At 41.5% G+C, this 245,499-nt stretch overlaps 4 protein-coding genes across 10 annotated transcripts; 2 read left to right on the top strand and 2 right to left on the bottom strand.

Moving 5' to 3' along the window:
• The first annotated feature begins 3,024 nt into the window (after nt 1-3,024).
• Nucleotides 3,025-81,625, top strand: tmod1 (tropomodulin 1). 2 transcript variants are annotated; one of them, XM_080188656.1, is made up of 11 exons: nt 3,025-3,111; nt 22,141-22,300; nt 47,967-48,123; nt 52,340-52,459; nt 64,227-64,316; nt 64,914-65,044; nt 67,834-67,941; nt 72,135-72,278; nt 72,517-72,661; nt 75,526-75,590; nt 80,248-81,625. In XM_080188656.1, exons 2-10 carry the CDS (start codon nt 22,175-22,177, stop codon nt 75,588-75,590), a joined length of 1,086 nt encoding a protein of 361 aa, XP_080044782.1. In that variant the 5' UTR covers nt 3,025-3,111; nt 22,141-22,174; the 3' UTR covers nt 80,248-81,625. The 2 variants fall into 2 exon arrangements, with proteins under 2 accessions (XP_080044782.1, XP_080044780.1); XM_080188654.1 differs by lacking the exon at nt 75,526-75,590.
• A 5,334-nt stretch (nt 81,626-86,959) lies between these two features.
• Nucleotides 86,960-125,986, bottom strand: tstd2 (thiosulfate sulfurtransferase like domain containing 2). Of its 2 annotated transcripts, none has more exons than XM_080188652.1 (9): nt 125,634-125,986; nt 116,491-116,831; nt 105,502-105,610; nt 102,940-103,062; nt 97,603-97,708; nt 97,169-97,284; nt 93,830-93,988; nt 92,305-92,443; nt 86,960-89,120 (listed from the first exon to the last, which is right to left on the bottom strand). In XM_080188652.1, the coding sequence occupies exons 1-9, from the start codon at nt 125,934-125,936 to the stop codon at nt 88,888-88,890; spliced, it is 1,629 nt and encodes a 542-aa protein (XP_080044778.1). In that variant the 5' UTR covers nt 125,937-125,986; the 3' UTR covers nt 86,960-88,887. The 2 variants fall into 2 exon arrangements, with proteins under 2 accessions (XP_080044778.1, XP_080044779.1); XM_080188653.1 differs by having other exon boundaries at nt 125,811-125,986.
• Nucleotides 125,987-126,072: 86 nt separating this feature from the next.
• On the top strand, nt 126,073-205,758 carry ncbp1 (nuclear cap binding protein subunit 1). 4 transcript variants are annotated; one of them, XM_080188664.1, is made up of 23 exons: nt 126,073-126,225; nt 149,027-149,112; nt 149,543-149,643; nt 150,072-150,228; nt 154,892-154,999; nt 155,399-155,520; nt 159,411-159,480; nt 163,346-163,561; nt 171,816-171,913; nt 173,218-173,281; nt 174,951-175,061; nt 177,906-177,970; nt 184,510-184,572; nt 189,138-189,212; nt 193,349-193,452; nt 195,273-195,398; nt 196,458-196,560; nt 197,429-197,522; nt 197,860-197,963; nt 198,058-198,172; nt 204,048-204,185; nt 204,288-204,401; nt 205,647-205,758. In XM_080188664.1, the coding sequence occupies exons 1-23, from the start codon at nt 126,192-126,194 to the stop codon at nt 205,755-205,757; spliced, it is 2,379 nt and encodes a 792-aa protein (XP_080044790.1). In that variant the 5' UTR covers nt 126,073-126,191; the 3' UTR covers nt 205,758. The 4 variants fall into 4 exon arrangements, with proteins under 4 accessions (XP_080044790.1, XP_080044791.1, XP_080044792.1 ...); XM_080188665.1 differs by lacking the exon at nt 205,647-205,758 and having other exon boundaries at nt 204,048-204,134; nt 204,247-204,395; XM_080188666.1 differs by lacking the exons at nt 204,048-204,185; nt 205,647-205,758 and having other exon boundaries at nt 204,247-204,395.
• Nucleotides 205,759-208,045: 2,287 nt separating this feature from the next.
• On the bottom strand, nt 208,046-226,827 carry xpa (xeroderma pigmentosum, complementation group A). Of its 2 annotated transcripts, none has more exons than XM_080188668.1 (7): nt 226,677-226,827; nt 219,790-220,014; nt 219,440-219,550; nt 216,516-216,621; nt 215,392-215,557; nt 214,160-214,277; nt 208,046-208,319 (listed from the first exon to the last, which is right to left on the bottom strand). In XM_080188668.1, exons 2-7 carry the CDS (start codon nt 219,968-219,970, stop codon nt 208,168-208,170), a joined length of 834 nt encoding a protein of 277 aa, XP_080044794.1. In that variant the 5' UTR covers nt 219,971-220,014; nt 226,677-226,827; the 3' UTR covers nt 208,046-208,167. The 2 variants fall into 2 exon arrangements, with proteins under 2 accessions (XP_080044794.1, XP_080044796.1); XM_080188670.1 differs by lacking the exon at nt 226,677-226,827 and adding an exon at nt 226,477-226,637.
• Between the last annotated feature and the right edge of the window lie 18,672 nt (nt 226,828-245,499).

The raw sequence follows: 245,499 nt of genomic DNA, 5'->3' as shown, positions 1-245,499 counted from the left end.
CTTAACACTATGGGCTCTTAACTTATTTAACAGTCCTCTATGTGGCACCTTGTCAAAGACCTTTTGGAAATCTAATAAATCACATCACTAGTTCTCCTTTACCTAACTTCCTTGTTATCTCATCAAAGAACTCTAACAAATTTGTCAAACATGACCTCCCCTTGATGAAGGTGTGCCGACTCAGTCCTATTATATTGTGCACTTCCAAGCACTCTGCGATTTCGTCTTTAATAATGGACTCTAAAATCTTGCCAATGACCGAAGCCAGGCTAACCAGCCTATAATTTCCCATCTGCTGCCTCTATCCCTTCTTAAACAGCGGTGTTATATCAGCTACTTTCCAGTCTCTGGGACCCTCCCTGCCTCCAGTAATTCCTGGAAGATCACCATCAATGCCTCCTCAACTTCCTCAGCTATCTCTTTTAGAATCCTGGGGTATCATCCATCTAGTCCAGGTGATTTATTCACCTTCAGGCCCTTCTGTTTCCCTAGAATCTTCCCCTTAGTCTTGACCACTCCACCCACCTGTGCCCCCTGTTTCTCCTGGAGCTCTGGCATCCCACTGGTGTCTTCCACCAAGAAGACTGATGCAAAGTAACTATTTGGTTCCTCTGCCATTTCTTTTTTTCCTATTACTTCTCCAGCCTCATTTTCCAGTGATCCAATGTCTATTTTTACCTCTGTCTTACTTTTTATATATTGAAAAAAAGCTCTTCTCATCTTTTTATATTACTAGCTAGCTTACATTCATATTTCATCTTCTCCCCCTTTTTTTTAGTTGTCCTCTGCTCACTTTTAAAGGCTTCCCAATCCTCTGGCTTCCCACTAATCCTCGCCCCTTTGTATGCTTTTTCTTTTGCTTTTATGCTGTCCTTGACTTTTCTCACCAGCCAATGGATGCCTCATCCTTCCCTTAGTATGTTTCCTCCTCCTTGGGATGAATTTCTGTTGTGCCTCCTGAATAATCTCCAAAAACTCTTGCCTTTGATATTCCACTGTCTCCCCTGCTAGGCTTCTTTTCCAATCAACTCTGGCCAGCTCCTCCCTCATGTCTTTGTAGTTACCTTTATTTAATTGTATTTCTGTTACATCTGATTCCAGCTTCTTCCTCTCAAACTGCAGGGTAAATTCTATCATATTGTAGTCACTGCTTCCTAAAGGTTCTTTCACCTTAAGTTCCCTAATCAAGTCTGCTCCAATACACATCACCAAATCCAGAACTGCCTGTTCCCTAGTAGGCTCTGTCACAGCTGCTCCAAAAACATCTCTTAGACATTCCACAAATTCCTTTTCTTGGACCAACCTGATTTTCCCAGTCCACCTGCACATTGAAGCCCCCCATGATTATTGTAATATTGCCTTTTTTATCTCCTGATTTATTTTCTGCCCCACATCCTGACTACTGCTAGGGGGCCTGTACATAACTCCCATCAGGGTCTTTTTACCTTGGCGATTTCTCAAATCTGCCCACAGAGACTCTATGCCTTTTGATCCTATATCACTTTTTACTATCGATTTAACTTCATTCCTTAATAACAATGCAACCCCCGCCCCCTTTGCCCTTCTTCCTGTCCTTCCAATAGGACACATATCGTTGGATATTTAGATCCCAGCCCTGATCCCCTTACAGTCACATCTCTGTAACGCCCACAACATCATACCAGCTAATTTCAATGCGCACAACAAACTCATTTACCTTGTTCTGTATATTGCACCCATTTAGGTACAACACAGTCCTGCATTGATCACCTCCCTTCTCATACTTGTCACCTTTTTTTGCTCTGCCTGAGGTTAGATTCCAGCCAGTACTATACTCTCTTCTATTACGTGGTCTTGAAACTTTATTAACCTCTCCTGAGCCCTCAGCTCCTTTAAGTAGTTGGAAGTCCTCATCAACTCCCTAAAACCAAATTCTTTGATCATACTTCTGGTCATCTGACCTAATTTCTCCAAATGTGTCTCAGGGTTGGTTACTATCTCTGTGCAATGCCTTGGGACATTAATTTATTGTTGGATGGAGCAATATTTAGAGACTGGCTACAGGTCCAGGGCCATTCAAGGGATGGGAGGGAAGACATGGGGTGGAGGGGATGCCTGGGGGCGGGGGGAAAACGCCTGGGAAAGGGGGGGAAGATGCTTGGGAAGGGGGAACATCTGGGGGGGGGGCGGGGGGAGTGCCTGGGAAGGGGGTCTTTGGATTGGGGGACGGGAGGATGTTTGGGGTGGGGGGTTAGGAGGATATTTGGAGAGGGGGGTTATGAGGATATTTGGGGTAGGGGACAGGGAGGATATTTGAGGTGGGGGAACACCTGGGAGGGATGCATTGGGGGCAGGTTGGATGTTTGGGATGGGGGGGTGGGGATGCAAGACCTCCAGAGAGAATGCAAGTGCTGGTTGTCCAAGGGGACAATATTTGGGTTTATGGGGGGGTTGAGTGTGACTGTGTGGGACTATTTGGATGGGGATTTATGTGAGTGGGGGGTGGGTGGGGGGGAAGGTGTTTGCGGGCGGGTGGGGTATGCGTGTGCGGGGAGGTGTGTGCGCGCGGGGGGAGGGGTGTTGTGCGCGCGCGGGGGGGAGGGGTGTTGTGCGCGCGCGGGGGGAGGGGTGTTGTGCGCGCGCGGGGGGGAGGGGTGTTGTGCGCGCGCGGGGGGGAGGGGTGTTGTGTGTCGGGGGGCGGAGGTGGGGGGGGGCACCCCGGGGGGTCGGAGCCGCTGGTTTGAAAGTTTGTTTCCTGTCATCAGCCGCCGCCTTTCCCCGGTGAGGACAGGATTCAGCGCCGCGCTCTCCGCACCAAAGCCGGGCTAAATATCCCCAAAATAGACCCGCTCGGCTCGGTGTCTTTAGCTGAATTGGCCGCTCTTTAATGGGCCAGTTGGCTTGTGGTTTATAAATAGCCGCAGGAAGGCGGCGCCGCGCCTCACTTTCTTTAAATGGCTAAAACTCTGGTGCCGGGGATGGGATTGGGACACTTTCCTAAAACAAGCTGCTGTCAGCCTGGCCCCCCCCTCCTTACCTCCTCTCTCTCTCTCTCTGACTGAAACCTATCCGGTCAACACACTGAGGACAGTGCTTTAGATTAAATCACTGGAGCAGCCTGAGGCGGGACCGGTAAGACACCGAAAAATATTGAGTTTTTAATCTAGATAATTTTTAAAAAGGCTAAAATTAATTCCTCAACTTGAGGAACTTGTGTGAGTGAAGTTGGAAATGAGCCAGTGCCTGCTCACTGCTGCCTGCCATGAAAGCTTTCTCTGCCCCACTCCAGGCCACATCTACTTACATCATCGGCAGCTCACTGAAGAAATGTCAATAAGGCTCAGAAAATCTTTCTGCCGCTTTTTTTAAGAAAAGACAATCGCAGCGGTTTTTATGTGGGAGAAAGACAAACTCTCAGAAGGGGAGAGCCCTGTTCAGGGACACTGCTCTCTGGGGTGAGAGAGGAGACAACATGAGGGTGAACTTAAGTCTAGGTGCTGAGTAAAGATGTTATCAGGTATCCGTTCTGAATTTAGCTGTATGTCAAACTGCCCGACCGTGATACTGAGTCAGAAAAGGGTTGAGTTCAGATTGCAGCACAGAGACTGCAGGATGGTAAGGGACCCTCCAGTGCAGTGCTGTACTTTCAGATGGGATATTAACGTTTCCCACCACTTCAAAAAGCTTTGTGGTCCCTTCTCAATATCCCGCCCAGTATATATCCCTCAACCAATTTCACTTAAACCATGACAGTGCTGTCTGTGAGCCCTTGATGTACCATGTTTCTGGGATTGTACTTCAGAAGTACGTTACTGTTCGTCCTATAAAGACGTTTTGAAATTGTTAAAGGCACTAGTAACTGTGGGTTCTTTCATGACCATTTGACCTCTTCGGAAGCACTCTTGGAACACAAGAGCAGACAAGTTTCCACAACTGTTGCTAAAATCACCCTTTAATTAGTCTAAAACGCACTCTGATGTCATTAATCTTCCATGTGTTACTGGTTTAATGTAATTATCACTAGAGAAGAATAAAGGACTGTGACCTTCACAAAGTCATGAAACTTGTGAATGAGCTCCAGACCTGTGATTATGGCCATTAAGGATGAGATCTGGGATTTTAATGACTGCATCTCAGTTTATTTTCACGTTTCTGGTAGGTTAATATTTTGACCTTGAAACACTGGCCCTACTGAACACTTTTCTAGTAGATTGGGAGCATCTTAATGTCATTCAAGAGAAAGTTAGCGTTCTCCTGTTTATTATTGATTGATCTCCCTGCTTCAGAAATCCTGACATTTATTTTCACTCTATCAAAGCAAAAACCAGGACCTCAAGGTTTATTTCAGGTGATTAGTGCTTTTGAAAGATCAGAATTCATGCAATTATTGTAGAATCAACAATCTCAATTCTTCCATATTTTAAGATACCCCCAAGGAACAATTTGAAATGAATAACTTCTTCTCATACGTCTAATGCTAGTTTATCCAATCACAGAATCAAACACTAATATTGAAAGATTATGACTGAAGTTAATAACCCACAAGTTATGAAGGTAATCCTAAACTCCCTGTTAATCCAAATATCCAGTGAATGGGTTTTACATAGAATAGATACAAAAATATATAACGTTGGATTTCTGGATCTGACCTAATAGTTAGCAATCAAACAATAGAAACTAAAGTTAGGTCATAGAAAGAGGCCATTCAATCATTGTGTCTGCATCGGCCACTCATTTTAATCCCAGTTTTCAACAGACATAGAGGATTAATTTAAAATACTGCAGATATCACAAAACAATTGAAATAACAGTTTATCAGACAACACAATCATATAACTTTATTTGAGGAATGGAGTTGAAGACTTTGAGTTTACATAAGCCCAATCTTAAGAGTTGCTCCCTGGTAATTCTGTCTATCCAAGTTTTTCTTTCCCATAGAGTTGATTTAATACAATGCTTGTATTTCACTATTTGCATCATGTTTGTCTTGTTGATCAACTTTGCAAATGTGGGTGAAATCACAGTCTGTGTCAACTATGACTTGCTTTCTGCCACTACATAATCAACAAGTCTATGATCCTTTGCAGGGCATAACTAATTTCCCAGCACTTTTATTTTGCTTTCATTCAATGTTCAGACTGATTTTTCCCATAAGTATTTAATAAGACTCATGGTCAACTACAGGGAAGTTTTCTGGACTGTAATAGATCCTTTGTACCCTTTGCTGATTCACTGACATGTTATTTCTATTTGTATCTATTATTTACTTGGGCCATGGGAGCCTGCTTCTGGGCTTGCAGTGTTACTGTTCCCTGATTAATAATGCGGAAGCAGGAAATGGCAAAAGAGTGAAATAAATACTTTGTGTCAGTCTTCTGGGTCAAAAACACAAATTGCAGTCCAAAAATACTAAAAGATCAAGAGGTAAAAGGGACAGAGAAAACAAATGCAGTAACTATCATTAGAGAAAAGGTACTAGGGAAACTAATGGAGCTAAACGCTGATAAGTCCCTGCACCTGATAGTTTGAATTCAAGGATATTAAAGGAAGTAGCTACAGAGATAGTGGATGCACTCATAGTAATCTTCCTAGAATCCTTAAATTCTGGGACAGTCTCAGAGGATTGGAAAATTCCCAATGTAACAGCCTGATTCAAAAAGGGAGGGAGACAAAAAATGAGAAACTGTAGGCCAGTTAGCTTAACATCTGTCACTGGGAAAATGTTAGAGTTCATTGTAAAGGATATAATAGCAGAATATTTAGAAATGCTTAACATAGTAAAGCAGAGTCAGCATAGCTTCATGAAAGGGACGTCATGCCTGGCAAATTCATTAGAACTTTTTGAGGTGAGTTCAAGCAGATGTAATACACTTGGATTTTGAAAAAGTGTTTGATAAGGTACTGCAGAAAAGGCTTCTTAATGAGATAAGAGCTTATAGTGTTGGGGGTAGTATTATTAGCACGGATTGAGGATTGGCAAATTAATAGAAGACAGAGTTTAGGTAAGAGGGGCATTTTCAGAAAGACAACCTGTAACTAGTGGAGCGCCATAAGGATCAGTGCTGGAGCCATGATTATTTACAATATATATTAACTTGGATGTGGAAATTAATTGTCAAGATAGTGGATGACACAAAAATAGGTGGAAAGACAAGTGGTGAAGATAAAACAAAGATTCTACAGAGGAATATAGGCAGATTAAGTGAATGGCAAAAAATTTGCAGATGGAATATAATGTAGGAAAATGTGAAGTTATGCACTTTGATGAGAAGAAAAAAGGAGTTGAATTTTTTTTTAAATTGAGAAAGCAGCAGCACAGAGGGATTTGGGAGTCCTTGTGCATAAATCACAAAAAGCTAGCCTGCAAGTTCAGCAGGTAATGGAGAGGGCAAATGAAATGTTTTGTCTTTATTTCAAAGGGAATGAAGTATAAAAATAGGGAGGCCTTGCTTAACTATACAAGGCACTAGTTAGACCACACCTAGAATACTGTGAACAGGAATTAAAGGAAAAATATCCAGACGTTAGAAGTCCAAGGAAGGTTCACAATGCTGATTTTGGTAATAGAAACATAGAAAAACTACAGCACAATACAGGCCCTTTGGCCCACAAAGTTGTACCGAACATGTCCCTACCTTAGAGATTACTAGGCTTACCTATAAACCTCTATCTTACTAAGTTCCATGTACTTATCTAAAAGTCTCTTAAAAGACCCAATCAAATCCGCCTCCACCACTGTTGCCAGCAGCCCATTCCACACACCCACCACTGAGTGAAAAACCTATCCCTGACATCTCCTGTGTTCCTACTCGCCAGCACCTTAAACCTGTGTTCTCTTGTGGCAACCATTTCAGCCCTGGTTATGGAGGGATTTTCTTACAAGGAGAAGTTGAATAGGTTAGACCTGTACTAATTGAAGTTTAGAAGAATGAGAGGTGACCTTGTTGCAATGTCTAGGATTCCTAAGGGGCTAGACAGGGTAGATGCTGTGAGGCTGTTCCCTCGTGGGAGAGTCTAGGACCAAAAGGCATAACCTCAGAGCAAGGGATTGTTCATTTAAAATAGAGATGAGGAGGAATTTCTCCTCTGAGGGTAGTGAATCTGTGGAATTCTTCACTGCAGAGGACTATAAAAGTTGAGGTATTAAGTCTGTTCAAAGCTGAGATAGACAGATTTTCAAACAGTAAGTGAATCAAGGGTTATGGGGATAAGGTGGGAAAGTGGAGTTGAGGATTATATCCGATCAGTCATAATCTCATTGAATGGTGAAGCAAACTCAATGGATTGAATGGCCTGCTTCTGTTCCTACACCCTATGGCCTTATTGTCTGATTGGGTGGTTAGTTCATAATTCTATTTGGTCTTGCCATCATGTAACAGTCTAGTTGGTAGGACCACCAGCAGGATGTATTTTCAGACTGATGGGCATTCTTGATCCTGCACCCAAGCACACACAACTAATCAAGGTATTAATTACTTTTTGTTAATCATAAACTGGTTACAGCAGTACAGGAGGCCATATTTGTGATGGCTTTTTGCACTCCCCCACCGTTTCCCTGTAGCTCTTCAATTTTTTTCTCTTCAGATAACTAACCAGTCTTGTTTTGAAGGCCTTGATTGAAGCTGCCTACATCACACTTGCAGAATGCGCATTCCACATCCTAAAATACCCATTCAAAAAAAAGTTTTTTTTAAAGAGCCATTGATTCATTTTCTTGTCAGCATAAATCTTTTGGTTCTTCATCCTTCTGTGCCAATTAGAACATTTTCTCTCCATTTACTCTGAAAAGGCCTTTCGTGACCTCTATCAAAGCTTCTCTTAATCTATTTTTTTCTCCATAGACAACAGATCCAACTTCTTCAACTAGCCATGTAACTTATTCCTGGAACCAATCTCTTCTGCACATTTTCTATAAAGCCTTCACATCTTTTCTAAAATGTGCCCAGAATTGAACTCACTACTCCAGTTGATCCAACCCAATGCTTTATGCAGGTTGATCATAATTTCCTTGTTTTTGTTTTGTCCTTATTTAGCAAATCCAGGAATCCATATACTTTAACTGTTTTCTCAAAGTACACTACACTACACCTTCAATGATTTGTATACATATATCCTGAGGTCTTTCCTGCTCCTGCACAACCTTTACAATTGTACCCTTTAGTTTATAAAGCTTCTCCACTTCTACTGAACTCAATTGCTTCACTTATCCCCATATTAAATTTCATCTGTCTGTGTCCTTTAGAAGTTCACCACTATCCTCCTCAATTCGCAATATTTCCAAGTTTGTATAATCCACAAATTTTGAAATTGTGCTCCATACACCCAAGTCTGGGTCATTATTATACATCAGGAGAAGCAGGGATCCTGACACTGATACTTGGGAACCCTACTATATACCTCCCTCCAGTTTGGAAAAACAACCATTCATCACTTCTCTACTTCCTGTCACACAGCCAATTTCATATTTGTGCTGCTGCTGTGCCTTTTATTCATTAGCTCAAACTTTAATGACAAGTCTGTTTTGTGGCACTTTAGCAAATACTTTCTGAAAGCTCATATACACCACATCAACCACATTGCCCTCATCAACCCTCTTTGTTACCTCATTAAAAATTTAAGCAAGTTGGTTAAGTATGATTTGCTTTAGCAAATCCATGCTGGCATGCAGGAACTATTCCACATTTGTGCAAGTGATTGTTAATGTTATCACAAATTATCATTTCTAAAAATTTCCTGATGACTGAGCTTTTGGGCAAAGCTTTTAAACATAGATGTAACATTTAGAACTTACCCTCGATCTACACTGGCTGAAGGGCCTTACACAGTATTCTTTCTTCATTGTGCTTTAGTGGCAGCTGCCCTGGACTGCGTCCCCTGAGTTTGTAGTCCTGGATATTGAGACGTACTAGTCTGCAACACCCCGTCAAGGTCAATTCTTTTCACTGGAAGATCAATCAGTTCTGGGCAGCCCAAAGAGCATCTTTCACCAAATTGGTGAAAGAAGATGGTGGATCCTGTCAGACGGTTTCCTGAGCAGATTGTCAGAGTCATCTGGTAGAAAGCCTCATCACCAGAATTTTTAAACAAGGACCAAGACCTAGTCTGGCTGGTGGTGAGAAGTGCCCTCCACATCAGCTCCTTCCTTCATGTCCATGCTATCTGCGCCATTGCACGCTGCTCTTGAAAGTGGCTGCAGGGATCTTCTAGCAACAGTTGATGTTTGTCTCGGTGTGCGTCCCTGGGAACAGCCTGTAAAGTGCAGAATCCTGTGTTGCAGAGCTGCTCGGGGTGAATCTCGACAAATGCCATTGTATCTCTCTCCAGACTTCCTGGCAAAGCCACATTCTATAAGGAGGTGTGCAACTGTCTCTTCCCCAACACCACCACCTCCTCCTCCTCTCTTCACAAACATACACACCCGTAGTCATTTCAAGAGCAGTATGAGGTGACGCAGATACCTTGGTCGTGTAGGAAGGATCTGATGGGGAGGGCCAGCCAGACTAGGTCTTGGTGCTTGTTTAAGGTGATGAGGTGTTCTGCCAGATGACTCTGGTAGTCTGCTCAGGGAATCATCCAACAGAATCCTTTTCCCTCAGTGCCTCAAGGACACTACTGATTGCCTTGTGGTCAAAGATCTTTATCTGAACAAATTTTTCCACGAGGGACAGGTGATACAGCATGGTCCAACTACTTGGAGCATTCCGCAGCAACAAGGCCAGACCCATCCTTCGCAACACCAGGGACAGGTCAAATCTCAGTACACGGTGACACTTGGTGTTTGCAGACTGAGTATCTATGCACAGCTTGATGCAGTCACTCACAAAGGTGGCTGTCAGGATGAAGGTGACGTTGGGTACGTTTTGTTCCCCCCCCCCCCCACTTGTCCAGAGATGTGTGCATGGTGTCCTTTTGGACAGAATCCAAATCCAGTAATGGCTCCTTTCTCATTAGACTAGAAACATACTGCTGTCAAAAATTCTCCTGAACATACTCTAGGGTTCCTGACCCTCTCTACACTTTCCACAATTACTACCTGAGACTCCATTATAAACTATTCTCTTAACTCCTGCACCTCTTGGTAATGTCCTTGTAAATTTGATCCTGTTTTTGTTTCCCACTAGCTGGTGGCCTGTAGAAAATACCCAGCATCATAATGATTTTTATCTGCAAATTATTAACAAAATACAATACCTAAATTCTGTACTGCATCAGCATCATAAAATCTCTCAGCAGAAGGAAACCATTCAGTCTGGTGGATCTGTGCTGACTTTTTGAAAGACCAGTCTTGCTTTCCACACCTTTGCGTTTTGTCTGTGATCTAGTAAATTCTTTATCATCAAGTACCTGTCTAACTGTCTATTCAAATGATTTATCAAATCAGCTTCTAGCAGCTTTTCAAGCAAAGCATTTAGGATGCTGATATACTCCTCAGAGGAAAAAGTGTCTCCTCATCTCTCCCCTCCTAGGTCTTTTGCCAATAATTTTGAATCTATGACTTCCAGTTATTGACCTGCTCACCAGAGGCAATAGGTTTTGATTGTGTGGAAAAAAAAATTCTGTTAGCTCACCTTTGAACCCTCTCTAATCCAAGGAGAACAGTCCTAACTTTCCCAGCCTCACCTCATAAACAAAGTCCCTTTTCCCTGGTAACATTGCAATAAATGTTTTTTGTATTTTTTTAAAGACCTTTACATCTTTCCTGAAGGATAGTGCCCAGAATTGTCGTTAATACATCAGCTGAGAGTGAAGTCCTAATTTTATCTTTTTACGTTTATATTCTGTTCTTCTATTTATAATCCCAAATAACCCAGATGCTTTTTTAAACAACTTATCAACTTGCAATGCTTCCGTTGAGAACTTGTGTGTCTGGGCACAGGGCCTCTCTTCTCATTTACGCTTTCAAAATTATGTCATATCAGTCCTCTTAAAATGCTTCAATTTGCATTTCTCTGTATTGAACTCTGACTGCTTTGCTTCTACCTATTTCACTATCCTGCCACTCATCACTATCCTCATCATTAGCCATTATTTTACCAAATTCATGTCATCTGCCAACTTTGCAATGCTGCACCTCGACCTAAAACCTTTCCTTAGAGAATATCATTGCAGACCACACTTCATTCTGGAAGCATTCATCCATCACCACCCTTGAGCCAATATCATATAGATAAGTATCTCCACTTGCCCCTTAATTTCATGAGTTTTCCATCTTCTTAAAAAATCTCTCGTGTCAGATGCCTTCTGAAAGAAGGTATATAACTACAGCACTGCCATAATCAACCTTTGGTACCTCATCAAAGAGTTCAATCAAATGAGTCAGATACAATTTTGAAAAACCTTTTGCTAGGTGATAAGCAGGTTAGCACCTACACCTTTTAACTCTGATGCCTGGACCATTGGAAGGTTGAAGGAGTGAAATTATCCAATGAGCAAGTTGGACCAGGTCCTTCCATTAATACAGATGAAGAGTTAAAGGGGGTAGAGATGGAATTGGTGGTAGGAAATGCTCATCAGCATCCCACATGCTGGGGACTTCTCATCAAAGAGTTCAATCAAGGCATCCAACGCAAGAGATTTTTTAAGAAGATGGGAATTCTCAATAATCTACCTTGGATGCTGGAGGATCAGAGTAGCTGATGCATTAAAGGGAAAGGCCTTAAATCAGTTGCTGAATCTGGGTCCAAGGAACCTCTGTAAACACTGATGAACTAATCTTGTTAATATGTATTGAGAATTTCTAAAATTGGCACAAACAGACTGGTAACATCCTAAATTTGCCCCATGACATGTTCTCCTTGGCAAATGTTTAAGTCAAAATGCATCTTGTTCATTTGCTTTGAGATTGCAGTATGTCTGGTGGCAGAATTCATGGCCAAGTGCATTTGAACCAACTAATCAATCGACTGCCTGAAATATGCCTACTGAGTAACAGCTTATGACATTTTGGGCATTTCAACATGGACAAGTGTGTTCCAAGTCAATATAAAGCAACCAAATAATATCTCATTAGGTGACTGTTTTGTAACCCAGGATAGAGTGGACCCTATCCATTGCAAAAAATTGTAACTGGTTCCAAGTCTTTGTAGATTACGTAACCAATTTCTTTAGCTTGTCCTTAGAGTTCAATTAATCGATTTGAATTGTACAGGAAGACACATGCATACGTTGTTATATTTCCCAGCTACGTGAATTTTTAAAGCTATTCTGCATGGCCCTACAATAATGGTCAAAATTTTACACTCCCGCTATGGCAGGTTCTGAGGTGGGTGGGGTGTTAAAATTGAAAGGATGGGAATCCCCCCGGGGACCTGCCTGTCCAAACCTAGACGCAATTTCATGCTTGAGTGGACAGGTCCATGGGCAGGAAACCCACCCATTCCCGTATTAAGGTTTCGCCTAGCCTCAGTTTTTAGAGTGGTGGGGAACTGACATTTCCACTTTTTCCCATCTCGGACAGGAAGGAGGGACTCTGAAGGCCCTCTGAATCCTCTCCTCCACTCCCCCGCATCAGGGGGCCTCAGGACAGTCCCAGCCAGAGCATTACAGTACCACTTCTGGTCATTGCAGTGCTTTGCCTGGCCAGGTTGAAGTACCGTTGGCAAATCTGACTGGCTGAAAACTCTCATGGGTCAGACTTCCTTCCAAGGGTGAATGGAAGTCCCACCACTGCCAGTCAACACTCATGTGAGCCTTAAATGGCAGTAGGAGTTTGAGAGTCGGCAGTTACATGTTAGGCGCCAACTCTTGGGATGGCAAGTACTGACCACTTGCCATCCTTAAAATTCTACTCCATGCATTATATATCACTGATACATTTTTTTACAATTGTCACTAGTCTAACTGATCAGTAGTTATGATACAAGGGCAATGGTACCTTCCCACTAAATGAAACCTTGCTGATCGGTCATATTGTCCACCATTTGCCCTGCTCAGACCGCTGAAGTAGTGATGTGGCTCTTATCATTAATCAACTCACTAATCCAGGACCGTCCTTGAATGTAAGATAACTCACTACCTTCTTCAACCTCTTCCCCTCCTTTTCTTCCATCTTCTTTTCCAAAAAGCACAGAGCTCATGGATCTTTTTCACACCAAGACTGAGACCATTTGAGTTGCCATTTCCCTTCCTTCCCCCCCTAGCAAACACACTTCAGGAATCTTAGTGAATGGACAGTTTTACTTAAAAAAAAAGTTAGTAAAGTGTGTAACATTTACAAATGTGAAATATACTGCCTGATAAGGTGATGTATGCAGCAGATTTATTAGACTCAATTCAAATTTCCTTTTAAAGATTTATATTGAATAAGTACCCGAAGAAGAAAACCAGTGCAATGATTCAAGGCAGAAGTAGGTGAGGGAGACTAACTGGGTTATTCTTTGAAAAAGCCAATGTAGATGTGATGGGCTGAATGGTCTCCTTTCATGCTGTACCATTCAATGATCGCCCAATTTCCCCTGATGATCGATCTCCGGACCCTTCCTATTTCTTGTCTACATGCTGCTCTACAGTGACATCATCTGAAAGCAAAAGATTGATTTCCACATATATTCTAACAACACCCAACTCTACCTTGCTATTATCTTTCTCAACCACTCTGCATTCTGTATATTTCCAGACTGCTTGTCCAGCATCCAGTAAAGAAAGAGGAAAAATTTTCTCAAATTAAATGTTGGGAAGACTGAAGCCATTGTCTTTGGAACCCAAAACAAACTGTCCCTTAGCCATGGACTTCATCCTTCTCCCTAGCAACCCTCTGCAAAAGGCAAGGAAAAAAAAATCATTACTTGAAGTCCAGAAACAGTGCCTTCATCCACCTTCACTGCTACTTCTAGGAACTCAGTCAAACGTTATGAACCCAATATTTATCATAGCCTCCTTTTACTGTTTCATTTTAATATCTGTAACGTTAATCATCCAGGAAACTCCATCTGTTAATGTTAATGAGATTAAGGGACCTGGGCAAGGTGGTTTGGAATCAAAGATTGGGAGATAAATGAGCAATGAAGCCTTCAAAGGAGAGAGGGTTTATTACAAACTGGACAGATTCCCACATGTAGGAAAGAAAGTGGATCCAAAGATGGAGTTTCCTGGATGATTAACATTACAGATATTAAAATGAAACAGTAAAAAGAGGCTATGATAAATATTGGGTTCATAACATTTGATTGAGTTCCTAGAAGTAGCAGTGAAGGTGGATGAGGGCACTGTTTCTGGACATCCAGAAAGTATTAGAAAAAGGTAAAGTCACCAAATGACCATAGGCTGCTCTCCTCTATGACTGATGGTGATTTAACTTGAGGATCACCGCAAGGAAGAAGTAGCGCAACCTTTGGATATAAATTGTCCCATTGGGAAGACACAGCATGGGCTCATGAAGGCCAGGTCATGTTTGACTAATTTGGTTGAACTCTTTGAGAACATTACATGCGTAGTGGACAATGGGGAACCTGTGGATGTGATGTATCTGGATTTCCAGAAGGCATTTGACAAGGTGCCACACCAAAGGCCACTGCATAAGATAAAGGTGTATGGCGTTACGAATAATATATTAGCATGGATAGAGGATTGGTTAACTAACAGAAAGTAAAGAATCCCTAAATTAGACCTCCCTTAATTTGGCGCACATATAATTCTCTAAATTTGCACCCCTTTATTGTGGAGTCCAAGAGGCGTAGACAAAAGTCGTAGGTAGAAGAAGGATTGGAAAGAGGCATTTACTGAATGTTAAAATGGGTGGTGTGGGCTTGTAGGGCCGAAGAGCCTGTTTCCTGTGCTGTGTTGTTCTTTGTTCTTTGAGTGGGGGTAAATGTGTGTTTTTCTGGTTAGCAATTGGTGACTAGTGGTGTACCTCAGGGATCTGTTGGGTCCACAATTGTTTATGGTTTACATAGATGATTTGGAGTTGGGAACCAAGTGTAATGTGTCAAAATTCACAGAAGACACTAAGATGAGTGGTAGAGCAAAATGTGCAGAGGACGCTGAAAGTCTAAGTGAGCGAGCAAGGGTCTGACAGGTGCAGTACAATGTTGGTAAATGTGAGGTCATCCATTTTGGTAGGAATAATAGCAAAATGGACTATTATTTAAATGGTAAAAAATTGCAGCATGCTACTGTGCAGAGGGACCAAGGTGTCCTTGTGCATGAATCACAAAAAGTTGGTTTGCAGGTGCAGCAGGTAATTAAGAAAACAAATGGAATTTTGTCCTTCATTGCCAGAGGGATGAAGTTTAAAAACGGTGAGGTTATGTTGCAGCTGTATAGGGTGCTGGTGAGGCCACACCTGGAGTATCATGTACAGTTTTGGTCTCCTTACTTGAGAGAGGATGTTACTGGCACTGGAGGGGTTGCAGAGGAGATTCATTAGTGATTCTAGAGTTGAAAGCATTGGTTTATGAGGAGAGACTGAGTAGACTGGGGCTATACTCATTGGAATTCAGAACAATGAGGAGAGATCTTATAGAAACATATAAGATTATGAAGGGAGTAGATAAGGTAGAAGCACGGAAGTTGTTTCCACTGGCAGGTGAAACTAGAACTAGGAGGCTTGGCCTCAATAAGAGGGAAGCAGATTTAGGACTGAGTTGAGGAGGAACTTCTTCACCCAAAGAATCTGTGGCCCAGTGAAGGCTACCTCATTGAATGTTTTTAAGGCAAGGGTAAATGATCTTACTGAATGGTGGAAGAGGCTTGAGGGGCCAGGTGGCCTACTCCTGCTCCTTGTTCTTGTGTTCTTGCACCTCAAGCGAGGGGCAAGATTGAGCAGTCAGGGCTTTCGTGAATAACCTCAGCTGATACGGGAATTGAACCTGCACTGCTCATGTCACTCTGCATCACAAACCAGCCATCCAGCCAATTGAGCTAACCAACCTCCTTGATAAAGTACCGCATAGTGGTCTTGTTAGTTAAATTGAAGCTCATAGGATTAAAGGGACAGTTGCTGTGTAAATACATAATTAGTTAAGGACAGAAAGGAGAGAGTAGTGGTGAATATTTGTTGTTTGGACTGGAGACAAGTGTGCAATAGTGTTCCCCAGAAGATGGTGTTGAAACCATTACAATCTTTGATGTACATTAATGACTTGGGTACTCAGGATATAATTTCAAAGTTTGCAAAAATGTATGGAATTTAAAAATGAAGTAAACCATTAAGTGGATGGTAGCAGTCTTCAGAGAACGTAGACTGCTAAAAATGTGGAGAAGTGTGATTTTAGTAGAAAGAATCAGGAGAGACAATATAAACTAAATGGTACTTTTTAAAGCAAGTGCAAAAATTGTACTCTAATTTCTCTCATTACACTTTCTATATTCCTCAAGGTTATCTTTGGTATTGTTAGCCCTAATCTTATCATATTCCTCTCTTTTAAGTTTCAGTTTAGTTTCAATCTCTCTTCATCCAAATAATTTGATTCTTTGAATCCTCTTTTCTCCTCTTGGAAATTAAGTTATCTTGTGCTGTGTGATTCTTGTATTTTGTCAAATTGTTTTGCTAACCTTTCACCCCAGTTAATTCAGGCCAGATCCCATTTTTATCTCCCCTTTTCCAGGCAAGTATTCTTATCTAAATGTTCCATTATCCTTTCTATTTTTACACTGAGCAAGTGGTCATTTTCTGAATAGTTCTCCTCCTTTCAGACCAGCTAATTGGCCTACTTCATTTGACAGAACATAGTCAAGTGATGTGGCTTTCTTCATCAGATTAGAAAAACATCTGACCTGACCTTGGGGACACCCCAAAGCACTTCATAGAAAATAAAGTACCTTTGAGTGTACACATTGTTGTAATGTAGGAAATCCAGCAGCTGGTTTGCACAGTGTGTGGTCACAAAAATAGCAAGCAATGTGGTAATGACCAGATAATCTGCTTTTGTGATGTTGATTAAGGAATAGATATCAGCAGTGACAATGGGAAGAATATCCTTGCCATATTTTTTTAACATCCATCTGAGAGTACAGATGGGGCCTTGATTTAATATTTCATCCCAAAGATGACACCTCTGACTGTGTAGTAGTCCCTTGGTACTGTACCGGAGTATCAGACTAGATTTTATATTCAAGCCTCTGGAATAGGACTTAAATCCCCAACTTTCTGACTTAGAGGCAAGAGAGTTACTGCTCAGCTAAGTCCTTACAAAACATAATCTAGAAATTGGTCCTTAATGTCTCCCAAAAGTGTTTCCCACTTGGACTACAAGCATCACTTTTTATTCCAGTTGATCTGAGGATTGTTAAAATTGCTTAATGTTATTATCCAGTATCTCTAGGTCATATTTCTGAATTGCCCACAGATCTTCCGTAATTCATCTCCACTATTTGGTGAATCTATACTTTTAAATTTTGTAGTATTTTCCATCCTATTTCTTAAGTCTAGCCATTTGGATTTGTCTCGATGCAACCTCCCCACCAAAAAAGACACCCTTATATTCTAGCAATGTGATAGGACTCCTCCATCCCCAGTCCTGAACAAACTTGTGCCTCACAGTTACTGTATTAAATCACTCTGTAGTTACTAACACTGCTAATGCTCCAATTATGTTTTGTATAACTAATTCAGATTTAATTTTTTTTGTATTTGTTGACCCTTGTTTTCTTAATTTTTAATTAATTCCTTTCACAAAGGTGTTTTCATCTCTCAATACCTCAGTGTGTTCTGTATTTTCTGTATTGGACTGTATTTCCTCACTCTTTCTTTCAACTAAACCATCTACAGTTCTGAGTCTTTTCATTCTGCTCCTCCAATACTCTCTGCATGTGTGTGTGGGGTGGTGGGGGGGTGAGATTCACCAAATTGCAGAGATAAATTAAAGAAGATCTGCAGGCAGTTCGGAGAAATATGACCTAGGTACTGGACAATAATATTAAGTAACTTTAACTATCCTCAGATCAGCTGGTATAAAAAGTAAAGATGGGGGGTGGTGGAGGAGGTGTACCAAAAATGCACAAAGCAGAAGTAGGAAAAGCAAGCAATAAAGACAAATGGGTGCAAACATGTTTAAGAGAGACAGAACAGAAGATATAGAAAGATGGAAGAAGTCTGGGGATGAGCTACAAGTCCTATATACAGGAATAGGGATATAAGATTAAATGATTGCTAAGAAGATGGAATGTCACATTGCCAATGTTGTATTATTACCTTTCTATTGGTTCTGCTCCCCACCCCACCCAAGCACGTCAAGCATGATCTTGTCCCCACCTGATTCATGTATTTTTGACGGAGGTCATTGGGCAACAACAAGGATTAGGAAGTTAGTTTTTCCTTCTCTCTATCCTTAGAACAGTTATGAAATCACTTTCTCATTGACCAAGCTTTTGATCTAGAAGAACATAAGAATGAAAATCTGAAGTAGACAATTCAACCCTTTAAGCCTGCTTCATCATTCAGTATAATCATGGCTGACCATACATCCCAGCTCCACCTTCCCCTTATCCTCAGATCACTCAATTCCCTTAGTGTCCAGAAAAATCTTACTAATCTATGTTTTGAACATATTCAGTGACTGAGCAATCATAGCTCTCTGAAGTCAAATTCCAAAGATTCAAAAGGCCTATTGAGTGAAGAATCCCAGGACTAAATTGCTTAGCCATTATTCTAAGACCATGACCATTAGCTCTAGATTAATCAGCCAGCTTTCCTGCTAAATTTTAGGGAATAAAGACTTAGTTTATACAATCTTTCTTCATTGGATCAATCATTGCACTCACCATAAGGCAAATATTATCCTTCCTTGGGTAAGGATACCAAAAATGTACACAGTACCTAAGCTGTGGTCTCACTGAGATATTACATAATTCTTTGCACTGCAACCCAAAATTCTCAACACTTCCCTGAGACTTTGGAGACTTGCAGACTATCCACTATTCACACATAGGCTACTGCCATTGTCTCCAAATGTAGGTAACTGGCACTGTCTTCCCAGGAAAACAAATGAGTCTTTAATCTCTTATAATCAAACCCCCTTGGCCTGTTGTCAGTCAAGCTTCAGAACAGTTCACGTGATCCTTTTCATTATACCTTTAAAAACAGTCCCAAAACATTACAATCTTATAGACCTCATAATTGTAATGTTTGGGATGTTTTACTATATTAAAGGCACTACATATAAGTTGGGGATGTTGTTATCTAGCCTGGATGCTGGACAACAAATCTGTTGATCTGATTGTCTTGTGTATGGAAAGATTCAAGCATGTGTTCAGTTGACAGATGGCCATTAGATTGCTTAGTGTAGCTCAACGTATAGAGTATAAAAGCTGGAATCTGATGTTGCAGTTGTATAGAACGTTGGTTAGAACACATTTGGAGTACTGCGTCCAGTTCTGGTCATCACACTACCAGAAGGATGTGGAGGCCTTAGAGAGAGTGCAGAGGAGGTTTACCAGGATGTTGCCTGGTATGAAGGGTCTTAGCTATGAGGAGAGATTGGGCAAACTTTGGTTGTTCTCCCTGGAAAGATGAAAAATGAGGGGAGACCTAATAGAGGTGTGTAAGATTTTGGAGGGTCTAAATAGAGTGAACAGTGGAAAGCTTTTTCCCAGGTTGGAGGTGAAGATCACAAGGGGTCACAGGCTGAAGGTGAGAGGGGCGAGGTATAACTCAGACGTTAGAGGGACATTTTTTACACAGAGGGTTGTGGGGGCCTGGAATGCACTGCCAAGTAGGGTGGTGAAGGCAGACACGCTAGGGTTGTTTAAGACTTACCTAGATAGGCACATGAGCAGACTGGAGATGGAGGGATACAAAAGAATGTTCTAGTTGAAGGTCAAGAGCCTCAGGGCGTTCCTGGGAATTAATAGATTCCTATCAGTTGTCCAACAAATTTTAAGGCTTACCTTGTCACTTACGTTGGAGCTATTGGGGATCTTCCTTAAATGCCTGTATAGCCTGTTGTATGTCTATTTATGTTTATTGATGTCTCCTTTTACATCCACAGGCGATTCGGTCCGCCTTGTTTGCCAACAAGGGGCATATACGTGGTGGGTCGTGCAAGGGCTGCTCTTGGATATTGCTTCGAGAGTTGCCTAGTGCTTCACGTCCGTCAGTGTACGCTTAAACTGGACCAATTGACGGGCAACACAACAGCTCAGTGACTATCACTGTCTGCTGTACAGTTACAGGGACCCGGATCGGACCTCCGGCTTGGATCAGTGTCTGTGGGAGTTTGAACATTCTCCCCGTGCTTGCGTGGGTTTTCTCTGGGTGCTCCGGTTTCCTCCCACATCCCAAAAGCGTGCTTTTTAGGCTGATTGGTGTCAATAAATTGTCCCTGAATTGGATCTCCCTTAATCTGGCTCACATACAATTCCCGAAATTTGTACCCCTTTATTGTGGAGTTCCACTAGAAGTAGACAAAAGTCGTAGGTGGAAGAAAGACTTGAATAAATCTCTCACGGAATGATAAAATGGGCGGCGCGGGCTTGTAGGGCCGAAGGGCCTGTTTCCTGTGCTGTTCTTTTGTTTTTTTTTTGTAAAGATCAAAGTGAATAATATAGGATGAAAACATCAACAGAATGGATATTTTCTGCATCTAGACTTTGGGAACATTTGAGCCTTTGATCTTGAAAGAGAATCAGTTTAGAATTCTGCCGAATTAAAAATTCATGATCTCAAAACATGCCCTAATTACTATGCAAATCAGCCAGTAAATAGGTGAGCTCAACGGCACATGATGAGTTGCAAATTCCAAAATTTGCTTTGTGCTGCTCAGCAGTTTGCTTTCTTGCTCTGAACCTTTGCACTAATTTAAGAAGTGTCTGCGTTTGCACATTAATATTTAATTAAAATTGCAACAGAAATTTAAATTTAATAACTGATAGCACAGGTTCTTTTTTAGTGACATTATGGGCAGAATGGAACCAAAAAATGGCAGAGTGTTAGGATCTAACTGAAAAAAAAAGTAGGGGAGGCGTGTTCAATGCCATCATTTTGAGGGTGGAGCCTAAAGACAGCGGCAAAGCCAATCCAAAGAGATCCTTTCTAAACGGCACCCTGATCAGAGCAAAAAATTAACCTTCACCCAGGAATCAGGGACTTCCCTGCCCTCCCTCCACCCCAACCAAACAGTAATCACTCACATCTCCCTCTGACCCCACCCCCCCCATCATTGTCAACATCTCCCTCTCACCTGCCCCCCTCTCACCCCCAACCAGTCAGTCATTGCTGGCATATCCTGCCCCCTTCAGTGCATGATCTCTTCTCTCCACCCTGACATTGTCCCTTGGCAAAAGTTGGCAAGGTGCTAACAGGTTTACGTTTGGGTGAACCTGTTGTAAACCTCACCGATGTTCAGCAAGGTTTGAAAGTACATTGAGGGTGAAAAATATGGTGTGGGAGCCTAATAATTAGATTTAAATTTAGTCAAATGCATTAAAATGAAGTTCTTGTCCTTTGTGGTTGCGAACCTTATGACGTCACCGGTGAAGAGAGGGGAAAAATCACAGAATGTGATCTCTGCGGAGAGAATCATGTTTCTCAGTTCTCTTTGGATTTCCATCTAGCGTCACCATTCTCTGAATACCACCCTTATACTTGTTAATGCAGTGCCTGTGCACCTGTCTGACCCAGGATAGGAACAGTTTCAATGTAGTAAATTCTTCTTGGAAATGTTAAAAATGTCATTTTTTTTCCCCTTTTCCTTTTTATCCCTTCTTCCTCTCTCTCTGCTCTCCATTTCTCTTTCTATAGCTGATATATAACACTGTCATTCCATTTCTCCCTCGACCCTGAAATTGCACTGGTTAAGAATTTACATTGCTGTTCCCAAATGTCGTGTTGTCGCCTCCACACTGTTATCAGCTCAAACTTGCAGCAAGTTGCAGAGAAACAGCTTGTCGAGCCAAAGGGTGTAGAATACAGCTGATTTAATTGGCAAATTCGCTTTGAGATGTCCTCCAGAAACTACTGATCCAAAGTTTATCAAATTAACATTTGAATCTTGGTTCTGACTGAGAAACCCAGTAAGATGATGCTAAAATGATAATATTAACGTCGCTGATATGCTCAATTGAAACAAAACCTAAACTGCAGATACTGCAATTACGTATGTTAATATTCCATAAGTGCATACAGCTATGCTACTATAGAAACATATCCTCAAATGTACTTTTATAGGAATAACAATTTTAAGTGGCGTCTTCATTATTATGATCTCTGTTTATTCGGATTTGCAGGTGTTGCAGTGTTTGCAAAGGAGGTACAGTTAAGATGTCTACACCATTTAAAAAGGAGTTAGAAAAGTATCGAGATGTTGATGAAGATGACCTCCTCCGGAAACTATCAGAAGAGGAGATCCAACAGTTGGAAAATGAGCTGGAAGAACTAGATCCTGATGTATGTACAGCCTTATACGTGTATATCTACATATGCAGCTTGTAACCAGGGGAATGCACTCTCATGCCTATCTAAATATACATATTTCTCTGTCCAGAGCAGATTGTTCCAGAACTTCTGAATCAACTGTCTGCCCCATTCAGACTGAAATGTTTTAATTTTGACCTTTTTCTATTACTGAAAAATTCTTCAACTCGCTAATCACCTAGGAATTCAGGAAACATTTCTTCTTAAAAGTTTTAAGTGCAAAATATAACCCTTGTTCATAAATATAGTTAAATCCTCAAAGAATTTCAGTAAATTGAAAGCCATGATCTATTTTTTTTCTTCTAGATCAATGTTAATGTGCAGCGTCAGTACTGTCGCGCCCCCCCCTCTACAGCAGATGTTGGGGTAATTAATCTGCAATTGTCAGCTTAAATCTTTCTTTTAACTTGAATAAAGAATAATGTTTGTCCCCAACTTTGAGCTTGGATCTGCTGGTCTATTCTTTTACTCATTTTCTTAGTTCTGGAGTGTATCTTATCGGTTGTATGTATGTTGTAGATTTTGAGTTGTATTTTCCTCTCACTGTTTTAATGAACAAGTAAGAGAATCAAAACTGATGTTGGCAGACAGCCCCAATAACTATTAATCTCATTTTGCATTATTCTGTGAATTATACTCATTCAGAAATGAAAAGGTGAGGTAGGTGAACTAAAGTTGATATTTATCCATCTAAGTCTTGTTAAGGGCATTAATGAGAAACTTGGTGAGTGTCTTGCTCCAGTTTCAGATCTGTTGCAGTTAAAATTAACGAGAAGATTTTGCGGTGTCTCCACAGCAGTGGAAGAAGTGGATTATAAAACGCTGTTCTGTAGCATGAGGGAAAGATAACCAAAGTAAACCACCAAAGCTGATAGTACCTTGGAGTCCCAAAAGCCAGCAATTGCTTGCAATAGATAGCCTCACTCATAGGAGCTGAACCACAGTATTTTGTTGTAACAGTATCACTCACTATGGCAGCTTCCTGCACTGCTTTAGTGACCAAATAATGTCAGAGACATTTAGAAATGATGAAACTCTCAAAACAGATTCATTCACATAGTCATTTAACAGTAAGTATTTGAAATCAATCCAGATAACATGGCAACTTTGAACGAGTTGATGAAAAGGTTAAACAGGGTTCTAGTGAATGTTTATCTCTGCTGACCTTTGAGAAAGGTCATATATACCAATGGACATAAGGGGAGAGAGGAGTTGTTCAATTACCATTGGTTGAAGTCATTTTCAGAATTAGCTATACATTTTATCCATAGAGCTGTTGAGTTGTTTACTCAATTTACAAATTAAAGATAACGTACTTCAAAAGGATCTTCAGGACAAAATTACTTTATCCAAATAATGGATAACCAACTCTATAACACGTGCTCAAAAGTAGGTCCATGGACTACTGTGGTGTTTATCAAATGGTATTTGTATTGAGGTATTTTAAAAGCTAATGGCCAAGATCCTGCAGTCAGCCGAAAAAGAATGGCTCTTGCTTCTTGATTCACTGAGATCTGCCTGCAGGTTTTGTGCAGCAGTTTATTGTCATTTGACACGGCGTGTTGACAGGCGAACAGGGTAAACAACAACATGGCTCTTCAACTAATCAGATTAAAGAACCATCACTGAGCCACCTAGAGTCTAAACCCAAAAGTAAAAATTAGATTTAAATGATGTATAGAAAGTGAAATAGCAAGAGGAAGGGAAATCGGGATTAAGTGAGAGAAATTTTAAAAAGACCAAAGAAGTACTGAAGAAATGAATCTCTACATTGATAAGATTACAGTTACATTGCAGTCTTTGAAGGAGCCTCAACTTCTGTATGTTGTTGCTTGGTTTGCTCTATGATAATGATGACTGTTGCTAGTCTCACCATTATTCTTAATTCATCAATGTTGCTGATTAATAGCTCAGTACTATATACAATATCAATTTCTAGCACTTGGGTATGCTTGTGACTTGTGTTTTCCTGTGGTATATGTTAGTATATCAATGTGTTAGCAAGTGTATGCTTTCATTGTTAATCTAATTGCTGTATTAAAGACAGGTAATGGTTATTGGCTCAACAGCTGGAACAGTTGCTGGCAAGGAACTTATTTGGCATTTGTACTCCTGTCGGGTTGGAAGCACAATAAACTTGCTGAGGATAAAAGACAATCTGCTGTATAATTCCTCCTCCTTCATATACTAACAGTATATGTTTCTGTAATTAATTGTAATTTTAGGAACCACTATCCCTACATACCATTGCAGGTACCATTTTGAGTAGATTCTCCTCAAACAACTTGTTTAAAGCAATAAAACACAGTAAATCCTCTATTTTTGTAACCTTTATTGTTCAGTGGGATGTATATAAGCAGTATGTTCAGTTGCATATGTTTCTTGTAATAGAGAGGAAAAAGCAGTTCACAGAGCATACATAGACAAGCACAAATTGTGTTGTGATGTTCTTGTGGGTTGGGTCAAGGGTTCCGAGTGGGAAATATTCCCAGTACTTTGCCGTATTCCTCACCTTTTTCTCCCCACAGTTTGGTGGCTATGGATACCAGCAAATCTGTTATTAATAACTGCCAGTTAGATTTTCCTTCCCAAACAAATTAGGGGAAGGTCATTGTGTGAACTTCCCAGATATGTTATTATGTATCAAGAGCATGGCAGTGTTGACCCATGTATTTTGACACTGTCTCCATTGGAATCTGTTTCAGAGTCAACCTTCCCCCTGAGCTGTTGCTCTGTCTTCTTCACCCACTATCCGGTCATTGGTTTAATATAAAGGTTCAGTATTTGGAGGTCCAGCAATTGCATGGAGCTTCTGACTTGACTCCGATTTAGAAGGGTCTGCACTGTGGGGAGATTCTTCATCAGTGGTATACCCTGAAATATATAATACTTAGTTATTGAGCCTTGGCAGCAGAACCCCTGGTAAAACTCAATGTAACTCAGGAAAACTGCTTTCAAAATATTCTAGCATTAGGAAGAGATGATGCTATATATATATGTGCTGACACTAGCACATACAGATATACTATTAAAACTTTTCATCAGGATATTTGCAAGAATGCAATGTAAGGGAGATCAACAAATTTATAATTTTTGAGAAGAAGATGCTGATTGGTTGGGCAAGTGGACTCTAATTGGTCAAGGTATTACCATGGAGAATGCACCAATTGATGGTAATTGGCAGCTGCCAAGCATAATTTGAAATTTAAACAAGGCAGCTTGACTCTGGTCAAGGCAATACCCCGCGGAATGAATCAGCAGAAGGCTGTCACTTACTTTGTTTAACTGAAACACACACAATGTGTGCACCTGTTCATTCTGTCTGCAAAGAACACGGACCTGACTATTAATATACGTGGCTTCCTGTACACACAAATGTGCCCCACTGTGAGCCAATCTTAAATTGGTTGTCAGCATCATTCTTGGCACACTGAGGATTATTTAACAAATGTTGTCTAATTGCGGAATCATATCTGATCTTTGGCGCCGTGTTTTGACTTTTGCAAGCATGGGTTGGTTGGGTACGGTCTGTACCTTGCCAGTTGTGAACAGTGGAAGGGATGTGCTGTTTGATACAATCAGCCAGTCCTTGGGATATGTGGCTATATACCTTGCATCACACTGGCACTGACATTCATATACCACATTACTTCTTTGTGTGATGGGCAGAATGTCTTTTCTGCTGACAACAACTTCTTATTAGTAGTTAATACCACTAGTGTTGTGGGCAGTGTGAAACAAGTAGCTTCACATGTTGTTCACATTTTTGAGATACCTTGCCCTTCCAGGGCAATCTGAGGTAAAGTGGGCACTTTTCAGAGCTAAAAGTAACAACCTTGGGCCTGTTCATGAGTTTGTGTGATATATAGGGTGAAATGATCTGATCAGGATATCTTTGCTTTGCTGTATTTCAGCAATAAGTTTGTGTGATGAAACATTGTCTTGAGGCCTTCTTTATGAAGTTGCTGATAAGGTATGTGGGACTGTAAGAATCCCAATATGTATATTGAACAGTGAAGGCAGGCTAGCAATAGATAGTAGTAGAGAACCCCCTGGCAGGTTTCTCAACTAGTACATCAAGGAAGGGGAATTCATTTGACTGCTCCATTTTAAAGGTGAATACGATGTTTCAGATTTTTACTGGGGATAAAAACCACTTTACAATTAAACTCCTGGTCAGAACTGTGATTGTTACAAGTTGGATAGCTGGCTAAAGGACTGGGGCAGTGCTCATTTAAAATCTGAATTGAGTTTGACATTCCCCTAAATTTAGATGCTTGTGCAGAAAATTGTAAGTGATGTTTACAAAATGTAATGGCACCAAAATGATGAACAACTTTCAATTTTGTTGGAAGTCAATAAACTCGAAACATTCCCTACTTTGTAAGGAATTGTTTGACATCTGAACTGGAAAGAATATAAATGATGTAGTTTAAATGCCATAAGGAGTTGATGTTTGTTAGTGTTTCAACTGGTTAGGATTGGCATTCCCTAGTGACAGAGAATTACTAATCTTTAAAAGGCATGGTCATTTGAAAGTTAGCTGTTTCTGTCTGGAGATGTCCGAGCAGCTGAAACTCCATGTTGTCCGTCCCGTTGAAGAGCTTGAGTTACTTTCAATTGGTGAAGTTTTGCTTTGGGAGTCGCCTGGATTTTATTTTGGGATGTGTGGAGAAGCATGATGAAATATTTTATTACGCATTGCAATCCCCATCAATTCAACTTATGGTCAGTAGAAACTATACATAGTGACAATTTTTTAAAAAGCTGATTCACTGATTAGCATAATTTAAATGTAATTGAACTGCTAAAATTATTAAAACAAAAGCAATTGTTCCAAACATTGAATGAGGGTTTTCTTAAAAATCAGTTAACACATTGTTAATTTAGTGCCATAATGTTTAATACCTGTCCAGATAGAAATCTTTTATATATAATTTAATGTCTTTGATTATGTATATTCAGTTAAATAGAAATATAAAGAACAAAATATATACCACTATATTTGGGTTACATAATGAGTGCTGGAAGAAAGACTTGTTTGTACTAAAAAGGAAATAAAATGTTTGATGAATTGGCTTCAAATCAAATTGCTCTGCCCCATTTAACAGTTTATTTGTGTTAAGAGTTTTATATAAACTAGAATTGGTGAGATGCCCATTCCTAATCCATAATTGCTGATTGTCAAGGTGATTTGTTGAACAAATAGCATAGAATTTCTGAAATTATTATTTTTTTTAACGACCAAAAATGTATGTATTCCATGCTGCATTACCCGGGTGAAGTCTTTGCATTTACCAGTTGATGCTTTGTTGTTTATTCTGTAGCTTATATTGCAGAGATGTAGGCAGACATGCCAACTCCACTGTCACATAAACCAAGGGACAAACTGTTAACTTTTATACCAGATCTCTTGATTTTTATGAGTTTCTTTTTGTTTTCTAAGCATGATTTGGTATAGATTGACAGTTGCTTTATAAACCTCATTCAGTGGTTTATTTAATCCCAACAGGTCAGAGTCTTGCACCTAAAAATGAGAAGGATCTGCCCTCCCACCACAGTGGATTTATGCAGCATAGAAAGTGGCCATCCAGCTCATCTTTGATAGAAATGTCCTGTTAGTTGAATTATGCTGCAACGTTTTTTTCTTTCACACATATATATCCAATTTCCATCTGAAGGTTGCTTCCATCACCCAACAAGTAGGATAGATACAGGGGAACAGGTAGATATAATATACTTGGGTTTCCAAAAGGCATTTGACAAGGTACCACACAAAAGGCTACTCAAAGAGACCAAGATATTGGGGTAGTATTAGCATAGAGGAGTGGCTAACTAATAGAAGTCATGATGTGGAGATGCTGGCGTTGGACTGGGGTAAACATATAAGAAGTCTCTCAACATTAAGTTAAAGTTCAACAGGTTTATTTGGTAGCAAAAGCCACTAGCTTTTGGAGTGTTGCTCCTTTGTCAGGTAAGTGGGAGTTCTATTCACAAACAGGGCATATAAAGTCTTTGTGCCCTGTTTGTGAAAAGAACTCCCACTTACCTGAAGAAGGACAGTGCTCTGAAAGCTAGTGGCTTTTGCTACTAAATAAACCTGTTGGACTTTAACCTCGTGTGATGCGATTTCTTGCATAACTAATAGGAGACAGAGTTGGGATAAGGAGACATTTTTAGGATGGCAGTCTGTACTAGTGGAGTACCACAGGGATCAATGTTGGGGTCACAGTTGTTTACAGTATATATTAATGACTTGAACAAGGGAAATAAATGTGTTACTGCCAAGTTCGTGGATGACACAAAAGTAGGTGAGGACAAGTGGTGAGGATGTCACAAAGAGTTGATAGAGGGATATAAACAGGTTAAGTGAATGGGCAAACGCTTGGCAGATGGAATATAATGTAGGAAAATGTGAAGTTATGCACCTTGATAGGAAGAATAAAGGAACTGAACATTATTTAAGGAGGGGAAGTGTTGCAGCTTTCTGCAGCCTGAGGGATTTGGGGGTCCTCATGCATTTACAAAAAGGTAGCATGCAAGTTCAGCAGGTAATAGGAAAGGCAAATGGAATGTTGGCCTTTATTTCAAATGGAATGAAGTATAAAAATAGGAAAGCCTTGCTAATACCGTACAAGGCACGAGTTAGACTACGCCTGGAATACTGAACAGTTTTGGTCCTGTTATCTAATAATTCTGTACTGGCATTGGAGAGAAAGAAGATTCGCTAGGTTGATCCCAGGTATGGAGGAACTTTCTTATGAGGAGAGGTTGAGTAGGTTGGGCCTGTACTCATTGGAGTTTAGAAGAATGAGAAGCAACCTTATTGTGACATATAGAATTCTCAGGGAGCTTGACAGGATAGATGCTGAGAGGTTGTTTTCCCTCGTGGGAGAGTCTAGGACCAGAGGGCATAATCTCAGAGTAAGGAGTCACCCATTTAAGACAGATTAGGAGGAATTTTGTCTCTCGGAGCATAGTAAATCTATGGAATTCTTTACTGCAGAGGGCTGTGGAGACTGGGTTGTTAAGTATGTTCAAGGCTGGGATAGACAGATTTTTAGTTAGGAAGGGAAGCAAGGGCAATGGGGATTAGGCAGAAAAATGGAGTTGAGGATTAGCATATTAGATCAGTCATGATATCATTGAATGGCAGAGCAGATCGATTAGGCCTACTGGTCTACTTCTCTTAAATCTTAGTGTTATGGTCTTGGATGAATTGAATATGTTGATAGGGCTGCTCAAATAAGAATGGGAGGAAGCTTGTGACACTGGCATGGACCAGTTGGGCCAAGTAGCCTGTTTCTATACTACAAGTTCTGTGTAGCATCTTATAACATGTTTATACTGCCTACATGTGATGTGGTTTACTGATCAAGTAAAAAGAGAAAAGACTTGTGTTCATATAGCATTTTCTCGACCTCCCAATGTGCCAGTGCTTCACAGCCAATGAAACACTTTTGATATGTAGTCACTGTTTTAGAGTAGGAATGCTATCATTCTGCATAGGAACCTCAGAAATGGAAAAATCCCAGTTTTTAGTGGATGTAAATCATCCCAAATCATTTCTCCTAGTCAAGAAACATGACTTTTGAGTGCAATTGTTTAATTTTTACTGTCAGATTAAAAGATAAAAAAGTCTAAAAAGTCAGAATATTCCTGAACTCAATGGATCCACATTGATTCCAAGTGTCGTAAACTAAACAAGATATTGAATAGAGCAGCAATGTCACATGTGGAACTGCTCTCTACTACCAGCATCACTGTAGTGGTCTGAAGGGTGGGTAAAAGACTTCACCTTGCTGCGCTCATTTGGACAATACAAGATCTAATTTCAGGGACCAAAACTCTGCATCTCCAGGATGCCTGAAATATGTCTAACCTGAGATTGAGTCAGGCTGTTTTTCTGGCACCAGAAGGGCTGCCTAACCTGTCTATTTGGCCCCTTGCACTGAGGAATGAAGACTGCTCAAACTTCAGGGCTGCTTCTATCATTGGGATCTCTCTTTGAAGGCTCAGTCTCTCCCCTGCAGAGGGATGTCCCTCCATTGGAGTTCTATAAAGATTCACCAGGAATACTCTGTTTCTCTGCTATGTTCAGGGTCTACCTAACAGGCTGTGTAGTGCACAACACCACTCTGTCTTTCGTTCTCCCCAATCCTAGGCCTCAGGGAGCAGCACCTACCAGCATGGTTCCAGGTTTCTCCAGTTCTTTGTGTCAATGAACCCAGGACCCTGAATCATTCCTTCTCCTGGGGACCTCTTATCTGATCTATGCAGTAAAGCCAAGTGTCCCAAGTATGCCAACACATCCCTTCTTTCAGGTTTAAGCATTAACTTTGTGACCAGACATTAAGTTACTCCTATCTCAAGCACATATGCATAATGCTCCAGGCTCAGACAGGCCCCCCCTTCCAGTTTCCCCTCCAGTTGGCTGTCTGGAGTCTTGGTCTGTGCATGGGAATGAGCGATCAGGTGCACATGCGCATGTACAGAAGGACTATTTCTTAATCAAAATCCAAATTTCTCTAGGCCTTTCAGTAAGGTTTTTATTATCTCCACAGGACAACAAAAACTGTGTGACATATGGAAGTCAAGTAGCCAACTATTCTGATGTGACTTGTGTACATGTACTGTCACGAAAGGGTGCTTTTACACTCCTCCCTCCTTAATCAAAAAGTTGTACCACATTCAAAATTCCATACAGTTCTATGTATTTCTTGTTTTTTTTTTGTTTATTTACAAATCTAACTTAACCCCTGGTTTCCTATTCCTAAGAGGATGCCTCCTTTCTTGATTCAAATTTTGAGAAGAACTTGAACTCATTTTGGACCAAGTCTGTCTGAGGAGAAGGTTCCCCCAACAATTGACCTTCAATTGAATTTTCCACTTCATCACACATGTCTGTCTGACCCAGATCTGAACTGGTTTCAGGCACAGCTTTTCTTGGAGTAACTATTGGTTACTCAACCCAAGTCCCAGCTATCCAAATAATACAACTCATTTTACTCTTTTTTTCAACTTTCACCTTCTGAATTAATGCCTCTGGAGATAAAACATGATCAATATGCAAAAACATAACCTTCCCCCGAACAAGTATGTCTAAAGACTCTCTCCTGTAACCAATTCAACCGATGATGATGGTGATGATTTTTGACCTTCTGATTCAACATTAGACTTCTTACTCTCACTCTGCTCTGATCAGGACTCCCTTTCTGCCTGGTTTGTTTTTCTTTTTCTGACTATGCCAAAGGTAGCTTCAGCAATCAAAACCCTATTCTGGGCTGTCTTCTAAGAAACAATTTAGCTGGTGTTCTACTGGTAGATTTATGATGTCTGTTACAATAAATAAACAGAACAGTTTGTCTGTTTGTGATTCAGTGACAACTGATATTTCTCCCAGTTTGTATCTAGCTTTTAATAATAGCAGAACGGTGTCATAGTGGTTAGCATTGCTGCCTCACAGCGCCAGGGTCACGCGTTCAATTCTTGAGTCACTGTCTGTGTGGAGTTTGCACATTCTTCCGGGTGCTGTGATTTCCTCACACAGTCCAAAGATGTGCAGGTTAGGTTGGTTGGTCATGCTAAATTTACCCTGCTGTCAGGGGGATTAGAAGGATAAATACGTGGGGCTGCGGGAATAGGGCCTGGGTGGGATTGTGGTCAGTACAGACTCAGTGGACCAAATGGCCTCCTTCTGTACTATAAGGATTCTATGATTTGTTTTATTAGAGCACGCTTAACCATTTTGTATTGTGCTTTAGTTAAACAAGGCATTAGTGTGTTTTACCCTGTTCGTCCTCATGAAGTTTGAAAATACTCCGAACAAAACTGGACTCTGTTGTCAGACACAATTTCCTCTGTGAATCCTTAAACAGCAAACAAACTACCCAAAACATCTGGAATCATGCCAGTTGTTGTTCAATTCACCTGGAACCCCTCAACAGTGATTTGTGGTTTAGAAATTACTGATTTCCCATGTAACACAACCTTGATCAACTGATAACTCATTCTTATGCATAAAACATGGCCTGATTTCTAATTTTAGTATTGCAACATAGTTGTGTACCTTTGCCAGCATGGGGTCCCAATGAATTGTTTTACCAATGTTTGATGTGACTGACAATTCATATGTGTGTGAAAATAATAAATCTTCCATTTGACTCATCCTCTGATGGGGATGGTAATCTCAACAATACATTGGCATTACAATGATCTTTTGATTGTATTTAATGACGTACTAATAAGCAGACAAATCAAAGCCCAACTCTACATTTGAGCTGCAGCTAAAGTGGGGTACTGCAGACTTCAGAAAATAGGCATCAGTGGCTTATGATTAGTTTTGATCATGGAACTAAGACCATACAAGTGTTTATGAAATCTTATCTAAAAATCAAAGGCAACGCTTTAGATTCTAAGTGTTATTTGCCTCACTGACACTGAGGGTCTCTCCTCACCGTTACCCAACACATGAGAGATCACAGCATCAACTCCAGATGGAGAAGTATCATATGCTAGGTTAAACTTTTTTCAACATCAAATTGCATAAGCATTGTACCATATAATTTTTGATTTTTTTTATATACCATTTGAATGCTTTGTCAAACTCCTTTGTCCAATTCTATAGAATGCACCTCAAGAGTTCACTCAAAAGATGCAGTAAGGTTGCCAAACTTGTTATGAATTTACAATATATATTCACTAAGCCCACAAAAGATCTGAGCTCAGATATTCTGAGGCAGTGGCCCATTTCTTTGTTGCTTGAATCTTACTCTTAGTACAATACAACTCATCATTGTCTATCCTGTGACCCAAATACTCTACAATTTTGGAATGTTTCTCATTTGTGTGCAGTTACCTGAACTCTATGCTTTTCCAAATATTGGAGCACCTTATGCCATCATGTGTTTGTCTGTTTGGAGCAAAATATCTCATCCAAATAGCACACTGAATTCCTTGCAAAATTTGCTCCATGACACCCTAAAATTCCAGGCGCTGAAGAAACAACAAATGGGAACTTCTGAAATTGAAATAGAGCCATGTGTATATTAATAATCAAATATGACTTAGACTCATCATCTAACTCAAGTTGCAGATAGGCATTTGTCAGATTTAATTTTGAACACATCTGACCTCTTGACAATATTGTGAACAGATCCTCCATGTTTGGCAAAATATTGGTTGGATTACATTCTTGTACCTGATTCACCATTACCTCGTCACTATAGAATCCTTAGTGTGGAAGGAGGCCATTCAGCTCATCAAGTCTATACCGATTCTGTGACAGAGCATCTGCACCCAGCCCCATCCCCTGTCCTATCCCTGTAATGCCATACAATTATCCCACTAATCCCCCTATCCTACACATCTTTGGACACTAAGGGTCAATTTAACATGGCCAATCCACCTAACCTGCACATCTTTGAGCTGTGGAAGGAAACCAAAGCATCCAGAGGAAACGCACACAATCACCCAAGGCTTTAATCAAACCCGGGTCCCTGACGCTATGAGGCAGCTGTGCTAACCACTGTTCTACCGTGCTGCCCTTACAGTATTGTCTGACTTTGATAATACCAAATGGAAGTAACTCAATTACTCTGTTCTACTTTAGAGAGAATGTTGTGAGTCTCAAGTCTTTTTGTTTTTTTGCTCTACTTACCCCCTTAGAGCATAGACAGTAGATGAGGTATGCAACAAACTGGTCTGTCATTCCTCTGAAGCAATATAATGGCTTCAAATCCTTGAATCAGTTGGCCAGTTTCACTTAATACCTGAGGGTACTTAGTGATCCTGTTGCTTTGTGTTGTAAATATTACTTTTAAATGAAAAAATTCATTCCAATTTAGTTTGTGTTAAGCAATTTCTTTTGAAAAACCTGGTTTTCGCCCTCCTCCACAATTATGGGCAATTTTACACTTTGCTCTTTGTATGTGACTAGAACTGACACACTTCCCAATATGGGATTGACTTCTCCAGATGATGTTGACTCAACTTGTTGACTTCCATGTTTACCAGATTTCCATCCAGTGCTTCTTGAACTATGATGCCCTGTAGATTTCACTGAACATCCTTGTGTTTCCAATTGTATGGTCTCAACTGCCCCTCATCGACCAGGTGCAGTTTGACAGTAGATTGCCATTTCTTTCAGCCAGCATTTACATTCTTACGGCATGCCTTGGCAAGCTGATCCTTTTTCTTACAGCTATAGTTCTCTGTCTTCATTAATGGAAAATTCTGTGCTCAATGCTGGCCTAGGGTCGGGTAGCAGAACTTTGTATTACCCCTGTTGTTGGACGTTATGCTTACTCAATTACAGCTTATTTACTTTAACATATGACTGGCAGTTGTTAACTCTGATTTCTTTTGAGTCACATTTCTTCTGGTTGTATCACAAATGTCCATGGGCAATGCTGTTTTGTGAGCTATATGGAAAGTTAACTTTGGCAATGTCAGCAATTTACTTTTTTGATTGGATTTATTATTGTCATATGTATTAGCGTACAGGGAAAAGTATTGTTTCTTGCGCACCTTTACAGACAAAGCATATTGTACATGGGGGGGGAAGGAAGGGAAAGAGTGCAGAATGTCGTGTTACAGTCATAGCTAGGTTGTAGGGAAAGCTTAACTTAATGCGAGGTAGGTTCATTCAAAGGTCTGATGGCAGCAGGGGAGAAGGTGTTCTTGAGTCGGTTAGCACATGACCTCACACTTCTGTATCTTCTTCCTGATGGAAGAAGGTGGAAGAGAGAATGTCTGGGTTGCGTGGGATCCTTAATTATACTGGCTGCTTTGAGGCAGTGGGAAGTGTAGACAGAGTCAATGGATGAGAGGCTGGTTTGTGTGATGGACTGGGCTTTGTTCATGACCCTTTATAGTTTCTGGTGGTCTTGGGGAGAGCAGAAGACATACCAAGCTGTGGTGTATCTGCAAAAAGAATTGGTGAGAGTCATAGCAGACATGCCAAATTTCCTTAATTTTCTGAGAAAGTAGAGGCATTGGTGGGCTTTCTTAACTATAGTGTCGGTATGGGGGAACCAGGACAGGTTGTTGGTGAACTGGACATCTAGACACTTGAAGCTGTCAACCATTCCCACTTCATCCCTGTTGATGTAGACAGGAAAAAGTCTGGCAACACCAGGTTTTAGTCCAACCTATTTATTTGATAATATACTCGCAAGCTTTCGGGTTAGCCCCTTCGTCAGGTGAATGGAGAGTTCTGGCCTCAGACAGAGCATATAAAGCACAGACAGTTTAGAGATTACTGATTAGAATGCAAATCCTTACACCTAACCTGCTGTTCAAGACCTGAAGTGGCTGATAATGTGAGTGGAAGGAGCACTGATCACAGGTTAAAGAGATGTGTATTGTCTCCAGACAGTACAGTGAGTGAGGTTTTGCAAACCCAGGCAAGTCACGGGGGTTACAGATAGTGCGACATGAACCCAAGATCCCTGTTGAGACCGTCCTCATGTGTGCGGAACTTGGCTATCAGTCTCTGTTCAGTGACTCTGCGCTGTCGTGTGTCGTGAAGGCCGCCTTGGAGAATGCTTACCCGAAGGTCAGAGGCTGAATGCCCGTGACCACTGAAGTGTTCGCCAACAGGCAGGGAACAGTCTTGCCTGATGATTGTCGAGCGATGTTCATTCATCCGTTGTCGTAGCATCTGCATGGTCTCCCCAATGTACCATGCTTCGGGACATCCTTTCTTGTAGACAGGGGCATGTCCTCCACTGCGCTTCCTGAAGTTGATGACAAGCTCTTTCGTTTTGTTGACATTGAAGGAAAGATTATTGTCATCGCACCAGTTCACCAGATTCTCTATCTTTTTCCTGTAATCCATCTAATCATTGTTTGTTTGAGATCCAGCCCACTACAGTGGTGTCATCAGCAAACTTGAAAATTGAGTGGAGGGGAATTTAGCCACAGAGTCATAGATGTAAAAGGAATATCGTAAGAGGCTGAGGACACAGCCTTGTGGGGAACCGGTGTTGAGGATAAATGTGGAGGAGGTGTTGTGGCCAGTCGTTACTGATGGTGGTCTGTGGGTTAGAAAGTCTAGGTTTCAGATGCAGAGGGAGGAGCTGAACCCCAGACCACGGGGTTTGAAGATGAGTTTCATTGCATGACTTTCTCCTAACGGATTCTCCCATTTCAGTTTTTGCTTGTAAGCTGGGAGCAGGAGCACAGCCTTGTGGTCTGATTTGCCAAAGTGTGGGCGGGTGATAGAGAGGTTGGCATATTTGATATTTGTGTAACAATGGTCTAGAATGTTTAGGCCTCTGGTGGAACAGGAGACCTTTTTGGGGTATCTTGATTGAATGCTCTTGAGCTTGGTGTGATTGAAGTCCCTGGCTGCAATGAAAAAGGCCTCAGGATGTTTTGTCTCAAGGCTACTTGTGGTGCTGTATATTTTATCTGGCGTGGTCTTCACGTCTGCATGGGGTGGGATGTAAACTATGTCAGGATAACAGAAGTGAACTCCCACGGAAGATAGTAGGGGCAGCATTTTAGAGTCAGGTATTCGAGGTCCAGGAGCAGAAACTTGCCAGTGTTGCTACATCTAGGCACCATGAGGTGTTGATTAGGAAAAAGACCCCACTCCCCCCTAGCCTTGCCTGAGACTGTTGTACGGTCCATTTGATGGATTGAGAAGCTCTCTGGTTCACAGCCTGGTGAAGCACGAGTGAACCATGTCTCTGTTTCACAGAGTACACAGCGGTCCTTTAGTTGTCTTTGAAAAGTGAGTCTGGCTCTAAGTTCATCTAGCTTGTTTTCCAGAGATTGTACATTTGCCAGGAACTGGTGAAGGGGGCCTTGGGACCAAGTTGTTTCACTCTTGCCTGCACATTTTCCACACTTCCTGGAGTGACTGCTTCTTTTGGTGCCTGGGGAACAGTGAGAATAGTATGTGATGTTAAGGGTACAGGTGTGTCCAATGAGGTTCTTTGCTTTGGTTGGTGTGTGGATGGAGGATTTGTTGCCTTGCTTGCGGTTCCTGCGTTGATAGATGGGTGTGTGCAGTCGGGTGTCCCGGGTTGCTGTCAGGCTGTGGTTTGGCTTCAGAAGCCGGAGGATGTCCATACCATGCTCCGGTGTGGACGGGTCAAGGCAAAGGTGTTTACTTTTGAAACACCAAACAAATTTGCACTGTCTTGAAATTTTCCAAAATTACAATGAATGGACAGCTTTCTAAAGTCTTCAATGTTATCTCCGGGCAATTAATTCCTTGTTCCAAACCGATAACTTTCAGCTATCTCCAGTGTCTTGGGACTGTAATGCAGCTCAGACTGAAAGAAAATGTCTAACAACAGAGTATCTTTTGGCTTGGCAGGAGTGAGCAAATTCTTGTGCATTTCACACATTACTTCAGTTAAAAAATCGCCTTTTTCCTTTCCCCCACTGCCTGATTAATAGCTGGATTATTAGGACCTTTTTGAGGATATTATTCGCAGTGAAATACATTTTAAGCCACTCTGTATACACACCAAAAGACTCTCCATTGTGGTTGTACTCTCCCAGATGCTCAATAATACCTGTTGGTGCAATCATCTTCAAAGGACAGTCCACCCAATTGTACAATTTTTAAACCTATTTCTCAGCAAAAGGAACCTCCCATTTCTCTGCTGGTTTGCTGGAAACATCTCCAACCCAAACTTGATCAGTTAGGGAAATCCATGATCCCACTTTGTTGCCAGACTAATATCTTTGGAGAACAAAAGAGACCGTGTGCCACATGGAAGTCACAACTGAACTGTTTGTTCTGGTTTGTCTTATCTACATATACAAATGGCCACAAGAAGGTGCTATTTCAAGATCTTGAGCAATGCTGTGACTGAAAAATAGTTCTTCTCTCAACAAATTAGCATAGACCCAATTTTTACTGCACTGGCAGAACCTCAGTTGAGAGATAGGTAAAGTAATGAGTGTCAACTACTTCCACAACATCAAGCTGAAGAGATGTGGGATTGTGTAGCTAACTGATGATGTCCATTATTTTAATTATCTCACAACTTTTAACCCTATCCCTCTATTAACCTGCTCTTTCGAACAAGGGAAGAAGGCTGGCAGGAAGGAACCCTTTTTTTATACAGTGAGAGGTTAGGACCTGAAATGCATTGTCTGATTGTGTAGTGGAGGCAGATCCAGTTGTGGCTTTCAAATAGGAATTGGATAAAGGCTACAGGGAAAGAGTGGGTGCATTGGACTATCTGAGTTTCTCCAAGGTTGATGAGGAAATGGTGTCCTGTTCTACAGTAATTCTGTGATTCCAAGGAAGTGGGGGCTTGTTTTAAATGCGCAGATCAGGAGTGCGTCTACAATTTCACCAAAAGCCTATAAATGGGGATGAGGGAGACAGTCATAGAATCCCTACAGTTTCTATGGAGGCCATTCAACCCATCGAGATTGCACCAACCACAACCTCACCTAGGCCCTATTACCCTTAACCCCACATATTTACCCTGCAAATCCCCCTGACACTAGGGTCAATTTAGCATGGCCAATCAACCTAACCTGCACATCTTTGGACTGTGGGAAGAAACCAGAGAACCTGGAGGAAACCCATGCAGACATGGGGAGAATGTGAAAACTCCACACAGACGGTGACCCAAGGCTGGAATTGAACCCACAGCCCTTGCACTGTGAGGCAGCAGTGCTAGCCACTGTGCTGCCCATTCCAACTCTGTCAGGCAAAACAGCCAGGAATGGATCCTGAATTAGAAGAGGCCCATCAGATAAATTATAAATTTATTTATCAGATTTTCTTGTGAGTCAGGAGCGGCAGGAGAACTGCTCTGGGCCTCACAAGGAAGCCTTGTGTTTTCCTTGAACTGGACTCCCTCCTGAACCCAGCTATAACCTCCCATTGCTCGCTGTGTTCTCTCACAGGCCAGATTGATGATCTGGTCAGCCATTTGATTAGAAACCGCAGCATTTAAATAAGACCTTACATTTGGCAGTGCCATCATGTACTTGCAGGTTTCTTCAGCCAGTCAGCTGTCAGGAGGATAACTGGGTTGAATATCAAAGGTTGGAAATGAAAAAGAAATAAGAGATGCAAAAGAAGAGTATGAGAAGAGACTGGCAGCGAACATAAAAGGGAATCCAAAAGTTGCCTGTAGGCATATACATAGTTAATGGGTAGTAAGAAGAGGGATAGCAACAAATAGGGGATCATCACATAGAGGCAGAGGGCCTGGTTAAGGTACTATAAGTAAGTACTAGGTAGGACAGAAACTGATAGAGGAGGTGTTAGAAAGGCTGGCTGTACTTAAAGTTGATCAGTCACAGGAGACTAAATGGGATGCATCCAAAAATGCTGAGGAAAATGAGGATAGGAATTGTAGAGATAGTGGTCAAAATTTTCCAATCCTCCTTTGATACAGGGGTGATGCCAGAAATCAGGAGAATTGTAAATATGATAGGTTCACAAGTTTTTACCCTACACGAGAAAGGGTAAAAGGATAAACCCAGCAATAACAGGTGAGTTAAATCCACCTCAGTGATGGGAAAGCTTTAAGTCACTAATCTGGAACTAACTGTACGGTCACCTTGACTGAAGACTGATTTATGAGGAAAATCAGTACAGACTTGTTAAATGCAAATCATATTCAATTAACTAGATTGTTTTCTGATGAGGTACGGAGGGTTGATATGGGGTAATGAAGTTGATGTGATGTATATGGACTTCCAAAAGGCATTTGATAATGTGCTACATAACAGGCTTGCCAGCAAAGTTAAAGCCCTGGAATAAAAGTTGTAATGGCAGATGGATCATTGGTTGAATAACAGAAAACAAGGAGTAGTGAAACAAAGAGAACAGAAAACAAGTGGTGAATGGTTGTCGTTTGGGCTGGAGAGTTGGTATTAGAATTGCTGGTCTTAATATTTAAAGACCTAGATTTGGGTGTACTGGGCACAATTTCAAAAGTTGTAGATGACACAAAACCTGGAAGTATTGTGGACTGTGAGGAGGATAATGCTAGACTTCAAGATGACATATACAAGCAAGAAAGTTATAATGAACCTTTATAAGTGTCCAATTCAGGACACTACATTTGAGGAAGGATGTAAAAGCTTTTGAAAGGGTGTAGAAAAGGTTTGAGAATGGTTCTAGGAACTTTTATGTGAACAGATTGGAGAAGCACAAATTGTACTCCTCAGACAAGCAATGTTTGACAGGATGGCAGTGTTCAAAATCAATGATTGGCAGATTGTATCAAACAGCAAGTTCCTTTCGTTGTTCACAACAGGCAGAGAGTACTGACTGTACTCAATCAGCCCATGCCGTGCTTACACAACTCGGAAGATAATATCTGACGTTAGATGTGATTCTATGATTAGATAGCATTTGCTGAACAATCACAAATATGCTAAGAATTACACTAATGGCCTATTTGATAGGCTTACAATATTGGCTCACTTTTATGCTAGCTAGATATATTCATATACAAGGACCTGCCCTCTGCAGGCAAAAGGAACGTGCCCAGGCATTGCATCTTTTTGAATTAAACAAATGCGTGGGACACAATAGTTCCCTGAGCATTCTCCAAACGACTCAACTTGCCAACCAATCAGCACCCTTTTCTCATGCAGTATAAATGGTTGCTCCCTTTGAAATTTGGCATTCTTGTTTTTGTCCTGATGAGTGCCAAGTGAAAAGCTTCGACAGTGGGTCTCTTTGTTTTTCATTCCATGATTCTATAATATAATTTCAAAATAAACATTGTTCACCTTGGAGCATTGACAGAGGAGTGCAATGACATTGTTATTGTTTCTGTACCCAGAGATTCAGCCAGTTGCAAGAACCTATCTGAAACTCTGTTGCTCACTTTATCTTTCACTTTGCTTCCTAAATGGTGCAATCTTGTCGCTTACTAAGATTATATTTGTACTGCTCCTGGCGTTGTTGGATTCAGAGTATTTGACAAATTGAAATGTCAGCAAGGTATGCACGTTTCATTATCCATAATTGGTCAGAATAGCTTTTAGCTAATGCAGGATTGTACACAGATTTTAAACAAAAGCCTGCAGTTCTTCCTAAGAGACTGCTTTGAGATAACTAAATCATTTCAGTATGAAATGATAATTTTTCACAACTTGTACCCATTTCTAATCACAGCTTTGCAAATAGATGCAAATTCATTGGCCTGTGTCTCTCAAAATTTGCTTTTAACACACCAGATAATTCTGGTTCCATTCTTTTGTGAAGCATGTGCTTGGCAGTGCAACATACAAACTAGTAATCATTTACTGGTTTCTGGCGCCCATTCTTACAATGATTCCACTCCTGTTGCCTTTCATAGCCACAGCACCGTCCAAACAGTAACACCATTCTCCCAATACAGTGATTCTGATTCTCTCAAATTATCCTGTAACCTCCTTTGGGCAGAATTTTACCATAATTTACCAGGGTGTCAGGCTCAGCCTGTATTTCTCCAGATGCATCGGCAGGTTTTCAGACCAGATTTCCTGGCACTTGGTGCACAGAGAATCTGGGGATGTGGTCAAGTCTGGTGGGGCCAGGCCTTGGACAGCCAGCAAGGCAGGCTCCACAGAGATCAGAATGTCATGTTTAAAGAGTGCCGATTCAGTGTAGAAATTAAACTTCCCCTCCTCCCCTATGGACGTGGAGGACCCCCTACACCTCAAGTATTGGGCAACCCCTAACCACACAAGTTTCAGGTGCTATTTTCCCCCATCCCCATCCACAATCACACAAGTATCTGGAACTGTATCCCTCCCCCCTTACCCCTGCATCACGTTCACAAGTGCCATGACAGGATGGTGTGCACTGTCCCCCTCCCAGCCATCATCCACCCCCCCAACCTCATAGTCATTGCCACCGCCAGCGCACATTCCCCTCCCTCACAGGCATGTCTCCCTTATCTTCACAGGAATTAACCCCCTTCTACACACCACACATAAGGGGAGAATCCCTATTAGGGCTCTTCAGAGGGCCTGTCCCTGACACTGGCTCCTGTCCCAGGTTGGCACTGCCAACCTGTGGCTGGGGACAATGCCTATCTGTAGCCAGGGGCAGTAATTGAATCCTGTTCTTTATATGCTGTTGTAAAATTGGTGAGGTATGAATATATAATGAGGGGGTCATATGGCAGGGTGACCCATTAATGTTTAAATGACATATAGCAGCTCGTTATGTCACTGGCAAGGGACTGAGGAAAGTTGGGAAATGAGATCTCGCTGGCAAGAATCTTGTTTTCCAGCTCTCGTGGGATTTTGCGCCCATGTCGCCCTTTTCACTCTCAGTAGACGTGGGCTCAAAATTCCACCCAATATTTCTTCATCCACCTGACAGTAAAACAAATTTTTCTGAAATCTTTTACCGATTTTAAAGCGAATATAAATAAGTGATTGCATGACACTACTAAAATCCGTTGTCTCTTCAAGCAGCATCTGAATTTTTAAAATCATCCCCCAGTATCCAACAGCTCCACAGTCCTCAGAGGTGGATGCCCTCATCTAATTCCAGCTCCTTGAGTCTCCCTGATTTTAATCCCTTCATTACTGGTGAGTGCACCTTCAGTTGCCTAGGCCCCAAGCTCTTTAAATCCTCTGTTTACCTCTCTACCTCTTCACCTCAATAGCCTTCCTTAAGATACTACTTAAAACTTTACCTTTTGACTAAGCTTTTCATCTTCTCATCTCATATTTCCTAAAATGTCATGTTTTGTTTTCTAATGCTCCTGTGAAGTACTGTGGAACGTTTTTCCACGTTAAAAGTGTTATATAAATGAGTTGTTGTTCAGACTGAATTGCAAATTACTCACATTCACAAAGTAATTTCCAATTGGCATTTTATATTCTTTAAAAGTAATATTAGCTTCAACTTCTGCGCTGTGTCCATGCTTACCATCACTGTACAGCAGCAGGAAGAATCAGCTCCCTGATGGAACGTGATTTTTTTTGCTTTTAACAATTTGCTTCCCTTTAGAAGGATGATTTCAAGGCCTGTCTGTTACTTATCAGTGGCATTTCCAGATGTTTGTATCCTTTTTCTCATTCAAAGATGTATTTATTTATCCTTATGTACTTGATACTTTTTTTTGAGATGTCACATTAGTTTTGCAGGTTTCACTGCTTCATTAGCTAAAGTTTATAAGCGCACAACATTGCAGCTATGTAACAGGACCAGCCTTGGAGGAAAAATGGTGCCTTACTTGCATTTGAATCCTTCTCCCACTTTCAAGGTATTGCAGCTGGTTTGATGGCTGTCAGATGTTTTCTGTCAAGAATAGCTTCTTGCTAATATAAGAGCAGACAGCAATCATAGCTGTATTACCATATGACCTGTTACAAGTCCAAAAGTCCTTTTCCAACTAAGGTGGGTGGCTCGGTCAGTTATAGAACTTGTGTGGTGACTTTTATACATTGGGCTTGAGACAGCTAGTGTCTTTGTATCTGAATGACCCCCCTCAATTCAAAATGACCCTTTTGAATTAGTTTCAGGAAAAGGCATTGAGTCAACATCTTTCTGGAAAGTTCCTTTTCTTTCCTCTTGAGGCACAGGAGTGCTTGAATTCACGAGAAGTCAGGTGATCCTCGGGCAGCCATGTTTTTGAAGCCTCTCATGGTTTTTAAAAATATGCCTACTGAAGATCCATAAATATATTGAAGCATGGCAGTGAAGAGTTTTAAAATTAGGCCCCCTTGGAATGATTGAAATCTGACAAGAATACTGTGAAGATATTTGCACTTGGGAGAGCAGATCTAATGCTTAGGGTTGATTTCAGCAAACTGGCTACTCATACTTGATATCCTACATACTGCAGGAGAACAGAAACTGGAGGGGCCAACATTAAAAGGAGATTGTTGCCAGCAGTTAAGATAAACTGCCAAATAGACAGCATGACGCCTCTGACTTGCAAGCACAGAAAACACAACAACTCCTGCACTAGGGAAAATAACTAGCATCTGTGCCAGGAAAGCTTAAAGACCATTAACTCTTTACCTGTTAACGTTTGTTGCATCAACTTTTTTTTTCGATTTTAATTTCATGGGTCAGTTAGCAATAGTTAAGAGAGCATGTAGAATGATATTTTCAGTTTGAGAAAAATAATAACTTCCTCAACAGTCTTTGTCAGCTTTTGACTTTAGTCCTTAAATCCTCTTCACCAACTGAAAGCAAAGAGAATGGTTTAGACAAAAGTACTGGTCAAAAGTGGAGCTACAATGCTTCTACTGGTGATTTCCTGATAGTGAAGCAAGGGTCTTGCTTTATATCGAGAAAGCATTGAAAAGCTTCCAACTAGCACTCATGATGCTAAATTGGGAAAGATTAAATTGTTGCTTCTCATTTCACCCCTCGGTCAGTGCGTTCATCTAACAGCAATCTCATATTAATTTACTTTCATAAAATTACTTCACTTTCTATTAACATTGGATGAGATCAGGTTTGTGCCATTTTTTAAATTCACTCGTGGGATGTGGGTGTTGCTGCTGGCCAGCATTTATTGCCCACTCCTAATTGCCCTTGAGAAGAAGGTGGTGAGCTACCATCTTGAAATGCTGCAGTACTCAGTCCACCCACAATGCCATTAGGAAGGGAATTCCAGGATTTTGACCCAGCAACTGCAAAGGAACGGTGATATATTTCCAAATCAGGACAGTCAATGGTATGGAGGGGAACTTACAGATGGTGGTATTGCCTTGTATCTGCTGCCCTTGTCATTTCAGCGGGAAATAAGACGTGGGTTTGGAAGGTGCTGTCTAAGGATCTTTAGTGAATTGCAGCAGTGTAGATAGTACACGCTGCTGCTACTGAGCGATGGTGATGGAGGGAGTGGATGTTTGTGGATGTGGTGCCAATCAAGTGGCCTGCTTTGTCCTGGATGGTGTCAAACTTCTTGAGTGTTGTAGGAGCTGCGCCCATCCAGGCACGTAGAGAGTATGCCATCACATTCCTGACTTGTGCCTTTGTAGATGGTGGACAGGCTTTGGGGAATCAGGAGGTGAGTTACTTGCCGCAGTATTCCTAGCCTCTGACCTGCTCTTGTAGCCATTGTGTTTATGTGGTGAGTCCAGTTGAGTTTATAAACCAAAAGAGAAAATGCTGGAAAATTCCAGCAGATCTGGCAGCATCTGTAAGAAAAGAGCTCATGTTTCAAGTCCAGGTGACCCTTTGAAAGGGTCAGTTCTTTTCTCTCCTTTATAGGTACTGCCAGACCTGCTGAGATTTTCCAGCATTTTCACTTTTGGTTTCAGATTCCAGCATCTGCAGTAATTTGCTTTTATCCAGTTGAGTTTATGGTCAATGGTAACCCCCAGGATGTTGACAGTGGGGGATTCAGTGATGTTAACACCATTAAATGTTAAGGGGTTTTGTTTAGATTGTCTCTCATTGGTGGTGGTCACTGTCTGGCATTTGTGGACAATATCCAGGCTTGGGTTGTCAGCCCAAGCCTGGATATCATCCAGATCTTGTTGTCATCCTAAGCCTGGTTATTGCTGAGCAGGTGTTGCTTGATAGTAATGTTAATGACCCCTTTCACCACTTTACTGATGATTGAGAGTAGACTGATGGGATGGTAATTGGCTGGGTTTAAATATCCTGCTTTCTGTGTGAAGGATATACCTGGGTGATTTTCCACATTGTTGGGTAACTGTACTGAAAGAACTTGGCTTGGGGACAGCAAGCCCTGGAGCACAAGTCTTCAATATTGTTGCTGGAATATTGTCAGAGCCCATTGCCTTTGCAGTGTCCATTGCCTCCAGCCATTTCTTGATATCATGTGGAGTGAACTAAATTGACTGGAGACTGGCCTCTGTGCTGCTGGGGACCATTGGAGGAGGCCAAGATGGATCATCCACTTGATACTTCTGGCTAAAGATTGCTGCGAACGTTTCAGCTGTAACTTTTGTACTGATGTGCTGAGCTCTTCCGTGACTGAGGATGGGGATATTTGTGGCGCCATCTCCTCCAGTAAGTTGTTTAATTGTCCACAACCATTCACTGCAGAGTTTAGATCTGATCCCTTGGTTGTGGGATCACCTAGCTCTGTCTGTCATCGACTTCAGGAAGCGTAGTGGAGAACATGCCCCTAGCTCCATCAATGGGGACAAAGTAGACATAGTCAAGAACTTCAAGTTTTTAGGTGTCCAGATCACCAACAACCTGTCCTCGTCCCCCCCATGCTGACACTATAACTACTGCTTTCTCAGAAGACTAAGGAAACTTGGCATATCCGCTATGACTCTTTCCAACTTCCATAGATGCACCATAGAAAGCATTCTTTCTGATTCAATCACAGCTTGGTATGGCTCCTGCTCTGCCCAAGACTGCAAGAAACTACAAAAAGTCGTGAATGTAGCCCAGTCCTTCACACAAACCAGCCTCCCATCCATTCTCTCTGTCTACACTCCCCGCTGTCTCGGAAAAGCAGTCAGCATAATTAAGAACCCCAAGCACCCCAGACGTACTCTCTTCCACCTCCTTCTGTCAGGAAAAAGATACAAAAGTCTGAGGGCATGTACCAACCAACTCAAAAACAGCTCCTTCCCTGCATTTGTAGTCCTGTTTGATAGCCTCAGCTGGTTGACACCTCATTTTTAGTTCCAGTCCAGGACTACTTGCATGCCAAACAGCAAATGATTTTGATTTGATTTATTGTCACATGTATTTGTATACATGAAAAATATTGTTTCTTGCACACTATATATACAAAGCATACTGTTCGTAGAGAAAGAAAAGAGAAAATGCAGAATGTAGTGTTACAGTCATAACTAGGATGTAGAGAAAGATCAACTTAGTGCAAAGCAAGTCCATTCAAAAGTCTGATGGCAGCAGGGAAGAAGCTGTTTTTGAGTTGGTTGGTATATCTATAGAAGTTGGTGAGAGTTGTAGCTGACATTTCAAATTGCCTTAGTCTTCTGAGAAAGTAGAAGCGCTGGTGGGCTTTCTTAATTATGGTGTTGGTATGGGGGGACCAGGACATGTTGGTGATCTAGACACCAAAAAACTTGAAGTTCTCAACCATGTCCACTTCAGTGTCTTTTCCGGTGCCTGGGTCAATGCCAGATTTCATTCCTTTTTATTGATTTTGTAGGGATTGATACAACTGAGTGGCTTGTGAGGCCATTTCAGAGGGCAGTTGAGAGCCGACCACACTGCTGTGGCTCTGGAGTCACATGTAGGCCAGACCTGATGAGGATATCCGGTTTCCTTCCCTAAAGGACACGAGTGAACCAGATGGGTTTTTCCAATAATTGACAATGATTTCATGGTCATCAGTAGATTCTTAATTCAAGATATATTTTACTGAATTCAAATTCCACCATCTCCTGGGACCCCAGAACATTGACTGAATTTCTGGATTAATAGTCCAGCAATAATACCACCAGGTCATGCCTCCCCTAGCATTTGTGATGCTAGATTGGAAATGATTAAATTGTAAGCTTTTTATTTCACTCTTTGGTAAGTGACTCCATCTAACAGTGACAAATGTCATATTAATTTACTTTCATAAAATTACTTCACTTTCCATTAACATTGGATGAGATCAGGTTTGTGCCATTAAATTGTACAGCAATCATTCCAACTGAAGGATCTAAAATTGGATGTATAGCCCACATATGGCATTGCCGAAGAGGGAAAAATGTGAATGTTTGTTTTTTTTTCTAGAATGACCTATTACCTGTAGGATTAAGGCAGAAAGATCAGACAAAAAAAGCACCTACAGGTCCATTAAATAGAGATCAGCTCCTGGAACACCTGGAGAAACAAGCAAAAGAGTGCAAGGACAGAGAGGACTTGGTTCCTTATACAGGAGAAAAGAGAGGTGAGTGATATTTTTATGCTGGTATAAAACTTGCAAGATCTGCTTTGCATTACTTTCTTTCACTATTGCACCCAAGGTTTAATGTTTTTTATTCTAAATTAATGTGGAGAGATTTGCCCACCAAAAGACTCTTGTGCTGTGTGCTCAGGTGTTTGTAAAAATTCATCAGGTACAGATCAAACTAGTAAAAAGAAACTGAGCTGAACAGAAATGCTAGAATTACTGAGCAGATCAGACTGAATCTGTGGAGAGAGAAAGAGTTAATGGCTGTAATTCTCTGATGCTGTACTCTCTGCTACTGCTGCCAGTGAGAATGGAGAATTTGGCACTCAGCCAAATCTTCATTTGCAGCAAAGGGACTGGAGAATCCCAATTGGGGAAGGTCAGAGAATCCAGGCAAATGTTTCAGCTCCTTAACCTTTCATCAGAGTGGACTCCCAAGTGTGTTTTAACATCTGCAAAAGCAGAGCAAATCTCTGGGAACTTTCTCACTGCTTGTGCAGCCAAGCCTATCCTATCCATAACTGGTTAGACCTGCAGCCTTATCTGGAGTAGAGTGTCTAAATTCCAGCCTTCAGTCTGCCCTGCCATATTCCATTGGTGAGTCAGAATGACACATCAGTCAACAGTAGTTGGCACTGCCTTGCACATTACCAACACTAGCATAGGTTTGGCTCCAAACTTCTGTTGTTAGGTGTGTGTTTTTTCTGAGCTACCTCGTTTCAAGGAGATCTTGTCTGCCTTTCCCAGTGAAGATGAAGTGAGCCATCAGTTGCTGGACAACAAATGGGTGTGGGCTTGTATCCTTTAAGTGGATGATATCCTGACTAAGTGGCCATCAAAATGTGCAGGAGAAAATCAGGGGTCCAGTTTTTCCACTGATCCACAGTATTCCCTTGCAATGTTTCTAATAATCCTTGATGACAGCTCAGTGAGGGCAAGACGACAGCTCAGTGACTATCGCTGATTGCTGTGCAGACACATGGATTTGGGCCGGTGTCTGTGGGAGTTTGCGCATTCTCCCTGTGCTTGTGTGGGTTTTCTCTGGGTGCTCTGGTTTCCTCCCACACCCCAAAGATGTGCTGTTAGGCTGATTGGCAGGAATAAATTGTCCCTAAAACAGTTTCCCTCAATCTGGATGGCCATAAAACATTAGATAGGGGTCATGGGTAGAGAGGTGGACTGGTGGTGTTGAGATGGTGGCGTGGGCTCGTTGGGCCGAAGGGCCTGTTTCCCGGGCTGATTTTGTTCTTTGTCCTTTGTTCATTTGTTTACAAGAAATCTGCCTAGTTCTTGCAGATCACTAAAATCAAACAGCAGTTAACAGTGACATTATACATATGCTGTATTTGTGTAAAATAGTTTGAACCTGAAAGTAAAACTTTGGGGATTATATGATCAATTAAAATATGTCTCATCCGTAATCTGAGTAGTCAATTCAACAGAACTGTAATTAAAACCTGTTGATGCTCTCTTGTTTCAGAGACTACAAAGTAAACTGTAAAAAATATATTTTTATCGAATTCTTTAAACTGCTTTGAACTTGTGTTTTCTGGATTATGCATCCAGGCCTCAGGATTACCTCAGTATGGTAGTGTAATGATTTTGATGTTGGACTAGTATTTCACCTCTGTTCAGTCCACACACGTGATCTTGAGTTTCTGGTCACCTGCCACTTCAATTCTCCACCCTATTCCCTTATTAAGTCTCTGCTGTCAGGCTCCTGCAGTGTTTCAATGAAGCTCAAAGTAAGGACAAGGAACAGCATCTCATCTTTCCTTTAGGCACTTTAAAGCCTTCCAAAACTCAGTTCAACAATTTCAGACTGCAACCTCTGGCCCCATTGTGTTTCTATATTCAGTGAACATTCTGGAAAGAATTTCAAGTCTTTTGCGAACATTAAGCTTTGGGCGCTTTCTATTTTTTCTGCCACCATTTTTAAATTAAACTTTGTTAGCTGTGTCAAGGCATTTATAGATGAGCCATTTCTTTTGATGAGTTTCCACAACAGACTTAACCATTTTAACTTGCAAGAAATATAGCTAAAATCATTGTAAAATCTTGTCCATTTAAACCCTGGCTAAGCTAATGTACTTGTCTCTCCTTGTGGACTCAACATTTCACGAGCCCTCAATTTGTTACAATCCCTGCAGAAACCAATAACTGTTTAAAAAGGTATTTGAACTTTGGTCTTTTAAATGCAAGTACTAAACTTTCACCTGCATTCTGGCACAGTAAATCTTAGATACTTTAGAACTCTAGCTGGTCTCCTCATCTGGATCCTGGAAGACTAACCCTGTCTGAAATCTGTCAGAGATATCTTGGAAATCCTTCCCATCTGAAAGCCCAAGTGCATGGCGATGTGAATTGCACAGGTCTCGTATCCAGGTAGCGATGCTGATTAACTACCCTGAAAGCCTAATTCACTTTCATCTTAGGACCAAATGGACAGTTTAAAGCACAATTGTTTGCAACCCACCATTCTCCAACACTTTTCTGGGACTTTGGAGATTCATGGGGGAGGGGGAGGAGGAGGGGGCAGAGGCTGGGTAAGATTTTGGACACTCGATGCAGATTCAATGTGCTGAATGGTCTCCTTCAACACCATAGGGGCTGTGTTTTATTCTAAAGCTTCTTATAAAATGGAATCCTGTCAGATACTTAATGTAATGTGTACACATTTGCCAGTTTAACTATGACCATTGCTGGCACAGCAAAGCTATGCTGTCAGTACTGTTCATTTATTGCCTCTGAAAGCAGTCATGCATTCCTTAGTTTGGAGAGATAGTCACCATGACAAGGTGACTTACTATAGTAGAAGTTTGAGACCTTGTGGGGGGAAAATACGCATCTTTATTTACTTTTCCAAAACAAAACGTGAAACAATGCCTTTTCAACTTTCCCCCGAATAATATTAAGTGTTTTTCTTCATTGGATTTTACATAATTGTTATTTTAAAAATGATAGCCATTACTTATCTTATTTCTGTTCACTTGAGCTCTCAGTTCATTTCCTTCCCTGAAGCCCCACACCCGCAACCCCCACTCCTACTCCCACCCCTGAGATTTTTCTTCATTGAAGATGCTGCACGAGTACGAATTATGGTGATCTTTAGTGAATTGTCCATCGGTATATCTATGATCACCAATGTATCACTGGAGTTAGGCAATTATTTTGCAGTTTAATTCAGTCTGATTGGGCAGACGTTACAGCACTGGTGATTTTGTAATATTAGTTTATTAAACTGGTAAATAATTTTCACCTTGAGTCACCTTGTGTGCTGGTAACACTTGTTGTGATATAATTTATCTTGTAATTGTTCTCCAGCCATCTAACGCTGCTCCTCTGCCTCAACAGAAATAGCTGTGACTGCATTCCGTCCTCAGCTGTGTATTTATTTCTTGAAGAGATCTGCCAGCCAGTTGTCGAAAGGTGTTATATTGCACATTGCTCCATGTGAGCCTCTGTTTGAGTAAACCACCAACCAATCCCCACTCTTTTTATTCTCAAGTTACTCAGAATTTCCTGGTAACTGATAGATCATTGTGCTAAATTTAGTTCTCAGCATTACAGTTGGATTTTCAAGTTTGCCTGTTTGAAAACCCTCGCATTCTCCTACCTTGATTGTTCCTGCAGCTGATAGGGTGCCCACAGTCACTTCCAGTTCTGGAGGCAGATGCTTGAGTTTATTTGATTTTTAAGACTGAAATCTCTTCTGCCAAAGAAACCCACTGCTCCCGGCTCATCCCGCAGAGCAAGGATAATCTCTGGCTTCTTTTCTCCACTGTCAACTATTTTCTTAAAACCCTTGCCCTTTCCACCATCTTCCAACAAGGAGTGTACAGAGCCTATCAGTGTTGTTGCCACTGAGGTTGAGACCATTTGTTCAGCTGTCTCTGCCACATCTTTCTTCTGCTGCTGCCCAAACCAAGATCCCCAGCCCCCCATTGCCTGAATCATGAACACATGGCTTTGTTTTGTTTCTCTCCTCTCATCCAACTCTAAGATACCCAAGTGATGGGAGCAGGGTATTACAAAATCTACTAGAGCTGCCATTTTCTTCATTCTAGAGATAGGTGTGTCATTGTCATTTATTGTCCATCCCTAGCTGCTCTGAGGAGGTGGCCCTTCTGGTGATGTTAGGGAGTTAAATTCTATTTCCTTTTATTAATTTGTATATACTGATGTGTTGCTGTTTTATGGACTTTTATTGTAGGGAAACCTTGGATTCCCAAAGAGAAGCCTGTCCAGTCGGTAATTGACAGTGTTACCTTAGAACCAGAGTTGGAAGAGGCCTTGGTCAATGCTACCGATGCTGAACTTTGTGACATAGCAGGTAAAGGACGCTCATCCCTCGAGAAAATTCACTTTGTGGTGCCACTCTTCAAATAAGTGATGAAATTTCCACTTTGATTTTGTTTGTAACTAATGTTGTTTTCCTACACCAATTATCCCTCTTTTTCCAGCCCTCCCCCCAACCCATTTGCTTCCTGTATTGTAGAAGACAGATGTGTTACTAGTTTAGTGTAGAGTTGCAACTACACAAAAATATTTCAGCACGCCAATGGACTGTTTGGCCCAAACAGTCCGGGGCAATCATTATCCTCCCTCCACTCAAGATATAACATTAATTCCATGTATCTACCCTGTTCCCATTTCCCCCTCTCGCACTTCTTTTGAACTCTCTGTCTAAACTATCCTGCATTGTTGGTATGGTCACTGTTTCAATCATTAACCTGAGTAATGCATTTCACATTTCCATGTACAAACATTTCTCATTTTTGCTATCTTAAACTCTTATATTTAATTCTTAATATCTGTCTTTTATGTCCAGTGAAGAAATCATAACATTTATTATTCTGCTGTTAATTATATAAAGATTATCCTCGTGTCAACTTAATAGATTGTTTCACTATTCAAATGATGACATTCACTCTGATTCATTCATCCTCTGTGGGAAGAGTCCCAAACTGAGATTGAGAAGTGTGGATCACCAACCCATAGGGCACCTTTAAGAGAGACTGTGTTGTAATGTGTAATATTGTGAGCATAATTAGCACCGATCACACAAGACTGAAGTTGTAAGTCAGCCTTTCCAAAGTTGTCCTGTCTTCCCTGGGGTGCTCTCTGAGTTGAAACACTGGGAAGACTGGTAGATATTAAAGGGAAACTAGAACTGGGTGAGGCAATGGAAGGAAGAGATGGTGCCAGAGGAGGTAGGGGAGAGAAAGAACAGTTGATGATTTGAATGGCCATGCCACCATCAATGTGGCTTAGACAGGGATGGTGGTGGAAAGCATAGCTAGGCAGAGAGGTCTCAGTAACAGGCAAGTTGTCATCACCCAGGAGCCAGCAAGGTGGCACATTGGTTAGCACTGTCGCCTCACAGTGCCAGGAACCTGAGTTCAATTTCTGTCTCAGTGACTGTGTAGTTTGCACATTCTCCCCATGCCTGTATGGGTTTCTCCAGGTGCTCTGGTTCCCCCCCATACTTCAAAGATGTGCAGGTTAGGTTGATTGGCCTAAGTGTCGGGGGGGCTAGTAGGGTAAATGCATGGGGTTACAGGGATAGGATTTGGATGGGATTGTTGTCAGTGCAGGTTCAATGGATCAAATAACCATCTCCTGCAGTATAGGGATATATTGGATGCGATTCTTCCATACTGCTGCAGTACCAAGAGGGCAGTGCCTAATGGGCTGGGACCCAATGGGGCTGCAGGTCCTGTGGGGATGGGGAGTCCTGCTGCTACTCTACATTTGGGCTGAATGACAGGGGGAGGGAGGGAGGCCAGTGATCGGGGTAGGGTACAGAGGGTAGGGGGGTGCTGGGGGGGAGAATCGAGCAGACTGGACAGGTTTAGAAGACCAGCAATTGGGCTGTGGGGGGTCTCACACAGCAGGAGTAGCAGGGTTGCGGGGCTGGCCAGCTCAATCACTGACAGTCAGGGGCAACTAGGCATGCGCCGATCCTGACACTGACAGCGCTATGCTGTCAGCCTCTCCAGTGGGAATAAGCCCCACTCACTGAATTTTAATGTGATTTACACCAGGGCGCTCTGCAGTGCAGAGTGTGGGACATTCAGTTTAAAATCCCTTTGGAAAAAACCGCAGATTTACTCCAGTTTTTACACAAATTTGACACTTAGAATTTTTTTTGAGAGCATCCCACCAAATGAAGCTATAATTCTATGAGCCAAGTTTCAGTCAAAGCCAGGATGTTAATAAAATTATCCACAGTAAGATTGTGATGAAAGGACCTTGTTCACAAGTGAGCAACTATTCTGCAGAGAAATGCAGACAGGGGCAGTGATTTTTTTGATTCATTGACAGAGTTCAAGGAGTCAGGGTTACGGTGAGATGTGTGAGACAGGCAGAGGTTGGTTGGTGAGATTAGACCTCAGTGATGTCCTGGGCAGGAAGTTGGAGAGAGTGGAGGATGGAACAGCTGGAGTTGAAATAAAACCATAAATGTTAAACCAACTGCACAATAAATTGAATGAAGTAGATTCATTAAAAATGGATATTATAAAATTTTAATAAGAAATAAACCTTGAAATTCAGACTGTTCATTAATCTTCACTGTTTATTTTTCAGCATTCATTCTGTTCTTTCGCAAACCCATGTCATCACTCATTTCATTCGCATTGTTTCTTGGACTGTAAGATCATCATCAACCATAGAAATTTTGAAGTGTTAATGTCATGTCACAGCTGGCGAATGTGAGACTATGCCAACATAAATATGTGACTGTACCAGCTTGTAAATGTGAGACTATCGCAGGCTGTGCTGCTGTTTAAATGAACGTGTTCTGGGCTGGCTTCTTGCAAATGTGTTGCTGCTGCCTGTTCAACAGACAGAAGTTTAGTTCCGAGATTCTTCTGTTTAGCCTTTTGAAGCTTTAATCTGGTTAATGAGAATGTTGACACCACTGCATGTTGAGCAAAGTTCCTCTGGGCTAATTTACTGCTAGAGCAAGCATGAATGTAAAATTAGCGCAGACGGGAATTTAACTCTATATTGTTATTGTCTGCAGCATCTTGTTACCAGGGAAGAATTTCTTCCAGTTTGAGTATCCTGAAGTATAATTATGGGAAACAATTCAATCTATGACACAAGAGAGCCTTACTAAGAATTTTCTTCCCCCCCAGTTTTGTTTCCACTGCTCACTCTGGAAAGTGATGGCTAGATGTAGCTTTTGTGATGATGTGGAGGTACTGGCATTGAACTGGGGTAAACACAGAAGTCTTGCAACACCAGGTTAAAGTCCAACATGTTTATTTGGTAGCACAAGCCACAAGCTTTCGGAGCGCTGCATATGCATGTGAACAGAACTCCCACTTACCTGATGAACGAGCAACGCTCTGAAAGCTAGTGGCTTCTACCAAATAAACCTGTTGGACTTTAGCCTGATGTTGTGAGACTTCTTACTGTGTAGCTTTAGTGTCCAGAGTAACTCACATAAATGGAAAATTCAATATGGAGAGCAATATGGTCAAGCCTAATCCTGTTCTCAATGTCCCATCATTTCTGCCAATATGAAATTGGTTGAACTGGTACAGGCTAATTCATATCTGTGACCATCTGACCTGTCACCACTTATTAATAAGGAGATGGTGCCTTTACTTTGGCTTTGAAGGTGGTTCTAAAAAGTTTTAACTAGCATTACGTGGTTTTCATATTCTCACACTCTAGAGAATATTGTGAAGTAGCACAAAGGTCAGGAGACCCATTAGCAGTCTAACAAGTTGTGACATAAATGCTCCTTGTATGTCTGAAATAATCTTCATACCAGCTAGTATAGGTTAGCCCCATACACAGTGAAGGGAGCCACCCCACATTCACTTGACATGAATATTCTGCTAGATTCAGAGCTTTAGGGCTAAACTTTCATGGCGTTGGGCCAAATCTGGAGGCTTTTAAAACTGGCAGATGGGACTACGATGCTGAAGTCATGCCCCTATATCTGGCATTTTTACCAGTTGGGGAAAAAGGATGGGGATGAATTTCACTGGTTGCAAACCCGAACTCAGCAGGGTAATTTGAAATTGTTGCTGAGTTCAAACAGGAGCCCATTTCCATTGCTTCAAGGACTGTAACCCACAGTGTGGGTGTCAAATTTCAATAGAGAAGATGAAAGAGCTCTTGAAGGGCAGATAGGGTCTGTTTCAAGTGTTATGATCTGAAGTGATTTCAATCTCCAGCTATTTCAAAACAAAACAAACTCAACTGCAGCTGTCAGTTAGAGAAAAAACAAAGACATGAAGATTGTTATGTGTTGATTAGCAGGCCCTTTGGTTTAACTTCAAAGAACAAAGAACAGCACAGCATGGGAAACAGGCCCTTCGGCCCTACAAGCCCATGCCACCCATTTTAGCACTCAGTGAGTGCCTTATTCAAGTTCTTCTTCTACCTTGACTGTCTACATCTAGTGGACTCCACAATAAAGGGGTGCAAATTTAGGGAACTGTATGTGTGCCAGATTAAGGGAGATCCGATTTAGGGACAATTTATTGACACCAATCAGCCTTAAAGCACGTTTTTGGGGTGTGGGAGGAAACCGGAGCACCTGGAGAAAACCCACACAAGCACGGGGAGAATCTGCAAACTCCCACAGACATTGATACAGGCCGGAGATCCGACCCGGGTCCTTGTAACTGCACAGCAAACAGTGATAGTCACTGAGCTGACGTGTTGCCTGTCATTTGGTCCAGTTTAAGTGTACACTAACGGACGTGAAGCACTAGGCAACTCTTGAAGCAACATCCAAGAGCAGGCCTTGCACGACCCATTGCGTGTATGCCCCTTGTTGGCCTGTGGATGTAAAAAGGAGACATCAATAAACATACAACAGACTATACAGATATTAACGGAAGATCCCCAATAGCTCCAACGTAAGAGACAGGTGAGCCTTAAAATTTGTTAGACGGCCGATAGGAATCCATTAATTCCCAGGAATGTCCTGAGGCTCTTGATCTTCAACTAGAACATTGTCCTGTATCCCTCCATCTCTGGTCTGCTCATGTGCCTATCCAGCTAAGTCTTAAACAACCCTAGCGTGTCTGCCTCCACCACCCTACTTGGCAGTGCATTCCAGGCCCCCACAACCCTCTGTGTAAAAAAAAAAACCCTCTAACATCTGAGTTATACCTCACCCTCTCACCTTGAGCCCGTTGCCCCTCGTGATTTTTGCATCCAACCTGGGAAAAAGCTTTCCACTGTTCACTCTATTTATACCCTTCATAATCTTATACACCTCTATTAGGTCTCCCCTCCATTCTCCATCTTTCCAAGGAGAGCAACCCCAATTTGCCCAATCTCTCCTCCTAGCTAAGACCTTCCATACCATGCAGCATCCTGGTAAACCTCCTCTGCACTCTCTCCAAGGTCTCCACGTCCTTCCAGTAGTGCGGCGACCAGAACTGGACGCAGTACTCTAAATGTGGTCTAACCAACGTTCTGTACAACCGCAACATTAGACACCAGCTTTTATACTCTATACCCCTTCCTTTCAAGGGAAGCATACCATATGCCTTCTTCACCACCTTCACCGCCTTCTTTACCACCTTCACCACCTTCTCCACCTGTGCTGCCACTTCAAGGACTTGTGAACTTGCACACCTAGGTCCCTCTGTATTTCTGTACTCTTAATGGTCCTACCATTTATTGTATAACTTCCCCCTACATTATTTCTTCCAAAATGCATCACCTCGCATTTATCTGGATTAAATTCCATCTGCCATTTCACTGCCCAATTTACCAGCCTACCTATATCATGCTGTAATGTCTGACACTGTTCATCACTATCAGCAAGACCAGCCATCTTCGTGTCATCCGCAAACTTGCTGATCACACCAGTTACTCCCTCTTCCAAATCATTTATGTATATCACAAATAGCAGAGGTCCCAGTATGGAGCCCTGCGGAACACCACTCATCACAGACCTCCAGCTAGAAAAAGACCCTTCCACTGCTACGCTCTGTCTCCTGTTGTCAAGTTAGTTCTCAACCCATCTAGCCACCTGTCCTTGTATCCCATGAGCCTTAACCTTTTTCACCAATCTGCCAAAAGGGACTTTGTCAAATGCCTTACTGAAATCCATATAGACGACATCCACGGCTCTTCCACTGTCAAGCGTTTTTGTCACCTCCTCAAAAAATTCCACCAGGTTTGTAAGGCATGACCTCCCTTTTACAAAACCATGTTGCCTGTCACTTATGAGATTGTTACGTTCTAAATACGCATACATCCTATCTCTAAGAATCCTCTCCAACAACTTACCTACCACTGACGTCAAGCTCATTGGCCTGTAATTACCCGGGTTATCCCTGCTACCCTTTTTAAACAACGGTACCCCTTTCGCTATCCTCCAATCCTCTGGGACCTCGCCTGTGTCCAAAGAAGAGACAAAGATTTCTTTCAGAGGCCCAGCAATTTCATCTCTTGTCTCCCTGAGCAGTCTAGGATAAATGCCATCAGGCCCCGGGGATTTGTTAGTTTTAATGTTCCCTAAAAAACCTAACACTTCCTCCCTTGTAATGGAGATTTTCTCCAACGGGTCAAACAACTCCCTCTAAGACACTTCCAGACAACAAGTCCCTCTTCTTTGTGAATACTGACACAAAGTGTTCATTCAGGATCTCCCCCCATTCCCTTGGGCTCTAAACATAATTCCCCTCCTTTGTCCCTGAGAGGTCCGATTTTTTTTCTCTAACAACTCTTTTGTTCCTAACATATGAATAAAATGCCTTTGGATTCTCCTTAATCTTGTCTGCCAAGACCATTTCATGACCTCTTTTCGCTCTTCTAAGTCCCCGTTTGAGTTCTCTCCTACTTTCTCTGTATTCTTCCAGAGCTTTTTTCATTCTCAGTTGCTTGGACCTAATATACGCCCCTCTTTTCTTTCTGATCAAGTCCTCAATATCCCTAGTTATCCACGGCTCTCTAATCCTGCCTTTCCTATCCTTCCTCTTTACAGGCACATGTCTGTTCTGCAGCCTTATCAGATGTCCCTTTTTAAAAAAAAAACTCCCACATACCAGACGTGGACTTACCCTCGAACATCCTCTCCCAATCAATGGCCTCCGATTCCTGCCTAATCCGGCTATAGCTAGCCTTCCCCCAATTTAGGACCCTACCCTTTGGACAACACTCATCCTTTTCCATTCGTGTCCTGAAGTAGACAGAATTGTGGTCACTATTTGCCACATGTTCCCCTACTGAAACCTTGACCACTTGACCAGGCTCATTTCCCAGAACTAGGTCCAGTATAGCCCCCTCTCTAGTTGGGCTAATTACATACTGCTCCAAAGAACCTTCCAGTATGCATTTTACAAATTCCTCCCCGTCCAGACACCCAGCCCTAAGCACCTTCCAATCCACACCAGGAAAATTAAAGTCTCCCACTACAACAACCCTATTTTTTCTGCACCTATCCAGAATTTCCTTACATGGACGTTCTTCCACTTCCCGCCGGCTATTGGGCGGCCTATAGTATACCCCCAGCATAGTGATTGCACCCTTCCTGTTCCTGAGCTCCACCCACAGCGACTCATTGCATGACTCCTCTAAATTGTCCACCCTCTGCACCGCTGTAATATGCTCCCTAACTAATAGCGCTACTCCCTCCCTCTTTTCGAACCTCCTCTGGCACGTCTAAAACACGTATACCCTGGAATATTCAGCTGCCAGTCCTGTCCTTCTTTTAACCAAGTCTCTGTCACTGCAACCACATCCAAATTCCGTGTAAGCATTAAGGCCTTAAGTTCATCTGTCTTACCCGTTATGCTCCTCGCATTGAAGCAGACGCACTCCAGACCTCCAGGCCCACTCGGGTCCTCCTTCTCCAGAATGATCCTCTTCTCATCTAACCTTACCCTGGCAATCAACTTGTCCCCAACCTCAGTGCCTACTGAGCTATTGGTTTCATCCCCACCCCCCCTCCACATTAGTTTAAACCCTGCTGAAACACTCCAGCTAAACTCGCAACTAAGATATTTGTACCCTTCCCATTTAAGTGTACCCCATCCTTCCTATACAGTGTACCCTATCCTTCAGTAGACTTCATTGGTGACATTTCCCAAAGGCTGTTATTATAGCTGAAATGTGGAGGTGCTGGCATTGGACTGGGGTAAGCAAAGTAAGAAGTTTCACAACACCAGGTTAAAGTCCAACAGGTTAATGTGGCAGTTGAAAGCTTGTGCTGCCATATTATCCTGTTGGACTTTAATCTGGTGTTGTGAGACTTCTTACGATTATGGCTGAGCCCACAGTGAATGTTTGGTTGTGTTTCAAAAGTTCCAAAGCTCTTATCTCAGCAGGGAGACTAAGTTCACATTTTTATTGACAATTTAAGAGGCTATTAAAGGATGAACCATTTTTGAAGTGACTACTGAATAGAAATTTGTTTTGTAACAGACTGACCACTTGAAGGGATTTAAAATATTTGGATTTCACAAATGAGGGAATTTTCAATATCAAGTGTGTATGAATGAGAGGTCTGTTACATTGCTAAGATTTTTTTTCATCTCCACATGGCTCCTGAAGTCTTACCATAATAGATACTGGATGAGTGGCTATGGGGATGTGATGTGGCATGTTGCTGGGTGCTGAGTGTAGAGGGCCTAACATGCTTTTATAAAACTGAGCCAAAATCTCAATACTCTTCTGCTTCCATGTCTGCCTCCAAACTGCCTCGTGACACAACAGGCCTGACTTGATTAAACCCCCATGAAGGTAAAGATAGTGTGTGATTTTTGCCTTTTATACCAAGGCGGGTTAACTATGTCAGTAAATTTCCTAACTTGAGCTTCTGACGCCAGTAGCAAACATCACACCTCTGATCTCCATTTACAGAAAGAACTGGCTGGTGTAGCATTCGAATCCAATACCTACTGATTCAGAGATGAAAATGCTGCTATTGAGACCTGCCTCTAACACAATGGGTGGGATTTTATGGCCTTGCTTGTTCTGAAACCATAAAATCCCACCCGAGGTCAATGGTCTGTAGTCCACCCGTCGCCTGCTCTGATTCCTGTGGCAGGCAGGACAGTAAAATTCCAGCCTATGTTTTTTTAAACTAGAGTAAAAGATCTTGGAAATTCAAATTCCACTGAACAAAATTCTGCCATCTTTTGCACGGTTTGCACCAATTTAAAGCAAAATCAGTGTCATCCAAGCAATAGCAAAAAACTGTGGATGTTGGAAATACTCAGGTCTGGCAGAATCTGTCGAGAGAGACAGAAGTTAATGTTTCAGATTGCTGACAGGGTTAATTATGTAATAAGATAAAACTCTGAACCCTCATGGAAACTTATGTTACAAAATCTAACATCATGATTCATATGTTTTAGGAGTATAACTTTTAGGTTGAGAATTGGAATTCTTAAATGCAAGATAAATGAGAAACTGGTAAACAAACCCAGAGTAATTGTAAAGCAAAGGGTGATCTATGCTTATTTAGTAAGATCAGAGTTGAAAGTGAGAAAATGTTAAACAATGGGCTACCTATCTGGGCTTCTTGGTGGAGGTAGGATGTTTCAATAAGGCTTTTAATTGTTCTTATGGTTTCCGAAAACAAAGGTAAGTTGGAGGTAATTACATTTATAATTCATATCTCTACCTAGGACATCCCACGTATGCCATGTTGCAGGGATGGAATGAAGAAAGCTATTTTTTAAAACTTAGTTTTGGGTTTATCTCTGATTTCTCATAGAAAGGGTTAGTCTGTGTCTGGAACTGCAACAGCTCAGAAACAGACAGAGAGAAAGCTTCTGGCAGTTGGTGCTTGGAAGCTTGAACCATTAGCAGAAGACTTTCAGGAATCAACTGTTTTTTTCTGAAGCAAGAATGTAATGAAGCCCATGCTTGAGTTGGAGAGCTCACAATCATGAGGTGCTTAAAGGAGAGTTGAAAGGTTCTAGCCAAGAAATCTCACCTCAGAAAATAGTGTGAACATTGAGGAGAATCAAAGTGAATTCCTGAGAACTGTGACACACATTGATCTGGTCCCTGGAGAAGTGAAGGAATCCTCATGATCCTGTAAAATAAAGCAGAGCTCTGGGGTCAAAATAAAGTGAAATAAGGAGTTTGCAGTTGAGATTTTGGGTTTTAAGTAAACAGTGTTTATGAAACATAGGGGCAAATCTTCCAGCCCCCGGGTCATCAACTGAGGATGATTTCTTTGAACGCTGTGGAAGTTTGCTCAATTGTCATTGCTGCTGCTAGGGAGATCTGGGCTAGCGTGTTAAGTGATTGCATTTGCTTTGTTTAACTCTTGTACGGTACTTTTGATTGTTTAAACAAATAACTGGGAATTCAAACTTCTTTTTGAAAGTTAATGATCACTGTTGAGATCCTAACACTTGGATAGCACCAACTGGAAATGTGGAAGTGACATAGTGTGGTGCTAATACAGTATTCTTCTGTTTTTAAACTGTGCATCTTAGCAAGGTGGCTGCATTGATAAAGGAGTGAAGTTTACAACATTGAAAAAAACATCTTCAATCCTTCATTCATCTTTTTATCTTTGTTATTATTTCTGCAGATTAGCACAATATTCTACATACTTTAATGTCCTAATAGAAGAAATCACAAGTTATATGATTTCATGCAGTTATGCATCAGATCGCTCCACCGTCAGTAAGCTGTGGCTAGTGTTTACATTGACAGGATTCACTGCACCAACTGGCCAAGCACCTCCCTCCATCATCAAATCTGTCATCATCACCCCACCTCCTTTGTTCACTATTTACCCCTTTTCTTTGCAACTTACTGTCTATTTTCAACTTCTTTTCCCACTGAAGTCCTTGAATGTATTAGCACATCCCAATTTTGAATCCATCTTTCTCAATTCCATTTTTATACTCCCTCAGATCAGGATTGTAGGCCAGCTGCAATACTGAAACAGCTCTTATCAGAGTCACAAATGACATGCAGTGTCACTGTGGTAAGCTATCTCTCTTCACCCATTTTAGTCTTTGACTTTTTGAGCGCATCATGTTCCTCCACCTCGTCTACACTGCCCATCCCCCCCCGTTTCCTTACCTCATTTGATGATGAAGCCCTCATTCAAGTCTTTGTTTCTTTCAGACTTGACTAAACCATCACTTTCCTGGCTGGGTCTCATCGTTTGCTTCCATGAACTTGAGCTCCTCTGAAACTCTGCCTGTATCCTAACTCGCGTCCAGTCCCATTAATCCACCACCCTTGTTTGCTGCCCTGTATTTCCTCTTGATTCAGCAATAATGATTTAAAAGTGATCATTCTTGTTTTTAAATCCTTTCATGGGCTTGGCCATTCTCTATTTCTGTAACTACTAGAAGAAGTCTTATGATTTTCAGATCCCTTCCCCCTTCCAATTTTGAGCTCTTCTGTATCTCTTATTTTAACTACACCGTTATTGGCTGTTAAGCCTTCAGTTGCCTAGTTTCTAAGCTCTGGATTTTGCTCCGTAAACCTTTCAGCCTGTCAACACTCCCTCTTGCTATAAAACACACCTTACATAAATTTGACCAAGCTTTTACTTTCTGGTTCCAATATTTCTTTACATGGCTTAGTGTCAACTTCTTTGAAGTACCTTGGGATGTTTTACTATGTTAAAGGTGGTATATGAATGCAAGTTTGTTGTAGAAGAACAATGAAAGCAGGTAAATATTAAAAGTGTCACCTAACTTCTTTCCAAGTCTCTCACCATCTTGGCTTGGCTTGGATAACTTGTCCCTTCTTATCACTGGGTGAAAATCCTTCAATTTCCTAATTTAACAGCAGTGCCTTCATCAAACAAATTACAGTGATGGAAAAGAGTGTTACCACCACCTTCATAAGGACAATTAGGGACAATTAATGAATGCTGGCCTAGTCTGCAACACCTATATCCTGAGAACTAATAGTTAAATAAAAATGCAGTTGACAGCTTGAATGTATGGTGATGTGCAGACTGAATTGTCATGTGAGAGTTAATTTGAATAAGAATTTCAGCACTCTGGTAATTCTGTGCTGTGATTTCATTTTTCCTCTGCTTTATCTGTAGCAAAGCCCAAATACCTGAAGTTCAATCACTTTACCCAGTTTCATTAACTTTGTGTGTCGTATTTTGTACCTTTTAGCCATCCTTGGCATGCACACACTGATGAGCAACCAGCAATATTATGAAGCCCTTGCCAGCAGCACCATAGTTAACAAGGAAGGCCTTAACAGTGAGTAAAATATGAAGTTGTGTAGAACAACATTTTAAAGGCTGAATTATTCGGCATCAGATCCCAGCTTGGTTGAAAATGTGGCTTTGTGTACTTTCAATACAATTCTAGTTCAAAATGTAATGGTTTACTTAATGTATTTAGATACATGAATTATATCTAGTGCTATTATAGATAGTCAGTCAACACTAAATATCATTCTGTCTATTTAAAATGCATTAGTCATTACCATCCAGCCAGCTATATCCCTTAATGGGATTAGCAGAAGGAGTAACTCCTCATCCAAGCAGATGTCAGAGTTGAGCTGCGCACACTCTGAAGAGAAGATTGGCTACTAGTAAGCTGGTGCCATTCTTACTGATGTTCCTGGATCTGGTTACAGAATGATGTTGGAAGGGGAAATGACCATTCCTATCCATGTTTCCTCATTACAACATCATTCCTAGATGGTATTATGTAGAATTGTTCTGAAGTGATGGATCATTTTGTTTTAATTATTGAACTTTTGTAGAGCATTGCCATTGAGCAGTTTTATGTTGGAAAATGATTATTTTTCAGTGCCTGCTTGGCAACACTCAGCTTGTCTCTCTTGATTAGGTGTCATTCAACCCACTCAGTACAAGCCGGTTCCAGATGAGCAACCAAACTCGACAGATGTGGAGGAAACCCTAAAGCAAGTTGTGGAAAATGACCCTGAGCTTGAGGAGATTAACCTCAATAATATAAAGGTGAATGCAGACATTTGTTCTTCACTAATTTTTCTTCAACATAACTGATAAACAGAGAATAAGGAGGGTCAAGTAGACATTAAAAACATCACTGACCCATGTGAGGCATTTTGAATGCTTGAAGTAAAAAGTACGTAGAGAGTATTGAGAAATTGTCAGGGGGAGAACCAGGGTAATGCCAATGTCAGGGTAATGTCTTTATAACATATTTAACCAGTTAAATATGTTATTATAAAGAGGTTCAATTAGCTATTTTGTTTTTAGTTTTATTTATTTTTGTTTCATCTTCACAAATGTACATTTACTAAATGAAAGAGCACGTTAACATAGGAACTGGAAAAGATCATTTAGTTCCTTGAATTTATTCTGCCAGTCAGTGAGTCCAGAGCTGATCTGTGACCTAACTCCATTTTATTTTTGACTCGTATCACTTAATACATTAGGCTAACAAAGATCTATTAATTTTAGATTGAAAACTAACAATAGATGTAGCAACAATCCCATCGCGAAACAGAATGCCAAACTTCCACCATCTTTTGTGTGTGACATATTTCTTAATTTCACTCTTAAACACTGTGACTTTAATTTTAGCCCATGTTTCCCTAGTCTTAGATTTTCCAACCAGTAGAAACAGCTTCTATCCTATCTTTCCCCTAATACCTTGAAATTGTCAGTCAAATCACCTTGTAACCTTCTAAGTCCCAGGAAATGCAACCTGGTTAATCCATGGAGTCCAAGTATCCTTGTGGCAAATCCACACAGTTCAAAGGCCAATATACCCTTCCTATGGGGTACTGCTCAATACTCCAGCAGTGATCTAAAGGCATTTTATAATTGTAGTGTGATTTCTATCCTCCTTGTACTCTATTTCTCAAGATATGTAGGGATATGGGGGTAGGGTGGAATTGTGGTCAGTGCAGACTTGATGGGCCGAATGTCCTCTTTCTGTACTGTAGGGATTCTATGATTCTATATGTAGTCCAGCATTCCATTAATCTTTTGGATTATTTTCTGTACCTCATGACATTTTAACTTATCACTTTGATTCCAAGACTCCACTATTAGTCTATTCAAGTTTTGCTGTGTATACAAACTGAATGTGATGAGTTCATAAAAATGGATTGTGGTTGTGGACTTTAATGATTTGTTTGAAGATGGAAGGACATATTGGGATATATTTTCTGGATATAGAATATTTTCTGTTGTTGAGAGCAGTTAAGGGTTCGGCCACCAGAGCAAGGCACCTTCCAAGTCGATTGTCTGTAAGGGGACAATTAGCAGGCTGCTTCCATGTTCACCATTCAGTTAGAAACAGAGAATGCGATAAGAAGAAGGGAAGGCCAATTAGAGGGGTGGCAGTCTTCACTGGAGCAGCGAGTCAGTGTGCTAGTGAGGTGAGAGGCACAATGGAGGACAGAACAGAATGCCTCCAATTAATGTTAAGTCTTGTATTCTTGACTTGCACCAGTACTGGTCAAATCTATATCATTTTGACCTTTTCATTAGACAATAAAGATAACTTTTTTAATGCTCCTCCTGAGTTGGATTTGCCTGTAGCTGCATATATCCTTTAATTAAACGGTTCCTTTTCCTTTCAGTTTTGTTACTTTCATACTTAAGTTAGATATTTCTGGTTGAGTTACTGACCGATTCCAATTTGGAGCTTCAAACAGTTGTACAGGATCTGTTTAAAAAGACTTGCATTTGTATAGCAGTTTACTGAACATCTCAGTGTTCTGTAGATAATGAAGCACTTTTGAAGTGTAGTTGCTGTACTGATGTCAGAAGTGCAGCAGCCAGTTTGTGTCTAAACAGCAAGGTGATCATGACCAAATAATCAGTTTGTTTTAGTGAGATGTTTATTGAGGGCTAACATTGGCCCATACACCATGGCTAACTCTTCTTTGAAATAGTGCTGTGGGGTCTTTTATATCCACCCAAGCAGGCAGATGAGATTTAACCTCTTGTCTGAAAGATGGCACCTCTGACAGTGCAGTACATCAGTAATGCACTGAAACGTCAGCCTAGATTTCTGCACCCTGGAGTCAAGATTGTCATCAACTGAGCCATGGCTGATGCACACGGCTTAACACTAATATGTTATCACTTTGCATTGATCTTATTTTACAGAGCTAGTTCAGTCTGGCTGCAACTCCATTTTGAGAATACATTTAAGGCAATTTTCAAGCATTGTGCAGAGTTGATAGGTCAAGAATGATAAAGATGGATGTTTATCACAATTACAGGAAGTAATTATGATTTTGATTAGGGTCAATTCAGTGCTGAGACAGGTGTGGAAACCTGACTGAAGGAGTTGAAGCATAGAGTTGCAGGAAGGTTTGGCAAGATTGGAAGGCATGTTCCAGGAATTAGGAGTGGGAAAGGAAACAAGAAAACACAGGGCTGCCACTGTTTTCAGTGCCTGACCTCACAGCATCAATGAAACATTATTTATCTGATGTTGTATGTTATGCTACTTTTATAGCCAAGTATTCTTTTGAGGGCCAAGGTCAATTCAAATTCCAAAGGAAAATGAAAAATGGAAAGTAAAAACATAAAAACAGAATATAGATCAAGATCACCAAAGTGCCTTTAATCCTAATTTTTGCATTTGAATGGATTAGCAACTGCATCACCAGGGACCTGGATGTTTTAGTTTAGTTTAATACAGGGAAATGGGAGGCAAACATTTCTTAAACAATGGGACGCATAAGATTTAAACTATATGAAAAATGATTAGAATTGAAGCCTATATTTTAACTAAAATTGTTTTTTGTAAATGTTTGTAGAACATTCCCCTTGCCACTCTAAAAGCATATGCTGAAGCGTTGAAGGATAATACATATGTGAAGAAGTTCAGTATAGTAGGAACCCGAAGTAATGATCCTGTTGCTATTGTAAGTATTGAATGTTGAATTGGTGTAGTGTGGTAATTAGTATTAAAATACTGGAAGACTAATTATGTTTATTGAAAATGTACATTTTTGTGTCTAGAATATACCAGAGTGTAATTTTTTCTCAGGCAAATTAGCTGGTAATATGATGTGAAATTGCAAGGAGGGGTAGGGGATTGGTATTATAGTTAATACTGATGAAGACTGTGACAGTTAAGCACTGAATTACATTAAAAAACTTTCCAGATTAGGCATGGAATTAGAAAATGAATTTTATAGGTAAATGTGAAGTGATACAGCTTAGTAGAAGGAATAAGGTGGCCACCTCCTCCTTGGAAATTAAGGCCATGATTCTCCCATCCACATCCGCTACTTTTCTGGCGGGTTCGGCTGGGAGACGAGCGTCTGTGGCCTGAACAGGGATTTGCACGTGCACCAGGAATGCATACGCATTCCCAGAGCTGGTGAACAGCTGCTGGCCAGACCATGCTGGAAACTGGCATTAAGGTGGGGTAAGTAATTTAAATCTTTTATTAATCTATTTTAAATATGTAGATTTGTTCATTATCAGCACCTTTCAGGTCCCAGTTGAATCTCCCACTCCGCCAGGAGTAATTCATTCCAGTAGGGTTCAGACTAACTCCCCATGTTTGGAGAGCTAGCGGGAGACCCTGCCGGAATGAGGGAAGCAGTCGGGGTCCGGCAGGGGATGGTGCCTCCTGGGCATGGGCCCCCTAGCAGTGGCAGCCTGTGCCCCCGGCACTGCCCAAAGAGCAAAGTGCCCATGCACCTTGGCACTCCATTGAGCATTGGACAGTGCCAAGGGGGTGGGGCCTATTGTGGGTGGGTCCTAGGTGTGAACTGTCAGAACTGTTGCGATCTAGAACAGCTTTCCTGCCAATTTGGGGGAATCACCCCCTAAGTGTCTAAATTGTGCAGGGGATCTCCGGACGCAATTCAGAACTATTAAAACAACGCTGATTAACAATGCAGACTCATTAAAAAATCCAAACAAAGCACTGGGTTGATTTCATGAGCATTAGAACTCAAAAGCAGAGAGGTTATGTTAAACTGATATTGGGCCTTAGGCCATCCCTAAGAGGATTGTGCTCAGTTTTGGTCTTTGAATTACTAAAGGCTATAGAGGTACCAGAGAAGATGCAAAAATGATTTACAAGAATGATACCAAAACTTGAGGGGCTTTACATATCAAGAAAGACTGGGGCTCTGCGATCATTTAAATAATGAAGGGTTTGATAGGGCAGACATAATCTGCCCCTTAATTCCCCTTAATCTGGCGCACATATAATTCTCTAAATTTGCACCCCTTTATTGTGGAGTCCATGAGATGTAGACAAAAGTCGTAGGTAGAAGGAGGATTAGAATGAGGCACTCAGTGTTAAAATGGGCGGCGCGGGCTTGCAGGGCCGAACGCCTGTTTCCTGTGTTATTCTTTGTTGTCAGTGAAGAGGTTTTCACTGTGGAATGTGCCACCATATGGGATAGTTGAAGTGAATAGCATAGGTGCTTTTAAGAAGAAGCAAGATAGGGAAGAAGCAATAGAAAGAAATACTGATGGTGTGAGTTGAAGTAAAGTTGGAGGAGATTAGTGCAGAATATGAAAAATATAGACCAATAGTCTGTTTCTGTACTATAAAGCTTTATGTAACACTGAAATTTGTGCTTCAATATTGCTTGCTGTTCAGTTCAAATATCTCAATTGAAAACACTCACACAACCTCAACATGTAAAGCACATCACCAACTATATCCATTATATATCTGTAATATCTTTGTCTGTGTTCACTTGTTATCCATTATAAATTTGTGTCCACACTTGTGATGGAATCTGAAATATGAACAGAAAATGCTGGCTGCACTTGCTGGATCAAACAGCACCTGTGGAGAGAGGAACAGAGTTACTGTTCCAGGTTGGAGATCTTTCTTCAAAATCTTCAGAGCACTTAGCTAAAGCTTTAGCTCTGTTTCCTTCTCTAAAGATTCTGCCTGAGCTGCTGAGTATTCCCAGCATTTTCTGTTAATGTTTCAGGTTTCCAACTCCACACTATTTTACCTTTATATGATGCAAACTGGTTATGTAAACTACAAGCATTGTATTGATATCTACCTGCCAATGATGGCACTGCACCATCTCAATTTTGCCCAATTCAACCTCCTGCACCCACAAGGAAACTCTTATGTTTCAACTATTCAACTTCCCAAATTACTGTAAGTTTTGTTATTTAGCTATTAATACCATCAAAATTAAATGTACATCAAATTGAAGTGTACAAAAATGAGGACAGAAATGTGTGACCTTAGAATGAGCACTAAATAATGTCAGAGCTGTTGCAATAGCCCTTGGTTCTCTAACATGGTTTCACTTAAAGATTGTGCTTGTCCTTGGCTCCCCTTCTAAAACATTACAGAAAATAGTAATAGTTACAAGTTTGATATTTAAGAGCTTGGTTTACATTTTGTGTCTCCACAAAACATCTGAACTGCTTTTCTGAATGATTCAAGGGAGATTAGTTAATTTGAAAAATCTGTTTCAAATCTAGATATATTTCTGATCTCTCCATCTCCTCCCTCCTAACTTCACTATGAATATGCACCACACTTACAATAATAGCACACATATATTCCTCTCTTCGAGGGAAGAATGAAGTTACAAGTAAAATCCTTCCATTCACTTTGAGTGATGCCACGACTGTGAAGATTTTCTATTTTCTGCTCTTATTTGACCCATATTCTATTTGATAATTGCCCCAGGTAAATATCACTCCCTGACCCCTCCCTCTTTTGAAATCCAAGATTTAATCAGCCTCGTGAGACACACATGGCAGTTCATTCCAGATCTCAAGCGCGCACACTGCATGTCATATTTGATTATTTTGCCTTAAATCTGTGTCCTTTGGTATTCAATCCTTCAACCAATTTTATTAATTTCTCTTTATCTACAATGATTGCACCCTCATGATTTTGAAAGCTCTATCACACCATCTCTCTGAATTCTCTTCTCCAAGGAGAACAACCTGAGTTTTTCCAACCTAACCATATAATTGAGTTCATCCTTGATACCATTCCCATAAATCTCTTTTTCCACCTTCTCTAAAATCTTCACATCCTTCCTAAAGTTTGGTACACATAATTGAAAAAAACTGCTCCAGTTGAGGCTTAACTGATACTTTGTAAAAGTTCATCATCACTATGTTTTGCTCTGTGCCTCTATTTATAAAGCACAGGATCTCATGTATCTTTATAAATAATTTCTCAACTGAACATGCCATCTTCAACAATTTGTGCACATATTCTCTTTCCACACCCTTTAAAACTGTATCTTTTATTTTACCTTTCCTTGCTAACAAAATGTATGACTTTCCACTTGTCTGCATTAAATTTGCCACACATCCATTAACTTATCTATGTTCTCTTGAAGTCCATCACTCTCAAAATTTCTAAGCATTGTATCTCCCGCAAGTTTTTGAATTGTGCGCCACACAGCCAGGTCCAAGTCAGTAATGTGAATCAAAAAAGCAGTTTTCCCAGTGCCAATCTTTGAGAAACTCACCAAATTCCTTCATTCAGTCCAAAAACACCAATTCATCACTATTTTGTTTCCAGTCACTCAGCCAACTTCACATGCATGCTGCTCTTGTCCCGTTTATTTCATAGGCTTCAACTTTTCTGACAAGCCTGTTTTGGATACTTTATAAAACACCTTTTGGAAGGTATGGCTGTATAGATCACATCAAACATCAACTATCTCTTTACTGATTTAAAAAGACCCGATCAAGTTGCTTAAGCGCAATTTTTAACAGACCTGTGTTGGCGTTCCTTAATCTAAACTTGTCGAAACTTGGGAGTTCTTTTCCAGCCAGAATATTGCTGGGAATGTCTCTCCAACTTCAATATTACTGGAATTATTAATATTAACATTCAGCAACAATGCTATTCTGCACAATTAGACTTCTGCAATAGTTCACTTTAGTGTCACATATGATGTAAACAATGAGCTCAAGAGTTAAAATTGGATAAACACCAATTTAAAAAAAAAATCGAGAGATTTGTTATAACAGCTCTGGTCAGAGAAGTGAACAACCTATATTGAAGGGAGATTTTGTTCTGTGTTGCTATTCAACAGTTTCATTCCTCCTGACTCCTTTATTCTTTGTGCGCGCTTTGCTCCCTTTCAAGGCTTTTGCAGAAATGCTGAAAGTTAACAAAACGTTGAAGAGTTTGAATGTGGAGTCCAATTTTATCACTGGCAATGGAATCCTGGCTCTAGTGAAAGCTCTCCAGTACAATAACTCACTGGTTGAACTTAAAATTGACAATCAGGTAAGATAAATATTTTAATGTTATATAATTGCTTCCAAATCATGTTGATATGACAAGCACTCAAATCTGCCAGAGGTGGAGATCCTTTCATGGACCACTCCCAACCTGTAGACATCCTGTTATGAGGAAATGGCTTTGTGACTTGTCCATTATGCTCCCATGAAGGTTTCCTAAATGAAAGGCACTATACAAATGCAAGCTGTTCTCATATATGATGCATTTTTTCCTTTATTAACAGTGTCAGCAACTGGGCAATAAAGTGGAAATGGAAATTGCAAATATGTTAGAAAATAATCCAACCCTACTGAAGTTTGGCTATCATTTTACCCAGCAAGGCCCAAGGCTTCGGGCATCAAATGCAGTGATGAGCAACAATGACCTTGGTAAGGGGACTGCCTTTGTCGCAGCAATAATGTTGACTCAGAAATTCAGAAAATGTTGTGTTTAAGTTTTGTGATAAATTTCACAGATTTTAAAATCTGGATTAGACAACGTATTGTAAAGTATCAAAGAATCTTATAATACTACTTACCATTTGTAAATTGGAGTCAGTATTGGTGCAATACTTCCTTCACAAAATGTTGTTAAAACTGTTATAGGCTAACAATTTATTTCCTATTTCACTGCATGAAAATTTCAAATGAACCTGTTACTTTAGTGATTCAGTTTCTCTTGATGCAAATTATCAATCGAACCTGATTAACACATTGTTATAGTTATCTCATATATACAGTTATTTAAGCCACTGAAAAATGCCTCAGGGTGGTTGTTAGTAGAATTGCTCCCATTTTTGTTCAAGTCGAACTTGTAATGGTCATCCTTGTAACTGAAATCAATCATTCTCTTAGTGAAATAAACCTTTCAAAGCTGTTGGAATGTAGATTTCCATCCCTAGTTCCTCTCCTGGTGAATTCCAAATCCTAACTGTTGCAAGAATTACTGAGCAGAGAATGGACATTTCCCATAAAAAGAGAGAAAATCAGATGGCATTTATTATATGACTCTGTCAGAACCTTGTGTAAGTGACTGAAAGTCTTCAGCCTGTCCTCTCAGACAGAAGCCAGATGGTGGTGGTGGTGGAGGGAAATTTTTCAGACTGGAGGCCAGTTACCAGCAGTGTACCACAAGGATGAGCGCTGGGTCCTCTGCTATTTATGATTTTTATCAATGACCTGGAAGAGGGGGCTGAAGGATGGGTTAGTAAATTTGCTGATGACACCAAGATTGGTGGAGTAGTGGATGAGGTGGAGGGCTCTTATAGGCTGCAAAGAGACATTGACAGGATGCAGAGCGGGGCCAAAAAGCGGCAGATGGAGTTTAACACTGATAAGTGTGAGCTGATTCATTTTGGTAGGACAAACTTGAATGCGGATTACAGGGTTGGTGGCAGGGTTCTGAGGAATGTGGAGGAACAGAGATCTCGGGGTTCATATCCACAGATCTCTGAAGATTGCCACTCAAGTGGATAGAGCCGTGAAAAAGGCTTATAGTGTGTTAGCATTTATTAACAGGGAGTTTGAGTTTGAGTCGTGGGGTTATGCTGCAACCATACAGGACCTTGGTAAGACCACATTTGGAATATTGTGTGCAGTTCTGGTCACTTCACTATAAGAACAATGTGGAAGCATTGGAGAGAGTGCAGAGAAGATTTACCAGGGTGCTGCCTGGTTTGAAAGGTTGAGGGAGCTAGGGCTTTTCTCTTTAGAGTGGTGGAGGATGAGAGGCGACTTAGAGGTTTATAAGGTGATAAGGGGGATAGATAGAGTGGACGTTCAGAGACTATTTCCTCGGGTGGATGTAGCTGTTACTCGGGGGCATAACTATAAGGTTCATGGTGGGAGATATAGGAGGCGTGTCCGAGGTAGATTCTTTACTCAATGATTGGGGTGTGGATTGCGCTGCTTGCTGTGATAGTGGAGTCGGACACTTTCAAGCAGTTATTGGATAGGCACATGGAACACACCAGAATGATAAGGAGTGGGATAGCTTGATCTTGGGTTAGGACATAGCTCAGCACAACATCGAGGGCCGAAGGGCCTGTACTGTGGGGGGAAAAAATCCAAGCGTGTGGCATGGGGAATCTTTTCAAACAGTAACAACACATGTTTATCTCCTACCTTAAACTTGGAAACAGATCACAGAAGAGGGAAATGAACACCAAACTTAAGTGGGACAATTGGAAGAGGCAAAGGTACACTTAAATAGTTAGATTTGGGAATGCATTTAAAGGCAGAAAGATTGAAATTGAAACAGGGATATTCAGGAGGGAGTTTCAACAAGTAGGATCAAGTCAAGTGACAGGAAAATTAAATAACTGAAAAGAATTACAGAACCATTTTGAGAATGTTCAGGACATATTAAATCTTCATTTAACATGTGCCTAGAAAACGCTCCATTAGTAACTAAGTCAGATGGTGATACACCTCAAACAATCATCTTGGGGTCATATCTAAACTCATCCTTTGGATTGGGAACTGATAAATAGTAATAGTACTGGGAATGCCAGAAATCTGAAATAAAAAACCAGAAAATGCTGGAAAATCTCAGCAGGCTTGGCAACATTTGGAGAGAAAAATTGAGTTAATATTGCGAGTCTGTATGACTCTTTCTGAGAGCCCTTAACGATACCCTTGTGGAAAAAAATGTTTTCACAGTATTAAAACATTTCTGTTAGTTTTGACATTTACCTGACTTAAAAAATTTAGACAGCAGTTTATCAATTATGAGTGGAGATAATTTGAGTCACGCTGCTGAGTACAACAAGCAGTGGAGGCAAAGCAAGAACTTTTACAGTTGGAGAAAATAGTTTCCCTATAGTTTGTAATCTGCAACAAATCATGTTAAAGATTGGATGATATCTTGGCCTTGTCTGGGCAAAATGAGTCAGAGATTCCATTACATTCCCCAGTTTATCTGTAACGATTGCTCAGGTCTGAGCCCTGCTCTGAGATATTTGCTATGTTAAAGATGTGTATAAATGCAAGTCATCACTGATTACAACAATACAGTCACACAATACAAGAGTCCTCAGTTTCTGGAAAACATCAAGGAGACACAATCTTGGCAATATATTTGGGGGCAGGATGGATTATTTTTATCGAAAGCAAGTAACGCCATTGTGGTACAGTTCAGACTTGCAAATTTGAAAGGAAAAAAGCATTCATTTCAGCATTCTTAATGAGTTTCTTAAGATTCTCTACAGCATCTTATTTTGCAGGTGTTCTCATCAATCCAATTTTTGTTGCAGCTCGCATTAACCGAGCAGATGGTTCCTGGTCTAGATTCTCAGCTTTGGAACTGGAGGAGATATAAGTATTATAGTATTTTTTTGGTCATAGCCTCCTTAATTGAAACCGCAGTGCTTTACACTGCCTTTTTGCTGGATCTACACCAACTTTTCCCCATCTCTGAGTGCAATCTTGTTCCCTTCCTTTTTTCCTTCACTGCTTTTTGTCCTGCTTTCCTGGCTGACACAATTCTTCTTCCTAATTTTATCATTTTGGATATATCTTTTTTTCACGTGATTGCGTTAATTAGCAATTTTGTCTCTGCTGCAGCGAAATTCCTTCCTTGTACCTCAAGATTTTCTTTTTCACAACTCAGAAATTGTTAACTGTGTTGATATATGTAAACTTTTTAATGAGCTGCAAATTACCCACATGGGAGCCATTTCACACATTAAATGTGGTAATTGGTAGAGAAAAAAGAGTGTGTAATAATCAATATTTGGAATCACCACACCTCTCCTCGCATCAGTTCTTTAAGTAGAGTGCTCTTTCCTAAATAATTCTGTTTTCTTGCTAAAATTGTGCTTACTTATTTAATTTTTGGGTTAAGTTTGGGAGACCAAACCTCCTAGCACTGACCAATGCTAAATGGAGACAGCATCGGGGGATCAGGCAGAGTGCCTGATTTATAGTCTTTCTGTTCAGTATTTTTAAATTGATCACTCAATTCTACACTCCAGTAAGTCACTCTATGTTGGGAAGTAGCCTCAAAAAAAAATCCTGTACTCCCGTACAATAAAATGCCTTCAGCAAGGAATTCTGCATTTTTAAATACTTCCAATCAAGTGAACAGTGGTGCATAAATTAATTGAATTCAGTAAATATTATCTGCATCATGGAACCACGCGAACAAAATGAGAATATTCTATCACCTTTAGCATCATTCCAAGAGGAAGTTTTCATATTTTATGAATGATTACACCTGCATTTTGGAAACATATGAGATCACCAGTCTAATCTCCATTTCAAAGAAAGGCTCATATTTGACTCTTTAGTTTTAATAATTCTTCTGATGTGTGGATGAGAAAGAATACCTAATTAGGTGTTGATTTGTTCACTGTAAGTATTAATCCCATCTCTTAGCTTCTCACCTCTGTTCCCTCTTTACAAACCAAGAATTAATGGTTCTGTGTATATTTGGTCACAGACTGGAGTACCAGCAATGTTAGGCTATTCAACATCACTCAAGACATAAGTAATGGCCACTTGTTAAACTGTCAGATGGACTAGAAAACATTTTTATTACAGAGAACAACTCTAAACATCTTACCAAATATGAATAAAGAAATTAGCCTTCAGCTGGATCTGGGTGGCGTTGATTTCTGGATTTTATTTGTTTTGTCAGCCCAGGATGCTGGAAGGAAAGCTTCAATCCCACACTGGACCAACATGAAATGAGTTTGGCCAGACCCGATCCAGCCTGGAATGCCTTTTTCATTATGGTTCTGGGAGCTGAAGCATCCAGCTGTTCAGTCCATTTTGTGGGCTATTGTGCTGTTCTGCCATCACCTATGGAATCAGGAATTGACCATATAAACACCAGGCACTGGTTCACCTAGGATCCAACTTACATTCTGGCCAATGTGCTAGCTATTTTTGTTTAGTAAGAAAAGAATGACACATACAGTTGCTCATAACATGATAAGTACAAATATTTCGGAATCATATTTGTTCCTTTTGATGCTCAATATTAAAAGATTGGGAGCAATTTGACTCTTGCCATTTGCCTAAAATGAGTGATTTTGGATTTGCTGCTCATTTTACAGCCCTCAAGTCAGGTGAGAGATGTAACTGGTGGTGAACTGTGATCACCCAATTTACACGATTGCCATAAATTAATTTCATTGAATATCAAATTTATTCAGGTATTGCCAGTCTTGTTGTTATTGAAATTATAGATAGTGTCACATAGCAAGTAGATTGAGTTATCTCTTAGGGTGGCAGGGTCGCGCAGTGGTTAGCGCTGCTACTTCAGAGCTCCAGGGATCTGGGTTCAATTCCTGGTTTGGGTCACTGTCAGTGTGGAGTTTGCACATTCCCCTTGTGTCTGTGGGTTTGCTCCCACAGTGCAGGTTAGGCTGATTGGCCATGCTAAAATTGTCCCTTACTGTCCTGAGATGTGTAGGTTAGAGGGATCGGTGGGTATATATGTAGGCTTATGGGGGTAGGGCCTGGATGGCATTATGGTCAGTGTAGACTCTGTGGGCCAAATGGCCTCTTTCTGCACTGTAGGGATTCTATAATAGTATGGGGTGAAGCCCTGAGAATAGCTTGTGTGGATTGTAAGAGTGCTTTTTTTCTGAAGTTTCAGTTCAGGTTTATTGCAGGGACAAAGTGGTGAAAGGGCTGTAAATTGCTTTGCTGAGGAAGCTGGTACTGGCAACAGTTGAAAAATATTCTGTTCCTTCACACTGACAAATCTCACCTTGATATTAACAAAACTTTGTGTAAATCTAAATTTCCTTTTGAGGTTAATGCAGAGTGATTTTCAGTTAAAAGAAAATGCTAATTAATTAAAGAACTTGCTGTTGAAAATGTTTCCAATGCTGGCAGCAGAGAATCAGAGGTTAGAAAGTTTGGCTGAAAGTGCTCTTGGTCACTTATAGGCTGTTTGAAAACACTTTTTAAATAGATGTGCTATGATGGAGTCTAGTGTCCGGTGTAAAATCCTGTATTTGTGTACAGCTAATTAAACTGAGGGAGTAATACAGTGTAATTTCTTTTTTCAAGGCTTTTACACATAAAAAGTCATTTATATTCACTTGTATAGATAATTTCAATCAATATCATCACATTCACGATGTAATTCTTGCATTTTATGGTGTCCCAATGAAAATTGGACAAAATTAAATAGTTTTGAAATTACATTGTTGAAAACATTAACTGGTAGATAATACCATTCAAAATGTTTAAATGAAATGTGGGATCAATGGTTTTATGAATAGAGGCATAGAATACTTGAAGCAAGAAAGTTACAATAAAATCTTTACAAATGCTTGTTAAGAATCAACCATATTGCTATAGGTCTGGCGTTACATGTATGCCTGACTGGGTAAGGCTGGCAGATTTCCTTCCCTAGAGAACACAGTGAACTTTCGCAACAATCAGTGAGAGTTTCATGGCCAGCAATATTGAAATAGTCAATTATTCCAGATTTATTAATTGAATTTAAATTCTGCCAGCTGCCAAGGTAGAATTTTGACCTGCGTCATCAGAGCCACCATTTCCTCCACCATGTGAATATAAAATCTGGCATGATGTTGGGTCAGCAATATAACATTAAATTGGAAGCCTGCCACCTATTTTCAAATCACCAGTTAACAAGCTATTGAGCTTGGTAAAGAGCCTGTTGTATGGTATTTTTCATAGCGCAGGCATCGGACAGGAAAAAGTTTGGGAGTGTTTTATGGCAGTTATGAGGAGGTGGTACAAGGGTAATAAAAAAAAGGCCTGGTGCACTGTGGCTGCATATAGCAGCAGATTCTTCTATTGAAGATAGCAGTGTCTGCATGTTTTTTGACATCGCAAGTTAACTTTTGAGTTCAATAAGAAATCTAGAGAGCAGGGAGCTTTTGCATTTGTAGCTTTGCTGCACTTCCTGTTCACATTATAACTCCTCTGTCACCTGATGTCCTGGGCTAGAGTCCAGATTGGGCTTGAAGCCACCATTCGTGCTGCCAATTGGGCACTTTGCCATTGGGTGGCCGCTCATTGTCCTTCCAATACTTGATATGACGATCTGAAATGGCAGAGGGGCAGACCATTCACTTTCCGTTCTGTCTGCCTCAGCTCATTGTCTGTGGCTGCTCTTCAAAAAAAACTGTCTAATTAGTCTCTCCCCATCCCCTGTTCTCTTTCCCCTTGGTCTTGAAAACTTTCCATTGGTTCTCCTGCCAAGTACCTTAAGTTTGTGCATGCCAATTGAGCCGTTCGTTAGTGGAAACAGATAATCCTTATTTACTCATCAAAACCCTTCACACTTTTGAACAGTTCTATCAAATCTCTCCTAAACCCTCACTGCTCAAGAGATGAAACCCTGTTTCTCTAATCACTAATTCTTTCTCCCTTTGTTCCATTTGGTAGAGCTTTTCTGCACCAGATTTAAGAGTTTGACATTCTTCTTAAAATGTGACACCTAAAATTGGCCACAAAGGGTTTAAAACATCTTTCTTACCATTGAAGTTTATTCCTCAATTTGTAAAGCCAGGGATCATGTTCCTTTTTAAAAGCATCTTGTTCTGCCAAAACACATTTTACTTCACACTCACTCTGTTCACTAACTTAGTGTGTTCTAAAAATTGTGACGTATGCTTCATATTTCCAGCACCAGTAGCAGTTATATTTTTAAAGGAACTATAATCAATGATGTGGGGAAAAAACTGTGACTATACAACACTAAAATATTATCAATAATAATTCACTGTAGTCATTTGTTAGGGACAAAATAATTAATGCTTAAAATAGCAGAAAAGTTGTACAGCATTGCATCAGTAGCTTTACATGGTAAAATTATTGGTGACAAGCTGTATCTTAAACTTAAGGGTAATAAAGAAGTGATGAAATTAGGAGACAGGACCAATAAATGTATATTTTAAGTTAATGCAAGTTTAATACTCCTTACCACAAGTGTACATTTCTTCATTCTACATTTTTATAACAAATTTTTCATTTCTTTATTTTAGTCAGGCAAAGCCGACTTCAGGGTCTCAACGGCCCCATCTTCCCCAGATGCCGGACAACTGTCTAATCTGTTTGTGAAGACTTCATGCCTCTACAGAGCACGCCCAATGCTGATGGTTTTGAATACAGCCAAGAGTGTTTTCCCAGTTCTCTGTTGTGGCTCCATTTTTCCTTAGTGTTATACGATGGGACGATGTATCTAATTGAAGTTCAGCGTGAAGTACATTGGCAAACATCTGCAGCAGTCGCTTGTACAGATTGTGGTGTGCTTTGTCTGATTAGAAAAATAGCACTGTGTAGTATATATTTATGATTCAATTCAATTAGTGCCCTGTGCCATGAAGTTTGAAACCATCAATTTTAAATGCAACTGTCAGTTGATGTGTACATCCTGTATGGATTATTGGGTGAAATTATAGCTATATTGTGCATGAACAAGCTTGCTGTTCTAGCATTTACTGTAGAAATATAAGTAATCCTTTTATTTATATGAATTGATGCCAAAGAATTACCTCCTGTGTAAACCGCTGCCTTGTCCTTGTGGGAATACAGAGTTCATCACTGACTTTGTGACAAAAAAAAATGAAATAATGCACTGCTTGAGAATTGTGTGCATCACTCTACTGTCTGCTGACTTTTGGAACTTTTACGTAACTCAACATCTCCACCGATTTGTGATACTTATGCAATAAGAATTCAAAAATGTTTGTGTTTAAATCAAAATATTTAATTTAGGTAGATTTAAAATCATGAAAACTTAAACAAACACTTGCCTTTTTTTTGAGATGTCAGATACTAGGAGATACAACCTCTGGTCGTGCTTCATGTTACTGCAGATGTTCTTACCTTGGATATAGGGGGCAGCAAAAAACTTGAAATTATTTGTAGGCTGTATTCGCATTGTACCCTGAAAATCAAAGTATTTTTAAGAACTCAAAGTAATCTTCTCAAAGTTTAATTTTAATTCTGCAGAGCCTGTTCCAATTTAGATGTTCAAATGTTGGAAGATTCTTCAAAATAAGTTATTGCTTCACCAATTGGCAAACCCAGTCTAAAATGCTCTACTGAGCTGTGTGTAATAGTACTTGGACACCAGCCTCTATTTTCCATCAAACCATTTCTCTCTAAAGCCAGGGCATTTTTTTTGTCTAAACAGAAAATGAATGACTGATTTGCTTATAAATTTCAGCCTGATTCCAAAAACATTACTATTGTGATTAATTGAGCAGATGAAAATATTGATTTTAAATCTACATTGTGGTTTTTAAAAAAAGTAGAATGTACTGATTGTTGCACTTTATTGACAAATAAGCCATTATAATATTGGGCATTCTGTAGCTTCACAAGTTTTGAAAAATCAATAAAGCCTCCAGTGTTATACCACTGTCCAATAAAGGTAGTGATATTTTACTTGGGAAAAGCTTTATCTGTACAGCATAAATCACAATTAAATGGTTATGATGCCACAATGCTAGGAAGGAGAAATTTACATTTGTCCCTAATAAGATGTTCTGTTCTGCAGATGTGTACCAACCAAGAGGGCACCAGTGAAAAAGGTTGCTGTCTTATTAATTTGTGGCGCTTAAAACCCTTTCCCACTGGGTATTCATTAGCCCTGAGTACAGTGTAGTGTGTAGCTGGGAGGGAGATGCACTGGGATTTCCCAGCCTCTGACCTGCTCTTGTAGCCAAAGTATACAGGAGGAATCCTGTGGCAAGTAACTCACTTTCTGATCCCCACAAAGTCTGTCCCTATCTACAAGACACAGGTCAAGAATGGGCCTTGATGAATGCAGCTCCAACAACACTCAAAGTTCCACACCATCCAGTACAAAGCATCTGCTTGATTGGCACCCAATCCACTATTTTAAACAATCATTTCCTGCACCACCAAAGCACTGTGGCCACATTGTCTACCATGCACATGATAACATTGCAGCAAATCGACAGAACATTCCAAGTCTGCAATCTTTATCACCTGGAAGGACACAGCCAGTAGATGCATGGAACACCACCACCGACAGGTTGCCCTGCAAGTCACTTACTATGCTGGTGGTACCATATTGGGTCAAAATCCTGGTGTGCCCTTCCTATAGTGCTGTGGATCTACCTATACCATAGGAACAGAGCAGTCAGAGAACATGACTCATGAGTTTCTGTAAGATGCTCAAATCACTGGATTTAGGCTAAAAAGGGCATTAAATATTAGGCTTCTAACATTGTTAGTCTCAGTAATAGGAAGAATTCTGAAATCCCAGTTATTTACTCAAGGAATTAAACTACAAAATTCCATCGTTTAAAATAAAAAACTCTACCAAACAGGAGTCAAACAGAGCAAACACAACACTATTTTAGATAATCTCCTATACTCAACATTCAGAATTAACAGGCAAATTGTGGTCAATTATAAATCATTAAATGGCAGATACATTATAATAAGAACATAAGAAATAGGAGCAGGAGTAGGCCATCTAGCCCCTCGAGCCTGCCCCGCCATGCAATAAGATCATGGCTGATCTGTCATGGCTCAGTTCCACATTCCCGTCCTCCCCCCATAGCCCTTAATCCCCTTGCCTATCAAAAACCTATCAACCCGCGTCTTAAATATATTTATCGAGGTAGCCTCCACCACTTCAACGGGCAGAGAATTCCAGAGATTCACCACTCTTTGAGTGAAGAAGTTCCTCCTCAACTCTGTTCTAAACTGCCCCCCCGTTTATCTTGAGGCTGTGCCCTCTAGTCCTACTGTCCTTTCTGAGTGGGAAGAGCCTCTCCACCTCTATCCTATCCATCCCATTCATCATCTTATATGTCTCAATGAGATCTCCCCTCATTCTTCTAAACTCTAACGAGTACAAGCCTAGTTTATTCAGCCTCTCCTCATAGTTCAACCCTCTCAACTCCGGTATCAGCCTAGTAAACCTCCTCTGCACTCCCTCCAAGGCCAAAATATCCTTGCATAAGTGCGGCGACCAAAACTGCACACAGTACTCCAGCTGCGGCCTCACCAGTACCCTGTACAGTTGCAGCAAGACCTCCCTACTTTTATATTCAATCCCCCTCGCTATGAAGGCCAGCATCCTGTTTGCCTTCCTGACCACCTGCTGCACCTGCAGGCTGAGTTTTTGCGACTCATGCACAAGGACCCCGAGGTCCCTCTGCACCGTCGCATGCTGCAGTTTTTCGCCCTGTAAGTAATAGTCCTTCCTACCATTATACCTACCAAAGTGGACAACTTCACACTTGCCAATATTAAATTCCATTTGCCAGTTCCTGGCCCATTCGCCCAGCCTATCTAGATCCTTCTGCAGATTCTCCACACCCTCCGTACAATTTGCCGTTCCACCAATCTTGGTGTCATCAGCAAATTTCGACATCATACACTCGGTGTAAAATAGATCTTACAAATTGGCTCAGCAGTTCACTCAGCATATATCATAGAATCCCTACAATGTAGAAAGAGGCTATTCGGCCCATCACATCTGCACTGATGTGTCAATCACAGTTAAGAAGTTCTTCAAAACTCTTGTTTTCCACACAGAATTTCAGCTCCCTCCCAGGAGCTACTCTGATCCCCCAGCCAACAGCTCAGCACAACCAACAACAGATCCACAGGCAGTTTTCACCTAAAGAGGCTTATATCTGCAGAATATCAACTGTTACGACAGTCTGGAATGCTGTAGCTCCACCAATGTTACCTTCATGTGGCAAACAGTTGCAATGATCTCTGCGTATTCTCAGCTTCTGGATTAAGCCTCTCTTCTTCAACTTGTACATTATGCACAACTGGATTCATCAGCTGCTACTAGAGCTTGGATGGCTGTGCATCCTTTTATGTAGTCTCAACCAGTTTCAGTCTGAACAAAAGTTCTGGTTTTCAATCTGTTTTAGTTTTTCTCTCCTTGGAAATTGGGACAGCCAGTTTCCTTTCTCCGTTTCACTTTCCAGTTCAGAAAAATACAAACTTTGAAAGCATGGATTTCATCATACTGGCCTGGTGATTGGACATGTACTTTATATTGATCTCGCACTCAAGCTGAAAAAGCTGTGAACTTGTAGTAGATAATACAAAGTTAGGCGGAAACAGTGATAAAACAACAGAAGGGGAAGGCTCTTTTCTGGTGTAAACCTAAGAATGCAGCCTGTCACCTTATTATTGTGGTTGAGAAACTCTGCTGTAATGGGTTGAATGCCAAGGCGCAAGCATAGATAACAATCCCAGCTCATGATATCACCATGCGATGTCAACTTATTTATGCTATTCAAAGGTGCTCCAAACAAGTGACATGCTAGGAGCAAGGGAGGGTTTGGGAGCCAGAAAGTCAGGTATTTGTGCTAATGGATGGTTACCAACAACCTGTTCCTTGCTGTCATTTTTCTGCTCTCCACTCAGGAAATCTACTGGATTGAAGAGCAGAAAAATTGCTAGGAATTAGAATTATTTTATGCCAGCATCCTCTGAAGATCCCCTGCCAAATGAACATTCAGAATCTGGAATCCACTCTGAAAACTCCAATTTAATTTTGGGGAGGCCCCATACATCATGACAAATCTTTCCGACAAATGTACATGCTTTCTTGCATCTTGGACAAGCTACATTGGGTACATGACTGTGGAGAAGATCTCAGTGAATGAAATGTGGTACATGAATGGCTAATCTGGAATTTAAAACTGCCTTGTAGCTGCCATTTTTTGCCCACTCATTTAACCTATGACTATCCCATTATCGTTTGCAACTTCTTCACATCTTGCTTTCTGACCTATCTTTGTATCATCAGCACATCTGGCTACAATATAGTCAGCCTTTTCATTCAAGTCATTAACATAGACCGTAAACATTTGAGTTTATCCTTGTGACACTCCACTAGCTAGCTTGCCTGCCAACCAAAAAAAAGACCCATTTCTCTGATTCCTGTTAGTTCAGCCAACCCTTTATCCAAGCTATTATATTTCCCCCAACACTATACACTCTCATCATATGTGGTAAAGAAGGATCATAGGAGAAGGGATAATCAGCCGTGGTTATCGAAGGAATTAAAGGAAAGTATTAAATTAAAAGCTGATGCGTTTAGAGTGGCTAAAAGTAGTGGGCGAGTAGAAGATTGGGAGAGGTTTAAAAATCAACAAAGGTTGACGAAGAAGATGATAAAGAAAGGAAGGATAGACTATGAAGCTAAACTAGCACTAAATATAAAAAAGGACAGTAAGAGTTTTTACAAATATATAAAGAGGAGGAGGCTGGCTAGGGTGAATGTTGGACCCTTAGAGGATGAGAGGGGGGATTTAAATTAAATTAAATTAAATTCCAGGGTTCTGAAGGAAATAGCAGAGGTGATAGTAGATGCCTTAGTGATTATTTTCCAAACCTCGCTGGATTCTGGGGAAGTTCCGGAAGATTGGAAAACAGCTAATGTTAATGTTAATGTTAAGGGGATGTCGTGTCTGACAAATTTATAGGAGTTCTATGAGGATGTGACTAGTGCAGTAGACAGAGGGGAACCGGTGGATGTGGTGTTTCTTGTTTTTCAGAAGGCGTTTGATATGGTGCCGCACAAAAGGTTGCTTCAGAAGGTTAGGGGGCATGGAGTCGGGGGTAAGGTGTTAGCGTGGATAGAGGATTGGCTGTCTAATAGGAGGCAGAGAGTTGGTATCAATGGGTGCTATTCTGATTGGCAGTTGGTGACTAGTGGAGTGCCGCAGGGATCGGCGCTGGGGCCTCAACTATTTACCATTTATATAGATGATCTGGAGGAGGGGGCTGTGAGTAGGGTGTCGAAATTTGCTGATGACACGAAGATGAGTGGAAAAGCAAAGTGTGCGGAGGGTGTGGAAAGTCTGCAGAGGGATCTAGATAGGCTAAGCGAGTGGGCGAGGACCTGGCAGATGGAACATAATGTTAGCAAGTGTGAGGTTATCCACTTTGGCAGGAATAATAGTAGGAGGGATTACTATTTAAAGGGCGAAAAGCTGCAGCATGCTACGGTGCAGAGGGACCTAGGGGTCCTTGTGCATGAGTCACAAAAACCCAGTCTGCAAGTGCAGCAGGTGATCAGGAAGGCAAATGGGATGCTGGCCTTCATAGCGAGGGGAATTGAATATAAAAGCAGGGAAGTCTTGCTGCAACTGTGCAGGACACTGGTGAGGCCGCAGCTGGAGTACTGTGTGCAGTTTTGGTCGCCGCACTTGTGCAAGGATATTTTGGCCTTGGAGGGAGTGCAGAGGAGGTTCACTAGGCTGATACCGGAGATGAGGGGGTTGGACTATGAAGAGAGGCTGAATAGACTGGGTTTGTACTCGTTGGAGTTTAGAAGGATGAGGGGGGATCTTATAGAGACGTACAAGATAATGAAGGGGATGGATAGGGTCGAGGTAGAGAGATTCTTCCCGCTCAGAAAGGACAGCAGGACTAGAGGGCACAGCCTCAAGATAAGGGGGGTGCAGTTTAGAACGGAGTTGAGGAGGAACTTCTTCACTCAAAGGGTGGTGAATCTCTGGAATTCTCTGCCCGTTGATGTGGTGGAGGCTAACTCGCTAAATATATTTAAGACACGGGTAGATAGGTTTTTGGTAGGCAAGGGAATTAAGGGTTATGGGAGAAAGCGGGAAAGTGGAACTGAGCCACTTCAGATCAGCCATGATCTTATTGAATGGCAGGGCAGGCTCGAAGGGCTAGATGGCCTACTCCTGCTCCTATTTCTTATGTTCTTATGCACCTTACTGGAATGCCTTTTAGAAATCCAAATACCCTACATTTACTAGTTTCCCTTTACACAACTTACTTGTTACACCTTCAAAGAATTCTAATAAATTTGTCAAACACATTTTCCCATTCACAAAACCATGGTGACTCTGCCTGATTGCATTGTGATTTTCTAAATGTCCAGCTACTACTTGTTTAATAATGGATTCTAACATTTTCCCAATGACAGATTTTAGGCTAACTGGCTTATAATTTCTTGCTGCCTCCTTCCTTTCTTGAAGAGAGCTGTTACATTTGTGGTTTTCTAATCTACTGGTATCTTTCCAGAATCTAGGAAATTTTGGAAGATGACAGCTAATGAATCTACTTTTTGGCAGCTACTTCCTTTAAGGCCCGAGGATGCAGGCCCCCAGGTCCAGGAGACATCAGCCATTAGTCCCATTAGTTTTCTTCTTATTTTCTCTATAAAGCTTTATTGTTTCAAGTTCTCCCTCTCTTTTGCTTCTTGATTTTTTTACTATTTCTAAGATGTGAATAGGTCTCTGCTTTCTTTTGTTTACCATTACCAAGACCCCAGCCTCAATCTCAAGGTACCAAATGCTCACCTACCTATTCCTTTCCTTTTAATATATTTGTTGAAACTTCTATTGTGTGCTTTTATACTTCTTGCTCATTTTCTGTCACTCCAAGTTCTTCCACTTAATTCTTTTAAAGTCAACCTTTGCATGTTTCTAAATTTTTCCTATTCTCCTGGTTTACCACTAACCTTTGCATCGTTGATGGCCTTTTTAAAATCATCCTTAGATACAAATGATGTATTCGTCTCATAAGACTCTTGCTTTCTCAATGGAATACATCTTCAATGAGTTATAAAATATCTCAAATGTCTGCCACAGCTTCTATATCTCAACCCAACTGCCAAATCCTCCTTAGGTAACTGTCTTCACACCCTTGCAATTGCAATTTAGTTTAAACACTAGGTTCAGACTGATATTTCTCAGCCTCAAATGGAATAGAAAAATCTATGCCATCATTACTCTTACCTGGAAGATCCTTTACCAGGAGGTCATAAATTAGTCCTGTAAGTACAACATGATCAGGTCAAAAGTAGTCAGTTCCCTCATTGGTTCCAGAAGTATATTTGGGATCAAGCCAATGTCATAAATTAATGGTGGCCAGTTTATCTTTCAAGTCTTTAGACAGTTAAAATGTTAGGGACTGAAGCTTCAATTCACATAGTGACAATTTTGTAAAACTGTTTAGAAATTTATTGCACAATACTGCATCTAGCACCTCTCGATTAGGTCCAACTGTACACATCATTTCAAAGTAGAGCTTTGTAGACTATCTAGATTATCTTGGGACAGACAGCACTGAGAACCACTACCTGCAAAATATGCACGGGTTTCTTCAATTGTATCAATGAGGAAACCCACATATGTCATAATGTTCATAGTGCTACCTGCCCCAGGAAATCAACATAGTCTACATAGAATCACTTTGAAGTGGCTCCACATGAATTAATTTTTAGTTTGAAATATGATGCAGAATTGATTATTTATTGATTATAACTTTGAATTCAATTGATATCATTAATACATGATTGCTATCAATTTAAGTTGTAAGCAGCGTGCTGATAAAAACCAGAATAAATCAATGTTTTAAATAGGACTATTAAAATGTTTTTAAGATAAAATCAACTTGTTATGTCATAACCCTAAAAATAGATCCTCTAAAAAGTTATCTGATCACTTATGCACTGCATACAGGACATGTGTGTACATGCAAACTGGCTGCCATGTTTCCTGCATTACCACAGTGTCCATAATTCTAAAGTATTTGAGTGCTTTTAAAATATCTGAGGTCATGAAAGTTACTGTACAAATGCCATTTAAATCTGATTTTTTTTCTGGATTTAAAACATTGGAGAGTTTAAAAAATATCTAACGTGGAAACATAACAGGGATTCGCACCCGTTTTTCAGTACATTCACATTCCTCTTTTCTAGGGCGACTTGACTGAGTTTCAGAAGTTGACTTTCCTTTTTCTTGGCACACAATACAGCAGGCTAGAAGGCCCTTTTCTCGACAGTGAATGCAGGACAACACAAGCTGACAGCAGTAAGAGGTACTGCAGAGTCTGTATTCATCCCATGGCGCACCACAATATCGGCACTCTGAAGAAAAAAAACAAAAGAATAGTTTCATAAGCAATAAATTCACAAAGGTAATACAATTTAAACATGATCAGAAACACAAGTTGGCACTAACGAACATGCTGAATTCTGTGATAAGACCAACTGTGGATCTTAGTTATTAAAGACTGAGAGCCTGAAATTGAATGACTTGGAAGTCGATGCTGAAGAAATCAGAAAACCTCCTCCTCTATAAATGGGATGCTTTCTCTGTATAGTGCGTAAGAAATAATACTTTTCACAGTATACTAATACATGTGACAATAATAAATCAAATCAAAAAACGTACTATCAGGAAGGTAGGGGAGTCTAAAACTAGAGGCCATAGGTTTAAGGTGAGAGGTGAGAGATACAAAAGTGTCCAGAGGGACAATTTTTTCACAGAGGGTGGTTAGTGTCTGGAACAAGCTGCCAGAGATAGTAATAGAGGTGGGAACAATTTTGTCTTTTAAAAAGCGCTTAGACAGTTAAATGAGTAAGATGGGTATTGAGGGATATGGGCCAAACACAGGCAATTGGGATTAGCTTAGGTGTATAAAAATAAGGGCGGCATGAACAAGTTGGGCCAATGGGCCTGTTTCCATGCTATAAACCTTTCTGACTCTATGAAGTCTAGCAATGTAGCTGCATCCTTTTGGGAATGTTTCAGTGTGCGAGCGTTCCAGCCAACATTCCTCCCTCAAACATCACCAAAAGCATATCAATCCAGTCATTCATTTCATTTGCCTTTTATGTGATCTTGCTGTTAGCAAATCAAGTGTCTTTTCATCTACACAGCACTAGTGGCTGCACTTCAAATGAGATTGGTTGGGTGTTTTCAGATACCGAGAAGTGTGTGAGATGGGGGCGAGGCGCGGCACACAAGAGGGGGAGCATGCAAATGGAAGGTGTGTTGAACTTCCAGTAAAACTAGAGCGGTAAGTCTCACTGCACTTGGGAAGATTTCGATTGGTCTGGGATGGTCATACCAGTTGATGCAATCAATCATCGCTAGCCCTTTATTGTGTTTGGAGATAGGCACAGACTAAGTGATGCAGCAATAATTAAGACGTCACAGGCATCGATTATTAAAAATAAATCATCCTCCAACACCAGGTTATTTGGTATCACGAACTTTCAGAGCACTGCTCCTTCATGGTGGATGGTGTTCTCACAATGATGATGGCATCTATGTCAATGATCCGGCACATCTTGCAAAGGCTGCTGCGGCAGGCTTGTGTGGTGTGATCGCTGTTCTCCTGAAGGCTGGGTAGTTTGCTGCAGACAATGGTCTATTTGAGGTTGTGCTGTTGTTTGAAGGCAATTAGTGGGGGTGTGGAGATGGCCTTGGTGAGATATTCGTCTTCATCAATGACATGTTGAAGGCTCTGAAGATGTCATAGCTTCTCTGTTCCAAGGAAGTACTGGACAACAAAGGGTACTCTGTCGGTCACGTCCTGTGTTTCCTTCTGACACACAACAGCTTTTTCACAACTCTGCCACAGCAACTTCTGCAAGATTATCGACATAGATGCCATCACCACTCGTTAGGACACCATCCACCAAGTACACAGTACATATACATGTGACTTGGCCAACATTGTCTACTTGATACATTGGAGGAAAGAATGTCCTGAGGCATGGTACATTGGTGAGACCATGCAGATGCTATGGCAATGGATGAATGGACACCACTTGACAATCACTAGGCAGGAGTGTTCTCTTCCTGTCAGGGAACACTTCAGCAGTCAAGGGCATTCAGCCTCTGATCTTCGGGTAAGCATTCTTCAAGACACACGACAAAGCAGGATCGCTGAGCAGAAACTGATAGCCAAGTTCTGCACATTAGGATGGCCTCAACTGGGATCTTGTATTCATGTCACACTATGTGTAACCCCCACCATTTTTGGCTTGGGCTTGCAAAATCCTACTAACTGTCCTGGCTTGAGACAATTCGCTCACCTTTAACCTGTGATTATCCCTCTCTCCATTCACATTGTCTATATCTGTAAAGATTACCTGTTAAGACTTGCATTCCAACCGTTATCTTGCTATTGAGTCTTTGCCTGTATATGCCCTGTTTGTGAACCCAACTCTCCACGCATCTGATGAAGGAGCAGCACTCCGAAAGCTCGTGATTCCAAATAAACCTTTTGGACTTTAACTTCATGATGTAAGATTTCTTACTACACCCACTCCAGTCGATGCTGGCATCTCCACATCAAAAATAAATCCTAAATTGCAAACACGAATATGTATTTGACAAATAAATTGAGAAGATGCTTACTGCTAAATATCAGTGGTATGATAGAAAGTTTGCTCTTTAACACAGGAATGTTATTGTCTCTGTGAGTTGTTCAGGTATGTATATTAAGCCTTATACATTTATGGTTCTCAAATGTGGGTCCACAGAGAAATTCCAAGGGATCTGGAAAATGTGAGCTGGGAGGCAGGAGTGAAGAGTGAGCTTTTAATATATATCTTAATATGGAATTGGCATTAATTGTTGGCTGAATAACTGGAGCTGACTAGTTTTCACAAGGCATCTGAGAGTTCTATTAGGAGGCAGAATTGGGAAGATAAGAATGGAGACAGTTTTGATTTCAACGAATAAACTACAATTTCCTACGTTCAGCCCAATGACCTTATATAACAATTGTTCTGCAGCATCACATTCCTCCCTTCATCTGCAGTTTAAACTTTTGAGCGTACATAGTATAATACAGTGCTAAAAGATCCATCCATCAATTTACCATCCTGATAATCGCAAGATACAAAATGTATAAACCATTTTCTGGTTTATTCCACTAAGTATTAAACAGGACTCAGTTTCAAAATAGTGAATCAATAGAAACAGGAGGCCATTCAGCCCTCAAGCTCATTCCACAATTCTTTTAGATATTAGCTGACTTGTATTTTCACTGCTTTACCTGCCTTTGATCCATACACCTTGATATTCTCACTTAACAAAAACCTTTAGATTTCAAATTTGAAAATTTCAATTGACTGTGTCTACACATTTTGAAGAAAAGGATTCCAGATTGCCACTGCTGTGTTTGTAGAAGAAGCTCTTCCTGAATGGCTTCTAATCTTATTATAGTTGCCTCTTGTTCTGGATTCCCCCAACATGAAGAATCACTTTAATGGTTCAAATACAACAATTCGTAAGAAGTTTATCTGTACTCACCTGCAATAATGTCATCATTTGCAGAAATAGCATAGCGATTGTCAAAAACAAATAACTTTCCTCTGTAGAAACCACTTGGAAACTGTTCAAGATATTTGTGAATTCCACCTTTGAGTTGGTAAACTTCTTTGCACACATCCTAAATTGCAAACATGAATATGTATTCAACAAATAAATTGAGAAGATGCTTACTGCTAAACATCAGTGGGGTGATGGAAAGTTTGCCCTTTAACACAGGAGTGTTTTTGTCTCTGTGACTTTTTCAGGTATGTATATTAAGCCTTATATGTTTATGGTTCTCAAATGTGTGTTCACAAACAAATTCCAAGGAGTCTGGGAAACGTGAGCTGGGAGGCAGGAGTGAAGAGTGACTGCCACAAATGCAGCAGAGTGAGCTGGATTTCTCACCTAGGAGGGGAGTGTGCAAGGATAGACAAACCGCAGTGAAAAGCAAGTACATCCATGTCACTCGTAAGTAAATACCCATTTTCTTAAGAGTATTATTACATCACACTTTCCATGCAGCACTTACAAATTGTATTTTATATACTACAATTTAGAAGGACGGTAAGGTGCGGGTGGGGGGCATCCATGATTATAATTCTATTTGAAAAAAGGTCCTTGAACACAAAATTGAGCACCATTGACATACAAATGAGAACAAATCCAGGAGCTCTGGCTTCACCACTGAGAAACTGCATTCAGTGGGGCCATGGATTACAGGATCAGAATCAGAATCACAATGTTGTGCTTCTCTTTGAGCTCAGTATTTCACGAGGACGATTTGAAAGCTCCAGATCCAATGAAATATGTTCCCAAAATATTAAAAATTTAAGTAGAAATGCTAAGACACCCTGCAGTTCTGAGGTCAGATTCATTCACTGAAGATGCAATGACATGATCCTTTCTATATTTACAGAACCATGGCATTCATAAATAAGAATAATCCTGAGAGCAAGAAATCTCAGCATCAACAGAAGGTACTCCAGCTTCATGGGTTGTGAGCGTCCAAAACCTAGAGGTCATAATGTGAATAACGCTGTTTTAATGCATCCGCATTACATAGCCAGAATACAGAAATAAAGTGACAGCTAAGCTAACAGTCCATTAATCAGTATTTAAATATTATCCACAGAAAGACAAATTTGATAAGAGGCTGGAATAAAAGTAAATTACTTTCACAGTCTTAATTAACTTTACCAATAATGTAAAATTATGCATGTGCAAAGCATATTGACACTTGATTAAATTTAATGAAGAACTTTGTGTAAAATTATCCACAGAGTAGCTCTAAAAATACACATATTAAAAATTACATGAAGCTCATCTCCACAGAGTACTTCATCAGTACTATCACAAATGCCTTTCCTTTAATAGGTGAAATGACTGAATCGCCCTGGTCTACAGTAATTTAATTCTGCAAGTGCATAAATGGACAACAGATTTTGGCATTCTGCCATGCCAAGTTATTCACATAGACTTTATGTTCCATGTAATGCTCCCATGTGTTCAATGATTTTCTTACCTTTGACCTTAGATAGGCTGAGCCTCGTTCACAGCGGATCCCCCCTGTGCAATACATAAGGACCTGTTTGTCTTTGAAACATTCCAAATTTGTATCTACATAATCTGGAAAGTAGCTGAATTTCCGGATATTTGGAGCAATGCAGTGTTGAAAATTTCCCTAAGAAACATAGAGCAATAGTTATAATTCAGAAAATCTTACGAGTACAAGAACTACAAAATAATTACATATTCTGCTATTATTCAATAAAAAGCTGATGCTAGAGTTCAGTGCATGAAGGAACTATAAACTGCAAACCAATCTGATATTATATTTTCATAGTGCTTTTCAGTACAGCACCAATTTTGAATTTTTGACTTTTTATCACAAACTTTGTCGCTTATGTACATAAATGTGGGGTAGCCCACTTCATCGCTAAGCTCATTCCAACCAGTTTCATTAAATGGTCGTCCATTCCATACTGTATAATAACTGTCTCATCTAATCAAGGTAATTAGTGGATTTGGGCACAGTTGACAGCATATTCACCTTGGAGGGAAGGTAATGTCCATCTGGGAGGGCCAGCAAAGGGAAGGTGAAGGCGCTCAAATGGCTTTGGACGAGAAACACGTATTCAATGGAATGATACCTGCCCTCCTTCCCCATGTGAACTTCTGATAAATAAACGATGGTGGCAATTCTCCCAAAAAAATTCTGTGCCAAATTTGCATAAAAATTGGAGAAAATCGCGTTAGAATTTTCAGTGGGAGCTTCAAAATGAATCTGAGTGCGCTAGCATCAATCAGTACAAAAATCAGGGGACGATGTCTATTCGCACTGGAGAGGCCAACAGCATAGCACTGAGAGGACCACTATGCATGCGTTGATCTGTCAGCACCGAGATCGGCACATGCACGGTGGCTCCTGTCTGCTAATCTCCCGATTGCTGGCCAGCACCACGCACCCACAGTCCCAACACTGTCACCCCCCTCTCCTCCCCTCCATCCTGGCAGCTCCAGGCCCCCAGCAGGCTGACCTCACAGCTCCCAAACAGCCTGCTGGCCAGCAATGGTCACTGGCCTCCCTCCTCTCTGTCAGTCAGTCCAAATGCAGAGTGGTAGCAGGACTCACCCACCCATTGCCCTGAAGTACTGCCGCCCATCAAGCTCCACCTCCTGGGCACTGTTTGATGCCTGGTGGGCAGTGCCAAGGTGCTCACCCTTTGGTGCCTGGAACTCACTGCCGGGGGGAGGTAATGGAAGCAGATATGATAGTGACTTTTAAGAGGTGTCTTGACAAATACACGAATAGGATGGGAATGGAGGGATATGGTCCCTGGAAAGGGAGGATTTTTGTTCAGTTGGGCAGCATGGTTAGTGCAGGCTTGGAGGGTCGAAGGCCTGTTCCTGTGCTGTAATTTTCTTTGTTCTTTAGTCAATGCCAGGGGGTCCAGGCTGGCACTACCAATGAGGCAATGCCCAGCCAGTGCACCCTCCAACACCCAACCTCTTTTTTTTGTGGAGGGGTGGGGAGGGTGTGCATTGATTGCCCCTCCCTTCAATCCAGTTGGGTCGGGCATCAGCTCCCTACAAGTTGGGTGCTATACTAAACCCTGCTGGCGTGAACTGCTCCTGACGGGGTGGGAGGGACTAGTGGGCCAGGAGACTTCAGTTCCAGGCTCGCTAATGATATTCAAATTGTATTTAAATTGTAATTTAAGTAAATTATGCAGCTCTGCGCTGATTTCTGGCACAGACCGGCAGTGCTAGAAATCACGCTGCCAGAGATGTGTGGAGGCTGTGGTGTCCAGCAGGGAGCCCGTAAAAACAGCCTCCACTTGAGTTCCCAGCCCACTACATTACAAAACAGGCCAGTTGGATGAGGGAATTGCCCCTGATGTGTTTTCTATACTTGAAACCACAGCTGCATGTAAGAATTTCCTTACACATCCTAATGCAGTGATGGGCAACCTAGGCTAGTGAGTGGGCCACATGAACCATAGAATCCCTACTGTGCAGATCAGCACCGACTTGCCGAAAGAACATCACACCCAGGCACTCCCCTCCACCCTATCCAGCAATCCCACGCTAATCCACCTAATCTACACATCTTTAGACACTAAGGGGCAATTTAGCATGGCCCTCTTTCATCTCAGTGGGCCGGAAGATTGAAGTCAGGCTTGTTCACTGATCATGACCGCATGAATAAGATTAAATAAATTTAATACACACCAAATATTTCAGACATCATGTATGAAATCAAGTATAAAAAAATGCTTAGATATTTATATCATGGTGGCACTGTGGTTAGCACTGCTGCCTCAACGCCAGGGACCTGGGTTCGATTCCTGGCTTGGGTCACTGTCTATGTGGAATTTGCATGTTCTCCCAGTGTCTGCTCTGGGTTTCCTTTGGGTGCTCCAGTTTCCTCCCACAATGTGAAAGATGTGCTGGTTTGTGGCAGCTAGGGGAATTTCACAGTAACTTCATTGCAGTGTTAATGTAAGCCTTATTTGTAACTAATAAATAAACTTTAAACAATTTAAATTGGTAAAATTAAAATATTTACACTTTGGTCGCAAAGGGAGTGCATGGCTCTCACAGTCAGTGCTGTGTTCAATCAGCATGTAACTCACTTCATTTGTTCTTGCTTAACGTGCTTACCATCTCAGACATGCAAGTAGAAAAAAACTACACAGACGGAAATCAGCTGAATGTGGCAACTCTGCTTGTGTGCAACTTTTGTTTTATTCATTCTTGGGACATGGGTGTCTCTGGCTGGCCAGCATTATTGCCTATCCCTAGTTGTCCTCGGAGGGTTGAGAGTCAAGCACATTGCTGTGGCTCTGGAATCACGTGTGGGTTAGACCAGGTAAGGACAGCAGATTTCCTTCCCTAAAGGACATGAGTGGACCGGATGGGTTTTTCTGACAATCGACAATGGTTTCATGGTCATCAGTAGATTCTTACCTCAGGATATTTTTTATTGAATTCAAATTCCACCAACTGCCATGGTGGGATTCAAACCCAGGTCTCCAGAACATTAACTGAGTTTCTGGATTAATAGTCTAGCAATAATGTCACTAGGACACTGCCTCCCTGATAACAAAATATCTTGTAGGCTGCACTCAGAGTCCAGATGTGTTGAATGTGGCCCAGAGTTGCAGGTTGCCCACCACTGTCTTAATGGGTTCTACTTGAGCAGCAAAGCAGGCTGGGAAAATTGCACCCATAATGTCTGACCATACTGGTGTTGTTTTCAGTTGCATTCACTGTTAATGACATCCAATATATTTTTAAAAATTCACTTGCAACATCAGTAACTAATTGCAACATAAAAATCACGTGAATAAAAACTCACTATTTTGCTCTCATAGAAATTCCTACAGTCCAGCAGGATGGTATCTTTTCGAATTTGGGCATTGTTGGACAACGCTTCTACTTTTCTGTGGAATTCCTCCGGAGTTAAATGAATTCCTATGATATGATTTACAAAATGAGCAAGAAACAATCAAAACACAGCTGTGCCTAACCTTAGTAGGACTATGACAAAATCAAACATGTATTCAGTTAAACAAGATTTGTAAAAATGCAAGATCTTGTTATCTAATTAGATAAAGCCTGTGTTTAATTAAAATTGGCTCTTATACCAAAACTGCTCTGGTATTCAAATATTATCATTTAAGCCAACAGTAATAGTGGTACAAATTGTAAATGAACTGCAGTGCCATTTATGAACAGATATTTAATTATATAATGTACCAGCAACCAATCCCATGCTGCTCTTTCACTTACCAGCATCTTTATAAGAAACCTTCTCGGGGTCCACTCCCATGGGAACAACCTCTTTAAAAACTCCAACTCGCAGATCTTGGAAACAGTGGGATCCTCCTGCACTTCGCTTAAAAAAAATTATTGTAAGAATTATTTTGTCGGTATTAGAGATATGAAGTGTGAATGGATTTGTATATCAATGCTGGGAATGCAATAAATTAAATTTTGGATTTATCAGGATTGTATTAAGAAACGTAAAATTGTGAAAGTGAAATCATTGAAGTTTCCAAATGTAGAATCTGAACTCTTGGTTCAGAAGGTGGTCTCAGATTCCAAATTAAATCAGTTTGCAAAATTTTAGTCTGTACATGAAACTGGGTACTGTCTAAGGAACAGAGAGCAGTGGTGGTGAAAGATTATTTTTTAGACTGGAGTGAGTTGTGCAGTGGTGAACTCTTGGAGTCCGTGTTAGTACTTTGTTCTTTTTGATACATATTAATGACATGGGCTTGAGTATACAAGACATAATTTCAAAGTTTGCAAATAACACAAAATGGGGAAAAGTAATGAACAATGAGAACAGGAGACTTCAGGAAGACTTAATTGACCAGTGAAACAGGCAGCCTCATTGCTGAGAAAATTTAAAATAGTCAAGTATCAAGTGATTCATTTGGTAGGATAGTAAACTAAATGGTACAACTTTCAAGGGAGTACAGGAAGAGATACCTGGAATATAGTACACAAAGTTGAAAAGGCCAATTCCATAGAGTAAAGAATCATGGAAATGGTGCTGAATCTTTATAAAACACTAATTAGGCCCTGGTTGGAGTACTTTGGTCACTGTGGGGACTACACTTTAGAAAGATGACCAGAGTGTGGAGGGGATTACTAGAATGATAATTGAAGTCTTTCTTCCCAGTTATGTAAAGCAACTAGAAAAACTGGATTTGTCCTTACAGCAGAGATTTGATAGGTGCTCCAAAAGAGTTTTGATACAATAAGTAAGGAAAAACTGTTTCCACTAGTAGAAAGGTTGGTAAATGGAGGATACAAATTAAAGAAGCAAAGGTCTTTATCATTGCCTCAAAATCATGGATGTTCTATTTCAAGATTATACAGCCTCATGCTGTCCTCTAGCCCCTCACATGATAATTTGATTTATTGTCACGTGTATTAGTATACAGTGCAAAGTATTATTTCTTGAGCACTATATAGACAAAGCATTCTGTTCATAGAGAAGGAAAGGAGAGGGTGCAAATTATGGTGTTAAGTCATAGCTAGGGTGCAGGGAAACATTAACTCAATATGAGGTCGGTTGACGATTGGAAAGAAGAGCTTGGGCTTGACTTTGCAGGCGAATGGTGGGCGGAGGCCCTGCTTAGGGTTAACTCCATCTTCTTCTGCGCCTATTTAAGTTTAATCCAGTTTAAAGTTTTGAATAGAATTCACTTCACCAAGGCCGGAATTAGCAAGTCCCTCCCCCCCACAAGCAACAAATGCACGAGGTGTTTAGTTTAGTTTATTTCGTAATGTCACCAGTAGGTTTACATAAACACTGCAATGAAGTTACTGTGAAAATCCCCTAGTTGCCACACACCCTGCACCTATTTGGGTACACTGAGGGGGAATTTAGCATGGCCAATGCACCTAACAGTGTGCTTTTCGGACTGTTGGAGGAAACCCATGCAGACACAGGGAGAACATACAGACTTTACAAATACAGTGACCCAAGCTGGGAATTGAACCTGGATTCCTAGCGGTGAACCACCGTGCCACCCCTATCACTTGCCCCTGCAGACCATACCCACACGTTCTGGTGATGCCTATGGCTGGCTGGTTCCTGGTTGTCCTTCTTTGATATTCTCTCCAAAACTCTAAATATTGACATACTGCAACCTTGTCCTTTGGTAGCTATATTGGAGGTCCCATCTAAACTGACTAGTTTCACTAAGATTAAGACGCACATCACTGCATTCAGTTCAATAATAGCCCATAGACAGATTCAATTAAACTGGAGGTTCCCAAGCCACCCACTGCCTTATCCTGGTTAAGAAGACTTAATATCTTCTTTGGATTTAGAAAGATTAAGTATACCACAAAATAATCCATCGAAAAATATTTTTGTAGATGACAATCTTTTGTTTCTTTCTATAAAAAATCAATTACTGTTGACGAGCAATTTTTCCAACTTTTATTCTCTTTTACATAGTTCTTGTTTGTTGGTTTGCTTACTGAGGGGGAATGGGCTGTTTCATTGCATTGTCTTGTACTTTGTTTGTCCCTATCTCTTTTTCAAAATCAATTTAAAAAATTTTAAAGCCGAGGTGACGGGGAAAAATAATTACATACTGTATTTACTGTATTATCTCAAATGTACTGCCTGAAAGAATGATCAAATCAAGTGCAATTATAAAAGGGAACTGAGTGAATAGTTGAAAGTGAAAAAATTGCTGGGGTATGGAAAAAGGGCAGGAAGTGACATTAATTGTACAGTTCTTTCAAAGAGCCAGCACTGTTATGCTAGGCCAAATCGTCACTTTCTGTGCTGTGTCATTCTTTGATATTGTAATCCCTTAACTGTGCGTCTATCAGTCAGATTAATGAATGCATAAAAATGCAAAAACATTGGAATTTGTTTTTAAAAAGGAGACACCTGAAAAGTAGAGATGTTATATAAATCATGTAAAGGCCCTGTGAAGACCACACTTGACAGTACCAATCATAGTTCTGGCCTTCAAATAATAAAAATTGTTTAGAGGCATAGAGGCAGGTGCAAAAAAGATTAACTTATGATACCAAACTGAAGTATTATTTCGATCAGGAAGAGCTGTGGTTGTTTTCTCTAGGAAACAGAAGTCTAATGGTGGTGACCTGATAGAGAAGTTTCAGATTTACAAACTGTTCCCATTTGTGGAGGAGGCCAAAATTAAGGGTTGTAAGTATAAGATAGTTACTAATAAATTTAATAATGAATTCAGAAGCAACTGGTACATGCTACCCAAGGAGTAGTTGATGCAAGAAGCATGGATATATTTAATAGGAGAAGCTAAATGAAATAGAAAGAAAGGAACAGATTGTTATCTTGATCAGGTTAGGCGAAGGCTCCCGAGAAGCTCAAACACAGAGCAGAATAGCATGTTTCTCCGTAGTACATTTTAAGTAATCTACATATACACAGACAGCATGCACACAGATTTCTAAATTGCTCAATATGCACATACATCAATCACACTGAACTATTGTAACTAAAGGCATGTAAATGACCTTTGGTCCTCATCCCACTTCGCATCCCCACCCACCATTATGTTCCTTCCCTAGGAATTGCACTGATGTTTTGGGAATGTTTGCATATTCCTACAAAACACAGAAAATGCAAAGGATACTTACGCAAAAAACTGACATTTTCTTTTTATCAACACTCTCAGGTCAGATACACCATGGAACAAAATACCACCACACCATAGCAACATGCCTCAATACTAATTTCAGATACAAAATATATTGTATTGAAGTGAATATTTTACTTTCCCACACTTCCCATTCTTACTTCCCCTCTCAGTGAGTTTAATAAATTTATTTCAGCCTATAGGAAGTTTTTGTTTTATAAGCCTGTGGCCACTGAGAACTGGATTGAGAACATCCACAGAAATTTCAGCAGGACCTTATAATTATCAGCCAATTATTCAGCACTAAATTAAAACCCAAGTCCTACAGAAGACCCACTGTGCAGTCAAATTTCCAATTATATGTTATACACAGTCATTTTTATATTTTTCTTTAGTTTGTTCAGATTTAATCAAAAACAGGAATTAAAATGGTTCAGGCCACAATTTCTATTTATCTCACTGTAAGATTAGTCTTGATATTTTCAAAGCATCCCCAAATCTTTCTGCACTGGGTGTTAGAAAATAGCAAGATAAGTAAAGTCTTTTGCAATCCCTACCCCAGTCCTGATTGATCAGAACTGGGACTAAGTTTAATATCTTGGTTTTACATTAATTTTGTCCAGTCCCTGCTACACTCCAGCCTTCCTGCTGTTGAACTCTACACTTCCCCATGGATTACAGGAGAAAGACAGTCAGGATTTTTTTTGCCATAGGATCTTTCTACTTCTTTTCTTCAACAAGCTTATTATTGCCCTGGTTGATCTTGATCCAAGTCTTGCTGTCAAGAAATCCCTGCCTTATTTTGATGCTGGTGGCATTCTCCGTTCGTTTACATTCATCATAAAATCGTCCTGTATTAGTATTGGGAAAAGTTGGCCTTCAGGTTAGGAATCAAATTAGTCTTTAGTTAAACTTTTAGCTCAAATGAATGCTGGGCATTCAGTTGAAGCAATTATATTTCAGACGTTGGCTTTACTTCATTGGAAGCAATTATGTATTTTGGGCAGGCAAGGTTATGTTTAAAGTTGAGCAGCATATTAATAATAACCTTTATCTATTTCAAATCAATAGTCTAAACGCACTTGCTGACTTTATTAGTACGCAAGATCACTAAATGCCATTCAGCTCCTCATGACCTGTTCTGCCATTCTGGACATGACTGTGGAATTGTCATTCTGGACAATGACAATGACTCAACTTTTGATCCAAATCCCTTAATATCCTTACCTAACAATTTTCATCAATCCAGAATTCACAGACTTTTGGGGAAAAAGTATTCCAGATTTCCACTATTCTTTGTGAAAACACATTTCCTGATTTCTCTAACTTTAATTTTAAGATTCTACCTGCCTTGCATTGGATTCCCACACTCTAGGACAGAGTATATACCCTATCAAATCTCCAAATTTACTTTGTTTCTTCATCTTCTAAATTCAAAGGGCTACAAGTCAATATTCAATTTTTAATTCAATCCAGTTCTTATCTAGTGAGTGCTGAAAAAAAAAGGGAACTATGAGAGAGATGAAACAAAATATACTTTAATTGTTGGAAATGCATCATTTCCTAATTCACAGTTCCATCAGTTGGAATCTGGAAGTCATGAAAATATTGAGCTCCTTATGAACTAAGTGCCAAAGAATCTTTCTTCACAAGTAGGATGTAGAACGCATGGATAACGTGGATGCACGTGCCAATGAGTGTGGTTACAAGAGTTCTAGCATACAACTGGAAGGTTGCATTAAATTGAATTTGATAGCCCATTTAAACTACAGGAGTATTTCCACTTGGACCTTTATGATCCTACACTTGAAGCATGATCAAGTACTTCTGAAAAGACTGTTGGGATGGGGATTGTACAGAGATAAGCAGAGTTCCAGTTCTTAACAAATTTCATTTTAACCACAGCTGATGTAATTTGATAAATTTTATTCTGTATTGTTTTAAAGTGATATGAGACCAGTTTTGTCTTTACCTTAAAATCCTCTGTGGACATGGTTTGAAAGAGTGGATGGGAAAGCATTGTTTGAATGTACAGCTCAGTTGCTGCTTTGCACCCACCAACTGTTCCATTAATTCCTTCTTTAGAAATGCGGACCTAAAAGTAATTTGCAATTTGAGTTAAATAAGTCAACACAATCAGCATAAACTACTGGTTCACTTTCTAGAGCCACAATTAATCTATTTTTGCTTGTCTAAGTTTTGTCCCAATTTTCTTAAAGCAGCTTTGCATGCTAATTACGAGGGAAGAAGTGTTAGGGCTTTTAGATGGCATTAAAACCGATAAATCTCCGGGGCCCGATTGCATTTATCCTAGGCTGCTTAGAGAGGCGAGGGATGAGATTGCTGGGCCTCTGACATGAATCTTTGTCTCTTCTTTGGACACAGGTGAGGTCCCAGAGGACTGGAGGATAGCGAACGTGGTACCGTTGTTTAAAAAGGGTAGGAGGGATAGCCCAGGTAACTATAGGCCGGTGAGCTTAATGTCAGTGGTAGGTAAGTTGATGGAGAGGATTCTTAGGGATAGGATATATGCGCACTTAGAGCGTTGCGATCTGATTAAGGATACGCAGCATGGCTTTGTCAAGGGGAAGTCTTGCCTTACGAATCTGGTAGAATTCTCTGAGGAGGTGACAAAAACAGTTGACGAAGGACAAGCCGTTGATGTCGTCTATATGGATTTCAGTAAGGCGTTTGACAAAGTCCCTCATGGTAGGTTGGTACAGAAGATTAAAGCTCATGGGATATGTGGTCAGGTATCTAGATGGGTAGAGAACTGGCTTGCAAAGAGGAGTCAGAGAGTAGTAGTGGAGGGGTCTTTTTCTAGCTGGAGGTCTGTCATTAGCAGTGTGCCGCAGGGCTCAGTACTGGGACCTCTTCTCTTTGTAGTGTATATAAATGATTTGGAAGAGGGAGTAGGTGGTGTGATCAGCAAATTTGCTGATGACACCAAGATGGCTGGATTGGCGGGCAGTGAGGAGCAGTGTCTGGCAATACAGCGGGATATTGATAGGCTGGTTGATTGGGCAGATACATGGCAAATGGAGTTTAATCCGGATAAATGTGAGGTGATGCATTTTGGCCGGAATAACGCAGGGGGGAGTTATATGGTAAAGGTAAGCCCGTAAGGAGTATAGAATCACAGCGAGACCTGGGGGTGCAAGTGCACAAGTCTTTGAAGGTGGCAGTGCAAGTGGAGAGTGTGGTGAAGAAAGCCTATGGTATGTTAGCCTTTATAGGAAGGGGTATAGAATATAACAGCTGGAGTCTAATGTTGCAGTTGTACAGAACGTTGTTTAGGCTGCATTTGGAGTACTGCGCCCAGTTCTGGTCGCCTTACTACCAGAAGGACGTGGAGACTCTGGAGAGATTGCAGAGGTGGTTTACCAGGATGTTGCCTGGTATGGAAGGAGTGGGGTATGAGGAAAGATTGAAGAAATTGGGGTTCTTTTCCCTTGAAAGACACCGACTGAGGGGGGATCTAATAGAGGTATATAAGATTATGAAGGGTATAGATAGAGTAAACAGAGGTAAGCTATTTCCTATGATAGAGCCACGTAGGACAAGGGGCCATGGACTTAAGGTGATGGGGAGAGGTACAACACAGATATTAGAGGGAGGTTTTTCACACAGAGGGTAGTGGGGGTATGGAATGCTCTGCCAAGTAAGGTGGTGGAGGCAAACACACTAGAGTCATTTAAGAGTAACTTAGACAGGCACATGAGTGGGTTGGAGATGGGTGGATATAGGAGATTGTTTTAAATAAGGGTCATTAGCATTGGGGCGTCCCTGGTAATGTAAATGGGTATGGTATGATAATAATGTTTTTTCTCTTTTCATTCACAGGTTTTAAGTCGGTCCACCTCATGTCCAACGAGGGGCATACACGCGATGGGTCGTACTGGGGCTGCTCTTGGTTGTTTGAGATTGGCCTAGTGCTTCATGTTGTTAGTGTGTGGCTAAACTGGACAAGATACTCGGCAAGATGACAGCTCAGTGACTATCGCTGATTGCTGTGCAGACACATGGATTTGGGCCGGTGTCTGTGGGAGTTTGCACATTCTCCCCGTGCTTGCGTGGGTTTTCTCCGAGTGCTCCGGTTTCCTCCCACACCCCAAAGATGTGCTGTTAGGCTGATTGGCAGGAATAAATTGTCCCTAAATCAGTTTCCCTCAATCTGGATGGCCATAAAACATTAGACAGGGGTTGTGGGTGGAGAGGGGGACTGGTGATGTTGAGATGGCGGCGCGGGCTCGTTGGGCCGAAGGGCCTGTTTGCCGGGCTGATTTTGCTCTTTGTTCTAATATTGTTAAAAATATGATTGCTTGAAGTAGAAGCACATCAATGAATCAATCTGCACAACAGTAAAGTGGCAACTACTAAAACTCAGATCTTTGGCAACACTTCTAAAACTTCAATTGTTTCTTAGAAGAGCATAATTATTTTGTTCATCCTGATACCAGTGACAAACAGTAAAAAAAAATCAAGAATAATTTGAGGATACAAAAAAAACCACTGAATGCATCCAATCTCCTACCTTGCCTGTAAAGTGCAGCTGACGACATAGGGTTTTTTGCCAGGTGCAGATCACTTGTGGTTCTTCTATATCACAATATGAATAATACAACAGCACTTCACCCTCTGCACTAGGAACAAATACATATAACACATTTAAATGCAAAAAAAATTAAGATCACAAATTCAAAAGCCCTTTAATCTGTATGAAAAAAATACAATGAAGATAAGCTAATTTAGAAGATTTTAAAGAGCCTAACCAGCCTAACTAACTTTACATAAGCCCAATAAAGCTATTGATTAATAAACCTACAACAGCGATACTACCTACTACAAAATGGAAATTAGCTGACTTGTAAAAAGAAAATTTAAATGCTTTCTTATTGCAATTCCCCCAAAACAATGATGCTTCCCCCTCTTCAGTGGTATCCAATTCTGAGGAAGAATCAATGTTCACCAGCAAAGTTCTGTTGCCATCTAAGTAGCCATTTTGAATATGACAACCTGAAAAATTATGTAGTGGCTATTCGAATAAGAGCCCACTGCACTTCAGTCCCATTTGTACTCATCCACATTTTCAGGAGTCACTAGATGCTAAAAAATGTTCAGGGACAAGCACCCTGACTTTTTTTTCATCTGTGGCTGGATGCAATTGTGATGCCTTCACTTTACCCATTTAGCTGATACTGCTGATTCAATACACATCAGGGATGAATCTGAAGCTAGAACTCTCCTTGCTTGAACTTTTACATTCTCTATCCTCAAGAAAAGTCACTACACCTTTCATAAAAGTATTAGAATCTATTAAGCAGCTTTAAATTTATTCAGCAATTACTCACAATGTTAATTATCTCAATTGAGCAAAATCAAAAACAGACAGAAAAATGGTTAAAACTATGTGCGCATGGAAGAGATTCTTTTTTGGAACAAACATTTCTGTCTTAAATAAGTCCCATTTGGAGAAGGCATAGCACCAGAAAAGATAGCATGTGAGTGAATACTAAGTGATGCAGCAATGTTTCAACATATCCTGCGAAGATACAGATCAAATGTCATCCACAAGCACAGCTATTGGATAGTGAAATGTACTTTACCTGCTCCTAGCATAGTTAAGAACTACACAGTACAATTTTTCTGCCAGACATCTATTATAAATATATATTAGCACAAAACTGGTTGAGTCAGTGATAAGACCTGTTGGGCTGACTACTTTATTATAGCTATCTATACACAGTGAGACTGGAGAAAGATCTCATCCTATTCCTATTTAGCCTTGAGTTGTCCTGCACAATAATTCCTGCATAATAATGTGTGAAAGCTGGCAATTCTTAGGTGGAAATCAAAGAAAACGTGGCAAGGAGACCTTCAACTGAATTCTCACCCCTAAAAATGGTTGCTGCTTTTGTTCTCCATTAATTACAGTCACCAAGTTGCTACTTATAAATAGGGAATAGATTTAAGTCTATTTCTTAGTGTAACAAATAGGCTTACATTAATACTGCAATGAAGTTACTGTGAAAACCCTCTAGTCGACATACTCTGGCAGCTGTTCAGATACACGAGGGAAGTTATCGGGAAATGCATCTAACCAGCACATCTATTGGACCGTGGGAGGAAACCAGAGCACCCAGAGGAAACTCATGCAGACACAGGGAGAACATGCAGACTCCACACAGATGGACAGTGACCCAAGCCGGGAATCAAACCGGGCTCCTTGAGTGTGAGGTAGCAGTGTTAACCACTATGCCGCCATTCCGCCTTGCTCCTGGAGATTCTCCACTACTCCTACTTATGCTTCCAGAGAACAGCAACCAAGAAGGGATAGGTGTACTATGATGATGGCAGACAGATGGAATGATTTTTGATGAAACAATGGTGTGCAATTTGGCAATTCCTCCTTTTCCCACCTTCAATGCACTTGGTTAGGTTTCATTGACCTGAACAGGTGCCGAGTGTGGCGACTAGGGGAATTTCACACTAACTTCATTGTGGCATTAATGTAAGCCTTACTTGTGACTACAAATAAATTTCAAAAACTTCTTAAAAATATGCTGTCCTGTCACACTGTCTGCATGGAGTTTGCGAGGATTTCCTCCAGGTGCTCCGGTTTCCTCCCCTAGTCCATGAATTTGCCTTTCCACATTTTCCCTTAGTTTCAGGGAAATTAGCAGGGTAAATACATAGGGTTATAACAATGGGACTTTTGGTGGTGCAGGCTCGATGGACTGAATGGCTGCCTTATGCAATCTCTACGTAGACTGGGCTCTGGCAGAATTGATTTCAACTTTGTACTTGGACATATTTTGGGATCCACTGCAGCGCCATGTGATTTTCCTCACCACCAGAAGACTCCCATTAAAGGGCACTTAGAGATGACTATAAATGCTGTTTGATCTGACATATTTGGTTTGATTTATTATTGTCACATGTATTAACATTTTAGTGAAAAATATTGTTTTTTTGCGCACAAAGCATACCATTCATGGAGAAGGAAACGAGAATTCAAAACGTAGATCAACATAATACGAAGTATTAGGTCCATTCAAAAGTCTGATGGCAGCAGGGAAGAAGTTGTTCTTCGGTTTCAATGTATCCTTAGAATTTTGTATCCTTTTCCCAAAGGAAGAAGGTGGAACAGAGTATGTCTGGGGTGCGTGGGGTTCTTGATTATGCTTGCTGCTTTTCCGAGACAGCAGGAAGAGTAGACAGAGTCAATGGATGGGAGGCTGGTTTGCATGACACATTGGGCTTCATTCATGACTCTTTGTAGTTTCTTGCAGTCTTAGACAGAGCAGGAACCATACAAAGTTGTGATACAACCAGAAAGAATGCTCTCTATGGTGCATCTCTAAAAGTAGGCATCTAGTGACACCTCTAAAAAGTTGGTGAGAGTCGTAGCAGACATACCAAATTTCCTTAGTCTCCTGAGAAAGTAGAGGCTTTGGTGGGTTTTCTTAATTATAGCGTCAGCATGGAGTGACCAGGAGAGGTTGTTGGTGATCTGGACACCTAAAAACTTGAAGCTGTTGATCCATTTGCAAGGCATGCAAGAAAGCACTGATAGACATAGCCTCAGACTGCCCTTGTGCCTCATGAGATCATATGTGACCTGACAAATTTGGGATCGAGATCTCGCCTTTTGGGAATCATGCACAAGAGTCTGTATGTTACTAAGTTATCGGGAAATGCAATTGTATCTATCTATAAGCTCTTCCACATGCCAAATGTTAGGGCTAGAGATTTGATTGGAAAGCTTAACTATAATAAAACCCTCTGGGCTAGTTTTCAAATGAGTAGAAAGATCAAGCAGTTTTGCAAGTCAGGAATTTCAAATAATACACAGCCATGTCTTCAAAAAGTTAGTGCATGCACTCATACAAAATTACACCCAAAGGGACAGAGCAGCTTCAAAAAATCTACCATTCATCATTAACTCGGCTCATTGGCAAACAGTGAACTTGCTGTATTAAGAATGGTGACTAAGCAGGCGTATAGCTAGATGCAGCTAAGATCTTAACTGTTTACAGCTAAATACATCATTTACCATAATCTTAATTAGCTTTTCACTTTGGGTGGTATGATATAGAGTATTTACTGTGACTAATAGCTGTCTTAAAATTATTTCCAGAAATGTTCTTTTCTGAAACTAAAAGTTGTTCTACCTCTGTGCATTTAGTATGTTGCACCTATTAGCTCCAGTCTTTTGAGACATTTAAGCCCCAAAAATGTCCTTTGTCCCTTCTTATCTACCAGACACAGAATATTGTATTAGCTCTGCATTTGCTCTGGATTCTACTAAACTGCTGTTAAATGACCTAATAAATTCCTGCCTGCTTCCCCTGTCATTGATTCCTTTACTGCATCCATTGGTGTGCAATAGACACTATTGGGCCTTGCTCTATAGTCCCTGCAGAACATTAAACAAAAAATTTGATTTGCAATGACCAACTTAAAGAAATTACAAGATTTAAAGTTTTCTTCTACTATAACAAATGAAAAGCAACATCTTTAACCTAACACACTAAACTGCAGGCAAGATATATCTCAACATAATTGATAATCTTTGCCACATATATATACTTTACAGCATGCTCTCCATGGAATTACAATCTTGATAGGGGGTAACAGACGGCCATCCAACTTCCAATAGATTCATATCTCCGTTTCACTGAGTCATAACATTGAGCAACCATCAAAAGATGCTTCCCTTGATTTTCAGAGAATTCCTGAACCAACTGCCAGCAGTAAGGCCCATGCTGGCAATCTCTCCTCCGAGCTTCACAAAGAAAATCTTCCAGCATCTTTACAGTGCTACGGCATGAATCTTTTTGACCACAGTCCATCTTTCTTCCCTTGGTAGCCTGCAGAGGACCTGCAGCTTTCTCTTGTTGATCACATCAGCTGCAGCCTTTACCTCGGAGTCCTCTCTGACAAAAAAAGTTAAGACACAAAAACAGTCTGTCCATAGTCAGCCCAACTGTATCTGCCTTTGTTTTCAGGTGTAAACATTTTGCACCTTACTTTCATTAAGACTCAGCCAAGTACCCAGTTTCCATGGTAGCCAAGTCACACAGGTTTGTTGTCAGGCAGAACTACTAGAACATCACATTATCTCCTTCAATATTCCATTTTCCCTTCTAAATAAAACAGTCCAAAACATCACCATCCTATAAAGTCTCACATTCATTAACATTGCTCAATGCTCCAGGAATATCATCCTGGAGTGCAAATGTAACTCTGGTTTCTTTTCCTCAGTATCAACAATTTGTATAAACCTCTCTTTTTTTGCCTCTTCCACTGTCAACTCCAAAAACTGCAAGCTGTTGGACTCTTTGTTACTAAGTTTGAGATAATCTGCTAGCAGCTGTATCAGCCAATATCAAATGCCCTAGCTTTAAACTTCCATCTTTCTTTTGTTTCTATCTTATCTCCCCTCATCCCTTCTCTGACATCAGAAGCATACCCCTTGCTGTCTTGACCTTATCCCCTCTGAACTGTTGACCACCCAACTCTACGTGGATCCCAGTGTTAGCTGATGTGATACAAATGGCTCCCAGTTCACAAGTTACCTTCCTGTTCAAATCCACCAGCATCATTCACCCACACACAAAAAAAAGCTTTGAGCCCTGTTGTTGCAAATTACTAGCTCCTTTCCAACATCGTCAAATGTGTTGATGTTTCCCAAAACCACGCCCATCTTTCCAGCAACTCCATATTTGATTCCTCCAATCAGGTTTCTGCTCTATCATGACACTGAAATGACATTTATAAAAGTCACAAATTACATCCCATTTTACTGAGCATGGGTAAACTATTCCTCCTCATCTTTCTCGACTCATCTGTAGTCCTTAACGTATATCTGGCCATATCAGCCTCTTCCAGTGCCTCTCTCCTTTTTCTAGCTAGTGTGACTGCCTTTACATCTCCCCATTTCTTTCCTTCCCTTTATTTTGGGTCCTTATCGTCTTGTAATCAAGTTAGCTCTCCTTTCATTCCGCTCCTCTCAATAGATGCCACGATCAACCCCATTCCGGCACCCACCAAAATCCTTTAGCCAACCCTTAACCCTTTACATCCTTCTGCCACCAAGCTTAACTCAGTCTTGGTTAAATCACAGGCCCCTCTCTCAGTCACGCTCTGCAATCTCTGCAGGGCCTATTGAGATACTCACTGCTGACCTCTGACATACTGTAAGCCTAATTGCCCCATCCTATCTTGTTCGCCTTCCCATTGAGCCATAAGCTGGAGCATAATTTTCCAACCTCCGCCCTCACATAGCTGACCATGCGGACTCTAGCAACTGATCATTATTCAGAGTCCCTCTCTGCATATCTTCCCAGAACATCAGGTCACCTGTGAACAAGGGCCTTGACATCCGTGACCTTGTTGTGGATGAAGCACAGATGTTATAGTCATAGTGGAAACTTTCCCCTTTTTGAGACCTTCCATCCCATCTATTTCTTCCATCAGCTGCCCCACCCAGCTGCTGGGATGGTGGTGTGCTCAACAAATCTCATCACAGTCTGTATCTCTATTCCTGAGTAACTTCATTCCTTTTTTAATACCTTGCCTAATCTTTATATCCTTAATTCTCTGCTGTCCACCCAAGCCTTACGCTAGGTTTCTATATGAAACTTCCTCACTTTCTTACCTCAGCTTCTATACTTAGCGACTTCTCAACAGATGATTTCAAATTAACTTCTACTCATAGAATCCCTCCAATGCAGGAGGCGACAATTTGGTCCATCAAGCCTGTAGCGACAACAATCCCACCCAGGCCGTAACCCCATAACTGCACAAATTCACCCTGCTAACTCCCTGACACTAAGGGGCAATCTACCATGGCCAACCAATCTAACTCACACATCTTTGGACTGTGGGGGGGAAACCAGAGCACCTGGAGGAAACTCACGCAAACACAGAGTGAATGTGCAAACTCCACACAGACAGTGGGCTCCTCTGGTCATCACTCCTCTGAGTTCACTGCCTGTCTTTCCTTAACCTTTCCTTCCATATAAATTCACACACCCATATTCATACCCATACCAGCTTAACCTATCACTTAGGCCTGTCTATTCCTGTTGTCTCACTCAATCAGACAAGTCACCTCTGGTAACTTCCTTGCATTCCCTTTGATTTGCAGCCCCTTTCTTTTATATATCTCGCTGAGCAAACTTTCTTGTCACTTACAACGGCACTTTCAAACTCTCAATTGCCACCCTTTGTCTTATGTTTGTCACAGTACATCTGCAGCCATTGATGGTCATAATCACACCCTCACCACTGATTTTCATGCCCTAGTCCCCAAAAGAAATCTTATTCTCTCACACCTGAATATTGTTCCTGATACTTCCAACATCTTAACACTCGTGTGCAAACTTGAACGCGTGTGTTTTATGATCCCGGTCAAGACCAGTAACAATTTTTAAAAACAAAATGTGAAAGAATGAAGCCACAAGCTTCCACAGTTTAAATAATTATTTTCTTAGCTATACAAGAGTCACATAAAGCAAACACTAAATACCATCTTCGGTAACCTCCTGTACTTTAACACCCAGAATTAACGCAAGTTAAACATGAACTAATAGGCGAATTGCAGTCAATTATAAATCATAAATTACACATTAAACAGCATATACAATTAAGAACAAAGAAAGAACAAAGAACAGTACAGCACAGGAAACAGGCCCTTCGGCCCTCCAAGCCTGTGCCGCTCATTGGTCCAACTCGACCTTCGTTTGTATCCTTCCGTTCCCAGTCTGCTCATGCGACTATCCAGGTAAGTCTTAAACGATGCCAGCATGTCTGCCTCCACCACCCTACTTGGCAGTGCATTCCAGGCCCCCACCACCCTCTGTGTAAAAAACGTCCCTCTGATATCTGAGTTACACCTCGCCCCTCTCACCTCGAGCCCGAGACCCCTCGTGATCGTCACCTCCGACCTGGGAAAAAGCTTTGCACTGCTCACCCTATCTATACCCTTCATAATTTTGTACACCTCTATTAGGTCTCCCCTCATTCTCCATCTTTCCAGGGAGAACAACCCCAGTTTACCCAAGACAGAAGTGATTCAACAATCCACTCAGCATACATGACATTAATCTCAATAACAAAATCCTTCAAAACTCTCTTCGTCATAAAGAATTTCAGCTCCTCTTTACTAGTATTTAGGTTGATCCCCAGCCAATAGTAGCACATATCCAACCCAAGCTTCATTAGCACAGTGTTCACTACAAACGGCACAAGTCTATAGGATCTCAAATCTGGGTGATTCACTGTTATCTTCAAGAAATAGAACCAGCTGCAGCAACTTTATATTTTCTGATCCTCAGTTTCCAGATCTATCCTGTCTTCTTCAGCCTGTGTGTACTGCATCACTGGGATCATCATCTGAGCTCTCACAGCTGCGTTCTTTCATATGGTTTCAACCAGTTTCAGTCTCCCTGAAATTTTAGTTCCTAATCTCAGTTTTGTTCCTAAACAAAACAATCTTTGAAACATGGGTCCCATCACTAACGGCACACAACTGGTTTTGCTGTCCATCACTTAATAGTGTTTGATGTGATTCATCCCAATAATAATTTGCCTTCCTTTGCCATATTGAAAACTGCAGAGCAATACTCCCTCCAAGTTGTGTGGTCATGCAGCAAGTTAACTGCTTTAAGTTACCATACACGCGTGGCTCTGCCAAAATTTTAAAGGGACCATACATTTAAATAAATCCGTCACATGCCATAATGAAAAAAATTAAAGAGCAAAAAAATTTCAAGGTTTGGAGGGGCGGGGTGACAAACACTATTACAGTCACAAAATATGTGACTAATGACAGTCACGCAGTTAACTTCTGCTTTAAATTCTTATTTTCCCTCCACAAATTAATTGTTCACAGAGGGTGTCTTGCCTAGCCCCACTTTCAAAATCAAAAGGATGCCCTCTAAATGCTTTTGTTCATATTACAAGAATGCAATAACATTTATATTGTATGCAACACTGTATTTGTCAATTTTTCAATGCTGATGTAGAATACCTCCCTAAGGATCAGTATGGAAGAATTTGTCTTTTTTTTAATGATTACCTGTAGTTATAAGATTCTCATCACATAAGTAAACTCTTGTTTGAGTGATTGAAAAACCCAGGTAAGCTCACAAAATATTGCCGATTAGTAACTGTATATATTCTAGGTTATTTTAAATTCAACACAGAATGTACATAAATACTTGTAGAAGGGCACTTTTCAATATCTTTATCAACAAGTTGGACACCGTAAAGAATACAATGTGACAAACTCCTCCAACTCAGCCCCAATAATTTGTCTTAGCTGCAATTGCAGAAGGGTTTAAACTACGCTAATATGATTTCTTTTAAAACCATTCTTAAATTAACAGTTCTTCTAAACTAAGTGCAATTGCCGTTCAAGTATGAATCTATGGTCAGCACTGTGTCAGGGAAGCTAACTGGTTGGAAATTCGACTTAAAAGGCTCAAGCATATAGATTTGAATCCCTACAGTGCAGAAGGCCATTCAGTCCATCGAGTCTGCACCGCCCACATCCCACCCAGGCCTATTTTCTGACCCCACATATTTACCTTGCCAGGAAATGGCAAATGGAATTTAATGTTGGCAAGTGCGAGGTGGTCCACTTTGGTAGGAATAATGGTAGGAAGGATTATTACTTACGTGGCGAAAAACTGCAGCAGGCGACGGTGCAGAGGGACGTTGGGGTCCTTGTGCATGAGTCGCAAAAACCCAGCCTGCAGGTGCAGCAGGTGGTCAGGAAGGCAAACGGGATGCTGGCCTTCATAGCGAGGGGGATTGAATATAAAAGTAGGGAGGTCTTGCTGCGGCTGTATAGGGCATTGGTGAGGCCGCAGCTGGAGTACTGTGTGCAGTTTTGGGCGCCGTACTTACGCAAGGATATTTTGGCCTTGGAGGGAGTGCAGAGGAGGTTTACTAGGCTGATGCCGGAGTTGAGGGGGTTGAGCTATGAGGAGAGGCTGAATAAACTAGGCTTGTACTCGTTAGAGTTTAGAAGAATGAGGGGAGATCTCATTGAGACGTATAAGATGATGAATGGGATGGATAGGATAGAGGTGGAGAGACTCTTCCCGCTCAGAAAGGATAGTAGGACTAGGGGGCACAGCCTCAAGATAAAGGGGGGGCGGTTTAGAACGGAGTTGAGGAGGAACTTCTTCACTCAAAGGGTGGTGAATCTCTGGAATTCTCTGCCCGTTGAAGTGGTGGAGGCTACCTCGCTAAATATTTTTAAGACGCGGGTTGATGGGTTTTTGATAAGAGAGGGGATTAAGGGTTATGGGGAGAGGGCAGGAATGTGGAACTGAGCCACGACAGATCAGCCATGATCTTATTGAATGGCGGGGCAGGCTCGAAGGGCTAGATGGCCTACTCCTGCTCCTATTTCTTATGTTCTTATGTTCTAATCCCCCCTGTCGCTAGGGTCAATTCAGAATGGCCAACCAATCTAACCCGCACATCTATGGACTGTAGGAGGAAACCGAAGCACCTGGAGGAAACACACGCAGACGCGGGGAGAATGTACAAACATTACACAGTGACCCAAAGCTGAATTGAACTCAGGTCCCTGGTGTTGTAAGGCAGCAGTACAAACCACTGTGTCACCTGCATAGTACTTGATCCACATAGAACCTATAAAGCAAACAGTAGCAACAATATTCATCCCAAATAGTAACAGATGGATTTAATTCAGGCACAATAATAAAATGGCAGTGTCAAAATGTTAAACACTGACTGCATGTTCCCATGAAGTTGCTTATCATACTTATAATATTTACTTAAGAGGAAGCGGATATTTTCATCTTAAACTATTAAAACTTGATTAAAATAGTTGCTATATTAATTGAGTGTAAAGCTCTATTCTCCATTACTAATTCCATGTGTCCAGGTGAGGAAATCAGGGGTGAGTAGCTCTTGTTCCCACTAGTTTTGGTTCATTTACAGGTACTTACTGATGCACTACTCAGTTTATTTATATTACTGCTCATTTTGCTCCACTTAAAATGCTGAGGGCCAGAGTTAGGTAAGTCATGTCTCATGCCATGCTCCCACCCCAGTCCATCTCATCATATATTAATAATTTAAAGGAATCTAGGAATAGAATTGAAAGAGACACTACTTAAATTTGGCAACACTTTAAAACAAAAGTTTAATTTCAACTTAATTTAGAGGCCCATACCACTTCCAGCACAGGGAACTGTCAATCCAATTTGGAAAATGATTTTGAACTTTCATGAAAATCTAATGAAGTATTTTCAAATTATTAATGATAACTTAGTCAATGGTACAGAGCCCTGGAAAATAAACCTGTTCATTTTCTAACAGCACAGCATTTCCAAACTCAAAGATGCAGGTTTCCCTAACAGCAGGGTCTAAAAGTGCACAGCAGGAGCTATAACAAAAACAGAGCAAAGTGTTCTCATAATTACATCATTCATATCAACATGCAACTCACAAAAAATCTTCATGAGATTCTTACCATGCTAGCTCATCAAAACTAATATGACCTGTATCAGGCAACCATTTCGATATGTCAAACTCTTCCTTAGTTCCATTATGTTGCAGTAATGCAATGTTGTTATCGGAGGAATCATACTTTCTTGACAACTTGATATTATTTTGCGGCAACACCTTGAAAATAGCTTCAGTTTGTTGTAGAACTTCAGGCATATGTTCATTTGCCACATGCTTATGAATGTCCTCCTGCTGTTCAAACTGCTGTCCACAGCATTCCCAATGTACATTCCACCCACCTAATTCTTGCGGTGAGGTATTGCTGACTTTAGATACTTGTCTTGATTTGATAAAAAGAGCAAATGCCTGTAAAATTAGGATACACATAAATGAAAGTCTATTATGGAAATAAAAACCACAGGATTACATTTGATGAATTAGCTTATGTTACTTACTAGAAAATGCACATGCAATTCTTCCTGGATCAGTAGAGACAGTGGATCGTTCAGTCCATAATGCTGGTCACAATAAAATCTGTACTCCTTTCCAATTCTAAATTAATCTTTGGAACATATAATAAAACGCCAATCAGAGCTTTTGAAATCATGTACTACCACTATTATGTTCAGGTTCAAGCATGCAGATTGGATTATTCCTTGATCTGTCAGATTTTTACTTTTTGCATAGCATCACGACTATTAGGCTTTAGGCAGAATGCTGCATCACAAAGTTCTCCAGAAATGGATTAGAGCAATTCCACCTATGCTAAAGAACAGACACAAACCCACATTTGACTGCAATGTTGCAAGAAAAATGGCTCTATGTGCACCTTAGATTATAAAACATCAGTATAAAGCTTTTAAAATAACATTTGTCACTGTAAATTGTATGTTTTTTTTATAACAGGTGGTAGTACAGGTTGTAGCCAACTTCACCAAGGATGCATCTCTCATTAACCTAATTTCCAATCATATCATTTTTAAAAACACAGACAAGTCATATGGGGCTGCACATAAGAGATTAGAAATAGGAGAGGGGAGGTCACCCTGTTGGGAGTCTTTTATAGACCTCCAAAAAGTTCTAGAGAGGTTGAGGAAAGGATTGCGGAGACGATCCTGATTAGGAGTGAAAGTAATAGGGTAATTGTTATGGGGGATTTTAACTTTACTAATATTGATTGGAATTGTTATAGCTCTAGCTCGTTAGAGGGGTCAGTTTTTGTACAAAGCGTGCAGGAAGGTTTTTTGACTCAGTATGTAGATAGGCCAACTAGAGGTGAGGCTATATTGGATTTGGTGCTGGGAAATGAGCCAGACCAGGTGCTAGACTTGGAAGTTGGTGTGCATTTTGGTGATAGTGACCACAATTCGGTTATGTTCACCTTAGTGATGGAAAGGGATAGGCATGAACCTCGGGCCAGTGGTTTTAGCTGGGGGAAGGGTAATTATGAGGCTATTAGGAGAGAATTAGGAAGCATAGGTTGGACTAGGAGATTACAGGGACTGGGAACGTCCGAAATGTGGAGTTTTTTCAAGGAGCAGCTACTGTGAGTCCGTGATAGGTATGTCCCTGTCAGGGAAGGAGGAATTGGTAGGGCTAGGGAACCGTGGTGCACCAAAAAAGTTGATTCGTTGGTTAAAAAGAAAAAGGAGGCTTATGTTCGGATGAGACGTGAGGGCTCGGGTAGTGCACTAGAAAGCTTTAGATTGGCTAGGAGGGAGTTGAAGAGTGAGCTAAGAAGGGCTAAAAGAGGACATGAGAAGACTTTGGCTGATAGGGTTAAGGAGAATCCTAAGGCGTTCTATAGGTATGTCAAGAACAGAAGGTTGGTTAGAGCAAGATTAGGGCCAGTTATAGACAGCAGAGGGAAGTTATGTGTGGAACCGGAGGAGATTGGAGAGGCATTGAACCAATATTTCTCTTCGGTGTTCACGCAGGGGGACATGGATATAGCTGAGGAGGACACTGGGCTGCAGAAGAGTAGAATTGACAGTATTACAGTTGATAAGGAGGATGTGCTGGATATTCTGGAGGGTTTGAAAATAGATAAGTCCCCTGGTCCGGATGGGATTTACCCCAGGATTCTCTGGGAGGCAAGAGAAGTGATTGCAGAGCCTCTGGCTCTGATCTTCAGGTCGTCGTTGGCCTCTGGTATAGTACCGGAAGATTGGAGGTTAGCGAATGTTGTCTCATTGTTTAAGAAGGGGAACAGAGACTTCCCCGGGAATTATAGACCGGTGAGTCTCACTTCTGTTGTGGGTAAGGTTTTAGAAAAAATTATTAGGGATAGGATTTATAGTTATTTGGAGAGTAATAAATTGATTGGAGATAGCCAGCACGGTTTTGTGGCGGGTAGGTCGTGCCTTACTAACCTTATTGAGTTTTTTGAGAAAGTGACCAAAGAGGTGGATGGGGGTAAGGCAGTGGACGTGGTGTATATGGATTTTAGTAAGGCGTTTGATAAGGTTCACCATGGTAGGCTTCTGCAGAAAATGCAGATGTATGGGATTGGGGGTGATCTAGGGAATTGGATCAGGAATTGGCTAGCGGATAGGAGACAGAGGGTGGTGGTTGATGGTAAATATTCATCATGGAGTTCGGTTACGAGTGGTGTGCCTCAGGGATCTGTTTTGGGGCCACTGCTGTTTGTAATTTTTATTAATGATCTGGATGAGGGTATAGTTGGGTGGATTAGTAAATTTGCTGATGACACCAAAGTCGGAGGTGTGGTAGATAGTGAGGAAGGGTGTCATAGTTTGCAGGAAGACTTAGACAGGTTGCAGAGCTGGGCCGGGAGGTGGCGGATGGAGTTTAATGCGGAGAAGTGTGAGGTAATTCACTTTGGTAGGAATAACAGATGTGTTGAGTATAGGGCTAACGGGAGGACTTTGAATAGTGTGGATGAGCAGAGGGATCTGGGTGTATGTGTACATAGATCCCTGAAAGTTGGGAATCAAGTAGATAAGGTTGTTAAGAAGGCATACGGTGTCTTGGCGTTTATTGGTAGGGGGATTGAATTTAGGAGTCGCAGCGTTATGTTGCAACTGTACACAACTCTGGTGCGGCCGCACTTGGAGTACTGTGTGCAGTTCTGGTCCCCACATTACAGTAAGGATGTGGAGGCTTTGGAGAGGGTGCAGAGGAGGTTTACCAGGATGTTGCCTGGTATGGAGGGGAGGTCCTATGAGGAGAGGCTGAGGGATTTGGGGTTGTTTTCGCTGGAAAGAAGGCGGCTAAGAGGGGATCTTATTGAAACATATAAGATGATTAGAGGTTTAGATAGGGTGGATAGTGATAGCCTTTTTCCTCTGATGGAGAAATCTAGCACGAGGGGGCATGGCTTTAAATTAAGGGGGGGTAGTTATAGGATGGGTGTCAGGGGTAGGTTCTTTACCCAGAGGGTGGTGAGGGATTGGAATGCCCTGCCTGCCGCAGTTGTAAATGCGCCTAGTTTGGGGGCGTTTAAGAGATCCGTGGATAGGTTTATGGACGAAAAGGGATTGGTTTAGGTTAGTGGGTCATTGTTTTTTAACTGGTCGGCGCAACATCGTGGGCCGAAGGGCCTGTTCTGCGCTGTAATGTTCTATGTTCTATATTCCAGGTATGTGACTAATGCGCACACTAAAGATAACAGTTTATGGTTAACTACACATTGGGAAAAAGATTGAGAGATGAGAAAGACCAAGATCCAGCTAGGTCAACCTTCTTCCATCCTGGTCGCCATTTGAAACAAGTTAACAGAGTCAGTCGAGCACATGCCTCTGCCATGCTATGTTAACTCAACACTATTACAATTATGTAACTCTTCCTTAAGGCTTTTCACTGGTACAGAGCAAAGAAATATTAAAACAAAACAATTAGAATACCCTAAAAAAAATGTCAATTTGCCCCATGGCCAAACATTGATGGATTGTTTAAAAAATTCCAAAATTTGAATCTTAGTCAAAAACAAGTTCTTTCTCAGGCCATGTCCTATCTGTTTACTAAATTTCTTTGCAACCCATCCATTAATTTGAGATACATTGTTTATAGCTAAAATTGGATGAAACATTACCACTGCCCATCTTCAGTTGTGAAGATAATGACATTGCAGCTGTTACTCTATAACAATCAATCTTTTATTAGTCTACAGCAGATTGAGACATGAAAGGAGGAAATTCTTAATTTTGGAGAGCTTTGAAAATTATCAATCCAAAAATCATCTGTTTCTCTCAACTATGCTACACTTGTCACATACCATATCTCAAATTATTCACGTAGCTTAAAAATATATACGTATGTATATACACAAAGGAACATGTAGTCCATGACAACAAATTGTCTGGGGAGCAGCAATGTGTCATTTCTTTACCAACAGCATTTGTTGCAGACATTTTGATTGGCACAGAATGAAATGGCACGAGCTACAGACCAGGAATATTAGTGGAAAGCTGCAGCCCTGATAGAGCAAGCTGCACAGTCCAGTATGGGGCGGCACAGCGGTTAGCACTGCTGACTCACTCAATTCCCAGCTTTCACTGTTTGTGTGAAGTCTGCACATTCTCTCCGAATTTGCGTGGGTATAGTAGGTGCTCCGGTTTCCTCCGCAAGTCACTGGCCATACTAAATTCTCCCTCAGTGTACCTGAATAGGTACCAGAGTGTAGCAATTAGGGGATTTTCACAGTAACTTCATTGCTGTGTTAATCTAAGCCAGCTTGTGACACTAATAAATAAAATCTAAACATAAACTAAACAGTATTCACGGGTTTTGTCTTTAGTGAAAATACAGATTCCACAGCCCATTTAACCTTTAACATCCTTGCCCCCAACCCCTCTAATTTCTCCATTGTAACATCTCACCCATGACTCAGCCACCAGATTTAGTTTTCTTTTGTTCGCGCAATGTAGCTCAAATTTATTTTCTACTTCTGGCTACTAATTGTTGGAGCGAACTGCAGCAATCAACCCTGTTAGCAGATAGAGGTTAGCTGCACAGTATCAGCAACTCCCCTGATGAATAAGGGGTCATGGACGACGGTGGCATAATGTTTAGGATGGAGTGAAGTAGCGGGTAGTACCTCTACATCATTCAAAACCCCTATAAGACTACTTTGCAGCACCCTGGGAAATAACAAGTAAAGGCAGCCATTCAATAATTGTTACCACAACAAAGTTGTTCATCAGGAAATTAGCTGATCACTTTGAAGACAGATGAAAACACAGCAGGGCCTTGTCCTCACTTATACAGGTTTGCCTGATCCTTATAAACAAGCAATGTCCCCCACAATTGTGTGAGCCTGTTGTGCAACAGGGCCTCCAACTCTAAAAGACGTCATGCACAGACTCTTTCCGTAGATGGCAAAATTTCCTTACACCCTTTGGCGATCAGCTAGTGGCAATAGGGGCAAGATCATGACATCTAGGAGTTTCTGGACACAACGTGACATGAAGGTTACTAATTAACCATCCCACCCTTAATCATGTTGCTTAAGGGTGATTCAGTGTTACATCTTTAGGAATAGCTCTGCTCACTCCATTAGGGGAAGAGACAGAAAATGTACCCTAAAAATAGCCTGCTTCACTCTAAACCTGGCTGGAAAACCACACCCAGCAAGATCACTCTTCAGCAGTCAAACCCCTCAAAAACAAACAATCAAGATAGAGCCCTGATGTCCAGACATTAACTAATAGCCCTTAGCAAGTCTCAGAGTAGACAAGGGACAAATCAAAGAATGTGGAGGTGGCTATAATTTATTCCACAAATGGAATTGCGAGAAGAAAGCAGAGTTCATGGAGTCGGCCTTGCTCCAGAAAACTGCCTCATGAGGAGATGCCATGAACTCTCTGTTGGGATCAGTAAGGACTTGAGACTCTACCTTAATCTCAAAGGCAATCAGCTACCCTCATTATTGTTATTGCACCTATTTTGGATTCCAAGGTTGGTGAAATTAACTTTTTATTCCAACCTAATCACATTTCTGGCAGTTCTACAATCACAGTCAAAGATCATATTTTGCAATGATTTTAATGCCAAGACGGAGGACAACCATGCATTTTGGCCAAACACAATGGGAAAGCATGGGGTTGGAAAAGACTAATTTGAATTATACCTCTTTACCCTGTGCGCTGAACACAATCTGGTGGTCAACCTTTTACATCCAAAAAAAATTCAAGGCATCCTGGCCCACGAACTGATAGCCACAAGAGATTTCCAGTTTGTGCAGTGCTACAGAAATATACAAACTTATCAATTGTAAACGTACAGAACTCTAAAGCTGGAAACAAGGTCCAAAGTCATAGAAAATAATCTATGGTTGCCTGGTCAGTGAGCTGAATTTGAAGAACAAATATTGGAAAGAGAAATTTGAGGAAATTCAACTCCTTGCTGACATACATGATTTGCACACCCTTTTCAGGGCAACCAAAGTAATCTATAGACCCATAACAAACAGACCAATGCCCATAAAGCCCAAAGATGGCAAGACTTTTCTCAAAGGCAAGGATGGTATCAATATCAGCAGGGAAGAGCACTCAATCAGAACTCCACAGTGAACATGCACCTGCTGGAAAAACTCCCATAGTTGCTAATCAGAAGTGAGCTAGACAATGATAAAAAGGCTCTAAGTGATAAGTCCTGGCAACCAGGTGAAAAATAAAACTTCTGGTTTCAACTGCTGGCAAAGTCCTAGCTACGTTACTACTTAATTGTCTCTCACCAATTGCAGAGGTAGTGTTTCCAGAGTTCTAGTGTGGCTTCTGACCTACTAGAGTCACAATGGGCATGATCTGCACAGCAAATCATTTTCTGGAAAAATTCTGCAAGCAGAATATACTTTTGTACATGGCTTCTTCAATGTCACAAAAGACTTCAACTCAGTGAATTGAGTCGCCCATTGAAAACTCCTACAGAAATATGGACGCCCAACTAAGTTCAAAAACACAATCTGTTCCCTAAGCGACAATACGCAAATAACAGTACTCCGCAATGGTTCCATAGAGGGCCCCCCTCCTCCCAAAACAGGTATTAAACAGGCATGTATTACTGCACCAACACTATTCTCAATCTCTTTTGCAGCAATGCTGCAACTTATTACTAATGTAAGCCTTACTTGTGACTAATAAATAAACTTTACTTTAACAAGCTTCCCCTAGATCTGATAATCTATCACACCGATGATAAACTGCTCAACCTCAATCTGTTGAAGGTCACAACCATTTCTGTAATAGAACTGTGGCATGTTGATGATGATGTGGAGATGCTGGCGTTGGACTGGGGTAAACACAGTAAGAAGTCTGACAACACCAGGTTAAAGTCCAACAGGTTTATTTGCTAGCTTTCAGGACTCTGCCCCTTCATCAGGTGAGTGGGGAGTTCTGATCACAAACAGGATATATAAAGACACACGCTCAGTTTACAGAATACTGATTAGAATGCGAGTCTTTACAGCTAATCAAGTCTTAAAGGTGCAGAGTATGTGAGTGGAGATAGCATTAAACTTAGATTAAAGAGATGTGTATTGTCTCCAGACAGGACAGTAAGTGAGATGTTGCAAGCCCAGGCAAGTCATGGGGGTTACAAATAGTGTGACATGAACCCAAGATCTCAGTTGAGGTCGTCCTCATATGTGCGGAACTTGACTATCAGTCTCTGCTCAGCGACTCTGCACTGTTGTGTGTCGTGAAGGTGGGCTTGGAGAATGCTTACCCGAAGTTTGCAGATGACACCAAGATTAGTGGCATATTGACAGTGAAGAAAGTTATCTCCAATTGCAACGGGATCTTGACCAATTGGGCCAGTGGGCTGACAAATGGCAGATGGAATTTAATTTAGACAAATGCGAGATGATGCATTTTGGTAGATCAAACCAAGGCAGGACTTTCTCAGTTAATGGTAGGGCACTGGGGAGAGTTACAGAACAAAGAGATCAATGGGTACACGTTCATTGCTCCTCGAAAGTGGAATCACAGGTGGATACAGTGGTGAAGAAGGCATTCGGCATGCCTGGTTTCATGGATCAGAACATTGAACACAGGAGTTGGGACGCCTTGTTAAAGTTGTACAAGACATTGGGAAGGCCATGCTTGGAATACTGTGTGCAATTCTGGTCCCCTATTGTATAAAGGATATTATTAAACTAGAAAGAGTGAAGAAGAGATTTACTAGGATGCTACCGGAACTTGATGGTTTAAGTTATAAGGAGAGGCTCAAGACTGGAGCTTTTTCCTCTGGAGCATAGGAGACTGAGGAGTGATCTTATAGGGGTCTATAAAATAATGAGGGGCATTGACAAGGTAGATAGTCTACCTTTTTCCAATGATAGGGGAGTCTAAAACTAGAGGCCATAGGTTTAAGGTGAGAGGGGAGAGATACAGAAGTATCCAGATGGGCACTTTTTTCACACAGAGGGTGGTGAGTGTCTGAAACAAGCTGCCAGAGGCAGTAGTAGAGACTGGTACAATTTTATCTTTTAAAAAGCATTTAGATAGTTACAGGGGTACAATGGGTATAGAGGGATTTGGGCCAAATGCAGGCAATTGGGATTAGTTTAGGGGTTTTAAAAAAAAAGGTGGGTTGGACAAGTTGGGCCAAAGGGCCTGTTTCCATGCTGTAAGCCTCTATAACCCAAAGGGTATTATTTGAGCCACCAGAGTGTCAGTCTGGGCAGAGGTGGCAGATTCACAGATACCTATGAAACAGTCCACATTGTAAGAATTACAGCCAAGGACTTTAGTACCTGCTCCTAAACCTGGCGAAACACGCTAATTCCCGGGCCAGGCAGCGGGCGATCGAGGGGGCCGTCCATCCTGACTGTCTGCCTCTCTACCATGGCTGCGTTCACAGCCAGGTGTCCCTAGAAGTTGACGCCTTCCGTGCCCGTTGGGCACCCCAGGGGCTGGGGTGCATTATTGACCCTAATAATCACATTTTAATTTGATGTTTTTAAGTTTCCTTTGTACCTTGTTTTTGTTTGGGCTGTTCCCCCGCCTTTTGGGGAGCTCTCCCTTTTATTTTGTCCTAATTTAGTTTAACTTTGTTTATTTGGTTTGACCTTAAAAGAGGCCAAGGACTTTAGTTTAATCCCATCATTAACTATGCCCTATACAGCACCAAACCAGAAGCAGATTTAGCAACCACAAGCGCTGGAAACCTAAAAAAAGCAGAAAAATGTTAGATATGTTCAGCAACCTTTTGGGAACAGACGCTTCGTCGGAACAATATTAAATAATACGCAGGTCCGAGGAGGAGAAACACGTGCCAAGCCGAGGGACCTTTGATCTTCTGAAATGTCAAACAGGAGATAATAAGATAGTCTCCGAAGCGCACCAGCCTTGGGAATAGATAGATGTCCCTGTCGCCTCTCACCCTTTTCCTGGCCGGCCCCCTGCGCTTGCGGCTCGGCCTGGGATTAGGTCGCACCGGACGGCCGTTGAGCTCGCGCCATTTCTCAGAGTCCGGCTCGGGCATGCCTGGATGGAGCGCCGTCTCCATAGCAGCGGGCTCGAAGCCGGGCAGCGCCGGCCGCAGTCAGGGTACAGCCAACCGCTCGCCACCGGAAGCACTTAGCGAACACGCGACTATTGCCCCGGAAGTGCTTGTGCGGAGTGTCCGCCATTATCCAGGGGGAGGGCGGGAGGGGGAAGTTCTTGTGTGCGTCTCTCGAGCGGGGCAAGATCTGCGGGCGGGGAATTAGCCGGCGACATAATCCGGCCAGCGCTTCGCTTCTGATTCCCACAGCAGCCAGAAATGTCGAGGAGACGGCACAGCGACGATAATGACGGTAGGCGAAACGGCGGCAATGCACGATGCGTGCGCTCCACCAGCAGCCACATTACTCTAGACTGGGAGCCACACTGTTACCTGAATACAATTCCGTGACAGCCGCCGTTAACTCTAAGAGGCTGCGGCGGCACTGGTATATTCGTTACCTCCCACACATTGGCGGGAGCCACTGGCGTAAATGTCTCACTCCCGCTCTGCAAAATCAAATATCACTTAATTCGGCTCTCCTGCTTTTCCCATAACTATTAACACGCTGTATGAATTCTAAACTTCCCTTCTTCATTCTCACGACCCGGTATCAATGCCAAACTGATCTCTCGGGCCTGTTCTTTCATTATATCCCAGGATCAATACTAGCGCAGTGGTTAATCAGGCTGCATCTCAGCGCCAGGGACCCTGGTTAAATTGGCCTTGGGTAACTGTATGGAGTTTGCATGTTCTCCCTGTGTCAAGGTGGGTTTCCTCCCACAGTCCAGAGATGTGCAGGTTAGGTTGATTGGCTGTGCTAAATTGCCCTTCCGTGTCAGGGTGATTAGCGGGGGAAAAAAAGTGAGGTTATAGAGATAGGGCCTGGGTGGGATTGTTGTCGATGCAGGCCCAATCCTCTTGCGCTGTAGGGATTCTATGAAATGATGCACTGTCCTGTTTCCTACCTGCTGTCCAGTATCAATCCCAAAGTAATCCCATCGTCCTGCTCCCTTCCTACATCCTGGTATCAGTCTTAAACTGATCCCTCAGACTTGTGCTGTCCTGACGACCCGATACTGATCCCATTGCCCTGCTGTCTTCCCGGTATTAATCTCAAACTGACCGCACTGCCCATCTCCCTTTTTACATCCCAGTATCAATCACAAACTTATCTACTGCCCTTTTCTCTCTCCCTAGCTCTACAACAATCCCAAACTAATCACATACAGTAGCATGATAGTTATGATTTTGGACTAGTCATCCTCATGGAATCATAGAACCCTACAGTGCAGAAAGAGGCCATTTGGCCCATCGTGTCTGCACCGACCACAATCCCGCCCAGGCCCTACCCCCATATTCCTACGTATTTTACCCACTAATCCCTCTAACCTATGCACCTCAGGACAATAAGGGGCAATTTTTAGCATGGCCAATCAACCTAATCCGCACATCCAGAGACCTGATTTGGAATCATGAGTTCAGATGTCTCCATAGAACAGGGATATTCAAATTTTGCTAAATAAATCTGGACTAAAATAGTAGTGACTCTCCTGGCCTGTCATAACACATCTGGTTCATTAATGTCCTTTAGGGAATTAAATCATTGAAAGCTTTCAAGGTCAGCAACAGGCTCAAGCAGGGCTGTGTCTAGGTGCCATTTCTCTTTGGGATATTTTGCTCCACAGCAAACCCACCATAAAATATGTTTTTGATGATGTGGCCATCCATTCATCTCACATGGTCCAGTTGCTACTGACGTGGGCAGACATGCAGGATTCCTGCACACTGAGGTATTTCTATTTTCAGTGTTCTGCCTTACCAGGAGATGACCAATATTTATTTGAGACAGAAGAGGTGGAAACTGTTCAGTGGTTTTTCTTGTTTTGCCTGAATTGACCATGCCCCTCTACTATAAAGGATGATGCTGAGGACATAAGCCTGATACTCACTGAGGTTTTTATTTTCAGTTAGATTACCATTAGTACACAGTGAACTTCTCAACTTTGTCATGACAGCTGTGCTGTTTGCAATCTTGGTGCTGATGTTGGAATCAAGGAACGGGTTGCTGGTAATCTTTAATCCAAGGCATGTGAGGCAGGCAGTAAATCACCTTCAGAGTGAGGTTCTCAATACTGATGGAAGATGCTATTGTATATTTTTGATGACTCAGGTGAGGTCTCTACCTGTATGACAGAGCTTGGCAAGGTTCTGTGTCAAAACCAAAGTGTGTAACGTCGTAGTTTGTGTGCTGCTGTTTGCTGATGACACCATGCTGCCATCCCATTCAAAAGTTCATTTGCAGCAGCATGTAGATCAGTTCGCTCAAGCTTGCAAGGAGTTTGGACTGATGATCGGCATGAAGAAGACCAGAGTTATGGAGTAGAAGGTTGTGACTCCACCAGACATCAACAGCCTCACTTTGGGGATCATCTACAGCTTCCCATCAAAAAGTTACCAGCAACCTGTATCTCAGTGTCATTATCAGCACCTGGCTCGCCAAGGCTGCAGCTCTCATGTCAAGTGTGGGCTAACAGCTATCTAATAGAAAATACAAGGTGGTGGAAGCGGGGTCACGGAATATTTTTAAGGCAGAAGTAGATGGGTTCTTGTTAGGAAAGAGATTAAAAGGTTCTCAGGGATAGGTGGGAACGTTGAATTCAGCAAAAAAAAGATCAGCCGTTATCTTATTGAATGATGGGGGAGGCTCGAGAACCTGCATTGCTTACTTCTGTCCTATTTTGTATGTTTGTACAACCGATCACAACAGCTGTCATAATTTAAATCCAATTAATAAAATCTGGAATTAAAAACTAGTCTCATTTACTCAATTTACCTTAGCCAGTTCTCCCCTCATACTTATGTAATTGGCTTTGTTTAAGATTGTGATTGGAGCCTGTAATTTTCAAAGTTAACCTGGAATTTATTGGTATTATGATTACAATTTTCCAATGGATTTTTTACTATGACATTACTAATTAACACTGCTTCATTACACAATACTAGACCTAAGATAACTTCATACCCAGTTGACTCAAAATGTATTGGACCAAGAAATAGTTACGAAAAATTCCACAACATCATCTTCTGGACCACTATTTAAGAAAGGTAGGTTGAGAATAGCAAACTACAAACCAGTTATCCTGAGATCAGTGTCAGGAAAATGCTAAAATACATTAAGGAAGTTGGAACTGGACACTTAAAACTGATAATTAGGCAAAATTATGATCATATTTGACATTTTTTAAGATGTAATTTGCATGACTTTTTTATTATTCTTTCATTAACTGTGGGCACCACTGGTAAGGCCAGCATTTGTTGTCCCTCATGATTTGCCCTTAAACTGAGGCTTGTTTGATAATGCCATTTCAGTCAAGAGTTAACCACATTACTTTGGAGTCACATGTATGCCAAACCAAGTTAGGATGGCACATTCCATCCCTAAAGGACATTATGAACTAATGCGTTCTGGTTTTATTAATAAATTACAGTTTAATAAAAGAATAGATAATAAAAACCTGTCCTGGGAAGTAGTGATCATACTACTAATGAATTCCACATTAAATTTGAAAGTGACATCCTCCAATCACATGCAAGAGTCTGAAACTTAAAGCCAATTACATAAGTATGAGGGGAGAACTGGCGGAGGTAAATTGGGTAAATAAACTGAAAAGTATGGCTGTAAATGAACAGTGGGGATTATTTAAAGAAACAATTCAAAATGTTTAACAAAAGTACATTCCAAAGAAAAGCAAAAGCTCAGTAAGAAAGACTCATCTGTCGCTCATTCCGAAGGTTAGGTGAATTAAGTGAAGAGGCTTACAATATTGCAAAGAAAAGTAACAACTCTGAAGATTGGGGTGTTTTTGAAACTACCAAAGAACAATCAAAAAGTTGATAAAATCGAATGAGAGAGCATTAACCAGTAATATAAAACATGTTGTTAGAGCTTTTGTAAATATACAAAAAGGAAAAGAGCAGCTAATGTTAATGTTGGTCTGTTGGAATCCGAGACAGGAGAAATTATCAAGGGAATTGAGCAAATGGCAGAGACATTGAACAAATAAGATGCAAGTTTTAGTCTAGAAATAGACGATGAACTAAGGGCCATAAAGAATGAGGGAATTAGGGAAATTAATATCAGTAGTTTAAAAAATTGGAGGAATTTAAGGGACATTCCTGGGGCCTGATGGCTCATACCCTGTCGTTCTGAAGAAGAAAGTGGATGTGCTTGCTGGATTTTTCAGATGATTTAGATTTTTCATTAGATTTAGGAACAGTCCCATCAGAGTGAAAGGTGGTAAATGTTGCTCTGCTTTTCAGAAAAGGTAGGACAGAGAAAACTGGGGAATTGCAAGCCATTTAGCCTAATATGTTGAGAAAATGCTGAAATCTATTATTAAAGGAGAGTTAGCAATGCACTTAGAAAAGCATGGTTAGATTAAAACAAGTCAACATTGTTTTACCAAAGGGAAACTCTGTTTGACAAATTTGTTGGGATATTTTGAGGACGTGACTTGTAAGTTGATAAACGGGAATCAGTGGATGTATACACCTTGATTTCCAAAAGGCATAGTGCCATACAAAAGGTTGATAGGCAAGGTAACTGCATGGAGTTTAAGGTGTGGATAGAGGATTGAGATAGGAAGCAGCGAGGGCATAAATAGGACTTTTTCAAGTTAGAAGGTAGTGAAAAATGGAATACCACAAGGATCAGTGCTGGAGTCACAGCTTGTGTCAGAGTCTATGTGGAGTCTGCATGTTTTCCCCATGTCTGCATGGGTTTCCTCTGGGTGCTCCAGTTTTCTCCCACAAGCCAAAAAGATGTGCTGGTTAGGTGCATTGGCCCTGCCGAATTCTCCCTCAGTGTGCCCAAATAGGTGCCAGAGTGTGGTGACTAGGGGATTTCATTGCAACTTCATTGCAGTGTTAATATAAACCTATTTGTGATACTAATAAATAAACTTTAAACGTGATTAATATAGATTGTAAGTAGCTGAGATGCCAGTACTGAATCTTATGGTACTCCATTATTCACTACCTACTAACATGAAAAAGTCCCATTTATGCCCTCTCTGCTTCCTATCTCAATCCTCTATCCATACCTTAAACTCCATACAGTTACCTTGCCTATCAACCTCTACATCTTCCATCCATACCTCCAACTCCAGGCACAAAATTCGTTAGACTCTGGGGCAGTCTGGCAGATTGGAAAGCAGCAAATGTGACGCCACTGTTTAAAAAAGGAGGTAGACAAAGGCGAGCAACTACAGGTTGGTTAGCTTAACTTCTGAGATGGGAAAAATGCTTGAATCTATCATCAAGGAAGAAATAGCGAGACACCTGGATAGTAATTGTCTCATTGGGAAGATGCAGCATGGGTTCATGAAAGGTAGGTCATGTTTAATTAATTTACTGGAATTCTTTGAGGACTTTGAGTGCAGTGGACAATGGGGAACCAGTGGATGTGGTGTATCTGCATTTCCAGAAGGCATTCAACAAGGTGCTGTACGAAAAATTGCTGCATGAGATAAAAGTGCATGGTGTTATGTGTAATGTATTAACATGGATAGAGGATTGGTTAACTAACAGAAAGCGAAGATTGAGGGTTTTACTGGTTGGCAGTTAGTGACTAGTGGTGTGCCTCAGGGATCAATGTTGGGACCACAGTTGTCTACAATTTACATAGATGATTTGAAGTTGGGGACCAGGTGTACTGTGTCAAAGTTCGGAGGTGACACCAAGATGAGTGGTAGAGCAAAGTGTGTAGGGGACACAAAGTCTGCAAAGGGATATAGATAATTTAAATGAGTGAGCAAGGGTCTGGCAGATGGAGTACAATGTTGGTAATGTGAAGTAGGAATAACAGCAAAATGGACTATTATTTAAATGGTTAAAAAAAGTGCAGTGTGCTGCTGTGCAGAGGGATCTGGTTGTCCTTGTGCATGAATCACATATTCGTTTACAGGTACAGCAGGTAATTAAGAAGGCAAATGGAATTTTGTCCTTCATTGATAGAGGGATGGAGTTTAAAAACAGGGAGGTTAAATTGCAGCTGTATAAGGTGCTAGTGAGGCCACACCTGGAATACAGTGTACAGTTCTGGTCTCCTTACTTGATAAAGGACATACTGTCACTGGAGGGGGTGCAGAGGAGATTCACTAGGTTGATTCTAGAGTTGAGGGTTGGCTTATGAGGAGTGACTGAATAGACTGGGATTATACTCATTAGAATTCAGAAGAATGAGGGGGAAATCTTATAAAAACATATAAGATTATGAAGGGAATAGATAAGATAGACACAGGGAAGTTGTTTCCACTGGCAGGTGAAATTAGAACTAGGGGGCATGGCCCCAAAATAAGGGGGTTCAGATTTAAGACTGAGTTGAGGAAGAATCTGTGGAATTCTCTGCCCGGTGAAGCAGTTGATGCTACCTCTTCGAATGTTTTTAAGGCAGAGATAGTTAGATTTTTGAACAGTAAAGGAATTAAGGGTTATGGTGAGGGCGCGGTGGTGGGAATGGGATGAGATGTGGTGGTGATGGTGGTAAGTGGGGCTGAGTCTACAAAAAGGTCACAGCTGTGATCTTATTGAATGGTGGAGCAGGCTTGAGGGGCCAGACGGCCTACTTCTGCTCCTAGTTCTTTTGTTCTTATGTGTTATCTTTAAGTCCTTCTTAAAATGGGATATTCAGAATTGGCCAGAATATTCCAGCTTCATCCAAATTAGTATTTTTGGTACTTTTAATACTCTTAGTACTAAAATTTAGTACTTTGATATTCTTACGTTCTTAGGTGGCCTTGTCTGATTGAGACAGTAGGAATAGTCAGGCCATAGGAGATGGAAAAGTTGAGCAGGTGCCTGTGAATATGAGTAGATAAGTTTTTATGGAAGGAAAAGTTAAGAAAATACAGATTGTGAACTGGGAGGAGAGATAACAAAGGAGTCCACTGTCTGTGTGGAGTTTGCATATTTACCCTGTGTCTGTGTGGGTTTCCTCCAGGTGCTCTGGTTTCCTCCCACGGTCCAAAGACATGTGGGTTAGGTTGACTGGCCATGGTAAATTGCCCCTTAGTGTCGGGGGATTATGGTAAATATGTGGGGTTATGGGGACAGGGCTTGGGTAGATTGTTGTCAGTATAGGTGGCCAAATGGCCACCTCCTGTACTGTAGGACTCTATGATAAGTGGTGTTGAAACCAAAGATCAGCCATGATTTTGTTGAATGATAGAGCAGGCTCAATGGGCCATCTTGTGTACTCTGCTTCTATTTTTTGTATTATACTTCTATCCTCATTGCTATGCTCTTCCCTTTCAGACCTATGTCATCCCAAAATTAGTCCAGCTGCCCATCACGCTCCTTAGAATTGAAAATCAAGTACAAACTAATTCCACTCTCTTGCTCATACCCATAGTTCTGGATCAATCGCAGTCCATTCACATTATTATGTTTTCTTCTGAATATCCCTGTATCAATCCAGAACTAAACCAGCTGTCTTGTATGCTTCCCATTTTCCTGTATCAAGGTGGTATGACTTAATAGCAAACTTCAAGGTTGTTCTGCTCCCATAAGCACCACTTTCTTCTAAAGGTCAGGTTTAAATGGTGCTGAAGAAGCTTTGGTGAGATGGTGCACACTATAGCCACAATGTATTAATGCTGATCAACATGTAAGGTAGTGACAGCCATTTCGGCTGCTTTGTCCTGAAAAATGTCAAGCTGCTTGGGTGATGTTGGAGTGACATCAATTCAGGCAAATAGGAGTATGATGGAATAATCTCTGAATTGTTGCAGCGGATGTTGGAAAGACAGTGGGGTGCCTGGAAGTGAATTAGTCACTGTAAAATACCTGGCATCTGAAACCAAAAGAGAAAATGCTGGAAAATCTCAGTGTGTCTGGCAGCATCTGTAAGGAGAGAAAAGAACTGACATTTTGAGTCCAGATGACCCTTAGTCAAAGCTAAAAGGCATAGAAAGTGGGAGATATTTATACTGTAGGGTGAGGGAATGAAAGATGGGTCATAGCCTTTCCTCTTGTTTTTATGGCCAAGAGGTAAAAGCAGTGAAGGTTGAAGGGGCAGGGGGAGAGATATAAGGAAATTGTGGATCGTACAATGCAGAATGAGGCCATTCGGCTCATTGAGTCTGCACCGACTATAATCCCACCCAAGCCCTATCCCATAACCCCCTGCATTTATCCCAGCTAGTCCCCTGACATTACCGGACAATTTTGCATGACCAGTCCACCTAACCTGCACATCTTTGGAGTGTGGGAGGAAACCAGAACACCCGGAGGAAACCCATGCAGATGCAGGGAGAATGTGCGAATTCCACCTAGTCAGTGATTCAAGCCAGGAATTGAACCCAGGTCCCTGGTGCTGTGAGGCAGCAGTGCTAACCACTATGCAACCACTCCATCCACTAAATCCTGTTGGAGAGAAGAGCAGTATTTCTTCAGGGTAGGCATTTCTGAAAGAGAGGTGGCAGTGAGTATCCAACATCTGCCGTAAGTTGCTTTTACTGGGCATCTGATTTGCCCTTGTAACTAACATATTCATATTACTGGTCCAGTTGAGTTTATGATCAATGGTTAACCCCAGCATGTTGGCCATGGACAATATGATGATAGTAATGCCAGTGAGAGTGAAGGGAGGTGGTTAAACTTTGTCATCTTTTGAAATTGGTTATTGCCTGGACGTGCAGAATGTATATTATTTGCCAACTATCAGCCCAAGTGTTGATGCTGTTCAAGGGTTTTTGCACATTTATTGCTTCATTATCAAAGGAATTGTGAACGGAATTGAGTATGGCAATCATCATCAAACATTCCCGTTTCTGATCTTACGATGGAGGAAATGTCACTGATAAAGTACTCAAAGATCGGTCTAGGGCACTATTCCAGGGAACTCCTGCAGTAATGTCCTGGCATTGAGATGTTTGGCCTCCATCAGCCACAACCATGCATCTGTGAGCCATTCATTGACATGCAAGTGCAAACCAATATTGTCAAGAATAAAGAACAACCCAGCACAGGAAACAGGCCCTTCGGCCCAACGAGCCCGCGCTGCCCCTTCAACAAAGCATTTTCGTACACCTACCCTGCCCTGTGTGTATGTGAATGGAACCCCTAATGTAGCCACATTCAGGGGAGAATAGTGTAGGGTCAATTTGGTACACCAGTCAGCCTAAGAGCACATCTTTGGGGTGTGGGAGGAAACCGGAGCACCCGGAGGAAACCCTCGCAACCACAGGGAGAATGCGCAAACTCCCACAGACACAGGCCCAAATCCATGTATCTGCACAACTAGAAGTGATAGTCACTGAGCTGTTGTGGTGCCCGTCTGCTGGTCCAGGATTAAGCACACTCAATGACATGAAGTACTAGGCCACTCTCGAAACCTCCAAGAGCAGCCCACACACGACCCACTGTGTGCATGCCCCTCGTTTGACAACAAGGTGGACCAACACCTGTGGATTAAAAGAGACAAAACATTAACATGTAATACTACATTTCCGGTGTCATCCCAAGGGTCTGACCCTTTTTAATACCGTCTACTATAAATCTCCATCCCTGTTTCGCTCATGTGTCTATCTAAGTAAACCTTAAACAAGTCCAATGTGCCTGCCTCCACCACCTTACTTGGTAGCGCGTTCCATACCCCCACGACCCTCTGCGTGACCTTCCTCTAGCATCCAAATTATACTTCTCCCCCCTCACCCTTAGATCGTGACCTCTCGTAATTGTCCCCAATCTAGGGAAAAGCCTACCACTGTTGACTCTATCTATTCCCGTCATTATTTTATACACCTCTATCAGATCCCCCCTTAATCTCTGTCTTTCTAAGGTGAAGAGCCCCGGTTTCTCCAACCTTTCCTCGTAACTCAGTCCTTCCATGCCAGCAACATCCTGGTAAACCTCCTCTGCACCCTCTCCAGGGTCTCCACGTCCTTCCGGTAGTAAGGTGACCAGAACTGGACGCAGTACTCCAAATGCGGTCTAACCAACGTTCTGTACAACGTGCATTAGACGGCAGCACTTATACTCTATACCCCTTCCTATAAAGGCTAGCATTCCATAAACTTTCTTCACAACCTTCTCTACTTGTGTTGACACCTTCAGAGACTTGTGCACCTGCACTCCCAGGTCCCTCTGTATTTCTATACTCTTTATCGGTCTACCTTTTATCATGTAACTCCTCCCTGCATTATTCCTTCCAAAATGCATCACCTCGCATTTGTCAGGATTAAATTCCATCTGCCATCTATCTGCCCAGTATACCAACATATCTATATCCTGCTGTGTCACCTGACAGTCCTCCTCAGTATTTGCCAATCCTGCCATCTTGGTGTCATCCGCAAACTTGCTGATCACACCACGTACGCCCTCTTCCAAGTTGTTTATATACACTACAAAGAGGAGAGGTCCCAGTACTGACCCCTGCGGCACACCACTGGTGACTGACCTCCAGCCAGAAAGGACCCTTCCACTACTACTCTCTGTCTCCTATTGTCCAGCCAGTTTTCAATCCACCTAGCTACCTGTCTTTGTATCCCATGTGCCTTAACCTTTTCTACCAGCCTGCCGTGAGGGACTTTGTCAAACGCCTTACTGAAATCCATATAGATGACATCAACGGCTCGCCCATCGTCAACCGTTTTTGTCACCTCCTCAAAAAATTCTACCAGATTCATAAGGCAAGACCTCTCCCGAACAAAGCCATGTTGCGTATCCCTAATCAGATCGCAACGCTCCAAATGCTCATACATCCTATCCCTAAGAATTTTTTCCAATAATTTTCCTACCACCGATGTCAAACTCACTGGTCTATAATTACCAGGGCTATCCCTACTACCCTTTTTAAACAGCGGTACCACATTAGCTACCCTCCAGTCCTCTGGGATCTCACCTGTGTCCAAGGAAGAGACAAAGATTTGCGTCAGAAGCCCAGCAATTTCATCTTTCACCTCCCTAAGCAGCCTGGGATAAATACCATCAGGCCCTGGAGCTTTATCTGTTTTTATGCTACCTAAGAACCTTAGCACTTCCTCCCTCGTAATGGATATTTCCTTCCACTGATCTATAGCTCCCTCCAAGACATTACACGACACCAAACCCCCCTCCTTCATGAATACCGACGCAAAGTATTCATTCAGGATCTCACCCATTCCCTCAGACTCGATACATAGCTCCCCTCCTTTGTCCCTAAGAGGACCAATTTTCCCTCTAACCACTCTCTTGCTCCTAATATAAGAGTAAAATACCTTAGGATTAAGGAAAATCCAGTCAGCCAAAGCCATTTCATGCCCTCTTTTCGCCCTTCTAACTCCCCTTTTTAGATCCCTCCTACTCTCTCTATACTCCTCCAGCGCACTCTCCGTTCCCAGTTGTTTCGACCTAACATATGCCTCCCTCTTCTTCCTGACCAAGTCTTCGATACCCTGTGTAATCCACGGCTCTCTAATCCTGCCTTTCCCATCCTTCCTCTTCGCCGGCACATGCCTTTCCTGCAACATTATCAGTTTGCCCTTGAAAGCCTCCCACTTACCAACCGTGGATTTGCCAGCTAACAACCCCTCCCAATCAGTGTCCTTCACCTCCCTCCTAATACGGCTATAGCTCGCCTTCCCCCAGTTCAGCACCCTCCCCTTCGGACGGCACTCATCCCTTTCCATTTTTATCCTAAAGTAGATGGACTTGTGATCACTGTTAGCCATGTTCGCCTACCTCAACCTCAACCACCTGCCCCGGCTCATTACCCAACACTAAATCCAGTGTAGCCCCCTCCCTAGTTGGGCTAGTTACGTACTGCTCCAGGGACCCTTCCAACGTACATTTTACAAACTCCTCCCCATCCATACCCCCAGCTCTAAGCACCTTCCAATCCACTCCAGGAAGATTAAAGTCACCCACTACAACCACCTTATTCTTTCTGCACCTATCTAAAATGCCTCTGCAAATACCTTCCTCCACTGACCTTGGGCTGTTGGGTGGCCTATAGTATACCCCTAGCGTCGTAATCTCTCACTTTTTATTCCTCAACTCCACCCACAGCAACTCAAACCCTAACTCCTCCGTATTATCCTCCTTCTGCACTGCTGTGATGTGCTCCTTTACTAACAGCGCCACCCCACCACCTCTCTTCAACCCTCCTCTGTCACACCTAAAACACTTATACCCAGGAACATTCAGCTGCCAGTCCTGCCCTTCCCTTAACCACGTCTCCGTTACTGCCACCACATCTAATTTCCTCACAGACATCAAGTCGGTATCACCTTCCGGTAAATTGTTAACAACAATAAGCTGAGGGAGCAGCATTTGGCCATTTAGGTTTGTCCTACTGTTTTGGGCAGAATGTAATTGGGCAATTTTCCTTTTAGTTGGTTAGTTCTACTGGAACAGCTTGGTGAAGCTTTTGGAGCTCAAGTCAATTTATGGGGGTCCAGAGGGGAAAAAAAACTACTTCCTAGGCCTCCCTATGACCACTTCCTGTATCCGGTTTAAAATTTTAAAGAAAGCTAGAGACGTTAGTTTAAAAAAAACACAGTAACTTACTCACAAGCTCTCCTCTCTCCCTCTCTGATGTGCTCCCAAGGAACAATGAGCAAGAAATAGGTTCCTACAGCAGTAAAACAATAATTGCCTATTGAAAGAGAAGCATGTACTGAAACTGACATTTGACATTCAAGACTCGCAAATATCTTGATTACCATTTCCAACAGTAATGATGCGTTCAGAGCGGCTAAAAATATTGGGGAATTAGAAGATTGGGAAAGATTTAAAACACATCAAAGAATGACTAAGAAAGCAATCAAGAAAGGAAAGATAGAGAATGAAGCTAAACTAGCTCTAAACATAAAAAATGATAGTAAAAGTTTTTACAAATATAGAAAGAGGAGGAGACTGGCTAGAGTGAATGTTGGACCCTTGGAAGACAAGAGGAGGGATTTAGCGGTGGGTAACGAGGAAATGGCTGAGACTTTAAATAAGTTTTTTGTATCGGTCTTCACGGAGGAGGACACAAATAGCTTTCCGAATATTAAAGATAGAAGGATGGTAGGAGATGAGGTCCTTAATGCAATTACTGTCACTAGAGAGGTCCTTGTGCATGAGTCGCAAAAACCCAGCTTGCAGGTGCAGCAGGTGGTCAGGAAGGCGAATGGGATGCTGGCCTTCATAGCGAGGGGGATTGAATATAAAAGTAGGGAGGTCTTGCTGCGGCTGTACAGGGCATTGGTGAGGCCGCAGCTGGAGTACTGTGTGCAGTTTTGGTCGCCATACTTACGCAAGGATATTTTGGCCTTGGAGGGAGTGCAGAGGAGGTTTATTAGGCTGATACCGGAGTTGAGGGGGTTGAGCTATGAGGAGAGGCTGAATAAACTAGGCTTGTACTCATTAGAGTTTAGAAGAATGAGGGGAGATCTCATTGAGACGTATAAGATGATGAATGGGATGGATAGGATAGAGGTGGAGAGACTCTTCCTGCTCAGAAAGGATAGTAGGACTAGGGGGCACAGCCTCAAGATAAAGGGGGGGTGGTTTAGAACGGAGTTAAGGAGGAACTTCTTCACTCAAAGGGTGGTGAATCTCTGGAATTCTCTGCCCGTTGAAGTGGTGGAGGCTACCTCGCTAAATATTTTTAAGATGCGGGTTGATGGGTTTTTGAGAAGCGAGGGGATTAAGGGTTATGGGGAGAGGGCGGGAATGTGGAACTGAGCCATGACAGATCAGCCATGATCTTATTGAATGGCGGGGCAGGCTCAAAGGGCTAGACGGCCTACTCCTGCTCCTATTTATGTTCTTCAGCACTGCAAATGGGGTGTTAATAAGGCTCAAAGCTTTTGCTGTATTCAGTGCAGTCAATAGTTCCTCACTAGCACATGGAGTGAATTAAATGGCCAAATGCTGGCTTTTGTGATGATGTGGACCTTGGAGAGACCGAGATAGACATTTTTTTGGGGCAGCCTAGTGGTACACTAGTTAGCACTGCTGTGTCTCAGCGCCAGGGACCAGGTTTAATTCCTGGCTTGTGTCACTGTCTGTGTGGAGATCTGCATGTTTTCCCTGTGTCTGCATGGGTTTCTTCCCACAGTCCAGAGATGTGCGAGTTAGGTTTATTGGCCATCTAAATTGACCCTAGTTTTAGGAGGGATTAGCAGGCCAATCTTGGGATGGTTGTCAGATGGATGCAGGTTCGATGAGCCAAATGATCTTCTGTACTGTAGGGATTCGATGAAACAGTTGCGAATGCTTCAGCTTTGTCTTTTGCGCTCACCTGCTGGCCTCTTGTTGTTGAAATGGGGATGGTCATGGAGCAACCACTTATTACTTAAATGTTAGTTTAGTTGTTTATTGGCATTCACAAATGGATTTGGTAAGACAGTAGATCTTTGATGTGATCCATTGGCTATAGGGTCATTTAGCTCTGATTCTAATGCGCTGTTTTGCTGTTTATTTGTAAGTTGCCTGGTCCAGACGATATGTGTCGTCTGTTACTGAGGAAAGCTAGTATGAAGATAACTTCACTCTGATCATGATTTTTAATTCTCCTTGAGTGATGCTAGAGGACTCGAAGGTTCCAAATGTTAAGGGAATGACAAACCTGTCAGCAGATCAATCGGTATTATGTCTACCAACTGTTGTCAAGGACAAAATTAATTTTCACTCGGAGAAGCGTGGATTAAAAAGGAGCAGGCAGCATAAGGCAAGTTGTATGGCCGTGCTTTGTGGTGGTTGTGGTTTTTGTCAAATATCTTTTGAAAGTGCATATATACATCAATTGCACATTAATCCATTCAAAATCTTAGTATAACATGATTTGCCTTTCACATTAATGGAGGTTTTAATTATTAGCTCATATCTTTCTGAATACCAATTCATTTTGTCCTGGATGGTTGGCTCCAAAGTTTCCCCCACGACTGACATTAGGCTACTGGTGGGTTACTTCTTGTCTCATTTTTAAATAGTGAAAAATTATTTTCATTGGTTCAGTCTGCATGCAACAAGGAATTGACCCAGTGCATAAAGACAGCAAATATCCAGGTACAGTGCGAAAGACCTTTGCATCATAGATTGCTGTGCCCTGAGCGAAGTTGCTCCAGTGCAGCCATGATAATTGCATTAATCTACCTAATAACGTGGAGGATCACTTAGGACATCATGATAACTATGTAGATCCTGTCCCACGTGTGTTCAAAACTGTGTGCAGTTTTGGTCACCGCACTTGCGCGAGGATATTTTGGCCTTGGAAGGAGTGCAGAGGAGGTTCACTAGGCTGATATTGGAGATGAGGGGGTTGGACTATGAAGAGAGGCTGAATAGACTGGGTCTGTACTCGTTGGAGTTTAGAAGGATGAGGGGGGATCTTATAGAGACATATAAGATAATGAAGGGGATGGATAGGGTAGAGGTAGAGAGATTCTTCCTGCTCAGAAAGGACAGCAGGACTAGAGGGCACAGCCTCGAGATAAGAGGAGGCGGCGGAGGGGCAGTTTAGAACGGAGTTAAGGAGGAACTTCTTCACTCAAAGGGTGGTGAATCTCTGGAATTCTCTGCCCGTTGAAGTGTTGGAGGCTACCTTGCTAAATATATTTAAGACACGGGTAGATAGGTTTTTGGTAGGCAAGGGAATTAGGGGTTATGAGGAGAAAGCGGAACTGAGCCACTACAGATCAGCCATGATCTTATTGAATGTCGGGGCAGGCTCGAAGGGCTAGATGGCCTACTCCTGCTCCTATTTCTTATGTTCTTATGTTCGCCTTCTTCCAATCAACAGTCAAGTGATGTAAAATGCTGCAAATGCTCAGCAAGTTGGGCAGCATCCGTGGAGAATGTAGTAGAGTTAATGCATTCAGATCACTGACCTTTCATCAGAATGTGAAACATTAACTGATTTATTTTCTGTAAATGTCTGATTTGCTGAGTGTTTCTAGCACTTTTTAAATCAGACTTCAGGCATCTATGGTATTTGTTTTTAAATCAGCAGAGTGATGTTAGGAATCAACAATAGGAATATTAGGCAATGTCTGCACATTGTTGGGTTGTTCACCAATGCAAAGTTCCAATTTCCCTTCAAAAGTGCAACATCATGAACAATTGATGCAGTTGTTTTCTGAAGCTGGATTTGACAAATCTATTGCATTTGACTACTTGCATAATTTGTGCTGCAAGTTTGGATCAGTGAGATGTATTCAATTTAGTGAGAACAGATGAGTGTGATGTCTTTGCAAGTCACATCATGAGTCGTGCTATAGATTTTTGACATGCACTGAAAATGATGAGGTACCAGTAGAGCTATTGAAACATGGCAAGAACACCATCAAAACAGAGGTCATAGACCTTTTCACCAAAAACTAGACTATGGAGAATGTCTAAATGACTGGAGGTTAGGGTTAATCATAAACCTACCAAAGAAACAGAACCTCTGACTACAACTTGAAGGGCATAACACTGCTGTCAGACTTTGGCATCCTGTGTCGACGGCACTGGTTGATGGACCTTGATTTCACAGATGATGACTACCTTTCTGGCTGAAGAATTGTGCATGCTTTCAAGATATAACCAGTTGAGAGTAGTGGCATCAATTCTGGTCTATGCAACTAACAACTGTTAACCATTACTCATTTCCTGTCATTCAACCAATTTTGTACCATGTTGCTACTCTCCCTTTTATGCTTTAACTTTGTTCACAGTCGGTTCTGTCTTATTTTATCAAATGCCTGTTGGAAGTTCATATACACCTCATCAATACTCTTTTTACATCAAAAAACTCAAGCAGGTTAGTTAAAAATGATTTGCGTATAACAAAGACGTGGCTGCAAGGTGACAGGGACTGGGAGCTGAATGTCCAGGGGTATCAAGTGTTTAGGAAGGATAGGCGGGAGGGATAGCATCAGGGTGGTAGCAAGGGATGATATTGGAGCCAAGGAGCAGAAAGCGGAATCGTTGTGGGTAGAGATTAGGAACAGCAAAGGGAGGAAGACGCTGGTGGGTGTCGTCTATAGGCCCCCGAATAATGATCTGGAGGTGGGGCGGGCTGTTAACGCGCAAATAAGTGCGGCGTGCAGGAATGGGACGGCCGTAGTTATGGGGGATTTCAATCTACATATAGATTGGTCGACCCATGTTGGACGCGGTGGGCTCGAGGAGGAGTTCTTGGAATGCTGCCGGGATAGTTTCCTGGAACAGTGTATGTTGGAGCCGACGAGGGAGCGAGCTATCTTGGATCTGGCGTTATGTAATGAGGCGGGTAGAATGAGGGACCTTGCGGTGAAGGATCCTCTTGGGGAGAGTGATCGTTGTATGGTGGAGTTTCTGGTGCAGATGGAGGAGGAGAAAGTGGGTTCCCGGATGCGCGTCCTTTGTTTGAACAGAGGGGAGTGCGGTAGGATGAGAGAAGAATTGGCGAATGTGGACTGGGGGAGCGCGTTGGAAGGTAGGTCTGCTGAGGAGCAGTGGAGAATCTTTAAGGAGATCTTTCTTGGTGCTCAGCGGAAATTTATTCCGATGGTCAAAAAGGACAGTAGGAAGAGAGGTAATAAGCCGTAGATAACGAAGGAGGTGAAGGAACGTGTTAAATTAAAAGCGGAGGCGTTTAGAGTAGCTAAGAGTAGTGGGCGAGAAGAGGATTGGGAGAGGTTTAAATGTCAACAGAGATTGACAAAGAAGTTGATAAAGAAGGGTAGGAGAAACTATGAAGCTGGGCTAACGCTTAATATAAAAAAGGATAGCAAGAGTTTTTATAAATATATAAAAAGGAAGAGGCTGGCTAGGGTGAACGTTGGTCCCTTAGAGGATGGGAAGGGGGACTTAGTGGTAGGGGATGGGGATATGGCTGAGGTCCTGAATAACTTTTTTTGTTTCTGTCTTCACGGAGGAGGACGTGAATAATTTGCTTGGTGTTAGAGATGGAAAGGTGGTAGGACTGGAGGGTCTTAATGACATTACTGTTATGAGAGAGGCGGTGCTCGACAGACTGAAGGGGCTGATTGTGGACAAGTCGCCATGACCGGATGGAATGCATCCGAGGGTTCTGAAAGAAATGGTGGAGGCGATAGTGGATGCCTTGGTGGTTATTTTCCAGACGTCGCTGGATTCCGGGGAAGTGCCGGAAGATTGGAAAGCAGCTAATGTTACGCCGTTGTTTAAGAAGGGTGCCAGGCAAAAGGCAGGGAATTATAGGCTGGTTAGTTTAACATCTGTTGTAGGTAAAATGTTAGAACCTGTCATCAAGGAGGAAATAGCGAGGCATCTTGAGAGGAATTGCTTGATAGAGCAGACGCAGCACGGTTTCATTAAAGGGAAGTCGTGTCTGACAAATTTACTGGAGTTCTATGAGGATGTGTCTAGGGCGGTGAATAGAAGAGAGCCAGTGGATGTGGTCTTTCTTGATTTTCAGAAGGCGTTTGATAAGGTACCTCACAAGAGGTTATTGCAGAAGGTCAGGGGACATGGAATTGGGCGTAGGGTGTTAGCGTGGATAGAGGATTGGTTGTCAAATAGGCAGAGAGTGGGGGTCCATGGGTGCTATTCGGATTGGTGGCTGGTGACTAGTGGAGTGCCCCAGGGGTCGGTGCTGGGGCCTCAGCTATTTACCATTTATATAGATGATCTGGAGGAGGGAACCGAGTGTAGGGTGTCGAAATTTGCTGATGACACCAAGATTGGTGGAACGGCAAATTGTGCGGAGGGTGTGGAGAGTCTACAGAAGGATCTAGATAGGCTGGGCGAATGGGCCAGGAAATGGCAAATGGAATTTAATGTTGGCAAGTGCGAGGTGGTCCACTTTGGTAGGAATAATGGTAGGAAGGAGTATTACTTACGTGGCGAAAAACTGCAGCAGGCGACGGTGCAGAGGGACGTTGGGGTCCTTGTGCATGAGTCGCAAAAACCCAGCTTGCAGGTGCAGCAGGTGGTCAGGAAGGCGAATGGGATGCTGGCCTTCATAGCGAGGGGGATTGAATATAAAAGTAGGGAGGTCTTGCTGCGGCTGTATAGGGCATTGGTGAGGCCACAGCTGGAGTACTGTGTGCAGTTTTGGGCGCCGTACTTACGCAAGGATATTTTGGCCTTGGAGGGAGTGCAGAGGAGGTTTACTAGGCTGATGCTGGAGTTGAGGGGGTTGAGCTATGAGGAGAGGCTGAATAAACTAGGCTTGTACTCGTTAGAGCTTAGAAGAATGAGGGGAGATCTCATTGAGACGTGTAAGATGATGAATGGGATGGATAGGATAGAGGTGGAGAGATTCTTCCCGCTCAAAGGATAGTAGGACTAGGGGGCACAGCCTCAAGATAAAGGGGGGGTGGTTTAGAACGGAGTTGAGGAAGAACTTCTTCACTCAAAGGGTGGTGAATCTCTGGAATTCTCTGCCCGTTGAAGTGGTGGAGGCTACCTCGCTAAATATTTTTAAGACGCGGGTTGATGGGTTTTTGGTAAGAGAGAGGATTAGGGTTATGGGGAGAGGGCGGGAATGTGGAACTGAGCCACGACAGATCAGCCATGATCTTATTGAATGGCGGGGCAGGCTCGAAGGGCTAGGTGGCCTACTCCTGCTCCTATTTCTTATGTTCTTATGTTCTTAAAGCAATGCTGGATTTCCTTAATAAACCCAAAATTGCACAAGTAACTATAAATTTGTCCTTTTTTTGAACAAGGGTGAATGTCTTTGTATTCATAAATCAGTACCAAGAAATTATAATATAAATGCCATCTAAATCTGGTGTCGATGCCCAATTGGACATCAGAATGAAGAAGGGCACGACTTGCTGGAGGAAACATTCTGCCTCCATTTGCTTTCTGAATTGACTCTTAACTGTCCTCTGAAATGGTCTAGCATGCCACTCCAAATTGGAGGTGGATAACAAATGTTAGGTTTACTAGCGGCACCACTTTCCATGAAAGAATAAAGAAAAAAATTAGACCTTCATACCAGATTTGCAAATAATCTTCAGCTTGGTGTGAAGCAGTGTTGCGTGAATGCTTGGCTATAGGATATTGACTTCAAAGCTGTGTTGCATTCAAAATTTTATTGCCACGTGAGGTCATGTAGAATTTGGCAAATATAAAAGTTGCTGAACCAGAAAATTTTTAAACTTAAGGGTGGACTGCACTTACTTTCTGCTCTTTTTACAGGAGGTTGAAAGTTTGCAATGAGTTATTTAAATAAGTGAAGAAAATATAAACAGCTAAAATAGCATCAAGCATAAATGCATTTTTGTAGTTGGGGGAGGAACCAATCATAATGTTAGTGAGAAGGTAAAGGACCGGGCAGTTGTAGTGAGGTTGTGATCAGAGAAAATAATTTATAAAGTGAGACTTGTGTGGGCCTTGAATGATGTGCATTAGTTTTATTATCGCCTCCAAATACCAGAATCTCAAACCCAAAACTTAAGTCATGATTTACTGGGCAACAGTGATCTCCGTGCCTCTTCTTTGGAGAGCTGGACAACCCACAGAATGATGTGGAGATGCTGGTGTAGGACTGGGGTAAACACAGTAACAGATCTCAGAACACCAGGTTAAAGCCCATCAGGTTTATTTGGTAGCACAAGCCACTAGCTTTTGAAGCACTGCTCCTTCATCAGTTAAGTGGGAGTTCTGTTCATAAACAGGGCACATAAAAGCACAAACTCAATTTACAAAATAATGGTTGGAATGCGAGTCTTTACAGGTAATCAAGTCTTAGAAGTACAGACAATGTGACAGTCCTCCAGAAGGCTGCTGTCCTCGACTTGGCATGTATGCCCAAGCCCAGTCAGGAGGTGCGTCAATGCCAGATTTATCAGCTGCACTCACAAGACAGCCCCGAACATCATCATTCAAACACAACACAATGCTATCTGCGCTCTCAAGACCAACCGCAACAATGTCATCAAACCAGCAAAGGAAGGGCCATTGTCTTATCGTACAGAACGGATTACTGCAAAGAAGCATACCGGCAACTGAATAATGAGGAACACCACAGACAGTTACCCACAGATCCGACCAAAGAACACCCGTCCACTCAACAGATTGATCAAGACCTTTGATCTGGACCTTCAGAGCATCCTCCATGCTCTCATCCTATGGTCTCCCTGCATTGGAGATCTCTACTGCTTCCCGAAGTTACACAAGGCAAATATGCCCAGCCTTCCCATCGTAGCGGGCAATGGAAACTTGTACGAGAACCTCTCTGGCTACGATGAGGGCATCCTGAAACCCATTGTACAAAACCCCAGCTTTTGTCGCAACACTGTGGACTTCCTACAGAACTCCGCACACATGGAGCAGTTGAACCAGGAGCACTCCTTGTCACAATGGATGTCTTGGCACTCTACACCCGCATCCCCCATGATGATGGCATTGCTGCAACTGCCTCAGTACTCAACACTACCAACTGCCAATCTCCAGGTGCAATTTTACAATTCATCTGCTTCATCCTGGACCACAATGTCTTCACCTTCAACAAACAGTTCTTATTCCATCACATAGAACAGCCGTGGGAACCAAATTTGCACCTCAGTATGCTAACATCTTCGTGCACAGGTTCGAACAAGACTTTTTTGTCGCACAGGACCTTCAACCGATGCTATACACTAGATACGTTGATGACATTTTCTTCCTTTGGGCTCATGGTGAACAATCAGTGAAACAACTATACAATGACATCAAGTTCTATCCCATCATCAGACTCACCATGGACTATTCTCCAGAATCAGTTGCGTTCTTGACACACATCTCCATCAAGGATGGTCACTTCAGCACTTCACTGTACCGCAAGCTCACGGATAACCTCACTATGCTCCACTTCTCCAGCTTCCACCCTAAACACGTTAAAGAAGCCATCCCCAATGGACAAGCCGTCCGTATAAATAGGATCTGCTCAGATGAGGAGGATCACAACAAACATCTCCAGACGCTGAAAGATGCCCTCATAAAAACAGGATGTGGTGCTCGACTGTTCTGATACGCCACAGCAAAAAACTGCACCGACCTCCTCGGAAGACAAGCACGGGACACAGCGGACAGAGTCCCTTTCGTCATCCGGAACTTCCTCGGAGCGGAGAAACTACGAAATCTTCTCCAGAGCCTTCAACATATCATTGAAGATGAACATCTTGCCGAGGCCATCCCCACTTTTTGCCTTCAAACAACCGCACAATCTTAAACAGACCATTGTCCGCAGCAAACTACCCAGTCTTCAGGAGAACAGTGACCACAACACCACACAACCCTGGCACAGCAACCTCTGCAAAATGTGGCATTTGCTACCAAATAAACCTGCTGGACTTTAACCTGGTGTGAGACTTCTTACTGCGTCAACCTACAGAAGACACCTCAAAGTGCCGGTCAGTTGCCCCAACAGTAGTACTGTTGCAAGATCTTCCAAATCTGTGTAAAGAAAAGTAGGCCTCTACCAAGTCAACACGCTCAGCATCAAGGTGCTGAATGAAAAATAAGTTTTCTAATTTTGCTTTGAAAAATGTATATTACAAACTTTTCTTCAAACTTAGAAGACTAGTACTTGACCAGAATGAAATTAAAGTGTCTATGTCTTCAGGGTGCTGTATAAATGCGGCTTGTTCTTTTTGCTTTTTTATTTTTAAATGTGGGTGCGAAGTGGTCACAGGATTGAAAAGTAATTTCAGTTACCCTCACGGAAGTATTGGAGTCCTAATGTTAAAATTATAAACCCTAGGGTGCTGCATCCTGTGATGGTAGAAACTCTGGTTTTGAGTTTTTTGTACTTACTTGCAGTTTTGAGCATCTAAAAATTATTGCTTTTTAATTTGAGGCATTAGTTGTCATGTGCTGTCACTGCTCAATTTAAATCTTTAGTTTACTGCATTTTCTTTGCAATGGTAGATTTGATTTTGTAAAATGTTTTATTTCTTAGTGTTTGTTCATAGTAGTACAGTCTCATGCTACACTCCTCTGTCACATAAAGGTGAGGTTGAAGGAAGCAGGGTTGACAAAGATTTGAGATGGTCATGATCTTTATACAGTGTTAATGTGACTGGAAATGTACAAAAAATGTGCCTCAACTAAAATTTGAAATCTATTCGCTGCTGATTAGCACAAAACATTTCATCTGAATAACAAGACTGAATTACTAACAGATTTGTCTTATTTCGCATTAGGGCAACCTCACAAACGGAGAAGGACATCTGAGCCAATTGAAATTGAAGATCGATTGGAATCTTTGATATGTCGTGTAGGAGAAAAGGTAGAGCCTCCTATTTTAGTAACCCACTGGCGAACGTTTAAAAATAATGAGTATCAACTGATTTCTACTGTGATGTGGAAATCGATGGCTCTGTCAGCAATGGGAACAAAAGTTACATTGCTAACAAGCTAGTTACATCTAAATGTTATTGAAAATGTACTGAGTTTTCCACATTCTGGTTCAATTTCAGACTTCTAAATATTGCTGTCTCAATTAACAGTCCATTTTTATTGCCTTGAACTTCTCCAAAACCTTTGATATAGTCTGGCACCTTGTTCATGCCCTCAGCTCTGGCATCTTGTACATCCTGTCAAGTGCACTAAATACAGGTTCTTTCTTTGCTGTAGGTAAATTAGGATTAATTTAAAATAGTACTTTTAAAATGCTCTAGCTCTTTATATGTGAATAACATGTATGCTTTGATTTACAGAGCACATCCTCACTGGAGAGCAACCTGGAAGGTCTGGCAGGAGTTTTAGAAGCTGACCTTCCGAACTATAAAAGTAAAATCCTGAGAATACTTTGTGCAGTGTAAGTTGAATGAAAAATAGTGTTGTACATTAGATAAATTTAGTTTAAGAAGGTTGTGTATTATAAGGAATTATAATTGTCTGATCCTTAGTTTGTTGGACAAATTGGAAATTAGTGCCAGAGTGGATTGAAAGAATTGGAGAAAATTGGCACTGTGAATCATAACTAGCTATGAATGGAAGGATGTTGCCAATATTAAGGAAACAGTATTTGAGGAAATATTTATGTATTGTTATATGCCAGATATCTATATTCTGAATTATAACATCAGAATAAATTGCTTTGCATGCTGTTTGAGAAGAAGGTTCTCGATATGAAAATTAGAATGGTCTCATGGATTGTAATGTTTTAAATTTGGAAACAGGTGGTTTATTTCTACCTTCATTGGTTCACGTTATCAGTAAAATGTATACTTGGTTTGCCTCTAGAGCACGACTGCTTCCTGAAAAATTAACTGTGTACACGACACTGGTGGGGCTGTTAAATGCAAGGAACTACAACTTTGGTGGAGAATTTGTTGAAGCTATGGTTAGACAACTCAAAGAAACTTTGAAAACTAATTTGTACACCGAAGCAGTTTATACCGTAAGTATTATTCTTCTGTTTTTTTTTGAGACTTTGCGAAGCCCTTTCCCGCTCTGTTCTGTTTACTAGATCCCAATCAATCGACCTGCTTCAAAAATTCTTAATAGCACTACCATGTTTGCCACTGTACAAGTTTGGCTTGATTAAAACTAATGTTCAGCACTGAGTGTTTTTCAATAGAGGCTTTACATCCTCTGTTTAATAAAATAAATTTATTGAAGGCTGATGCTATTGGGATGTGATGATTTTTATATTTTTGATCGTATTATGAAAATGATAATCACTTAGAACATTCTATATGAAGTAAAGAAAGGGTTAATGGATTTTGTACCTAGAGTATGTCACAAATGTAACTCCCTCATGGCTGATTTCCTTTAGCTTATACTGCTCCTAGCATTAATATAAGTTTTTTGCGTATTACATGCTTTAACTCTTTTTTTTATATAAAGACAGATAGTTTAATGTGGCTGTTATTTTGTAGACTTTGCAAATCTTACCTATTTGTGTTAGTAGTCATCGATACACAGATGGCAGTTTATGATACCAGCTTTTGACAGTTGCTGATGGCAGATTACAATACCAACTTTTAACAGGAAGAGTCCTGCTGGAACAGCTGCGATTGCACAAGTAACTTCAAAGACAGGGATGCTGGTACTGCTGCAGAAAGGTTTTGAATTGTGACCGTGTGTCATGACTGCAGCTGCCAGCTGGACAGCAAATTGTGATTAAATCTGGGGCTGTATCATGACCACAGAAGGAAGACCCAGAGTTCTGGCTGGAATGGGAAACTTGGAATCGTGATTGACACTAAGACTCATGATGTATAAATGCCCACTTGTGTTAGTGTTCTATGAGAAGTCTGCTAGTCCCTGCTTCTCCCAGAGCTCTTGAATGAACACCAGAGCTTTGAAATAAAAACTACTGTATTTCGACTCACTAACAGTCTGAGGTATTATTTTTACCTACAACACTATACATTAGCCACATTGTGCTTTAACAAGATTGGCTGAAAAATGTAATATTCCTTGCTAATGTACCCAATATCCATTTCAAAGTCTTTTACCTCATGCTTGGCGTGTGGTGACTTTTCCTAAAAAGATTCCATTTTACCCTGTTAAGTCCTACATCACATGGTTTGGCATGAACATAATTGAATGATATTTGCAAAGTGATAGCTACACCAGTCTATAGCAAGCATAATCTTTTCAGACTCGTTGCCTGGGTGCTGTAATAATGTATACCACCAGCTCTTAATTAGATTGTAGTATGAATTGACAGTTAATCAGAACTTCTATTTCACGAGCACAGCCCTTTTCTGGTCTGAATCGTTGAGGAGACACTTTTTTTTGGAATAATAATCTTTCAATACATAAACATTTTGTCTCCTCACTCTCATTCTTGTAATTTGTTTTTAATTTTACTTCTGTAAACTATGGAATACTCCTGAAAGCTTCAGCTCTAGCTTTCAAAATAAATATGCTACTTTTATCTTCAAGTTTCTGGAAATAAAACAGTCATAGCTCATAAAGATGTATTTCATGAAAATATTTTTACTCATTATGTCAAGTTGGTGGGTGCTGCTTTATAGGTCTAGTTCTCAAGAACCTACCCAAAGGATTTTCTTTTGTTTTCCAGTGACTTTTCTAATGATTCCAACTATGGAGTCATTCATTTACAACTGCCACCCTTGACTCTGGCAATACTTCTGGAATGGTGTGGATAACCTGGTGTTGTGAGACTTCTTACAATACTTCTGGAATGTCAGACTGCTTGTTTGGTGTTAACCTGTGGATAAGCTAGACCCTCCTTCAAATTGAACATAAGGATGACCAGAACCATTTAATCTTGCTCTTGACAGCTTCCATTTGTTGGCTGCTTGCTTAAACTGAACCAGCAGCGGGTAGCAATATGCGTGTCATTCTCAGGTTTGTGGGCAGCAACCAATGGAGTGCCACAGGGATCCGTGCTGGGATTGCAACTCTTCACCATATATGTTAATGATTTGGAGAACGGAACAGTGTGTACTGTGGCCAATTTGTGGATGCAAGGAGGATATCCATTGTTCATTTTGGAAGAAAGAATGAGAAGGCAGATTATTATTTAAGTGGAGAGAGACTGCAGCAGGCTACAGCACAAAGAGACGTGGGGGTTCTTGTTAATAAAACTCAGAAAGCTAGAATACAGGTCTAGAAGATAACAGGGAAGGCAAATGGAATGTTGTATTTTATTTCAAGGGGGCCAACATAGAAAGGAAAGAGGTATTTACAAAGTGATAGTGAGGCCACATTTAGAATTTTGGTCCCCTTACTTAAACAAAGATATGTTATAATTAGAGGCAGTACAGAGCGGGTTGACTAGGATGATCCCAGTTGTGGAGGATTACCACCTGCGGAAAGATTAGCCAGCTTGGGTCTAGAGTTCAGAAGAATGAGAGATGATGTGATTGAAACAGATAAGATTCTTAAGGGGTTAGACAGGGCAAGTGTTGGGAGGTTGTTTCCACTCACGGTAGAGTGTAGGACCGGAGGGCCTTTTCGCAGAGTAAGCGGATGCCCATTTAAGACAGATTTGAGGAAGAATTTCTACTGAGTGGTGAATCTTTGGAATTCTTTACTCCGGGAAGCTGTGGAGGCCGAGTCCCTGAACATTTTCAAGGTTGAGATCGATAAGTTTTTAATCAGTGGGGGAATTAAGGGTTACAGAGAAGGCATGAAAGTGGACTTAGTGAGTATTGGATCAGGCATGATCTTATTAAATGGTGAAGCAGGCTCAAAGGACTGAATGGACTTCCCCTGTTCCTATTTCTTTATAGTTTTATAGACTGTATGCAACTTTTATTTGTATTGAGCTAAGTACAAACATATTTATCCACATCCCTTTTGCCTGACCTGCACCATCTCAAATAGGTCAAATAGAATGGTAGAATATAATACTAATGGTAGGACTCTTGGCAGTGTGGAAGATCAGAAGGATCTTGGGGTCCGAGTTCATAGGACGCTCAAAGCAGCTGTGCAGGTTGAAGCTGTGATTAAGAAGGCGTATGGTGTTCTGGCCTTCATCAATCGAGGAACTGAGTTTAGGAGTTGAGAGATATTGTTGCAGCTATATAGGACCCTGGTCAGACCCCACTTGGAGTACTGTGCTTAGTTCTGATTGCCTCATTACAGGAAGGATGTGGAAACCATAGAAAGAGTGCAGAGGAGATTTACAAGGATGTTGCCTGGATTGGGGAGCATGCCTTATGAGGATAGGTTGAGGGAGCTCGGCCTTTTCTCCTTGGAGAGACGAAGGCCAAGGGGTGACCTGATAAGAGGTATATAAGATGTTGAGAGGTATTGATTGAATGAATAGTCAGAGGCTTTTTCCCAGGGCTGAAATGGTTCACAAGAGAACACAGGTTTAAGGTGCTGGGGAGTAGGTACAGAGGAGATGTCGGGTAAGTTTTTCACCAAGTGGTGGGTGCGTAGAATGGGCTGCTGGCAACGGTGGTGGAGGCGGATTCAATTGGGTCTTTTAAGAGATGCTTAGATAAGTACATGGAACTTAGTAAGATAGAGGGTTATAGGTAAGCCTAGTAATCTCCTAAGGTAGGGACGTGTTCGGCACAACTTTGTGGGCCGAAGGGCCTGTATTGCGCTGTAGTTTTTCTATGTTTCTATCTTTTCAATTTTTACCTACATTTTTATTCTTAAGCACTTCCTTGGCTGGAGTCTCGTGCTCCATTCTCCAAGCTCTAATCCACACTAAACTTGTCAACTTACATCCTACGCTACCATATGTCTTGCTCATTTATTGACAACATGTCCCTAATCGTTAGGGCCTAATGCATCAAATTCAGAAGCCTCATTCTACTTTGTTACATGCTAACTATTTTCATTACACCTATTTATGAAGCACATTGGGACTTTTTTATATTAAAGATGTTATTTCGCATCCACCTCATTCAACCTATGCAATAGCCTTTGATCTTCCATACCTTGCCCCCTGTACACTTGCTGATCTTTCTTCACCCATGCTACGGCCTTCATCTGTTGTTACTGTACTGCCTGGAACTTTGTTACTAAATTCTTCTGCCTTGTTATTTTTTTAAAATCTTTTTTTCAAAAGTCTATCTGACCGTGCTTTTGGTCATCTCCTGAATGTTTTGTTACTACTTTTTGTCTGTATCTACTTTGTGGAAGACCTTGAGATATTTTGCCATGCTAAAATTGCTATATAAAGAGAACTTGTTGATTGCATATAATTCAAAATGAAACTGAATTAATGCTAACTGTTGTGCAATTTGAACAATGATAAATTGAGAAGGGAAAGGTATTATTGGTTTCTAAGGGTTGGAGCTGTTTTTACAAAAAAGGAAGAAATGTTAAGATAAAAGCAAATTGCTGTGAATGCTGGAATCCAAATCAGAAACAAAAAATGCTGGAAAATCTCAGCAGGTCTGACAGCATCTGTGAAAGTAGAAATATGTCTGGAACAGGAGAATAAACAGTGCCAGTGATATTGAAACTGGGAGAGTTGTTTTCAGTTTCCAAGGCTGGCAAAATAGCACCCTTGTGAGTGGAGATAAAAATATTAATCATGTTCATAAAATGGAGTCTTCTCATTTTAAAAATAGATAAATAGTATTCGATATGTTGCAATTTAAGCTGTGTTCGTTTTGTAGGTTCGCTTCCTGTCTGATCTTGTGAACTGCCATGTGATTGCAGCTCCTTCAATGGTGGCAATGTTTGAAAACTTTATCAGCGTAACACAGGAAGAAGATGTGCCACAGGTAGAAAATCAAATATGTTTCTCTGGGTATTTTACATTTCTTTTACTATTCTTTCTTATTGACTGGATATAGGCAATGTCCTTTCTATCTTAGTCTTAAACTGATTTGCAGTATATCCACTGTTAATGCACTGGCTGCTGCCATTGTCTCCCAAGTATACACACCATGCATTTTCTTCCCAGTAAAACAACTTGGTCCTCCTTCAATCACTTGCAGTCAAAATGCCCAGGCTTTCTGTCAGGCAGACTTGAGAACAGATCATGTTACCATCAATTTACCTTAAATTAAAGACACTGTTCCAAAACTCAACAATTTTGCAGGTATTGCAGTTAGTATATGTTATTATTTTGCATTGATAATCTTTTAAAATATGTCATATTGATTGCCACTATGTTGTAGGTACGCTGTGACTGGTATGTGTATACAGTACTCTCTTCTCTGCCCTGGGTTGGAAAGGAGCTGTATGAGAAAAAAGATGTGGAAATGGATCGAATTCTATTACAGATCGAAAGCTTTCTGAAGTAAGAGACCATTTTACTTTTTTTTTAACTAAATCTCTTCTAAGAGTTATAATTTTGAGATGAATGCATTTAAATATACATGATAATATCTGATCCTATAAGCTGTTTTTACATTACCATTGTATTGATACAAAGGTTCTTTGCTTCAGTGCTGAAATTACAGTGCAAACCTTGAGTTAGGGCTTCACTTCACGCTAGTAAAATGGGAGATTCTCTGGAGAAGAGAATCAGTCTTGCTCAGCTTTGATGCAAAGTTGCACTGGTTCCGACAGTAGATTTATATTCATCTCCTTAAGAGCCATTGCAAAATGATATTTTTTGAGCAATGTTATAGTATGCTGTGAACGTATCCATAGATAGGTACACAAGTTGATACCCAAGAAATGAAGTAACTTTTTTAAAGACTGTATCAGCAAAAATTAAGTTTAAGCATTAAATTAACTTTGGGTTTACTTGGAGTTCAATGCTAACTTTTTTAATATAAACATTTCACTTGATGTAATAATAAGTTTAGATCCTTTGTTTTCCTTTTTCATGAATAAATGAAATCCTCAAGGTCAAACGTGACTTTCTGAGCATAGTATTTTGAGAGGCTTTGCAAGCTTTAATTCTTGCACACAAATATGTTTCTGAAGCCTTTCAATTCATTCCCTAAGCTATTGCCAGTCATATCTTCCAAACCCAGCAGTCTTTGACTGAGGTCTGCATAGCAAGTGGTATATGAAAAATTTTGTGCAGTGAGATTTGATTTAACTAGAAGAAATTGAAGTAGCAATGATGGTCTGTTACATTGATCTTTTGTCCAAGCTGGTGCCAAACTCTGATTACAAATCAATAACTTTGGCTGTCCTGGTGCTCCTTGCTTTGGTTCTGCAGTTCCTCCCTCCACAATTCTCCCTTCCTTAATGTATTTTTCTTTATCATGCAATGTAACAGTCGTTCCTTTTTTGTTAACATCACAGCTCACCACTCTTCCTCTCAAGGAGGGGTGCAAGGCCGAGGCCACTTCACTGCCCTATCGACAGATGTAAGTACTGCAACTTGGGAGTCATGGGCAGTGCACGGTCTGGAACATATTTCCATATGATTCAACTCCCCAATATACAATTGGGATTCCTCTTGCACATTGCAATGGGACTGATTACTTGTTCAAATTCAAAACTTACACCCCTAGACACAACAGATTGTTTTGGATATTTTTCCCTTCCAAATTCTAGAGAAGAGCTTGCAAAAGCAGGCTGGAGAGCACAGAACGAGTTTCAGCAATCTTTGAGAATACTTATGGTCATGTGGTAGATACAAGGATTAATAAGGTGTTTTTGTTCCCTTTCAATTTGGTTCCCCTCTCTCGTTGATTCCCCTTTGAGTGTTGACTAATAGTGAGATAAAATTCATCGCCAATGGGTTGCTCACATATAAGCTCCCTGGTGAAAGTTACCAAGCTGTTTGACCATTGGCATGCCAGAGCCCATTTTAATTTTTTTTTGTCTGATGCTCACATACATGGTTATTGCATTCTGACCAGCACTCTGGCTGCAATTTTGTTTTGGCTTTCCTTTTCCAAATCTAATGGCAGTGAACTTCAGTGTAGTTATCTCACCACTGCCCTGACTCCAAGTAGCTAATTCAAACCAGATCAGAGACTTTTCCTGATGTAGATTTAATCTTAAAACATTTTCAATGAGATAAATTGATGTACATTTATGCCCCTATTCCTGGGAGTGCTGACTGCAGCTATACCATATACCCTTGCTTTTAGATAGCTTTTTAGAGCTGGGTTATTGGAGAATACTTTCCTATCATTAGATAGCAGACGACAGCACCTACCAGCCTGGTAAACTGGAATCAATCTAGTATTCCCCTTTTGGCACCTACTGTTGGTGCAGGAAATGAACATGTTCAATTTTTTTTTCACAGAAGTGCATTCCACCTTTATCATTAGAGGGAATGTTGACAAATACATAGAAATGTACTTTGAAACTGTTGATTCTAATCCCTTTTGATCATGTCATGAAGGAAGGTGCATCATTAAGTTTTTTTAATGGATTAAAATATGGATTAGGTTGCAATAATTAACATTTTAATCTCTTATTTTGTGAACATATGAATTAGGAGCAGGCTGCTGAGCTCCATGAGCCTGCTCTACCACTCACTAAGATCTTGACTGATTTGATTGTAACCTCAACTCCACACTTATGTTTATCCCCAATAACCTTTCACTCCCTTGCTTATCAAGGACCTATTAACCTGCCTTAAAAATGTTCAAAGATTGTTCTTCCATTGCCTTCTGTGAAAGAGAGTTCCAAAGATGCAAGACCCTTCAGAGAAAAGTTATGATCTCTGTCTTAAATGGGCAACCTCTCCTTTTTAAACAGAGGCCCCTTGTTCTAGATTCTCTTTCAGAAGGAAACATCCTCTACGTATCCAGCTTGTCAAGAACCATCAGAAAGTTTCAGTCAAATTGCCTCTTACTCTTCTAAACTCCTGCAGCTACAAGCCTATCCTCATAAGTAACCCTCCCTTTCCAGGTATTAGTCCTGGAATTAGTCAGGTATAAACCTTCACCTAACAGCTTCCAATACATTTACATCCTTCCTTAAATGAGACCAATACTGTACACAGTAGTCTTCATATGGTCTTGCCAATGCCCTGCATAACATGCATAATCTCTTTTTGTAACCAATTCCTCTCTCAACAAATAAAAGCATCCTATTAGCTTTCCTAATTACTTGCTGTACCTGCTTACTAACCTATTGCCATTAATGCACTAGGACAACCAAATCCCTCTACACCTCAAAGCTTTACAATCTCTCACTTTTTGGACAGTATATATATTTTTTATTCTTCCTGCCAGTATGGAAAATTTCAGTTTCCCACCTTAGACTCCATTTGCCAGATCTTTGTCCACTCACTTAACTTATCTAAAATCCCTTTGTAGCTTCCTTGTGTCCATTTCACAACTTACTTCCCCACTTACATTTGTATTATAGCAAATTTAGCAATCATGCTTTTCAGTCCCATCATCCAAATCATTTATATAAATTGTAAAAAGTTGAGGCCTCAGCACTGATTGCTGTGGCACACCGCACATATTGCCAACCAGAAAATGACCCACTTATGGCTACCCTTGGTTTCCTGTTAGTTTTTTCAAATGGGATGTTCATTGTTTCAGTGTACTTTTCTAATCTGTTAGTAGCAAAATTGCTGACAATTATAATGTTTGCATTCTTTGGTTTGGATGGTTTTACTAGAAGTTCAGTTGGATCTAAGGGTTTACTCATTCTTGCTTCTCCTGACTTCTTTAGAATTGAATAAAGTTCCTTCTTGATCTAACAAAGGATAATTTGAAATATTGTTATAATGTAACAAGTGTATTCATTGTGTGATGCTGGAGTTAGTATCTTGTCCTAGTACCATTCTTTAACACTCCACAAAAGTACAAAAATATGATTTTGGAACAGGAGTGGACCATTCAACCCCTCGAGCCTACTCTACTATTTAGTAAGTTCCTGGGTGATTTGATTGTGGTGTTAATGCCACTACTGCTGATATCTTTGATTCCCTTGATATCCTAAAGAGGTAACAAGGGCAGATCTTTGGGCTAGTACTTGCACTAGGTAAATGCGGGGGGGGGGGGGGGGGGAGGTGGAAATTGGATTGTCCGACATAGTTTTGAAGTTGTGACTTCATGTAGTGGTTTAACGTGATTATTGTGTTTCAAACTTTTTAGGATTATGTGAAGCCCATTGAAGTACTTCTATGGAGATGCATTAAAGCCATTATGACTAGTTCCATAACAGCAGATTTGACGCAGATCCCTTTTCTAATACTGTAATCAATTTGCATGTGGGGCCAAGACTTACATATGCTATTTGCTGATCTGTTTTTAGGAGACGCCAAAAGCATCATGTACCAATGCTACAATGCTGGAATGCTGAACAACCTCACATACAGGAAGAGGTGAGAAGGCTAATTGAAGGTCAATGCTTTTTCTCTTGAGGGGACTTTTGACATGAATTTTGTAAATATTTCTGACGAATGATGATGCATGTGCAGTTGTCTGAGAAATGGTCTTTCTATTGAGTGACTGCTGACAAATACTATTAGAGTTTGCTGCACCAATTGGAGAAACCTTGAGATCATTTGAACTTTTCTCATTGGATGAGATGAACAGCAGATGAACTGCCAGACTGAATGTTGCAAAGCATGTTATATTTGGGGTGAAAGATGATTACCACAAGAGCTAGTCAAGGAATAACCTCTTGTAAGTGATGTTAAAATGATGCTCAGATTTTGCTTTTAATCTTAGTTGAAGGATGAAATGGAAGCCAGAAGAGTGTAAAGAGGAACTTGCACTTCTTTTCAAACTGTTGAACAACATTAGTGTTCTCTTCTTGGAATCGTAGAATCTACGGCACAGAGACGGGTCCTTTGGCCCAAACTGGTCCATGCTGACCAAAATGCCCATCTAAGTTAGCCCCATTTGCCTGCATTTGGCCCATATACCTTTTAAACCTTTCCCATCCATGTATTTGTCCAAACGCTTTTTAAATGTCATCGATGTCCCAGCCTCAACCATTTCCTCTGGCAGCTCATTCCACATATGTACCACCCTCTGTGTTTAAAAAAAAAAGTTGCTTCTCAGGTTCCTATTGATTCTGTCCACTCTTACATTAAACCTATGCCCTCTAGTTCTCGATTCCCCAGCCCTGGGAAAAAGACTGAGTGCATTCACTCTATCTATGCCGTTCATAATCTTATACACCTCTATAAGATTACCCCTCAATCTCATCCACTCCAAAGAAAAAAGTCCTAGCATCTGCCTATACCTCAGTCCCTTGAGTCCTGGCAACATCCTTACAAATCTCTTCTGCGCACTCTCCAGTTTAATAACATCTTGCCTGGAGCAAAGCAACCAAAATTGAACACAATACTCCAAGCGTGGCCTCACCAACATTCTGTACAACTGAAACATAACTTCCCAACTTCTATTCTCAACGCCCTAACTGATGATGGCCAGCAAGCCAAAAGCCGCCTTCACTGCCCTCGGTATCTGTGACTCCAATTTTAGAGAACCGTGCACCTGAACTCCAAGGTTCCTCTTGTTCCACAATACTCCCTAAGGTCTTAACTTTCACTGTGAAAGTCCTACCTTGATTTGACTTTCCAAAATGCAACACCTCACACTTATCTATACTGAACTCCCATTTGCCATTTCTTGGCCCACTTCCCCAACTGATCAAGATCCTGCTGCAATTTTTGGTATTTTGTTATTTCAATCATTTAAGACTGCTCACCACTTTGGTTGCAATTGTCTTGCAACTCCTTATGTTATTTCTCTATCCTGTCATTTGTTTCTATTGTAAATGCCTGGAGTTTGGAAAAGTGAAATTAAGACCCTTCTCAATTTGATGCAGATGGCAAAGGGCCTAGGTTGCTAGAAATATGAGGAAATAACCAAAAGAGTCTAAAAGAGGCGAAAAACTAATAGTGACATGCGGTGACTTGTACCACAGCTCCTGCGTATTGCTAAGCAATTTATAAATGATTAAAGTTCTGCTGTTACTTGTGAGCCATTACACTTTGTGGCTGATGATGTTAGAACATGCTGCACCACAGGGTTTGGCCACAGGTCAAAGCTGTTCCAGATGTGGTATTATAGGGAGGAGAATCTCTACAGTGCAGAAGGGGGCATGTGGCCAATCAAGTCTGCGCCGACTCTCTGAAGCAGCATTGTACCCAGGCCCACTCACCTGTCCTATACCCATAACCCCATGCATCTTACCATGGCAAAACCACTTAACCTACACATCTCTGGACTGTTTCACAATACCAGGGACCCGGGTTCAGTTCCAGCCTTGAGTGACTATGCAAACTCCACACGGACAGATATTTTCTCTGTGTCTGTGTGGGCTTCCTCAGGGTGCTTCGGTTTCCACCCACAGTATAAAGATGTGCAGACTAGGTGGATTGGCTATGGTAAATGAGCATCCCAAGATTTGTAAGTTGGATGGATTAGTCATGGTAAATGTGTGGGGTTATGGGGATTGGGCAGGGGAGAGAATTTGTTAAGACACTCTGTCAGAGAGCCAGTGCAGACTTGATGGGCTGAATGGCTGCCTCCTGCTTTGTAAAGATTCTGAGTTAGAATGGCCAATCCACCTAACCTGTGTATCTTTGGATGAAACTGGAGCACCCAGAGGAAATCCGGCATTCACGGGGAGAACATGCAAACTCCACACATGCACCCAGTGCCAGAATCGAATCTGAGTCCCAGGCACTGTGAAACAGTGGTGTTAATTATTGTGCCACCATGTCTCTTATGGTTCTCCACAAATGAAATTGGGGTGCAATTTATTAATCTCCTTATACTTCCTAGCACAGCTACAGATCAGAGTTTGCAAATGACAATAGGCAGATTTTGTGAGCTACAAGGACTGAGGAAAGGGGAGAACATAACTTCTCCACCCCTCTCCCATGAAGGATGTGTAAATCAAACTATATGGAGATTTCCATTTGTTGTAAACTAAATAATTAGTACAATCATCCTGGTAATGGAAAGTTGAATATTCAGGAAAATAATAGGCAGTTCAGGAAAATAAAGCAAATGTTTCGGTAATAATCTTGAAGTGGTTTTACAATTTACCTGTGGTTAACGTTGCTTTTGGGATTTGGTTACAGATTTAAATGAGTCTCCCAAGTTATTGCATGCTGTTTGTGCACTATCTTTCCACATATTGTCAGTTTACATTACATTCATATATATCATATTTTGATCAACAACATTAATTCATGCTGACTCTACATTTATAGTCATAGAGGTGTACAGCGTCTGACCTATATTCCTCTAAACCTTTCCTATCCATGTACCTGTCCAAATGTCTTAAATATTGTAATTGTACCTGCCTCTACCTCTGGCAGTTCATTCCATATACGCCCTACCCTCTTGTGTGAAAAAGTTGCCCTCAAGTATCTTTTTATATCTTTCCCCCTCACCTTAAACCTATGCCCTCTAGTTTTGGATTCCTCTACCCTGGGGAAAAGACCTTGGCTATTTAGCTTATCTGTACCCCTCATGATTGTGTAAATTCTCCTTGGAGGTCCTTATTCTGGAACCATTTTGTTTTCTGTAGTCATATTTGTTACAGATCAGGTCTGAAAATGTAAGCCTGTAAGGGACAATGATGCAACCTGAACCAAACGTGACAAAAATAACGTGATGTAACCTTCCTAATGATGGGTCCTGATGTTCTTATTTTATTGCGTATTTTGTTTAAGTATAATACAAAATCTTACTCTTCAAGCATTTAGGTTCTGGAGAAGGTGATTGTGATTCTCCTGGTGAAGTAGTTTTTGACTTCACTATACTGCTGCATTTGTACGCAAACCTGATAAACCCCTTGCCAGGATATGTTATAATGGCATAATTTTTATATCCCCTAGCCAGTCTCTGATCATCTACCTTTCTTAAACCTCAGTTCATCTAAAACTATGCTGCTGCTGCAGATTGCCCATTACCTATTACCCCTGTCCTTGCTGACCTACATTGACTCCTGACTTCATAATGTAATTTAAAATTCTCATCCTCGTCATTAAATTCCTTTTGTCAGCTTGTTCAGTGCTATCTCTAACTTATTCCAGTGCTACACCCTGCTGCACCATTTATACTACCTCATTCTTTTAGTATTGATTTTAACCTTTTTTATAATTGTTAGAATAAATGAAATTGAAAAGTTTCAAAGTTGCACATATTAAAATTCAATTTTTGAATGATTCATCAAAGCCTAATTTATCCCTGTATTAAAAAACAATGTTTTCTTTACAGTACTTGGACTGCCTTTGGGCACAAATTCAGAAGATGAAAAAGGATCGTTGGCAGGAGAAACACATCTTAAGACCATACTTGGCTTTTGACAGTGTACTCTGTGAGGCCTTACAACATAACTTGCCACCTTTCACCCCACCACCTCATACAAAGGACTCTGTGTATCCTGTGCCACGAGTCATTTTCAGGATGTTTGACTATACAGATGCCCCTGAGGTATGCAGTATTGTTTATTTTTGCTGAAATCGGTCATTTGTAAGTAAATTGCATAAGAATTAGTAGCTAATTGAAGATTTAAAAGAATCTGATTGCATCTCTGTGACATACCTTGGGACATCTTCCTATGTTAAACGTATGCCATAAATACAACGTGTTGAATATACGAATGCTAGGAAAACAAATTGGTTATCAAAAACAGTAAATATTTAAAATGTAATCGGCCACTCAACTCGAATGAACTGAATTTTCTGTTTTCCACTGTATGTTGTGTTTATCACGTAAATCCATTACTTAGTTTATTTAAATTAATTGACTTTTAATTATTTTTAATGTGGATAATTTTACAAGCACTTCACTCAACATTAAAAAAGACAAATGATCATTCCTTAATGTAACAGATTGCTATCTCTAAAATCAAATTGATGGGGTTATTTCTGGGCAAGACACTGATTCATGGAGCCAGGTTGACTTTCAAATTCATTCTAGAGGGGGAAATGCAGTTGTTGACTCAGGTTCCTTGTTAATATGTAATTCATTATCTGGCAAATGCAGCCTAAGGTGGGAAACTGTGAAATTCTCCATATTGGCAGGAAGAATAAAAAATGTGTATATTGTCCAACAAGTGAGAGTTTGTAAAGCTTTGAGGTGCAGAGGGATTTGGTTGTCCCAGTGCATTAATGGCAATAGCTTAGTAAGCAGGTACAGCAAGTAATTAGGAAAGCTAATAGGATGCTATTATTTGTTGAGAGAGGAATTGGTTACAAAAAGAGATTATGCATGTTATGCAGGGCATTGGCAAGACTATATGAAGACTACTGTGTACAGTATTGGTCTAATTTAAGGAAGGATGTAAATGTATTGAAAGCTGTTAGGTGAAGGTTTATTAGACTAATATGGTTTAAGAACAACAACTCTTATCCAGGGTGATAAAATACCATTGTCCTGCAGTCACGCATCAACCAAGTATCCTATTTTGAATAATCCCAAAAGTTTTGCCTTTATTAGCTAGCTTTGTAAATTATTTCAAACATTTATCATAAGCTTTACAGTATAGAAAGAAAGTGAGCTTTGCCAATCCTACCTTACATATCATGTTTGCTTTCAGAACCAGTTTTGCTCTTTTGTGTCCTTGAATTTCTTTGGTGACATGGGGACCCAAACTGAATATAAAATTTGAAGTGTGGTTTTAACAGTATGTCGTTAAATCTCAGCGTAACTTGTATGCTAGGGTGGTGTGGGCCTACAAATTGAGAGATTCTGGCTTAAAATTTGGATTGAACTGTTTATCAGTAAGTGAGATTACACTTGAATGTAACAGCTGCAGAAATCGCAGTGCAAGCATAAATATTTAACCTTCCAATGATTTTAAACTTCTCAAGATTATCATAATTGGATCTTTTGTGATGTGTTTGTAAACTGCTCATCTCGGAGTACTTTTACAATTGCATCCATTTTGAATTGGCCTAGAGGTATTTGTATTTCATCACATGATGAAGTGCTGGGCACTGCTTGTGATAAATGACTTGTGGAATTAGATGATCTTCACCTCCTATCCTTTTGTATTTATGGTCTTTTCTCTGCTTCGAGCAAGAAAGAGTGTGTTGCCCTTGCAGTTGTTTTATTTGGTAAATTTAACTTTCTATGAATAATGAGTGAAGATCTGCCTTGCTGTCAGCGAAGGGTTTATAATTTAAATTGGATCCTTTGCCATGAATAAATATGGGACAATCTTACAGAACACACAGTGCTTTTAATCTTTTGCAGTGACTGACTAACTTTCTTTGGTAAAAAGTTAATTAGACAAAAGTTTCCACCAGGTGTGAAATTTGCCTAAAATGGACTAAATCAACCCAAAAGATTGAGGAGTTTTAGGCACAAATTGTGCCCTGGTCATTCATGATTCTGCAATCAATTTATAATCATTTTAAAATATATATTCTCATTGGAACTGGCCCCACCCACAAAACTGACCACACTCCAGATAGAAGTAATTACTATGGTGAGTTTCTGTGAATTGTGCTCATTTGTGGACTTTTGAGGGGTTTTTTTATAGGTGCAAAGATACCAATAGGCTCACTTTAAAAGTGTTAAAATATTTTCAACTTATTACAAAACTTACTGCTGTACAGTAACGTAATTAGGGTTTGGAATGCACTGCTTATGAATGTGGTGGAAGCATTCAATAGGAAATTAGATTTTGTAGGGAAAAGGAGGGTCAGAATTAGGTGAGTTGCTCACTCATGAAAGCTGGTGTAGCAAAATGGGCCAAATGGCTGCTCCCTGCACTGTAACAATCTGATTCTGCAGTAATCTAGAGGCCTTGAGCAATGCTTTGGAGTCATGTGTTAACGCCCACCAATCTCAGCTGAGGAAATTTAAATTCAGTTAATTAAAAAAGCTGTAACAAACAGCCAGTCTTCATCATGACAATGAAACTGCCAGTTGATTTGTAAAACCCCATCAGGTTCACTCATATTCTTTAGGGAAGAAAATCTGCCATTGATACCTGGTCTGGTCTACATATGACACCAAACCCATAGTAATGTGACTCTTAACTGCCCTCTGAAATGGCCTATAAAACCAAGCGATTGTATCAAACCACTACAGAAAAGTAATACAAGAAAAAAAACAGGATGAATCACCTGACATTAACCTGAGTTTGGGCAGGCAGAGTAGGGGGTGAGGGGAATCCTGTCTATTCAATTTTATGTCTCCGTTTCCGAACCTGACCGTGGTAATATGTTTGGAAGGAATCCCGCTCAGATGCTGGGACAGCAGAATAATTACTCATTTCAACCTTGCAAGTAGAGTTAATGGACTTCTCTTTACTTAAATTGACCTGGAATTTCAGATAAGAGTGATTGGCAGGGTCATGCGATATGGTTTATGTGCAGTCCTGGATCCACAGAGGGAAAAAAAAAACAGGCTTTTGCGGGGGGAAAAAGAGTTGGTGTTTGGCTGTTCTGGTTGAAGTTAGGGGAATTTTGCAGGCTTTTACTCAATATTCCTCTGAAAACTCCAAGGCTGTTTACGTTTATAGCAAGTACATTTGTGGATTGTTAACTATATTTAAAGTTAGCTTTAAGTTTGTGAGAAGGATTGGAACTTATTTGGAACAGAAATAGTGATGTCAGAAATCAGTTGTTTCCTTTCATGTTTTAAAGATTGAACAATCTTAAGAGTTGAGCTGCTTAAACAGTGTTATGAATAAAGTTTGTTTTAAGAAAAGATCCCAAATTTGTCAGTGGAATTACTCCTGGAGCAAAGTATCCTTTTCTCACATTTATGCCAAAATAGAAAAATTGGAGGCCAAATCTGGCTTGGGGCTGTGGCCTGGACTCTGACGAGTGGTGAGGATGACGCAGAGGGATATAGATAAGTTGAGTGGATAAAAACTAGGCAGATGGAATATACGGTGGGAAAATGTGAAGTATTCACTTTGAATTCTGTGGAATTCTTTACCACAGAAGGCTGTAGAAGTTGAGTCATTAAATATGTTTAAGGCTAAGATAGAGTTTTAATCAGTAAGGGAATTTAGGTTATGGGGATATGATGGGAAAGAGGAGTTGAAGATTGTCATATCAGATCAGTCATGATCTCACTGAATGGTGGAGCAAACTCGATGGGCTCAATTGCCTACTTGTGATCCTATGGCTTATGGTTTAATCAATATGGACAGCATAGGACAGTGTGCTGCTGAAATAAAGGAACTTGTCCATTACTGACTGAAACTTTCGGCTTTCATTAGGGCTTTCCTGAAGCAGACTGGTACTATGCTTCAATTTTTCCTCATGCTTATTGTAAGGCTAAATTGTTGGATGCATTGGAGAATAAGTTAGTGCTATATTGTATATCCAACTTTAAACTGACAGCTAGTGCTCACTCATCAGCAAGCAGGAAATCACAAAATGTGTCCTTAAAGATCTTTTATCCATTGCTAATGGAATAGAGGATATAGGTAAGAAGGTGCTGTTGCAACTGTATAGGGCATTGGCGAGGCCACATCTAGAGTACGGCACACACTTTTGGTCCTGTTATTTGAGGAAAAAGGTAAATGGTTCAGAGAAGATTCACTAGCTTGATTCCAGCAATGGAGAACCTGTCTTATTAGGTGAGAATAAGCAGTTTTGGTCTATACTCGCTGGAATTTAGAAGAATGAGAGAAGATCTAATTGAGATATACAAGATGCCAAAGGGAACTAGCAGAGTAGACGGGCAGATGTTTCCTCTTGTTGGACATTCTTGAATGAGAGGCCATAGTTTTAGACTAAGGTGGCAGATTTAAAACAGAAATGTGGATGAATTACTTCAGTTAAAGTAATCTGTGGAATTCATGCCAGAGTGCAGTGGATGCTGGAGCACTAAACAAATTTAAGGAGTGATAAATAGGTTTTTAATTAGCAAAGGGATGAAGAGTTATGGGGAGCCGGCAGGAAGGTGGAGATGAAGTTGAGATGAAATCAGCTGTTCGCATTGAATGACAAAGCAGGCTCAAAGGCCTGAATTGCATAGTCCTGCTCAAGTTCTTCAATGGGCCATGGTTGCATTACTGTTTCTTGCAGGATGGTTCCTTGCTCCAGAGTTCAATGAGTCTTGTGATTAGACATTGACTTCCAGCCTGTAGACCTCAGCTGGTATTACATCGAGCTTTGCCACGAAACAGGAGTTTGATTGTGTTTCTAACTGGAAGATTGTCAAGAGATGGAATTTAATGTTGGCAAGTGTGAGGTGGTCCACTTTGGTAGGAAGAATGGTAGGAAGGACTATTACTTACGTGGCGAAAAACTGCAGCAGGCGACGGTGCAGAGGGACCTCGGGGTCCTTGTGCATGAGTCGCAAAAACCCAGCTTGCAGGTGCAGCAGGTGGTCAGGAAGGCGAATGGGATGCTGGCCTTCATAGCGAGGGGGATTGAATATAAAAGTAGGGAGGTCTTGCTGCAGCTGTATAGGGCATTGGTGAGGCCGCAGCTGGAGTACTGTGTGCAGTTTTGGGCGCCGCACCTGCGCAAGGATATTTTGGCCCTGGAGGGAGTGCAGAGGAGGTTTACTAGGCTGATACCGGAGTTGAGGGGATTGAGCTATGAGGAGAGGCTGAATAAACTAGGCTTGTACTCGTTAGAGTTTAGAAGAATGAGGGGAGATCTCATTGAGACGTATAAGATGATGAATGGGATGGATAGGATAGAGGTGGAGAGACTCTTCTCGCTCAAAAAAGACAGTAGGACTAGGGGGCACAGCCTCAAGATAAAGGGGAGGCGGTTTAGAACGGAGTTGAGGAGGAACTTCTTCACTCAAAGGGTGGTGAATCTCTGGAATTCTCTGCCCGTTGAAGTGGTGGAGGCTGCCTCGCTAAATATTTTTGAGAAGCGGGTTGATGGGTTCTTGATAAGAGAGGGGATTAAGGGTTATGGGGAGAGGGCGGGAAAGTGGAACTGAGCCACAACAGATCAGCCATGATCTTATTGAATGGCGGGGCAGGCTCGAAGGGCTAGATGGCCTACTCCTGCTCCTATTTCTTATGTTCTTATGTTCTTAAGAGATCATTTAATGGTAGTCTATGGCAGCCTGGTCATTGCTGCTTTGTTGATAGATGAAGGCTTTTTAAGGATGTGATTAAATAGCTCTGCCCATCTTTCCAGAATTGGGGCCTTTTCTGTTAACAGTGTTGATCATTTGATGCTGAGGAGTGGCAATGAACCAGTAGTCTGGAGCCCATGGACAGATTTCTGAGCATTGTAGAATTTCTTGCAGCCTTTGTAGTCTGCATATGTCTGAAGTTCAGCCACCTCTGATTTTAGCCAAGTGTCTTGTAGCCAACAGTCCTGAAGGTGTTTCAGTAGGCATAGTGCTTGGTTAGTAATGACTGGTCACTGACTTAAACTTGTAGAGGCATTCCCCCCACCCCACCACGCGAACACACACACCATGCATGCTTTGCAGCAACGGTAGGTTGTCTCTTGGCTGGTGGTGGGATTGCCTGGTCCCACCACTGTCAATGGAGTCCCCCATCAAATGTGCCCCTCGCTGTCTTGAAACCCAAGGCCTGGGCACGCCATAGAGGGACCAGACGATCCAGCCTGCATGAGCATTCAGAAAGTTCCAATCAATGTTTCTCCTCCAGTAATTCCTGTATTCTCATTATTTTCATCAAGCCAGCCTTGATGCTTACAGGAATAGGACCAGGGACCTCTAGAGCAATGGAGTACATTATATCCCTGAAAGTCACTCAGTCATCCTCGTTGTAGTGATGGTCCAAATTCGCTGTACACATGCAACACTTGGAGAGATTCTTAATGACTGAGATGCTTTTGGATCTTCGTGCCCTAGGGGTATCTAGGAATATGGATCTTAATGTTTAGCTTTGAAATTATAAGACAATGAGAAGTCAGCACCATGCATCACTCTCATTACACACACATTCTACCCATCTTCCTGGCTAGTGATGATAGTGATTAAATGCCAATGCGTAGACCAGGAGTGCATCCAAGATGTGTTGTGATTAAGGAGGTGGAAAATTGTGTTCGTGGTTAAGAAGCATAGAATCCCTACAACGCAAAAGAAGGCCATTTTGCTCATCAAGTCTGCACTAACTCCGACACAGCATCTTGGGAAGTTAAGGGACAATTTAGCACGGCCAATCCACCTAACGTGCACGTCTTTGGATTGTGGGAGAAAACCAGAGCACCTGGAGGAAACGCATACAGACACAGGGAGAAAAGTGCAAACATCACGTGGATGGTCATCCAGTGCTGGAATCAAACCTGGATCCCTGGTGCTGTGAGGTAGCAGTGCTAACCACTGTGCCACTGTACCGCTTATGAGCATTTATCTTCAGTGAAGAGACAATTGTTGTTTCAATCCCAGCCCCTTTTTCCAGAGACCCCTTTCCACACTTGGTGACCCGCACCAACTTTTGCATTGGAGTTGCCAAGAATGATTGGCCTGTTTGACTTTAGCAAAGCAACAGTTAAGGAATGGAAGACTTCATACAACTTACCTTTGATTTCATTTAGGGTCGGTCAAGATATGGGTTTACAAATTGAGAGTTGTTTGCCTAATGTCACGAAGGGGGAAATTTAAGCAGCATCAGGCTATCACTAACACCTTAGAAAGGCATGTCAGTTTACCGATGAGATGGTTCATAACAACAAAATTTAACCCAGCTTCACACCATTTTTTTTTTCCATGGCTACTCCAAATAAATTTGTAACACTGCCAGTTTCCTCCTGTTGACCATCCTCCTGTAATCTGAGACTCTCGCCGAGCATGACAATCTGGACTTTTTAACTGGCCAGATTTCTGAGAGGAATTTTTTTTTTCCTCAGGTCTGCTGGCTGTGGCGTTTTTTCATGAGGGTGGCCCATTCTTTCTGCAAATGATGATTTGTGTCATCTTTACTTTTTTTTCTGAGATTGATGTATGTCTTGTTGATGGAATCCCTGTCAACTCCAATCTGCTGGCCAGGGAGGTAAAGCAGACAATTTTCCATCTCTTCCTAGTTCAGGGAGATGAGCACTGTGGTCCTGAAGTTTCACTTATTTCCTGTGAAAACAACCTTGTGGCATGAGCTGCTTGTAGTCATCTGGGGCCATGTTATTCAGCGAACAGAGGGTTCGTTGCCAAGAGAAACTTGGTGTGTATTAGATTGCTGGCAGCAGAGTTTTGGACAGCTTTAGGATCATTAGTTGGGGTATTTTGTTTTAACTGCAGGTGTGCTTATTCAATTCTGCTAATGACCATGATTATGATTCAATTTATCAATTTGCTCAATGTCACTCGGTGCTTATATTTAAAGTACTTATGTCACTTGTGTCCAGGTATACAGTCTGATTTAGCAAAAATTGCAATGCTGGTGTTGCATTTTCCCTGACTTCCCCCATCTAAATTTGTCCTTTAAATTACTCTTTAAGCTTCCTAATTCCCTTTCTCTTCTATACTAGTTTTGTATGCTTAAAATGTCGTCATTTGGTGATCATTTCTTGCAATGAGATATTTCCATTATTGTAACATATTTGTTTTGTAGAATATCTCAAAAGACTGAAATGTGTTGGGGTGCAAGATATTTTCTGTCTGTTATAGAAGTTGTTCAGAATGTGGGATTGCAGTTTTATTGGACATCAATTGCCTAACCTTCTAATTACAATTCAAGTACCAAATTTTATTGCCAGTCGATTGTCTTTATTTCTTTTGGTTACCTGGACACTGAACATTAAGATAAATTTGACACCTAAACTGTTATCTCTTCCTTTAGGGCCCAGTAATGCCTGGTAGTCACTCTGTTGAGAGATTTGTAATTGAGGAAAATCTGCACTGCATCATCAAGTCTCATTGGAAGGAAAGAAAGACATGGTAACGTTTGCATTGTTTCAGTACTGTGGTCACATTTTCTTGGTGGAGGAGGGAGAGTATTATCAGATTTAAGGTGTAAGCATATGTAATGCAAATAGTGTCAAGTAATGCAAATAGTTAAAAATTTAAAAAGCAGGAAATAGCTACTATTTTTAAAATTCCTTCATGGCATGTGAGCATCACTGGCAAGTCCAGAATTTATTGCCAACACTAACTGCCATCAAGAAGGTTGTTGGGAGCCACCTTCCTGAACTGCTGCAGTCCGTATGGTGTAGGTACACCCACAGTGTTAGCAGGGGAGTTCCAGGATTTTTACCCATTCAAAATAAATAAATGGTGATTATAGTTCAAAGTTATGATTGCCTTTGTCTTGAAGGGGAACTTGCAGGTGGAGATGTTCCCAATGCATGTATTGGCCTTCTAGGTGGTAGAGGTTGTGCATCTGGAAGGTGCTGTCAAAAGAGAGCCTCGCAAATAGCAACAGTGTATCTTGCAGATGGTACACACTGCTGCCACACGTGCCAGTGGTAGAGAGATTGAATGTTTGTGGTAGACGTTGATCAAGAGAACAGCTTTGCCCTAGATAGTATGGAGCTTCTTAGCTGTTATTGGTGCTTATTCATCCAGGCAAGTGGAGAATATTCTCTCTTACTCCTGACTGTGCCTTGTAGATGATGGATAGGATCTGGGGAGTCGGGAGGTGAATTACTCAGTGCAGAATCCCCAGTTTCCTATCTGCTGTTGTAGTCACAGCATTTATATGGCTGGTCCAGATCAGTTTGTGATCACTGGTAACCCTTAAAATATTGATGGTGGGGGAAATTCAGCGATGATAATGCCATTGATTGTCATGGAGAGATGGGTAAATTCGCCTTTGTTGGACATGGTTATTGACTGACAATTATGGGGCACAAATATTACTTGCTCTTTGTTAGCCAAAGCCTGATGTTTTTCAGATCTTGTTGAATATGATGTGATGCGAAGAGAAAGGAGAAATTCAAAAATGATTTGTCTATTTATCTGCTATTAACTAGGACTTCCAATCAGCGATGGTCCTTTATCTTAGCTCATTCATTAATGTTTAGTGACTGATCTTGATATTGAAATGGCAAGCTAGATGAAGTAAGTTGATTTTAACTTGTTAAATTTGGCCTGCGAAAGAATGTAAACTCTTCATTTTCTGGGCCACTGACATATAACATCATAATAATCATGATTCTGAGTATAATGTTGTGACATTAGTAATTTATATTTCTATTGTCTTACCTTAAATTGCCTTGGCTGATTTTTCTTCTCTCTGACAGTGCTGCACAGCTGCTTAGCTATCCTGGAAAAAACAAGATTCCTCTGAATTACCATATAGTGGAGGTGTGTGCCTTTTTAATGGAAGTTGATAACTTGCATTTTATCTTACTGCAGATTTCATTCTCTAATATAAAAAATTAGTCAGATAGAAGTGAAGTTTAAAAAATACAAATAGTCTAATTTCTATAAAATTTTCACTTTACTGTACAAGAGATTGTGTGAGCTGTTCAAATTAAGCCATATGTTAGAAACCTCTCCAGTGTTCTGATGCTGAATAAAGCCTCAGACATGCTAAATGTATGCTAAGTCTTTGCTGAAAGAAAAGCTCAAGGGACTGAAGGTACAATGGCAGGAGGGGCACAAAATTGGTTAAAGGACAGAAAACAGTGAACTGTTGCTTATTGAACAGAAGGGAAGAGTGCTGTGGTATTCCCTGGTGATTAGTGATGGGATCAGTACTCTTTTTGACATAACTTAATGAGCTGGGCTTGCATGTACAGGACGTTAAAGTTTGCAAATGTCATAACTGGGAAATGTAGTTATCAAAAGGAGGATAGGGACATGTCAGGAAGACTGGTGAAGTGGGTAGTCATACAGCAGATTAAACTAAATTTGGAGCTATGAGGTGATGTATTTTGGTGGGAAGAATGAGGAGAACATTATAAACTTTAAATGGTACCGTTTCCTGTACCATTTAGCTGAAGTAGATACACAAATTTTTGAAGGCAGCAGGACAAATAGAGAAGGCAGTTTTTTAAAAAATGCGTATGGATTCTTAGCTTCTATTCTTAGTACAAGAATAGAGTACAAAAGTGAGAAGGCTGTTAAATCTTTTTGAAACATTGGTTATGCCTCAACTGGAGTATTATTTTCAAACCTAGGCGCCACACTTTTGGAAGGATGTTGCAGTATGGCCTTGGAGAGAATGCAGGAAAACTTTACTAGAAATGATACTAAAGTTGGGAAACTTCAGTTCTGTGGGGTGGCTAAAAAAAACTGGTAAACTCCTTAGAATAGAGAAGTTGGAGAGGCAACTTGAAAGTGATGTTCAAAATCATGAAGGGCAATGGTCAAGTAAGTAAGAAAAGCTATATCCTGTGACAGAAGGGTCAAAACCAGAAAAGACACATTTAAGGTGATTGAGAAATGATGCACAGGTCACATGAAGAAAAACTTTCTTTTTACACTGAGATATTGTGATCTGGAAAAGTGATGTAAGTGGGTTCAGTAGTAACTTTCAAAACAGAAATACATGAATGAAAACAATTTATAGGAAAAAAGCAAGGGAATGGAACTAGTAGATAGCTCTACCAGAGAGCCCCACTGAGCCAAATGATCTACTGTCTTGCACATTCTATGGTTCTACAATCAGAACATGTTTTTATAGTGTAAGGTTGCATGTTATTCCCCTAGTGGTTTCTTTAGCATGACTTTATTTATCATTTTAGTGGTACATTCTTGTTAGAAACCTTGGTCCTGTTGGCTAGTGTGGTGCAGCCTTAAGTATTAAAGTGCCTCACAGTATATGTATACGTATTACAAAAGGAAACTGACATTTTGTCATCTATTGCTTGACAGTTTTGCCATTGATGCTTTTGCTGGGAGAATGGAGTTTCCAAGGTCCCGAGATAGTTGCGATTCAATAAACATGTTGAAGCTGTTGCTTTTATATTTTGTTCACTTCTGGTAAACTACAAGTGCTTTTTCAATGGTGCTAATGATTGTTTTGCAGGTTGTCTTCGGAGAACTTTTTCAGTTGCCTTTACCCCCTCACATTGAGGTCATGTACACAACACTGTTGATTGAACTCTGCAAGTTGCAGCCTGGCTCTTTACCACAAGTGGTATCCTTTTGTCAATATCAGTTATTTGAAAGAACCATTGACTCAATGCTAATATTCAGGAAAAAGCACAGGGGAGAGTACTTTCAGTACAAATGCTCTTCCTATTTGTTTAGTAATGTTCACAAGTTGTATGGATTGTTGTCATAATTGTTTTCCCATCACAAGGAGACCCATCTTTTCCACTGTTCTGCTTCAGGAGCCATAATGTTTGCACTAATGAGTGACTTGAGAAACTCAAATTTACACTTCAGAGTTCCCTAACTAATTAGCTTGTAGGAGTTATTTCATGTTGGATATTGTTGCAATACATTGGTTTTGATGTCTTTCCTACACGTGTATGCACCATTCAAGCATATAGGTGTACCTCAAGGATCTGTTTTGGGGCCACTGCTGTTTGTCATTTTTATAAATGACCTAGATGAGGGTGTAGAAGGATGGATTAGTAAATTTGCTGATGACACCAAAGTTGGAGGAGTTGTAGACAGTGAGGATGTATGTTACAGTTTGCAGAGGGACATAGATAAGCTGCACAGCTGGGCCGAGAAGTGGCAAATGGAGTTTAATATGGAAAAGTGTGAAATGATTCACTTTTGTAAGAGTAACAGGAGTACAGAATATAGGGCTAATGGAAGGACTCTTAGTAATGTTGACGAGCAGAGAGATCTCGGGGTACATGTGCATAGCTCCCTGAAAGTTGGCAGCCAGGTTGATAAGGTTGTTAAGAAGGCGTATGGTGTGTTAGCTTTTATTGTTAGAGGGATTGAATTTTGGAGGCGTGAGGTCATGTTACAACTGTACAAAACTCTGGTGCGGCCGCACTTGGAATATTGCGTACAGTTCTGGTCGCCGCATTACAAGAAGGATGTGGAGGCATTGGAAAGGGTGCAGAGGAGGTTTACCAGGATGTTGCCTGGTATGGTGGGAAGGTCTTATGAGGAAAGGCTGAGGGACTTGAGGTTATTTTCATTAGAAGAAGGTTACGAGGTGACCTGATTGAGGCATACAAGATGATCAAAGGATTAGATAGGGTGGACAGTGAGAGCCTTTTTCCTCAGATGGTGATGGCTAACACGAGGGGACGTAGCTTTAAATTAAGGGGTGGTAGTTATAGGAAGGATGTCAGAGGTAGGTTCTTGACTCAGAGGGTAGTAAGGGCGTGGAATGCCCTGCCTGCAGCAGTTGTGGACTCACCAACTTTAAGGGCGTTCAAATGGTCAGTGGATAGGCAAATGGATAACATTGGAATAGTTTAGGTTAGAGGGTCGTTCAATTGGTTCCACAGGTCGGCACAACATCGAGGGCCGAAGGGCCTGTACTGCGCTGTAATGTTCTATGTTCTATACTCCATTAAAACACGTAGACTTTCTGAGGGTGAAATTTGTTCCTTGATCCTAAAGCAGAGAAATACTTTAAGATTTCTAAAATCTTTCCACTGTTCTTGGTTTTGACTATTTGAACTGCACGAGCTTCAAATCCTAGCCTGTGAAGCACTTTGAGATGATTCTGAAGCATGATAAGTTGTGATACAAATAAAGTTCAATTGGACAGTCCCTCCTTATTATAGTTCTCATTAAATGTTGGATAGCCACAACAATGGATATGGTAATTATAAACAAAACTGGAAACACTCAGCAGTTCAGGCATGAGTTGTGAAATTTGAAATTTCAGTTCACTTTGTTGGAACCATGGATATTAATAAATGTTAAGTAATAAATGTTAAGTGAGAAACGTACTATTTATTTCTCTGCTTAGTAGTTCTTCCCCATCCCCCAATTAGGATGTGGTTTTCTGAATAATTGTGACCCTTCAGTCCTTTCCCTGTGATCCATGGCTATTCATTTTAATGGGTTAGTCATCACAAGCAAGCACTTTTATATGGGTGCAGAAACATACTTGCTCTTCTGCAAGGGTCCCTGATTACCAATCAGGACCTTGGGATGATGTCCAATTTCCTCTTCCTATCCCAGAATCATTGAGGGACACTATCCCAGCTGAGAGAAACTGATTCATAGCAGGATTAAAATGGATGTCAGGATGATCTCTGTGCCATAGATCCTAATAGAAAAGCTTTATTATGTGCTATGATGTGATTTATGTTTCATATGTAGTATTGACATATGCTAATTAGGAATATTTTGTCTCTAGTTAAAAGATTAAAATTGTTCAAAATGTTTATTAAGATTACAATCAGCAACTTTGGTCGTAAAACTGTAGAAGACCATTCTAACAAAGCTGCATTAGCAGTGTTGGAAAATTGAGTATTGCAATCCGAAAGACATGCTGCTTAGATGGATTGAGTATGCTAAGTGCTCCCTCAGTGTACCCGAATAGGCACTGGAGTATGGCGACTAAGGCATTTTCACAGTAACTTCATTGCGGTGTTAATGTAAGCCTACCTGTGAAACTAAAAATTAGATGGATCCCTAAAATTGTACAGCATAATGAATTTACTGTTACAGAACACCTATAAATTGATGTAAAAATGAAATTATTGACTCACCAGATAATAGCTACTATGAGTGATTTCAGTGCGATTGTAGGACTATTAAGTTTTCTCTTCACAAATTGATAAGCTTAAAATCAACATGCCATGTCCATTTTCTGCAAGAATAAGTCAGCTAATCCCATTTTTCGCCTTTTCCGCTTAGCCCTGAAAATGTTTTCTATTCAAATAATTATCCAATTCTCTTTTGAAAGCCATGACTAAATCTGTCTCCACCACACTTAGGCAGTGCATTTCAGATCATAACCACGTATTACATGGAAAAGGCCCTTTGTAATTGTCCTTTGTTACTGTAATTTTCTGATGTGTGTTTCATATTTTGCTTAACTGGCAAATCTCAGCTTGCGCAAGCCACGGAGATGCTATATATGAGAATCGATACGATGAATACAATTTGCATAGACAGGTAACTTTATCATCAGTTCTAATTTGTTAGTAAAAGCAGTTTTGGGTGTTGATTCTTGCATATTGTATGGTCCAGATCAAGATTAACAAATAATTGTTAGTAACAGTTCTATAACTTAAGAAACTTAATTCAAGGAAAAATGTGTTTAACCCAATTATCACAATCATTTTAAAAAGGGAGATAATTGCTATCCCTCTTTTTCCTATGTTTACATGTTTTGAGGTAATTGGTTATGGATTTATCTAGTATCATTGATAAATGCCCACTGTGTGGTGTGTTACTGCACAACACATTCCAGGAATGTACTAATATTAATCATCTATTCTGTGCTAGATTGACAATTAATAAGTGGGGTTCGAATTCCACCGGAGATGTTTAATCTCCCTGAATAATAAGGAATAAATTAGTTTAATTTCTTCTATCCATGATTGGCTTCTGACTCCATTGGAAAATGCATGTGTGTGCATGTCAGTTGAGGATAGCATCAAAGTTGGTTATCATCCTTGACACCTTGTATTAGATGGCCTGTTGGGTACTTAAAACTATTGTGCTCAGATACGAGGATTACCTGCTTATGCAAGGTCTGGTGGCATTAGTGGCACCATAGCTATATTTACCATTTTTAGGCTAGCAAAGCAAAGTGGACATGTGAACAATAAAGGACAATTAAATACCTTCTGGTGCATCTAGCCTGCTCTACACAATTAATACCTTGTCAATCATAATGTACACACACTCTCCAGTGCGTTCACAACAATGTGATCACCTGGAAGAGAGAAAAAGCTAGGTAAAAACTGAGATCAATTTGAGGAATAAAAATATGGAAAATTCCTCCTTAACCCATCTAGCTGTTCAGAAGTAACCTGGGAGATCACTCTGGCTCTGAATTCACCAAAATATCTACTGTTTGTATGACTTGATGCCTTTCTTAGCCAGAAGCAGCTCTCCTGAATTGCTGTCCACCGCATGAACCAGCAGCTTGTTCCAAAGGTCTGCTATTCTCTTGGGGGGAAAACTACATCCTGACCTAACTTAGATCTGATTTTAGCCAAAGCTAACCCAGAGCCAGCTATTTCAGCTGGCAGTAGATCAATAGCAGTCATCTTGCTGTTTACAAGATAAATAAAGCAAATACTAATCAATTAATTAAATCCCTTAGTTTAAGAAAAATCTTTGTTCTTCTTTTACCTGAGGTGATCTTTTTTGCTTTGTTGTTATTTTGTATCCCTTACTTCACATTGAAGATATTTTAATTTAATTCGTTTATAATCAAGAAAGGACATCAGTGCCAAAACAAGGGCCATTCAATAGTCACAATCAGAAGTTGATTGTATGGAATCTACAGGCAGCAAGGGACAGATCAGATGCTCGAGGAGTATAAAAAGTGCAAGAAGCTACTTAAGAGGGAAATCAGGAGGGCTAAAAGAAGTCCTGAGGCAGTCAGAGTAAAGGAAAATCCCAAGGTTTTATATACCTAAAGCTTCTATAGGTATGTAAGAAGCAAAAGGATAGTGAGGGATAAAATTGGTCCTCTTGAAGACCAGAATGGTAAACCGGTAATCCGTATTTACTGAGAAAACGGACATGGAGTCTACGGAAATAGGGCAAATGGGTAGGGAGGTCATGGAACCTTTACAGATCACGGGAGGAGGTGCTGGCTGTCTTGAGGCAAATCAGAGTGATAAATCCCAGGATCGGACATGGTATTCCCACAAACCTTGAGGGAGGCTAGTGTTGAACTTGCAGAGGCCCTGGCAGACATATTTTAAATGTCAGTATTCACGGGGGAGGTGCCGGATGATTGGAGGGTGGCTCATGTTGTTCTGTTGCTTTAAAAAAGGATCCAAAATAAATCTGGGAAATTATAGGCACGTAAGTTTGACATCAGTGGTTGGCAAGTTATTGGAAGGTGTGATAAGGGATAGGATCTATAAATATTTGGATAGACAGGGATATATTAGGGAGAGTCAACATGGCTTTGTGTGTGGTCATGTTTGACCAATCTAGAGTTTTTTGAGGAGGTTACTAGAAAAGTGGATGAAGGTAAGGTGGTGGATGTTGTCTACCTGGATTTCAGCAAGGCCTTTGATAAGATCCCTCATGGGAGGTTAGTTAGGAAGGTTCCATCGCTAGGTACACATGGAGAGGTAGTAAATTGGATTAGACACTGGCTGAATGGAAGAAGCCAGAGAATGGTTGTGGAGGATTGCTTCTCTGAGGCCTGTGACTAGTGGAGTGCCGCAGGGACCGATGTTGGGCCCATTGTTGTTTGTCAACTATATCAGTGATCTGGATGATAATGTGGTAAATTGGATCAGCAAATTTGCTGATGATACAAAGATTGGAGGTGTAGTGGACAGTGAGGAAGGTTTTCAAAGCTTGCAGAGGACTTGGACCAACTAGAAAAAATGGGCTGAAAAATGGCAAATGGAATTAACGCAGACAAGTGTGAGGTATTGCACTTTGGAAGGACAAACCAAAGTATAACGTACAGGGTAAATGGTAGGACTCTGAAGAGTGCAGTTGAACAGAGGGATCTGGGAATACAAGTACAGAATTCCCTAAAAGTGACGTCACAGGTGGATAGGGCCGTAAAGAGTGCTTTTGGTACATTGGCCTTTATAAATTGGAGTATCGAGTATAAAAGTTGGAGTGTTATGGTAAGGTTATATAAGGCATTGGTGAGGCCGAATTTAGAGTATTGTGTACAGTTTTGGTCACCTAGTTACAGGAAGGATGTAAATAAGGTTGAAAGAGTACAGAGAATGTTCACAAGGATGTTGCCGGGACTTGAGAAGCTGAGTTACAGAGAGAGAGATTGAATAGGTTAGAACTTTATTCCCTGGAGCGTAGAAGAATGAGGGGAGATTTAATAGAGGTGTATAAGATTTTGATGAGTATAGATAGAGTGAATGCAAGCGGGCTTTTTCCACTGAGGCTAGAGGAGAAGAAAAACCTGAGGGCGTAGGTTGAGGGTGAAGGGAGAAAAGTTTAAAGGGAATATTAGTGGGGGCTTCTTCACGCAGAGAGTGTTGGGAGTGTGGAATGAGTTGCTGGATAAAGTGGTAAATGCAGGGTCACTTTTAACATTTAAGAAAAACTTGGACGGGTTCATGGATGAGAGGGGTGTGGAGGGATATGGTCCAAGTGCAGATCAGTGGGACTAGGCAAAAAATGGTTCCGCACAGACAAGAAGGGCCTGTTTCTGAGCTGTAATTTTCTATGGTTCTATGATTGGTTTGAGAATTTAAGAAATTATGTTAGAACATGTTTTACAGCTTACCATTATACTGCATAATCCCCGAGACTATCGGTTTGAAACTCTATCTGTAGACGTTACAAGAAACTTGTCTGGATGTTGTTCATTGCAACTGTCAAAAATAAAACGATTTTGGGAGAGTTAAAGTAGTTATATTTGGATATTTGCTAGATCAGTTTTTTCATCAAGGTTGATTTTAATGCAGTGATACATTTCCAAAGGGCGAATTTGTCCAAATGTTTCATTTGAAACATTATTGCATAGAATAATCCAGCATCAGTCAGCACACAAATTGAGGATACGGTATGTGTTTTTTTCTCCTGTCAAGCTCTAACTATTGTGAACTCCGGTAAAGGAGGACAAGATGACAGTGCCATCTTCTTTACAATATTAATTTACTGCATTTACATTTGTTTCTTTAATTTAGTGGCAGCTGATAAAAGAGGCTTGTTTCAATTTTTATTCCCAAATGAACGAGCAGTAGAGCAGCACTTGGCAGACACTAGCCCATCAGACCCAATACAGTGGTGATTGAAGTGGGGAGGTTTCTTATTCATGTCATAATTTCAACATTGTATATACTGCGGATTAATACATTTTCAGGTAAATCTGTGTAAATCTTGTGGAGTTATGTAAAATGACACAGTGTGAGCAATAAGCAATATCTAAAACTCCATTCACTACCACGTCAGAGAGAGGACAAGTAATTGACTTTGCCCATGGCTCTATTAACACAAATCTTACACATGTCCCAAATGTCTTGGTAGTAACTTAGTTCATCTTCCTTAGAGACCAAATCCCAGTATGTCATCTTTTTCCCTTAGCCCTGCAAAGGTTTTCTATTTAGATAATTCTGCAGTTTCCTTTCGAAAGCCACGATTGAATCTCCTCTTCTATTGTTTGTTCATTTGGATATAAGTTGCCAGTAAATTAAGAAAACAAATGTATATGCAATAAATTGATATTGCAAGGCAGTTGACAACCTTATCGTGCCCTCCTTTATGTAAGTTTACAGTAGTTAGTGTGGTTTTCCCCAAGCTCTGTCCTCAATTTATTTTTTGTGCTGGCCAATGCTAGATTATTCTGCGTAAAAATGTTCCAAATAAAAATTTGTACAAATTTACTCGTAAAGTGGAAACACAGCACCGCATTAAATCCAATTTTGCTGAAAAACTGATCTGGCAAATATCGTAATATAACTGGTTTCAATTCCCCACCATATTTTAGTTCTTAGCAGTTAGAACGAGCAATATCCAGACAAGTTTCTTATAATAACATCTGTGGATTATCCTAAACTGATGGCCTTCACGTGGATTATGCAGTATAATAAACTGTAACATAATATTTTAACATAATTATTCTAATCCTTGACCCAGTCAATTTCTAATTTGCAACTAATGAGCGGCCCTTGTTTTAGCACTGGTGCCCTTTCACATCATCTTGATTATGAACAAATATGAATTAAATTAAAGTGATATCTTCAATGTGAAGTAAACAATAAGAATTAATTACAAAATGGAAAAGATCACTGAAGATAAAATAATTATATTTACAAAACAGATGGGAGATGGGGAACCTACACAAATTGATTAACTCCAGGTGGCACAGTAGCACACAATGGTTAGCATTGCTGCCTTACAGCACCAAGGATCCAGGTTTGATTTCCGGCTTGGGTCACTGTCTGTGTGCAGTTTGCACCTTCTCCCCATGTCCGCATGGGTTTCCTCCGGGTGCTCTGGTTTCCTCCCGCTGTCCAAAGATGTACAGGTTAGGTGGATTGGCCACCCTCAGTTGCCTCTTGGTGTCAGGGGGACTAGCTAGGGTAGATGCATGATGTTATAGGGATGGAAGCTCGTTAGGATTGTGATTGGGTGCAGATTCAATGGGCTGAATGGCCTCCTTCTGCACCGTATGATTCTATGAGCTTTTACTTATTTTCTTCTTGAAAAAAGCAAGCTAACAGCTTTGAACCATTGCCAGATGAACTAGCTGGCCATAGGCTAGCCTTGTTTCAAAGCTGCTTAAATTGCCAATGCTCTGGGACAGTAATCTTATGGCAATTATCACTAATAACAACAGCAAATTGCCAGCCTCTGTGTTTTCATATTAGACGTTTTGGAGCAAACTCTTTTTGCTGCCACAAAATGAATGGTGGCATTGCCCACATTACATTTCACCGTTAGACCTGGAGCATGAGTGAAGCTTGTTTTGAGGCGAGAGTACATTGATTCATTAATATGGGGGTGAATCTTCCTGTTTCAGCCGCCACAGGAATTGGAGCAGGCAAGAGACAGAACATGGAAAGGTCCATTGACCTCGGGTGGGATTTTCTGGTTTCAGGGTATGTGGAAAATCCCGCCCATCATTTTATTAAATCACCTTAATAGAAAATGGTACATTTTGAATTATTAGCGGGCTCTCAGAGACAACTTGATAGTGAGGCATTTTTAATCTAATCATCTTTGCTTTTGCAACAAATTGGTAGTTGTTTTCCATACTGTAAACAGAGCAAATCTCTGCAAAAAGCTAGATTATTACATTGAAAAAACAGGCTGTTGAATTTGTTACCAATCAAAGAATTTTTGCCCTTTAGTCCCACAAGCAGTTTTGATGGGATGTGTGCCTGGCCTTTTCTGTTGTAGCTGGGAATGTCTGAAATTGCCCATTAATTTTGGGGTTGATTCCACAGCAGTCCTCCTTTCAGGCACCAGGTGTAAGAGAGCTTTGACGACACTGGTCTATGATTATGTTTGGCAAAATACTGCAGAGGTTTGCTGTTGCCGCCTTCTGTAGTATGGCTGACCAGAAAATATTCCTGCTGTTATCAGGTGTATTGGAACAATTTACAAGCTGATCCTCAACCAGTTTCACCACACTAAGAACACATTTCATGACTGTCAAGTCCTGTGTGAGACTTGAACCCAGAGTTTCTGACCCAGAGGTAGGGGCACTACCCACTGCATTACAAGACATCCAATCCACAGCAATAGAACAGAAATATAGTTACATGTTTAGTTGTTACATTGCCATGCTTCAGAACGAGTTGAAGATTAATCTGCAGGGGACAAAGAGCAACCCATATTTCTGACCTTTACAGACAGACTGAGCCTGGCAGCTCTTCCCAACAATAGATAGCAAAATACTTCCTCCTTCTCCTTCTCCTCCAATTGTTCTTTCTCTTTTACCCACCACCACACCCCCTCCCTTGAAATCCTTTGTCCCCCAATATACCCCAAATTTTGGTAATTGTCTGACCTATGATTCAAATGTTCTTTTTCAGATTTATCAACTGGTTTTCTCATCATTTGAGTAACTTCCAATTCAGATGGAGCTGGGATGATTGGTAAGTATTCAGGTTCTGCAGTGGATTGTGACAAATCCTAATGTGATGGCTGATTACTGGCAACAGTCTGGACACATTTACAATATTGGACTTGGTGCCTTTTTAAATTTTGTGTAACAGGGAAGTGCTGATGTTAGAATCAAAGTACTTGGTGCAGCAAGGTGGTACTAGGTTGAGGTCCAAATTTGGTCAAATCAGACAAGCGGCTACCAGGAAAGAGATCATCCTGACTGACTGAGGAAAGTAGGGCTGTAAATTATAAATCCTTTTCTACCAGCTCTTCACACCATCTGGTGGCTGTCCAGAACATGGCAGAAACTTGGAAATCTGGTTACTTGTTCAGTTTGTATCTGGCCCAGTGAAACCTAAGTAAAGAAAAAGAAATGTAATTATTCAAAATTAAAGGTATATTGTCCTTATGACTTTCACCATCAGGTTGGCTGAGTTAACTGATTTTCTAAGGTTGATGCTGGTTGAAAATTGCTTTGGTGCCTCTCTGCATTGGAGAAGATTAATGTGTGTTCCAACTCCTAATAACTTCTTAGTCACAGATACTGGAATTGCATATGAACATGGGTCAAAGAAGAGCAGGATTGTATTTGTTGTGATGTGTTCTGCTGTGGCATGTAGGGCATGAGTTCCTGCATCATTGGGTAGTTTTGCCTCCACTGTTGTCTTTGGAAGAGAATTTCAAAGTCTAATTTTCTCTGAGAGGGAAAAATAAATCCTCATCTTTCAACTGTGCTCTTTCATTCTATACATTGCCCCCACAAGGAAGAAGATGCTTTCAATTCAAGACTGTCAAACCCTCAGAATTTTGTTTCAGGAAGATGTTAAGGACCAGATCAGAAACTCCTATGTATTTTATAGAGTTAGCCTAGACCCTAACTTTTACATTTGATTTTGGCATTAGGGTGAACATAAGGTGTGTCACTCTAGATGTGATTCAAGTGAGCCACTAGGAAGCTTTTGTCAAAATAAACTTTATTTAAGAACACAGAATATGACAAAAAGATTTAGCATAACTTATATGAATTAAAATACTTAGGAATTATACTTTGTCATGTTTAACAACTAACTATCTTTATTTTTCCAATTTAGCCGTACCCACATAGACAAATTCTTTCTTCGTTAGCACTGAAATCAAAGATGCTTACATAGATACTAGATTTCCAGAGTTTTGACACACCTGGAGAATGATGCTGACAGACAACTATCATCTAATTTTCATGCAGCAACTGCCAGATTAAGTTCCAAGTCCACCTCTCCGCCTCCTCCACCCTCCCCCCTCTCCCTCCCCCCCCTCCCCCTCTCCCTCCCCGCCTCCCCCCCTCCTTGTCGAAAAATACTTATTTCTTGGCAGATTCCGGTCTCCACTCAAACAGAACAAGCAACCTCTCCCTAAAGGTCCCCAAAAACAGACTGCCTCAAGTCCTCTGTGAAAGCCTGATCCCACCCAGTCATATGACTTTACCTGTCAATCAATCTAATCAAGCAGTACTCAGTAATATTCCACAGGAAAACACAAAAAAAAACAACCCTGCGTTAGTTCAGTGTAAAACAAACATTGTATCAATTAAGATCAGTTATATTACTGTAATAACTACAGTGTTGTTGGATCCAGACAAAACAGCTCCTGGTGCATCAAATACATCTTGCACAAGAAACATTACTCAAATATATTTCAGCATCATGACAAAAGATCACCTCATTCTTTTAAATTCCATTGAGTATAACCTGTTCAATCTTTTCTCATAAGAGAACTATTCATTCCAGGAGTCAGTCTTGTACACCTTTTTTCAACTGCTTCCAATGCAAGCATATCTCTACTTAATCAAGAAGACCCAAATTGTACAGAGTACTCTAGCTGTGGTCTCAACAATGCCCTGTATAATTGTAGCAAGACCTCCTTATTTTATTCTCTACCCCCTTCTCCCTGTTTTGGGCATCTTTAGAGAGAGGTTGCTTTCTCTGTTTGAGTGGAGACTGGAATCTGCCAAGAAATAAAGGCCAACATTTCATTTGCCTTCCTAACCACTTGCTGTACCTGCATGCTAACATTTTGTGTACAGGGGCTCCAAAATCCCTCTGTACTGCAGCATTCTGCAGTCTCTCCATTTAAACAATATTTTACTTGTCCACCTTAGCAGGAAGAGTAGAAAATCTCATTTTCCAATATTGTGCCAATTTTTTTCCCATTCATTGAACCTATCTATAATCTCTTTGCAGACTCTTTATTCTCTTCACAACTTGCTTTCCTACCTATCTTTGTATTGTCAGCAAATTTGGCTACAGTACAATATCCTTTCATCCAAGTCATTAACATAGATCATAAAAACACTAAGTTTATATTGCATTCCTGAAAATTATGACCAATGTACAAGTTGAAATACTATACGTGTGCAGTACAGTGCATTCCCAGTTGAAATAAATAACTTGCAAAACAAAATAAATCACTAAGTATAAATATAAAATAAATGCTATATAGATTCAAATTCAAGAATATTCACCAGTGTCTCACTTGGCTAGACTCTTGGATTTAAGATGACTTGTTTCCACTTGGGTTCAGTAGGTTCTCAGATGGCTGATGAGACAGTCTTCAAACTCTGCCACATGTGGGCAGCTGTTGCCTTGAAGGGTCAGTAGGATGAGTTATATGGAGGTTTTTGCACTCCATCCACTGTCTTGATATTGCCTCTGCGTGTTCCCAATGATGTTTGATCTCTTAAGGAATGCTTTCAGGACATCCCTAAAGCATATGCTGGGCTCCCTCACCATCTTTAAAATGGCTTGTGCCTCACCTGCTGTAGCTTGAACAAGGGCCAGACTTTCTGGGGGGATGGCGGGCTCCAAAATTAATCAGAAGTTGCAGAGTTAGCGGCCTGAAGGGTAAAAACTAAACCCTATATTTTCACCCAGACAAGCCCTGACCAAGGGGAGCAATTTTACATGTATAAAGTAGCAAATGTCCCTCTGTCAATGACTTTAAAATGGTCTCTCATGCTTACCCACTGTAAAGCTGCACAGCACACATACGCAGGTTGTGAAATTAAAATCAGCTCGCTGAGTCAAGAAATCAGCCTTTTCTTCACAAAAACGAGTAGCTCAGGCTTCAATACCTTTTTTAAAAAAACTTGGTTTCAGTATTCTTTCTTGCTTCAATTTTACCGATTGCACTTCAAAATGGTGCCGATTGAATCATGGAACCCAGTGTCACATCAATGTGAGGCAATGCATGGAACAACAACATAAAGTGGCCTGCAATAAGCAGAGTGATATTAAATGGAAAATGATCAATATGTAGGAATACCGGCTGTAAAAGATTGCATGACTTTAAAGTGAAATGACATAAAGTGGGACGAGGACTTGTAACAATTGATATCCCAGCGTTACTCCATTGGTTACAGTTTGCTTAAGGATCTTTATTCATTGCGTTGAGACTTACTCTCTGTCTGGATTTTTTGTAGCATTCCTGTACATGATTATGTTTTTTAAGTGTCTTGGTGAGCGAGAATAGTCTGTATATATTGATCTATTGCACTGAATAATAAGGACTGGGACCACAATTTTCTTGACCAAATGGGGAATCAGAAGCAAGCACTAAAGTGGAAGAACAGAAGCAAATTTGTTCACATGTTGTTGAACTTTGGGCGGCACAAATACGCCTGAATTTTGATGTCAGCATTTGTTATCATTACTCCTGTGAAACTGACAGTGACCTCTTGAGTTCATACACATGCAGTTAAATGCAGAAATCTAAATACTGCTGTCAGTGATTCTATGTTAAGCTTTTAGTCTCACTGTAAAAACTTTGAAAGAGTTGCACCTTGTTGAATGTGGTCTACCTGGTTTTTTAACAGCATGCTGCTCAGAATTACTGCTAAACAGCCTCCATATCCTTGAAGGAGTAATTTTGTAATGTGTCAAATTTCTTAAGTTATTTTACAATTTTATTTTTTACTAAAGTTCACAATATTTTGAATTCTATCGTCATCCTATATGTATGTCCAATCATTTATTTTACTATCAAAAAAATAAAAGGGATTAAGTGTTTTTTTTACTACCAGGTGTGCAGTCTGAGAGAACACTCCAATATGATTGGCTGCTAACCTTGCTTGATTACATCACTTTGCTAGACACTTGGAAACCCCCATGACTTGGTGCTAGATTCAAATTGACGTTAGGAATGGGGAACGCCATGCCACAGAGGCCATTGCTGCATCGCTGATGGCAAAATTTAATCCACGGTTTTAATTGCTCCCACTAGTTGCTGTATGTTGTAAGTTGTTGGTATCAACAGATCTGTGTTCTTCAAAATTTGTTCACTAAAATTAACACATTCCAAGCCTACAGGCCACCAGATTCAAGCAAGACAGATCGATAAATTAGAGAGAAATTTGGATATGACCGAGCTCCACAAGCTTTGGGGTTGTGTCTGCCTTGCCCTTGGGTGCAGTTTAGCTGGTTGTGCTCTAAAGCATTTTTCTGGACTTTGTTCTGGAGCACATAAATAACTCATTGTCTTCTCTTTTTCTCTCCTTATCCCACCGTACACGCATAAACAGGTCTGATTGTTTGGCCCTGGACCCTGATCAAGCTAAGCCAAAGTTTTTGCGTGAAGTGTTGGAGAAATGTATGAGGTAAATGACTTTTGATTTTTATCAACCATGCTGATTCTATGCATTGGATTTTCAAAATCAACTCTGCTAAATTTGTCATGAGGGAAGCTGGATGTGTAATTGAAGGGCACAAGTAATTAAATGTCTGGAATACAGAAAATCCTCAGAAATCCAACACGTTTCCAAAGTATATGTGTAATTTGTACAATGGGGGAGGGAAGGGGAGTAAACTGAAGTTAATTGTTGCTACTTGTGGAATTTTGTTGTCTATTTGGCTAAGGAAAGGTTATATTAATAATGAGGGTTTTTATTATGAGACATCCTGTTTCAAGTTTCTCTTGTGGCAGTTCGTCTGCTTGTGGATCTTGGAAGCTTTTCAGCTTTCGTCGTGCCTGTCCTGCACTCAATTCCCGTGCTGTCTGAACCAGACTGCTTGCATATTCCAGCAAGTGAAATTTTTTAATACAAGATTCTCATCCCTTAAAGCTTGACAACCTAAAATAATTTATAGTATGATCAGCTGCAGCAATTTATTTTTGAGATAAATGTATTCTGTTTGTATCCTTTAGAGAATCTTTCCTTGATACAAATTTATATCTGGCTGGGATGCTTATCTGTTGAGTTTTCTGTAAGGTGTTGATATTTTGAACACTTACTTTAGTCCTCTGATTTGTGTGATTGTTAATGGAGAAATGAATAGATTGTAAAATGTGAGGTTGTATAATTTTGCATTGAAAACATTTGTTCTGTTTTTAGTCATGTTGTTCTTTGAGTGAATCGTTTGAGAGTAGTGTGCTGAATTGTATTTTTACAATCAATCACCCTGATGCAGTTTTGTTTCTTGTCCCACAATTTATTGAATTCAAACTTCTATCTTCATTTGCAAATCCCTACACTTGATTTCTGAAACGTCCTTCATTTCTGTATCCCAGCAGTGCCCTTCAATACTGTCTCTGGACTCCTATTTTCCTTTCCAGACATTGAGTTATCTCAGCCTTACTTTAAAACTGCTCCCTCAAACCGCTTTCCCATGCTACCTCTCTTTTCACCTTTTGAATGTGTGCACACTCATTCCTTTTTGACTTTTGTTTTGCTGATTCGGTTTTTCCTCAGTGAGCTACCTTGGAATATTTTCTTAGGTAAAGATGCTATTTAGATGCTTAATGGTTCATGAAAGTATAGTGAAGTTCATGCCAGCCACCAATATGTTGCACATAAACCTGTGCATTCACAGGTCCCACAGGACTTTGTGATCTAACACAAAGATCACAATTGTTCTTTGATGTATTCATCAGCTGAACCAAGTCTGACCTGACATGAATGCTGAGCCGATAGATGATCCTTCAGTCCCAGAGCTGTCCACTTCAGTGTTTTCTCTTGTTTCATGCTTTGACATGTTGAAATGAAACATAGATAATGTTGTCTGGATCTTGGAAATTCTGTATTTCTTTACTTATAGGATGAAGGTAAACAAAAAGTACTTGATGTATGCAAGCCTCTTAGCAAACCAGACAGGTTGGTTTGATAGTGTATGGAATTTTTGAAGAATTCTCCCCAGCTGCTGTCAACCATTAATTGTTTCTGGAAAAAAGTACCTATTTTGTGTCAAATATCCTGAAGTTTTCTTTTACTTGCTGAAAGGTAATAATGGAAGGAGCCCTGTGCAGCGTTGAGAGTTAGAACTGCAAGATCCAATACAGAAACAGCAAAGCACTATCCCCCTCCGCCCCGGTACTAAATGCTTGTGCTGTCTGAAAGCATACATGAAGGTCCAAATCAGTGCCACGTAGCAATATGCTAACAGGTAGCAAGAAAAGTGAGGTTTCAAAGAAGCTTTTCTCTTTATTTCAAGTATTAAGTCCCCAAAATCCCTTGATCATCCTAAACAACTGTTACAACAATTCTAAGTGCTGGAGAAAACAAGTTTTATACTATCTCTCCTTGTAATTTAAACTCGGTGAAATCCATTCTGACGGCTCTGTATTTACCTGTTCCAAGGTTAATACACCCTTTGAGGTGTGTCCACTGTTGAAACCAGTTCTGGAGTCTGACCAATGCACTATGTAAATGAAACCGAATTTCCTCTTTGTATCCTTCCCCTTAGTACATCTTGCTTTGTCACTAGAGAGGCAGTGCTCGACAGACTGGAGGGACTGATTGTGGACAAGTCCCCAGGACCTGATGGAATGCATCCAAGGGTTCTGAAAGAAATTGCAGAGGTGATAGTGGATGCCTTGATGATTATTTTCCAAACCTCACTGGATTCCGGGGAAGTGCCGGAAGATTGGAAAACGGCTAATGTTACACCGTTGTTTAAGAAGGGTGGCAGGCAAAAGGCAGGGAATTATAGGCCGGTTAGTTTAACGTCTGTTGTAGGTAAAATGTTAGAATCCGTGATCAAGGAGAAAATAGCGAGGCATCTTGAGGAGAATTGTTTGATAGAGCAGACGCAGCACGGTTTCGTTAAGGGGAAGTCGTGTCTGACAAATTTATTGGAGTTCTGTGAGGATGTGTCTAGGGCGGTGGATAGAGGAGAGCCGTTAGATGTGGTGTTTCTTGATTTTCAGAAGGCGTTTGATAAGGTGCCGCACAAGAGGTTATTACATAAGGTTAGGGGGCATGGAGTTGGGGGTAGGGTGTTAGGGGATTGGCTGACAAATAGGAGGCAGAGAGTGGGGGTCAATGGGTGCTATTCAGATTGGCGGTTGGTGACTATTGGAGTGCCCCAGGGATCGGTGCTGGGGCCTCAGCTATTTACTATTTATATAGATGATCTGGAGGAGGGAACCGAGTGTATGGTGTTGAAATTTGCTGATGACACCAAGATTGGTGGAACGGCAAATTGTGCAGAGGGTGTGGAAAGTCTGCAAAAGGATCTAGATAGGCTGGGCGAATGGGCCAGGAACTGGCAAATGGAATTTAATGTTAGCAAGTGTGAAGTTGTCCACTTTGGTAGTAATAATGGTAGGAAGGACTATTACTTACGGGGCGAAAAACTGCAGCAGGTGACGGTGCAGAGGGACCTCGGGGTCCCTCGAGTCGCAAAACCCAGCTTGCAGGTGCAGCAGGTGGTCAGGAAGGCAAATGGGATGCTGTCCTCTATAGCGAGGGGGATTGACTATAAAAGTAGGGAGATCTTGCTGCAACTGTACAGGGCACTGGTGAGGCCGCAGCTGGAGTACTGTGTGCAGTTTTGGTCGCCGCACTTACGCAAGGATATTTTGGCCTTGGAGGGAGTGCAGAGGAGGTTTACTAGGCTGATACTGGAGTTGAGGGGGTTGAACTATGAGGAGAGGCTGAATAAACTAGGCTTGTACTCGTTAGAGTTTAGAAGAATGAGGGGAGATCTCATTGAGACATATGAGATGATGAATGGGATGGATAGGATAGAGGTGGAGAGGCTCTTCCTGCTCAGAAAGGACAATAGGACTAGAGGGCACAGCCTCAAGGTAAGGGGAGGCAGTTTAGAACAGAGTTGAGGAGGAACTTCTTCACTCAAAGGGTGGTGAATCTCTGGAATTCTCTGCCCGTTGAAGTGGTGGAGGCTGCCTCGCTAAATATATTTAAGACGCAGGTTGATAGGTTTTTGATAGGCAAGGGGATTAAGGGTTATGGGGAGAGGGCGGGAATGTGGAACTGAGCCATGACAGATCAGCCATGATCTTATGAATGGCGGGGCAGGCTCGAAGGGCTAGATGGCCTACTCCTGCTCCTATTTCTTATGTTCTTATGTTTGCTTTGCTTTATGATTTATGATTATGATGCAATATCCAAATCCCTTTGCTTCTCCACAGTTCCTACTGTCTCATTAAGAAAATAAGGGCATCCAACAAGTTGTGTAATCACTCCTTTTATCATTTTAAATTATCTGAGACAATAAAATAAAGTAGTCCTCCCTTAAAGGCCCATTCACTTTATTTAAACTGGCCTATGATGGCCCACAGGTTGAAGGCTAATTCTGCTCTGTAGGATCTAAGTGTAATGTTCCTTCTTTCCCTCCTAGACAGTGGGGCAAAATCCCACACTCTAGGTAACTTTGACCTGAAACTGTTTCCTGTAGTGATTTTGGTTTGGCTTCTTGTCTAAGCATCTGCATTTGTTGAAATAGTTGATGAGAACTATTAACAAGTATAAGTGAGTTGCTATCTTGTTCACAGGCTTTCCTATTATCAAAGAATAGTGGATATTGTACCTGAGAACTTTGCAGCTCTGTTGCCAGCAAATCCACTCTGTATTTACAAATATGGTGATGAGAGCAACAGTAAGTAATGAGCATCTGTTTGGACTTACAAGCTAATGATTTCACTGACTTAAATATTGAGAACTGAATTTTACCTGTTTAAATTTGTATTGGCTTAACAACTGTACTTAAGAAAGTAGGCTGCTTCAGAGGTTCAGATATTCAAGCATTATTACTTCACATCTTGTAAAATTAGCCTTTAACACTGATGTAGTTCAACTTTGATCTGGTTCTTGAAATATCGTATTTAGGTGAAAGAAAAGTTAAATATTTTAAAGTTAAATATTTATTTAAAGATAAATAAAGTTAAATGCGTTGAAAATACAGTGACAAACAAATTGCTGCTGTTACACGTTGACATTAATGTTGCTCTGTGAGCTGTGAAGTATCCTAAAATAACATAATGGAGGTGATTCTCCCAACCCACCATGCTAATTCTTAGTGTGGCAGGCCGGGAGAATCGCATGTTGGCCAATTTGTGGGATTCCCATAAGCATTCGCACCTCCCAGGCTCGGATTCCCAGCAGCATCTGCATGGTGCCAGCTGGGAGAAGGGGCTAATATTTAAATAGCCTTTAAACTACAATTTAAATTTAATTAGCAGGCCCTGCACTGAATTCTCCGGGCCTACTAGCATCTCCCACCCTGTCAGGAATATTTCACTCCAGTGGGGTTCGGACTAGCTCCCCACTTTCGGGGAACTGGTGGGACGATCCTGCTTGAGTGAAGGTGGGCAATCAGGGGCCCCCCAGGAGGTCAGGCAGTGAGGGGTGGGTGGTTCCTGGGCACGTTGGCAATGCCCAAGGGACAGAGTGCACATGTCCAGGGAGCGCCTTGGTGCTGCCCACCAGGGCTAGCTGGGGGGGCGGAGCCTCGGGGTGATGGGGTCCTGCTGCCATTTTGCATGGGGATCGGTTGGGGCTGGAAGGAGGCCATTGATTGGGGTGGCCTGGGAGGGAGCGGTTGTCACAATGGGGGTGTCTGCCAAGGTTGGGATGGGCTGGAGATCAGAGCACTCCTGGAGGGGGATCAGAGCTGGCCTGGGAATGGTCGCAGTAGGGCTGTGGGGGGGCTGGGCGGGGGGTGCAGTACTGTGAGGGTCCCAGGCTGGCCAGTGATCGAGCTGGCCCATAAACTACAGACTGACAGTTGGGGGCCACTGCGCATATGCTCAGTTCTGGAACTGTCAACCTCTGGTGTGAATAGACCCTGCCCCTGAGTTTTTAATAATAGTTGATTATGCAACGCAGAGATTATAGTGTGTGGGAGAGTCTTTGACTGAAGTTGCACTGGAAAACCTAGGGAGATTTACATTTGTTTTCCTGCAAATTTGACACTCAGAACTTTTTGGGGAGAATCGCAGCCAATTTCTTTTGGTGATTTGCAGTATTTCAAAGATTTTGGATCACACTGGCTCTTTTTCTCTCTATCATTTTAGCTACACGTTCTGCTTGCAAATGTCTGTGTGCGGCCTCTTGTATGTGCTGTCACTCAGTTTTGTGAATGGGTACACTCTCTCACCCTGTCTTGTGCACAAATCAACCCCTTGTACAGGTGCTATCCCTTTTCATGCTTGTGTGCATGTGGACATGTACATTTGGACCTGCTCTTCCTCTTACCGTTCCTCACATTTATGAGAATCAGTGAGTGAAATACTTTCAGAGCAGCAAGCAAAATAGTACTGTGTGTGTCTGTGTATGTGTGGCTGGGTGGCAGTGCCGGGGGGGGTATTTAAAACAAATGCAGGATGCCTAATAGAGCCAAAAAGTTAGTAAACAAAATTTTAACAATTTGACATGAAATCTGGAGCTGTCTTCACGTTATTTTCATTGATGCTTTAGGCTCTCTACCTGGTTATGCTGTGGCTGTTAGTCTGTGCAGTGCTATTAAAAGCAAAGCAAGTAATGATGAAATCCTGAGCATATTAAAAGACCTCCCAAATCCTAACCAAGAGGATGATGATGATGGTAAGGAATTGTTTTCTATTATGGTGGGAAAACTGAGTGATTGACAAAGACAAACTTAAAAGCATGTGTTAATAAAGGAGAGCCAGAACAGAATTATTAAAAGCATATAGATTGACTGGTTTGCAGTAATAGACAAATTGATTAAGTAGTGCAGTAAGTGTGGCCTTCCAAAACACATTCCAAAGCACTGCATAACAGACTGTTTCAAAGGGACTGAGATAAGATTGATACATAATTGGCCAAAGGATAAGAGCCACAGTGTAGTAGGAATAGACATTTTTCTAATTGGGGAGAAATATTCAATGGGGACCCAGGGGCTAGTATTAAGACCATTGGTTTTCTTGTTTATTTATCATTGATGTGGACTTGGGTGTAGGGAGTACAATTTAGAAGATAGGGGATGATACAAAATTTGGCAATATTTAGTAAGTCAATTTGTGGCAAGACCTGGACAACATTCAGGCTTGGCAGAAATGCCATGTAGTGACCTTCACCTACTGACTTTCACTGGTGTTACCATTGCAGAATTCTCCCATCATCAATATTCAGGGGGTTACCATAGGCCAGAAATGTATCTGGACCAATAAAGAGCAGGTCAGAGCCACAGCGTAGTGGGAGCCGATGTTTTTCTGACTAATGAGAAGTTTTGATAGAGTAACTAACAAGAAATCCTTTCCAGTGGCAGAAGGGTCAGCAAATTGATTGGTAAAAGAACCATAGGTGACATGTGGAAACATATGTCTTGTGAAGTAAATTGTTATGATCTGAAATGTACTGCCTGAAATATGTGGAAACAAAATTTTGAAAAGTAAGTGGGTAAATACATGGAAAGGAAAAGTTTTTTTGGCTAGGAAAGTGGAACTAATTATATAACACTTTTGAAAACCTGACACTGGTACAAAGGACTGAATGGACTCCTATCATTCTATAATTTTATAATACCATCCATTCAGTTAATATCGCTTGCTATGATTCTCAGACTTGTTTAATCTGTCACTGTTACCTGGAAGAATGCTACTGGAATCAAATGATTGACTTGCTTGAGCTGCCATCTTTCAGATGAAGGGTTCAGCTTTAATCCCCTGAAGATTGAAGTTTTTGTGCAGACTTTACTTCACCTGGCTGCCAAGTCCTTCAGCCATTCCTTCAGTGCTTTGGCAAAGTAAGTGTGTTCCTTTTCCAAGAAGAAAATAATTGCAATCAGATGTTTGTGTCACTTTGCTCATTAATCTTTTGATTAACTCAAAGAATAAAGAGATTTCTTCATTCTGACGCTCTATAGTATAGGACTTTGCTCTCCCTGTATCCTGGTCTTTACGGTTAACCTGTGTCCTGCTAAACTGTTAGCACAGTCCAGTGAGCAGGGTAATTTGTATTCTTAGGGTTAGTTAAAGTTTCAAACGGACCAAGTTTAATTTTATTATTTAATGATTAATTTGGAGCATTTGTCCCTGTGCGTAAGTGTGAGCTACTGCTTTCATGTTCACTCGAGGTGGTCCCTAGTAAGTAGATTAAGATTGACATCAATGATTCTCCACATTCAGTTGCTTATTTTACTTCAAAGGAGCATTGAATGCAAATCACCAAAGGAAGGGAAGTCTATCTCAGGCAGGGTCAGTTGTAGCCAAAAGAGAAAATGCTGGAAAATCTTAATAAGTCTGGCAGTATTCGTAAGAAGAGAAAAGAACTGACGTTTCGAGTCCAGATGATCCTTTGTCAAAGGTACTCAAAACATCAGCTCTTTTCTCTCCTTGCAGAAGCTGTCAGACGTGCTGAGATTTTCCAGCATTTTCTCTTGGTTTCAGATTCCAACATCCGCAGTAATTTGCTTTCAGACAGTTGTGGCACCTTTTTGCTCGGGGAAATTATAACAAAGGGAATGAAGGAGAGCAGTGCGATTGAGGCGAGAGAATACGTCTCTGTCCAGAGTCTAGAAAATGCTATAAAGCTTTCCATTTTAAACCTATATTTTATTGATGAACCATTTCACATTCACTTACACAGCTTTCACCAGTTGTTTTTTTCTGTAGGTTTCATGAGATTTTTAAGACCTTGGCTGAAGGTGATGAGGGCAAACTACATGTACTAAGAGTCATGTTTGATGTTTGGAAGTGTCATCCTCAGGTAATGGTTCTTCCTTTCTCTTATGTCAAACAATAAATCTGTTTTAGAGTGTAAATTGAAAGCAAAACATGTCCTACTTTATCATTTCTCTTTTCATTTTAAAAGTGGCCTAAATTTCCTTCTCTTTGAGCAAAGTGGAATACTCCAATCAAATGACACGCCACATTTGAAGGGAGTGTGGCCTTAAGTTCATGACAATGGAAGTTGAAGCCATTGCCTGATCAGCACTCCCTTCAGTTGCAACTCCCTACTGGGAGTGTGAAATCGATGAATTAACTCTTCAATGTCACATTTCTGATCTGTCTCATATGAACTACTTTTTCTTGCTATTCTACAGATGATGGCCATGTTGGTTGATAAAATGATCAGAACACAGATTGTAGACTGTGCAGCAGTTGCCAACTGGATCTTCTCTTCAGAAATGGCACACGATTTCACCAGGTAATCTGTGTATACATTTGGCAACATGATATTCTAGTAATTAGTGTTCCGGTCTTTGCTACGGATTGGAACTAACTTTACTATGGTACTTTAGGTTATATGTTTGGGAGATTCTTCACTCCACCATCCGAAAGATGAACAAGCATGTACAAAAGGTTCAAAAGGAGCTTGAAGAGACTAAAGATAAACTGGATAAACAGCACAAAAGAGTAAGTTTGTTTTGTGTTAAATCAACTGGATATACTGGTTAGCACTGCTGCCTCACAGTGCCAGGGACCTGTGTTTGATTCCCAGCTTGGATCACTCTGTGGAGTCTGCTTGTTCTCCCTGTGTCTGTATGGGTTTCCTCTGGGTGCTCCAGTTTCCTCACACAGTCTGAAAGATGTGCTGGTTAGGTGCATTGGCCATGTTAAATTCTCCCTCGGTGCACACAAACAGGTGCCAGAGTGCGGCAACTAGGGGATTTTCACAGTAATTTCTTTGCAGTATTAATGTGAGACTGCTTATATCACTAATGAATAATATAAGTTAGAATAGAAACAGCACTTGTGGAGAGAGAAACTAAGTTAACATTTCGGATCACTAGCCTTTCATCAGAAATCCACCTGAAATGTTCACACTGTTCAAGAGGGAGCTGGATGTGGTCCTTGTGGCTAAAGGGATCAAGGGGTATGGAGAGAAAGTGGGAGCGAGGTACTGAAAGTACGCGATTAACCATGATCATATTGAATGTTGGTGCAGGCTCGAAGGGCCAAATGACCTACTGCTGCACCTATTTTCTACATTTTTGTGTAATCCTTGATTCCCTTACTGATTGAAAGTTTATCTCTCAGCCTTGAACATATTTAACAACACAGACTCTGTGGCCCTTTGTGGTAGCAAATTCCACAGACTCGTTGCAATCCGAGAAGAAATTTCTCCTCATCTGTGTTTTAAATGGACAACCCCTTACTCTCAGAACCATAGAAAACTACAGCTCAGAAACAGGTCTTTTGGTCCTTCTTGTCTGTGCGAAACCACTTTTTGCCTAGTCCCACTGATCTGCACTTGAACCATATCCCTCCAAACCTCTCTCATCCATGAACCCGTCCAAATTTTTCTTAAATGTTAATAGTGACCCCGCGTTTACCACTTTATCCAGCAGCTCATTCCACGCTCCCAACACACTCTGCCTGAAGAAGCACCCCCCCCCCCGCGAACTAATATTCCCTTTAAACTTCTCTCCTTCCACCCTACACCCATGCCCTCTGGTTTTTGCCCTCCCCTAGCCTCAGTGGCAAACGCCTGCTTGCATTCACTCTATCTATACACATCAAAATCTTATATGTCTCTATTAAATCTCCCCTCATTCTTCTACATTCCAGGGAATAAAGTCCTAACCTATTCAATCTCTCTCTCTGTAACTCAGCTTCTCAAGTCCCGGCAACATCCTTGTGAATCTTCTCTGCACTCTTTCAACCTTATTTACGTCCTTCCTGTAACAAGGTGACCAAAACTGTACACAATACTCTAAATTCGGCCTCACCGATGCCTTATATAACCTTACCATAACACTCCAACTTTTATACTCGATACTCCGACTTATAAAGGCCAAAGTATCAAAAGCACTCTTTACAACCCTATCCACCTGTGACATCACTATTAGGGAATTCTGTACCTGTATTCCAACATCCCTCTGTTCATCTGCAGTCTTCAGAGTCCTACCATTTAGCCTGTACGTTCTACTTTGGTTTGTCCTTCCAAAGTGCAATACCTCACACTTGTCTGCGTTAATTCCATTTGCCATTTTTCAGCCCATTTTTCTAGTTGGCCCAAGTCCTCTGCAAGCTTTGAAAACCTTCCTCACTGTCCACTACACCTCCAATCTTTGTATCATCAGCAAATTTGCTGATCCAATTTACCACATTATCATCCAGATCATTGATATAGTTGACAAACAACAATGGACCCAACATCGGTCCCTGCGGCACTCCACTAGTCACAGGCCTCAGAGAAGCAATCCTCCACAACCACTCTCTGGTTTCTTCCATTGAGCCAATGTCTAATCCAATTTACAACCTCCCCATCTATACCTAGCGATTAAACCTTCCTAACTAACCTCCCATGAGGGACCTTGTCAAAAGCCTTGCTGAAATCCAGGTAGACAACATCCACCGCCTTCCCTTCATCCACTTTCCTGGTGACCTCCTCGAAAAACTCTAATAGATTGGTCAAACATGACCCACCACGCACAAAGCCATGTTGACTCTCCCTAATGAGTCCCTGTCTATCCAAATAATTGTAGATCCTATCCCTTATGACACCTTCCAATAACTTGCCAACCATCGACGTCAAACTTACTGGCCTGTAATTTCCCGGATTTCTTTTGGAACCTTTTTTAAACAACAGAACAACATGAGCCACCCTCCAATCATCTGGCACCTCCCCCGTGAATATTGACATCTTAAATATGTCTGCCAGGGCCCCTGCAAGTTCAACACTAGCCTCCCTCAAGGTCCGTGGGAATACCCTGTCCGGTCCTGGGGATTTATCCACTCTGATTTGCCTCAAGACAGCCAGCACCACCACCACCTCTTTAATCTGTAAAGGTTCCATGACCTCCCTACCCATTTGCCCAATTTCCATAGACTCCATGCCTATTTCGTCAGTAAATACGGATGCAAAAAACCCATTTAGTATCTCCCCCATCTCTTTTGGTTCCATACACAGTCTACCACTCTCGTCTTCAAGGGGACCAATTTTATCCCTCACCTATCCTTTTGCTCCTAACATACCTATAGAAGCTCTTTGGATTTTCCTTTACTCTGTCTGCCAAAGCAACCTCATGCTTTCTCTTAGCCCTCCTGATTTTCCTCTTAAGTAGACTTTTCATTCTCCTCGAGCATCTGATCTGTTCCTTGCTGCCTGTACATTTCATACAACTCTCTCTTCCTCTTAATCAGTGTTACAATCTCCCTCGAGAACCAAGGTTTCTTATCCCAACTTACTTTGCCTTTAACCCTGACAGGAACATATAAAGTCTGCATTCTCAAAATTTCTCCTTTGAAGGCCTCCCACTTTCTATTTACATCCTTACCAGAGAACAGCCTGTGCCGATCCATACTTCCCAGATCCCTTCTCATTTCATCAAATTTGGCCTTTTTTCAGTTCAGAACTTCAAACCGAGGACCAGATCTATCCTTATCCATGATCAGGTTGAAACTAATGGCATTATGATCACTGGATCCAAAGTGTTGCCTCACGCTCACATCCATCACCTGCCCTAACTCATTTCCCAAAAGGAGATCCAGTATCGCATCCTCTGTAGTTGGCACCTCTATATACTGATGTAGAAAATTCTCCTGAACAAACTCTACCCTGTCTAAACCTTTAACAGTATGCGAGTCCCAATCTATATGTGGAAAATTAAAATCCCCTACTATCACAGCTTTGTTTCTTGCAGTTGTCAGCTATCTCTCTGCTGATTTGCTTCTCCGGTTCTCGCTGACTATTGGGTGTCTATAATACAACCCCATTAATGTGGTCATACCCTTCCTGTTTCTCAGCTCCACCCACAGGGCCTCTGTAGACAAGCTCCTGCCTGAGTACCGCTGTAACATTTTCCCTGACCAACAATGCCACCCCCCCCACCTTTAATCCCTCCGCCTCTATCATGCCTGAAACATTGGAACCCTGGAACATTGAGCTGCCAGTCCTGCCCCTCCTGTAGCCAAGTTTCACTAATGGCTATAATGTCATATTTTCACGTGTCAATCCACGCCTTCAGCTCATCTGCCTTCCCTACAATACTCTTGGCATTGAAATAGACACACCTCAAAAGGTTATTTCCACCACACTCAACCCTTCCATTTATGATTTTGCTTGAACTAACCTGTCTTTTTACCCCTGCTCCACTATCTGCTCTGGCACTCTGGTTCCCATCCCCCTGCAAATCTAGTTTAAACACTCCCCAATAACACTAGCAAACCTCCCTGCAAGTATATTGGTCCCCTTGTAGTTCAGGTGTAACCTGTCTCTCTTGTACAGGTCCCACCTGTCCCAGAAGAGGTCCCAATGATCCAAGAATCGGAAACCCTGCCCCCTACACCAGTTCCTCAGCCACATGTTCATCCGCCCAAGCATCCTACTCTTACCCTCACTGGCACGTGGTACAGGTAGCAATCCTGAGATTACTACCCTCGGGGTCCTGCTTTTTAACTTCTTTCCAAGCTCTCTATACTCTCTCTTAAGGACCTCCTCACTTTTCCTACCTACATCATTGATACTGATGTGTACCGTGACATCTGACTGATCACCTTCTGGTCCCAGACCCACCTACAAGGGAAAACAACCTGTCAGACTCTACTCTGTCAAACCCCCTGTGAATTTCTACATGTCTCAGTAAGAAGGCCTCTCATTCTTCTGAACTCCAATAAGTACAGGCCCACCCTACTCAGCCTCTCCTTATAAAATCTATTGATACCAGGGATCAATATAATGAGCCTTTCCCTGGACGCCTCCAATGTCAGAATATCTTTCCTCAGATAAAAAGACAAAGCTGTTCACAGTATTCCAGGTGTGGTCTAACTAGCGCCTTGTATAGTTTTAACAAGACTTCCTTATTTTTACAAAACAAAAACCGAAGACACTGGATAGACTTAGTAGGTCTGGCAGCACCTGTGGAGAAAGAAACACAGTTAACATCTCAGATATGTGTTTGTGGAATATTACTTCTGCAGTATTATCCTTAAATTGCCTATTTTTATACTCCATTCACTTTGAAATAAACATTCTATTTGCCTTCCCTGTTACCTGCTGTTTATGATTTATGCACGAGGACCCCAAATTACTGCAGTTTTCTGCAGTCTTCTTCCATTTAAATAACATTGAGCAAATGTGTTCTTCTAACCAGAGTGCATAAGTTCACATTTTCCTACATTATTTTCCATCACCCAAGTTTTTGCTCAATCACTTAACCTGTTTGTATCCCTCTGTAGACTCTGTGTCATCCTCAACTGCTTGCCTTCCCACCTATTTGTGTCATGTACAAACTTGGCAATAATACATTCACTTCCCTCATCCAAGTCTCCCTCCCAACTTTATCTTTACTTTATTTTCCTGATCTTATATGTTTGATATTCCTAATTTGTACCCTTTTGCTTCATAGTCTTATCAGTTTACTCTTTTATTTCCTTTCAAAAGAGGTGATGTGTGTTCAGGGAAGGGTGGGATAGCCAACTATATTTGTACCAAGACTAAAAATTATGCCTTGATTTCATGGAACTCCCATGTTGAGATTATCCTTTCATATTTAAAGCAAACTTCGACTGGAAAATATAACTTCTGTGGTTAGGATCTGAGAAATAAATGAAATGTGAAAAAATGTAGTGGCAGTGTTTACTCTGTATCACTAGAGAGTGCTGAAATTTCTTGTTGCTGAGGCCTATGGCAACACATGGGGAGTGGAGCAGTGGGTACTTGTGGCACCAGTTCCAACTCCTGAGAGAGCCTGAATTTCATGAGCTGTTTGAAGGGGAAGCAGAGAACCCTTAACAAATTTAATCAGTTAAACCTTGAATGGACAACCACCTATTTTTAATTTTCTTATGCTAAGGGTAGGGACCAAATTGGCTTATTACTATACCAGCCTTGTACGTATCACAAGATAATGCAGTGAAAGAGGTAGAAAGTCTATTCATTATGAAGATATAGGAGAGAGTGTTGACTGATATTTGTCACCCAACTACTCTAAACATCAAATTAAATATCTTCCTCCAGCAACAAATGTTACTAGGGCCAAGGAGCAGATGGGTTTTCATGTAACATGGGAAGATGAAAGAAGCTACTTGTGTGGTTGTCATGTAGGTACTTCAGATGACTACAAAACATGAGAGAGGATTAGACCCTTTACTCAACATCAGATGAAGCACAGGACATCTGCAGTTGCCCAATCAGAAATATATAAAATTCTTGTTCAAAAGAAATTGTCAGCAACATACTGTAGAATGGAGAGGGAGAAATTATAAAGCTTAGGACAATACTATGAGCAGAATATAAAATTTCAAACTAATTGGAGAAATGGTATGATTGTATTTTTTTCTAAAGCGAGACAGTGATGATGACTATGATCAGAACAGTGATGATGATGAAGATGGTCCTTTGGAAGAACAGATTGAACGTCTTCAGGAAAAGGTTGAATCTGCTCAAAGTGAACAGAAAAACCTCTTCTTAGTAATTTTCCAGGTAAAGTTGTATGTTGGGTTCCTATTTTAATTGGCTTATTTTTTTTACATTTGTTCCATAGAATTCTTCATTTAAGTACTGAAGATTCTTTATTCTTCACAGCGTTTTATCATGATCTTGACAGAACATCTTGCAAGGTGTGAAACTGGTGGTATTGATTTTAACACCCCTTGGTATAAGAACTGCATTGAACGATTGCAGCAAATCTTCCTCCAGGTTAGTAATGTGACCCACTGGTCATAAAAATCAAAATCTATATAAGGTATGCAATTGGTAACACATGGCCTGTCTAAATACAAAAAAATCTGAGCCACCTTTAAGGAATGGACAGTTTTGAATTTATGTAGTACATTACCAGCACCTTTGGATGTCTTGACTCCGTGCCAATTTATTACTTTTGAACTGTAAGTAAATGCAACAACCCAGTTGCATTCAGCTTGGGCAGGCACACAACAATGAGATGAATGACAAGCTAATGGAGGGTGGTAATTGTTGACTAAGACACTGTGATAACACCTAGTCTCTTTTTGATGTAATTTGATCATTTGTATCCACCCAGGCAGGCAGATGGGGCCTCAATGTCTCGTCCAAAGACAGCAACTCCAACACTCACTTCAGACTTTGTGTTGCACTGAAATGTCAGTCTAGATTTTGTGTTCAAATAATGGTCTATTGCAGAAGTGACTACTGCCACTGAATCAGTCAGGTAAGAAGTCTCACTACACAAGGTTAAAGTCCAACAGATTTATTTGGTAGCAAAATCCACTACTTCTGGAGCGCTGCTTCTTCGTCAGATAAGTACTTTATATGTCTTTATATGCCCTGTTTGTAAACAGAACTCCCACTTACCTGACAAAGGAGCAGCGCTCCGAAAGCTAGTGGATTTTGCTACCAAATAAACCTGTTGGACTTTAACATGGTGTTGTGAGACTTCTTACTGTGTTTACCCCAACCCAATGCCGGCATCTCCACATCATGACTGAGTCAATCTGCCAGTTTTAAACACCCAGTCCCAACATGTAAGTCTGTAGCATGATTTGTCTGTTAATTCATGCACTGTGTACTATACTACAAGGGGAATTGGAATGTAATTTATTTGTTTCCTTTTTCCTCACCTCAAAGTAAGATGTTGTGATCTCCTGCTGTATGTTACACCATCTCAAGTTCCTCAGGAGAACCTACAAAATAATTGGTAGAGAACCATGTATTTTGGGTGTGTTGTTGCAGCAATTTTGATTTTATGTGGACCGTGCAAACTTGCACTGGCCACTGCTCAGACGAAAGATTGAACTAACTTAAAAAAAAAATCCTGTACCATTAACTAGGTCAACTTAAATTGTTGGACAGGCACCATAATGCAGAAAATGGTCAGACATCTGATGGCATTAGAACTTTGTAGATAGTTCCAGGCCAGCAATATTATAAGATAGTACTAAAGTTTTGCTTGTTTCTGTATTACAGCATCACCAGATCATTCAACAGTACATAGTTACTCTGGAGAACCTGCTCTTCACAGCTGAGCTGGACCACCACATACTGGCTGTCTATCAGCAGTTCTGCGCGCTTCAGTAATAAAGATTGTGCTGCAGCTGCGTTTTCAAATTCCCACCGTTTTTTTGGGACGTCTTTAATCTTACATCGGTGAATACAGACTCAAACAAGCAACATTCGTGTGTTGATAATACCTTTCTGAAGCGCTTTTGCTCAGTTACCTGTGACAACCATGGAGCATGAAAAAAAGTTGCCATTCATATTAGAAAGGATCCCTCTCCCTAAAGTAAACAAATAGACTTTAATAGTTAGAGACTTTAGAGGTTCAAGAGATGAACATACATAATTTGATTTAATTTTTCTGGTATTGACCTAAGTTTTAAATTTGCTTTGTACTTGGTCTGGTTTGGTTGTTGGATACAGTGTAATGCTGCATCTTACTAATACCTGCTCTTATCCTCATGATCAATCTTACAGTTTGTACATTTAAGTTGCATGTTGTAACTTGTCTGAAATTGTGCTCGATAGTAGACCAAAGTTTTGAATTTAGACGTTGTATTGTGTTCTTTTGGTCCTAGTAACAGCAGACAGGTAATTCCACTAATATCAATGGGACTGAAACTTATTTGGAATACTGTTCCTTTTTTAAAAAAAGATAAAGAGGTAAATGGTGTTTTAAAATTTTATACATCCAGCCAAGTCACATACAGAATATAGGAAATGGAGAGGTGAAGTTACTACATGGTTGAAAAAAAACCGAATATTTTTTACAAATCTAATGAAAATGCATTGATTTTAGGATGAAAGCAGTGTTATAATTTATTGGGTCCAGTCACTGTCAAGCCATCTGGTTGTACTACAAACGATATTCTGAGCACTTCAGGATCCTTTTTAACTGATCACTTAGACGGTACTTAAGACAGCTACCAGTTGGTCATCTCTCATCAACTGCTCTGGCATTGAAGCTGCAGCAGCAGTAAGTCAAGTGAAAATTGTGCTGTTTTCATTAGCAGAATATCTGCCCAAGCTTTGTCCTTTATATGAAAGGCCACTACAGTATGTGACTGGTTTCCTGATCATCTAACCTCTAATGTCACATCATCTTTACTCTTCAAAATCCATGAGCCCCCATCAATTCCCACATAATGCCAATGTGACTTAATAAATTGATGTTGGGTGTATGTTTTGAGTCATGTTGCTACAGGCAAATTTTATGAGAAAAGCAGAAACTACAAATGGGTAAGCTTATTGGGGATTATAGATTACTTTTATTGAATTCATTCATTCTTTCTAAACTGCTTTTCTACCTTTAAACCACCAGATTGTATATAAAACAAGGATACCACCCCTCAGGTATAGTTTTTTAAAACACAGACATCTGTCTTATTCAATATTGAGAAATCCTGGCAATACCTGTATTCAGAGACATTTAGTTTAGTAAAGTTTGAATACTGCCAAGAGATGATGTTGCAATTTTGATTAAATTTTTGCATATTTTACAGAATGTGAAGCTTGCCCTGTCCTCTTCTTGGGTCCTGATGGACCACTTTACATCCCATTGCTAAATCCATGAATGGTGCTCCACAGAATAAATAGATCATCATGAAGTTCTATGTAGTTCTGTTGCAATGAATCAAAGAATTATAATCTAGTGAATATTAAAAGCAGACCTTGCATGAGGCCTTTTTTCTATGATGCTATATTCCTGACAGCTGCAACTGATGTGCTGCTTTTACCCTTTTTGTATTTCCACTTTCAACCTCAGGGTTACTTTCAAGTCACGGTTAGTGGCAGGGGGAGTTCTTGGGGTGATGATGTGTTCCTTGTTTTTTCAAACTTATTTTTATACAGCCAGCAACAATACAGAAATGCTGGGATTTGAAAGAAGTTCCAAGAATGCCAATCCTGGGATTCCTTCTCTGCCTGTTTTCCATTTTCTGTTTCACCAAGTGTACTAAGGGCAATTGGCTGAGCATTCCTGATATAGAGGGGAAAAATGCAAAGGGGTTTGTTGTGTATGACAACTTGTGTTCCCACTCTATCCATAGGTGTTACTACAAAGCCAGTGTCACTGTTCAACTGTGGCTGTCTAATTGCACTGCCAAGAGTCATCAATAGGCCTGAAAATAGAGAAGGGTTGACTAGCTCATCGAGTTAATAAGCACAAGTCAGGAGTGGGTAATGTCAGAGGTACTAACTCACATCCTCTGCCTCAATTGGATAATGTTTGCCTTGACTACTGTTAAGATCTGCACCAATGACTTTAGCCACCACCTACTAGTGAACCAGATGATATTTACAACAAACCAATATCACCATCACTTTAACTGATGTCCTCACAGGATTTCCAGATTACTTAAATCCTGAAATAGCTATGTGGAATTTGTCAGTGAGTGAATTTCAGTACTGCACTGAATAAATTAAAACACAAAGAAATTTCTTTATTAATAAAATCAAAATCTGCAATTACATACTGGAGCGTAAGACTAAATCACATTTTTTCATAGTTTAGCTGATGGCCACATATCACACACGTCTTTCTATACATATCCTCCTCCTCGTTATATTCTTCAGGGCTGTAATCATGCTGGTGAACAGCAGATTCCTTTTTCCACAGGCTGCTTCTCACAGCTCGGCGAAGCTCTACAAAAAGAATGAAAAGTAACAGCCAGTTATTTTTGGGAAGTGGGTATTCTTGGTTGGCCAGTATTTATTATTCAACTGTAAACTGCTCCTGTGGTGGCAGTTATGAGTTTCCTTATTCAACTGCTACTGATCCTCTGGTTGGGAGGGAATTTTGAGGATTTTGTCCCAGCAACAGTGAAGGAACAGCAATTATACTTTCAAACCAGGATGGAGAGATGATAGTGTTCCCATGATTGTAGCTGTGTGTTTGAAATGTGCTGTCTAAGAAGCCTTGGTAAATTTCTGCAGTGGATGAAACACACTACTGCTACTGTGTTTTGGCAATGGATGGAGTGAATGTTTAGATGAGCTTCCAAGCAAGTCGTTGCATTGTTCTGGATGGTGTCAAGCTTCTTGTGTCGGAGTTGTGCTCATCCAGGCAAGTGGAGAATATTCCATCACACTCCTGACTTGTGGCCTTAGTGAAATGGGAAATGAATTACTGCAGGATTCTTAGATTCTGACCTTTTATTAGTAGCTACGGTATTGATCTAGCGAGTCCAGTTTCTGTCCAAGAGTAGTCTGCAGGATACGGATTGTGGAGGATTCAGCATTGGTAATACCATTGAATATCAAGGGGAGATAATCATTGCCTTGCATTTGTGCGGCAGAATGGTTCTTGACACTTGTCAGTCCAAGCCTGGATATTAACACCAACTGCTTCAGTATCCAAGGAGTTACAAATGGTGCAATCATCGAATATCCCCACCTGACCTTATAATAGAGAGAAGGTCATCAATGAAGCAGCTGAAGATGGAAGGGCATAGGACACTAATCATGGAACTCCTGCAATGATGTCCTAGAACTGAGATGACTGACCATCCAACAATCCCAACTATCTTCATTTGATACTGGGTATAACTCTAACCAGCAGGAGTTTTTGCCCTGATTCTACCAGTTTTACTAGGGTGCCCTGATGCCATATTTGGTTGAGGAAAGTCATTTTCACCTCACAGCTGGAGTTGAAATAATTCTTCTGGTCATGTCTGAATACAGTAAAAAGTCTGACACCACCAGGTTTTAGTCCAACCGATTTATTTGATAATAGACTCACAAACTTTCGAGGTTTCCCTCTTTGTCAGGTGAATGGAGAGTTCTGGCCTCAGACAGAGCATATAAAGCACAGACAGTTTAGAGATTACTGATTAGAATGCGAATCCTTACACCTAACCTGCTGTTCAAAACCTGAAGTGGCTGACAATGTGAGTGGAAGGAGCACTGATCACAGGTTACAGAGATGTGTATTGTCTCCAGACAGTACAGTAAGTGAGGTTTTGCATACCCAGGCAAGTCATGGGGGTTACAGATAGTGCGACATGAACCCAAGATCCCTGTTGAGACCGTCCTCATGTGTGCGGAACTTGGCTATCAGTCTCTGTTCAGCGACTCTGCGCTGTCGTGTGTCGTGAAGGCCGCCTTGGAGAATGCTTACCCGAAGGTCAGAGGCTGAATGCCCGTGACCACTGAAGTGTTCGCCAACAGGCAGGGAACAGTCTTGCCTGGTGATTGTCGAGCGATGTTCATTCATCTGTTGTCGTAGCGTCTGCATGGTCTCCCCAATGTACCATGCACCCTCTGTGCTCTCATTCCACGTACTCCCCGCATTGGAGATCTCTACTGCCTCCCAAAGATACACAAGGCAAACACACCTGGCCGTCCCATCGTATCGGACAATGGGACTCTGTGTGAGAACCTCTCCGGCTACGTCGAGGGCATCCTGAAACCCATTGTACAAAGAACCCCCAGCTTTTGTCGCGACACTACGGACTTCCTACTGAAACTCAGCACACATGGAGCAGTTGAACCAGGGACACTCCTTGTCACAATGGATGTCTCGGCGCTCTACACCAACATCCCCCACAATCATGGCATTGCTGCGACTGCCTCAGTACTCAATGCTGACAACTGCCAGTTTCCAGATGCAATTTTACAACTCATCCGCTTTATCCTGGACCACAATGTCTTCACCTTCAACAACCAGTTTTTCATCCAGACACATGGAACAGCCATGAGGACCAAATTTGCACCTCAATATGCCAACATCTTCATGCACAGGTTCGAACAAGACTTCTTCACTGCACAGAATCTTCAACCAATGCTATACACTAGATACATCGATGACATTTTCTTCCTTTGGCCTCATGGTGAACAATCACTGAAACAACTATATGATGATATCAACAAATTCCACCCCACCATCAGACTCACCATGGACTATTCCCCAGAATCAGTTGCATTCTTGGACACACGCATCTCCATTAAGGACGGTCACCTCAGCACCTCACTGTACCGCAAGCCCTCAGACAATCTCACAATGCTCCGCTTCTCCAGTTTCCACCCTAAACATGTTAAAGAAGCCATTCCCTATGGACAAGCCCTCCGTATACACAGGATTTGCTCAGATGAGGAGGATCGTGACAGACACCTCCAGACCCTGAAAGATGCCCTCACAAGAACAAGATATGGTGCTCGACTCATAGATCGACAGTTCCAATGCGCCACAGCGAAAAACCGCACCAATCTCCTCAGAAGGCAAACACGGGACACAGTGGACAGAGTACCCTTCGTCGTCCAGTACTTCCCTGGAGCGGAGAAGCTACGACATCTTCTCTGGAGTCTTCAACATATCATTGATGAAGACGAACATCTCGCCAGGGCTATCCGCACACCCCCAATTCTTGCCTTCAGACAACCACACAACCTCAAACAGACCATTGTTCGCAGCAAACTACCCAGTCTTCAGGAGAACAGTGACCACAATTCCACACAACCCTGCCACAGCAACCTCTGCAAGACATGCCGGATCATCGACATGCATACCATCATCACGCGTGAGAATACCATCCACCAGGTACATGGTAAATACTCCTGCAACTCGGCCAACATTGTCTACCTGATACGTTGCAAGAAAGGATGTCCCGAAGCATGGTACATTGGGGAGACCATGCAGACGCTACGACAACGGATGAATGAACATCGCTCGACAATCATCAGGCAAGACTGTTCCCTGCCTGTTGGCGAACACTTCAGTGGTCACGGGCATTCAGCCTCTGACCTTCGGGTAAGCATTCTCCAAGGCGGCCTTCACGACACACGACAGCGCAGAGTCGCTGAACAGAGACTGATAGCCAAGTTCCGCACACATGAGGACGGTCTCAACAGGGATCTTGGGTTCATGTCGCACTATCTGTAACCCCCGTGACTTGCCTGGGTTTGCAAAACCTCACTTACTGTACTGTCTGGAGACAATACACATCTCTGTAACCTGTGATCAGTGCTCCTTCTACTCACATTGTCAGCCACTTCAGGTCTTGTCTTGAACAGCAGGTTAGGTGTAAGGATTCGCATTCTAATCAGTAATCTCTAAACTGTCTGTACTTTATATGCTCTGTCTGAGGCCAGAACTCTCCATTCACCTGACAAAGAGGGAAACCTCGAAAGTTTGTGAGTCTATTATCAAATAAATCGGTTGGACTAAAACCTGGTGTTGTCAGACTTTTTACTGTGTTTACGCCAGTCCAACGCCAGCATACCCACATCATGTCTGAATACCCAGGTATTATTTAAGCTACTGATGCTTTAAAAATTACACTCAGTAATTTGCTGTAATTTTCAAAACAGCTGACTACATGGAATGTTTTTCCTTTATGGACACCAATTTTTTGTTGCAAGATCACTTGAACAAATACCATCATTCCAGCAGTAAAGAGAAGGAAATCCATTCAAAATTTTTATACCAATTCTAAGATAGCTGTTGGATAGCACAGAACTTGATTATTGCTGAAAAAAAGATGCTGAAGCTTTTTTGTCTTGTACTCAGTTAATTTTGTATTCTTGTGAATGTCCAGGGAACAACAGTTTATGCTTCATGACGAGTGCTGATTGAGTGGCATATGAACATTTATAGAGCTGTTGTGTAGAGAATGCACCAGTCAACTGATGATTGACGGTTAACTGCCAAACTTTGTTTAAATTCAAATCTGATCAAGCCATGGACTTCTCTGGGGTATGAACCAAGAAAAATGGCTGTCACCTTTTTTGTTCAGTTGAAATAGACAACGGGTACATCTGTTTGCAAAGAATATGGCTGTGTATTTATATATGTAGTTTCCAGCACATGCAAGTGTGCCTCAGTGCAAGCTTGATCCTGAAATGGAGTACATCATAGATGTATCCTGAGACTGATCATTGCTTGCTGTATATCATGCAAACTCAGTTCAGAGAAGTGACAGTGCCCAGTCTACCTAGAAGTGTAAGATACCTCAACGGTTTGGGCAACAGGTGAAGCTAAGCAGTTTCCCACTGCTGCTGTGCAGCAGCAACATGAATGATGCTTGTCACTGACAAGATGTTTCTGTTAAGCAAAAAAGATGTTCTGACAATCATGTACATTCATAAAGTGATATGAATTTCACTGCCAGTATGATGCTTGCCATGTAGGCTGTACATCTCAAAAGACTGGCATCAAACAACATGTCCCTTTGGCTTGGTATAGAACATACCCAACCATCCCATGCTTGCAAAGCTCAAAATAACTGTTCAATATTAGATGTGATTCTGGGACTAGACAATGTTAGCTAAATAATCCTGTGTGTGCTAGGAATTACACTGATAACTGGTCTAGGGATTATCAGTTGGCTTGCAATGTAGCACACTTACACACATTAAAAGCTACATACTTCAATATATAGGTCTCTGTTCTTTGCAGAAAAGAACATGTTTACACACTGTGCCCATTTCAACTGAACAAACTAATAAGAACATAAGAAATAGGAGCAGGAGTAGGCCATCTGGCCCTTCGAGCCTGCCCCGCCATTCAATAAGATCATGGCTGATCTGTCGTGGCTCAGTTCCACTTTCCAGCCCTCTCCCCATAACCCTTAATCCCCTCTCTTACCAAAAACCCATCAACCCGCTTCTTGAAAATATTTAGCGAGGCAGCCTCCACCACTTCAATGGGTAGAGAATTCCAGAGATTCACCACCCTTTGAGTGAAGAAGTTCCTCCTCAACTCCGTTCTAAAACGCCCCCCCTTTATCTTGAGGCTGTGCCCCCTAGTCCTACTGTCTTTTTTCAGTGGGAAGAGTCTCTCCACCTCTATCCTACCAATCCCATTCATCATCTTATACGTCTCAATGAGATCTCCCCTCATTCTTCTAAACTCCAACGAGTACAAGCCTAGTTTATTCAGCCTCTCCTCATACTTCAACCCCCTCAACTCCAGTATCAGCCTAGTAAACCTCCTCTGCAGAAAACAGCCATTTTCTGGTTCATTCGCCAGGGCAATGCTTTAACCAATAGCTATCTTTTCTCATGAAGTACAAATTATTGTTCCCTTCACATTTGATATTCTTGCAAATACAGTTTATTTATTGGTCACAAGTAGGCTTTCATTAACACTGCAATGAAGTTACTGTGAAAATCCCTTAGTATACCCAGACAGGTACCGCAGTGTGGCGACTAAGAGAGAATTTAGCATGGCCAATGAATTTGACCAGCACATCTGTTGGACTGTGGGCAGAAACCCACACAGACAGTGACCCAAGCCAGGAATCGAACCCAGGTCCCTGGGAGGCAGCAGTGGTAACCAATAATTTGATGAGAGCACAATGAAAAGCTTTGTCTTTTTTCAGCAATACTTAATTCTCTAAATTTGTGTAAATCTAGTGGATAGTCTAGATACTATAAAATAGGTCCTTTTATATAGATTTCAGAAATAGTATGGAATCTCGGTTCAGGTGCATCAGGAATCACAGTCGATGCTGGCTCCAATTGGAATTTAATCTCATCTCACCCACCTTTTACTTTTTTATCAAATTTCTTTTGTTTCATCTTTTCTCTGTTCTCTTGTCGTGCTTCTTTAGCTTCTTGCAGAGCTTCCTCACTGCCCCATACTTCAAGGGAACGCTTGATTACCTAAAAACAAAAGACAACACAGTGCTAAGGTCTAGGACGTAGTGTTGTTCACTTAGGTAAATTCTAGATTACCTGTGAAGGATAGTGAGGATACTGAAGCTGTCAATGTGTATCAATGGACTTGTTGTTCACAATTTATTTACACGTGATGATTTGATTCTCAAGGTCCACAAATACGAGGAGTTTTTTTTTCTGGTTGTAAAACATGCCAATGTAAGATAGTAACTGCTCCATTGAACTATCTATCAAGTCACGACTCAAAAGTCATGTACAATTTGGAATTATGGGTACTGATTTTAAGTGCAATTGATCAAGCACAAAGGAGTGCTTGATCAATCGTCACCATTGGCATAGGATGTGGCTGTAGTGTTTATTATCTGCACCATGTGTTGCACCACCTCCCAAATCTGTGACTTCCACAACTGAGAAAAACAAGTGTAGCAGGTACTTGGGCACACCACTTACTTGGACGTATGTCACCATTCCTTCATCATTGCTGAGTAAAAATCCTGGAACTCTGGACTACAATGGTTCAAGGTTACCCATTTGGATTTTTTTTCTGAGTGGACACAAAGGATAGCCAACAAATACTGGCCTTGCCAGTGATACTCATATCTCAAGACTGAATTTCTAAAAATTATCACAGTTACTGACACTGTTACTCACTTTCTCTGCACTTACTATCACTGGTTGTTTGACTAAGATCTTACCTGCTAGACACAGTGAATCAGGTTCTATTGTGACTGGATTCATAGTCACCCTGACTCATTTTTCACTCATCAGACTGAACACCTGAAGGATTGTTGCACCAAACAACTAAGACAATAATACTCAAATCCTTCAAGAAATCTGCCCTGTTCTCATACAGAACATAATGGCAGTCATCTCAGAAATGATGAAATCAAAGAATCTTATAAAGCACTCTATATTCATGACTCCGTGTCCACTTATTAGAAGTGACGACTGCGATTAACCACTGAGTGCAGCTCAATATCTAGGTGACCTTTTTATAAGCTGGATGTATCCTAGTGAGCTCAGTTTAGTGCTCCTCCACATCAGGCAGCTTTACATCTTGTGCTCAGTAGAGCACAGCATATTTTGTAAATCTACTGACCTGCAGCCGTACGTACAGTTTCATATCGCCCCACTGGCTATTATGTGGATTCTTCCTCAGAATGTACTTCAGTACAGGTGTTCTCTTGTCCAAATCACAGTCTTTAAGCAGAAATTCCTGCTTTGCATCTGTTCGGGTAATTAGTTTGTGTTTCTCTTCATTATCTCTACAATAAAACAGGAAGATGGTTACTGAGTTTCTACTGCCAATGGGAAATCTTTAGGCAACGTGTCTATCTAACTGGTCAGATCTAGACCAGGATCATTTGTCCATGATTTTGCATCTTGTAATCACACACATTGGTTACCTGAATATTCACTAATCTACTCACTGAAGGCTCAGCAATAAAAAGCTATGAATAGAGGTAGAAAATTAGCAACAATTGAGAATGTATATCTTGGTTATTTAATCAACTGCAAATTTTCCTCTTCAGATTTACTTCACATTCAGCAGCAAAAAACTGTTATACAACAAATAAAATTTGCACATCAGTGTTACCAGTCAGCAAAGCATTTATTTTCTGCATAGAACATGCAGCATAGAAGGAGACCCTTCAGCCAACTGGTCCACAACAGTGTTTGTCTACATCAGCTTCCTCCCACCTCTCTTCCAGACCTATCAGCTTTAACCCATTTCTTTCTTTCATTTTTACCAAGCTTCCCTCTAAACAAATGCTCTTTGTGGCTGTGACTCTAATAAAAAAAAAGATTCGTTGTAATTAACAGACTGATAACCAGTGAAGCTATGAATTACAGTTGGGTGCCCAGACTCTTTCACTTTCTTCCCATAACCCATTCCTCAAAAGGTGGTGACATCTACTGAGGAACAGATCCACAGGTCGGAGTCCTCGCCCAGGTATTCTTATAGGTCTCCAGCCCCCAGCATGCTGCTTGCCCTCCCTTACACCCAACATGGCAGCATCCCCGTTTTCACATTATCTGTGAATGTGTTCTCGCACTACGTAATGGACAGATTCTCAGCCATTCAACTGCCAAGTTTGAATCTTATGGACTGGAAATCTGTCCATAGCTCAGTAATCCATTTCTTTCACCATTTTTGAGACAATTGGTTGAGGTCAGCTTGAGGTTTATTTGCATAAATGTCCAGGGGTGAACTAACAATACCTGCAGTTATCACACACAGCTAGATCAAAGCGACTACTGAGAAAGGAGTCCATGAATTCTTTACCACATTCTTCACACAATAAGTAATCAAATTCCAAGACTGGTCCTGTGGATAAAAATGGCATATTTTGAACAAGAGACAGCATTCCCATAATGTGACACAGAAGAAAGATTAGCACAATGGAGTTTTCTGAAATGGTTAGCTGCACTTGGGTAGTAAAGACATCAAAGAAACTGAAGTGTGTCCTCCATTTACGGCAGAATGATAGAATCCCTACACAGTGCAGAAGTAGATCATTCGGCTCATCAAGCCTGCACAATCCCACCTAGGCCCTATTCCTGTAACCCCACATATTTACCCTGCTAATCCCCTGACACTAAGGGGCAATTTAGCTTGGCCAATCAAACTAACTTTGGACTGTGAGAGGAAATCAGAGCACCCAGAGGAAACCCATGCAGGTACAGGGAGAATTTGCAAATTCCACACAGACAGTGACCCAAGGCTGGAATTGAACCCAGGTCCCTAGTGCTGTGAGGTGGCGGTGCTAACCACTGTGTCACCGTGCTGTTCCATGGTGATAAAGCTAATTGCACTGCTGCACACTGGGACATTTTAGACCTACAGCATAGTTGGTCTCAGTGAAATGGATTGATGATTTAGGCTGCTGGCAGCGCAGCACTGATGGGAGTGCTGCCTGGTTGAAGGTGCCATTTTTCAGCTGAAACTTTAAAGCCCATAAAAGATTCCAAAACATTGCTGAAAGTGGATCAGGAAGTTTGCCTGTTGTCCTAGCCAACATGAAGTAACAGAATGTTGGTGAGGGTAGTGTAATTGATGTACAAATAGACTTCAGAAAGATTTTTGACAAAGTACTGAAGAATATGCTTGTTAGCAAAATTGAAGCCCATGAGTTTAATGGAGTTTTTTTTAGATAGGGGTGAATTCTGCAGTGGAGAATCCTGGAGCCTGGTATTAGGAATTTACTCATTTTTCTATATATTAATGATCTAGTCTTGTGTATACGGACCATAATTTCAAAGTTTGCAGCTGACACAGAACTCAAATGTAGCAAACAGTGAAGAGATTTGTAATAAACTTCAAAAGAGTACCAACTGACTGGCAAAATGGGCAGACATAGCAGATGAAACTTTAGACGGAAATTAAATGATTTGTTTTGGTTGGAAGGTAATGGTGAAGCAATATCAGCTAAATGGGATTATACATTCACAAGCATTTAACACTGGCAGGACAAGTTGAGAAGATTGTTTAAAAAGGCAGATTGGCTTTATAAGTAAAAGCATATAGAGTACAAAAGCCAATAAGTTATACTAAAGCTTTATAAAACATTGCTTATGTCCCTGCTGGTGTATTAAGGCCAATTCTGGGCACCACACTTTAAGGAGGATGTCAAGACCTTTCCAAAGGTACAAAGAGGAATTACTGGAATAGTATCAGGGATGACAGGATATAGATCAGTTGGAGACTTGGGCAGATGGAGTTCAACCTGGACAAATGTGAGGTAATGCATTTTTAGAAGGTCTAATACAGATAGGAAGTATACAGTAAATGGTAGGACCCTTAAGAGTATTGATTGGCAGAGGGATCTGGGTGTACAGGTACACAGATCACTGAAAGTGAAAGTGGCAATGCAGATAGAGAAGGTAGTCAAGAAGGTATATGGCATGCTTACTTTCATCAGCTGGATATAGATTTTAAAAATTGGTTGAGGGGCAACCTGCTCGAAGTCTACAAGGTTGTGAGAGGCATGGACAGAGTGGATAGTCAGAAGCTTTTTCCCCATGGTAGAAAAGTCAATTACTTGGGGGCATAGGTTTAAGGTGCCAGGGGCAAGGTTTAAAGGAGATGTACAAGGCAAGTCTTTTTTTACACAGAAAGTGTTGGGTGCCTGGAACTTGCTGCCAGGGGAGGTAGTGGAAGCAGATACGATAGTGACTTTTAAGGAGCATTTTGACAAATACATGAATAGGACGGGAATAGAGGGATATTGTTCCCTCTATTCCCATTCTATGGTTTTAGTTCAGTCAGGCAGCATGGTCGATGCAGGCGTGGAAGGTCGAAGGGTCTGTTCTTGTGCTGTAATTTTTTTCTGTTCTTTGAAAGACTTCAGGTAGGGGCAGAGGAACTGTGACTTGCTCTTTTAAGAACAGGGAAGGTAAAGGAGGAATTGGAGTGAAGTGTTCAAAAATGATGATTTTTTTTAAACTAAAGGATAAACTTTCCAGTGAGAAAACAGTCAATAATGTACAGACACAATGAGCCAAACTACCTCCTTCTGCTGTATATTTTATGTTTCTATGAACAAATGCTTTGCACGCTGTGCTATTAATGCCCTGAGGCAAGGGATGGGAATAAACACTAACTTGTTTTCCAGTTCCCTCTACTATAAAATGCAACCTGTATGATGCCATAACAAAAAAAGAATTCAGCTTACCTGAGGTGCCTTATCCATGTGGCCATCTATAAATAAATTGAGTTTTCTATTCATTCATGGGATGAGAGCATCAGTGGCAAGGCCACCATCTATAGCAAAGTCGCTAACTTGATCTGAATGTACTATACTGTGGTTCACATGTTATTCTGCACATACCACACTGCTATATGTATATCATTCTGCATATTTCATACTCCTGTACATGTACCATTCTATGCATACCATGCTTAGGGCTGTGTTTTCCTGTACTTCATTATTTAAGTTATTTTCGTTATTTACTATAGACTATGGCATGCATAAAGGCAATAAGAGTTGTGACGATGTAAGAGTTAGTGGCAGTAGGCTCCAGAATGGAATAATCACTCTTGTTCAGGAATTGTAGTGTTATGTGCCCACCACTATAGACATCCTGCTATTACCTGATTAGTTTAATCTTTACACATCTTAGAACGTTTTTAAACACAAACGTACCTGGTTCTTGCACAACCTTATTCACTTCATGTATCTCTTTCTCTTCCTCTTCCAGAAAGAATCCTCCTCCTGTATCTATTACTTTGGTTGTAGGCTTTGCAACATTGCCACCTGTCAAACAAAGATAAATATACCATTCTGTCAGACAAATTGTACATTTTAACAGCCACCAGTGAACACGGATCTTGCTTTGTGATAGGGCTTGGAGTCAATTCTTAAATGGTAATAACTTTCTTTTGCCTTAGTTGAGTTCTGAACTCTTAACACAAAGTATGTTTTATCAATTCTATCCAGATGTAACACTGCAGAATGAGACATAGGTAAGCTAACATTTGGGAAATGTCACTTGCCTGCATCAACAGGAGGGTACGGCCTGCTCGCTAGCCTGGCCTGGCGCAGGATCAGCGCTCTCTGTCTGTTCCGCTCAATCTTGGCCAACACGGCAGGCGGCAGGGACCTCTTCTGCTCCAACTCTGCCTCTCCTCCATCTGCAGCAGCCAGTGATGATCCATTCTTTGCCTCTAAATTCATATTTGGAATGGAGTTGTTTTATTTTGCCTCAACACTGGAAACAGCTGGAGAGAGTAATTGAGAACAGCAAGTCAGGAGATGACTACACAATCAGATCTTCTGACACGTACTGAGATCAGGGTTCAGAACAAAGGTCAAAGACAGAGTCTAATTATTTCATGGTAAGTGGAGTGCTCAAATTTGGAACTGAAGTCTGGAGATCAGACAAGTCTCAGGATTGACATCTGGCTTGTACTGAGTTAGCAGATCATTTAGGACAAAAGTATCAGAGATGCTATTTCTAGTTTTACCAAGGCTAGAACAAAATAAGCAGGAAAATATGGTGAGGGGCAGTAAGCAGGCAAAGATGGTGGTGAAAGGGCAGGAGGAATTATGGGGGATTGTGTGGAAAGGGGGATGACGTGGGAAAAGATGAAAAAGTTCCACCACTGTTCCTATTTTCATCCCTAAATGATTTTAGGGTAATGGCCCCTTTATCTGAATTTTCCAAAATAATTTATCTGTGTCTATCCTAATGAATCTTTTTTCATTTTAAACACCTTAATTAGTTCACTTTTTAATATTCTGTATTCAATAAAATACATACCAGATTTATGTAACTTGTCCTCATAATTTAATCTTTTAAGTCCTGATATCATTTCAGTGAATCTGCATTTCCCCACCCACCTGAGGACAGTTATATCCTATCTAAACAGGGCGGCATGGTGGCACAGTGGTTTGCACAACTGCCTCACAGTGCCGGGAATCTGGGTTCAATTCCAGCCTTGGGTGACTGTGTGGAGTTTGCACGTTCTCCCTGTGGCTGCGTGGGTTTCCACCAGGTCCTCCAGTTTCCATCCACAGTCCAAAAATGCATAGGTTAGGGGGATTAGTGGGGTAATATGTGGAGTTATGGGGATTGGATCTAGGTAAATTGCTCTTTGAGAGTTGGTGCAGACTCGATGGGCTGAATGACCTGCTTCTGCACTATGTAGATTTTACGATTCTATAAATCCAAAACTGAATACAATGCACCAAGCGGCACCCAAACAGGATTCTGTATAACTAAAGCCTTATTTCTAATTTCATTAGATTTCTTGATTACTTTTTGTGCCAGTATACTAGCTTTCATTAACATTTATCTGGACACCCTTATCTCATGTTACTCCTATACAGCCCCTAGCTGTCAACACAAATAAAATATTCAGATCTCTCATTCTTGGATGCAATGGATGACCTCATGCTCCCAGCTCCTCAGTTCATTTATGTGTCCCTTTCTAAACTTTCTGCCACCCTACACAACCTTCTGTGCAGCAGGACTTGGTGCCCTCTGCATACATGGATATACAATTCTCTAATCCTTCATACAAGTCATTGATATACATGGTGGTTGACCTGGGGCCCCAGTACAGTCTCCTGGGGAACATCACTTTGAATCATAGAATGAAGGAGAACAGGAGATCATTGACCCCTTGTGCCAGCTTCTCAAAAGCGCTATCCAATTCATCTCACTCCCCTGCTCTTACCCAACAGCTCTGCAATTTTTTCAAGTATTTATCCAATTGCCTTTTGAAAGCTGTTATTGAATCTACTTCCACCAAGCTTTCAGGCCAGATTGTTAAAACTTTTCCTCCTCTTTGTTTCTGGTACTTTTGTCAATTATTTGACATCTATCCTCCCTGGTTACAGAACTTTCTGCCACAGAAACAATTTCTCCTTGCTTACTGTATTAAAACTCTACAAGATTTTGAACACCTTTATCAAATCTCCTCTGAACCTTCCTCTTTGATCTAATAAGAACTACCCCAGCTTGTCCAGTCTCTGCACATGACTGAAGTCTTTCATCGCTAACATTTTAGTAAATTGTACCCTAGATTCTAAAATGTGGTACCCAGAAGTGGCCACAATAATCCAACTGAGGCCTAACCAATGTTTTATAAAGGTTTAATCTAACTAGCTTGCTTTTGGTCCCAATGCCACCATTTGTAAAGCCAAGGATTCCAGATGCTTTTTCTAATAGCCTTAAGTGGTCCTGCCACCTGCAAATACGTGTATGTTCACCTCCACATCTGTTTCTGCATTCCCTTTAAAATTACATCATTTAGTCTATATTGCTTGTCCTCATTCTTCCTGTCACATGGATGATTTTGCACTACTGTGTTAAATTTTGTCTGCCATGGGTCTGCCTGTTTCACCTGCCTGTGTTCTTCTGAAGACTATTCTTCACTATTTACCACATAGCCAAACATACAAATTATGTTAAGTAGGCCACTCAGCCCCTTGAGCCTGCTCCATCATTAAATAATGGCTGATCTACTTTTAACCTCAATCCATACTGTGACCTAAACATAATAACCCTCAGCCCCCACCCTGCTTGATTTATTATTGTCACATGTATTGGCATAGAGTGAAAAGTATTGTTTCTTGTGTGCTATACAGAGAAAGCATACTATTCATACAAAAGGAGAGTGCAGAATACAGTGTTACAGTTATAGCTAGGGTGTACAGAAAGATCAACTTAATGCAAGATAGGTCCATTCAAAAGTCTGATGGCAGCAGAGAAGCTGATCTTGAGTCAGTTGGAACATGTCCTCAGATTTCTGTATCTCTTTCCCAATGGAAGAAAGTGGAAGAGAGAACTTCCGGGGTGTGGGGTCTTTAATTATGCTAGCTGCTTTTCCGAAGCAGCAGTAAGTGTAGACAGTGACAATGCATGGGAAGCTGGTTTGAGTGATGGACTGGGCTTCGTTCATGATACTTTGTAGTTTCTTGTGGTCTTGGGCAGAGCAGGAGCCATACCAAGCTGTGATACAACCAGAAAAGAATGCTTTCTATGGTACATCTATAAAAGTTGGTGTGTTGTGGCAGACAGGCCAAATTTCCTACTTCTGTCTTAAAGATATTTAAAGGCTCTGCCTCAACCACATTTTGAGAGAGGGAATTCCAAAGTCTTGTAACACCAAGGAAATTATTTTCCTTGTTTCAGTTTTAAGTGAGCAATTCCTTATTTTTAAGAAGTGTTTTCTTGACTAGTTCTTCACTCTCCCACAGGAGGAACTGTCCTCTCCATATCTACCCTGTTAAGTCCCTTCAGGACCTTGTATGTTTCAATCAAGTCACCTCTTACTCTTCTAAACTCCGGCAGTTAAATGCCTAAACTGTGCGGGTTTCATGCCATCGCCAAACTCTAAATTCACGCCCTGCATACATCATTTCAGGTCATTAATACTTATCAAAGACGATAGTGTTTCTACAGCACACTTGCCATCCAGTTTGAAAAACAACTGCTCATTTTACTTTCTGTACTCAGCCAATTTTATATTCAAGTAGCCGCATCTCCTTTAATCTAAGGGATTTCAAATGTGTGAACAAGCTTTTTAGGTGGTACTTCAGAGGCCTTTTGGAAGAGCATGTGCACAACATCAACCATAAACTCTGATCCAATACTTCTGTTACTTTATAAAGAAAGCAACTTGTATTTATACGTGCCTTTAACCCAATGAAACATCCCAAATGCTTTACAGGAGTCTTATAAAGCATCACATAAGCAGATGTAAGGCCAGATGAAAAAAGCTTGGTCAAGGTATAGGTTTTAAAAATGCCTTAAAGAACAGAAGTGAGGTAGAGAGATGAGATAATGTAGGGAGGGAATTCCAAAGCCTGGGGCCTAGGCAACTTGAAGCACAGCCAAAGGTGCAGCAATATAACTGGAAAAGTACAAGAGGCCAGAATTAGAACAGAGATATCTCAGTGGGTTGTTGGAGTTTAAAGAGACAAGGGAGAGCAAATGTAGGAATTTGGAAACAAGGATGAGAATTTTAAAGTCAAGACATTGTTTGATTGCAGGCTAATGTTGTTCAGCGAACACAGGAATGATAAAGGAGCAGCACTTGTCATAAGTTAAGACACCTACAGCAGAGTCTTAGATTACCGCAGATTTCCAGAGAAAAGAATGTGGGCTCACCAGCCAGCAGTGTGTTTAATATTGAGTACAGAAATAGTAATGGCATAAATTAAGCTCTCAAAAGCAGATGAAATGAGGCACAGGTGAAGTCAAGTGATGCTACTGCAGTCTTAGTGATGACTGGAATATGAGGCTCATCTCGGGATCAAATATGACACCAAGATTATGAATACTGTGTTAATCTCAGACAGCCAGGAAGAAGAATTGAATCAGTAGCCAGGAAAAAGAATTTGGAGCAGAGACCACAAACAATGACTTTAGTCTTCCCAATATTTACATAGAAACATAGAACAGTACAGTACATGCCCTTCGGCGCTCAATGTTGTGCCGAGCTATGACAATTCCAAGATCCAGTTATCTCCTCCCTATAATTCTGGAGTGCTCCATGTGCCTATCCAATAACCGCTTGAAAGTTCCTAAAGTGTCCGACTCTACTATCACAGCAGGCAGTCTATTCCACACCCCAACCACTCTGAGTAAAGAATCTACCTCAGACATCACTCTTATATCTCCCACCATAAACCTTATAGTTATGCCCCCCTAGTAACAGCTACATCCACCCGAGGAAATAGTCTCTGCACGTCCACTCTATCAATCCCTCTCATCATCTTATAAACCTCTATTAAGTCGCCTCTCATCCTCCTCTGCTTCAAAGAGAAAAGCCCCAGCTCCCTCAACCTTTCCTCATAAGACCTACCCTCCAAACCAGGCAGCATCCTGGTAAATTTCCTCTGCACTCTCTCAAATGCTTTCACATCCTTCTTATAGTGAGGTGACCAGAACTAAACATTATATTCCAAATGTGGTCTCACCAACGTCCAGTATAGTTGCAGCATAACCCCATGGCTCTTAAATTCAACCCCCCTGTTAATAAACGCTAACACACTTATAAGCCTTTTTCACAGCTCCATCCACTTGAGTGGCAACCTTCAGAGATCTGTGAATATGAACCCCAAGATCTCTCTGTTCCTCCACATTCCTCAGAACCCTGCCGTTGACCCTGTAATCTGCATTCAAGTTTGTTCTACCAAAATGAATCACCTCACACTTATCAAGGTTAAACTCCATCTGCCACTTTTCAGCCCAGCTCTGCATCCTATCAATGTCTCTTTGCAGCCTGCAAGAGCCCTCCACCTCATTCACTACTCCACCAATCTTGGTGCCGTCAGCAAATTTACTAATCCACCCTTAAGCTCCTTCTTCCAAGTCATTGATTAAAAAAAACACAAAAAGCAGAGGACCCAGCACTGACCCCTGTGGTACACCACTGGTAAATGACCTCCAGTCATAGTCACAATGCCTTCAAATTTTCTATTATTCTCTCCATCGCTGATCCCACAGCCTGAAGGGCACCATTTGTACATCACCAATGTTACAAAGAACACAAGAACATTACTGCTAGGAGCAAGAGGCAATTCAGTCCCTTGAGCTGGCGCCACCATTCAATACAATCATAGCTTATCTCACCTCAGCCTCAACTCCACTTTCCTGCCCGTTCTCCATAACTCTTCAAACCCATTACTAATTACAAATCTGTCTATCGCCTCCTTAAATTTACTTAATGCCCACATAAACATAGGCCCCTTCTGTGATTCACAACATCACTGGAGATGGGCTTGCTCTTCAGGGTAGACTGATGAAGCTGGAGGCAGACTTAGCACTTTCAAAATTCCTTACATTACCTTCCAATACTTTGTACAACTGTCTCTGTAAGGGCAGCAGTTTTTTTCCTCTTGGCTGGGCCAATGAAGTCCTCTTTTGTTATTCTTAGCAGAGCTAGGAGGGCCTTGACCTTTGACAAGGTCTCTCCTATACTGATTGTGCCTTGGTTAGCTACTGTTTCAGACAGATTCCTCAATCTCACTATCTAACATACAGAGAATGTCACTGTCTGAGCTGAACTTGGAAAGGATGCAGCATGTAATGGTGCATCCAAAGAGGAATCATCCAACTCTATTTCCCTGCTAATGAGTGATGGGCTGCATGTGATCAGATAACATTCTACAGGACACAGGTTGAGGTTGCTAAGCTGACTGCATCTGCATGGAATTAATTGAAGGGTTACAATATGCAGACACAATGCTTGGGCACACTACTAGCCATTCCAGGCCATGATTCTGCCTAGGACAGTGGTGACCAGGGCTCCCTGCTCTGCCTGTGAAAGAAAATGATGTTCATGTCACCTCCATCCATCCTAGTCGTCTTGCTGGTATTAGATGCTGCCTCATCCTGCAGAATAGGAGAGCAAGAACGAATGGCTATTGGAAAGGTAAGTGCGGCTGTTGTGTAATAGTTCTGTTGCGCTCTCTAAGAAAGAGCGTGAACTGAAGGAGTGCTGGGACACGTTGGTGGTTTGGCATGCGGTAGAATACACGAGCAGAGTGTTCTTACTGTGTGTTAGTAAGGGAAGAACAGAGAGTAATCATGAATTGAAAGAGAACTGCTTTATTGCAACATAAACAAAGAACGCTGGAAATCTCAGCAGGTCCGTCAGAATCCTGTAAGAGCTGCTGAGATTTTCCAGCATTCTCGGTTTCAGATTCCAACATCTGCAGAATTTTGCCTTTATCTCACTGTTTTCTTGCAGCCTTGTAAACGCATGAGAAATGATGTGCAAGAAGAAACTGGAGTGTGGTCTGGAAGACAGGATTAATGAGCTACTGTGTAGAGGTGAAGAATTGTATTTGCCCTTCCTTCTCTAAGGCCATTAAGCCTGAGCCCAGCACAGGGAGGGCTGCTGTTGTTAGCGACCCTCCCGCTCACCTCAACCCTCATTTCCCCCATCAGGAGCCGGGGGAGAAATATCCAGCCGGTACCATCTCTTAATTCCTCTTCATCATCCCGACCCTCACAGACTCACTGCGCCGCCACTGCCCCTTCACCCGCTTCCGCCCGCTGCTTCCGGTGGACACTGGCTGCTTCCGGCGGACATACGCTACTTCCTGCTACCGCCGACCGAACAAACCTTCTTCCGGCGCAGTGCGGGAATAGGCGCGGATTGATGACATCACAGGAGTGGCCGCTGCTGCACGTACAGGCGGGTGGTGGGTATCACATTTCTCAGAGCCAGTTGGTTGTTGCAGTGGGAGAAGTGGAGGTTAAATCTGTACTGGTGATGATTGCTTTGTGAAGTTCGGTTAATCAGCTCTGCGCTAATAAAAACAGAAAGTGCTAGAAGAGCCCACAGATTTGGCAGCATTCGTGAAGAGGGAAACAGTTAATGTTTCCAATCCAATATGACTTCTTCTGAATCTCGAAGATGTACACATATATCTAGTGCGGATTGGAAAATGATGGCCAGACCCTCTGAAATTTCTTCCCCGGTTTCTTTTAGCGGCCGTGGTGATTTATCCACTTTCTAAGATGTTAACACCCCTAATACTTCCTCAGTCCCTATGTTTATCCACCCAATATACCATCCACTCTTTCTCCTACAATGTCTGTATCATCCCCTATTTTGTGAAGGTGTAAAGTATTCATTAAAAAAACATATCCAGACCTTCCACCTGCACATATAGGTTACCTTTTTGGTCTTTTATGGGTCTTAATCTTTTCTTAGTTATCCTTGTACACTTGATATACATATGATGAACATCCTCAAGTTCAACAGGAAGTAGAAAGTGGCCTGACTTTAGTGGAATTCAGAGTTCTTAAAGGGATGTAGGGCAACAGAGGTTATAGAGATAGGGAGCAGCAAGCACAAGAACATAGGATGAAAATTTTAAAATGGCAGCATTTCAGGACCAGAAGACACGTGTATAGGTCAACAAGGACCGGGGTGATGGGTGAATGGGACTTGGTGAGGGTTAGAATTGAGGCATTTTGAATGAGCCGAAGTTTATGGAATATGGTTGTTCACACTGTACAGTCGATGTATGGAGCTGTGGCTGACAGCTCCGGCAGCAGATGGGTTGGGGCAGAGACAAGCAATATAAGAAGTTGAAGTGAACTGTTGTGCTACTGGAGAGAATTTGATGCCAGAAACGTAGCTCAGCATCAAATATGCTGCCAATATTCCTTTTTGTTCTGATGTTTTCCCAGGATGTTGACAGTGGGAAATTCAGCAATGGTAATGCCATTGAATGTAAAGGGGTGATGGTTAGATTCCCTCTTTTTGGAGGTGCTCAAAGACCAAAGAAGATTACAGCACAGGAACAGACCCTTCAGTCCTCCAAGCCTGCACCAACCATGCTGCCCAACTTAACTAAGACCTCCTACCCTTCTGGGGACCATATCCCTCTATTCCCATCTCATTCATATACTTGTCCAGATGCCCCTTAAAAGTCACTACTGTATCCGCTTCCACTAGCCGCCCCCCCCCCCCCCCCCCCCCCACACACACACACACACACACACACACACACAATGAGTTCCAGGCACCCACCGCTCTCTGTAAAAAATCTGCCTCGTACACCTCTTTTAAACCTTGCCCCTCGCACCTTAAACCTATGCCTCCTAGTAACTGACTCTTCCACCCTGGGAAACAGCTTCTGACTGTCCAAGCTTCTCATAATCTTGTAGACTTCTATCAGGTCTCCCCTCAATCTCCATCGCTCCAGTGAGAACAAACTTAGTTTTTCCAATTTCTCCTCATAGCTAATGCCCTCCATACCAGGCAACATCCTGGTAAATCTTTTCTGTACTCTCTCCAAAGCCTCCACATCCTTCTGGTAGGGTGGCAATCAGAATTGAACACTACATTCCAAGTGCGGCCTCACTAAGGTTCTATAAAGCTGCAACATGACTTGCCAATTTTTAATCTCAATACCTCAGCCAATGAAGGCAACCATGCCATATGCCTTCTTGACTACCTTCTCCACCTGCATTGCCACTTTCAGTGAGTGTACCTGTACACCCAGATCCCTTTGTGTATCAATACTGTTAAGGGTTCTGCCATTTACTGAATGTTTCCTATCTGTATTAGATCTTCCAAAATGCATTACCTCACATTTGTCCGGATTAAACTCCATCTGCCATCTCTCTGCCCAAGTCTCCAACTGAACTATATCTTCTGTATCCTCTGATGGTCCTCATCGCTTTCTGCAAATCCACCAATCTTTGTGTCATCCGCAAACTTACTAATCAGTCCAGTTACATCAGTCAGGTCTTTTATCTATGTTTGACCAAGGCTGAAATGCAGTCAGGAGCTGAGTGACTGGCAGAACCCAAACAGTTCTGGAGCACAAGTCTTCAGTACCCTTACTGGAGTATTGTCAGGGCCCATAGTCTTTGCAATACCCAGTGCCTTCAGCTGTTTCTTAATATCACGTGGAATGAATCGAATTGACTGAAGACTAGAATGAGATGCTGGCGACCTCTGGAGGAAGCTAAGAGGGACCATTCACTCAGCACTTCTGGTTGAAAATTGTTGCAAATGCTTCAGCCTTATCTGGGCTCCCCATCATTGAGGATGGGGAAGTGAGTTGTTTAATTATCTACTGCCATTCAAAGCTGGATGTGGCAGGACTGCAAAGATTAGATCTGATCTGTTGGTTGTGGAATTTATTATCTCTGTCTATTTCTTGCTGCTTATCCTGTTTGGCACGCAAGCAATTGTTTTGTAGCAACTAGCAACGGCACGATTGCACAGTAGTTAGCACTGCTGCCACATAGCTCCAGTGACCTGGATTCAATTCCTGGCTTGGGTCACTGTCTGTGTGGAGTTTGCACATTCTCCCCGTGTTTGCGTGGGTTTCCTCCAGGTGCTGTAAAATTTCCCCCTCCTTGGGGAGCCGCCCCCTTTTTCTTTGTCCGAATGTAATTTGAGTTTGTTTACTTGGTTTGTCTGGAAAATACCCTCCCACAGTCCAAAGTGTTAGGTGGATTGGCCATGCTAAATTAACCCTTATTGTCCCAGTATGTTATGAGCTGTAATTTTCTGTGGTTCCATGTTTTGGGTTTGAGGGGTTAGCACGGTAACTGGGATAAGGGTGGGGATAGGGACTGGGCGGGATTGGCGTCACTGCAGACTTGATGGGTTGAATGGCCTCCTGCTACATTGTATGATTCTATCACCAGGTTAACACCTCATTTTTAGGTATGCTTGGCATTGGTCCTGGCATGCCCTCCCACATTCTTCATTGAACCAGGTTTGGTGGTAATGGTAGAATGGGAGCTACGCTGGGCCATGAGGTTACAGATTGTGGTTGAGTACAATTCTGCTGCTGCTGATGGCCCATATTACTTCATGGATGGCAGCCTTAAGTTACAGGATCTGTTCGTAATTTATCCCATTTAGCACTGAGCTAGTGCCACACAACACAATGGAGGGTATCCTCAGTGTGAAGATGGGGCCTCTTCTCCAAATGGACTGTATGGTGATCACTCCTACTGATACTGTCATGGACAAATGCATCTGTGGCAGACAGGTTACTGATGATGTCCTTTACGACCCAGCCAACTCTGTCTGTGGTGGTGCTATTGAGATACTCTTGGTGATGGATATTGAAGTCCCCCACCCAGAGTAATTGCCACTCAGTGCTACCTCCAAATGGTGTTCAACGTAAAGGAGTACTGATTCATCTGCTGAGAGAGGATGGTACTTGGTTTGACCTGGTGCTATGAGACTTCATGATGTCTAGAGTCGATCATAGAATTATAGAACCCTACAGTGCAGAAAGAGGTCCTTTGGCCCATCGAGTCTGCACCGACCACAATCCCACCCATGCCCTACCCCCATATCCCTACATATTTTACCTGCTAATCCCTCCAACCTAACCATCCCAGTACACTAAAGGGCAATTTTAGCATAGCCAATCAACCTAACCTGCACATCTTTGGACTGTGGGAGGAAACCGGAGCACCCGGAGGAAACCCACGCAGACACGAGGAGAACGTGCAAACTCCACACAGTGACCCGAGCCAGGAATCGAACCCAGGTCCCTGGAGCTGTGAAGGGACCGCCCTGTTGTTGAGGACTCCCAGAGCAACTCCCTCCTGACTATATTATCACTGTGCACTATCTCTGCTAAGTCTGTCCTGCCAGTGGACAAGACATACCCAGGAATGGTGCTGGTGATGTCTGGGGCGGCACAGTGGTTAGCACTGCTGCCTCACAGTGCCAGGGATCTGGGTTTGATTCCCACCTTAGGTCACTGTGTGGAGTTTGCAAGTTCTCCCCATGTTTGCATGGGTTGCCTCCAGGTGCTCTGGTTTCCTCCCACAGCCTGAAAGATGTAATGGTTAGGTGCATTGGCCTGAACAGGCGCTGAAGTGTGGCAAATAGGGGAATTTCACCGTAACTTCATTGCAGTGTTAATGTAAGCCTTACTTGTGACTAATAAATAAACTTTATTATCCCTGCTAGGTGTGATCCTGTGAATTAGGTTATTACTTTACTAGTCTGTGAGATAGCTCTCCCAATTTTGGCACAGCAGGGACTTTGCAGTATTGACAGGACTGAATTTACTATTGTTGTTTCCGGTGCTTCAGTTGATTCCAGGTGGTCTGCCCAGTTTCATTCCTTTTTGTTCCTTTGTGGAAGTTGAGCACAACTGAGTGGCTTGCTAGGCCATTTCAGGGGGACATTTCAAGAGTCAACTACATTGCTGTGAGTCTGAAGTCAAATATTGGCCAGACCAGGATAGGATTTCCTTCCCTAAAGGACGTTAGTGAACCAGATGGGTTTCTGTGACAATTGACAATGGTTTCATGGTCATCATAAAACTTTTGGTTCTAGATTTTTATTGAATTTAAATTCCACATCTCGTGTGGTGGAATTTAAATTCTAGTCCCCGGAGCATTAGCCTGGTCTCTAGGTTACTAGGCCAGCTACAATACACTGCACCATCACCACCCTGCTTGCCTTGGAATTAATGGAGTGGAGATGAGGACTGTATCAGGGAAATGTGACTGAACACATGGCAGATGAAATTTAATGTAGGGAAGTGTGACATGACATATGTTGGTACAAAGAATGAAAAGAAGCAATATATCTTTCCTGAGGTTCAGTGCCCAAAAATAAATGCTATATAGCAGACAGTTCTCACCAGGTCTCTGTATTCCAGAGGGGGTCTCAGTAGGCCTCTGTATTTCAGACCGGGTCTCACCAGGCCTCTGTATTCCAGACCGGGTCTCACCAGGCCTCTGTACTCTAGATGGAGTCTCACCAGCCTTTGTACTCCAGACAGGGTCTCACGAGGCCTCTTTACTCCAGACAGGGTCTCACCAGGCCTCTGTATTCTAGACAGAGTCTCACCAGCCCTCTGTAGTCCAGATGGAGTCTCACCAGGCCTCTATACACCAGATGGCATCTGACCAGGCCTCTGTACTCCAGACGGAGTCTCACCAGACCTGTTACTCCAGATGGGGTCTCACCAGACCTCTGTACATCCAGATGGTTCTCACCAGGTCTCTGAACTCCAGACAGGGTCTCACTAGGCCTCTGTACTCCAGGCAGCATCTCACCAGGCCTCTGAATTCCAGAGAGGGTCTCACCAGGCCTCTGTAATCCAGCTGGAGTCTCACCAAGTCTCTGTACAACTGAAGAATTGCTTCCTCACTTTTGAATTCCAGACCAGGAGACATACCATTACCATTTTTGATTACTTCTTATACCATTTTTACTAGTTTTTAGTGATTTGTGTACAAGGATATTGAAGTTGTTTTGCCAGTTCACAGAGCTTTATGTTTCACCATTAAAAACATATTCTAACCCAAAACAGAAGATTTCCCACATTCAACTTCATCTGTCATAGTTTTGTCCACTCAAATATATGTCCCTGTGTAACTTCAAGTTATTATTGATGCTGACAAAGCATTACTGAGGATTACCAAAGATGTCATCTCTCAGGGATGAGACATTATTCCAAGGTCCCTTCTGTCTGATGCAGATTTAAAAGAATCCCATGTTAATATCTGAAACGGAGCAGGAAGTTTTCCTGATATTGTAACATGTATCCCACACTAAACCTACACTATCCAAACCAAAGTATCTGGTCATTTGTTCGTTGTTTATAAATCCATGCCAATATGCAAATCAGTTGCTATGCTGCAACTGGGCACTTCCTTCTAATGTTAAAGGAGTATATTAATGCAAGTTGTTTTGAAGATGTGATAAGATATCTATATAAATACAGAATATTTTGTTTCAATTATTGCATTTAGATAAATACAGATAATTGCATGCATTGTCTTCAAACTGTCAGCATAACCAGAACAAAGAATGCAAGAAATAGAAGCAGGAGCTGGCCACTGGGCCTTCAAGCCTGCCCCGCTTTTCAATACAATCATGACTTGTGCTGGCCTCAACTCCTTTTCTGTGCCATTTCCCCAAAGCCATCTATTCCTCAATCAATTCACCTCCACTTTGATTAGTTCTAATGATCCAGCCTCCACCACCCTTTTGGGTAGAGAATTCCAGAGTTTCACCAACCTCTGCACATTTCAGTTTTAACTGACCTGTCTTTTATCTTGCAGCTGTCCTTGTGGGAGAGTTTGAGACTCTCCCACAAGTGAAAATATCTCACCATCTGTCCTGTCAAGTCCCTTGGGTTCTTATATAGAGTCAAAGAGGTTTACAGCATGGAAACAGACCCTTCAGTCCAACTTGTCCATGCTGCCCCTTTTTTAAACTTCCAATTGCCCGCATTTGGCCCATATCTCTCTATACCCATCTTATCCACGTAACTGTTTAAACACTTTTTAAAAACCAAAATTGTTCCTGCCTCTACTACTACCTCTGGCACTCACCACCAAATTTGCCCCTCTGGACCCTTTTGTATCTCTCTCACCTTAAACCTGTGCCCTCTAGTTTTAGACTCCCCTACCTTCGGGAAAAGATATTGACTATCTAGCTGATCTATGCCCCTCATTATTTTATAGACCTCTATAAAATTACCCCTAAGCTTCCTTTGCTCCAGAGAAAAAAGTCCCAGTCTATCCAACCTCCCCTTATATCTTAAACCATCAAGTCCCAGTAGCATCCTAGTAAATTTTTTCTGCAGTCTTTCTAGTTTAATAATATTCTTTCTGTAATAGGGTGACCAGAATTACGCACAGTATTCCAAGTGTGGCCTTACCAATGCCTTTTGCAACTTCAATAAGACTTCCCAACTCCTGTATTCAATGTTATGACCAATGAAACCAAGCATGCTGAAGACTTTCTTCACCACTCTGTCCACCTGTGACTCCACTTTCAAGGAGCTATGAACCTGTACCCCTAGATCTCTTTGTCTATAACTCTCCACAAAGCCCTACCACTAACTGAGTAAGTCCTGCCCTGGTTTGATCATGCAAAATGCACCACCTTGCACTTATCTAAATTAAATTCCATCTGCCATTCATCAGCCCACAGGCCCAATTGATCAAGATCCCGTTGCAATCCTAGATAACCTTCTTCACTGTCCACTATGCCACCAATCTCGGTGTCATCTGCAAACTTACTAACCATGCCTACTAAATGCTCATCCAAATCATTAATATAAATGACAAATAATTGTGGACCTACCACAAATCCCTGAGGCACATCGCTGGTCACAGGCCTCCAGTTTGAAAAACAACCCTCTACAATCACCCTCTGGGTTTTGTCATCAAGCCAACTTTGTATTCATTTGGCTACCTCACGCTGGATCCCGTGAGATTTAACCTTATGCAACCTAAAGTCCATGTAGACAACATCAACTTCCCTCATCTACCTTCTTGGTTACCCCTTCAAAAAACTCAATCAAATTTGTGAGACATGATTTTCCACTCACAAAACCATGCTGACTGTCCCTAATCAGTCCTTGCCTCTCTAAGTGCATATAGATCCTGTCTGGGAGTGTATGGGGTGTCAAGGAAGGGTAGTACCTCTGGTGGGGGAACATGCCACGTCCTTTCAGGGCAGTTTGTCCATCTTTTGTCCCCACCTGGCACTCAGCTCTCACCTGTGGCTCCCTGTAGCTGTTTGCATGTGACAGCAGCCACACCCCGGGCAATGGCCTCGACAAGCCGGCTAAACCAGGTGAGGGTAGCCGACGGGTCTCAACCCTCGGTGAGATAGGAAGATTTCTATCCCAGCATGTGAAGACAGAGTCCAGTGGATTGAACGGATGAGACTAATGGAAGGTCCAACGGTCAAGAAGGCAGTCTCTGCAAGCGTTGTGGAACGTGAAGAGCAGGACAAGGCACAGAAGACATCCTGGTCATTCACTGCACCTAGTCTCACCTCCAGCCATCTTGACTCTTGTCTTGCCACTGGATCTAGATGGGAATTGGGAAGAGAGAGTGAAGCTGACGCTGCGCAACTCTCCCTCACTTTAATCCAAATCAAGCGCTAGTTTCGACACCATCATCAGTGTCCTGTTCAACCCTTGAAGTCCTGTGGCGATGGGCGAGCGACGAAGCAGCAGGTGTGGATACACTGGGAACTGGAGTCACGGACCTGCACACAGGCGGCTCAGGTCTAATGGTCGTTTTCCGCTGACTGAAGCAGCAGTGAAACTCGGCGTCTACCTAGGCGACTGAGCAGTCCTCTTCTGGCATTGCACTGCTCACCTCCGTAGAATGAGGAAGGGGCTAGAAAAGGTGCCGTAAACATTGCCTGCTTCACTACACCCTGGCCAGTTTACCACGGCTGGCAGGGATCCCATCTTGCAGTCGAACAAACAAAATAAAACACAAGGTGACACCACTCACCATTGGCACTTGGAATGTGCACACGCTTTTGGACAACCCTACAGCAGACAGGCCAGAGAGAAAAACAGCCTTAGTTGCCAGAGAGCTTGCAAGATACAACATTGACATTGCAGCCCTGAGTGAAACTCGTCTTGCCAACGTAGGTCAGTTGACTGAAACTGGAGGTGGGTACACATTTTTCTGGAGTGGTCGTGGCAGTGATGAGCGTCATGATGCTGGAGTTGGATTTACCGTCAGGAGTCACCTTGTTCGGAAACTTGATAGTCTACCCAAGGGTGTGAACAACCAGTTTATGACATTAGCGCTTCCGCTACAGAAAAGAAGTCAAGCCACCCTGATCAGTGCCTATGCCCCCACAATGAACAACCTGGACGAGATGAAAGACAAGTTCGATGAAGAACTAGACGCCCTACTATCAGCAGTGAGCAGTACTGACAAGCTGATCTTGCTTGGCAATTTCAGTGTAGGGTGTGACTCTGCAATCTGGCAGGGAGTCATTGGGAGGCATGGAGTGGGCAAGTGTAACAGTAATGAGGACCTGTGCAGCACATGACCTCCTCATCATCAACACAACCTTCCGTCTGCCTACCCATAACAAGACCTCCTGGATGCACCCCCACTCTAAGCATTGGCATCTTATCGACTATGCCATTGTCAGGAGAAAAGACAGGCAGGATGTCAGAGTGACCAAGGCCATGTGTGGTGCTGACTGCTGGACAGATCACAGGGTCATTGTCTCCAAAATGAGGCTCTGCATCAGACCCAAGAGGCGACCACAAGGAAGCAAGGTTATGAAAAGAATCAATGCGGCCAAATTAAAGAATCCCAGCATAGCTTCAGCACTGGCTGAAGACTCAGAAATCAAGCTTGCTGACCTACACCTCGCAGGCAGCACTGAGGATGACTGGGAATGCTTCAGGAATGCTGTCCATTCATGTGCACTGAAGATGCTCGGGCCCTCCACCCGCAAGCAGCATGATTGGTTCGATGAGAATGGTGAGGAGATACAGGCTCTACTTGTTGAAAAGCACCATCTTCATCAGGCCTGTCAGAACGACCCATCTTCAGCTTCCAAGAAAATGCTTTTACCAATGCTCACGGGACAGTCCAGAATAAAAACTGCGTAAAATGCAGGATGCCTGGCTGAGCTCCATGGCAGATGAAATACAGGGATATGCTGACAGAAACGACTTGAAATGGTTCTATGAAGCCCTTGACAATCTCTCGGGAGATCCCCCCTCCTCAGTATAGATGGTACAACTCTCATTACAGAGAAGGCTCAGATCCTGCAGAGATGGGCTGAAGACTTTGAAGCTGCCCTCAACTGATCGTCATCTATTAACAATGAGGCAACAGACAGGATTCCCCAGGTTGATATCAACAGCGCCATGAATGACCCACCGGTAGTAGCTGAAGTCATGAAAGCTGTCAGCCAGCTATCTGGTGGCAAAGCCCCAGGGGCAGATACCATACCCACAGAGATCTACAAAGCTGCTGGTCCTGTACTCAACAAGAAGCTGACCGAGTTGTTCCAGTCCTTTTGGAAGCAAAGATCCATTTCTCAGGAACTTAAAGATGCTTCCATCGTACACCTCTACAAGAGGAAGGGCAATCGGCAAGTATGCGACAACCACTGAGGAATCTCGCTGCTCTCCATCACAGAAAAACCCTAAATCATCTGATCACTCATCTGGAGCTGGGCCTGCTTCTAGAGGCACAGTGTGGCTTCCACAAAGGTTGCAGGACTATTGACAAGATTTTTGCTGCATGCCAACTTCCTGAGAAGTGTCAGGAGTAGAAAGCCTTCGCTACTGTAAGCCGACAAGGCCTGTGGAGGATCATGTCAAAGTTTGGCTGCCCTCCCAAATTCATTCAGTTGGTACACCAGTTCCACAATGACCAGAGTACTGGATGGCAGAGAATCCTCTGGGGCATTCCCAGTCACCTATGGCATCAAACAGGGTTGTGTGCTTGTACCCACACTGTTCAGCATGATGTTTACTGCCATGCTGAATGATGCCTTCCAGGACAGTGTTGCTGGAATCAGCCTCAGGTACAGAGTGGATGGGAAGCTCTTCAACCTGAGGGGACTTCAAGCTATTACCAAAGTGAAAAAGACTGTTCTGAGAGATTTCCTCTTTGCTGATGACTGTGCCCTGTATGCTGGCTCAGAGCCAGAGATGCAATCAGTATGGACAAATTTTCCACGGCTTGTGACAACTTTGGACTTATCATCAACATTAAAAAGACCGAAGTCATGCACCAGCCTGCTCCTCGTGCACTGTACACAGAACCCATAATCACAATCTAAAGAGCAGAAACTACAGGCAGTGGACCAGTTCATTTATCTTGGCAGCATCCTCTCTCAAGCAGTGACTATTGATACAGAAGTTAACTGCAGAATAGCAAAGGCAAGTTCTGCTTTTGGAAGACTGCGCTCCACTGTATGGGAACATCGAGGAATCAGCCCAGCAACAAAACTGAAGGTCTACAGTGCCGTGATACTCACTACCCTCCTGTATGCCTGTGAAACACGGACTGCATATTGAAGGCATGCAAGACAGCTCAATCATTTCCACATGACTTGTCTTCGCAGAATATTATGCATCAAATGGCAAGACAAAGTACCAGACACTGAAGTTCTCTCTAGAGCAAGTTTACCATCAGTCCACACACTGCTGATGAGAGCACAGGCCCGGTGGGCAGGTCATGTCATCCCCAAGCAGCTCCTTTTTGGGGAACTCTCTGCTGGAAGACACTCGCATGGAGGGCAGAAGAAACATTTCAAAGACACACTCAAGGCCTCCCTGAAGTCGCTTGACATTGACACAACCACCTAGGAAACACTGGCACAAAACCACTCTACCAGGCGTTGCCTCATCCACAAAGGCTGTCAAGCTCACGAAGCAAGATGCATTGCTGAAGCACAACTTAAGCGCAAGCTGCGCAAGTCCAGAGCCACAAGCGCAACAACTACAGTGTCTACACAAGTCTGTCCAATATGTGCCAGGACATTCCATGCCCAAATTGGTCTGATCAGTCATCTCTGGACACATCACATCCAGGCTCAAAATGATTAATGGTGTCGAGGTCCTCATCGCTGATGATGGATGAACAACAACAGATCCTGTCTCTCAAAGTACCTTTGTACAACTTACTCACTTCAGATGTGAGGCTCAATGGCCTGTCGTTCCCAGGCTTTTCCCTGCAGCCCTTCTTAAACAAAGGCACAATGTTTGTCACCCTTCAATCTTCAGGCACCTCACCTGTGACTATCGATGAATCAAATATCTCTGCTAGGGGACCCACAATTTCCTGCCTAGCCTCCCACAGTGTCCTAGGATACACCTCATCAGGTCCTGGAGATTTATCTACTTTGATGCACTTTAAGACTTCCAGCATCTCCTTTTCTGTCGTACGTTCTCATGGAATCCCCTTTTTAGTTGGGATAAATTCCTGCTGAGCATTTTGAACCAGCTCTTTGATTTTTTTTGGAGAGATAGGATTTTGCACTGACAGTAACGATGACGCTAGCGGAGCTCACCACTGTTTTGGAGTAAATCAAACTTCCTGGGTACAAATATATGCAGTTAACACCGAAATCCAAATTTACAGTCAGTTCCCAGCATCTCCATAGGTTGCGCTATAACAGTGCCTTGCTGATACACTCAGCATCGAAATTAATATTAGGACATGAGGTTCTAGAACTTACCTATTGGTGTGCCACTAAACCTAGCAGAAGAGGAACACCACGATAAGTCATAATTACAGCCAATCAACCTCTGGTACCAAAAATTTAAATTTACATGTGTAGACTCTTTGACTCCCTGCAGTACAGAAGGCCATTCAGTCCATCAAGCCGGTGGCAACAACAATCCCACCCAGACCCTATCCCCCTAACCCTACATATTTACTCTGCTAATCCCCCTGACACAAGCAATTTAGCATGGCCAATCCACATCTTAGGAGTGCAGGAGAAAACTGAATACCCGGAGGAAATCCACACAGACACAGGGAGAACATACAAACTCCACACATTCATCCAAGGGTGGAATTGAACCCGGGTCCCTGGTGCTGTGAGGCAGCCGTCCTAACCACTGTGCCACCATGCCGCCCATAGTTTTAACCTTTTAGAACTGAAATGGTTTGAAGGTTTTGGATATTTTGCTTTTTACTTTTTCTGTCCTATCTTTTTTCACCTCCCCCTCAATGCAATCTTTCTTTCTCAACCCTTATTTTTTGTTTTGTGTACATGATTAAAATCTAATTTATGTCTTTGTTCGGACTGTCATTGTCACAGTGTGGATTCTTCAATAGTTAGTCAATGACCTCGCTGTTACCCTGCTCACAAATACTGTCAATCCCTTGTACAGCAAGCTGCACTGATTCGATTTGATTTATTATTGTCACATGTATTAACATATAGTGAAAAGTATTGTTTCTTGCACACTATACAGACAAAACATACCGTTCATAGAGAAGGAAACGAGATAGTGCCAGAATTTAGTGTTAAAAGAATTAGAATGAAGTTTTAGAAGTATAGAATGAGAGTAAAACTTAGAATTATAAGGTATGCTGGGCACAGCTTGCTAGAAGTCGCCTGTCTCAGGTGCCATCTTGGAATTTTGGGTCAAATTTTTTTTGTAAAAGTATAAAATTAGAAAGACACATTACAAAACATTTCCAATTATAACATTAAAGTATGATGGAATTTATATTTTCTCCAGTGATCTAATTGAGCTCAATAATGAGGACATTGCATATATTTCAATATAATTTGGCAGAAAGCCTCATCACTGGAACTTTCAAACAAGCATCAGGACCTGGCTTGGCTGGTGGACTGTCCCAGTCAGATCTCTCATGTGCATGTCTGAACTCTCTGCACCACCGCACGCTGCCTTCGAAGTGGCTGCGGAGTGGGGGGGTGAGGGGGGAGATGGTCACACACCTCCTTGTGGAATGTGCCTTTGCAAAGAGGGTCTAGAGAGAGATATAGCTGTGCTGGATCGAATGCCTGATGACAGTGAGTTGGCTCTAAAGATAAGCTTTGTGGGCAACCATGAGTAAGCATGTTGAACAGCAAGTCCATTCTATTATCACTGACCACAAAATTTGCAAGAGGAAGGGAACTAGGTGCAATATCCTTTGAAAATATTTATGTTCCATTCTGTCCAACTCTGGCTCTCCCAGCGAGCCTTTCTGTCTATTATCAATAAGAATAGCTTTAACCTTACCTCCAGTTAAAAAAAAATCTAAAGCTTGTGGTCCAATGTAAACAAAAAACCCAGAAGTCCTGTATTTTGCAGTATTTTCTCTTTCATATCTGTGATTTGTCAATGTTTTAATATCCATTTTCTAGTTTAATCATTAAAATTTGTACACAGTGCTGCAAATGTTCTTTGCTTCAGTGTTAACTTACGTTATATGTCTCTTGGTACATATCAAAAGACTTCATTGTATATTATCTAGATAATGACAGAGATAAGTCCTCTTCTAGATGCCTGTCTAATATGTTCCATGACATCATACATTATTCCTGCCAATATGCAACACTTTGCATTTAATAGTAATAAATTTGAGCCACCATATATTGGGATTAAGTAGGTAGTCGTGTGATCACTTTACAAATACCTAACTGCACCCTCAGCTTTCACTCCCTAGTTAAGGGTTATCTGACAATCTTGCAGTTGGTTTCATAATTCATGTCATTTGTGTAAATATGAAAGAGGCACATATATCTGAGGGATACCACCCACCTGATTGTCAAACATCTCTCACTAACACTCTCTGAATCCTGAAAGTTCATTTATAATATGTAGGCACTCCACCAACCTATTCAAAGGAATGGGCTCCAATATTTCATCTGATTCTGAAGTTAGACTATGCGGCCTGTAGTTCCTCACTTCAGAACCAGTAGCACCTTGTTAAAATCTAGTGATTCTCTAATGCCCCATAAATGATCTCCTGGGTCTCTCTCAATCACATTGGATAAATACCTTAAAGCTCAGGAGATTTATCATCCGTCTCTCTAACTTGTTCAATATCCCTGCTTCAGTTATCTAAAAATTGTCTCAAAAAGTAAATGCAACACACAAGGTCACAAGGTAATAATATAAAAGCAAAATACTGCAGATGCTGGAAATCTGAAATAAAACCAGAAAATGCAATAAGTACTCTGCAGACTTGGGAGCATCTGGAGCTGGAAAAAGAGCTAATGTATAAGGACAATGACCTTTCACCATTTCTGTATTTCCAGCATTTTCCTTTTTTACACATAGACAATATTAATGGAATGCTTTATTGGGCATAAACAGTGAGATTACTGGAACTCAACAACCATAGCCTCATCCCCCCTCCTCCCAGGGAGAGATGGTGGGGTGGGGGCATTATCACTGGATTTGTAATCCTCTGGGTAATGCCCTGGGGACCCGGGTTTGAATCCAACCATTTCAGATGGCGAAATTTGAACTCGATAAAAATCTGGAATTAAAAGTGACAAAGAAACCATTGTTGCTTGTTGTTTAAAAAAAAACATCCGGTTCACTAATGTCCTTTAGGGAAGGAAATCTACAATCCTTGCCTGATCTGGCCTACATGTGGCCTCAGATCTAGTCAGTTCAAGGGCAATTAGGGATGGGCAATAAATGCTGATCTTGCCAGTAATGCCAACATCCCACAAATGAATAAAAATAAATTATGTGCAAGAAGTACAGCAATTTCAAATATTTTGTTACTAAACCCAATATCCAGGTGTTGCTGTTCAGGTTTTGCCACGTCATCATTAGGTTCTTGAAATCACTGTTTTACCTTCTGCCTCATCATTGAGTAGCATGAAGTTGCTATATTTGTTTGGTAGATGTGAACTAAAAACTCCAGAAGCACAGGACTGCCCATTTCATTCTAAGTAGCCTTTTAACAAAGCTGTAAATGTCAGTAAATGCCAGCCGATCTCTCTGGCATTGAAAATTAACTAATCATTTCTGATAAGGATCCTTTCATCTCTTGCGGATTGATTATATTATTTTGAGGTATTTGTAAAGTCTCATTCCTTCAGGTGTGGATTTTTAAGATTTATCTCTCTAATTGAAACCATATGAGGGCTGGTTAACCCAGTTGGGTAGAGAGCTAGTGTATAGTTCAGGATAACCAGCAGTGAGTGTTTGTTTCCCATGCTGGCTGAGGCAGACAAAGGACCTGCCTCCTTGCTCTGCCACTAATAGTAGAAGGCAATGGCAAACCACCACTGACAAAATTGCCAATGAAATGGCTCGGGATCAGCAGACCATGAACGAGGGACCTGCCTTTAGGTGCGCCAGTGCACTTTGTTTCTTTTGGTGTCCCATTATCAGCTTACACTTTCAGCAACTCACCACACAAAAAAAAACTGAAATGTGCGAGGGCGAGTCATAATAACTCCAGATACCATCAGATGCCGTGCAGTTGCAAATTATGGCTCTTTATTTTTTTCCACAATCTCACCCATTCTAATATTTTAGTATTTCACTCTCCACTTTGACTGTTATAATACTGAGGAGAGTCCTTTCTTTACCTAGTTCGTAATTCCTGCCTAACCTGCTAAGATGTTTTTCAGGTAAGCCTGGTGCTGCTCCTGGCATGCCCTCCTGAACCTTCCATTGAACCAGGGTTGATCCCCTGGCTTGATGGTAATGGTTGAGTGGGGAATATGCCGGGCCATGAGGTTGCAGATCGTGCTTGAGTACAATTCCGCTGCCTCATGATGCCCATGATGCAAAGGCTCCAATGATGTTCTGGGAATAGTACTGAAGATTGTGCTCCAGAACTTGCTGCTCCCCTAGCCAAGCTCTTCCAGTATAGTTACAACACTGGCATCTACCCAACAATATGGAAAACTGCCCAGGTATGCCCTGCACACAAAAAGCAGAACAAATCCAACCCTACCAATTACCACCCAATCTACTCTGTATCATCAATAAAGTGATGGAAGGGGCCATCAACAGTGCTATCAAGCAGCACCTGCTCAGCAATAACCTGCTCTGTGACGCCCTGTTTGGGTTAGGCCAGGGTCACTCAGCTCCTGTCCTCATTACAACCTTGGTTCAAACATGGACGAAAGAGCTGAATTCCAGAGATGAGGTGAGAGTGACAGCCCTTGACATCAAGGAATCAACGTGTGTAAAGGAGTAAACTCTCCGCAGGTTGGCGTCATACCTGGTATATAGGAAGATGGTTGTGGTTGTGGAGGGTAATCATCTCAGCTCCAGGACATCTCTGCAGAAGTCCATCAGGGTAGTGTCCTGGGCCCAGCCATCTTCAGCTGCTTCATCAATGACCTTCCCTCTGTCATAAGGTCAGAAGTATGTTCACCAATGATTGCACAATGTTCAGCACCATTCGCGACTCCTCAGATACTGAAGCAGTTCATGTTCAAATGCAAATGCAGAACCATCAAAAGTACAGACGCATAGAGGGACCTGGGTGTGCAAGTCCACAGATCCTTGAAGGTGGCAGCACAGGTGGAGAAGGTGGTGAAGAAGGCATATGGTATGCTTGCCTTTATAGGACAGGGTATAGAGTATAAAAATTGGCGTCTGATGTTACAGCTGTATAGAACGTTGGTTAGGATACATTTGGAGTACTGTGTCCAGTTCTGGTTGCCGCACTACCAGAAGGATCTGGAGGCTTTGGAGAGAGTGCAGAGAAGGTTTACCAGGATATTGCCTGGTATGGTGGGTCTTAGCTATGAGGAGAGATTGGGTAAACTGGGGTTGTTCTCCCTGGAAAGACGGAGAATGAGGGGAGACCTAATAGAGGTGTATAAGATTGAGGGGTATGGATAGGGTGAACAGTGGGAAGCTTTTTCCCAGGTCGGAGGTGACAAACATGAGGGGTCACAGGTTCAAGGTGAGGGCGGTGAGGTTTAACTCAGATATCCATCATCTACAAGGCGCAAGTCAGGAGTGTGATGGAATACTCCCCACTTGCCTGGATGGGTGCAGCTCCAACAACACTTAAGAAGCTTGGCACCGTTCAGGACAAAGCAACCTGCTTGATTGGCACCACATCTATAAATATCTACTTGCTCCACCACTGACAATCAGTAGCAGCAATGTGTACTATTTAACAAGATGCACTGCAGCAATTCACCAAAGATCCTTAGACAGTACATTCCAAACCCATGACCACTTCCATCTAGAAGAACAAGGGCAACAGATACATGGGAACACCACCACCTGCAAGTTTCCCTCCAAACCATTCACCATCCGGACTTTGAAATATACCATCATTTCTTCACAGTCACTGGTTCAGAATCCTGGAATCCCCTCCCTAATGGCATTGTGGGTCAACCCACAGCACATGGACTGCAGCGATTCAAGAAGGCAACTCACCACCACCTTCTCGAAGGCAACTAGGGATGGGCAATAAATGCTGGCCAGCCAGTGACGCCCACGTCCCATGAATGAATAGAAATTATATTGGGGGCAGCATGGCAGCACAGTGGTTAGCACTGCTATTTCACAGCTCCAGGGTCCTGGGTTCAATTCTCAGCTCGGGTCACTGTCTGTGTGGAGTTTGCACATTCTCTTTGTGTCTGCGTGGGTTTCCTGCAGGTACTCCAGTTTCCTCCCACAGTCCAAAGATGTGCAGGTTAGGTTGATTGGCCATGCTAAGAAATTGTCCCTTAGTGTCCAGGGTAGCGGAGGTTAGAGGAATTAGTGGGTATGATATGGGGGTAAGGCCTGGGTGGGATTGTGTTTGGTGCAGACTTGATGGGCCGAAGGGCCTCTTTCTGCACTGTAGGGTACGATTCAGTTTTGATGATATAAATAACCTGTGGAATGAATATTGATTGCAATAACTTATGTTAAAAGATGCATACTACAGAACAAAGAGCTGCTCATTATAGGATCAAATAGCTGCAATAAACTAGCTTAAAACAGATTCTAGTAGGATGACTAGGGGTCTTCTCACCTCTTTGGAGGCCATCTCA

Source organism: Carcharhinus amblyrhynchos, chromosome 5 (genome assembly GCF_965287045.1).
Source record: "Carcharhinus amblyrhynchos chromosome 5, sCarAmb.v2.hapA, whole genome shotgun sequence".
Classification (NCBI taxonomy): Eukaryota; Metazoa; Chordata; class Chondrichthyes; order Carcharhiniformes; family Carcharhinidae; genus Carcharhinus; species Carcharhinus amblyrhynchos.
Note: the sequence above shows the minus strand (reverse complement) of the source record. Positions and strands in the feature narration are given on the sequence as shown.

Bases quoted from the DNA above. Each gene is read 5' to 3' on its own strand.
- tmod1 (XM_080188654.1), top strand. From the start codon at position 22,175: ATGTCTACACCATTTAAAAAGGAGTTAGAAAAGTATCGAGATGTTGAT. The intron at 64,317-64,913 runs GTGAGTAAAATA...TCTCTTGATTAG, and splicing joins TAACAAGGAAGGCCTTAACA to GTGTCATTCAACCCACTCAG. The intron at 72,662-80,247 runs GTAAGGGGACTG...TCTTTATTTTAG, and splicing joins GATGAGCAACAATGACCTTG to TCAGGCAAAGCCGACTTCAG.
- tstd2 (XM_080188652.1), bottom strand. From the start codon at position 125,936: ATGGAGACGGCGCTCCATCCAGGCATGCCCGAGCCGGACTCTGAGAAA. The intron at 97,709-102,939 runs GTAAAGACAAAA...ATTTTTTTTAAG, and splicing joins TGTCCACAGAGGATTTTAAG to CGAAGTGCAGGAGGATCCCA. The intron at 92,444-93,829 runs GTAAGAAAATCA...TTTGCAATTTAG, and splicing joins CAGCCTATCTAAGGTCAAAG to GATGTGTGCAAAGAAGTTTA.
- ncbp1 (XM_080188664.1), top strand. From the start codon at position 126,192: ATGTCGAGGAGACGGCACAGCGACGATAATGACG. The intron at 177,971-184,509 runs GTAACTTTATCA...GTTCTTTTTCAG, and splicing joins AATACAATTTGCATAGACAG to ATTTATCAACTGGTTTTCTC. The intron at 195,399-196,457 runs GTAAGGAATTGT...GCCATCTTTCAG, and splicing joins CCAAGAGGATGATGATGATG to ATGAAGGGTTCAGCTTTAAT.
- xpa (XM_080188668.1), bottom strand. From the start codon at position 219,970: ATGAATTTAGAGGCAAAGAATGGATCATCACTGGCTGCTGCAGATGGA. The intron at 216,622-219,439 runs GTACGTTTGTGT...TTTTATCCACAG, and splicing joins TAAGGTTGTGCAAGAACCAG to GACCAGTCTTGGAATTTGAT. The intron at 214,278-215,391 runs GTCAGTAGATTT...TTTTGTTTTTAG, and splicing joins AACTGTACGTACGGCTGCAG to GTAATCAAGCGTTCCCTTGA.